The sequence below is a fragment of the Rhinolophus sinicus genome, chromosome 1, assembly GCF_057876585.1.
Source record: "Rhinolophus sinicus isolate RSI-liver-muscle chromosome 1, RSI-T2T, whole genome shotgun sequence".
Lineage (NCBI taxonomy): Eukaryota > Metazoa > Chordata > Mammalia > Chiroptera > Rhinolophidae > Rhinolophus > Rhinolophus sinicus.
In genome coordinates, this window is record NC_142501.1 from 86,481,718 (window position 1) to 86,770,075 (window position 288,358).

At 40.0% G+C, this 288,358-nt stretch overlaps 2 long non-coding RNA genes and 1 pseudogene across 2 annotated transcripts; 1 reads left to right on the top strand and 2 right to left on the bottom strand.

Annotated features, from left to right (window-relative positions):
* Nucleotides 1–1,965: 1,965 nt before the first annotated feature.
* On the bottom strand, nt 1,966–122,608 carry LOC141570063 (uncharacterized). The gene is made up of 4 exons (XR_012493865.2): nt 121,769–122,608; nt 113,192–113,298; nt 11,652–11,761; nt 1,966–8,942 (listed from the first exon to the last, which is right to left on the bottom strand). It is a non-coding gene; the product is annotated as an uncharacterized LOC141570063 (long non-coding RNA).
* A 112,823-nt stretch (nt 122,609–235,431) lies between these two features.
* LOC109433782 (calcyclin-binding protein pseudogene) lies at nt 235,432–236,134 on the bottom strand (annotated as a pseudogene).
* Nucleotides 236,135–245,189: 9,055 nt separating this feature from the next.
* Nucleotides 245,190–246,816, top strand: LOC148759106 (uncharacterized). The gene is made up of 3 exons (XR_016021738.1): nt 245,190–245,719; nt 246,337–246,396; nt 246,567–246,816. It is a non-coding gene; the product is annotated as an uncharacterized LOC148759106 (long non-coding RNA).
* Nucleotides 246,817–288,358: the final 41,542 nt, after the last annotated feature.

A 288,358-nucleotide genomic window follows, 5' to 3' on the forward strand; every position in this document is an offset into this window, starting at 1 on the left:
CACTCTCTATTTCTCTGTGCAGAGCCAAGTTTCTGTCCGATACAAGATTGCTTCTGTCTGAAGAAATTCCTTTAACATTTCTAAGAATGCAGGACTGCTTCATTTTCTCAGTTTTTGTTTGTTGGGAAAAGTATTTGTGCTTTATTTTTGAAAGATATTTTGACATCTTCGTTCTTTTGGTACATGAAAGATGTCACTCTGCTGTGTTCTGACTTGCATAGCTTCTGACAGGAAGACTGCTGTAATTCTTATCTTTGCTCCTCTGTTATATATCTTTTTTCTCTGACTGCCTTAGAGATTTTTCTTTCTACTTGGTTGTCAGTAGCTGGACCATAATGCATCTAGGTGCTGGTTTTGTTTTATTTGTGGAACAGCTGTGTCTTAGAGCAATGCTTTGCAAACTTTCATGTGCACGTGAATCTCCTTGTTAAAATACAGATTTGATTCAATAGGTCTGTGGTTCAGCTGAGTTTCTGCATTTCTAACAAGCTACCAGGTGAAGGCAACGTAGGCATTGTGTTAGAACACTGGTGGGATGGGGTGTGGGGGTGGGGGTGGGGGTGGGGGGGAGCAGAGCAATTTACCAGGCAGCAATTGCTGACATTTTTGTCTCTCAGTGGTCAAGTTCATCTCCTGGGGTGTTAATACTCCTCCACATGTATTCCTGCCCCTTCAGGCAGCCACTGAGGGAGCTCCGCCTCTTCGGGCCTGGGTGTGAAAGATGCTACCATAGCTGTGGAGGCAACAGAATCTGAGCGGCTGAAGCTACTCCTGGCATTAGAAATAAGAAAAGGGTGGTGACAGCCACAGGAATGAAACACGTCAAAAGTAGGGTAGACAGCATGGCCTAGAGGGGGAGGAGAAATGAATCTGCGTAATTGCCCAAACTGACTCCAGTCCCAAGGGAATTGCCCTTAACACCACCTGGAAGGGGCACAACACCTACTCCCATCCCACTGGCTAGAAGCTAGTCCCAGAGCCACAGTGCACTGCAGGGGAGACTGGAAAGTGCTGCCTTTAGCTGGGAAGCCTGGATACCGAGAGTCAACTCACAGTCTCTGTCACAACACGTGGAACTGGTCTTTATGACCCAGATCGTGCCCCAGATGCTCCAGCCAACGGTCAGATCTCAGAGGACACCAAGCCACTCGAGGCAAGAGATCCAGCTGTTCTAGGTATTGAAATTAGGGGATCCATGATCATTGTAAACTGAGTTGTATTAAAGTAGGGTTGCCAGGTTAGCAAATACAAATACAGGAGACCCAGTGAAATTTGAATTTCAGATAAGCAACAAAATAATGTCCAGGGTAAATATGTTTCAAATGTTGTATGGAACGTGATTATACCAAAATTTTTGTTCTTGTCGATTATTTGAAATTCAGCTTTAACTAAGTGTCCTGTATTTTATCTGGAAACCACATTTTTAGACGGATTATGAAAAAAGAAAAAGACCTATAAAGACACTGTCAGATAGCTTGATAGGGATATTTTCCTCTCCCATTAAAATCGCTTTTCTAGTCTATAAGAGATAATCAGTTATGACTAATGTAGGTTTAGTGCTCTTGTGGAAAGATATGCCAATTTGTCATGGTGACAGTTCTATTCATATTTCTTATAATTCAAAAATTATATTTAAGATAGTCTACTTATAAATACTAACCAAGGATCTTAACATGTAAAACCAGAATTTTAAGTTGTTTGCTTCCTGGAAAAATAAAGATATTGACCAAATATGCTCATGGAAAGCCTCCAGAAAACCAAAACACTCAAATCAGAAAAACAAGTCACTCATTTGGGGCTTGCAGCTAGATAGATAGATAGATAGATAGATAGATAGATAGATAGATAGATAGATATAAATTTAGGTCATTAAATACCATGCCACAGTTTATTTCATAATATAGAATTTTTTATTCATTAATAGCAATCAATTACCAAAATGACTCATACAGAAGGTTGGGTAATTTGGAATACAGTTGCCATCAAGGAAGATGGGAGCTCAAGAAAGAATAATCTCTCACACTGTGTTTTTAAGTATAGAAAGGGGGGAAAAATGACAAAAACACCCTGCAGACATAGTTAAGGCCTTGAAGAATTTCTTTGGGCCTGACAGGCAGCTTTTGCCTACAGTCACACATAATTTCAAGCAACTGCAGACCTCTCACTTAATCATTCAAAAAGCAATTTCAAAGTACCCTTAAGAAATTGGGGCCCATGGCATGGCATAATTCAGGTGCTATTTCTAACCCTGGTTGCTTTTTATATTTCTTTATTAACTATTTATTGATCACATACCATGTGTCAAGCATTGTGCTGTCATCAGAAGTCATTTCTCTTTGGACATCAGTCAATCATTTTGTCTTGTGACTATACCGGGCAACTCTGAACATGGTAGCAAGTCCTTGAAGAGGCCAATTGGATCTGTCAAATGTTTTATTTCTCATTCCTCTCACCCTACCCTAGGTGCCCCCCATGACTACCCCGTGTTTCTCTCTGGCTTCTCTTTAAAACACTGTGTCAGTCCACTGTCGCAGCACTAGCAACATCATGAACACATCTGGTTTGAGAGGCAGAGAAGAGTGGGACCAGCCCCACACGTTGGACAGGAGTGTCATGTTGCCCAAAAAAGATCACTCCGTGCAGCAATCAGTGGGGAGAAAATGACATTCCCAGCCTTCTACCTAATTACTTAAACACAAGACCTCCTTTTATTAGAAATCTAACCAGAAATTTTATCCTTAGCTGCTCATTGTCCTGAGTATAAGTGCTAATCAGAAAAGAGAGTCAGCATCCAACATTCATAAAACAAACCCATTTCCTTGCTGAGATGTGCTGCTGTGAGCAACAGGATCCACTCTGCTCTTGCAGAGAAATCTGTGAGCTTTGACGATCTCAAAAGACAACCCACTCAAAGTACAAATATATTTACCCAGGCCGCCAACTTCTTAACCCTATCACCACCATCTGGCCCCCAGTTGACAAGATTTCCTGAGAATGCCACTTCCGAGGTCTTTTAATGGGGTTAAGGCTAGGCACTAGCAAAATTTTAATCTTTTTTTATGGGATCCAAGTGGCATAGCTCACCATACAACATGTGGGAGACAGTAAGCATAGAGATTAGGAGTAGGGATGAAGAGGCCAGACTACTTGTGGTCATACCCCAGCTCAGTCAAGGTTATAGCTGTGTAATCTTGGGCAAAGTGACTTAACGTCTCCATGCCTCAGTTTCTTCATATGTTAAAAAGGGTGACCTATAAATTCAACAAAATCCCAATCAAAATCTCAACAGATATTTTTGTAGATATCAACAGATTCTAGAATTTACATGGAAAGGCAAAGAAATCAGAATAGCCAAGACAATTTGGGGGGAAATAAAAGTTGGAGGATTCATACAATCTGATTTCAAAACTGACCATAAACCACAATAATGAAGACAGTGTGGTATTGATGAAATGCTAAGACATACTGAGCACTGAAACACAATAGAGGGTTTAAAAATAGACCCACACAGATATAGTCAACTGATTAATTCCAAAGCTGAAAAGGCAATTCAGTGGAGAAGAAATAGTCTTTTAAACAAATGGTGTTTATACGTATAACAACTTCTATATGAAAAAAAAGAAACAAACTTGATCTTATCTCAAATTCTATGCCCAAATTATCTCAAAATGAATGATAAGTTTTAATGTAAACCTATAAAATGTCTAGAAGAAAATATAGCATAAAATGTTTGTTACTTTAGGATATTTCCAGTCAAGAAGGCAAAGTACATAAACACTGTGTTTGCCTCTTCTCATGCCCATAATTACAACTAAAACTCAAAATTACAACTAAACTATAGAACAACCATCATTGAGAATCGCTTGAAGTTTAGCTGAACTGAAGTTCTACAACTAAGGACATACAGAAGAAACCACCTCAAGATGGGTGGGAGGAGAAAAGATGTGAGACAAGGCTGGCCCAACACCCACATGTGACCATTACAAATCAGGACAGATATCTCAGCTGTGGAGGTTCCCCCTCCTCTAGAGAAGCAAGGGGTTCCAGCCCCACATGAGGCTCCCCAGCCTAAGGTTCCTGTGCCAGGGAGAGAAGTCCCCATAACTCTGGCTGTGAAAACAAGAGGGGATTGTGGCTGAGTGAGACAGAGGGTGGCTGCAGTCCCAGACATTCCTTTTAAAGGGCTCACACATGAACTTACTTGCTGACAGACTCACTCACTCTGAGCTCCAGTGCTGGGGCAGCAGCTCAAAAAGCACCAAGAACATACAGGGAGGAACTGAGTTGCCTGGCTTCAGGATGAGGACTGAAGGGGCAGCTTTCTCCCCAACAGAAGTGCTGGCAGAAACCAGTGTTTCCTTGTTGATTCCTCCCACCTCCTGGCATGCAGACGCAGGCTGCTGCCATATCTGAGGCTCCATCAACCTGGCTAACACCATTCATTCTTCGCACCCTAGGGATTTGCTGAAATGCCGCCCCACCCAACTTGCATGCCCACTCAAACCACTTCCAGTGGATTTTCTATACAAATATCCTATCTTGACTCATGCAGCAGACTTCCCTAAAATCTTTCAAAGGTTCACAAACCCTAAACAAAGAGCATTTGGCTTCAGCATGTCCTGTACCCCTTGCTAACAAGCCACAAGCCCAGCACTAGCCGCAGCTGATCTTGTTTCATGGTTTTGCTTTTCAAGGCACCTCCAAACCCAGCATGAGTGGCAGCCATCTGCAGATTTCTTTGTGGTTCATGCCAGGTGACCGTAGGAAGGGCACAGTCTATGGCTGAACTAATCCTGCAGCAGGGCACTTTCCAAGAGGCTGTCAGGGGCACAACTGGTGGCCAACTTCAGACCAAGCTGGAGCATCACTCAGCCACCTCCAAGGATGACACACCCAAAGGGCAGAGTGGGCAGGCACCAGAGCCCTGATAAAGTGAATCCTGCTCTGTAGAGCCAACCTCTGCACAACAACTCCTCCAGTTTAGTCCTTCCAGTCCTCACAACCATTCAGCCTGAGGGTCAATCCCTCCTACTAACGTGCAAACAGCAACCAAGGCTCAACTACAACAGGAGGGCACACACAACCCACACAAGGGAAACACCTGGAACAACCAGCTCAGGTGACCAGGAAGACGGCCCCACTGGGCCCCACAGGACACCTACTACATCAGGCCACTCTACTAAGACCAGAAGACACAGCAGCCCTACCTAACACATAGAAACAAACACAAGGGGGGAGCCAACATGGGGAGACAAAGAAACATGTCCCAAATCAGAACAAAGAACCAGAAAAAGAACTAAACAGAATGGAGACAAGCAATCTATCAGATATAGAGTTCAAAACACTAGATATAAGGATGCTCAGTGATCTCAGGCAGAACTTCAGCAAAGAGACAGGAAACGTAAAAGTGGAGATAGGAAACATGGAAAAGAACCAGTCAGAAACGAAGAATACAATAACTGAAATGGAGAATACATTAAAGGGAATTGACAGTAGATTAGATGAAACAGAGATTGAATCAGTGATTTAGAAGCCAAGGTAGCAGAAAACACCCAATCAGAATAACAAAAAGAAAAAAGAATCCAAAAAAAACGAAAACTTAAGGGGCCTATGGGAAAACATCAAGCATACCAACATTTATATCATAGGAGTACCAGACGGAGATGAGAAAGAGCAGGGAATTGAAAACTTATTTGAAGAAATAATGACAGAAAACTTTCCTAACCTGATGAAGGAAATAGACATACAAGCCCAGGTAGTACAGAGAGTTCCAAACAAGATGAACCCAAAGAGGTCCACACCAAGACACATCATAATTAAAATGCCAAAGGTTAAAGACAAATAGAGAATCTTAAAAGCAGCAAAAGAAAAGCAGGTAGTTACCTACAAGGGAGCTCCCATTAGACTGTCAGTTGATTTCTCAACAGAAACTTTGCAGGCCAGAAAGGATTGGCACAAAATATTCAAAGTGATAAAAAGCAAGTACCTACAACCAAGATTACTCTACACAGTGAAGCTATCATTTAGAATTGAAGGGAAGATAAAGAGCTTCTCAGATAACAAAAAGCTAAAGGAGCTCATAACCAGAAAGCAAGTATTATAAACAATCTTAGAGGGATTCTTTAAGACAAAATAAGTTAATTTAAAAAACATGAATAATAAAATGGCAATAACTACATATCAATCAAAAGTTACTTTAAATGTAAATGGATTAAATGCTCCAATCAAAAGGTCAGGTGGCTGACTGGATAAAAAAACAAGACCTTACATATGCTGCCTACAAGAGGCTCAGTTCAGATCAAAAGATACACACAGACTGAAAGTAAAGGGATGGAAAAAGTATTTCATAAAAAATGGAAACAGAAAAAACAACAACCGGGATATCAATGTTTATATCAGGCAAAGTAGACTTTAGTACAAAAGCCATAACAAGAGATAAAGAAAATCCCAGTAATCCCACTTTTGGATATTAATCCCAAGAAACCCAATATGCTATGTCAAGGGGATGTGTGCATCCATATGTTCATTGCAGCATTGCTTACAGTGTCCAAGATGTGGAGGCAGCCTTGGTATCTGTTAATGGCAGAATGGATAAAGAGGAGGCAGTGCATATACACAATGGAATATTGCTCGGCCATGGAAGGGAATGGGTCCTTGCCATCTCCAGCAGCATGGATGGACCTGGAGGGCATTGTGCTGAGTGGCGTATGTCAGAGAAAGACAGATTCAATGTGATTTTACTTATATGTGGAATCTAAAGAATAAAAGAAACAAAACAGAAACAAACTCATATATACAGAGAACATTTTGATATTGCCAGATGGGAGAGGCCTTAAGAGGATGGGTGACAAAGGGGAATGGATTGAGAAGTACAAATCGGTTGTTACAAAACAGTCATGAGGATGTAAAGTAAAGCATAGGGAATATAGTCATTAATATGGTAATAACTATGTATAGTGCCAGGTGGGTACTAGACTAGTCAGGGGGATCACTTTTTAAACTATATAAATGTCTAACCACTATGCTGTATACCTGAAGTTAATACAAAACAGTATTGAATGTCAACTATAATTGAAAATTCTAAAAGCAGGGCGGAGATGAAGGGGAATAAGAGATTCAAATTTTCAGGTATAAAACAAATAATTCATGGGGATATAATACAGAGTATAGGGAGTATAGTATGGTGGTGGCAGATGGTTGCTGGACTTACCGTGATACTCACTTCTTTAGGTCTAAATGCTGGATAACCATGGTGTGCCACTGAAACTAATATAATATTGTATGCTCGTTATGATTTTAATAAAAACCTTTTAAAAACTGTTTGTTACTTTAGGTTAGCTAAAGAGCTTTTGGCTTTGACACCAAAACATGTTTCAGAGAGAAAAAAGTTGATACATTGGACTTAAAAAAGGGGTTTGGGGATAATAATAGTACCTAACTCTGGATGTTTCTAAGGATTAAATAGCTTAATTTATATGGAGCACTTAGAATAGAGCATGTAGAACATAAACCATAGCAAGTTCTCAGAAAGCTGTAGTTACTAATATTTTCACTGTGCCATGTTTGCCTTCTGTAGGCATTTATTGAATACCTACTTTTTAGTTGAATATTCACTGTATTAGTTTCTTATTGTTGCTATAACAAATTACCACAAATGTAGTGGCTTATATGCACACAAATTTATTTTCTTTCATTTCTGGAAGCCAGATCTCTAAAATCAGTTTCACTGGGCTCAAACCAAGATGCTGGCACTGCTGGTTTCTTCTGGAGGTTTTAGGGGAGGATCTGTTTCCTTGCCTTTTGCAGCTTCTATAGCTGGATGCTTTGCATTCATTTAGCTTGTGGTCCTTTTCTTTACCTTCAAAGTTGGTGGTATATCATCTTCAAATCTGTCCCTGCTTCCATCATCACAATGCCTGATATCTGACTCTTCTGTAATCAAATCTCCGTCTGTCTCCCTCGTAGAAGGAACTTATGATTACATTTAGGACCCACCTAGATAGATAGTCCAGGATAGTCTCTCCCATCTCAAGGTCCTCAATTTAATAACATCTACAAAATGCTTTTGCCTTGTAATGTAACATTCACATGTCCTAGGGATTCAGACCCGAGTACCTTTGGGGGTCATTTTTCAGCCTACCACAGTCACTCTGTGCCAAATAGTTGGCTTAGCACTGTACAAAATGATTTCATTTCATCTGCATGGAAGCCCCCTGAAGAAGGTATTTTTAATTGCCACTGTTAAAATGAGAACACTGAGGCACACAGAGTTTAAGTCAGGTGTCCAATACGTGGCAAAGTCAGAACCTGAAACAAAAACCTTTGGATTTCAAAGCCTGTGGGGTCAAATATTACACTCTGCTTTATCTGTCTGCAATGTTTGGTGGAAGAAGAAGGTGAATCATAAAGAGATGTCGAAATTAGGGTACAGGACAAACTAAGAGAGCCCTGGGCAGCCTAACAACAGCCTTATGGGCAGGGAATATAGGATTGAGGACTATAGCAGCAAAGAAGACCTCTTGATGGACTTGACAGTGTTTTGCATGGACTGTCCCTGAACCTTGAGTTCAGGACTAGAGCGTGTTCACAGCAGTATCCCAAGTTCCTATCACAGGGCCTGGCATGTTGCGAGTGTCCAGTAGATATTTGATGAATGGACGAATGAATGAAATAGCATCCTAATTCCTTTCAGACTTGATGCTCAGTCTGTTGGTTTCCCTTCCACCTCCCCTCTCAAACATTGTCTCTTTGTTTTACCACTTCTCTCCTTGGGACTGGATCTTCATTCTCACTCTGCTGGGGAATTCTGCTCTTCGCTGTTGGAGAGATGCAGTTTGGAACAGACCTGCAAATAATCTCCATCGGTAGGTTGCTACTTCTCCTATTTCCTGTTCCAGAGTCAGGGCAGCACTGTTACCCAGAACAGCATCATTAACTTCATCCTATCATTTAAAATAAGAATAATCTGTTTAAGTATCTCAACAATGTGTTAAGTTAAATGAAAAGCTATAGACCAAAACAGAAGATAATAAAGAAACAAACTCACTACTGAGTTCAGAGACACGAGCTATAAGTGTTTGAAGAATAGTTTCATTAACTCCTCTCTCCATAATTTGTAACAGTGATCAAGCTTATACATCTGTCTCCTCATCCAAATCTCTGCTCAAAGTCACCTCCTGCTGGAAGCCCACCATGATTATTGTATTTTATTGAAAACAGGGTGCCGCACTCTCCCCATCGCTCTCTAGGCCACTCTCCTGTTTTATAATCCTCAGAGAACTTATCACTCCCTGAAAAAAAGAATCTCTTCAAAATCTAGGTGTTAATCTTCTTTATCTCCTCATTAGAATATAAACTCCATGAAAGCTAGTATATCTCTGTGTTAGAACCTATAATGGTAGCTGGCACCTAGAAGATAAACAGTCAATAAATGTTGCTCAATGGATACCCTGTTTGGGAGTTGAAAAATACAAGCTTCTCAAAGTCAGGGGCGGGGAGGAGAAACAAAAAGAGGGGTCCAGAAAGAGGCTCTCTTTATTTAACTTATTCTTTCTTCTCCCACTGAAGACCCACTGCTGCATATAAAGGAAGGCAGTCAGCAAATCAGAAGAGAAACAAAAGAAGCTTGTTTTTGGCTTTTATGCTGCCTGATAATTTCAGGGATTTTCTGGATAATTTTGACATTTCTGGATAATTTTGACATAAATTTCTGGATGTTTTGCCGTAGGCGCTGGCATTAGAAATTTAGCACCGTGTGAGATGTGGTTTCTCAGACTCATAATAAGATTGGCCTATAGAGGGCGCCGGTTCACTTCAAAAAACCTAAAACAAGTGCCTAAACTTTCACTGGGGCCTGGAAAGCATTTACAAAGTAAGCAGTTTACTAACAGCTAATGAAACATTTAAATGGGCCACGTTTTGTTTCAATACCAAAGTTTAAGAAAAAGACAAACAAACAAAAAAGCAATCTGTGAAAATGCCAGAAGCATTCCAAGACCTCCCCTGAGGAAAAGAGGTGGCTTCATTTTTGGAATGCAAAAAGAGAAGCCAGGCTGAGAAGCATCTAGAAGTATAGAATATGGTATATATAGAGAAGGACAATCCTAAGGCTGGGAGAAGTTGCAAGTCCTAGAGGAGAGGTCGGCAGGTCTCTGCCACATTCCACCCTGCCCTTCTTGCTGGGAAGTGGGGACTGGTGTGAGATGCCTGGAGACTGTACAAATGAGGGAGGACTCTCCTGACAGCTGTCGAACTCAGCACATCATTCTTGAAACTGACCCTGGGTTTCAGTGTTCTGCAAGGACTGAGGGGAGCAAGAATTGCTTGAGAGTTTTGACATATGTAGTTGGGAACCACAAGGGAACCTGATAGGAGAGAAAAGCCTCTTCGGGTTTGGATCTGCAAAGAACTCTTCAGGAGAGGAAATGGAATCTACTAGGGAGTTCTCGGTAAAAACTTGTGAGACCTCTAGGATGAGCAACAGTTGGGGCAGCTTTGATAGTCCAGAGCTAACCTCGAGGCAGAGAGATTCATAATCCTGCATATTCCAGTGATCAGATGTGAATGTTCAAGGAAAAGTTAGACTTAAAATTCCATGAAATTTGTGACACATTTTATTATATACGATGCTTTCGATTGATGACTGCCCTTGCTTTTGTCAGTTCAAGGTGAATTAGTCACTTTGATGTTCAATGGCTAAACTGTAAACCACGTCACTAAAGGGCAAGGCATGAGTTTGCAAAAACAGCCACCCCCCTCAATTTAATCGTAAAGCCAACTGAATCAGTTTTTTGGCACAGTGTGGGGAAAAACATTTATTTTGCAACAAACTGTCTCATTGATTAAATGATTCATTTGGAAGACACAACCACAGTCTAGGATTTTAATCTTAAGAAGAAAAAGTTTACCTTTCAAACACATTTTCAAGATTCTGAAGTCAGCTCTTTTCCCCTAAGGATTTGCTTCCTCAGATGTACTTTTTTTGTTGTTGTTGTTACTTTTAACCATTAGCCACTTATTCAAAGTGGAAGATCTATTCAAATCTTTTTAAATGATTAAAAGTCAATGTTAGTTCAGAAGTCTAAATATCAGCAAGTAAGGAGGGAGAAGGAACAATTATCTCAGTCTTATTGGAGGCCACTTTACACCGTATCTTACTTTGACCTCAAAACAACTAAAGGAGGGAAGTATTGTTAGTTCCAAGCCATAATCAAGGTCAACAGTTTAAGGCCACAGGCTGTACAGCTAATGTAAATGAGGACTTGTTGCCCTGTGGGGGGATGCAAACAATGTTTCCAGGGTCCTATTTTCCAAGAGAAGCTAGGAGATTTATATGAAGTTGACCAATTTTTAAAAAATAGTGGTGACTAATTAAAAGAAATGTTTTCAATGTTGTATGGACCAAATGAAGGAACTCTGGGGCTGAACCCAGCTGAGGGACTGCCATTTAGCAAAGGGGTGAAAATAAGGCTCAGGAAGATGACATCACCGTCCTCCACAGCTGTGGACACGCAGATGGGCACGTGCTTCCCACAGCCCCGGATTTCGTGACTCCACCATTGTTAGATACTGACACACACTGCTGATGGGTTACATCTACGAAGTCCTTTTAATGTGCACCAACATAGCAAACTCCTTTTTGAAAATCCTACCGTGATTCAACTCAGTATGAGGAAGCAAAGTCAGGTAAACGTGGATTTCTGAAGAGAATGAAACTCGGGGCTGGGCCTCCTCTGAGGTATCCTTGCTCTGCCTGTAATAACTGTCAAATAAAAAACAAATCCACATTTAGTAAAGACGTGCTTATTGGAAAGGATTATTGCAAGGAGAAAGAAAGGGCCTATTGTAAGGGGGAGAAAGCTCTGACCAGTAAAGTCTGCAAGGGTCTCAAGAGTTAGTCAAAAAGTGTTTTGCAGGGAGAAGAGTAAACAAGAGCTGGGTGTGGGGAAATAGGATACAAGGGTGGCACAATGGGAGAGTGGATCAGAGAATGTTTCACCCTGAGCCCGGCCGATTTTGAGGATTGACCCTCAAGGAGGGGCTGTATGCTGGTTCTTGCTGAGAGTGGGCCAAAGTTCAGGGGCCAGGAGTAAGGCGAGAAGCTTAACCAAAGTTTGGTTGACAAACACTTCATTCTGATTGATCAGTGGGGACAAGTAGTCCAAATTAGTCATTTATGAGGCAAAGAGTGGGAATTTGAAGGGTCTGTGTCTGGCCTTGTCATAGGTAAGTACGGGAGCCTTCATGAGTCTCGTGTAAGTCATAGAGGGAGGGGCAATTTCTGGCAGTAATATTCTAGGATACAAAAGGGTGAGGGTCTTTCTTAACCTGAAGGTAAAATTCAACATTGTCCAAACATAAAGCACAAGATGGACAAAGGCTGAGAGTGGGATCAGGATTGTTGTCCAGGACCAAACTAGTCAAGTCCAAGGTCAACATTCTCCACAGGAAATAGGGAAGGAAAGAAGCTAGGAAGCTCCTGGTTTTCTGAGGAGAGGGACAAGGTGTTGTAGAGACAGGCCGCTCACTGAGACTGCCATGTTTGCTGAAGGCAGCACTGTAAGGAGGGAGCAGGTACAGAGCTGGCAGAACACAGGTGTGGTGGTCTCTGGTCCCCAAAGACCCTGGAAATGATTGGACGCTACTTGAGGATGGAGGATCTAAGAAAAAAATATGGGACTAAAAGATCCATTGGGTTTCACTCACAGCCATTCCCAGGGCAATCCTGAGTCACCAGGAATCAGCTGATGAGGGCTTGTGTGAAATAGTACTTTTTCTTTTAACTACCATTATTTTGCCCCCTCACTCTATGTCAGGTTGATGAGACCTGGGAGATAATGATTGTTACATTATGTTTGTATAAATGGTCACATTCTTTGTATGGAGCCTGGCCACCAGGGAATGCTCTTAAGTTACCTTTTCATTTCATCAGACCCTCCTTCTGTTTAGCTTGATCTCATCCCTACCATTCAACTCAGGATTTATTATCCTTGTTCTACATTCTAAAGAATTGAGGGCTGTCTTTGAAGTGGACATGAGAAGTGTCACCCCAAAGAGATTATTCATACATCATTGAAAGTTTAAAACAACAAACACAACAACAAAAATGCTGTCCCTTGTTCTGAGCATCCCAGGAGGTCTTCCCATTGTTTAAATCAGTTTTGAGTTTAAATTGCTTTCATTCTAGTAAATTAGCTAACATCTGCTATCCACCTGTCAATGAAGACCTCTCCATTAAAAACTGAATCCACCCTCAACTTGAGTCCAGGACAGCACTGTCTCATAGCAGTATCATGCAAACCACATGCCATTTTAAATGTTGTAATAGCCACAATGGAAAAAAAAAAAGTAGAAAGAGACAAATAAAATTAATCTAATAATATATTTCATTTAATATATCAAAAATAGTATCCGTTCAGGAGGTGATCAAGATAAAAAATTATTAAGGAGATATTTTATATTCTATTGTCTTCATACTGAGTCTTCAAAATCTGGTGTGTATTTGACACTTACGGCACATCTCAATTCAGGCTTGCTACTGAAGGGGATCAAGATAGGCCTCCCCAAAACTTGCCACTTTGGCATATAGATTATTTTGAATGGGAGGCAACTGAGAATCAACAGATGCAAAAAGATTTCTCTGACATTCTCTTTTCTGACTAAAAGCAAGGCATACCTTTGCTGTTGTGAAGATGCCCCCTTCCCTGTAGGAAGAAGGGAAGACCAACTCCTATCACTGGAGATTCAGACATGACTTGGCATCAACAGACCTTACTAAGAAAACCCTTGTCTTCCATTAGTTCCCCCAGATATTTTCTAGTCATTTCCCTATGATTTATCATTCCTTCAAATCCAAATCCCTTTTGCTTTGTTAAAATGGTATATAAGCCCCCAAGTCTGCTTCTTTCCATTTCAGTTCCTTTTCTGTGAACTCCTATGCACATAAATAGTAATAAATATTGTGTACTTTTTCTCTTGTTAACCTGTCTTTTGTTAGTTTATTTTGCAGGTCCCCAGTTACTGAACCTAAGAGGATAGAGGAAAACTTTTTCCTTCCCGATACTACCTTTCAAGTGCTCAATAGCCACATATGACTAATGGCTACAGTATTGAACAGAACAGGTTTAGGAGAATACTATGTAGTATTGTTCTAATCTGCATATCATTTATAATCTATAATCTTATATAAAAACTATTTTTATCAGTACTTTTCATAGTTGCAGAAATTCAAGAACAATTTTATATTTTAGCACCTTGTAGGAATTAATAGCTTAATTGAGGTTATAATATCTCAGTTTTACAATCTTGAAAGTTCCAGAACATGAGAAAAAGGTCCATTCTTTCCCAAATTCCTTCGTACTTTGGTCCTAAAAAAAAACTGTTACTAACAGCTTTCCAAAGTAAAACAAAAAAAGTCAATGTTAATTCAAAAATTGTATGTAGTTTTAATTTAAAAACAAACTAAATTAAACTAAATCAAAGTAAGGCTCAGATTTGTACCTTGCTGGGATTTTCTGTTATATAATCAATGGTGGTTTTTATTAGGTTGTTGCAAAAGTAATTGTGGTTTAAAAGGTTAAAAATAATGGCAAAACCCGCAATTACTTTTGCACCAACCTAATAGTACTGCTTTTATTCTGGATTTGGGTGGGGAAACTCTTCAGAGCCCAAACAAAATAACGACATGGTCTGAAGTTAATTAAAAGTATAAATCATTACGTTATTAAAAAAATAGGATATGCCATTCAATGACTTTAATGATTTCAGATCTTTGAAACAACAAATGGATTTGATTAAAGTGTAATTTGATTTATTAAAATCTACTTGAGGATGTATGCTTTGGCCCTGCTATCATTTCTCTAAAAGTAAAAAATATGCCTTTCTCCCTTTGTATATTTTTTGGCTTCATTTAAAATTTATACAAGTGTTCAACATCTAAAATCTAAGATTAGGATTAGGTGTAGAATCACTGTTATTTTATTCTTCCCACCGCAACACGTCAGATATAAAAGATGAATTGCAGACCTTTTGTCCTACTTTCCTCACATGTTATTCTGTGCTGCAGTGCTTGTCTACTTCTCTGAATGAAGACTCATGCTATGACAGTTAAATGAAAATAATAATCTTTTCTCTCGAGCTTATCTTTACCTCAAAGTATTTTTTTTTTAATTGTATACTTTCTGGCAAAGGAGAAGATGAAAATTCACCATTAACAGGCCTAGTTGGGTTTATAGTGATATCAGTTAAATATTTGATGAATAATTGACTGTATGAGTGAGAAGATGAATAAATATAGCCATATACCAGGATGTAACAAATGACCAGGAAACTGGTGTTAGAATCAATGCCCTGTTCTGAGAAGGCTCTGAGTGTCTGTCATCCACAGTTCTTGTCCAGTCTTCCAGGAATACTTCATAATGACTTTTCTCTAGAAGTTTGTACAAAAGTAAATCTGCAAAAGGTTATGACTGTTTGGAGCTGATAGCACAATTTCTCAAAGGACCTGAAGGCCTGATAAGATCTTGTGCAACTCTGTACTCTTTATACCCTACCATAACACAAACACAACATCCTTAGCAAGCTGCCGCTCAGTTTAGCTGTTACCTGAACTATTCACCTAAAACACTGGAACCATCAAGAAAATAAGAGAGCATTTGAAATCGTGCTTCTTGGTATAGTTGTCAGTTTCAAATAAACTCTTATAAAAATTCAAAAAAAAAAAAAGAAACAAAACAGAAAGAAAGAAACGAAGTATATCCTTTGAGTCACTCTACTAACAATAAAAGTCAACCAGAGAGAGATCCAAATGGCAGAGTAGATAAACACTGTGCCTGCATCCTTCCATGAACACATCAAAATTACAACTAAATGATAGAACAATTAACCTGGAGAACCATCTGAAGTCTAGTCGGACAGAAGTCCTATAACTAAAAATATAAAGAAGCCACGTCAAGACTAGTAGGAAGGGTGGAGACGCGGAACGGGCCCCAAATCTCCCTGTGGCAGTTGAGAATCAGAAGGGATATCTCGGCTGCAAAGGTTCCCCCCAGAGGAGCAAGGGACCGCAGCCCCCCACACCAGGCTCCACAGCCCAGAGTACTGGTGTCAGGAAGAAGAACCCCCATAACACCTGGCTGTGAAAAACAGTGGGGAATGCAGACCATTTGGGTGGGACGGAAGGCTGCAGGAAACCCAGATGTCCTCTTAAAAGGCCCAAGCACAGACTCACTCACTAGCAGGCACTCACCTTGGACTCTGATGGAGGGATGGTGACTCGGGAGGCCTTGGAGACATATGGAGGGCAACTGAGGTGTGTGGCTGCAGGGAAAGGACTAGAGGACAGTCGGCATTTTCCCTGTGAAGGGTCCTTCTCCCATGCAGCCAGCAGGTGGGCGCCATCTTTCTTGTGTTGAGCCCTCCCCCTACACTTTCAGCCACATCTGAATCTGATTGGCCTGGTGAGCTCTGCTGCTCTGCCCTGCTGACTCACTGAGACCCTGCCCCACCCAACTCGCACACTGCTGGAGTCACTTTCTCAGTGATCAGCCAACTCCTCCCGCATTGCACTTTTTCTTGGAAAACTATGGGAGTCCACAGGCCCCAACCAGGCAGTGACTGGGCTTGGTGTACTCTGAGACTTTTGCTGAGTCACTCCAGGCTCAGCATTGGTACCAAACCAGAGTCTACATTAACCTGGGGACCACCACTCTTCCTATTCTACTGACTCCTTGAGACCCTTCCTCACCCAACGCGTATACTGCGCGAGGCTTTATCAGCAGCTAAAACTTAAGGGAGCTGGCAGGTAGCAGCAGGTTTCTGGGTGTCCTAGAGGGTACTGTGCTAAGTGGATATCAGATAGAAAAAGACAGATGCAATGTGATTTCGCTTATATGTCGAATCTAAGAACAAAATTAACAAACAAAACAAAAACAAACTCATAGATACAGAGAACATTTTGATGGTTGACAGATGGGAGGGGGTTAGGGGGTGTGGGTGAAAGAAGGGGAAGGGATTAAGAAGTACAAATTGTTTGTTACATAGTAGTTATGAGTATTATGGTATAGTTATGAGTATTATGGTATAAGGGATATAGTCAATAATATCATAACTATGTATGTTGTCAGATGGGTACTAGATTTGTTGCGGTGATAGATGGGAGGGGTTAGAAGGCAGGGAGAAAAAGGTGAAGGGATTAAGAAGCACAAATTGGTATTTACAAAATAGTCATGGGGATGTAAAGTAAAGCACAGAGAATATAGTCAATGAGATGGTAATAACTGTGTATAGTGCAAGATGGGCACTAGACTAGTGGGGGGATAGCTTCTTAAATTATATAAATGTCTAACCATATGCTGTACACCTGAAATTAATACAAAATGATATTGAATGTCAACTGTAATTTATAAATTCAAAAAATCGAGGGGAAGAGTAGGGGAATAAGAGATCAGTCCAAATTTCCAGGTTTAAAACAAATAAGTCATGGGGATATAATGTCAATAGCATGGGGAATATAGTCAGTAGTATTGTGATAACATAGTACAATGTCAGATGGTTGTTGGACTTCTCATGGTGATCACTTCTTTGGGTATATAAATGTTGAATAACTACAGCATACCCCTGAAACTAATATAATATTGTATGTTAGCTATGTTTTTAATAAAAACTTTCTAAAAGAAGAAAATTTAAAAAATAAATGCCACCCCATCCATCCTCCTAAAAAATAAAATAAAAATAAATAAAAATCAACCACACTGTGATAATTCCAGCTTTTTTTTCATTCTGGCTCTATCTCAGTGGTTTTAACCTACAGCCTAGAAACCCCTACTCAGACCATGGCTTTGAAACCATGGCTGTGAACTTTCAGAAATAATGTGCTGCTTTTTCTTTTCTTTCTTTTTCTTTTTTTTTTTTTCCTTTTTTTCTCACTTCTCTGCAAAGAGCTTCCAGTGGATTCTCGAAAGATTAAGAACCCTTGCTCAAAGCAGACACTCATAAACTGGAAACAGAAGAGTTATAATCAGTCATCAGAGAAGAACCCACAGATGCATGACATCCAAGGGCCTTTCTCAGCTGTTTTACATCAAGAGAATAGACAATCTTGGTCTGGCATGTTGCACATAGGGAATGGGGTGTCTTTGGAGGGGAGGCCTCAGGCTACTCCATGGCCAACTGTAAACCACACAGGCTTTAGTCATCAGAAGTTGTAGCTAGAGAGAAAAGATCTGGTAGGAGCAGTGTAGCAAATGGTTGTGCCTGGGCCTTCTGTGCCACACCTACATAGAGAGGGTAAGAGAAGTTACCAGCATCATCTTTTGATTCAGAGAGCAAAGAGGAGCTTGACCGACCAAAGGTAACTGCTCTGTCATGCCATGGAAACAGCTGCATGTGAAGGGTGGGTTAAGACATTCATCTCTATAGATCAGTTTCAGAGTTTATCTACATTACTAAACAAACAAAGAAAAATGGGAAAAAGCGACAGTTGTATTTTCCTTTATTTCAAGTACTTATCAAGATCACAAACAGGAGCAATTTGTCTTCCTGAGAAGTTTTATGTGTCTGCCTTGGCCCATGTTCTTTTGATTAAAAAGGCAGAGCATGAGAACAAATGATTTTTTCAGTAAAACTAAGTTCAGTTGCAGTTTTATTCTTATAATTTAATTAACATAAAAGGCCACATGCTTTATTCTACATTATCTAATAAAAGAGTGTTAAAGGGTAAATTATAATAGTATATAATTTATTCCAGGAATATGAGGATGGTTGAAAGACAGAAATTATAGCAATGTAATTCATGTTAATGGACCAAAGGACAAAAATCATACATTTTTCTCTTATATAGGCAGAAAATTATGTTTAAATCAATTGTGAACTTTTGAAAAAGTTGTTTAGAAAACGAGGAATAGAGAAAAACTTCCACAACCTGACCAGTATATCCACTAAATCTCAGCAGCAAATATAATATTTACTGAAGAAATATTAGAAACATTTTCTTTAACTTAAGGTTGAGAATAAAACCAGGATGTCTTTATTCTCCCCCTTAGTTTCCATGTGATATTGAAAGTCTTGGCCAATAAATAAATCGTGAGAAAGGGAGAAGTATAAAGATGGGAAGGGAAGAGAGTCAAGAGGCTCTGTTGTCATTATTTACAGATGATACACCAAGGGTGACAAAAAAAAAAGGAAAACAAGTGGACAGTTTGGTCAACATTGCTCAAGCAGTAGTTCGCCGTAATCAGAAGTGTCTGGACGCTGATGGTAACCACTTTGAGCACCTCATAACTGCAGAAGTCAAACGTGACTTGTATTCACCTTTTGTTATTGGTATATATTGAGTATTACAATTTTAATAGTTTTTTTCTTTCTTAAAACGTGTACACATTATTTTGGAACCCTCTGTATATATTCACAGAAAACTCAAAAGAGATTCGACAGGAAAACTATTTAGAATTGTTAATGGAGTTCAGCAAAGGGTCTGACTGTAGAGCCAGTCCTCTGTATCCCTGGGTTCTGCTTTCACAGATTCTACCAACCTTTGACTGACAATATTTGAAACAAATGTTACGTTGTTGCTGATGTGTACTATATACTTAGGCCTATGATGGTTGCTTCTGCACTGAACATGTACAAACCTTTTTTTTTCCTTGTCATTATTCCCTAAACAATACAATATAACAACTACTTACATATCATTTATATTGTATTAGGTATTATAAGTAATCTAGAGATAATTTAAAGTATACAGGAGGATGTGTTTGGGTTACATGCAAATACTATGCCATGTTATGTAAGGGACTTGAGCATCCAATGATTTTGGTATCTGCGGGGCATCCTGGAACCAGTCTCCTGTGGGTACCGAGGGATGACTGTTATTAACCTAGGAATTAACATAACACATAAAATCTCAGACAAATCTTTCAAATTCTACTAAAGTAGTATTTTTTCCAACTTTAATATACATACAGATCACCTGGGGATCTTGTTTAAAAAGTAGATTCTGATTCAGTAGTTTTGGGGTGGTGCTTAAGAGCTCACATTTCAAAACCTCCCAGGCAAGGCTCATGCAGCTGATTCATGGACCACACTTCAGTTGCACAGTACTGAAGCAGTTGAAAAATAAATGAAAATATAAGGCATGCTCATGTGGAGAAACCAAACATTGTAAAGATTCTAATTCTGTCCAAAGCAATCTATGATTTTAATACATTTCCTACCAAAATTACAGTAAAATTTGGGGGTAAGAGAGCATTCATTCAATTTACATAACAAAAAAATTAATGTTTTTTTTTTCTTTGTTTTTATTTTTAGGGAAAAAAAGAACAAAGTAGGGAGAGGGGAATTCACCTACCATATATTAAGACATATTATAAAACCAAGGTAATTAAAAGCAACAATTTGATAGTGGCACTGGAATAGACAATGAAACAACGGAATGAATAGAGTCCAAAAACAGACCCCAGGATCTCGAGCTATAAAAAAGGTGGCATCACACACAAAACCAAAGACCTGCAATGGTCTATGTTTCTGGTTGGAACTGAGCTGGGCTTCTGATCCAGAGCCAAAAAACAGAGGAGGGACAAATCCCTTTCAGCAGGTTGGTTCCCCACGTGAGCACACAAGATTTACCAATTCCCTCCTTCAATTACTTTCTTTTGGCCTTGTAATTCATGGAAATTTCTCCAAAACCCTCACAACAGGCCAGTCCCTATACTGTATATGGTCCTGGTATACCATACTGTGAGTTTTCAAAAATACTTTTTTTGTCTTTATAAGTATTTTATTATGAAGTTGGAAAAAGCCACATTAGGAGCTGCTTACCAGATGCAGGTTTAACTACACTCAACTTTTTGATGATTAAGTCTGACACATTAGTACTTTTTTCAACTTTCTGTTGTTCACAAATGTGATTTTCGTATCTTCATTGTTTTTATTCAAGTTCATGATAAAAAATATTTGAGGTCAGGGTTATAGACAAAAGTCTCAGACAAATAATTAAGAGATTTTCCCACAAAGCTGTTATGGATCCATTGATTAACCAACAATGTTTGGGTAAGACACTTTCTGATTCCCACCCATTGCATCTCTATTCTCTTTGGAGCGGAGGCCACTTGACTTCCATCTGTGGGCTTGGCCTCCCTGTTATGTCTCGAGCAATCCTAGGAATTTGAAAACCTCCAGAACAAACTGTAGAACTCAGCACTGGGTCATATTTCCTCCTGGTATAGAACTGGACCTCATCCAAAGTGCAACAACTAGGCTTCTGCCATGTGGCCGATTCTTAAATTACTGCCTCGATGGCCTGCTTTTTAATCCCTTTTGTTCTATGGTTGGAGCATTTTTAAAAAGTAGTTAAACTTGGGGTCTATTTCCCCTAAATCCCCATACGAGAATTCCCCTCACCCCCAACTCCAATATAAAATGGAAGCCTATAACCTATTAATGTTTCTGTGGTGCCAACTCTGACCTGCCTAAGTTTCCAATTATCATTTGCACCTAATTCCCAATACACTCTCCATCTTTCAGTATGCCCCACCATTTGTATTGGACCCTTGTCACCATCTTTCATGCTGATTGCTTGCCTTTACCATCACCTATCTGTTATCTGACATAAGTACCTTCAAAATACCATGACCTGCCAATTAGCCAGTCTTGTCTTCCTACATCTTCTCCCTTATAGTTACCCATCTTGTTGACCAAAATATTACCAGGAATTTTATCTGATGTTTGATGAAATCAAATATTTCATGTCCACAACTTTCTCTGACATGTAATCTACTAATTCTATACAAAAAAAATAATTTTAGTTTGGCACAGTTGGTGTTAGAGAATCCAAAGAAGAGACTACTGTTTACTTTTTCTTTCTCTAGATACTTGCAAATAAATATTATTCCATATTCTGAAATGACTTTTATCTGGATATAGAGATTTGAATGTCAGTCTACAGCAAAATTCTGGACAAAAAGCCATCAATTTATAGGAACCAATATAAGTAATAAGGAATATTTACTACCTCATATAAGAAGAAATCCTGGGGTGGGTTGGTTCCAGGTTGGTTGACTGAACAAATGAATGATAGTCTCAAAGACCCAGGTTCTTTCCGTATCCCTGCCCTGCCATCCTTACCATATGGCCTGTCCACATCTGACCCCCTTCGTGGAGGCAAGGGAGCTCCCACAGCTCCAAGTATCATGTCAAGCCAAAATAAGGATGGTTTTGGTTTTTGGTTGCTTTTGTTTTTGTAACTCTTCTTTGTAAGCCTTTCCCAGAAGCTTCCTCTAGCTGACCTCTCATTACATTTTATTGCACAGAACTGGGTCAGCTGCCTCTCCCAAACCAATCACTAGCAAGCTCAGACTGATCAGAATTTAATCCTGAGACACATAGAGAAGGGATGGGCAATCCCTCAAATGGCCTCTTTACCAGATAGGAGAAAAGGAGCAAATGCTCTTGGCTAGGCAACCATACTCTCTGCGCCAGACAGAAACCCTCCCTAATTTGGAGGGCAGGCATATCTGAAGACAGTTACTGATGAAGACCTATTAAAATAGCATGGATTTTTATCTGTTCAAAATAGTTTAAAGCAGGACTGTGTCCAAAAGAAAGGGTAGATTAAGTTATCTCCAACATTCCCTGCCAGCTGTTTAATGCTGTGACTCTGCTCTCATTGTTTTCACTGGGGAAACTGCTTGCCATTTGGAATTGTTCACATCAGCAATGTCTGTGCTGCCAGTAAAAATGCAGAGTTGCTGATCTGTGAGCATTTCCCCTATTAGCACATTTATGGAAAACTGATCCCAGGGATCCTACGTCTGAACCCACTGTCTGAACAGTTTTCTGAATGCCTTACGTCATCAGCACTGGCAGCTTTCCGGGAAGTGAACAAACGATAATGAAACCATGGACGTAGAATGTGGGGTTGGGCAAAGCAAAGCAGGTTTCGCTAACTGGTTTTTCCCGGCTGACATTCCTTTTCATTTATTGTGGGCTGAAAGTAGGAGTTTGTATGAAATAAGGCAACAAATGAAACGTGAATGTTAATGCTATAATGGAAGGAAACCCATGGAAGAGTAGACCTGAGCGCAGAGATATTACTGTGCCAACATGGTGAGCTACTCAAACGAAATACAATCCATATGACCTCCACCTGAGCAACGCAGGTCCTTCCAGAGCCAACTGGGGGAGAGAGGGTAACTGGGTGAAGAAGAAAGTTATTTTGGTGGCAGTCAAGTATAATTACTTGTAGATCCATAAATTATCAGCCAAAGTTCTCTCTTCCCTGGCAGTAAGAATAGAGAGGAATGGCTGAATGCAATTGACACTGCAAGTGACACTGAGTCCAGTTACTAGAATCAGTAACTGATGGGATTTGGGGAGCAAGAAAAAAGACTTGATGGGCTTTCTCACTGGGAGATTTTGCTGATATTGTTGAGCAATTAATACACGATGGATACTATGCTAAGCACTTAATGTAATTACTATGTCTCTTACTTCTCCCAACAGTTCTGTTGAGTAAGTTCTATTATTATCATGTTTCCCCAAAAATAAGACCTAGCCGGACAATCAGCTCTAATGCATCGTTTAGAGCAAAAATTAATATAAGACCCGGTCTTATTTTACTATAATATAAGACCGGGTCTTATACAATATAATTTAATATAATATAATATAATATAATATAATATAATATAATACTGGGTCTTATATTAATTTTTGCTCCAAAAGATGCATTAGAGCTGATGGTCCAGCTAGATCTTATTTTCGGGGGGAAATGGTATTTCCATTTTACAACTAAAGAGGCTTCATGGGCTTAACTTAGGAAATGGCAAAGATGAGATAAAAATCTAGATTCCAGTTTTTAATTCATTGCTACTCCCTGCCTTTCTGAGTGGGGCGGAGGAAAATGAGGAGGTTGTCCATTTAGACATACTGAGCTTTAAGTGCTGGCAGGACATTGGACTAAAGCTGTCCAGAGGGCTATAGGAAATATAAAACTAAGTTTAAGGGAAAGATTTAGGATGGAGGATGGATTTGGCAGTCATTTGCTGACAAGTTAAAGTCATGAGCTTGCCCTGAGGTCTACTAGTTCAGTTTTACTGTGCACGTGTTTTTATGCACCTCAAGCACCAGGAATTAAAAGAAAAACTGACCAGTAAGCTTGTCTTACTAGCCCACCAACTGCCTATGTGACTTCAGGCAATCACTTAACTACTCTGAGCTTCTGTAAAATGAAGTATTTTCCAGCTCTGAAATTCTAGACAAATGAGAGCCTGGACTAAGGCTGTTGCAGTGAGAGAGAGAGAAAAAAAAGGTAAATGCAAGTTACTTCAGAGACAATTAATGGGATGCCAAAACGTGAGAGACAAGACGAGATAGTAGACGGAGATAACTTTTCTAGTCTAGAGTTTAGGAGAATCAGCACCATTAACCCAAGTAAGGAAGTGGGTGGTGCCAAAGATTTTTGGAGAGATGCTAATGACCTTTGTTTTAGATGTGATGAATTTGAGGTATTGTCCACATGGTATTTCTTTGGGCATTGGTATATAAATTGCTGGACTAGAAATATTTATTTATATACACACTGCACATAGATTTAAAGGTACGAGGGCAGAGCCAGGTGACTTATTAAATAACCTTTGAGATTTCTCTGTCTCTCTGCCTCTCTGACAACAGTCTCCATAGCAACGTGACTCACAGCCCATGCTGGATTATCTCACAGTGGACCAGCTGGTTTTCCTCTGCCTGACAAAGGACAAAGCACCCTCAATATTTTCTGAATGAGCAGCAAGGTGGTTCAGGGTATTTCAGGTAGTTTTCCATACCTTACTTTATGGCTTCTTCCCTTTCTTTTTATATTCCTTCCTAATAAGCCCCATATTTAACTTTTCACACCTTGATCTTCCTTCCCTTAATTTTTCTCTTCTTACTGAGGTGCTTGCTGCTTCAGTGGGCAGCTTTTTCCTATTTTATTTGTCTTTTTTCCCCATTGCCTTCAGTCTCATTCTCACCTTTCCTTAGGCCCCATGAAAAGTCTCCGGCCTCTTTACTCACTAACCAGTGGTAATTCTGCCCTTCAGTCTCTTGCATTTTTGTGCTTACCTTGAGTCCTTATCATCGTCGTTAATAGCTAATTTGATCCAGGCTTTGAATTAAGTGTTCTATGTGCATTAGCTCAATTCATTAGCTCATTTAAGTGTTATAATAATCCTATGTGATAGGAGGTACTTTCAGACCTGTTATACAAGGGAAGGAACTGAGGATTGAAGTGACTGTGGTGTTTCCCAAAGTCCCACAGTGAATGGGGAGCAAAAAATGGAACCCCGATGTTTAATGCTGAAGCCATAGCTCTAACCACCACGTATCGCAGCTTTCTCCAGCCAAACTAGTATTTTTTGTCTTTCCTACCTTTGACCAGTTTCATTCCACTTTTCTGAAGTGTTCATTATTTTCATTAATGAATACAACAATTATTGAAGCAACTCATCCTTAAATACAGTCCTACAGAAAGCCCTTTTAGCTTCACATTATTGCTACCAAGCCAATCAGACCCACACGTCGTATTCTCCCGAACATATATATGTACAGGGCTTATTTTATTTTATTTTATTTTATTTTATTTTATTTATTTTATCATTTTCTTTCCTGCTCACCTGATGAGGTTAACAAGGAAGAAGAGATTACATAGTGTGGGAGGGGAGTGTCACAAAAGAAGAGGAGGCATAGATCCAATTTTGTTAAAACAAAACAACTTGTATGACATACAAAATACACACACACAGAGCACTTAAATAAAAATAAACTACAGTTAAGTGTCCCAGAGAAAAATAAAAGCAGGAAACACTGCAGGAATCCACGGAAGAGGAAGACCTTGACGATGAGGGGGATTTGGTCGGTGGGGGACAGAAACCAGAGTGAAGACAGAAATCAGCATCTTTATCACTGACAACTATTCGTCAAGGATCTCAGTGTGTTGGGCATTAAAGTTATTGGAATAAGGAGACGTATCAGCTACTGTCTTACTTCCGAAAACATGGTTCTATGGGGAAGGCCTAATTTACAGATAGTGAAACAAACAGGAATACAAAGAGGCTTAATACACAGAGCAAGAGTTTCAGTAATGCTGAAAACGAAGGGAAGTTACTCCAATGAGTGATAAGCCCAAGGACGGTGGGTGAGTGTTTGCATGGGGCAACGGTCTCACTCATTATGATGACCACCTTCTATAGGCCATGCATTCAATACAATGGGTCTGAAGAGCTCGGAGCCAACAGGAGGAGAGGAAACTCGGTGATGTGTTCTGAGGGGCAGGAGTATCTCTCCCAGTCAGAATCATGAGAAGAGGCTTCCTGGTGGAGGAAACTAGGAATAGGAGTCACATGGGCCAGAATGGGCTGGCAGGGAGGGCAGAGGACACTTCTGAGCAAAAGCACAGGTTGGAAGTTGCACTTAGTGTAGGGAGAAAGAGAACAGTGCTGCTATGACAGGATGAAGTGCAAGGCCAGGCATGGTGAAATGACCTGGAAGATGAGAGAGGCTGGATTGGACGGGCCCTAACGGCCCCATTAGGAAGCTTGGGGCTGGTGCTGAACCACAGCAATGTTTTCAGCACCCTTTAGACTGGAGGGGAAGGTGCAGGAATTAGATTCAGGTTGGGCCCAGGTTTCAGGGAGTTTCATATGCCAAACTGAATCTTTCCTCAACATGAGTTTACTGTGATACTGTTCTAACAGTTCAGAGAATCTCTGGGCACTAGATATTCCGAGAAAACAGCTCAATTCAAAGCAGAGCTGCTGAAAATTCATCAACGCTGAAGAGCAAAGGATGCAGTTAATGGATGACTCAGCATTTCAAAGGTCTGTGAATAAAAGGTGAGAGTTCTCTGAAGTCCAATTTCAAAACCCATAGTGTCTCCCTTGCTACATCTCCTATTTATCATTAAATTCTGAATCAGTCTAGAGAACTCTGTTCACTTCCTCTTCTTCTCCCAGCTTTTCTTCTTCCTCTATCACCAGCCTTTCTGTTACCCTTAGGCCTTTTTCTTTTTCTTTTCCCATTTATTATGACCACTGGGTCACATCATAGACCGTGCAGAGCTGAACACCATCACCATCCACTGAGTGCCTGTTGTGTCCCAGGCATTCACTGAATCCTCACAACAACAGTATAAGGTGAGTGCCACTTTACAGATGAAGAATCTGGGGCACAGACAGGATAAAGAACTCACCCAAATTCACACAACCAGGAATGCACAGTCAGTAAATTTTTCAAGTATGAGTTTGAAAATACCCTCCTGTTTCAAACACTTGGTTTGAAATGATTTCCCAATGTTGGCTGTTAGGGTTAAAAACAAAAGCAGTTGACGTGATTTACAAAGATTTGCATGGTAGTTCCTCTCTCTCATCCTACAACCAAACCTAGACAGCTGGCATCTAGGGTCCCCAAGGTCCCGACACTCTACTATGCTATCTGTGGGTTCCGAAACAATCAATCGAAGTTCCTTTTTATAGTACAAGTTATAAATCATACTCTTGGAGTTTCTGATCTAAGTTAACAGTTCTTTCTCACCAAGGAGATGATGAACAAACCAACCGACAAAAACACCTTTCAAAGTATCTTCCAGTCTGAAGTGGGTGCTTCATCTCTCAGTGTTACCCGAGTTCTTCAGTGTGTTTGTTCCACCCTCCTCTGAGGCTATACTGGTTGGTCTGTGGCAACAGGCTGCTTCCCTGGCTAGGGGCCCTAATTTCCTTTTTGCAGTCAGCTTATGGTCTTTCCTTCTGCCAAAGCTGGGGTCATCCTTAAGTGGCTCTGAGATCTACGTGTTGTCAAGTATGCTTCTCAGTCTCAGTTTCCTCATCTGTGCACAATACGGCAGTCAGAGTGTTGTCTCCAATGTGTTGCCACTTCAAAGTTTAGACTTCTGTAAGAGGGCTTCGCCCAGTAGCAGAAAAGAGAATTAGCAAGTTCATTCATTATGGCCCTAATTGTGCTATCATCCAAAATAATTGTTTAAACTTTCTATCTGTATGACGCTTGCCATTACTTTTTGTAAATGATAACTGGTATGAAGGTCACGAGTTATGCAATGCCTTTAAATCACATCCAAATGTACTTTCCAGCTGAAAAATTCCATGATTGTAAGTGTGTATCAATTTCAGGTCAGGCAGGATCAGAAGCTTGGTCAATATTATTTTTTCCACAGTGAAACTGTGGAAGGCAGGAGATCTTACTTAAGCTAACACATGTGTATCCTTCACAATGGAAGAATAAATAAAAGTATAATTTGTGAATCTGCAAAGGGTTCTTTCCTCCTAAAAATATTAACCTCTTCTATTCTTTAGCAAGAAATTAAATCAAAATGTTGGGGAATTTTGGTGTCTTGTAGTGATTTTTTATAAATTTATTTCCCATCTCCAAACTGAATCTCCCTTCTCCTAGTTGTATTTATCGTCACTGAGGTCTTTGGCTTTTTTTTTTTTTTCTGTTGTTCTCTGACCTCACCAATATCTCTAGATTTCCTCAATCATTTTTTTTCTACAACGAAATGTCCAACAGATATTTCAATATTTGAAAATAGATGGCACCAATAAAGAACTCGTTCTCTGTTTACTTGGATATAGGAGCTTCTCAAAATTAAGACCTGACATCTGTTCATCTACTTATTTGTAATAAAAATTGATTTGTAATTAGGTTGCGATACCTGCAGCATATTGTATCTAAGTAGCCACTGTTAAATTGTTTCTAATGTGAACAGTAAAACTATAGTCCCGATAAATTTTGGAATGCCCAAGTTATCCAAAAGGAAATGAATTTTCAAAGAAATGGGCAGAATGCTGCACATTTCAGTCTCTAGTCTGAGCAGGAAATCGCTCACAAGCTACCTCATCTAACTTTGCTATTAGCGCAGGATGATTGTAAGACTACCTGCTGTGGGTGACACACTCAGCCTCTGCAAATGGTCTCCTGAAACTGTAGGTGTGGTGGAAATTGTTTTCCTTCTACAGCTCATTGACATGGAGATGGGATGGAATGGAGTGAAGGCATCTGCTTTCTAACGTGGCAAAATCAGATTCATTTGAATTGGAGCATGGACTGAAATGATGGAAAAATCCAACCAGTGCCTCATTTTTACTTCCTTAGAGGATGTCCCGAGTAGGATTCTTCAGGAAATTATTTTCAACTCCCATGGAATAGCTTTATTGGTTACACTATACAATGTAAAGGGGGGAAAAATGACTAAACTCAGAGGCACATATCTCTATTTTTCATCAACTTAGTTTATGCGATAGAAACATAAGAATCCAGCACAACCGTTATGGATACATTTTGTAATCTGCGCTATCGCATAGGATTCGTGGGACAGCAAGTACAAAAATGTCAAAGCAAACACATACACACAAACAACAAATGAAAACAACAACCACAAAACCTTTATAATATATTAATCAGTGAAAAATATATATTCTAAACAATTGGGATATATGATACCACATAGATGTTACATTCCAGTTTCTACCCTTTCAGTTCTTTTCAGATTTGCTGTGTATAAAATAACCTAGTATTGTGGTCAAGGAAAGTGAAATTTTACACAGTTGATTATGTGAAACACAAACTAATGAAACTAGACAATTTTTCTGGTTCTTAATTTATATAGAATTCTTTTAATTTTTGTCTATTTAATCCACCTATATTTAGAATAATAGCATTCTTAGGTTAGTGGTTCCCAGCTTAGTTTCAGTACAGTAAAACTTCCCAAAGCAATTGAGAGAGCTAACACAGAGTTGCCAAACTGTTCGTTTTGCCAACAACAATAACAAAACACTACCATTTCCATCATTTCCGAAAGGAAAGTGTATTTCAACACCAAAAATGTAGAAAGTTCATCCTTTCAGAACAAAAGACAGCTCTTTCCAAGAAACACTTTTGTTAACCATAGATAAATTTAAAGGATATAGTCACAGTTTTATACACATGTAGAAACATTTACAACATTAATATTTATTTTATAATATAATGTATGCTATTTTTCCTTGGTACAAGTTTTCCTTTAATTTGGTAGCACTGTATGTATTTGAAAACACCCACGAGGAAAGGTTCTAATGGAACATTTGTTTTGGTGTCTTATTTTTATCACTGTCACTATCAAAAATTCTGTTTTCCACTGATATGAACAACAATGAAAACTTCAGTCACAATATTGCTTCAATTAATTTGAAACAGAAATGGCAAACCAAGACGCTAAAGAACACCTGCTCCCATGTTTCCAGCACTTTCTTTCACCATGTCCATGTTGTGCAGGTAGGAAGATGAAGTGAGAGGCTGGGGCCTGCGGGAAGGAAGCTGGGGGTACTCCCCAGTCCCTGGTCCTCACTTTTAGAACAGAACCTTTATGGCTGTCCTTGCCTTGTGGAGGGAAGCTGGAAAGTACTACAGTAGGAGTTCTGGGGACAAGTCTACACTTTGTTCTTGACCAGTATTGGGGACCCCTGCTGGGGGTCATTTAGTCTTTGAATCTCTGAATGTCCCATGGTCCAGAACAGTCTGAGGGTCGGTGTGGTTGGAGATTGAGTTCACGTCTATCAAAAGCACCCTTCTGTCTGTCTGTAATTTAAGTTCAATAGAAGAAATACTGGCTTTAACGGCAGAAATGCTGGGTTCAAGTCTCTGTTTAACATTTTCCTGAGTTCCTGATGTCTTCTGATGTGCTTTCCATGCTTTCACTGGGGTGATGAGTTTTGGGGAAGAAAACCACACAGGTAATGGACTCTTCTCATCACATCGTATCAGGAATACATACTGTCAGCATAACTTTATCGCTGTTGATATCAACCTTGATCACCTGGCTGAGGTAGTATCGGATAGATTTCTCCAGTGAGAAGTTACTTTTCCCCCACCCCCTTCCATACTGTGTTCTTTGGAAAGACATCTCTATGTGTAGCCCACACTTAATTGGGGAGTTATTTTACCACCTCCTAGAGCTTGGAATACCTATGTAAATTATTTGGAATTTTGCATGGGAGATTTGTCTATTCTCTTCTATTTATTTATTTTCTCAACCATTTGTTTATGTCAGTATGTTGTCACTATTTTTTATTTTAGCTGCTCTTATACGTGTATAGTGATAGTCTTAATTAGCATTTCCCTTAATGGCTAATGATATTGAACATATTTTCAAATGCTTATTTGCCATCCATATACCCTCTCTGGTGAAAAATCTTTTCACATTTTTGCCAATTTTCAAATTGGATTTTTTTTCAATGTTGAGTTTAGAGATTTTTTTATATATCCTCGATATTAGTCCTTTGTCAGATATGTGATTTGCAAATATTCCTTCCAGCCTTTAGCTTGTCTTTTTATCCTCAACAGTGTCTCTTGCAGAGCAAAAATTGTTAATTTTGTTGAAGTTCCACTTGGGGTGCTTGAGGGAAGAGTTCTGTGTTCATTGCCGTTCCCGCTCTAAAACTAGCCCTGTGCCTGGCACATGGTAGGTGTTGAATAAATGTTCAGTGAGTGAGTAATTAAGTGAACCCATCTTGGGTACCAGGTTCCAATGACTAAGCAGGATTAGCAGATAGGACTATTCATTGGCCTAGATATAATGATTCTATAGTGAGCCATAGAACATATATAAACACACACACACACACACTCACACTCACACACACATACACACACAGAGTTTAGCCAAAATTAGTAAGTTCAGCAGCTATAAAATGAACTGCAATCAGACATTGCACAGATTTGTGTTTTAAGGCCCTAGTTGCTTCAATCCATCTCCTCACAGTTCCTGCCTCTTTCTCCTTTGTTCCACTTCCACTTTTCATCATGTTTTGACAGGTGAGGTTGTTCATGCAAGGGATCCAACAAAAACATAGGAATGCCACCTTTGCCTCCTTATCCAGGACAGAGCAACACTCCCTTTCCTCCTTAAAACAAAGCAGGCAAAACACACACTCTCCCACTGCCCCGCCACTGAGCAGAACGACGAATGATGGTGGCACAGTTGTTTTGCTTACAGGGAGGGAATTTGTTCGCAGTCAAGAGGTCACCTGCCCTCTCTGCTCAGGATCAGCTCTCCACCCAAACCCCTGCGCATTTCAATCTTATAATATTTCAGGCTTCAGCCAGCACAAACATGTCACAGCAAGAGGGACAGTGATTGTATTTGCACATGCAATTGGCTTAAACATGGCTTTGTTTGAGCTTTTTAAAAAAAAGAAAAGTTTTATTATTACATTAGAGCCCAAAGAATGTAGCCTTTAACCTGCAGTTTCCCTACTCTCAGTAATATAAAACCTTCTTTTCTGATAAGAGATGAGGCCTGATAGAATTTTCATCTTTCCCCTAATTCCTGGGACTGAGGTAATTAACTAACATCTCCTTTGGACCCTGTTTTATACCAACTAAAATAATAGAAAGGGGTGTTTGGTAACACAGAGGAAAGTAAGAGAATCTCCTGGCAAAATAATGCAGAGAAATACACAATCAGAAGTGATTAATATCTGTAAGAGAAAGATGTTTATCTTGTAGATCCTTCACTCTGTGGTTATGCCAGGTAAGCCATTTTCCTTTATGCTCCTCAAGTGGGCAGAATGGGAGAGATTTGACCTTTCCCTCCACTGCCCAGCTCCATGAAGGGCTTAAGAGCTATGACTCCTGAGTAGCTTAACAACAGCGATACGTTCTGAGCAATATGTCTTTAGACAATTTTGTCATTGTGCGAGCATGATAGAGTGTATTTACACAAACCTTGATGACAACTAAATTGCCTAATAACACATTTCTCAGAACGTATGCCCATCATTAAGTGATGCAGGACTCTATTAGTTTTCTATGCTGTGTATCAAATTACCACAAACTTGGTGACTTAAAACAACACACATTTATTATTTCACAGTTGCTGTGGGTCAGGAGTCTGGACACAGCTTAGCTGGGTCCTCTGCTCAGCACCTCACAAGGCTGCAGTCAACGTGTCAGTTGGGGTCTCATCAGAGGCCTGACTGGGGAAGGATCTGCCTCCAGACTCCCTATGGCTGTTGAATTTATCTCCTTGCCATGGTGGGATTCATGGCAACTTGCTTCTTCAAAGTCAGCAACACAGAGAGAGAGCGCGATTCCAGTGTGTGTCTACTGGCAAGATGGATTCTTACATAACCTAACATAATCATGGGAGTGATCCTGCATCATCTTTGCCAGAGTCCATTGGTTAGAAGCAAGTCACAGAACCCATCTACACTCACGGTGAATAAATTACATGACGGTGTGAACACCAAGAGGGAGGGATCGTGGAGGCCACCTCAGAGCTTATCTGCCTCAGTCCATGTCTCCCCAGCCTTAGAAATGTAAGGGTATGTTGAAGGAGTAATGGAAGCAACATTTGTAGGAGAACCATAAAATGAGAGAAGATATTTTATATTTGTACAATATTCACATACCCTAACATAAAAAACAAAATAAAGTTAGGAATTTTTCTTTGTGGTTGATGGCATGAGATTTTGCAATCATACAGCCATGGATTTGAATCCCTGATTTATGGTTTAGTAATTGCCTAACCTACTAAGCCTCAGTTCCCATTTTTTAAATGGGAATAATGATACCAACTTTTAGGGTTACTGTGAGAATTAAATTAGGTAAAGTAGATAAAATACTTAGCACAATAGAAGTGCTCACTAAACGTTCACTGTTGTAACCAGGTTAGAGCCTTGGGTACCTCAAACAAGGTAGATTTTTGCAACATGCTCTAAACACAGAGAAATTAATCCCCAATGTAGGGGTGCCCTTCTCAAACTTGAGAGGGCTTGGCATCAGTTTGCTTCCATGCTTCCCACAAAGCCCTGTGTGTCCTGTAACTTCCTGGTGGCTCTGCCAGGGGTCTCTCGTCCACCATCTCCCACATCTTCATCAATGGAACCAGAAAGCTTTTGCAATGGCAGATTCAAGATCCCTGAAGTGCTCCAAACGTCACAACTAGAATGCCACAGTGAGGGTTGGCCAAACCCCAGAGGCCTCCATCTACCCTGTTCCTATGCAGAAACTCTGGTCATAGGTGACTGTTCTAGCACAAGCTTCCTATCTGCTACTCCTGCTTCGTCATTAGAACCTGGTACCAAAGGTGGGTTCACTTAATTCCTCACTCACTGAATGTTTATTCAACACCTACCATGTGCCAGGCACAGGGCTAGTTCTAGAGAAGAACAGCATGAACACAGAACCCCTTCCCTCAAGCATCCCATTGGCTAATACGGAGGCACATACAAGCCAACAAAGCAAAGCTGACCCCTGACTTTGGGCAGAAATATACCTCACACCTTATACCAATCCCTCAGTCTGCATAGGCCCCTCACTTTCTTCTATATTTCAGTTTCACTAAGACCCGCAATTCCTGCACTTGTCTCACACGACTTTTGTGTTTCCCACTTTCACTGCAGTTTTGTGTCTCACTCAACAAGCAGCTTTCATGCTAGCTGCAGTACTTACTAAAACAGTTTTACAAACCACATTTTCCTTTTTCTCACAGAACATGTGTAGTGGATTCATTCACTGTATCTTGGGCACCGCCCAGCTTAACCTTCCACTTTCCATTTACCCCAAATTTCTGATGATTTTCTGGCTAAGAACCACCACTTTCATTCTTCTCCTTCACATGTATCACTGGCACCAGCCGAGATCCTTTTAAAAACTTCAGTTTCACCAAGAAATGAAGTGTCTACCACTTTAGAAGACCTGTTCTGTGCACATGGGTGAGTAGAGAAAACAGAGCTACATTGAGGTGCGTGTGCTCTGTTGTCACAAGCTCTCCGTGGACTCACAGCAGCCTCCTACACACCAGGCTGCTCAAAGCCCAAGAGGTGCACTTCCACGCCTTGTCAGCTTTTGTATCTCACTAACGCTGACAAACACTAACGCTAATATTAACACTAATACTAATCACAGCTAGAATATATCGACAGACCACAATTTCAAAAGCATTTATATGTATTACATTTTTTGTATTACCATCTTTTGAGACAGGGACTGGTACCAGGAGTAAGAGAGCAGAAAAGTGAGGTTTAGAGATTTTAGCTCATCTGCTCAAGGTCACATAGCTACTTGGTGTAGGGCGAGAGTCAATCCCCAGTGGTCTCATGCAGTACTGTCACCCAATTGTGAAGAGGGATGTGTGGGCATGAGAACAAAGTTAACCTACTTATGCTTCGTCCAAGGTCAGCCTTTGTCCCAAGCCCAAGGAGACAAGGCCAGATCAGCGGCCACAAAGTTCAGTGGTTAGTCAGTCACTTGTATGTTAGGGGTACCCCTCACAGCCCAGCTGTAGATATGGGCAAATAAAAGACAGCAATGAACTCTGTGCAGGGAGCTAATATGGAATAATTTAGAACAAAAGAGAGGGAAAGATGTAGGGTGACGTAGCCGGGAAGGACTGAGAGCAGAGACAGCTGTAAGATAACTCTTTGGGTTGAGGAATAAATGCCTATCTTTTGAGTAAAGCACGTAATTTTGACTGTGACTCTGGTGTCCCTATAAAGGACAGAGAGTGATGGCTGTGAAAGACACTAAGCAAAGACTCAGCAGATGGGTGTGTGTCCTGGGAAGCACCATGGACGCTGCGTAGGCCTGTGAAGCCAGCCTAGTTTATGCAGCTCATAACGCGTCATGAAGTAACATCTTCAGAGAAAAGGGGAGAAGTTGCAATACACACGTCTAGCCAGTTATTTCACTAAGGGACTCCAAAGAAACATTACCTTTGATCGTTCTGACGTCTCATTAATAATAAATGGGACTATATTACTCACAGAAATTATTCAGAGACCTTGGGCTGATGGAGGCTTCCGTTTAACCCATCACCAGTGCAATAGGGAGGAGAAAGTAGAGAATCACACACTGGCTCTTGAAGTGTCCAGCAGGAAGTGACACATATCCCCTCCACTCACATGTCACTGGCCAAACCAAGTCGCACAGCCCACCTAACTTCAAGGGTGACAGGGAAGTATGATCTTGCTGTAAACTGGTAAGGAGGAGTGGGATTCTGATAACACCTGGTGAATACCACAGATGACTAACACAAAGGCCAAGTGAAAAGCTGGTATTTGTAGGAGGTCAAATGAAGGAGTATGTTAAAGAGAATAAGGCCCTTAGGAGCTTTGTTACATTTCCATAGTAATTTCTCAGCTGGAATACTCCATAAGGCCTTCACCAAGAGCATCAGTTGTTAAAGGAAACAGGTGTCTTTTTTTGTTGTTAGTTTCAGGTGTACAAAACAATGTAATAGTTAGACATTTATACCCCTCACAAAGTGATAGCCCTCTACCCCATCTACTACCCCTCTGACATCGTATATAGCTCTTACAGTTCCACTGACTCTATTCCCTATGCTGTGCTCCACATCCTATGACTATATATATATATATATATATATATATATATATATATATATATATATATATATATATTAAATTACAGGTGACATTCAGTATTATTTAGCTTCAGGTGTACACTGCAGTGGTCAGGCACCTACACCATCCATGAAGTGGTCTCCCTAATAAGACAAGTGTCCATCAGATACCCTACAAAATCTTTACAACATTGTTGATTATATTCCCCAAACTGTCTTTCGTATCCCCGTGACAATCTTGTGGTTACCAATTGTGCTTTCTAATCCCCTCACCTTCTCCCTCATTCCCACCTCCCTGCCATCTAGCAACGCTCATTTTTTTCTCAATATCTCTGAGACTGTTTCTGATTAGTTTGTTCATTTATTCTATTCTTTAGATTCCACATGTGAGTGAGATCATATAGTATTTGTCTTTCTCCGTCAGACTTATTTCACTTAGCATAATGTCCTCTAGGTCCATCCATATCATTGCAAATGGTAGGATTTCTTTCTTCTTTATGGCTGCATAATACTCCATTATATAAATGTACCACAGTTTCTTAATCCAGTCATCTACCGATGGGCATTTCGGTTGTTTCCATGTCTTAGCTATTTTGAATAGCACTGCAATAAACATAGAAGTGAATACATTTTTTCCAATTAGTGTTTTGGATTTCTCTGGATAGCTACCTAAGAGTGGAATTGCTGGGTCATAAGGTAGTTCCATTTCCAGTTTTTTGAGATACCTCCATACTAATAGGAGACAGGTGTCTTGATCTGACAAATATCATCAAAGAGAAACAATACCGAAAAAAATTGTGGCATTTCTGTAACTGGGACAAGAGCAAATTCCTCAGGTATAAGAGAAAAATGAAACTATCCATTCTGGATCTTAGGTGGGAATGCTAAAAAAACTCACTGTAGGACTCTGCAATGACAAACTACCAAAACTCAATGGCACCATGAACTTTGTTTTCCCTTGGACTTGCCTATTGTCTTGACATTTCTCCAAGAAATTTCAAAGCATTTTACCCTATAACATCATATTTGGGGCTTTAAACAATCTGAAAATGACAATTTATGTTTCATTTACTTACTATTTCATTCAAGAAACATTTATATTGAGGGCCTACTACATGCAGTACACTTCCCTAGATACCAGGGGTGCAAAGATAAGACATGAGCCTTACCCTTAGGGCCCTTATAATAAATCTAATGAGGTTGAAAGTCTAGGGATTAGGAAATTATAGAATATTGTGAAAGTGCAGTTGTGGAAATATACATCAGATATCATGGGAGAGCTGTCAGTACTGATGTTTATTTAAACCATCACCTGCCTTGGAAGGGAGCAGTGAACCTGTGTGATCCACCCAACACAGAGAGTTGCCTGTTAGAATTGTGCAAGGTGCATATTGCATAACTCCAGGAGGCACCATCCCCTTGCAGGCTCCTTAGATCTGTATGGATATCAATAAGGTGTTTTGAGCCAGAGATGCCTCTGTTTCTTTCCTCCGATGTCACTGTTTAAATTAGCAAAAGGATCGCCAGTGTCTAAACGACATTTAGTATTCTGCAACATTTTTATTACATGCTTACTCTTATTTTTATTAATATTGATGAAATAATGGTAATCTCTAACTCACTGAACATTTTCTAAAAATAATTATTGATTATACAGCTAGTCTGACTAAGACTGTTCTAGCCACATTGGAAGTCCTAGAGGGATATTAGCCACTATCCTTGACCTTAAAAAGCTTTTAAAGTAACTGGGTAAGAAAGACAAAAGTACATAAATCAATTAGAGATTAATAATCTCTAACCTGTGTAACACTGAGTCTAAATACAATCTGAGTTATGGGAACCAAGATATCTACCTTAGATTGGATTTCATTTTGAGCTTGGGGATGTGGCATATTTGGACAGACTAGAGGAAAGAGACTGATGAGAATGTCTGATCCTATCAGGCGTTGTCCATTCCTCCCTGGAAAAACACCTCAAAGCTCACACCTTGCTGATGGAGATTAGCAGCTGCCCCTGTGTCATAGCAAAGAGTTTGGCACAGCTGAGAAAGGGTGGTGAACACGAGCTCCTTTCAATACTTCCAGTTACCTGTGTCATCCCCCCAGGTTCCTCTTGGACAGAACACATTCTTCTACTATTACCTTGTAGTGGTTAAGGACATAGGCTAGTCCACTGATTCTCAAAGTGTGGTACCCAGCCAGCAACAGGAGTATCATCTGGGAACTTGTTAGAAATGCAAATCTGTGCCCCCCCCCCCCCCCCCCGCCACCCCCTCACTGACTTAGTGAAGCTCTGAGGGCAGAGCTCAGCAGTCTGTGGTTTAGCAAATACTCCTGGTGATGTTGAAGCACACTGATGTCCGAGCACCTCTGCGCTCCTCAGACATCCTGGCTTTAAATCCTAGCGTTCTTGGCACTTTTTGGCTCCATGACCTAGGCAGGTGGTTCATTCTGCTAAATTGCAAAAGAGTGAACAGTAGCACACACCTTCATGGGGTCATTGTGTAAACAAATGAGTTAATGTATTAAAGCTCTAGTGGAATCCTTGGCAATTAGTAAGCACTTGATAAAATACTGCTGTTAGCACTTGACAAGCCTTCCCTTTACTTCTAAATCATGTTCATGCCGTAACGCAGTTGGAAAGTCATAGAGCCGTGTTTCTTCACTCCTTCTCATCACCTTCACCACCATTACCTTCGATAGCACCACCTTCACCACTCCTTGGCCTACATAGATACACATAAACTATAAATAAATATATACATATATACATTTACTAGCATACACATTTACTAGCATAAAATGCATCATTTTAACCATTTTGATTGTACAGTTTGGTGACATTAAGTACATTCACATTTTTTTGCTCTCATCACCACTATCCATCGCCAGAATTTTTTTCATCCTCCTCAACTGAAACCTCCTCCACACCCATTAAACAATAACTCCTCATTCCCGCTCCCCCCAGCCCCAGTAAACTACCATTCTACTTTCTGTGTCTATGAATTTGACTACTCTAAGTATCTCACATGAGTGTTATCATACAGTATTGTCTTTTTGTGACTGGCTTATTTAACCTAGTACAGTGTCCTCAAGGTTCATCCGTGTTATCACATGGGTCAAAATTTCTTTCCTTTTTAAGGCAGAATAATATTCCATTGTATGTATAGGACAGTTTGTTTATCCATTCATCTGCCAATGGACACTTGGCTTGCTTCCACGTTCTGCCTCTTGTGAACAGTGTTGCTATGCCCGTGGGTGTTCAAATAGCTCTTTGAGATTCTGCTTTCAATTCTTGTGAGTCTATACCCAGAAGTGGAATCGCTGGTGCTCTACTAATCTTGACGGTTCCCCATCTCTATTAGAAATCTAACTCTCCTGTGTCCTCTGTCAGGCTGGTATGGCCGTGGCTACCAGACAGCAGCACACCATCCCCTCCTGTATCCAGGACAATGGTATAGGATTGTCATGCATTCTTTAAAAACTTGAAACTGGGTGAGTAAAGAGAGAGTCTTCTTCCAAAATATACCTCCCCTGTCCTAGACTCCATTTCATTTTAGTGGAGGATTTTTCCATCCTATCTGCAAATACAAAGTACTCAAAGAGAAAACTGTTTTCTTCCATCCCACTGATGATAAGGACCAGAGAATAAAGAGAAATTACAGGGTGGACTGTCTGTTATGATAACTTATTTTTCCTCCAGTTGTTTCCAACCAAACACACAGTATCATTAACTTTGACTGTGGTCATTACTTTGGCTTCGGGCTTAATCTATTTTGACTAGGAAGATTGTCCTCGGAAACACTACAATTTCCTGAAGAGACTGCAAATCAGCAGTCTTGCCTAAAATCATACATGGCCATTATCTTTCCTCTGCTTGAAAGATTTACAAAGACAGTATGTCATTGTGAGCTGGAAGGTTTTCTTTATTTAGCGTCTACCTTCCAGCTGAGCTATAAGGTAAGGCAATTAGACACCCAGCATTTATAACAGACATGTTTAACTTCCTTGATATGTCCTGTAGAAGTTCAGCAAACACAAAGATAACAGACTGTAACTAGCAGTTAGGAGGTTTAGGCTTCAAACCTTTTAGACTGTATAAACTATGATGGCGAGACAATAGACAATGTGCTCATTTACTTCTCAAAACCACCTTGAGCCACAATATTTAATGTAGCATCATTCCTACCTGTGAGGTCCACAAGAAATGGGTACTAAACATTTTTTTATGCAAAGCTTTTAGTTTGCGTTTTGTCAAGAATAAGCTAGACCAATGTGCTCCCTCTAGGAGGCAGTGTTGGGCAGCGGAGATGTGGTCTGGATTCAGTCAGGTCATCGAGGTTTCTAGTAGCCTCTACCTCTCGCTAGCTATGCGACCGTGAGCAAATGACTTAAATTCGTCATATTTCATTTTCTTCTCCTTAAAAGTGGAAATACTAATAGCACCTGCAGGGTATTTGCTGTTATTCAAGAGTAACTAGTACATGGAAAAGGCAACTTAAAATGAATGTACTACCAAAATGTCATTGAAAAAAAGGTGTTAAAACATTTTCTTAAAAAACAAACTAAAAATTATACAAATTATAAAACTGTCAAATACTTAACTAAATTTAGTGTAAAGTTTAAACTCTAGTTATTTTCAGAAAAAAACAACAACAATCAATTACTTAGGAGGTTTTTGTAAACTTTTTCAAACAAAACTATATGATCGCACTATATAACATCCTTCATTTCATTTTTGACCTTCAAAGGAACATTAACATCATACACATTTTGCAAAACTATTCTGGGGCGTGATTGGCTTCCAAAGACCTCTTCTGTTCCTTTTGTATGGAATCCTTCCTTTTGAAGCACTTGTCGTTATTCCCATCATTGTTTTCTTCAATTGTCAACAGGTCAAATCATGCCAAATCCACTTTTGCCAATGGTTTTGTAAGTAATTCTAGTAGTTCCCCTGTATCGGTTCCATCAACTTCATGAAATCTTCAATGTTTGGCATACTTGGCTTTTTCCCTGTGCAAGTCATCTGTTTTGTATTTTCATTGTGCAATCTAATGTTGTAAATATCTGACAATCAAGGAGGCTTTGACCAACAAAATGACTGACACGCAGTCTAGAGTAAAACAGAAAGAGATTTGATTGGACACCGAGTTTAGCAAACAGCCAGCTCATTATGACAATTTTTGCTTTCCTAACACCTCTAACTAGGAGACTTGGAAAATGAATGCTAAGATAACAAAGACCCTTGGTTTCTCATTAAACTGCTAAACCAGTGTTATGTGCTCAGCCCTGTACCTAGTTAAAAGGGTGAGCTTTAGTTGTCAATAAATATTCTTATTACTTACTTAAGAGGACACACATGGTCATAAAGATGTTGGAGGCATTTAGACACACATTAATAACATAGGCTTAGAAGAGTGTTTTCCTTACCCCAGTTCCCCCTTTCCATCAATAAACATCACAATTTGATAATAAAAGAATCCCTTACTCCCCAACCTATCTCCATTCCTTAGTCCCTTTTCCCCCTATTTTGTTTAATCTTGTCTCAATAACATTAATTCCCATCTGATATGCAAATATTTACATATTTGTGTTTTGTCTGCCTCCCACCACTAGAATCCAACGCCAAGGACTTGGTTTGTTCATTGACGTGTCCCCAGCACCAAGAACAAGGCCTGACACGTGGTAGGTGTTTGCTGAATGGATGGTGAATGGAAGATTCATTTGTCCTTCTCAATCCAGGGCCCTGGTGCCCAGGGGCCATCATAATATTCCTGTAATTAGGGATCCTAGTACACTATGCCTGAAAGAGCCCCTCAGGTAAATAAAAATGGATACTGTGTAAAATCCGAAGGAAAGGCAGCACGGAGATACCAAGAAGCACACAGTAGGATGGAAGGCTTTGCATTATCACTGCAAATTCATACCTCTCTGTCCCTAGACTAAGGCCCACTCTAATTCAATTCAGAAGGAATAGAGGCGGGTTCTCCTGTGGGACAAAGGAAGGAAGCTGGAATTCTCTCTCCTACAAAGGAAAAGGTTTATGTTTGAGTCATGGTGTGGTGGAACGAACTACCTTGTGGGAATCAGGAAATCTGTGTGCTACTTTCACCTCTGACACTAATTGGGTCTGTAAGTCAGAAAATTCACCTCCAACTTTCAGGGCTCTGCAACTTCATCTGTAGGATGAGTGGGTGTGGCTGGCTCACCATTTCCTAAACCATGTTCCTTAGAACATTTGGCGCTTTTCTGCCAGTAGGGTAACTACTAGCCACCTGTGACTATTGTGAGCTTGAAATGTAGCTAGGGCCACATTTTAAAATGCAAAAACAGTATGCAAGAAAATAAAAGTAAAGTACTGCATTAATAATTTTATATTGATTTATGTTGGTGTAGTAATAGTTTTATATACTGGATTAAATAAACTACTAAAATTAGGATAGTATGGGAAGCCGTAGGTATTGTGAGGGCAGGGGACACATGGGAACTCAGTACTTTCTGCTCAATTTTGCTTTAGTTGCTAATAAATATTATTAGTTATTTAAGAGGACCCATGTTCATAAAGGTGTTGAAGGCATTTAAATACACATTTAAATGCCCCTGAATCTAAAATGGCTCTAACAAATGGTGGATAAATAAGTGAAAACTTTATGTAAAAAATGAGGCCTACCTGTTTCTTTCTACTTTTAGAAACATGGCTAGCAGGACATTGAAAATTATGCATGTAGTTACAGATGTAGTTCGCAGGATATGTCTGTTTGACAGTGCTGCTCTACAGTCTGAGAGAAGAAAGTGTTTCTCTGATCAGACACTGCGTATCATGTGCGTACACCCCACCAAGCCCTGTCCTGTCCTGATTCTCACCATCAAAGTGAGCAAGCACATTGAGGCTTCTTGTGTGATACAGGATATAGAAACCTGTTTAATTGTCATTTTCTAAACATATTTGATCATGGATTCTATTTTCCTTTGATTACCTATTAACACTCCTCAGTTCTGAGAAAGGTATTTTGAAAAATAGTGGTCTAGATGGTCTGTAAAGTCTTTTGGGATTCTAATAGTTTGTCATATTATGGATCTACATAAGTGGAAGGAAGCGATGAGTGTCTAAGATGCTTGTTCAGACAGGGAATGTTTTAGGGAGACCTCACGTTCTTCAACACCTCCTGGGAGAGATCACAGCTAACTGAACACTGAAAGGGAAGAAAATTAGGAGACTAGATCATTGAATTGGGTTAAGGTGGAGAAGAGCTCAGATTCGCAGGGTTTTCTCAGAGGAGACTTGTGTCACGTTATTCTCAGTAAAACCTTGGCTCTCTACTGCTTGAGATACTGGTGCTCTCAAGAAATCAGCACCACAGGAAACATCAAAGCCCCAGGTAGAACTTGCAGTAACTGGGAAGTTAGAAAACATGACATTCCAAAAAGAAACACTATGAGTGGCCCGAGGGCAAAGAAATCTCACAGTTTAGAGGACACACTAGGAGTCAGAGTCCAACCCAGACCAGGAGGGCGGGGCCACTCCACACGTTCCACCCTCTCACCTCCAGGCCTCCAGGGAGCAGATGAGGAGAAACCCTTAAGGGTTTATCTAGCCAGATAAAGTAGTGAAACCACAGCCGGGGGCCCATGACAGATTTCTGTGTGGGTGATAAGAAACCTATTTCTGGGGCCTGACATTTCTGCCTGTGCCTCCAGACTGTGTCACAAGTCAGGTGCTAGATCACCTAGGATTTGGGGGCATCTATTAGGAATAGAAGTTTCTCTTGGACAAATCTCAAAAATTCTCTGATTGCTTATTAACTTCTCCCTTGTCCTCTGTAACTACAAAATATTGCCTTAGAAAATATGCTGCTTTTTATAACCTCCAAGCATTTATTCCGAATTAACAATTTTTAAAGCTTTATTGAGATATAACTAAGCACAGTAAAATTCACCTATTTTAACTGTGAATGAATTTTAGTAAATGTGTCATCATGCAACGACCATCACAATCACGTTTTAGAACACACCTTCAGCCCCAAATGTTCCTCGTGCCATTTTGCGGTCAAATTCCATCCCTACCTCTTGTCCCCAGGAAACCACTGATGTGCTTGCTATCACTACAGTTTTGCCTTTTCTAGAATTTCATGTAAATGTAGTCATACAGAACATATATGAACATATGTGATATTTTGTTTCTAGCTTATTTCACCTAGAATGATGCTTTTGTATCATTTTGTTCAATCAGTATTCCATTCCTTTTAGTTGTTAAGATTCCATTGTATATCACCATCTTCTTTTCACCTATACATCCATTGATGAGCATTTGGATGTTTCCAGTTGAGGACTATTATGAAATAGTGATACTATGAACATTCCTGTATATGTCTTTCAATGGAACACATGTTTTCATTTCTCTTAGGTAAATACGTAAAAGTGGAATTACTGTGTCATATGGTATATATGTCATTTTTACATTTTAAAAAACTTTATTTTTCAAATGGCTTCATTGTTTTACATTTCTACCAGCTATGTATGAGATTTCTAGTTGTTCCACGTCCTCACCAACTCTTGTTATTGTCAGTCTTTTTAATCTTAGCTATTCTAGTGTGAGTGTATTTGTATCTCATTGTGGTTTTAAGTTGCATTTCTCTAATTACCAATGATGTTGAGAATCTTTTTATGCCCTTCGTAATCATCCTTATATTTTCATTTGTGCAATATCTATTCAAACATTTCTCTCATTTATTATTAGATTGTTTTCTGTTTATTGAGCTATAAGAAAATTTTATGTTATCTGGATACAAGTCCTTTTTCAAATATATGCCTTACAGATATTTTCTCTTAATTAATGGCTTACATTTTCCTTTTCTTAATTGTGTTTTTGATAAGCTAATGTTTTTAATCTTTATGAAGTCCAACTTACTAAATTTTTTATGGCTCATGCTTTTGTATTTTACATAAGACACTTTACATAATCCAAGGTCACAAAGATTTTTTTTTTCTATATTTTCTTCTAGAAGGTTTATGGTGTTAGCTCTTAGATTTAGGTCTATGATCTTTTTTAACTTAAATTTTGTGTATGTTGTGAGGAAAAAAATCAAAGTACCTTTCTGAATCTAGATATCCATTTATTCCAGCATGATTTGCTAAAGACTATCCATTTCTTACCTTGGCAACTTTATCGAAACTCAATTGACCATGTACTAACATAAAAACAGACACATAGATCAATGGAACAGAATAAAGAGCCCAGAAATAAATCCATGCCTATATGGTCATTTAATCTATGACAAAGGAGACAAGAATATACAATGGGGTGAAGACAGTCTCTTCCATAAATGGTGCTGAGAAAACTGGACAGACATAGGCAAAAAAAATTTTTTTAATGAAACTAGATCACTTTCTTACACCATATAAAAGAATAAACTCAAAATAGATTAAAGACTTCATTAAATGTATGATCTGAAACTATAAAACTCCTAGAAGAAAACATAGGCAGTAAACACTTTGACGTTGCTCTTAGTGATATTTTTTCTGATCTATCTCCTAGGGCAAGGGAAACAAAAGAAAAAATAAACAGATGGGACTACATCAAAGTAAAAAGTTTTTGCACAGCAGAGGAAACCACTAACAAACAAAAAGACAACCTACTGAATGGGAGAAGGTATTCACTGATGATATATCTGATAAGGGCTTAATATCCAAACTTCATAAAAAACTCATACAACTCAAGACCAAAAAAAAGCAAACAATCCCATTAAAAATAGGCAGAGGACCTGAATAGACATTTCTCCAGAAAACACTCACAGATGGCCAATAGACACATCTGAAAAGATGCTTACTGTCGCAAATCATCAGAGAAATGCAAGTTAAAACCACAATGAGATATCACCTCACACCTGTCAGAATGACCATCATCAGTAAATCAACAAACAACAAGTGTTGGTGAGGATGCAGAAAAAAGGGAATCCTCCTTCACTGTTGGTGGGATTGCAAATTGGTGCAGTCACTGTGGAAAATAGTATGGAAAACTGTTTAGAAATAAAAAATGTTGAGTTCCTCAAAATTGTAAAAATAGCACTACCATATAACCAAGCAATTCTACTCCTGGGTATTTATCCAAAGAAATACAACACACAAATTTGAAAAGATATATGCTTCCATATGTTCATTGCAGCATTATTTACAATAGCCAAGATATGGAAGCAACCCAAGAGCCCATCAATAGATGATTGAATAAGGAAGAGGTGGTGTATATGTACAATGGAATATTACTCGGCCATAAAAAGAGTGAAATCTTGCCATTTCTGACAATAGGAATAGATCTAGAGGGTATTATGCTAAGTGAAGTATGTCAGACAGAGAAACACAAATATCATATAATTCCACTTATATGTGGAATCTAAACAAATGAAACAAAACAAAATAAATGAACAAATAAAACAAACTCATAGATACAAAGGACAATTGATGGTTGCCTGATGGGAGGAGGATTTGTGGGGGATGATGAAAAGGGGGACGGGATTAAGAAATACAAACTGGAAGTTATAGAAATAGTCAACAATATTAAAATATCTATGTACAGAGTCTATGTATGCATACTAGACTTATTGGGGTGACCACTTAGTAAGCTATTTAAATGTCTAATCACTATGTTTTATACCTGAAGCTAATATAACATTGTATGTCAGCTGTAACTGAAAAATAAAAATAGATTAAAAAATTATTTAAAAATTCAATTGACCATGTTTAAGTGTTGGTCTGTTTCTGGACTCGCAAGTCTGTTGCATTAATCCACATCTAACCACATTGTCTCCATTATTGTAGATTTACGGTAAGTCCTAAAATCAGATAGAATAAGCCCTCCAACTTTGTTCTTTTCAGAAGCTGTTTTGGCCATTCTAGATCCTTTACAGTGCTGCATTTTTAATAATGCTTTAATGTCTGAAAGATAAAGCATATAAAACGCTATGCAATTTTATAGACAAAGAAGCCACAAACGTGTAGAAGCACAGGCCATCTGTTTGACTTCATATCATGAGATTGGATCCCTGTCTCTTTGTGGTCACATCTTGTTTTCCTACTGGAATGTCAGCTCCACAAAAGCAGCATCTGTGTATGTTTTCTTTACCACTGAATCCCCAGTAAAACAGGGCTCAGGGCAGGTTTTCAACAAATATTGTTAAACAAAAGAAGGAATGGGGTCCAAGAGCAATTAAGTAACTTGTCTCTTGTAAAACCCAGTAGAACTCCATCTAGAACTTCAGTTTCCAAACTCTCCATTTGATATTTTTTCATCTTAAAACATGAGTGGAGGAGACAGAGAAGAAAAGAAAAGGAGGAAAGAAAAGTGAAAGAGGAACTAGGTAAGAGCATTATTAGAAGAATTTTTTAAAAGGTTTTTGTTACGATACGTCTCGGCCTATAGCCTGCAGCTTCCAGCCACTAAACATTTACAAGTTTATTCTTTGCTTGAGATACTTTCTAACATTCAGAGGAATACCCAGATGATTCACACATCCAAAACCACAGCCCAAGCAGGAGACAACCACATTTCCTTCCTGAGTATAGTACTAAGAAAACAGAGAACAGACACACAGTCCAGAATGGACGCCTGGGGTCAGCAGCAGACAGACCCCAGCTGAGTCATTCTGGACTGACATCCTTCCCATTTGGAAAGATCTTCAGGGAGCAATATTTGGCAGGGATTTTCCCCCTCCTACAATTTAATTCAGAAGGGACTGTCATCTTTTAAAAAAATCCCTTAAACTGTAGTTCTTGTTTTTAAGCCTGGAAAAGTAGGAGTCAGAAAAAATAATAATAAGCTGGTGTTAATCTGAAAAGGAAAGTAACTAGAGAACAGGATAAGGAACACACAACTCAAAATGTGGAGGTGGCTCAGATTCCACAATCTCTAATTCATGTGGCATGTCATCTTCTTAAACAATGATCATAGATACTAAACGTGCACTGGAAGGGACTGGAATTGTCGTTAATTACTCTGCAATATCCTGTCAACCAAATTCTCCCTTCACATAAACACGTATGGCTTCCATTGAGATTAGGGGGTGTCACTTACAAGTAACTGAGAGGAGAACCTGGTTCTGTAATCTCACAAAGCATTGTGAAAACTTTGATTTATAAACAATTATTAAGGCAGATTTCTACCAGAAGCAGTCAGTGATAGGGAAGGAATTAAATATCTTTATGTTGACTGAGTTAAGAAACACTGGTTGAGTGTCAACTTTATTTAGGGCAAGATGGTTGGTACTGCTGGGGGAACCCAAGGTGAGATGTAAACAGCCCTGCCTCCACCTGCTCCCAAATCTGTAGGTTACAGGCCTAACCAACATCTCTTGCATCTGGTTCCTTCCCTCAGTTCTCAGCTTCAATGTCACTTTCTCCAGATGAGGTTAGGTCTTCCTGGTAAGATGCATAATATTTGTAATTATTTGCTTGATGCCTGTTTCCTCCTCCAGCTCCAAGAAGAGAGGGACCATGCTCACCTTATCCTGGTAGTCTTTGATGTTTTGATAAGAACACAGGTTCTGGAGCCAGCAGCCTGTGTTCAAATCTCAGCTCTGTCACTCACTCACTCTCTGTGTGATTTGGGGCAAATCACTTAGGCTTTGGAAGCTTTGTTCCCCCCACCCCGAGACAGAGATAATGATTCTGTTGTACTTAGAGCTGTTCTGCTCATAGAGCTGCTCTGAAGGTTAAATGAGGTTCATAGAGCTGCTCTGAAGGTTAAATGAGGTAAAGTCACTAAATGGCCTGGCATGTAGTAAACCCTCCATAGGAATGAAATAAAACATCATAGTTAAATAAAGCTAATCTATCTATCTATCTCTTTAATAAATAAAAGGAGACAATGGTTGCCATTCTCTTGCTGTTAAAAACAACAACAATAACAACTATTATAGAGAGCTTATTGTGGGGCAAGCATTGTGCTAAATTCTTTGTATATAATCAGCAAATTTAGGAGATACGCACATCAAGCCATCAACAACAACTTGGCCTTTTAGCCTCTTTTCTCAGGCGTGTTATTTTTAGGGACATAAGATCATCAGATCAGTCTAGGAGTTGGTGGCATACAAGTGGCTGTTTGAGTCAGAGTCTCGGAAGGAAATAAATGGCGTGCTCAAAGGATTAACCGAAGAGAGGAAATGAAAAGATTAATTCAAGGATTTGGTCAGGGTCAAGAGCACCAAGGAGGGATTGGGTTGCTCACAGTGACTAACGATAATGGGAAGCTGTTACCTCCCCTAGACTTGAATGGGTGAAGGAGAGAAATGGTGAGAGCTATCGCCAAGGGAGTAGAACTGCCCTGCAGAAGCTGAGGTGACAGGGAGCAGCCAGAGAAGGAACACCCCACTGCTATCTTAGCACATTCTGATCTCCTGCTGCTGCCTCCCAATGGCCAAATCTGGCTAGAAGCCAGAGAGAGGCACAGTCCATAATCACCTCCTCCTGGAACAGAGAACAAAGCAGAGAAGGGCTGTGACTGGATCTATCCAGAAGAGCAAACAGAATGACCTGCGTGCAACCACTGACCACCACGTCTAGTCAAACTTGAATGAATTCATGTTGGCTACGTTAAGGACATTAGAGGAAATGAAGAATCCAGACATTTGAATAAACAAAACTGGCAGAGCTATTGCCATGCTAAAAGTAAAGACAGGCTTTTCTTTCTTGCTACAATTATTGAAGATGCAAAGAACTAAATGGTGTCATATGGGAACCAAGTATCTGTTATTCTTCCTTCGCAGCCTGTGAAAGATGAAAGCTCCTGTAGTTAGGATCCATGTTTAAAAATGACCCAACTATTGTATTTAGTTGAATTTAAGAACTCTAGTTTTGCTAATGAATCTGAATCATGACAGCCAATCATTCCTCCCTTTCTGTTGTTCTAATATCAACTAATAAAGGTTTGGGCATCTTCTGTTTATTCACTGAAGCATAATTCTTGTGGAAGATATCATTTTATTTTATATTTTATTTTCTACTGTGGTGAAATATACATAACATTTACTGAACATTTTTAAGCATCCAGCTCAGTACTGCTGTGAAACAAATCTCCAGAAATTTTTCATCTAGCAGATCTGAAACTCTATACCCATCAAAAAACAGCTCTCCATTTTTCCCTCCCCCCAGCCCTTGGCAACCACCATTGTACTTTCTGTTTCTACTCCGCATACCTGCACCTCACGTGAGTGGAATCACACAGTGTTTATCCTCTGTGACTGGCTTATTTCACTCAGCATAATGTCCTCAAGGTTAATCTGTGTTGTAGCATGGGTCAGAATTTCCTTCTTCTTTAAGGCTGAATACTTTCCCATTGTATGTGTGTTCCACATTTTGTTTATCCATTCATCTGTCAATAGATACTTGGATTCCTTTCACCCCTTGGCTATTGTGAATTATGCTGCTCTGAACATAGGTATACAAGTATCTGTTCAAGTCTCCACTTTCAGTTCTTTGGGGTATATACACCACAGTAGAATTGCTGGGTCATGTGGCAATTCAATATTTTATTTTTTGAGAAACCACCATGCCATTTTTCTATAGCTGCTACATCATTTTACATTCCCATCAACAGTGCACAAGGGTTCCAGGGTTCCAATTTCTTCACATCCTTGTCAACACTTGTGATTTTCTGCTAGTTGTGTGTGTGTGTGCTTTTAATAATGGTCACATTAATAGGTGTGAGGTGGTATCTCGTTATAGTTTTGATTTGCCTTTCCCTAATGATTAGCAACGTTGAGCGTCTTTTTATGTGCTTATTTGCCATTTGTCTATCTTCTTTGGAGAAATGTCTATTCAAGTCCTTTGCCTATCTATTTGCCTTGTCTATTCAAGTTTTTTTTTTTTTTTTTAAAGATTTTATTGGGGAAGGGGAACAGGACCTCATTGGGGAACAGTGTGCACTTCCAGAACTTTTTTCCAAGTCAAGTTGTTGTCCCTTCAGTCTTAGTTGTGGAGGGTTCCACTCAGCTTCAAGTTGTCCTCTCAGTCTTAGTTGTGGAGGGCGCAGCTCAGCTCCAGGTCCAGCTGCCATTGCTAGCCACAGGGGGCGCAGCCCACCATCCCCTGCGGGAGTGGAACTAGCAACCTTGTGGTTGAGAGGACGCGCTCCAACCAACTGAGCCATCCTGGAGCTCAGTGGCAGCTCAGCTCAAGGTGCCATGTTCAATCTTAGTTGCAGGGGCACAGCCCACCATCCCTTGAGGGACTCGAGGAGTTGAACCGGCAACCTTGTGGTTCAGAGCCCACTGGCCCATGTGGGAATCGAACTGGCAGCTTTCAGCTTTAGGAGCACGGAACTCCAACCACTGGAGCCACCGGGCTGGCCGCCCGTTTTTTAAATTGGGTGGTTGTTTATGTTATTGAGTTGTAGGAGTTTTTTATAAGTTCTGGGTATTAATTGTTTATCATATATAGGATTCCTTTCATTCTTTCGGTTGCCTTTCCACTCTGCTGATAGTGTCCTTTGATGCATAAAGGTTTTTGTTGTTGTTGTTGTTTTAATGAAGTACAATTTATGTATTTTTTTCTGGAAGACATATTTTAACATAGGCTTTGCATTACTAAAACTTTTGGACAGCTGTGCTCCGATTAGACGTGGTTGTGGTGGCATGTATTCTATTTGTAGCAGAGCAAAAGAACAAAGAGTTAGGTTTCTTAACTCATAAAACTGACTTAATTGATTCATGTACTTTGGATGATCCTCTCATATGTCCAGCATTCAAATTTTTCCTCTTGGCAATCGAAGTGTACTGGTCTCTCATCCTCCCTCCTTCTTTGAATGCTCTAGTATCCTGCTGGGAGATGCTAGCAGAGAGTCAAATGAAAGATATTCTTTCACTTGCAAGTGACAATAGCCCAATCTACCTGTCCTGAGCAAAGAAATAAGTTTAAGTTTGCTCAAAATTATTTGGCTCATATAACAGAAAATACCAAGGAATGACATTCTGGTTTCGGTTATGGCTGGCTCCAGGTTCTCAAACAATATCACAGCTCTAGTCTTCTCTGGGTTGACTCCATTCTCAGGTAGTACTCTCCCTTATGATGACAAAACAGTGTACATTGGCTCTGGAGTTACTTCTTACCTTCCCAGCAGCTCCATGCAGAAGACAAATTCTCTTTACAGTTTAAAGAAAAGTTCCTGTATGATCTTTTATATTAAAACTGACTATATTTTTTTGCCCAATGGCTAAGAAAACACCGATGGGTGACCTGAAGCATTTTCCTTGTTGAGCAGGTGTGTTCTCTGATGAGCCACTATAGTCAATATTGACACTTGTTATGACTGTGGATTATTTCTTTCATAATTACTTGTTTCCACTCATCGATAGAGGAACTACTCAAGTTGATGGCACATTATCCAGGAGCTGCTTAATGAGCCCTCCTGCTCACAAGACACAAGGGACCAGTGGGCCTAGAGTAACAGAACTAAAAGCCACAGAAATGTTTTGTTTGGGGAACTAACATTTAGACATAAGTCACTGCTGCATGTAGTATTTGAGACTAAATGGGATCAGTTCCACTAATCACCAAACTGCCTGTTTTATAAAAACATAACATTGTGATAGAGCACTGCTCATGAAACTAAACATCCAAGCCTGAGTTCTGGACTCCCTACTTATCCACCTCGTACCTTGGACAATGGACTGAGTTTCAGTCTCCACATTCTTCTATGTTGAATCTCTAACTCTTATTATGAAGGTATTTGGAGAAGAGACCTTTGGAAGTTAATTATGTTTAGATGGGACCTGTATGATGAGATTAGTGTCCTTATAAGAAGAGACACCAGAGCGCTCTGTCTTTTACTCTCTCTCTCACTCTGTGTGTGTGTGTGTGTGTGTGTGTGTGTGTGTGTGTGATGTGATGTGAGGACACAACATGAAGAAGCCATCTGCAAGCCAGGAAGAGAATCCTTACACAAATCTAACCATGCTGGCACCAGATAACTTCGGGTTAGATACAATTTTCAGGTTTATAATTCTCTCCCATTCAAGAAAGCATATTAAAGGCAGTAAGCAAGAATGGTATTATTACAGGAGTAATCTTGAGTCCCCATTAACTTACACATATACAGAAATATAAATCACTCAGAAACTTGATATTTCAATTGTCAGTAGTAACAAATTGTTTGTGCTGTACCTCCCAGTTGATCACATCAATCATGGTCTGAGAAACTCGGGTCTAGAGCTGTAGCTCTCCAATTGTTTTGACTTGAGACTGCTTAGCAGGGTGAAAGTTCCTCTGCTCCCTATATTCCACCCAATTCCACTTTCCAATTAAAAAATAATAATAATAAAGACTACAAAAGTAAAAATTCAAAAATACTAGTTAAATCAAGGGTAGTATAATTGAAAATCACGATCAACTCAAGGCAGAATCTGTGATGCTCTGATAACAAAGACCCTTCCTAGAAAGAGTGGGCAGTCCAACTGTCTGCTTGCAGATGTGCACATGCAATGAGAGTTTTGCAATGTTGACAAGTGTTGCATACGAGCAAGCTATCTTAGTGGAATACTGAACATACTCTAAAATTATCTAGTGCAATACTCAATAAACAACAAAAAATATGAATACTTAATGTTCAAAACCTTTAATAAACTCACTTATTTACTAGTAATTACACCATAATATGTCATAGTAAAAATCCAGGAACTATAGAATAGAAATTCTTGCATTCTCTGATTGATTCATTCAATGCCCATCAGACTGGTCCTTTCAGACCTTAAGTGAGCCATGCAGGATACCTTGATAAACATTATATTAAGACAATTACCTAATCAACTATTAATTTTAGCTTCCAGTATGTGCCTAATACAGCTAACAGCTTGTGAGAAGGATATACAAATATGAACAGGCCCTAAGAAGCTTACAATCGATTAGGTGCTCAACAAATAGCTAGCAACCATGTTAGAGATCAAAGCAATGCGTATGACTAGTATTGTTGGAAAGAATGAACCTATTTTTGTTCAGTATTGAGAATAAACACAATTGTTTCAATACTCTGGTCTCAAGATTTGTTTTACTGTATCAAAACCCAATGACCTGTATCAGTAAGTCACTCATTAATACATGCAAAATAAATTGCAGTAGAAATACTGTCTTGGAGACCAGGTATGAGTCTGTGGATATAAAACAGGCCCAAAGTCTGGGTTTCCAGTTTATGTGGCAACAAATGCCGATAAGCATGAACCATAGTTCTATAATACATGAACTCAAGGCTCAGGAATATGTGTATCGGTTAACACGTAGTTATAAAACACTACACTACGAAATTTGATTCAGCTTTTTAAATCTTTTATACCTACTACAAAACTAGCTGGCATAAGAGAAAATCAGATACAGTGAATAATTCACAGCATAAGTGCTCTTGTGTGGGTGGGAGTTAAATGGTGTTTGCCTTTGTCTCACTTCATACGGTGAAATCCGGTTATAAATAGACTCCTTTCTGAAATGGCAAACTGAAGATTCTAACTTCACAGGCCACTGCAGAGCTAATGTGAATTTGCTGGCTGCCTGATAGCACTACCAAAAGATACAGTGGGTTGCAGTAGGTTTTCTTCTAAATCTTGTCTTTGTCATTGCCTTTCTTTTACTTTTCTCTGCAGAGACTGTGCAAAGATTATAAATTCTGTGATGCTACAGAACTTGAGAGACAATGCAAGGCTACTTTTAGCATCGTCCACCAGAGCCTACAAGTCTTGCTTTTCTACCAAAAACTGCTCGGCCTGTGCACTTGACCTTGACGCTCATGACTTCATCTGTTTTTCAGAGAACCTTGAAGGTCGTGGGACCAGGAAATGAGAGTAGGGACCAGATAAATCAATGTATTAAATGTGTTTTTATTTTCTGTAGCTTATGATTTTTTTAGTATTTGGGGGACCTTACAGATCTGGAAAGAGAGTGCCCCTCCTACAGGCTGCTAATCCCAAAAAATGACATTTTACCCATGAACACAACTTTCACATGCAAATCAACCAACCCTCAGCTCATATCCTCTAACCACCTCCTTCCTCTAACTCTCACACACCAAGACAGGTTACTCTGCTTTGAATTATCCCAGCACTAGGCACCTGGAGACCATCCTTGTAACCTAAAGTCAGCCAGAATTACTGAAACTCGTCAATTTTTGCTGTTTACTCTGCCCTGTCTTGCCTTTTCTGCGGAAAACCCAGTAAAGGCATTGGCCTGGGTTTTTTCTTTCTTTTTTTTTAGGTTCAGGTGTACAAAACAATGTACTAGTTAGACATTTATACCCTCACAAAGTAATAACTACCCTCCCGCAATCTATTACCCCCCCTGACATCGCACATAGCCCTTACATTTTCACTGTCTCTATTCTGTATGCCATACTCCACTTCTTGTGACTATGTATATATATCTATATAATTACAGCTGACATTCATTATTATTCAGCTTCAGGTTTACAGTGCAGTGACCATTTCCTTTCACTCCTTTCTGCCTCCTGACCAAAACCAGTGCTCCCCACGTGGCCCTATATGACACGGCATGCCCACTGCTCTCGAGAAATACAAGTAATACACTCTTCTTTCAATGGTTTTGGCTTCTCTGTCATCACTCAGTCATGTCCATACGTTAAAATCCCATGGGCACAAGTAAGACAAGGGACTTTTGTAGTCATTTTTAGGAACATGGCAGCTTGACTTCAAATCTGGCTCAGAGACTGATCTACTTTCACAAGTAGATCAGGAGCGACTGTCAGGAGTGACACACAGTCCAGGATGAGCGTCAGGAGTTCTCTCTCCATCTCTGCCTATTTCCCATGGAGTGTAGTGATGCATGGGGACACACACTCTCTTGTTGACTTTCTCTCGTGACACGAAAGTCCATAAAACTTGTGTGACCTACTGAAGAAAGTCAGAATGCAGATCTGTAGAGGAAGTGAAAAAGTAAACCCTGCCCTCCTGATTCTTCTCCTGGAGCCACCAGAATAACTATACGATGACGATGACAGCTGTGAACATTCACTTATTGAGTACCTGGCTCTGTGCTCCATGTGTATGTGCATCATTCCATTGAACCCCAACAACAAGGCTTCAGGTAAATGCTACTATTATCCCATTTTAGAGAATTTAAAGATGAAGGTCACTGGCTGGAGGTCACATATCTAGTAACTCGCACCCTGGGACTAGAGAGACCAAGTCTAAACCCATAACCCATGTTCTAAACCCCTACTGTATACTATGTCTGTCAAAACTGAATGAGGCTCCTTCTCCCCGTGACACAGAATTCAAGAGCACAGTTCCTTTTAGGAATAAAACATCAGTCTGAAGACGTCAACCCTTAGTTGGCATCTCCAACTGGCTGGTGGATGATGCCATGTTACCTCCCAAACCAAATATATTTTTGGTAGATATCCAGATGTAGGGCCAACTCCAGACAATACTGCGAAATCAGCAACCCTCTTGATTTCTAGTGAATGCTTTTGCTGGAATTCAGTGCTGTCACTACCTCTGCAGATGACCCAGATGATCTACTCCCAATAGTGTTCTCCGTGATCTGGGCCTTAGGCCCCAAATTATTTATCTGTATCACTAAACCCATCAGAGTTTTCATTCCTTCTTTTTCTGAAATCCATCAAGCATTCTGGATTCAAATGAACTTGGCTTCAGTTCTAGCTGTACAGCTTTTAGCTGTGTCACCTTGATCCCCAGTTTCCTCACCTGTAAAACTGCCATAGTAGCACAAATTTCCTCAGCTTTTTTTATAAGGAGAAAAATGATATATTGCACGTGTTGTGCCAAGAGCAATTCTTAACACATAATTGGTCCTCTATGATGACAGTTCAGTCATGAGGAATTGTTCCCCAATTATCACATATGCAATTTGAATATAAAGTAGTAACACTACCTCTAGGGCCACAGAAGAGTCATTCTGGACATTATGGATGCACTGCATGAACATGGCTTGATAAACCAGCCATGAAAGTAAGCACTGGCTTAGCACATCTGCTAGGAAGTCAAAAGAAATACAGGAAGTTCTGATACAACTAGGCAATAGAATAAATAAAAATTAAGCAATGGGTCTAATAAAAGAATGCAGTCTACTTTACAATTTTGCCAAACATTTGCAGCTCTCATGTCATAAAATTCCAGAAAGGGTGTTTTTAAAGAAATTCAGCAGAAATGGTATTGGGAAAAAGCAGGAAGCCAAGCATCATAAGACAGAAGTCCTTATCTGCCATGTGTTATCCACGTGACCTTGGACATGTCTCTTGACCTCTATGGATGTCGATTTCCTCCTCTGTAAAGAGAGTTGAACCAGACTCTGACTCCACCATTGTCCCTCCCCTTGTTGTCTGGAGATATTGTTGCCGCAATAATTACTGTTGCTCCCAAGTAACATCACGTAGCAGACTCTAGTCACGCTCAAGAATTCCAGTCACTGTGACTGTGAATTCTAATACCGCTTTGGTCACACCATCATTGAATGACCTTGGGAAGGGCACCTAACTTCAGCTAACTGCCTCAGATGCCTCACCAAGCAAAAACCTACAGAGATTTACGGGATAATTTTCTAACTCCTACAATCCACAAGCTGCCCTCCAAATGTCTTTACAGTGCTTAACTTGTGACCACCCATGACAAATCATGAAATTAGTCTTATTCCCAGAATAATTCCCAGTTGTGGTATGTTCTGACCACCAATATAGAAGCTTATCTCTTTCTATTCAAATCATAATCATCTTTCAAAAGAGGCCAAATGTAAGTGAAAACTTAAAAGTCTGAAGAATTTGCCAAATCTGTGGAAAACTCACAAGTAGGAAGGATATCTGATATGCACTCAATGATGGGACACCACGATTTCAGTAGGCTCATATAAAGAGTGGAAACCATGGAGAATTAATGCAAACTTTCAACAAATATTGTTGAGATATGTCTTGTAATAGGATTGGCACTATAATCCCTGCCCTAAATTTAATAGACAAGAAGTCCAATATCTCTGTTAATAATAGAGCAATGACAGCTTCCATTTACTATGTAATTGTTATGTTTCAGGCACTATGCTAAGGGCATTACACGCCGTGTGCATTAGAATGCTTTCAGCTGCAAGTAAGAGTACCTAACTAAAACAGGCTTAAGCAGTAGGGGTTAGCTATCTCATAACCACTGGTGAGGAGTGGCTGGTCCCAGAGTTGGTTTACTAAGCAGCATAACAACATCACGGAGGATCCATCCTCCAACTCTTCCATCTTGGCATGTGGGCAACAACATCTCCCCTGGTGGCTGCACAATGACAACAAAGATTCCATGTGCCACACAGATACCTTACCATTTAGAAAAGTATATTTCCTACATGTCTCTTTCCATTGGTTGGGAAAACCCTACCCAGAAGTCCCTACAGATTTCTTTCACATTTCATTGTCCAGGATCAAATCACTTACCCATATGTAAACCAATCAATGGCAAGGGGAACGAGATGCACAGTATCATCTTAGACCAATCAGGATTCACCTCAGCTCACCTTCCTTGAACACATGGAATAGTGACCACCTTACCCAAATAAAACTGGGCTCCACGGGCAAAGAAAGAAGAGAAAGATGGGCTGGGATATGGCAATTGAGTCGATAAGCAACAGTGTCTGCTACACACACATTATCATTTTAACAAATCAATCTCTAACGAATTATGATCCTCATTTTATAGATGAAAAAACTGAAGCTCAGAGAAATAACTTGCCCACAGTCACACCGCTTGAAGTTGGGAAATCCTGCATTCTTACTCACCATATTGATGGTTCTGAAATTTCAGTGTAGATAAGAAATATCAGAAAAGTTTAGTAAACATGCAAATCCCCAGACTCCACACCCAGAGATTCTGATTCAATAGGCTATGGTAGGAGCTCTCATTCTTCATTTTAAACAAAAAAAATCTCAGTTAATTTGGATGCAGGTGGTCTACAAACTACATTTCACGAGAGAGCATAGGATTCACTATGATTTGGGCAGAAGTCTGATATGTAAAAAAAGAAAAAACAACCTGATTTTCTGGAAGTCTTAGACCTACCATCTCTAAAAGCCATCCATCTTTCTTACCCACCATCATATATATATATATATATATACATATATATATATATATATATATATATATATATATATATATATATATATATCACATTAAATTCTCTCTATCATCTGCACAGGTCAAGCCCTATGTAGTGTCCAGGTCTGTCTCTCTAATTGAAGAAGGATATAGATAAAACATTCAGACGAGTGGAACAAGTTTCAAAGAGGATCTCAATAGGCCTTCTAAGTAACCACTATAGAATTTGGGAAGATTCAGGGTAGAAGGTAGTCAATTCTTTAGGGTAGGAAAGGAGGGAGAGCCATTATAAATCTTCAAATATTGGCTAGTCTGTCACAGGTAAAGTATGCTCAGCGGTAGAACCAATTGTCAGAATTTATGAGGAGGATCATTTCGTTTTATGAAAAAGAACAGTCTAACAAGTAAAACTGTGTAACAATGCAAAGGCCTCTCTGCCTCACAAAGCGTTCTGAGAACACACTTAAGTAGAGGCTGGGGAACACAGTGTCTGCCACCAGTATTGTAAAAGGGATTTCTCAATTGAAAAAACACTGTGCCGATGACTCCTAATATATGCTGTGATCCTCTGATCACGTCCTGTGCAAACTGACTTGTGTTAACTTTTACTATGGTCATTTCTGCTGAACACTTTGGAGTAAAATTTAATTTCTATTTTAATTGTATCAATATTAATTTTATTAATATAATAAACATATAATTACAATACGTTAATACAATATAGTATGAGTAATACATTAATCTGTATATTAACATAATGTGATCTCTATTTTAATTTCTAAATATCTATTATATTTTAAATTTTTAATTATTAATTTTCTAAATTCAATTTCTTTTTTTAAATTTCTATTTTAATTTCTAAGTGTCCTGTTTTCCCAAGTTGATAGGACATGTCTGACTCTTTTTTAAACAGCTTTATTGAGATTTTTTAAATTTTTAAAGAAATGTTTTCAGTTACAGTTGACATTCAATATTGTATTCATTTCAGGTGTACAACATGGTCATTAGACATTTATATAACTTACAAATTGATTCCCCCAAATTTTTGCACCCACTAGACATTGTGTATAGCTATTACAATATTATTGATTAAGTTCCGTAAGCTGAATTTTATATCCTCATAACTGTTTTGTAACTGCTAATTTGTGCTTTTTAATCCCTTCACCTTTTTCACCCAGCCCCCCAACTCCTCCTTCCATCTGGCAACCAATAGTTTTTTCTCTGCATCTATGAGTTTGCTTCTGTCTTGCGTCTCCGTTTATTTTGTTTTCAGATTCCACATATAAGTGAAATCATATGGTATTTGTCTTTCTCTGTCCAACCTATTTCACTTAGCACAACCCTAGAGGGCCATCGATGTTGTCACAAATGGTAAGTCTTCATTCTTTTTTATGGCTGAGTAATATTCCATTGTATGAGCTCTGACAATTAAGTTCACAAACTTTTTGCAATGATGTTGTCAACCTTTTTTTGATATCAGAGGGATTATTCATTATGAATTTATACCAAGTGGACAAACAGTTAACTAAGTTTACTATTTGGAAGGGCTGAAAAGGCTGTATGAAAAAGTTAGACGACCTGAACTTTTCGCCAGCAATTCATGGCTCTTGCATCACAACAATGAACCAGCTCACACGGCACTGTCTGTGAGGGAGCTTTTAGCCAGTAAATAAATAACTGTATTGGAACACCCTCCCTACTCACCTGATCTGGCCCCCATGACTTCTTTCTTTACCCAAAGACAAAGGAACTATTGGAAGGAAGACATTTTGATGACAGTCAGGACATCAAGGGTAATATGAAAACAGCTCTGATGGCCATTCCAGAAAAAGTTCCAAAATTGCTTTGAAGGGTGGACTAGGTGCTGGCATCAGTGCATAGCTTCCCAAGGGGAGTACTCCAAAGGTGACCAAAGTGATATGCAGCAATGAGGTATGTAACACTTTTTCTAGGATGAGTTCAGGAACTCATATGTGTATATATATATATATATATATATATATATATATATATATATAACTTCTTTTTTATTCATTTGTCTTTTCATTGGAACATTTAATCCATTTACATCTAAAGTAACTATAAGTATGTAGTTATTGTCATTTTATTAATTGTTTTCTGATTGTTTTTGTAGTTCTTCTCTGTTCCTTTCTTATTCTCTTGCTCTTCTCTTGTATGCTGTTAACTCTCTGTAGTGTTGTGTTTGGATTCTTTTCTCTTTATTTCTTGTATATTTTTGGTGTGTGATTACCATGTGCTTCATATATACCAAACTATGTTTATAGCAGTCTATTTTAAGTTGATGGTTGCTTAAGTTCGAACACATTCTATAATCACTACAATTTTTATTCACCCCCTTCCATGTTTTTGTTTTTGTGATTATTTTTTACTTCATGTGTCTTTGTGTGTGTGTGTGTGTGTGTGTGTGTGTATCCCTTAGTTTGCTCTTGTAATTCCACATGATCATCCTACTTTTGCCGCTTAACCTTTGTACTAACTTTAGTGTTGGTTAATCCACTCCTTGTATTACTATGTTAGTCTTTGTCAGTGAGAATTTTCTTCTTAGCGATATTTTCTTATTCATATTTGTGACTTTTTTCTTCTTATTCTCCATAAAGGAGTCGCTTTAACATCTCCTTTAATACTGGTTTGGTGGCAATGAACTCCTTCAGCTTTTTCTTATTTAGAAAGCTCTTTATCTGTCCTTCAATTCTAAATGACAGTGTTCCTGGATAAATTAATCTTGGTTGTAGGTCCTTGCTTTTCATCACTTTGATTATTTCATGCCAATTCCTTCTGGCCTGCAAAGTTTCTGTTGAGATATTAGCTGACAGTCTTATAGAAACACCTTTGTAGGTAAAACTAAGTGCTTTTCTCTTGCTTGTTTTAAGATTCTCTCTTTGTCTTTAACCTTTGGCATTTTAATTACAATGTGTCTTGGTATGGGCCTCTTTGGGTTCATCTTGTTTGGGACTCTGCACTTCCTGGGCTTGTATGTCTATTTCCTTTGCCAGGTTAGGAAAGTTTCAGTCATTATTTCTTCAAATAGGTTTTCAGTCCCTTGCTTTCTCTCTTCTCCTTCTGTTACGCCTATGATGCGAATGTTGTTACACTTGATGTTGCCCCAGAGGTCCCTTAAACTATCCTCATTTTTTTAAAATTCTTCTTTCTTTTTGCTGTTTTCAGTGTTTTAAACTACCTTGCTGTGGGGACAGAGCCAGGAGTGCAGTTTCCAGGCTCTTGCCCTCATGTGGAAAGGTGCTGGCTCAGGTAGTAAATGGCCATCAACTGTGATTGCATGGCCATCAGCTGTGGCTAGTTGGCCGTCAGCTGTAGCCAGTGAGCCATTGGCCACTAATATAACTGCCATGGCTACGCCAGCAGCAAATGGGGGCTAGCAAGAAGATGGTGGCTGAGCCTGCAAGCAGCGGAGTAAAAGCAGACAGCAGGTCGCACGTCGTGTGAATTCAGCCTCCAATGAGACTATAGTGGTATGACTCCCATACCTATAGCTCCGTGGGTATTCCTTTTTGGCCTCACCATGTCCTGTGTTCTTGTGTGGGGAGCGGGAGCTGAGACCCTGTATGACACCCTGCATGATACTTGCCTTCCAAATTGCTGATTCAGTTCTCTGCTTCATCTAATCTGCTGTTGATTCCATCGAATATATTCTTCATTTCAGTTATTATAGTCTTCATTTCTGACTGGTTCTTTGTTATGTTTCCTATCTTTTTGTTGAAGTTCTCCCTGAGATCACTGGGCATTCTTACGACCAGTATTTTGAACTCTGCTTCTAGTAGATTGCTTGCCTCCATTTTGTTTAGTTCTTTCTCTGGAGTTTTGTCCTGTTCTTTTACTTGGGACATGTTTCTTTGTCTCCTCATTTTGACTGCTGCCCTGTGTTTGTTTCTATGTATTAGAAAGTTCTGCTATGTCTCCCAGTCTTGGCAGAGTGGCCTTATCTACTAGGTGTCTTTTGGGGCCCAGAGGCACAGTCTCCCTGTTTACCTGAGTTGGGTACTACAGGGATATAAGTTATGTGGGTTGTGTGTGCTCCTCTGTTATAATTGAGCCTTGATTACTGTTGGTACATCAGTGGGTGGGACTGGCCCTAAAGCTGACTGGCTATGAGGACTGGCCATGACTTCAGTGGACAAGCTATTATGCAGGGGCTGACCCCATAGAGCGGGATTCACTTTAGCAAGATGCAGGTGCCTGCTTCCATATCCATCTTTTGGGTGTGTCATTTTGGGTACTAATTGGGTGATACTCTGGTGTGGTCTGAAACTAGTCACTAAGTATGTTGGTTCTGGGCCTCTTGGAAGGGGCTCTGGTGCAGGCTGCCTGTGTCCAGCCCAGGGCCACCTGATGGGAGTTAAAAAGTAATCCGTGGTTGGTAGCTGACTCTACTGAGTGTGGAACCACCTGAGAGAGGTTCTACGATGAACTGAGGCCAGCTGCCACTAATGCTGAGCTTGAAGCTGTTTAGCAAGTGGTACAGGGCATACAAAGCCAGCTGTTTTGGGGGGGGCTTTGTAGAGATTTTAGGACCATCCACAGTGTAAGCCCAGGCTGGCCCCTTGTGTGGGTTATCCTCTGAAAGAGATTCCTGATGGGTGTATGACTTGGATGGGGTGAGGTCTCAGAGAATCACCAGGGTGGAGTGAGAGTGGTGCTAGCCAGGTTAATGGAGACTCAGACTTGGCACCTGCCTGTGCCTGCAGGCTGAGTGGGACGAGGGCTCAACAATGGTATAGTGGTGTCTGCCAGCACTTTAGCGCCCAGAGATAGCTGCCCCTCCAGCCTTCACCCTGAAGCCAGACAGCTTAGTTCCTTTTTGAATGTCCCTGGTGTCTTTTGAGCTTCTATCCCTTCTCTGGAGCGGAAGGCAAGTGTTTTTGAGAGAGTGAGTCTGTCCTCAGAAGCTTTAAGAAAACTCCTGAGACTCCAACAACCCTTTGTCTCACCCAGACTGAGTCCCTGCTGATTTTCACAGACAGATGTTGTAGGGACGCCTCTTTCTGGCACTGGTGCTCTGGGCTGGGGACATCAATGTGAGGTTAGGACCCCTTGCTCTTCAGTAGGGCCCTCTGTAATCAAGATATCACTCCCAATTCTTAACCACCACACCTAGGTATGGGACCAGCCCATTTCACATCTCTGCCCCTCCTACCAGTCTCAGTGTGGCTTCTTATTTATATCCTTAGTTACAGGGGTTCTGTTGAGCTAGTCTTCACATGGTTCTCAAGGGTGGTTGTCCTATAATTTGGTTGTAATTTTGATGCAGTCATGGGAGGAGGCAAGCACAGTGTTTACCTACTCTGCCAACTTTGTCTGACTCTTCTTTGTGTCTTCATAATATCTAACTCATAACCATGCCCACGTAATAGACAGTTGGCAAATGAAAAAGAATAGCCTAGAATGGCAGGTAAGCACATCCAGGTTATAACACAACACAGGATGAGTGGGTAACTTTTAGTACTTCTGCTCCGCTTAACTACCATTCTTCCCTCCCTGGGCACTGGGCAGGGTGGCCCTATTTGCAACAGGTACTCTCCTCTCTAGCCCTCAATGGTTGGGCTGGAAGTCAACACATGATTCAAATTGAGTCAATGAGATTAGCACTAAGATTTTAGGACAGTCTCTTAGGGTGACTGTACTTGTAACGTGTGAACTCAGAAGTAGTCTACTGAAACACAGTGAAGCATATGAGAGAAAAAGAATGAGTTCCATGGTTTTCCAACTCCTGGGTCCAATTCTTTCCTGAGGCTCAGGTGTAAATTTGCCCTTGTTCTCTGTGAAAAACTCCTGTGTCTTTATAAAATGTCTTCCTCTCTTTCTTCCTTCCTTACTTCTTTTATTCTTTTAAATTTTATAGAAGTTAGCTTTAATTGGTTTCAATTCATTTCAACCAGAATCTTGAATCCAAATAAATTTGCTGTTGAGGAGACTGATGAAAATACCTCATGCTCTGACAACTCCAAAAAAGCCAGGTCTTTGGAGATCTTAGGTGAGGAAAGAGGACTTAGATCAGTGCATGGTGCCAGATATTTTAAAGGGTTTGAGATTGGAGTTACTGCATGCTGATTTCCTTACCACTCCAACCTCCAATCTGCAGGGACATCAAAGCTCCTATAAAGACTCCACCACCAGACCACAGGTCTCCTTATAACAAAGATCCCTTCAGAAGGAACTAGGAGATAGGAACTAAACTAGCACATGAGGTAACACCAGCTCAGATAATGGGGAGAATATCTGGGGGGATTTATAAACCCTATATACCATAAAGAGTTTTTCCATACAACATTTTGGGTCTCCTTCAGACAATCCATCTGCAAGGTTACAAACTACCTTTTGAAATTGCATTTATCAGTGAGTAATCACACGAACTTTTGTACTTCAGTTTTGTTTGGCAAAACTGTTTCCCAATATGCATGTGTTTTCCTCACTTTGTACCCTATGGCTGTTAAAAAGAGCATGTTGACTGTCACTTTGACATACTTACTGAAAAACAGTGCCTGAACAAATCCAGGTAACACTGTTCCAAAACCTCCAGTTTCAATCTTGGATAGAAAAACAGCACTAGCAGGTGAGGGGCAGGTGGAGATGGATAGTAGCAAAGTACGCAAAGAAATTGTTGAGAATTTTATGTTTTTCTCTCTTGCAACTGAGATATCTTTTATGTTAGCCAAAGTTGGCAAATCATTACCAAATGGGTCCTAAGAAAGAACCTCTTCTTTCCTGCTTCCATATTCCTAAGAGTTCTATCATACTTTTCCTGAGACACTCAGACACTCTCCCATTAGTCCTTTCCATCCTCCTTACTGCTTTGCGATCCTTTTGTTTTACCCCAGGCATAATTTCCACCTGTGTTGAATCTTCTCAAATTCCCTTAGGAATGAAATCATGGTTCAATAATTCCCACATTGTAAAATGATATTTCCATGATGCATTTGGTATAAGAAACAAAACCTAAATTCTCTGAATTAAAAATGTAGAATAAGGGAAGCCAACTCAGCTTCTTACTCCAAATCTGAACAGAAGTGTTATTTGGTAAAAGCACCTACTCAGACTTGCAACCAATTCAGCATCTACAAGGCAGTAATGAAGAATAAGAACAGTCATCACAAGAGACACTGATGGTTTTCCCTTGGCAAATAAAACAAAAATTACCTCCGTGTGCTCCTTGATGCTTGAGATTTCTTTAGTAGGAATTAAATGTTTCTGGAAAAGCTACTATATAATTATATAATTTTAGTTAAAAGACAGGTTTTCTGTTTGTTTTTTGCATTCAGGTAATAGATGTCAAAAGTTTTCAAAACATGCATAAGTTTTGACCTCACAATTCTACTTCCAGGAATTTATTCCTAATAAATATAATAATAAGAAAAGTGTACAGAGATACATGTACTTCAAAATTCTTTATAGCTTTAAAAAAACTGTAATGTAAATCAAACATACACAAAAGTAAAATGAATGATATAATGAACCACCACGTATCCACCACCCAACTTTATTGTTTATAAACATTTTGCCCAGTTCTTGTTTCATTTATCCCCACCATTCTTTTGTGTTGTTGTTTTTGCCAAAATATTTTAAAGCAAATCCAAGCCGTTCTGGCATTTGACTCTTAACTACATCAGTTTGCACTGCTAAAAAAATCCTTATTTGTTTATGTTTAATGTTAGTTTTTTATCTTATCAAGGGATATGCACTGCAGTGTTTCATATCTGATAATTTTCTATTTCTACCCTTCTTTTTACATTCATTAGCTGGCATTTTAATTTTTTAAAATTAACATTACCCTTATGTCATTTCTTTCACCCATCCAACCTGGCAATAATTTCTTACTATCATCTAACACCCATACATGTGTAATTTCAAAATGTCAAAAAAAAATGTTTTTCACTGTTTGTTCAAATCTGGATCCAAAAAGTTACACATTTTAGTTTTAATTGTTATTTCTCTTGAGTCTCTGTAATCTGTATCAATTTCTTCTGTTTTTATTATGCCATTTATTTGTTGAAAAAAATCAGGGTTTTTTTTTTTATCCTATAGAATTTCTCTTATTCTGAATTTGGCTGATTGTATCTTTCTTGTGTCATTAAATATGTTCCTCTATCCCCTATAAACTGGTATTTAGAGTTAGAGTCATGATTGAGTTCAGGTTCTTTTTTCTTTATCTTTTCTTTCTTTTTTTTTGGCAAGAATATAGGTGGCTTTATATACTTCATAGTAAATCACATCAAGTGCACTTAAAGACTGTTCACCCACTTTTAATGATGTTTACATTGCTTAATGGATTCAAATGCTCTCAGCCTAATCCCCCAATCTTACATTTTCTCATCAACTTTTCACTTAATGATTTTAGCAGTGATTGACAATCATTGCTAGATTTATTATTTCCTTAGAGATTTTTAAATGGTGATATTGTAATTTTATAATGCCTAATTATCTTATTAGATCTATTTTTCCTGTAATGAATCAGCTTTTACCCCCCATCCCATTTTTTTTTTAAAATGTCAAAGTTACAATATAATGAATACCCATATACTTTCACCGAGATCTACCAATTGCTAACCTTTCGCCACATTTGCTTTTTCACTTTCATTATGTATATTTATTTTTTGCTATTCCATTCCAACTATGTTACAGATGTTACTACACTTAACCCTTAAGTACTTCAGCCTCTGTGTCCTAATGACAAAAACATTCTCCTTATTGCCACAATTACCACACTCAATACATTTAACATTGATTCAATATCATCTAATATGGAATTCAAGAAAAAACGTTCCCAATTGTCCCCAGGATAGTCTTTATATTTTTTAAAATCCAGAATCTTATCAAGGTATATGTGCTGCAGTGTTATCACAGCTGTTACTTTTCTATTTCTATCCTTCTCTTTACATTCATTAGCTGGCATTTAAAAAAATTATTTTCTCCCATTGTTGTCATTTTTTTTTAGATACTCAAATTGACCCAAATGTATCCAATGGTAGCGCCTTTAGTCTGATCTTTGTATAATTTCAACGTTGTCCCATTGGTCTTTGAGTACTTCCTTACTTTCTGACACAAGTGATTCCAGGCTCACCTTCTACTTTTCCTGTTTCAGACCTAGAATCAGCTATTTATTCAAGGAGCCCTAGTTCTTTTAGGTGTGCTCATTGCTAGTGGGTGTTGCTATTGCCAGACCTTTTCAGTATACAGAGATAAGAAATATACTTTTTCAAAAAATCATGAGTTCATACCTCCAATTCAATATTATAAAAATCTTCCTCTTTCTTCCATTTCATATTTTTATCTTCTCCCACAGTGAGAACCCTAGTTTCCAAAAAGTTTAATATATTTTTCTCGTTTGCTATATGTGTCAATAGACACAAAATAATCTCAGTATCACTTACTACCACAGATAAAACCTAAATAATATGAAATACCTCTTTAAGGTTCTTTCTGTTCATAGAATATATTCTATGAAGGTGTATTAAAATGTACTTGAAATAATTCCATTTTCTATGTAGTCATTGCATGATGTACAATTTGCTATACAGATAGATTCATCTGTTTGTTTACATTCAATTTTAATATCTACTCCTTTTATTCTTTACATTTATTTTTTTGAATATGTATAATTTTTACATGGTTCAAAAGTCAAAACTGTATAAAAAGGTAAACTCAGAGAAATCTTAGTCCCATTTCTACCTTTTCTACCCTTATTGCCTCCAACCCTAGGTGGCTATTTTTATGAGTTTGTAGATTATCCTTAATATGTTTATTTTTGTAAATATAAGCAAATATTTATTTTTAATATTGTTATATATTTCAATATTTAAGAAGGTTTATATTTTACTATAGTGATTATCTTTATAGTAATATTTTTTTAATGGTTATAATCCCCTTTTTCCCTTACAATTGATTTAGACCTTCAAGTGGTCTATCTTTTGATTCCCACTTATTACTACAGATAACCTACTTGCCAATCGATGGTCTTACTTTCTCTTTTCCCTTCCTCTTCTCCAATGTTTTCAGTTATTTCTAATTTATCAGCATGTTTAATATTTCCATGCTATTCTTCCACCTTTGTTTAAGTCTTAGACCTATAGTTAAATATAATCAATGCTCATCATCAATGCTTTTGCTGCTATTTCCCAGTCATCTCTGGTGCATCACAGTTCATCTCAGGGTGGGATCGTGATTACATATATTCTGACTCCTTGCATGTCTAGAACTATTTGCCTATAGCCTTGATATTTAAAGGAGAGTTAGGGTAGATAACACAGCTTTGTTTAAAAAGTAGGAGTAGAAACAATCCAAATAATCAACAAACAGGAATTGGCTAAATAAATAAATGATGGTCAGTTAAAAGATAGAACTCCAGTCCATATAGTCATTATACATTCTACATGTATAGCATTATACATGCTATACATTTTTCCACTGTGGAAAAATAGAAAATTATATAGAAATCTGGAATGGTCAAATATGTGTTTTAAAGTATAAGAATGCTATAAGGTTATGCGCATGTACGTTTAGCAAAATGCAAGTCTGAGATACATGGAAAAGTTAACAGTGTTTTTCTCTGATTAATAGAATTATTGATGCTCTTTAGATTCTCCTTTGTGCTTTTTAATTTTTTTTCAAATTGCAGGACTTGTGGGATTGAAGGGAATACAATTTTTCAAAAGGATCTCAAGTTTTTAAGGTTAATGTTTAATGTGTTGGTTTTGATCCATACCACAAGACATGGTGTACCAAAGAAAGAGCAGCATGATCTAATTAGCAAGCTCAGGATAGTCTAGATTGATCCTGGTGACCGGCCCGTGCTAGGTACTCAATCAATGTTTGCTGGTGATGAAGAAAACGAAAATGAGTGAGTGTTAAACAAATTCATTTTGGGCAGTAGAGGTAACTGTTTTGAGTCAAGCTCCAACCTTCCAGGGTGGAGCTTGGATGAAATGAAGTAGTATATGTGTAAAAGTGCCAGTCTGATGTCTGGCATGTAGTAGATACTCCTAACACTTCATCCAGGAGGGGAATATCGGTTATTAGCACCTGGTTCTTGGTAAGTAATTGGGACTTATTTAATTTTACTTTTTCCAAAGAATATAAAACAATATGGACAAATAGCCAATAAAAATGTCCTGAGGTAGCTATGAAATCATTTTGGGAAACTCAAAGGGGATAAGAGAAAGATCACTGAGACAGACATAGAGAGAAAGGCAAGATAAAAACCCTTTGCAGATCCTTAGAACCTGTAGTAATTAGGGCTGCTGCTTGCTTGTAAGAGTGGAGGAAATCTGTGCCCCTGAGTTATAATCGTGCTGTTACAATAAAAGAAGCAAATGGAGTACACACCTACTTCTTTCAGTGATCACCACAGGATACTACATGCATCACTGGTCTAACAACAGCTTTCCGCAGTGGGACTGACCGTGATCGGCACCCAGAGCAAGTGAATCAGAATTTGAATGTGGATTGTCAGACCTAGAGTTTTTTTAAAACATCTTTTCAAGTGATTATGATGACTAGTCAGGTTTAGGAACTGTTGGCCTTTACATAGGGCCACCATCTCTCCCATTTAGCCGGACAGTCCCAGAGTATTTATTACAAGAGCCGCCTTTCTCTTACACAAATCTCTCAGCAGAGACGAACACTATGTGCTCTCCAATCTATCCCTCACCCTCCCTGAAGGCACTGTCAGTGAAAGTGATGGGCATTTAATTTACCCCAGAGGGATGGCCTCTTACCGTTACTTCTATTGTATGACTAAAGATGACACTGAGAGAAAAACTACCCCTAGAACTTAAATTCACATTAACCCTTTCACTGCGTTGATTTCAAGTTGTTGTTTTTTTCTCAAAATGTGTCAAAAATCCATAAAAAATAAAAAGTTGATATTTTGATTATTATATACATATATACTCGAACTCCGCAGTAGAGGGAAAAGTTTTTTTGAGCTCGTAGGGTAAACTCCAACTCTGCAGTCGTGGATGTAAATATTCATTTGGATATATCTAAACGTCGCAGCAAAGGAGTCAAAAATGTCAACCATTAGCCAGATTCTCCCTGAGAGTGAAATCTGATGAGTGGAGAAGACGAAGGCATAATTTTAAGTGGGGAGAGAAAATGGGAAGCTGGAGTATCTCAAAGATAATTGCTTCTGCTATATCACCATTCTGTCCAAGTCAACTGAGACAGCCTGAAATAAATATAGATTTGACTTTATTGGCTCATTATTTAAGAACTTTTGCTTATTTCTTCTTTAAGGTTTTTTGGTCCCCAATTTCTAGAAGAGTAAAAATAAGAAAATCATTTGACAGTGAGGTAATATTACACTCCAGTTGCTGAGAAACCAATCAATACCCCTCAAGTTAATGTGTCATCCAATTTTGAGTGTTACCTTGTTCTGGTTTAATTCCAGTTTATTACCTATAAAATAAGGACATGCAAAGATAAAGGTAAGGGACTGAACATTCTTAAAAGTATTCGTAGCATAAAAATGTGAGAGAAAATATTTTAAGTCTCAACACTTGGTACACTGAGTACACTAAGTACACTCCAGTATCCCCATTATATCTGCCATTATTACATCCCAGAGGCACCACTTTTCTGCAGCACCAGACAGCTCTCCTTGTCCAGGCGCTCCAAGCACTTTCATCCTTCCTGTCTTGGCTTTTTCTATTCCTAATGGGGCCTTTTCAATAGAAAGCATTTTCAGTTACTTGACACTTAAATTAATATTCAAGCCACCCAAGTTACAAATTTTAAAACTTGGTTTTCAGTCCAAACTATGACTCCATTTATGAAAAAAGTAAAATAAGAAAATCACTTCAAAGTTTCTCTGAAGCTCTAGTTGATAAACTAAACTGTTAAATCAGTACCATTTATAAATTTAATCAATGAAACAGTGTTAATTTTAAACTGCATTTATAAGTGTAATATACTCAAATTTTTATATGCCTCCAATATCTCACAAGACAAATTTTCAACCATAACAAGCAAAAACTTCTCTAGCATTTAAAGCTCTCTTATTGCAATTCTAATCAAATAAACTTTCAAATATCATAAATTGAGTTCTCTTAAGTATTCCAGTTCTATTTACAAACTTAATCAACAACATCTCTTAGACCTTTTAACTTAAAATCTCAAGATTAAGATGTTACTCATTTTATAATGAAATCACGAAGAAGATATTTTAGGGCCAGAATACGTTCCATTCTCTTGAAAGAGCAAATATACTTGCCCTTTCTGGAGAAGCTTCATTTGGGTAGATGGAATTCAGCAATCCCTAGCCTAGGCTGGATTCAACTAATCTCTTAACTGCCTGATTGAATTCTGCATTCCTACCATATTCTTTTCATCCAGCTCTGTCCACAAAAGCACACATCTATCAAAAAACCATCAGCGTTTTTTGATTTAGTCCAAAATTTGACCAAACCATAGTTACTCCGTAAGGTTGATGTGTTAAACCCTGAAAATTCCTTTGAAATGCACGTACACTAACTTGGATGGCAATCACAGCACTGCTTTCATCCTTATAACACCACACTCACGTTGGCTTAGATTACTCCAGAAGAGGCACAGGGAGGTAACAGGCTATTATGCAACGAGTTTCAATGTCTCTTAAAAACATTTTTGTTATTTGTTTAGAATGTTCAGTGGAAAGAACACAGGCCTTTTTGTAAGCAGTTTTTGAAAGGTTTATCTCCAAGGCAGTTATAAACTCAAGACATTGCTAGGAGAAACTCTGTTGTATGAAGACGATTAGAGCTGGAAGGGATTCAATGATCATTTGGTCCAACTCCATGCTCTACAAAGGAAAAAAAGTGAGCCCCAAAGAGAAGGGACAAGGCAGGGGGGAACTCTTTTGTTGACTATCTTCTATGTTCCAGCCATGGTGCTTTCAATTAAGATGCACAGAGTGGCTCTTCAAAATCCTTTTCCACTCTCTCTCCCCCTCAGACACATTGCAAATGTTACCATCTCCTCAAGGTCACCCATCTCCTGCATTCTTAGTGGATAACTTGGCCTTCCCCTCCACTAGTTTGTGGAAGAAATCAGCCATTCACCACTTCAAGTTTCTAAATGAGCCTCACATGTACCTAAATTCCTTGTGAACAGAAGCCAAATTTTGGTGCGCTGAGAGGTAAAAAAGGGATAAATAGGGACTCTCTTTCAAGAGATTTAGAGAAGGGGAAGGAGCAAGATTGGACACAAGTTGGGATGGGGGTGCAGGGTCAAGGGAAGGATGGAGGATGGAGAGCACTGAGCATGTTCATAGGGAACTAGAAGAGGGTGCAGATACAGAGCAGAGAAGGAATGATTGACATAACAGGACCCCAGAGAAGGAGGATGGGGGGCACAGCTGAAGTATTACATTTGAAGGAAAGAGACCGTGTAATACTGACGAGGGTGTTAATGAGAAAACAGTTCAGATGATCACCCTAGGGCCTGGCTTAAGTGAGGAGAGTGACATGGAAGAAGCTAGGACCTGGACACCTCCAGGAAGTATCTAAGGGGTGAGGAAATGAACGAGCTAGAAGGACATTGGAGTTTGAGATTTGAGGACAGGGCAGCACGGAGCGATGACACAGCAGTAAGGCTGTTGAAAGGCCAGTGTGGCAAAGGAGGGGCCAGGTCAAAACCACTGGCATAGAGATAAAGGTCAGAGAAGCCAGTGGGTCAGGAGGGTCATCACCCTGGACACTGGCGTCACCCAGATTGACAGTTGACAGAACTTGGAAAGAAAGATCTGCACCAGCTGCCAAAGTCATTCGTGAATGCAGAGATGCATCTGCAGGCTGACGCGTGACAGGGATGACATAGGGATAGGATGTGAGCCTCAAAGCCAAAGAGAATCTTCCAAGAGAGGGTGGAATGTAGCCTGAGAACAGCCTTGAAGAGCAAGGGAGACATTAATTCCCAACTCCCGGCCTGAGGGGCAGAAGGTAGGTGAGAGGAGCCGCCTTCCCCTCAGAAGGATAAAAGGGAAGCAGGAGCCTCCCGGGAGACTAAGGTCCCAATTGATAGCAGGAAGCAGAGGAAGCATGTAGTAGAAATGCTAAGGCTACAGGGACTCTGTTTATCATGGACTAGATTCCAAAGGACATAGTTGAAAAGTGAGGGAGGGAGATAGGAGAGACAAAAAACAGCCTGGGACGATATTAAGTAATAGAATAAAGACTAAAAAGGTCTGTGTCAGAGGCAGTGGCTAAGGATGCAAGGGACAAGAGGCAGAGAGAGATCTCAGGCCTCAACTGACTAGCTGTGTGGCCTTAGGGAGTTACTCACCCTCTCTGTGCCTCCGTTTCATCACTGTAAAATGAGGATACTAACCTCCTAAGGTTGTTGTTGCTGTGAGGAGTAAATGTGTTAACAAGTGTAAAGTACTTAGAAACTGATCAGTATATAGTTAGTCCTGAGGATGCATTTGCTTTAGAAGCAGAAAGATTCCCACTCCACTCCACACTTTCCCTCAAGTGATAGACATACAATTAGATAAACCCTGAACAAAGCACCTCCACTTCCTGACACTTACATGTAGTAAAAACCCAGCATGTGAAAAAACAGTCCGTCAAAGTCACTGATGGATTCAGTTTTGTGCAAATATGTCCTGTGGCATTTAATCATTCCCTGTCCCTTGAAAGGAAAGAAAGAGAGATTAAAAGTTGGTTGAAGCCAGTCAGAACCTAGAGTTACAACTGTTAAAGATGAGCAGTCAATAGAGTCATCTAATATACAACTCAACAACAACAAATCAAATAACTGAACTGAAAAATGGACAAAGAACTTCGATAGATAGTTTTCCAAAGGTAACATACAAATGGCCAATAAGTACATGAAAAGATGCTCAACATCACTAATCATCAGAGAAACGCAAATCAAAACTACAATGAGGTAAGATGGCTACTATCAAAAATAAATAAGTAAGTGTTAGCAATGATGTAGATAAACTGAAACCCTTGTGGTCTGCTGGTGGGAATGTAAAATGGTACAGCCACCATGGCAAAAAGTATGGCAGTTCCTCAAAAACTTAAAAATAGAACTACCATGTGATCCAGAAATTCTACTTCTAGAATTGAAAGCAGGGACTCGAACAGATAATTTGTACACCAATCTTTATAGCAGCATTACTCAGAATAGTTAAGAGGTAGAAACAACCCAAATGTCCATCAATAGATGAGTGGATGAACAAAATATGGTATATTTATAAAAAAGAATATTATTCAGCCTTTAGAAAGGAAATTCTGACACATGCTATAACATGGGTGAACCCTGAAGGCATTATATCAAGTGAAATAGCCAGTCACAAAAGGGCAAATACTGTATGTTTTCATTTATGTGAGGCATCTATCTAAAACAGTCAGATTCATAGAAATGGAAAGTAGAATGGTGGTTACTAGGGGCTGCGAGTACGGGGAAAGTGGGAGTTATTGTTTAATGGGTAATGAGCTCTAGTTTTACAAGATGGAAAAGTCCTGGAGCTCGGTTTCACAACAATGTGATATATTAACACTACTGAACTGTACATTTAAAAATGGTTACGGTGGTAAATTTTATGTTGTTTTTACCACAATAAAAACAATGAAAAAAAATTATCATGTATCTCTCCTCTCCTCCCTTTACTGATGAATAAAGTGAAGCCCAGAGAAGGTAACTGACTCATCCAAGGTCACACAGCTCACTGAGACAGAGTCAGGACCAGAACCCAGAACTCTGACCCCAGATGCAGCATTCCTTCCATTACATCCTGCTCTGATGCCAGGTGTTGAGGTAGTGGAAAAAATGACATGCTTGATTTATCAGTAGTGATAGTAACATTCTGATGAACCTGAAAGGGGTAAAGATTCTGCTCTGTGCTTATAAAGGCTCATGTCTTTTCTCCAGATCACATAAGGATTATCCCAACCAATAGATCTGAGAGGCCACACTGGAAATCTCAAGATATTCACAGCTTCTCTCTGGTCTGCCGCAGGCCGGAAAGCAGATGAGAGCAGCCTTTCTGTTCCTGGGCTGTTCCCACTGTAATTTAGGAGTCCAGACAGTTACACTAAAATCGGAAGAAACACTCAGGGGCCCACTTAAAAACCAGCTCAGTGTCGGGTCTCCAACGTCCTGGGGAAGCTGCTAGTTCAAACTTGCTACTTTGAAACCGGTTCACTCACTCCTATCTAGACTCAGAGAAGGATCTTTTTTTCCCTTTTAGGAGTTTTCCTTTAGCTCCTTATTCCAATTTCCATAAAGGAGACAAGAGGAAAAGCTGGCCCCAGTTCAAGAAGCAGAGATGAAAACCAGACCTTTGTTTTTCTTAAGGGTAATGTCCATAGGTTACCTTCTATGTTGTATCATAAATTTCTATTGTTTCCATGGAAACAATGAGTGCGGCTGGGGATCCCCACAGGACCTGCCTTGGTGATTCTAGAAATCGCCACAGGTTTCAAAGCATCAGCGCTGAAGCCAAGGCCTCCCTCCCCCGCGCCCCTCCGCTCCTGCCGTCTCCTTGACACACAAACATCTCAGGCACACAACACCCCTCTGAGCTCCAAAGGTGTTAGGAAGATCCCCCTTACATCAGTATGTCCCATGATGCAGAACTAAATAAAACATTCGGGCAAGGACATTTCTAAAGATCTTTCCGCTCCAGAGTTTTTCTTTTCCAGCAACCCCACGGAGGCTGAACCAGGATGCCTATAAAAAGCCTTCTGTGTTCCCCCAAGCATTCTTAGTGAATCCTCAGAAAGGATGGAATAAGATGGGGGTCACAGAGTCGGAGCCCATGCCAGATGCTGCGGCTGCCAGCCTGGCCTGATGCACGGGTGGCAGTACTGAGTGCCCCGAGCGCTTCTCCCGTCTGCGTGGTCTCTGCCCACGCTCTCTAAGGAAATTGGCTGTGCTCCTGGCTCCTCTCGCCTGTGGGCTGCTACTTACGGAGCCAAGGCCCGCATGACTTCCATACCGGGTTTCACAGACGTTCACAAGCCCGCAGCCAAGGATCCACTGAAACAGAGGGGAAGACCCACTAAGAAGCCCTCCTGACAAGGCTCGGCCACACTTGAGCTGTTGCTGTTCCTGTCTCCAGACGCACCTGTCGTGTAGAAGCCAATGAGCCATTCCAGAAGCATCACGTGTCTCCTGTTCAGAGCTGATCCTGGGAAACAAGGACTTCCCTGAGATGGCACCAAGCATGAAAATGGGGAGAAAAGCCAGGAGGTTGTCTTGGCCCCCGGGCAACACCTTCCCCATTTGCATAGAGAGTTGAAGTCAGGTGGTAAGAAGGCTTTGCTGCCTCCAGATATCCCTGCTCTTACCTCCTCCTCCACTAGATGTATATTCCCCAAACTTCAAGGGCCATATTCACAACCTGAAACTTCAGAGGAGTTGGCCTCCTAATAAAACTTTCCATCTCAAAGTAAATGCTGGCAAAATGCTTTCTCTAAGCTAAATGATGTCCTTCTCTTGGTTTGTGGCAAACCAAAAGAACCTGCAGGGTGGGGTTGCATCCTGCACCTGGGAACAGAAACACAAGTCTTTTAGGACTGACCACCTTAGCACTCAAATGCCTAGAGGCCATCGGACTATGTGAGACTCCTCCAGCAGCTCTGCCTTCAGGAGCTAATTCCAGAAGAATTGCAAATACAACTTCTTACCACCTTATCCAAGGAAACCAGGAGTCAATATCCAAAGAAGGCTATAGAAATAGGGACCCCAGAAGATGACTTGATCCAAGGCGTAGTAGGAGTGGGGGGCATTAGAGAAAGGCGAGGGCCAAGAGGAAAATTATTCCGGCATGAAAGAAGAAACCAAAACTATTGATTAGGAGAAGGGGAGAGCAGCAAACGAAGGACAGTTGTTTTGAGGGACCCAGGGAAGAAATTGTCCCCCGGCACTAGATGTGTGTTTAAGGATTAGAAAGAAAAAGTACAGAGAACACTAAGTGAAGGTGTTGAATTGTTTTTACTGACTACTCCTTTGGAGACAGGAAAGGGAATTGCATCCATAATTATGTCATCCACTTTATAAAGATGAGGTTGAAAAAACAAACTTGGTCATTGAATCAAGACAGTTCTTTCTTATAAAGCAACTCCAGGCTTTTACAGGTAAGGAGAAGCCCCACGTGTTACAATCAGTCCTGACTTGGGGGTCTTTTCTTTTGTGCAGTATTTGTGAACCAAATCTGAGAGTTACGACTATAGAGAAGAAAGGGAACTGCCACTTCCTGAGCATCCGCTCTGCCCTGGAAACTGGAGTGGGGGCTTCATATGCAGGACATTTGAACTCCAGATCCATATGAGCAGCTGCCCACCCAACGTCCCAACTTGGATGTCTAAAGGAATCTCAAACTCAGCCCAAACTGAGCTTCCGATCTTTCCCTCAGACTCCTATTCCACCCACAGTCTTGCCCGTTCTAGTTGACAGTAGCTCCATCCTTCCAGTTGCTCAAGCCAAAAGCCCTGGAGTCATACTTGAATCCTCTATTGCTTTCTCACCCTGTATCCAATCTGTCAAGAAATTCTGTTGGCTCTACTTTCAAAATGTAATGCAGGTAAATCTTTATGGATAATGTTTTCAGATCTTTTGGGTAGATACCCAGGAGAGGGATTGCTACATCATATGGTAATTCTATTCGTAATTTTTTGAGGAACTTCCACACTGCCTTCCATAGTGGCTGCACCAGTCTGCATTCCCACCAACAGTGTATGAGGGTTCCTTTTTCTCCACAGCCTCTCCAACACTTGTTATCATTTGTCTTGTTGAAAACAACAAAGGAACAAGACAAACAAAGAAACAAAAACTCCTAGACACAGACAACAGTTTAGTGATTACCAGAGGGTAAGGGAGGAGGGAGGGTGTTAGAAGATGGAAAAGGGGACCAAATATATGGTGATGGCAGGAGAACTGACTCTGGGTAGTGAGCACACAATGTGATATATAGATGTTGTATTACAGAAATGTATACTTGAAGCCTATATAATTTTACTAACCATTGTCACCCCAATAAATTTAATCACATTTTATAAAATGTAATGCAGAATATCTCTACTTCTCCCCACCTCTACTACCACCAGCCACATGTCTCACTCAGATATTGCAATGAGCTTCTTGCTCCTACCCTTGGCCCTTTACAATCTATCTTCACTACAAAAGCCAGAAGGCTCTTTTTAATATGTGAGTCAAATTATGTCACTCCACTCCTTAAAATTGGCTAACAGCTTCCCCTCCTATTTGGAGTAAAAGCTCAAGTCCTACAAGTGTTAAAAGGACCCACCCATCTGGACCACACACATTCTCTCCCTGCTGTTATCTGAGGAAACCCTTTTGCTCAGTGTGTTTCAGCCGCACAGGCCTCTTTGCTTTTTCTTGAGCATTCCAGGCATGCGCCCACTTTGAGGACTTTGCACTGGCTGTTCCTTCTGCTTGGAATCCTTGTCCCCTAGATCTCACCTGAAGGCTTTTCTAAAAACTTTACCTCAGTGATTCTTTTCCCAACTATCCTATTTAAGACAGCAAAACTCTCCTAGTACACACCCTCCTAGCACCCTTTCCTGCTTTCTTTGCTTTCCAAAGCCGGTGCGCTATATCCGTTACTTATTTTCTTTATTTACCATCTGTCTCACTTCCCTAGAATGTAAGTTCCTGGAAGTTAGGATTTTGCTCACTGCTGTATCTCCATTGTCTAGAATAGTAATTGACACACCAGAAATGTGTGATCTTACACAATCTTCCCAATCATCTTGCCTTTCACTCCCACCAGTTTGCTAGAGACTAAGCAGTCATTTTTACCCCTTTATGCCTAACTTTACCCTGTGGAAAAAGTCTGTGAGTGATGATTCTACCTCAAGTCTGTTCTTCACCAGGGTGCGCACTTGATATCAGAGAGCTAGCCAACATGCTGAGCCACAGCATTAGCTCACGTAGCCCAGAGGCAATTCCTGATTTTTAGGCACTGTTAGCGGATGAAAGAGAGATACAAAGAAACCAGCAGGGGTCAGTGTCAGGGATTCCATAGAGGACAGGAAATTTCACTTTTGTCCATGGAGCCTGGATTCCTCCAGATAACTTTGAACGCTCACCATCAGAAGAATGTGTGTGCCTGTGTGTGTGTGTGTGTGTGTGTGTGTGTGTGTGTGTGTGTGTGTACATCCGGCCTGGGAGAAGTGACATCTCCAAATAAATCCCAGATAACTAAAAAATAATATTATCCTAAGTGGGAGAGATGTCCTGGGTAAAAAAGACATTTGGAATAGTCATGAGTAATAGTCATGGGGAAAAGATATTTGGAATACATCCTGAGTTTGCATGCAGAAGAATCTAAAAATAACTTGTCATATGCAAAGACGTCTAGCTTGTCATATATTTTACTTTGAAAATAAATACATAGTTTGCCAGATAGAGGTGAGGGTAGCTATACCTCCTTCTGTTACTGTTCCATCTTTCTTCCTGAGAACACTAGTCCTTTCTCGGAGGGAGACTGTCTTGTTCCTGATTTACAGAAATGATTGTTACTGACTTTAGCAGTAAGGCATGTGCTTTTCCAAGCCCACCCATTTGTGATTTTCAGCGTGGTCCTCTTTATAATCAAAGAGTATTTTGCCCTTGGACATAAGGAAGAACTTACTTACAGGGCACCCATCAGGGGTCAGATACTCTGACTTCACTCCCCAAACTCGAAGTCCATATCCTTATCCCTATTTTACAGAAGAGGAAACTGACATTATAGACATTAAGTGACTGGCAGATCACCCCAGCCAGTTAAGACTGTAACTCAGAACTGATGAACTCCAAATACTCTGCTCTCTCAACTATGCAGTCTTACCTTTGCCCTACCGAGGTGCCAGGGGGGTGAGAACTGTACATGGACGTTAATCATGAATTAACCTCATGTGTAAGCCCCAGACCAACAAAAACATATAATACACACCTTCTAGACCCTTAGACCTGTTTCCTTCCTTTAAGGAAACTGGGCTTTAAAAGAGAGTGAAAATGATAACATAAGACAGAATTTGATGATGAACCAAAATGATTGTTTTGGGCCAAAAGAAGTCAGATTTGGTTCAAGCTAGGGTTTCCAGGTGGTAACTCCTGCCCATTCTCAGGAATTTTTTGCTTTCCCATTCCCAAATCCCGAGATATAAACTATTTTCTGTTCTCCATGATGACTCGTTTCCACAAAGTGACGGCCGATACTACCAACCACCTGGGTTCAAGGAGCCGATTTTCCCAATTTCCCAACCAACGTTTCTTGGGACTAGGGAACGGAAAAGCGAAAAAGAATCCTGAGAATGGGCGGGAATTCATGCTTAGAAACCCTAGTTCAAGCCTTGAAGGGCCTTTACAGCATCATCAATCTTCACCTGTAAGGTGGGGATAATTATTCAGTTTTTTACAACCTCAAACATCTCTAGCAATTAAAAGTTGTGACGTATATAATCCTCACGTGATCCATTGGGATGCTACCAACTACTAGTAATAGAAAACCCAAACAATAAGGTTTTAAAAACAGAAATGTTTATATCCCTTATAGTAAGAAGTGTGCAGACAGGCTGCTTCCAGGATTGGTGAATTCAGTAGCTCAGTGACATTATCAGAACACGTTTCTCCCACCTTGCCTCTCTAGCATCCTCTGTGCGATAGCTTGTCTTCTAACGGCAGGCTCCTATAATGGTTCCAAGACGGCTGTCTCTGGTCTAGCCAACATGCAGAGGACAACCATGAGAGGTAAAAGAGGCACACCCCTGGCTTGGGTCCCTTTATGATCCAGATGAAACTTCCCTCCTTCTAGGCCCAACATGAAGGCACAGGGGCTACCTGGGAACATGTACTTCTCTTAGTGATACAGAAGCACAAGGAAAGTCCAACTGCACAAGCACAGGTCAAGCCTCAGCTTACATCACATCTGCCAACATTCCATTTCCCAGAGCAAATTCCATGGCACAACCCAAAGTCAAGGAATGAGGAAGTGACTGCGCCTGTGATGGGGCAGGACAGGGTGTGAATGTATAATACTACAGGGGGTAAGGAGTCGAGACCAAACATGCAACCTACTACCCATGGTTTTAGCAGGTAAACCTCACAAAATTGCCATCATTTAGGTACAAAATGGTCAAATACTGGCCGTCTCATATGATTCAATATAATACCATCAGTACAGCTAGGACTTAACCTAGGCCTTTTGTCCAACGTCTACCTGTGGAAAGAACTCTGTGGAAAGCAGCACAAACAGGAGATCCTCCATAAAAAGCAGACGTGCTAAACACACAGGAAATGAAAACCATGTAATTATCTGTCTCTGAAATAGCAATTTGGTTTCCTTTAAGTAGAGTCATGTTCTATTGGAATCAAGCAGTCATTAGAGTTTAAAGATTATATGAAAAATAAACCTTCAAAGCTGAGTCCCAATAAAACTGTTCCCTGGAGAGTCAGAGGTATTATGGTCCCATAGGACAAGTATTACTTTTTAATGGAACTTTAATTACATTTGAGACTTTGTTATAATTGTCCCTGCTGTGTAAACTTTTCCTATGGAATCTCACTAATAGTACATACATCTAAGTTGAATTTCCTAGTTGGTTATTCTCTTACCTCCTTCTCCCTACCACATATATATATATATAGCCACGAACTTGCTCTTGCTGCTTCCACCTTTGTTCATGCCCATCTCTTTGGAATACCTGTCACCTAGCTGACCTCTAATCATCCTTTCTACTCCCACTCCCATCCCCACGCAGGCTAGCTTAAATGTCCTACTCTACTCTCCATAATATTCTGTACGTATCTATAAAGTAGGATTTAACACCCTGTAACAAAATATGTAAGTATATATCCATTTCTCCCCCTAGATCATAAGCTTCTTGACTACAGGGACCATGTTCTATTTATCTTTACATCCTTAATACCCAACTTAGTATTTGGCAAATAGTAGAGGCTAAGAAATATTTAACAAAGGAAGAAGAGCATATTAGAGTAGATTAAACGCAAGTCCAGTAACAAACAAGCCCAATTTATGCAAAGGCTCGTGCAAAATGTCTGAAGCAGATGTGTCTGGTTGGGCAGCTCTCCTCCAATTAGTAGCTCAGGAATCCAGCCTTCCTCCAACGTGTGACACTGCCACCTTCCACATGTGTTCTCTAAGGTCACTACAAACAGGAAATGGCATGGGGATACTTACCACCTTGGCCCAAAGTGACACAAATGATTTCTGCTCCCATTCCATTGGCCCAAACTGGTCGCATGGCACACTTAGTCACAAGGCGGGCCTGATTGGGCAAGAACTCATGCAATGGAAAGAGAGCATGGGCCTTTGAATATCAGCTAGCTATTGCTGCCACAGGGAGAAGGTAGGAAGAAAGGGAGTAAGAAAAGGAGGGAAGAACTTAGTGCCTAAATATATTAGCACTGCCTTTTAAGCCCTGTGCAAAGAATTCTGCTGAAATTTCCTGCCAATTGGACACTTACAACCAGCTGTAGAAAGTACTCGAACAATAAGCTCAAACAGAACATACTGAAAATAAAAAATAAAAATGAGGGGATACCCATGGCAGTTTCATATCTTAAGCATAGTCAAGAGGAAGGAAAGTTTCAGGAGTAGGGAACAGGGGTGTGGATAGGTCTGTATGAGGTCTGTGTCTTAGTTGAGAGAGAAGGGAGAAGAGAGTGTTGGAAAGCTGCCAGATTGGAAAGGCTCTGAGGCGAGGAGGCTTACGGGGCTTGAGGGCGGAGCATTACCAAGGGATACTACCTACTCTGTGGAAGACTTAAAGTCTTTGGTGCAAAGGTCAATTTGTTAATGAGAGAATCCTGTTCATCAGGATTTGGGAGTAGGTGACGAAGAAGAGGCTGCTCTCATGAGAAAAGCAACCACTTCCCAGAGGGTTGGAGGCGGTGAGAAAATAAGGTGTCAGAAGCCAGGGAGTGACACTGGAGGGGGAACAGCATCTTTGGAAGAGACCGGTAACTGTCACTCAGAGCCATTTCTCTTCTTCCTGGTACACAGCCTACCTTGCCCTTCAGCATTACCATGTCAATTGAATATGAACAGAAGTGGTATGTGCCACTTTCAGACTTGGCCAATGTGGGCTCCTCCATGCTTTTCCATCTGCTTCCATTTGGACACAAATGATAATGAGGTCCTAGGTTTTAGTGACACCACAATTGAGAGGAAGCTGGGTCCTTGAATGACTGCAAGGAAGAGGGCCTACTTCCCTAACTGAACACCTGCCAAGACTGCCAAGTGAGCAATCAATACATTTCTGCTGTATGATAGACACTGTGACCCATCACCCATTCCACTGCAATGGATTTATTACCCCAGCTGAGGGGTTGCTGTTGGCAAAAAGCGCTCAGTTGTCAGCCTCTGCAGGGACTGTTTCAACACTAAGAGGTTGCCTTGCCCATGTTTATACCCTTCCCAGAGAAGCACATCCAGTGATCCATTGATGAGAGTACATGACCAGCCACTGCAGTCCAACATGAGACTTTTCGAACAAGACAATTTAACTTTTGTGGGGTAGACCAAGGTTGTCCTCAGCCCTGACTTGCTCCTCAACTTCTCTCTTGCCCAATCCTGCTTCCTTTCTTTTGTAGAGATTTTAAATCTAATAATACTCCCTAATAAACATCCTCCAAGCCAAGCTTTCAGAGTCTGCTTCTCGGAGAACACACCCTGAGGCATACTGTGAATATAGCATACAAGTGGAACACTTTTTCTGCTGACACAGCTATGCTAGGGTGACCAGCAGAAACATTCCTTGCGATGTAGAAAGGCTATGCCATCTGCAAAAAGAGAGAATTAGGCCAACACACAAGGAGTAGAGAGACAGACAGATGGAAGGGAGAAAATCCCAACTGGGATGAACCTCCTTCCAGGTTTTGAAACAGTGATTCCTTAAGCTTTTCCTTGAGCTGTTCTCGTATCTTTTCCAATTATAGGAATCAATGAATTTCTGTTTCCTTTTTTTTTATGTCTTTATGGGAAAAGCTCACTCTCGACCCTGCACCCACAACCATCCATACAAGACAATGGTAAAGGCCCCTGTTGAATGTAGGGAACACCGGCATTTTGTCACCACTCTTAAATTGAGTTTACCTCCCAGGCCTATTGGCCTGCTTTTGAATAAAACAGTGAGAATGATCCGCTGGGCTCTCAGGAGAAAGACTTCCCCCCATTCAACCTGGGTCAGGCTAAGGTCAAATGGAATCTTGGTGATGGCTGCCAAGTGCACAGTTCAGCCATTAGTGCTGTTAAAGGGGATGTTTGTACTGTGTCTACTGTGCATGTAATGTCTCTGCTGAGAAATGTTTCAAGGCTGAAATATCTTCCTTATTTGCCACTCATTTCACACCAATTTAACGGAATACCAGCTATGGTAAGTGATGACATACACCGTTTCATTTCATGTTTGATACCACCCTGTGAGAAAAGTATTATTATTTTTTATAAAATTTACTATTTTAACCCTTTTTGGGTGTACAAATCAGTGGCATTAATTATCTTCATTGTTGTACAACCATCACCTCTATTCATCTCCAGAGCTTTTCCATTATCCCAAACTGCAACCCTGTCCCCATTAAACAATAACTCTCCACTTTTACCTTCCCCCATCCCTGCCAACTGCCATTCTACTTTCCATCTCTATGAATTTGCCTCTTCTAGGTACCTCATATAGTGGAATAACAAAGCATTTCTCCTTGTGTGTCTGGCTTATTTCACTCAGCATGTTTTCAAGGTTCATCCATATTGTAGTATCTGTTAGAATTTCCTTCCCGTTTTAAGGCTGAATAATATTCCACTGTGTGTAGACCACATTTTGTTTATCCATTTATCTGTTGATGGGCATTCAGATTATTTCTACTTTTTGGCCATTGTGAATAATACTGCTATAGATATTGGTGTACAAGTATCTGTCTGAGTCCCTGCTTTCAGTTCTTTTGAGTATATACCGAGAAGTGGAATTGCTGGATCATACGGTAATTCTATTTTTAATTCTTTGAGAAACCACCATACTGCCTTCCCCAGCGGCTATACCATTTTACACTCCCACCAGCAGTGTACAAAGGTTCCAATTTCTCCACATCCTCAGAATGTATTATTTTTATCTCCATATTACAGTCAAGGAAATTGAGACTCAGAGAAGTGGTGACTTCCTCACGATTACACAACTACTAAGCAGCAGCTCCTGCGTGGCAAGCCCAGATTCTTGACTCCAAGTCCATCACATTTCCCCAACACCACAGCTGCCTCAGACACAGAACAGCAAAAATAGAAGTCTACTGAAAACTAAAGCAATCAGAACTATATCTGGGAAGGGCCTTGGTTCTGGGAGTTACCACCCCAGTTGCTCTTTTAATAGTGACAGTTCTATGTACACCACTGGGAACACTTGGAGTAGAAATGTGTGTGCTTCATAGATAAAAGTCAGTACTATTGACTGAGAAGTCATTCCATTTCTTCAGTCAGCCACCATTCATTCATTCAGCAAGTGTTTGCTGAGTGCATATTAGGTTCCAAGCACATTTTTAAGGGCTATGAACAAGACGGCCAAGGTTCCTGTTCTTATGGAACTCAAATTCTAGAGAAGGAGATAGGCAGTAAACAGAAAAAGAAGCAAACTGGACCATTTCAATGGTATAAATGAACTAAAGGATATCAACAGGTTGAGGCATAGAGTAACAAGGTGGGAAGAGGGAAGGTGACTGGATAACGTGAGGCTTATCTGCAAAAAGGTAACATTTAAGCTAAAACTTAAAGCTGAAAAGGTACCAGCCATGTGAAAGCTGGTGGAAAAACATGTGGGCACATGGAAGGGCAAATGCAAAGGACTTGAAGTAAAAATAATTGGAATGTTCTAAGATAATCAGGATGTCATTGTGGTGGGAACATAGAGACAAAGGTTGGGGAATGAAGGGAAATGTAGACAGGAGACCAGGCACCAGTTCAGATGGGTCTTATAACAATGACAGCTAATGTTTATTGAGCACTTCCTATATGTCAGATACTATTAAAGTGATTTATGTATATGGCATTTAATCATCACAACAAATCCTATAACTAAATACTATTATTATACTTCCTTTTCAGATGAGAAAACTGTTGCCCAGAGTGGTTATGTAACTTGCCCAAGGAGATCCAGATGGTAAAGGGTAGAGCTTAGATTTAAACCCAGGCAATCTGGATCCAAGGTTTGAGTTCATAACCACTCCACTACATGACCATCCTGTAATCAGGGGTTAAAATGTTATTCTAAGAGCAATGAGATATCATTGAAGGGCTTTAAGCAGTGGGGTGCAGGATCTGTTTTATATTTCAAGACGATCACCATGGTAGCTGCTTGGAGCACAAGGGAAAGCAGAGAGACCAGTTGGGGGCCACAAAGCAGTCTAGGTGAGAGAAAATGATGGTATGGGTGAAGGTGGTGGCAGTGAGGAGACACCAAAACAGGCATCTTTGGGATACCTTTTCAGAGTAGAGCTGTAGGGGCTTGCTGATGATTTGGAAGTAGGGGTGAGGGGAGGGGAGGAATTCAGGTTCACTTCCAGGCATCTGACATGAGCAACTTGTTGGATGGAGAAGATATATTTACTGAGTTGGAGAAGAGCGGGATGTGGAGGGGATGTGTGTTGGGTATTTGAATGTCTAGCATCCATCCATTTCCCTAATAGCACCCCCGTTTCTTGTTGGGCAGCACCTATTTCTTATGGGTTACAGTGAAGCCAAGAGGTAGTCCAATTAGGACCACTGAGGATGTCCTATGAGATATTCCCTTCCTGGAATGTGACTCTTGAGCAGTAGGACAACATTCAGTCCCTCCAGAGGCAGACCCCTAATAAAATTTCCCTTTATAAGGCAGTAGCTGTGCTTCCTACTTCCCAAGCTCAGAACTCCAACCTCTCGTCAACTCTGTGAGCCCTTCCAGTACATTCCCTCTACCTAAGTTAGCCAGTACCAGTTCTTGTTGCCTATAACCAAAGAGAGTGCTGGCTGGAGATAGGGTGGGCAGGCTTCTCAGAACCAGGAGATACCTTTTGGACAGGTCAAGTTTCAGCTGCCTGTGAGATATGTCAAAGAGGCTGTTGGATATACGCAACTGGAGTCCAGGGTTGAGGTCTGGGATGGGGAGAAATAAATTTGGGAGTTACCAACACGGAGATGGTATTGTGGTGTCTAGCATAATGTCCCATTCTTTTGCTAAAAACAACCTGAATCTCTTTTGGGGAAATATTCTTCCTTCTTGGCTAGTAATCTTGATGAGGCTATTAATCAAAGTGTCAAGCCCTCCTCTGCCCCAGTAGGGATCTCAGGCCTGGACAGTCAGCGTATGTCATCCATCCACCTGGTCACAGTACTTCTTAAGGGACACGCAAGTGAATAAGGTCAACTCAACAAGAATTATCCCGACAACTTTTTATGGAACAATCAGGAACAAAGAGTTTTCTTTCTCGCAGGATTGCTAAACTAGTACAATTTTAAAGCTATCGGGTTTTGTTTTGTTTGTTTTTTCCACCATGGGGCCATAGCCTGATGAGAGTGAGAAAGAGGTTAGCACAGCAGAAAATAGATTCAAGTGACCAAGGGAGAGAAGCAATGTGCTGATGCAGCACTGAGGCCCAAGACACTGTCATTCCTGAAACTAACTTCATGATTCTGTGAATCCATGAATTCCCATTTCTGCTTCTGATAGTTGAATTGAGTTTCTGTTACTAGCAGCGAAGGGACTTCTGACCTGAACAAATGGCATTTAAAGCCACAAAACCCTATAATAAATAAAGATCCAATAGAGGAGAGCAGCCAGCACTTTGGTGTATTGTCTCTTGTCTTTGATAACAAATAGGACCAGAAAGATAAGGTAATCCATAGCATGGCAGGAAGAAAATCTGTTGGCAGAATATTTATATTTTTGAAATCTAGGTGATAGGTACATATTTGAAATTAGTCTGAAAATTCTCAAAATAATAAATTCACTTATGACATGGTGTTATTGCATATTCCTGCATTCTAAGGACAGTGCTTCTTTGCTAGAAAGCTCCATTGCCACTGAGTCACACCATCTAAGGTAGTTATGGTTTACCTGCCTTGTCCCAGCACCCAGCATTCTGAGATGCAGGAATTGATGGGCTTGGGCCAGGAAAAGTCAGACATGTACGGACTGCCTAAAAATATGCACGAGCTCTCTGTGGTTTGACTCTGCTCAAAGACAGGGAGCAGTGCACACTCGGGTTCTGTTGGCCCCTGAATTTACTTTGGCTGAGATAGATTAATGTCTGCCAGCTAGGCTCCCGGTTCCTAAAGCAGCCAGACTGGCATCTCTGGCTTCTGAAGGGATTGTTCCGGTTCCCATGTCAACAGAAGGCTTGGCACCGAACTGATAATTTGAGCAAATTGTATGGAAGTTAGAATGGTGGGACGATGAGTTCTACCCAATAGGGAGCTGAGAAAACCAAATGGCAGCTCTGGAGTGAGATGCCACACTCAGGGATGGGAGCAGAGTAATCCTAGAAATTAACAAATGACCGTACCTGCAGAAACAGTCAACACAGAGTCTGCAATTAGAAGGAAAATTCTGCCCTTTTCATCAGACACAGGAAAACAAAAGGAGACTCTTCCTTTTGCAACACAGGAGAGAAAAATATGGATTTCAAGTCTCTGGTTGGGTACACTCGGAGAAGTAGTGAGAGCCATCCAGCTGACCCATGATTTAAAGAGCTATCACTGATGTTGTGAAGACAATACCCATTAATGGATAGACTAATGAAGCTCATAAATGCTCAGGCTCTGGAGCCACACTTCCTGGGATTTATATGCTGGGTTCAACACTTGCTTCTTTTAAGGAGTTTGTACCTCAGTTTCCTCACCCGTAAAATTAGTGATAATTGGAACCTGGAAAATATTATGCTAAGTGGAAAACACCCAAACACCAAAGGACCAATATTGTAAGATTCAGCTAATATGAGATACCTAGACTAGGCAAATTCAGAGAGATAGAACATAGAATGAGCTTACTAGGGGCCGGAGGGAGGAGAGAATTGGGAGTTACTGTTGAATGGGTAGAGTTTCTGTTTGGGGTGATGAAACAGTTATGGGTATGGACAGTGGTGATGGTTACACAGCACCAGGAACGCACTTAATGCCATTAAGAATAGCTAAAATGCAAAAAGAAAATGGTAACTATTTGAGGTGATGGATATGTTAATTAGCTTGATTGTGGTGATTATTTCACAATGTACACATATATTACAACGTCAAACTATACCCCCTAAATATATGCAACTTTCATTGGTCAATTATACCTCCATAAAGCTGGGAAAATGGTTAAAATGGTAACTTTTAAGTTATGTATATTTAACCACACTTAAAAACAATAAGGCTGTTGCTACAAACATAATGTTGAGCAAAGAAGTCACACAAAAGAATTAGTGTTGTATAATGTCAATATATAGAGTTCAAAAACAAGCAAAAAATCTTCTGTGGTGGTGGAAACCAGGATAGCAGTTATCGCTGACGTTGGTGGAGGCTGGAAAGGGGCTTCTGGTGGGGCTGGCAGTGCTCTGTTTCTCCATCTCGGGATTGGTGACTTGAGTGCATTGTCTTCGTGAAAATCATTGAGCTGTCACTTACGTGTGCACTTTCTGTATGCACATTAGACTTCAATAAAAAGTGCCCCCCCAAAAAATAATATCCTCCTCGGAGGGCTATTTTAGTATTCTATGAGTTAAAACACGCTTGGAACTGTGTCTGGCATGTAAGGGGAGCTCTAAATCTTTAGCAGCAGTATGTAAAACCAAAGATGCTTGTCCCTCTAGAAAGCTTTCCTGACCTACCCGAACTTGAAGTGTCAATCATTTCCTCCTTGTCCACACCTCCGATGCTTCAAAATATTTTGCACTTGCTCTTTGAGATCCCCGCTCCTCCCATCTCGGCTCTTAGAGCCTGACCCATGGCACTGTGCTCCCCTTGCCCTCTGGCTTCTAGACGTGTTGGGCTAATGGGGTGGGGAGAACTGACATGAAATTGGAGGAAGCAAAGACAGAGAGGTTGAGGTATTTGTTCCCTTGATTCCCTGCGTGCAAGGTCCCAGTGGACTGGCTGTGTCCCTTGGCTAAAGTTTACAGCTCCTATGGAATAGGCCTCTACCCAGCTCTCTTTCCCCAAGTTCTGGTAACTGCTGCCTCCCACTGTCCCTTTGGGCCGAGGAGTTGTCATGGCACCCTATGGTTACTAACCCAAAGGTACTGCACTACTCTCTCTTGTTTCGTATGGTTTTCTCATGCCCTACCCTCACCTTTATAAATCACCTTTTCATTAAAATCATCTCCAGTTTTCCCGATTTCAGTGCCGCATCTACTTCTGCTGGCCCTTGACTGCTACCTACCCTCTCAGAGACCTGTGGAAAGGCAGCCCCATATCCTACATGAGCCCACTCAGTCAGGTCACTGGTGACCAGACCAGACGTGAGCACCTGACCAAGCTGAACCAACCAGAGGCTGTCCGCTGACAATACGGAATAGAGTCACAGAAACTGAGTGAAAGAACAAGAGGAGAGCTTAAGAATGCTAAGATCATGCAGAGGTAGCCAGAGTCAGTGCCATGGCAACCCAAAGCCAAGAGCAAGCTGCAGCTACTATTGGTCTATGGAGGAAAGGGAACAGATGTAACGTGTTATTTACTAATATATTCAGGAATAAAAATGTGTTCTAATAACACACAAGCTAATGTAAAATCATCTAATGTGGTTTTTCCAGCTATTGAACTGTGTCTTTAAAGTCCCCAGAAATACTGTTCCTATCAAAGGCAGATGAACGAGACTGTCTAAATATTTACTGAACAAAATGCAAAAATGCTAACTTGTTAGGAAATCTTGTTAATATATGTTTTTTGGGTGGATATGGTGAGGAGTGGGTAATGCTATTTAATAAACTGTGGTTATCCATTAGTGACTTTTGAATTTAGATCATTAAATACAGTGGAATAGAAAATAACAGAAGGTTTTATGGTTCTAAGAGTAAATATCGTTTTGTAAAACTTCTGTTTTGGTGATACATGTACTGGATCATAACGTAAAACATATTACTACAGGGTCAAAAAAGTTGAAAAATTGTAGTTAACTCGATGGTTCAGAAATTACTCTGCTATGCTATCAATGTGGGGACAAAAAAAAGGAAAACACAGTAGCATATTTATAAATAATTTTGTTAACATCTATAGGAATCATATATTTTGAGACTTAAGTTGTCCTTCCACCAATGGTTTTCAGTTGGTACCTGTCATCAAGTTGCTATTTCATCATCTTCCTTCTCATTTTTCCCTTTTTTTGCAAATTGGAGAAGGTAAGAACCTTGACTATTATCATTCAGATACCTCCCTAGTACCTGGAACACCAAAGGCTCTAGATAAAAGTTTGATGTATTTCTGAAAAATGATCTGCCTACAAAGTCATGGTACCTGCATCACAATCAATGATGTGAATAAAGTACTTAAAAATTTCATATATGCATTTCCATAATCAAATATCATATGATCACTGGAATGCTTCATAGACAGTGCTTTAATATCAATTTTTTTCAAAAGACTGCATGTTTTTAAAAGGAGATATGATTACATAACTCTTTATATTATTTCTGTTTGACATTTTTATTTTAGATATACTGTTGATAATATACAGGGTCCATAAAAAAATGTTATCAGCTCTAGTGGGTTAAATTGTGGCCCCCAAAAGATATATCCACTTGGAACCTCAGATGTGACCTTATTTGGGATACGGGTCTTTGCAGATGAACTAAGATAAGGGTCTCAAGATGAGATCATCCTGGATTAGGTTGGACCCTAAATCCAATGACAAATGTCCTTATATGAGGCAGAAAAGGAGAAGACGCAGAAAGAAAATCACGTGAAGACGGAGGCAGAAATTGGAATTATGAAGCCCCAAGACAAGAAATGCCCAGGGTCACGAGAAGCCACCAGAAGCTAGAGAGTGGCATGGACCAGGGACCAGATTCTCCCTCAGAGCCTCCAGAGGGAGCCTGGCCCTACCAACACCTTGATTTTGGACTTGTAGCCTTCAGAACTGTGAAAGAATATATTTCTATTATTTTAAGCCACCCACTTTGTGGTAATTTGTTATGGCAGCCCTAGAAAACTAATATACCAGCTGAATCATTTACTAATAGCTTTAAAGTCACACCAATTATAAGTTTGGTTCTTCTGGCTCTTGCTTGACTTACATCCTTTATTTAGAGAATGTTGGTAAGTCACCATTGCTGGAGTATATTTTGAAATACAGTGTTAAATTTCCATGAGTAATTAAATGCATGTGGCCATATGGCAACTGCCTTTCGCAAGACTGTAAATTAGACCATCATTGGATTTTTCTTTTTCTTTTCCTTAATTTTTCCTTTAATTTAGCAATAACCAAGACAATGACTTAGTTTTCTATTATCTTTTGAAAATGACTAATTTTTTAAATTGAGATATAATTGATATGTAATGTTAAGGTTTTTTTAATATTAGAAAGTCAAATAAACTAAAAAAAAAACGGGGGGAGCAAAACTTAAAAAAAGAACTTTAATTACAACTGAAAGGCAGGGTAGCAGAGCTATCGGCAGCATAGGATGGCAGCATAAGGGGGTCCTGGATAGGAACTCCTTAATTGAGTGAATTAGACAAATTACTGAAACTCTCTTTGCTCATTTGTAAAATAAAGATTATTGAACTCCCTAAAACATGACCAAGCAATTGAATGCGGGAGACATCACTTTGATAAAGTCTTGGTAGCATCTCAGAAAAGGGAGGACAGAGGAGGATAGTTACAGGGTTTAGGTTCAAGTGATTTCAAGGAAGGAACTTCCTGGAATTGGGCTAAGATCCTGACACAATAGTTTAGGGTTGGTGGATACAGTGAGGTGAGGGTCTTAAAGCAAATCTTGATGGGTAGCTGTGGTTTGATGAAAACAAGAAGTTTGCCCAGGGTAAGCAGACTGTTATCTCAGATAAATTGATCTGCAGGAATTTCCTGAAGCAAACAGAAAAGTTATTTATTAGTTTACAGTCTTATCTTTCCCAGGCAAGGTTTTCATGGAACAAATAACTAAGTCATATTGACACAAGTGGTCTCAGTTCTAAGTCCAAATAGCTATGTCATGTTGCTAGCCGTCATCACAGTTGTCAAGTTAATAATATCCACTTCTTATGGTTGTGGTAAGGAGTAAATGAGATCATGGTTCTACAGAGTCTGCCATATCCAAGGACTACATAAGTGATAACCTATTATTATTCATTTTTATTTATTTAAAAAGGCAAGTGTAGCTAGAAAATTTTGACACCCCTCAATTTTTTTTTCGTTGCTTTTTTATAAGTAATAACCAAAATAAATGGCTTTTAGCCTTCCTGGAATTCAGGAACTACTAAATTACTAAAGTTGTGGGTAGAATTTGCATAACACAAATAAGGGAACAACAACCAAAAATGAGGCTTCCTTTGCTTTGTCGTGGTTCTAGATGGCTCTATATTAGCGTCCCCACAAGGCCTCATCAATAATCAGCTCTCCACAAGATGCAGAAGGAAGAAGCTAAGTCTTGCAAATGCAAAGGGGTTTCCTGGATGGCGTATCACATGGAAATGCAATGCTTTCTGGAGACTCAGGGGTCTCTGTTCATTCAGTACACTAATCTCAGCTGAGTTAGTAACATTTTCCAGCAAGGGGAAGTTACATCTCTTCAGCCTGGGAACACACAAAGCCCAGAATTACTTGAGTATTTGCAATGGCTACAGAATCTATACATAGCAGCTGAGTCTCACGCTAATGAGCAGAACATAACGTGACTGATGCCTATCCAACTCTAATGGCTGTGCTCCATTGAACCCTAGATGCAGCATTCTAAAGACAGCAGCAATCACCCTGTTTCTGTCCCCTGACTGTTTTACTCTAGGGTGTCTGAAACTCCCTCACTCAATTTCCCCATCTACGACAGAGAGAAAAAGTTCATGTACTCTTAACTGTTCTGATATGTCATGCACATAAATAAAATAATCCAAGTTCTTTAGGAAAAAATCCTTCATAATCCCAAGATATCATTACCATGTGACTATGAAGGCAAGAATATAATGGATAAGAAACTTCAGTATGTCAGACTGATAATAGAAATGCTGATCTGAATGACAAAAATGCAATGCATAGACTTTTCAAAACTGTAACAGCATATAATTTCCCAGCCTGCTATGATCTTAGAACCAAGTGGTAGATGTACTTCACTAGTGACTAGAAAATATGATGTATAATTGACAGTTACTTATATGTTTAATCGGTCTGAACATTTACACTGCATTTTGCATTATTAATTTGCTCAATTTATTAAAAGAGTTTCCTAAGCAAATGTAACTTCATTTCATGACCTGTTTTGAATTTCAAATATTGGTGTATTCTAGCTTAATAACTGAGTGCCTCAGGACCTTACTACTTAGATATGCATCCCAGCCTACCATTTTCTGGATGTGTGTCCCTGGCCAGCTTACTCAATCCCTCTGTACTTCAGTTTCCTTAAAGATAAAATAAAAATAATAATCACAGCTACCTCACAGGGCATTTGGGAGGATTAAATGAGAGAATTCAGGTAAAGTAAATCAAGAGCCCAATGCATAGTAAGTGTATGACACACTTTAATTTATTTATTTTCCTTGAAATTACCTACAGGAATTTTACCAGGTGACATTTACAGTCACATTGTCCTATGGGATTGATAATGTGTGGGAAAATTCTGCAGTGTTTTTAATTCAAACTTTTGTTCTTTATCCTCTTGCATTATGAAAAGAACTCTGGGCAAGAAGTTCAGAAACTCAGGTTTGAGGTCCAATGGAGACATCAATTATGTGTCTCGAATGTGTCACTTCAACCCTCTAGACCCCTTTCCTCAAAAATAAATAAATAAATAAATAAATAAATAAATAAATAAATAAATAAAAAGAGGAGTGTGCTGACTGCATTATCTTAAGAAAACATAGTGTTCTAGAAAGAACCCTGGAGCAAGAGTCCAAATTTCAAGTTCTATTTTTAGCACTTGTTAGGTGTAAAAGTTACAGCAAGTCACAGAGCCTATTGGAACCTCAGTTTCCACATCTGGAAAATGGATAGAGGAATATCAGAAATGCTTTTCTTAAGGGCTGTTGTAAGCATGAAATTAGATAATGAAGAAAGCACCTTGTCAACTCTCAAGCACTACATAAATTAAGTTTATATCATTAATAAAATTCTAATTAGTCTAATTTTTATGCTATATCTTGCTATTTTCCTTTAATTTTTTGCAAGTGTTTGTGCCTCTGTGGGTTGGAAACAGATTATAAAGATGTATTTTTGGGGGGCCTCTAGCCACTATAAACAATATCTTCCCTTAGTTCAGGTAACAGTTATAAATTTTCCATCTGCCCCTTTGTCATTATCCAAGCATGGATTCTATGAGTCAAGAAATCTAAGAATTATCTATTTGCCATTTCCTCTTCTTTGTGTAAATATCTCTACAGATATAATCTAAGAAATAACCTTCCTCTGTCTTGGGGTTTCTGAACATTTTGAAGGGGCTGTTATAGAGGAAGAGGATAAAGAAAGATTATCCTCATAAAGAAAGGACATGTGCATATAGCCCCTACACACAGAAAAGCACTTTCCTACCCCTGGGCTTGTATTCATGCAGTCCCCTCCACCTGCTTCATTTTCCTCCTATTCCTACTTTTCCAGTCATACCTAGAATTCAGGGCTTTGTTAAGCTCTCAAATTTTCAATGAGACGTACTGAGTGGTCCTTTACCCTATCAATAATCTTTAAGCTAACTATTCCCTTTTTAAAGATGATGAAACTGACAGATGAGAGACTAAATGATTTGTTGAAGGCCACCTTTGTGGAATTTGTGGAAAAGTTTAAATCATGTACTTTTCCCCAGTGTGCCAGGTATATCTTCATAAATCATGGTGGTCTGAAGCCCCCTCCCCAGTCCAGTTCCCCTACAATGCGTAGGAAACATCACATGCCTTGCATCATAGAGTTCCTTGTGAATAGATTTCTTCCTCTGCAGAGCAGGCTTCATAGAACAGTACCCCTCTATTCTCCAAATCCCTCATAGCTTTTAGCACTGTGTATGCATCCAGCTATTGTAAAGTTTGTATTTGTTGAATTAGAGTGAAACATCCCAGAGAGAGTTCCTACTACCTTGTTATGAGTGAGCTCAGTTTTGAGTCTCATCTAAGGAAGATCTTCTGGAAACATCAAAAGCACCAATGTAGATGCAAGAGATGGCGAAGACCCAAGGCCTGCCTCTCCCTTCTGCCAGCTCTGTAATTCTAAAACATGAAATTATCATTGGAAAGAACAAGGAATGATGGGCAATCCCTCCCAGAAAGCTTTTGAGGGGTGACCTGTCCTTGACGTGTCCTGAGTTAGCTGTGGTCAGAAGGCCCAAGGCCATTTGCACCATGATTTTAATGCCTATCATTACTCCTGCTATTACTACCGCCCAATAAAAACCATCACTGGCTTGATGTGATTACCCTGTATTATGCAGGGCCTTCCAACTCCAGCCTGTGACAGAGCATATGGTCTATGCCAACAGCATTGTTCATCCAAGGAGGATAAAAATCACAGTAGCACCCTGCTTTTCACACTAGGTAATGGCTTTGGGCAAGATACAGCTTCAACTCAGCTTGGGTCTTTCAAAGATGCAGCCCCCGTTTTTCCACAAAGCACTTCATAAAAGTGAAAATGGAACACGCGCTGAATGGGATTTTCAGAATAATGAAAACCCTATAATTAGGAAGCAGTAGTTACAATTATATTACCCCATAAGAGCAAAGCATAGTAACAAGTTAATGCAATTACTAATTCAGCTTTTCTGGGGATAGAAGCAAACAGTGCAATTAAATCCTTAGTCTTTATTTTTGCAGGGGACTAATGAAATGGAAATAAATGAGCTGGATCCCCTTCTTCCTACCTCTGCCTCTGCTGTGCCATCAGGGGATAGGTTCCCCACCTCCCTCTCTCCACTCCCATCTGAAAAATAAAACAGGCCAACAGCTGTGAAATGGATGATGCCCCACAACTCTGCACCTGGAATAAAACCCCTCATTTTTCACAAAGGTTACCAAGAAGTTTGCCTCACTGCCTGGCAGCTTACTATTTCCTCATTAGTGTGCTCACTCCACTTAACAAAAGATTCCCTATATGCTGATTATACGTGAATGTCAGCATGCACCATGTGCATTGATTTTGACCTGTCCCCATACACGACACCAGTGATTCTCACCATCTTTACCTGTAACCGTTCTGCCATAAAATCCCTATGTATGCCAGACAAATGATCGACCCCCCATCTCCCAGTTTCCACTTTCTGGTCAGTACATCTTCATGCATCCTGTTCACTCTGTTTACAGAGCCCTTTTGGAGCAGATACAAAAGGAAGGGGATTTCTCACAGCTGCCCATCCTGGAGCACACTAGTCTGATGTAGTGACTGGCAGTTTGCCGCCACCAAGAGAATGGATGAGAGGAGGCCTCAACTCTTTGATGCTAAGAAAACACCCCCCAGAAACTGGCCTATCTCCATGTAATTATAACCTTTAGTATCCAGCAGTATAGCCAAATTGGTCCCTGTATGACAATGCATTATTATGAATGAACAACCAAACTCAGTAAGTGGTTGGCCAATTCTGAACACAGAATAGTGACCTCAGGCGATCATTCTGGTGAACCTGATACACATTTCTGGTTCAACAGAGGCATTGGATGAAAAGACCCAAACTGTGGAAATGGGACACAAATTTATAAACAGCAAATTATCCTATATTTTATTGAATCTGAGGTAATCCTGATCATGAGACACACCATTATTTAATCTGTATGGAGAGGGGAAAAAACATTTAAACTAGGATACCATGTTTTCTTGTTAGAACTTTCATTTTTCTGTTATGTAAAATTGATTTGGTATAAATACGTAATCATTCAACAATAGGTGACTACGATATGCACGCACAGCAGTGATCACACCGTCACGTCTGCCACCTGACCAACTGTGACTCTGGCACCATCAATTGTAAAATGCATCCTGACTTCAGAGTTGTTAAATTGTAAGAAAATGGGCACCTCGGTGTTGATGAAATATGGGGCTTGTATTCTTCCGATGAGGCTCTCAGGCTATCAATGCCTCTCCTCACCTGACGTCAGCTCAAACCTCAAGTGGCAGACGGATCCTGTGCGTGTCTTTGGAGTCTTCCTTTCCCTCTGCACCCTCTTCCCTGCTCCATGAAGGGCCTCCCGGGGCTGGTTGCAAGCTGACGCCTCACACTGGCCTGTTCAGGGGCCCATTATTGAGGCTCAAGCTTTTTCCTTTCATTTCACCTTTCCCAAACTCCTTAATTCTCACCGTTGGCACCTTATTTCTACTATTATAGTATTACTCTTTGTAGATTATTTTTTTCTTAAGCTTCTTTACATTAAGAAAAACTTCCCTTGATTAGAAACCAATAACTGTGCCTGTTCTCTCCCAGAAGGCTTTGAGAGGCCTGTGAAGATTTGGGGTAGAGAGAACAGTTATCCAGGCTGCTGGTGCCAAGACTGTTCCCCCTGCCCCCTCCCTCCATGTCCACAAAACCCCCTAAACACACTGTCTCTACTAGCCTCCCTTTTTTTTTACTTTCTTTTTTTTTTTTCCTGCTACAATTCTACAGCAAGATCAAAAGGAACATCTTGTCCCTGGGGCTTCAGCTACTGGCAGAAAGAGAAGCACAGAAAGGCCTTTAACTCTTCACTGACCATCACCAACGTTCTCATCTCATGGTCCCTCAGCAAAAGTGCGCGAGATTGCTTTACATGCCTCTCTCTCTCTCTCTCTCTCTCTCTCTCTCTCTCTCTCTCTCTCTCTCTCTCTGTCTCTCTCTCTCTCACACACACACACACACACACAAGCACACACACAAGCATGCACACACACACGTGCACACAGGCTACTACTTTTTTATTTACTTTGCTTCACCTTCAAATAGTCTTTTTATTAGTCATGTTAACCTGATTTCACCTGTATAGAAATGGTCGGGGCCATGTGGGCATTCTGTGAATTATCCTGGTTCTAAATGTCCTTCAGGGTGGTCTTGACCCACATAAAAGCAAGACTGCTTCAGAGCTAGCGTGAAAACCTACCTCTGTGACCCCAACACTCGCCTCTGACCAGTGATAGTTGTGAAAGTCTATGCTTCCTTTTTGATATTTATATACAACGGTGTGTTGTATAAATGCTTAACAACCAGCTAGCGGAGGAAGGGGAGCAAGTCTTGGTTGTAGAGTTTGTTGGTTTCTGTGATGTAAATATCCCCACCATGGCTGATTTCAAGCCACCAATCTGTTGTTACGGAACACAGTTGGGAAGAGTGGGCACAGAGGCACACTCTTATATAGAATTTCCATCACACAAATTCAGCAGGCATAAATAACCTCAAGATCAGAGATGATAGTAAAATGTAGTGAAATTATTAGGAAGTGATGAATTTTGACTATTACCTTTGATTTTAATAGAATTTATTTAATTATAAGTTTATATAATTTAATTTTTAATAATGGCAGTGTGTAGTAACCAGCATGCAAAACTCTGGAAAATTTAGCAATTAGAACGAGCAGCTCCAGCACACCACTGTAATAAGGAATATACTACTTTGTATTATTGTTATTATTTTCATCTTTTACATCCCCAACTAGAGTACACACTCTAGAATATGAAGCTATTTTTCTTATACTTTGTTTTGTTTACTATGCTGCTAAACACAGAAAGGTATTTAATTTATAACATTAATAATGACATTTACTCATTAAAAATGTTTTTGAGGGGCCATTAAAATTCACTAATAACAAAATTTTGGCTGTGCCCCAAATCTGACTCTTGCTGTGATCACACCTTTAACCAAAAAAGCTTATGTACTAAAAAGCATATTATCAAAAAGGATACGTTACTATCATTGAATGACTTTTGCCACCAACTATACGGTGATCTACTATTAAGAGCAGAGGTGATCAGCTTTATCAATGCTACTAAGAACATTGATCAACTTTCAGTCACCAACAAATAAGCTAGCTAGCCCCTATTACTGCTGAAGTAGAATTTTATGGGAGAGACTATTCTTGGGGTGGGAGTCCTGTGTTGGGGTGACCAGACTAAGAAAAGTAATCAGACCCCAAGAGTGATCAATCCCTTTACAATTTACACTTACAAAGAACTGGTATATAATCCCAAATGCCAACTTATTATCAAGAAGATAGTATTATTGCCCAATTGCAGATATACTTTTCCAGTAACAATAATAATGGTTTCAATTAACCAGGATCTTTCCTTCCCAGAAGCAAGGAATCAGATTAGCAATGAGAAGGCCATTTATTGAGTATCAAACCAGAACACAGGAAATTTCAAGGTCTTGAAAGATGCATTCTTCAGGATATGAATGATCCAAATGAATTGTCTCTGTTCCACAATGGACTGTATCTATCTAATCCCAAGACTATTATATCTACTGAAGCCTGTCATAATTAAAAAGTGCTGCTAAAGTCTGTGAAAATTCCAAATGATTGTCACCAAGAGTACTATTGTCTCATGCCAGAGAACTCACAGTTGAATGAATTTTAATTTTACATGCTACAATTATATTGTAGCCCGAGCTTCCTGAGAATACGTCCTAGTCCAGGGTTGGCAAATACATAGCACACATGCACCACCCACCCCTCCCCACACTTTGGTAGACATCGTTAATTGATCACTACACTCTTCCCCCATTGAGTGCTACCACCATTCTTCCTAACACAACTCAGTGGGTAGCATTCCCAAACCTGGCCCTAGGCTCTAGATGAAAAATTAGGAAACAAGGCATGTGCAGGCCTCTAGCAGGGAGAGTAAGGGTTGCATGTGACTAAGTGCATTATTTCAGGTTCATTTCGATGGTGGTGCTATCAGAGAGTTAACACTTGAAAATCTTGTTGCCAATTATTCCTTACTGCAAACCCTAGGTATAAAATCAAAAACTTTATGTTGGTGTTTGCCTTTCTCCCTTTCAGTGTTACAATGTAGAGGTGTCATAATCTTACTTAAACGGACCAAATTGTTCTCCTCATTGTAAGCGAATGGACATTTTACAAGTGAATTATTTAAGCTTTCTTGGCTTTTTGACATTCCCAGTAGAGGACACCATTGAGATGGAAAGGGGGTAAAACTAAAGGGAAGCCCCTTTCCTCTTCAGTGCCTTCCTGTGGGGTCTCAGCTTAGAAAATCCTGACCTAACCTGGACCACCTTGGATCTACCAAACAGGTAGCCACTTTCCACACACACAAAAACATCTCTCTTTGCCTCCCTGTACCTGACCCTCTTCTCCAATCCCAAATGCCTTTCATTTACCTGAATCACTTTCCTACTAACTTATCTTTCTCCTTCCACTGGACTATGAGTTCCTTGAGGTCAAGGCCAGTCTTTGTGTCTGCATGCCACCATAGTGCCTAGCATATAGTAGGTCCTCTCTAAGCATTTGTATGTTACATTATAGACTTAATGTGCTAAAAAAATATATATATATATCGGAGACCTCTTATTCAAGGTGACAGAAATGGAAACCATATCATCTTATTAAGTTGTAGCACATTTTCCACAAGTTCTTAGTTATGTGCTTGGGCCCTGCTCTCCAATTCTTCACACCACGAAATAATTCCCATATGGCACTAGTTTTCTGCTCTTTCACACCATAGAATGAATCTTCTTAATTTCTCATTCAAAAAGTTTGATGTGGAAAAAAATCTCTGGATGCCATTCATCCTTATGTTATAGTAGTTTTCATTAACGGTCTCATAAGAAATCTGTGGAGACAAGCTCCCAGTCAAAATGACTTTTGGATGCTACCCTTCACCCACACTGAAGTTTTCAGAAGTTGTGGTGTTTTTTTTTTGGTGTTTTTTTTAACCCCATTGACTTTAATTATGTTCTCCCAATAGCCTTTTGAAATTGAACAGGCTCCTGGGAGCATTTTGAAAGGAATCTATGAACTTCCTGTTCACTATTTTCAATCTCTAATTATAACTTTGCTTGATGTCTTTCACTTAATACTTTTAAAGTGGGGCTGTGAGTAATTGTTGGCTTTGAAGCTAAATCTTCAGTATCCACAATCAAAAAATTGAGGCTTAATTTCTCTTATGTTCTTAGAGAAGTTGCTGAAAGTGACAAAGAAACTTATGCTATCTTCCATTCTAGGAAAACAGAGGGCTTTTGTTAGAGTATAGTAAAATATTTATAAGAACTTTAGAGCTTGTGGAATTGAAGGACCAAATTCACTTCAAACCTTCATTTGCATACTTACTTCCAGGGAAATCTATTATGGGATGGTCAAAATATGTCACTTTAGAAATCCTGCTTTTAATGAACAAATGTGGAAATATGAATAGTTTCCTACAGAAAAAACATTTTTTTCACTCACTGCCTTCACTGAAAGATAAGGTGCTCAAAATATAGTACAGAAACAAAGGGACTATTTTGAAATAGAGACAAAATCACTTTGACTTGAGAAATGAATGACAGCGATGTTAGAGAATTTTTTTAAAACAAGGCTTTACTTTTTCTCTGGAAGGGAACTTGGTCTCAGTCTTTACTCATGACTTTGTTTTACCAAACTCATAGTGACTTTGTTTTACCAAACTTCATTGTCTTCTCCTCACCTTCCCTTAATACTTCCATGTTGCTTTGTTGGTACGTACTGTCCTTTTCATTCCCTTTCATGCTGCTCCTTCCATCAGAAACAAACTACAGTTTCTTCATTAGCTTCATCCAACCATTCATTGATTCAGTTATTCATCAAACATGTAGTGTGGGTCTGCCATTAGCTAGATGTGGCAGATAAGAAGTCAGAAAGCAGTTCCAACTCTCAAGGAACTTTCAGTTTAGTGAGAACTAGTCTGGAAACCATCTGGTAACATTACAAACTACCTACATTAAAATTTCAAACTACATTAAAATTCTCAGGGACCATCATTATTCTTCCATGCTTGAGGGTTCGGATTAGCTGACACCTTTGTAACACTAACCTCGTGGGCAAGATGGAACTATGATTCCTTGCCCTGAATCTAGAAGCCCTCAATGTGCCAACAATGCTGGGAGAGAAAGCTGAGGGAAGACTGATGGAAGTCTGGAACTTTGGCAAAGAACAGGCATAAATTCATAGAAAGAGAGCTCCCCAGTCGTCCAGTTCAACAGTTCTAGGGTAAGATACCAGGTTCATGAAGATTAGATTTTTCCTGCCATAGTGCCATATCAACCCATTATAAGCTTACCTGGAATGAGTCACATCCACTCTCTTAAACAATTCACATCCCCTGGCCAAACAAGCCAGGCCTGGCATAAACCGCAGAGCCCACAGGGAGAATCTGACATCCATCTAGCAGCGATGCCCATAAGCCCAACAGAAACCAATGTTTCTATGAGGTAAATGATCCTTCATGCCAAAAGCACCCTCATCTAGCACAAGAGATATCAGTTCAGACAGGGGCCTACCTCCAAAGTAAAGCGCTTTAAGGAGCATTCTGGATTTCACTTCTCCCTCAAGTCCATATTTCAAGTCAGCATCTGTGTAATGCTAATGATTATTAAATTAAAAGGCATTCATTTAATGGAGCATTTTCAGTATCCCGCGTGAAGTTACCTTCTGCCATATGGCTTTGGGCAGGAAGTGATTAAACTGTGATGTCGGGAGCCCCTGCTGCTGGGCTATTTAATGTTGCTATGCATCATGAGCCCTGAGATGAGGAGGAATCTGTTTTCAGTTTACATTCCCAGCACAGAGTGACTCCTTTGGGCCTAGAGGGGTTTCAATTCTCCTCCGATCACTACAGGCAAACTCACGCTGACCCTGCATTCAGTCAGTAAATGAGAAAGACCCGATTCTAACTCAGGGAAGGGCCCGGAATCTTCATTGTGCAGGCGTTCCCAGGGTTCAAAAACAAAGATAATAATCTGCAGTGAAGGAAGAACAGAAGCAAGAAGCAGGAACAGAAGTCTTAGCACAGAGCCATTGACACAAGGACAATTACGGGCAAATTAAATGGGCTGCAGCCCATTGATTACATCTTATGTGCCAAGCACTCTGCTAAGCACTTTAGCATATAGCATCTCATTTAATCTTCCCAACAACCCCTATCAAAAACATACTATTATTATCCCTATTTTACTGATAGCAACACAGAGGAAGTAGATACATTGACCAAGTTCAAAGCTCATTAGTGGTGGGGCTGAAATACAAACTCAGGTCTGCTTGACCTCCAGAGCCTAAGTTGTTTAACCACAATGCTGGTTAAGCACAATTGCCAGTTCCTTAGTTAAGGGTAACTGGAGGTGAAAAGCATTGTGGGTATTTTTTAGTGCCCTGTTTTTAAATGTGATTAGTAAACTAGGTATGAGCCTCACTTCCATTAGCAGACTTAGTCACTTCAACAGGTCCTTTTGTTGGCTTCATAAAATTACAAGTTAAGGAATGATTTCAAGTGCTGGTACTCAGGGACACCAGATCCAACAAACCATACCTGACTATCAACAAGATCCTGGAACACAAAAAGGGCAGAAATAGACAGCTACCTCCTGTTCAGAATTCTGCCTCAGTATTGCTTACACTACTTCAATGCTATATTTATTGTAGTATTGTAAGTATTTTTAGAAATATAACACAGTTCCTGTCCGTGATGGTCTTGCCATCACACTAGAAAGACTGGAGACAGAGGCTTTAGTAATACTTAAGAACAGACACAAATTTAAGCCCTTCTTGGCCCAGACAATATTAAGGACATGCAGAGAATCAAACGACCTCAAAAGAAAGCCCTTGCTCCTCTGTTATGTGAATGACCAACACACATAGACCTCATCCTACCAGACTAAAAAAAAAAGAAAAGAAACGCTTGTTCATCTACTTTGCCCAGCATGAATAAATCATTTAAAATCATAATTGTTCTGGATCTTTGGGTGCCCATAGTCAAAAGTACGATATAAAATTTAATAGGACTGTAGGCATTGTGCCAATCAATCCCTTTGGAAATTACTGGACAATTAGAAACTTCTTGCCAAAGGCAGGGGCACTGTCTCACCCTCAGCAAACAGCCTCTCTTTCCTGATGGGCCCTGCTTCATTAACTTTTAACTGGTGCTTTTAATATTCAGTTTGTACTTTTCAACTTTTAAAGCCTTTATCAGATGTTCTTTGAAACCAAATGCATACCACTAAAATACACGTTTCCAACGTGATCAGATTTCTTTTAAACCTATTTTTCACAAAGACCTTGAAAGGACAAAGAATGTGTTTAATAATAGGAACTACCATGACGCCAGTAATGAATGGTTCCATTCTGCCAATAATTCCCAAAACGAAGGCAATAATTTTTTAAAGCCTTGTTTTGCTTTAGCAATTTAAAGCATTTTCACATATATTATCTTATTTAGTCCCTCTGACAACCATAGAACCAAGCAGAATGGGTTTTATAACCCGCATTTTAAAATAAGGAAATTATGGTTCACAGCATTCAAATAACAGAGCCAAGCTTACACAACCAGTAAGTGGCAGAGTTGGCACCAGGATTCTGGCCGTCTGGCTCCCAGCCCATTGCCACTTCTATTCAGCTATTATTTATATCAAACAATATAACTTCTATTCTTATGTGATCTCTACAAGGACAGGTCGCCAATCTTATTTGTCTCTGGATCCCTGGGACAAGTAACAGTTTATAGACCAGAAATAAAGGAACTTTGTTCTAGTGTCTGTGCTTTTCACAGTCACCATTACTAGTTAGTTGGGTTGAGCTATAATAAAACTCATAAGCCCAAAGTTTCAAGTTTTAAATATGTGTGGGACAGTTAGCTTTTTTGTATTCCATGGCTACGCAATGGGTCCTTAAACACAGCTAGTCATGTCACTAACCTGTCCCAAGATGGATCTGGCAAGTTAATGGATAGTTTGGTCCAAATTATTCCCCCCTTAATCTATCCATACTTGAGGGGAGGGACCGTCACACCTAGAACTCACGTCTCAGGAAATATCCTCATCTAGAATCTTTCCCAGGAAGATTACTAGACGTGACCATGATCTGTTCCCAGTGATGCGCCCCCCACCACCCAACCAGGCATAATTGATTAGAGCTGGGTTGATGCTTGACCCAAAGGCAGTCAACAGGCAGCCCAAAATCTTTGAGGTATCCTGGCAAGAATGCTGTGCCCCAATAGCAATGATGAGGATATATAGGGCCACAGAAATGTCCTTATTAGGAAGTGAAGATAGAAGAAAAGAGTAACTTAAGAGTAAGAAAACTTAGAGATGGAGACACACTGATAGTGAAGCATCAGAGTTGGGACCACGAGAAACCTCCTCCCTGGGTTCTAGACAGGGTTACAGAGCCAACAGCTGTCTATTGGAGCCAGGGCTGGGTTTTCAGCCCTTCTAGGCCAGTTGTTCTTTAACCTTTGTTGAATCTCAATTCCTTTGATAATCTGATGCAAGATATGAATCCTTGTCCCAGAAAAGTGTATATAGAGTCACATGCCACATAACTACACAGCATATCTGAGCAACATCACAGCTGTCATAACATTGCAGTGCACACATTACCCAGGCGTCCATGGCGATGTTGGTGTACACAGCCTACCGCACTGCCAGGCATACAAAAGTATAGCACATACAATTTTGTGTAGTACATATTACTTGATGATGATAGTCAATAACTATGTTATTGGTTTATGTATTTACTATACTATATTTTTATACTTATTTTAGAGTGTGCTCTTTCTATTTATGAAAATTTGCTGTAAAACAGTATGCCGTGTTACACTGGCAGCAGCCTCATACAGCCCGTGTTTACCAAGTCTTTTGATTGCATCATTTTCTCTTGTGTTGATTTAATCTTGTGTTGTTTTGTATATTCAGTGCAGCCTAAGTGAACAGTGTTTATAAAGTCTCCTAGTGTACTGTCATGTCCCAGGCCTTCACATCCACTGCCCACTCACTCACTGACTCTCTCAGAGGAACTTCTCATTCTGTAAGCTTCATTCATGTAAGTGCCCTATACCATTATTATCTTTTATACCATATTTTTACTATGCCTTTTCTATTTTAGATGCACAAATCCCATTGTGTTATGATTGCCTACAGTATTCAGTACAGTAACATGCTATACAGGCTTGTAACCTAGGAACAGTAAGCTATACCATATAGCCCAGGTGTGTGGTAGGCTACAGCATCCTAGGTTTGTGTTTAAGCATACTCTATGATGTTCGCACAAAGATGAAACCACCTAACGACATATCTCTCAGAATGTAACCCCATAATTAAACAGAGCATGACTGTACACACATTTAGACCAATTATTTATTTAATTTCAAGGTGTTTCTTGATCCCCCAAAGCCCAACTTCAGACCTATTGGGAATCTATGGGCCACAGGGCAAGGACTCTTGTTTAAATCTTTAGTTCATCTAGGGTGGCTATGGTATCACACTCATCTCTGCTGCTCAGCACATGATATAGGCCTTGGATATATTACACGCACCTTGGTCGAAGGAGTAAGTGAATGAATGAATGAATGAATGAATAAATGGATTAAAAAAATACAAGTTGGAATTCATTCCCTACAGATAATGCATTGGGAACATCCTCTTGCTCTCCCTTGTGAAATACTTTATTAACATAAGCCGGGTAGTATGGCTGAAAGGAATGCCTGTTACTTGTCTATACCCAGACGTTGTTTACTATATCCATCAACACTGTCAATGGGTACACTGTCACCTTCTACATCTAGAACTAGGAGGGCGCTGCGCCTACCAGCATACAAATGAGAAGCTGGAATGTCATAGGCCAGAAGGGCAGTCCTGCTTTTCCAGTAGATAGAGAAAGCTACCATGTTTTCTCCCCACAATAATCCAGGATTCAAATTTAGGGTGAACAGTAGCTGGCTTTTCAATTCACTTCATATGTCCTGTTTTACAGAGAGGAAGAGAGAGACCAAGAGTTAGAGACAGAGTGAGAACAGGCAACTTTCCTTCAGTTGCTCTGCCAGGTTTGTTTGGGTTATAACCCATGTAAGGATTGACCTTTGAGAGCAAGATGATGTCACATAGCTGTGTGTTTGCCTCCTTTGCCCACTGCCAATCTAAGTGTGCTACAAACAGAGAGGTTTTAATTAAATTTATATAATTTCTTACGTAGAAAGTGAGGATAAGACAAATTTGCCTTTTGACTTGGGGAGGGAAAAATAAAAAAGAAAATTGTAGCAGAATGTAATGATCCCAAATTTTAAAAAAGGATTGAAATTATCATTCCAAGCTGATTATGTTTAATGATAAGAGTCTATTTGGTGGCATTTAATATTTTTGAATTTCTTGAATTTCTTTTGAATTGCATATTTTCATACAAAAAGGTTTTCCCCATTTTGGATCAAATATCCTGGTCATGTAAGAAAAATGAGGGTTCAATTCACTTGCAATGCGTAACTTATGGGGATCCACTTCCTCATAGATAGCACAAAATATTGTATTGTGCTTCCATCAAAGGAGCACAAACATTCTCTTATCAATAACAGTTAAAGCCCATTAACAGGAAATCTGCACTTGGCATGTGGCATAGCTAACCCCAAAGACCTATTTTTTACTAGCTCTTGAGGCACTTAGCTTACCTAAGCATAACATTTACTTTTTTAATGTGATGTTCAAAATATGGTTACTGTACGCAACACGTATGAGCTGAGGAGGAGTGAAGAAATCAATATTTCTTGAATATCCTTTAAGTTACAGGGACATTGCAAAGATTATCTCATCTTAAGGAATTCCTTTTACCCATTTTATAGACCAGGAAATTGAGCTACAGAAAAGTTAAGGGACTTGTCCAAGGTTACACAGCCAGGAAACAGCAAAGTCAGGATTTAAACCTGGCATCCTGCCCTCAAAGTTTAGGTCCTAGCCTCTTGCTAATTCCCAGCAGAGATCAGTGACAGGGGATGGTGGTATGAATCATCACCATTATTGCAAATTATGCATTAAAGACCAGTTCTGCTTGGTAGGGTTAAAAGACAAAAACTCAAATTCCCCGTTTTCATAGTTTGTAGCAACCATTTGAGTCGAGTATGATCCAAAAGTTGTCATTAGGTCCCACCCTCCGCCATTGGAGTTCAGACCAGGAAGTATGGTAACACTCTCCAGTCTAGGGAAAACTCAATAGGTCAGAACAAGGAGCTGCTCTGACTCAGCAGTGGGAGAACAAGCTAAAGAACATTACGATGGATGTAAATTGAATCCAGAACTAGGTTCTCGGGTTTAAATGTCTCATCATGTAACTTTGGCCGTGGCACAGTAGGATAAGCAACGAGAGCTGGATCTGGAGTCAAGGCTCAGATTCTAGTTCTGCCTCCAATAAGACCTTGGGCCACACCCTTGACTTTAGAGTTCTCATCTTTGGAGTGGGGGTAACAATGGCTTAGCATGCACCATTTTAAGTTGGTTTTCGAAGTAGAAGTGACACAGCCCTGGAACAAGAACTAGCATAAGGGTAGCTCTCCCCATACACACCGCAGAACATGGTAGAGAAAACCAGGCCATCAGGTTCTCTCCAGCCCCAGGACCTCTCTGTAACCATGGAAAGGCAATATGTACCTCCAGACCCCAAACCTTCACCCATCCCTGCTACATCCAAATGTGCATGGCAAGTCCCAGAAGGTCATGTTCCCAACAATCCCACATTCTCCCATCAACATTCTTTGGTAGTTCCAGATATTGCAACACCACTGCTGTCCAGGATTGGGACTGAAGAACTTGAAAGGCTCCAGGAAGATGTGGTGGCTTGCCTCCACGTCAAGTAAACTGCCTTCTGACAGGTGACAGGAGGCAGCAGTGGAGAAGCTGTGTTTACGTGACACTTAATATCCTGGAAGGCATTTGACATGTGGGGATGCCCATATCCTAGTAACCCAACCCCGTGGACTTGGACCAGCGATGAACTCAAGGTGATCTCTGTCGTGTGCTTGGCTGGCACAGCCTCCACAGGAAGAGGCCAGTGGTGCCAGAGAATGACCCCAACCTTTCAAATAGAAAAGGATGGTGTATTACATGTTATCCAGCCAGTAGAAGAGAAAGGGGTCCTTGAAGGAAATGTGTCTAATGTTGGAAGGAAGAATAAGGCAGCTTTTGAAGCTATTTTCATAGTCTTCAAACTAGAGGAGTAAATGACCAGAGCTGAGGGTTACAGAGGGCAGAACAGACAGCCTGAGTAAGCTCTGTATTTCTATGATTCTCATAGCTAGTGGGGAGTGCCTAGTGAGTCTGCATTACATGAGGCCTTCGCTATACATGTCTCAATTAATGCTCATGACAATCTTTCATCCTCTGGCATGAACCAGTAATAGGACCTTGAGCCAATCATTAACATCTCTGGGCCTAGCCCTCTTCTAATGCCAGGATAAGAATACTCAACACATACATCAAAATTCCCAGGGATTGTGCCAAGGGATAGAATAGAGAGGAAGACAGTGAGCCACGCTGAGGGGGTAGATAACTGATACAGAAGGAGGAGGAGGAGAGGCAGTGTAAATAAATGGGAGACTACCTAGGGAGAAAAGGAAAGGCAAATTCAATAAGCAGTTTCAAAGTATGAGCCTCAAAACAAGCATCTTCCTTCCTTGGAATATTACTGTTTTGTGCGGGCTTAAGAAGCTAGACTACCTCCCATCTGCTTCAGAAAATAGACAGGATAACAGGAAGCAGTTTCAGATTCCACAGTGATTATAGCTACTTAAGTTTGACTTACCAAATACTGTCTCAAACAGATGGTATGTAACATTTGATTAAGGGCTTATCCTGCAAGCCCATCAGGGAACATTTTTTCCCTACTAATATAGAAAGGATGCAGAAAAGAAAGAAACTGACACCCTTCTTCATATTCCATGTATATATCAGTTTTGCACAATGTTTGTGCCTTTCCTAAGATGAATCTCTGCTCATTATGCAACTCAAGACCAAACTACATAATATTGACACCATAGAATCTTGGTGAAGAAGACTACTGAAGATCTGCTAAGGCCCTTGTTTTGTACAAGAAGTGGAGACTGAGAAAGCTTAGCTGATTTGCCCAAGGTCACATTATGGCAAATCTGGGACTAAGTCTTCTAACTCCAGGTCTGGCATTCACACTAGCCTTTCTATGTGCGTGATGTTCAGTGTGGGGAAAACATAAAAATCTGTGAGCACCATTATTACTAAATTAGCACCATTCCATGATGAGTAGCTATCAGAACTTGAAGCTAATGGATAACACCATTCAAGTCCAGTTAATGAGCCAAAGCTTGGTTCTCCAGAACACTTAACATTCATCAGCATTTGGCTTCAGTTTGCAACAAGTGTTTTCAAAACATCACAGACAATTACAATATTCTTAGCTTTGCCTGGTATACATAAAAAATCAAAGGAAGTCAGAATTTCATGAATGACAGTCTCCAAAATGGAAATAATGAGCCCCATGGAGAGGGTACCCTGTGTTCGCCGTCCTAGTGGTCAAATGTAATTGGGGAACTAACGAGGTCACTGAGAGATTGCAAAGTGTGAGCCTTCTGCTTGGTGAGTTTGAAAAGGCTTCTTTTCAGAAGAGCAAAGCAGGACCAGCAAGCAGGGTCAGCCCCATAGTGCAGTTACAGAGCCTGTACCCCAGGTTTCACACCCCACCTCCCATTACCACACACATCACCTACCTTGATGGTCACTGGTAGAGCCACAGAGGAAAGGGTTCCCCAAAATCTAGGGGATCAGAAGCGGTGTACTGGGAGGACTTGGAAACTCAATACATGGTGGCCTGGTGCTGGGAGAGTAGCAGAGGAGAGGAAACCAGGAAAAAAAAAAAAAAGGTAGTTGGTAGGAGACGGATGCCTTAGCTCTAAGCTCCAGAGCTCCACAAACAATTCTAGTGGAATTTTGTTTTCCAGATTTCCTGGGGCAGTCTATCCATGATTTGTCTATCTGTTTGTCTGTCTATCTGTCTATTTAAAGTTACAAGGGAAAACCCAACTGTGCTTAATGTTAGGTTTTCTGAAAGATAGAGGAATGCTTCATTCTCTGAACTTAGGGCCCCATTACACATCAGTTAGTCTTATATTAATAAAAAATGTGTTAATCAATTAACCAGTCATTAATAGCTAATCAATTAACCAGTCATTAACCAGATCACCCCATTAATAGCTAACACTTATTGAGAAGTCACTCTGTGCCAGAAACAGTGCTAAATGCCTTCCCTGCTTTATTTCATTTGCTTGTCATTATGACCTTTTAAGATGATAACAACAATGATAATTATATTCAGGAATTTATTCAACACATATTTGAAGCACCTGCATATGTGATGCACTGTTCTAGGTATGGATATGGCAGCGAATTATATAGCCAAAGTCCCTCCTCTCTCCTCAGTAACCTATATCTGTTAGCTATTGCTACATAACAAACCTCCCCAAAACTCACTGGCTTAAAACAATTGGCATTTTTATTGTTCAGAAATGTATGGGTTTTTCTGAGCAGGTTTTCTGATATTGACTGGACTCACTCAAGGATCTAAAGCCAACTGGCAGATTGGTTGGTCTACCAGGGACTCTACTAGGAAGATTCTGTCTTACTCCACAGGGTCACTCATCCTCCAAGAGCTCCTCTAAGCTTGTTCTTATGGCAAAGGCAGGGGTCCTGAGAGAGAGTGGAAATGTACCAGGCTTCTTGACGCCCAGACAGAGAACTAGCACAGTATCACTTCTGCCACGTTCTATTGGCCAAAAAATGTAATAAAGCCAGCTCAGATTCAAGGGTAGGGAAATGGAGTCCACTTCATGATGAGGAGAGCTACAAAATCACATTAGAAAGCACATGGGTACATGGAAGTAATCAATGCAAGCCCTCTACTACATATGTAATGGTAACTAAAATGATGCTAAGGAATTCATAAAAATACTTCATTTGAATCTCACAATAACCCTGTGAGACAAGTTCTACTATCAACCTTTGTTCCCCAGATGATGAAGCCGAGGCCTAGAGAGGTTAAAAAAATGTGCCTAAGATCTGCAAATATTTTATGATGGAATTAGGATTCAAACCCAGTGCCTGAGCACCAACCTACTATGCGATTCTTTCCAACCTGGGGGGCGGGGGAAGAGAGAGAGAGAGAGAGAGAGAGAGAGAGAGAGAGAGAGAGAGAGAGAATAAGACATGGCCACTACCTACAAGGCACTTACAGTCCTATTGGGATACATAACATAAATCCATGGAGAACTAGTACCCATACATGTCACTAAGCTATGCTTGGTCCTTACCCAACAGTGAGTAAGTATAACGGTAGTGAAGATAGGAGACAGAAGCTGACATGAATAGGGGGAGACTGAATTGAACTTTGAAGGGCATGGACAGTGACCAGCAAAAGGAGAGAGTTTTCTGATAATGGCATCAGCTTGACCTCTATATAATGTGCTTTCTGCATCTTCCTTGCTTATAGAATAAACCAGTTTCTCTAGAATGGCATTCAGTATTTCGAACATACGGCTTTATCGGTTAACATGTTATTCAGCTGCAAGCAAGAGAAAATCTGACTGACCATTTGATTTTTACTCAAACAGGGATTCTTTTTCTTTTCTTTTTTTTTCATGCCCAAGGTACATGGGGGAAAGCATTCCAGGGCTTCACAGTAGCCAGATGATGTAATCAAGGAACCAGGGTCTTTCTGTCTTTCTCTTCTTCTGTCCTACAAACATATCCTCATGCGTGGGTGTGGGGGGAGGGGGCCTCATGGTGTGCCAGGATGGCTGCTATACCCACAGCTAATCATGTGTGTTTCTAAGTGGGAAGAAGAGGGGAGAGGAGGAAGCCCAATATAAATATGCCAGCACAGCCTGTCCACTTTTTAAACACGCTCCCATGACATCTACCAGGTTATACCTTCTGTATTCTCTTGGCCAGAAGTTTGTCATGCATAGCTGAGAAGGAAGCTGAGAAAGCTGGTGTTTCAGTAATATGAGACAGAATGGGGCTGTGACTGGCGTTTGCTTGCCTCATGCACAGTGTTGACCTCAACCATGGTTTCCCGAAGCTGTTCCCTAATGCACCAGCAAACCGAAGCCATCATTCCATGAGTACTTCAATCAGTTGTTCTCCTAGTTCCCTGTTTTCATAATGCCCTTCTCCCTTCATTGACTGTGGAAATTCTGTAACTCTTCCCAGGTCCCCAATAAGCGACATGAATGCTGAGTGTGAGTTGATCATTGACCCTGCAAATAGATGCAGGGTCACACATTAAAAGCATGTATCTGGTTTCAGGAGAAAGGTCAGGATTTCAGTTGTAGGTTTGAAACTCACTAGGCAAAAGAAAAGATTCAGAGTGGAAAGGGCTGAGGATTTTATCCACAGTCAGAAAAGACCATGGGCAAAGAGGGAGGTGTTAGCTCCAAAGAACAAGCATGTATCAAAGGCAGTGCTAGACAATGACACTGATCTGATATCATTGAGATTTTGCCCGACAGGGGGCATTGGCTATGTGCTCACCCAAGTGGTCATGTGTCCTGAAGAGCATTGGAGGCCAGACTTGAGCAAGTATTTTCAGTCCTAACTCTAAATTTCAGTCCATCTACGGGTATAGACAACAGATATGTACTACTGTGAAGCAGTAAATAAACAAATGCATTGGTCTGAATTCCTTACATGACAAATGACAGAACCCTAACTGAAACTGGCTTGAAACTGGCTTAAATAAAGAGAACTTATTGGCTCAAGAAAGAACAGGGATGGCTTTGCTTCAAGCATGGCTGGATTCAGGGCCCAAGTAATGTACTTAGGACTCTGTCTCTCCTACCCATTTCTCACTTCTCTTCACTTATAATTTTATCTTAATCTGGATTCATTTTCCCTTACTGAAATTGGCTTTCCCCAGGCACCCAAGAAAGGTGACGGAAAGCAACTCTGCTCTACATCATCTTTACAGCTTTGATCCCAAGGCTGAGAGAGCGCTCTCCTCCTTTCCTAAGTACCTAAATAACAAATCTCCAGGAAGAATCGAATTGGTCTTTCTAGGCTTCCTGCCTATCCCCAAGCCCAGTGAAGGAAGCACACTGACCGACTGGGCTTAGGTCACACATTCACTTCTCTGGGAAATCAGGGATCCCTATTACACAGTAGTTCTGTTACCAGAAGATAAGGGGAAGGGGTATTGAACAAACAAAAACAATACCAGTCTTCTCTTATAAGGCCTGTTGCAAGCAGACTTTAACCCTTTGGGCCCTGCTTTCTTGTTAGTAAATTCAGACACCTGGACCTTTTTGATAATTCAACAGTGAAGACCCGCTTGACTCACTGCACCTGCTGCCTACTTGCCTGTTTAGCTAATAAACAGCCTCTTTACCTCCATCTGGCTTTCAGACATATCCCAGGAAGAGGAACTAATAGAGCCTTAAGCCAGGCAGTCTCAAGTCTATTTCCAGCAACTGGATTCAACCCCAGTTGCCTTATGATAACATCCATTTTGGATTCTATTGGATTCCTCCTCATGCCTTCCTGACCTACATCTTGAGCTCCTACTTTGTGTGCTCTTTCCTCTGGGCCTGGAATATTACTTGATTCTCTCCTGGTAGGACCCCCTTACCAAGTTCCCATGCCTGGGTCTCTACTCTTTCATTGTGTAGTAGAGCTGTCTGCAGCTGACAACTGACCTCTGCGCATCTACCAGGCCTTCTGCCTGTTGCCCTGCTTGAACCTCCCCTATGCTATCTCTGGAGGCTGGTTCAGACTCTGAATCCCAGCCCCCCACTGGCCAATCGCCAATTGTTACAGCTACTAACATCCCTAATAAAAACTTTCTGTCTCTAAATATACGGGAGTATTCTTGGAAGCACCCAAACTGTATTTATTGCATTATAAAAATTTGATCTTCCCTAAGGAACCATGCAGGTGTGGGAAGAACGCCCAACTCCCTTACTTCTTTATTACACTTTGTCACCAGAGTCTTTAAAGAGCTTGTACTGCTGGGTATCAGGGTATTGAATCCCTCATAAATCAGATCCTTTCCGTTCTGCCTGATCCTCCTATTCCACAGAGTTTAGACCTCGTCATGCGAAAGCTACCACCTGGTCCCCTGTATTTCTCCCATATCTCTTTCTAGGCTCTTATACATAAAAATCCCTTTCTCATTCCTTCAAGAAAAGAGCAAAGAACTCATGCATATTGATGCACATAAATAGACGCTCTCAGGTCTGCTTCATTAATTTGCCAAGCATGCCTGGACATGAACTCCAGTAAAAGAATAGGTTGAAATCTCTGCGACAGGAAGAGGCATGTTACTGGGAAACTGTTTCCCAGTCTGGGTCTACACTCCCAAAGCATTCTTCGTATGTGTATTGGATACATGTCACGCACCATTTCACATCTCCTCAGCCCCATATCCCACTGTAGCCACTGCTGCAGCAGTGAGTTCCATATAGTCTTTGCCCAGGTTCCCATGGGTGTAACCTGATAATGTTTTACTTGGGCCCCCATCACATACCTCTTGCATCCTGCCCCAGATCTTCTCCCATGCAAGATGCAGTGTACCTAGGGGGAACTGTTTGTCACCAACACATTATAACCCAGAAGAGAGTAGTTAATATCATGGGGCCACCTTAATGACAGAAGCTAATGAATTCATAGTTCCTTCTTTTGTCTTCCAGGTAGACACAATTCATAAGACGTCTGAGAAGATTCTAGTGAGATAGAACAGAAGTGGCCAAACTGATAACTCATCCTTACACTGGGTTTTCCCTCTTCCCAGTCTCATATCCCTTGTTCCCCACTCCTCCTCCCTGGAATCACTTCTCAAATGAAATATCTTAAGTTCTACTTTCAGGGACACCCAAGTTAAGAGAGTATACAGAGAGTACGTCTGCGATTGTAAAGGAGGTTATCATCTCCACGATAAAGGAGATATCATGGCTTCTTGCTAACTGTCTAAGAGAAAGAATAAAATTTGGTACCAAAGACCTAGTTTCAAATACTGTCTAACTGTATGACTGTAGACAAATGCCTTTGCCAATTTCCTCATCTTTAAAATGGGGGTAACATGATTGAGCCCATTGTGTTTGTCTCAGTATTAAACCAGAGTCTGTGAGAGGAGCCAAGCAGGACACCTGACACAGGGTAGCACACAATTAATGTTCATTCTCTTCTCTTTAGTGTCACCTATTGCTCCTCGTGGCCACATTTTTTTAAAAAAAATTAGAGTTGTAGGGTAGAAATGAAAACAGACATAATAAAGGTATAGTTGTATATACAAAAAAATAACATGCTCCAAATGCATATATTCAATGACACATAGCTGGATATATCTGTAAAATTCATTAAGCTGAACACTTAAAATTCATGTATTTTATGTATGTTATATTGTAATTTTTTAAAAAGTTTTTTGAAAACACCAGAAAATTTATGGATGCATTAAGTACTCTTTAAAAGAACGGATACATCATTGTTCTAGAACATAAATTTATTATACAGACACAATGAGATCAACTAGATTCTTCTGTCAAAGCAGGAACTCCTTCCTTTAACAAGCTTTTTTTTCCCCCTCCTTGGGCAAGGGAAACAAAAGAAAAAATAAACAAGTGGGACTACATCACACTATAAAGTTTTTTCACAGCAAAGGAAACCAACAAAGCAAAAAGGCATCTTACTGAATAGGAGAAAATATTTGCCAATGATACATCTGATAAAGGGTTAATATCCATTACAGTAGTACCTCAGTTTTCAAACGTCTCCATTGACGAATATTTTGGTTTACGAACGCAGGAAATCCAGAAATAAATGCTTCAGTTTTCGAACACACCTCGGAAGTCGAACACATCACGCGGCTTCCGCTGAGTGCAAGATACTGAGGCCTAGTTGTCGGCTGTTTTCGAACGTTTCAGAACTCCAACGGTCTTCCGGAACAGATTACGTTTGAAAACCGAGGTACCACTGTATTTATTTTAAAAATTCATACAACTCAACACCAAAAACAAACAAACAAACAGTCCAACTAAAAAATGGGCAGAGGACCTGAACAGACATTTCTGCATAGAGGACATACAGATGGCCAACAGACATGAAAAGATGCTCAACATCACTAGTCATCCGAGAAATGGACAATGAGATACCACCTCACTCCTGTCAGAATGGCTATCATCAATAAATCAATGAACAACAAGTACTGGCAAAGATGCAGAAAAAAAAGAACCCTTATGCACTGTTGGTGGGAGTGCAAATTGGTGCAGCCACTATGGAAAACAATATGGAGGTTCCTCAAAAAGTTGAAAATAGAACTGCCGTATGACCCAGCATTTCCATTCCTGGGTATTTATCCAAAGAAATCCAAAACATGAATTCGAAAGAATATATGCACCCCTAGGTTTACTGCAGTGCTGTTCTCAGTAGCCAAGATATGGAAACAACCGAAATGCTCATCAATAGATGACTAGATAAAGAAATTGTGGTACATTTACACAATGGAGTACTACTCTGCCATAAAAAGAATGAAATCTTCCATTTGCAACAACACAGATGGACCTCGAGGATATTATGCTAAGTGAAATAAATCAGACTGAGATAGACAAACACCATAGGATCTCACTTATATGTGGAATCTAAAGAACAGAATAAACAAGCAAACAAAATAGAAAGAGACTCATAGATACAGAGAAAAAACTGATGGTTGCTGGATGCGAGGGGGTTTGGAGGATGGGTGAGAAAGGTGAAGGGATTAGGAGTACAAATTGGTAGTCACAAAATAGTCACATGGATGTGAAATACACTATGGGGAATACAGTCAATGGTGTTGTAAGAATTATATATGGTACCAGATGGAAACTGGACTTATCAGGGATCACTTCATAAATTATATAAATGCCTAACCACTGCACCGTAAAACTGAAACTAATATAAAATAATGTTGAGTGTTAACTATAATTTAAAATATATATATAGTCATGGGATGTAAAGTATAGCATGGGGAATATAGTCAATGGTACTGTAATAGCTGTGTATGGTGCCAGATGGGGTAGTAGACTTGGGGGGAGGTTATCACTTTGTGAGGGTGTAAATGTCTAATCATTATGTTGTTTTGTTCACCTGAAATGAATAATTTTAAAAAAGGTTTAAGTAACTACCCTGAGCTCATACAGTTTGGAAGTGGCTAGTAAGTGGCTGTCTGCCTTTTAACGTCCTCTGATTGCTCATCCTAAACCTGGAGTCATTTAATTAACCTAGCCCTACTTTCTACCATCTCATTTATAAATGTTTAAACTTAATCCCAGAGAAATTAAAGAACTTGACAAAGTTGTTATTATTTAGCAGCAGAGAAAATATTTCTACCATTAAAAGGTCTTCTAGTTTACAAGGCTTATAATAAGCTTATTCTAAAAAAAGAAGAAAAAAGCATTATAAATGTCCCCATTAAAGTTTTATATACACTTTTGTTTTGAACAACAAATGCCATGATCTTAAGAGATTACAGCACAAGGCTTGCTCTGCGTGTGCTGTTGACAGCAGGGAGTGGAGGGGCCTTGTAAAATTCTAACCTACTTGTGAAGGTCAAAGGCATTTTTATCCTTTCTGCTGTCAGCACTATGGTACTGGGTGCATTCCCAGCACTTAGCACAGCGCCTGGCACATAGTAGGTGCTCAATAAATGTTTACTGAATGTATATTTGCTACAAACATGATCAGTGTATCCTGGACAAAGGAAATATGTTCCTTTCCCTTTAACATTGTGTACATAATGCTAATAAACAGGTTCATTTCATGTTTTTTTCCCACCAACTCACATCAGTCCAACTTTTATTCGCATCTGTAATACAGACGCACACAAATGGACTTATCTGTCATCTCTTCTGAGCTAAACATCATGACCTGTCACCAGACACCAAGGTCAGGTCTTCTAAGTTCATCTCTCTCCGTTTGTGTATCACTTGTGTTACTTGCTCCTTGGTGAGATACACACACACACACACACACACACACAGAGAGATATGTATGTATATAAATATATTTATAAATAAATACATAAAGTATCTATATATAAAGTATATATATATAGATACACACACAGATATATGTATGTATATAAATATATTTATAAATACATATATATAAAGTATATATATATATATATATATATACACACACACACACACACACACACACATACACACACACACATATATATTTGTAATATAATTCACATTCCAGGAGTTGACTCCCAACTTTCTTTACCCTCTACGATAGAGGAAGGGCAAAACTCTGCTCACCTCTTTTTTGCTGATGGACCTTGCTGAAAGTCCTGTGCAAAAACTTCCAAAATGAAATGGGGGTTTTCTTCCCCTCCCTTCTGTTAAGTTCTAATCACCTCCCCTCACCCACATGGCCAGTCCAGCTGTCCGCCCGAGGCAGCCTCTGCCAGTCAGGCCAGGCCTGATCTTGTTCTCTGAATGTCTGAAGCAGGGAGGCCTAAAAGGAAATACTGCTCTCATTCCAAAGTTGCTTCGTCTTCAAGGGGAAAAAAATTCTCAGAGAAAGGTAAACACAGCCAATCTGAGAAATCTTAGTTGATTATTTACTATTATTTAACCTTCGAAAGATTCCACTGCAAAAGGGAGGGCTGGTATTTATATCGTTCGCAGCCCAGGGAGCTTTTTTTCCTCTGCATAACCAGCAAGCTAAACTAGTTAGCTTGTGCTTATATGCAAAGAGGGCAATTCTATGACTCCCTCCATTTCCCAGAATGCCTCACAGTAGATATGCAAAGCAGCTGACTTGGTAACAAGGCTGAAGGAATTTGGTTTTATATAATTCCTGAGCCATTGATGGAACTTTACAAATCAGCTTTACCTGTGCTCATGACTATCCTCAACTAATCTTTACAGCATGTAAGGGGAGCTGTCATTGTAAGAACTAATGAAGACTTAAATGTAAAAGGGAAATTTCTTAAGGCAGACCATCAAAACTCAATTGTGATTTTTACTGTTTTGAAATATAGTTCTGGGGCCGGCCCGGTGGCTCAGGCTGTTGGAGCTCTGTGTTCCTAGCTCCGAAGACTGCTGGTTCGATTCCCACATGGGCCAGCGGGCTCTCAACCACAAGGTTGCCAGTTCGACTCCCCAAGGGATGGTGGGCTGCACCCCCTGCAACTAGCAACAGCAACTGGGCCTGGAGCTGAGCTGTGCCCTCCACAACTAAGACTGAAAGGACAACAACTTGAAGCTGAACAGCACCCTCCACAACTAAGATTGGGGGGACAACGACTTGACTTGGAAAAAAATCCTGGAAGTACACACTGTTCCCCAATAAAGTCTTATTCCCTTCCCCAATAAAATCTTTTAAAAAAAAAGAAAGAAATACAGTTCTGGAGTTTTGCAGCATCATTCCATGGGACTTAAGTTTTCAAGCCAAATCTTTGTTCAGAGATAAGAAATTTTCTGCTTTAGAAATATTATGATTATGATTATTTTTATTATTATTAAATTACCTGATATAATTACTTAAAATACCTAAAAGCGATCTGCAAAATAGTCAGGCAATAATGCTATGTAGAAATTCATGCTTAGGGCTGTAATTTCAAAGGCTATAGGAAGCATCATCCATTCCTCTTGGGGTCCTTAAAAAATATAGTAAAATTTTAAAAAGTGGTTTATGTTACATAAGAGGGAAAGGAGAAGATGACACATGGTAAACAGACTTAGCATCAAAAATAAGTGAATTTTTTTTTTTTTTTTTTTTTATGGCTACATCAGTTAGGAACAGCAATTGGATGCAAATAACAGAGGTACTGTTAGTGGCTAAAGCAAATCAGTGGTTTATTCTCACACATAAATTCAAACGGTATGTGGTCGTTGGGAATCCAAGTCTTTGGTCTCTTTTCTGCATCCTTAACCTCATGATCTAAGATGGTTACTGAAATCCCAGCTGTCCCATCCATGTCCCAGGAAGGAAGAGAAAGGGGAAAGGGTAAAAGGATTGTCCTACCTTGTTTCCCAGAAGGCCTACCCATATGGTTGCTGGCTTTGACAAATAAAAATACTAATATATTATTACATGGGACATACTTATATTAAAAATTATTTGTTGTTTATCTGAAATTCAAAATTAACTGGGCAAACTATATTTTATTTGGCAACCCTGCACACCTAACAACAGCTCCTTAGATTTCATTGGCCACCCCTACTGTAAGGGAGGCTAGGAAATGTAGTGCTTAGCCAAGCTCATTGCCATGTTGGAGTTGTTTTGCTAAGAAAAATAAAACGGAGAGTGAATATTGGGTAAGGAGCCAACAGTCAGAGGGAGTGAGTGTGAGTCCGGGAAAGACTCATCCGTACCCCACACCCTCCATGAAGCATTTCTTTTTTTTTTTAACTTTTTATTAAATTAATTGGGGTGGCATTGGTTAGTAAAATTATATAGGTTTCAAGTGTACAATTCTATAACATATCATCTATATATTGCATTATGCGTTCACCACCCAAAGCCAGTTCTCCATCTATCACCATATATTTGACCCCCTTGACCTTTCTGTACTGCATCAGCCCCTCATGGTCACTCTGGCCTCTGAAAGTCTGTGGCCCTATTGGTTTCCATTCTAGAAACAAAGTAAAAGTACTGATTTTTAATAAACATACAAGAATTGATATATTCAGTGGCTACTGTCTTCTCCAAAGGGGTCAGACACTAACAATACTGCCACTCTTTAAAATAGTTTTGGAATTTAGATAATGGTGAGGCAGAAAGCCTTCCTTATTCAGGAAGCTGCAGTGGCATGCAGGACCACAGACACCTTGGAAATTTGTTGTCCCTGAGTGGAAATGCTCAACAGAATGGATTCTACATCAAAGTTACGCCATTCCTTCCCAGAGCTTTCTCCCACCATTATAAGAACACAAGATTATCTTCTGGAAAATCAACAGCTCCAGCCAGTGGGACAGGACTGATAAAGCTGCTGGTTTAGGAAGCTGGCCCTGGAAAGCTGGATGGCCTCTCCTAACTCAGTCATCTCTGGCCTGATCAGTCTTATTAAAGCATGCTTTACACTGTGTTGCATCCTAAAATAAAAATAGGGACCAATAGGAGAAAGTAGAACTGAATTAAGAATCCCTTGAAAAATTCTAATTTTGGGGTCCCTCTTGCCTAAGAATGACTGCTTACAGTTCCTTCCCATATAAACTATACTTCCCTGCTTTTCTCTGGCTCTTTCCTGCATGAACTTAGGATGTTTTACAAGAACCAGTCTCTACTTCTAAATGACACATAAGCACATCCATCCTACCTACATTTTCCCTTCCCTGGATTAGCTGTGTGGTCAGCAAGCCTTCAAAGTTGGGATAAAATTAGTTTTCTAAGATTGAACCTTAGTAACTCCACTTCTATGGTTCAGCACCTTTCCTGGATGGTTGCTGGGCAAACGTCTCTGTGCAGGTGCTGCTGACAGTAAACACGTTAACACACATTTGGCCTGGGGTTTAACCACGTTCAATTCTGGGTTTGTCATATGCTCTCTCGCTATTTATACTGCTTTGGATCAGCTACTTGATACTTAATAAAATTTGCCTCCAAGTTGTCCTGCAGGGAAAATGACCTATTGGGGAGAACACTGTTCCAACTTGCTAACCTCTGATGATTGCCTAATAGTCCTCTGCAAAGGTTGCAGAAGTGCAGTGTGTGAAAGTCTGTGCCACTTCCTGGCACTGAACGGCACCAAGTGCTTTAGTGTAAATAGAATTGTATCTCCTGCCTTCGGGGGGCCTTTCCAGCCAACCTGTCCCATGTGGCAACAACTGTAGATGGCATGAGCAAGGTGGAAATTCGGCCTCTGCTCAAGGTTGGAACACGCAGGCTTCGTCAGTGATGATGTTATCCATCTTTCAGTTATTTCAGAAAGAAGAGAACGTAACAGAGGCAAGAATGGATCTATGGGATGGAAATAATGAGCCATTTATAACCCAAAATGAAACTGCCAGGAAAAACAAACACCCAAAAAAGTACATTTTATCAGAGGCCTGCGCTGCCCAAGGCTAGTGGGGTACAAGGTACTGAGTGTACTGAGCCACTCAGTACCGGGTACTGGGCCAAGAGCTACAGTAAGTCATGTCCCCCCTCTCCACCCTCCTCCCCGTGCTGTTTCTCTCCTGTCAGCTGGATCAGCAGCCTTAACCACCTGGTGGAGAAGAGCTTTAGTGTTGTCTAAGTGTGTGCAGGGTGGATGTTTCACATTTTTGATAAAGATGTGGAGTCATGTTGCAACACTTCACAAGGGCTTCTGCATAAGATTGCGCAATCCGGGGCTCTGTGCGCTAACACACAGCTTATGCAAGGCGTGAGCAGCCCCTCCAGGTCTCTCCTCACAGGCGCTGGAAGTATTTTCAGGCTCTGCATTTGGCCCTGGTTTCCCGCAGGTCTTTGCCCCAAAGGTGTGTGGAATGGCTCAGCTGTCAGCACCTGCTGCCGAGGTGGAGAAAACTGCTGTGGACTGATCCCCCTCTGGCACCAGCACAAAGGAGGCTGGGTCTGGTCCTGAGAGCGCAGTGGCCTAACCGGAAGCACCCTGGAGGGAAGGAGGATGAGGACTTTTAATCTAAAGAAGTCTAGGCCAGAAGATTGAACTGGGGCTGCGAGGTAACAAAAACGAAATGGATTTCTCCAAAGCAAGATGTCCTAGTCACACCAGGAGCACTGTGGAATGGTTTGCTCACAGCTCCTCTGTCTGTTGCTTAAACATGTGGTGCTGTGCTCTCCTCCTCCGGTTTACCTGGAGCACAGTTATAAAGTAGGTTGAGGGTTTAGTGCCCTCTCACCTCCACTCACTGTACGCGTGCTCTCTCCCTGTTTGGCGTGTGTTTCCCCACAGGCTTCCATCCACTCAAGAAAGATTTTGAGCCCTTGCTCAATGCCAGGTGCTGTGCCAAGCACTGGGCACCAGGCAGGGCTTTCCCAACACCTGGTGGCCCCCTGCAGCACACTGGGCCAGGCCCACGTGGACCTCCTCTCCCATGTCACTCTCAGCCCCTCCATGTCCCAAATTATTCCTCCCTCCATTCACCTCCCATGTCTCTCTCTCTCTCTCTCTCTCTCTCTCTCTCTCTCTCTCTCTCTCTCTCTCTCTCTCTTTCTTCCTTTTGGGGTGAGACTATTTCTTTATAGTTCTTATCATAGTAATCTAACAAGTTACTCTTAAGAAAGGATTGCTTTTGGCAATCACTGATTTCTCTCAGGAGTTTCTGCACATTAAAAAGTGATGGTTTGAAGAAATGATGTCTTCCACTAAATGAACAAGGGACTAATTGGGGAAATTGAAACAGGAGGGCACAGGGGAATAATGTATTGTCTGAGCAGACTTTTTCCAATTTCACCAGGGCGGCAGGTTGCCTCTTTCACCTCTTCACTTATCGGTGAGCTATGTATGTAGTGGTTAAGGGAACAAATTCTGGAGCTGAACTACTGGGTTCAAATCCCAGCTCTGCAAATCTTATATAAAGTAATTAATATAAATCTTAGGAAAGTAATTTAATCTTTGTTCGTTAATTTGCTCATGAAAAGAGGGATGGTAGAAATAGCTAAGTACATCTGACAGAGTGGCTTGGGGATTAACATAAATTAGTATGTATGAAGTTTTTACAGTACTGGCATACATTGTAAGTACTCTATAAATATTAATTTTGATTTTTCATGAGGCCTATTCTATCCTGTCTGTTTTGCTGTCAGATTTTCATGTGAGTTGTTGTACTCCAAAGAGAAGACTTGTTGTTTGGGGCTGTAGTTTCCTCATCTGCAAAATAGGAAGTAGTGACTGAATGAGGATGTGGGGCAGAGGACCAGTCAGGTGACCAGGTTCTCCTCTGGGAACTTTACCGGCTTCTTGATGGTGCACCACTCATTTCAGCTCTCTGCCTCCCAGAGATTGAACTTGATTGGCATTTTCCAAACTCAGTTCATTCAAACAACACTTGCAGTATTGTCACCACATGCCTGAACTGCATCTCTGTACCTGGTTGCTTACTTGATATTTTCCATTAGATAATCTCTAAAATCAACTCACTTTCATATGTAACTTTGCAATAAGAGGGAATAGCCATATTAGCCATATACTCAAGGGCTTGATATAGTAGCTATACATTTTTCTAATACATGTTAAATACTTAATGAAATTTTAAAATATTTGTATAACACCCCATATAACATCTTGCATGCCACCAATGATATACATGCACCATTTTAGGAAACTCTGCATTAAATGTTCACTATGAATCCACCAGCTCTAAAATCCTCTCGGTTATTGTTATATAATTTTCATGTGGTTATTTAACTTTGGATGTGTTTCTTTATATCATATGCCTTCTCGGGGGCACAGATTATGGCTTATGCCTCTGTAGGCACCTAGCACCTAGAAGAGTACTTGGTAAATATATGATTTTAAATTATAAATACATGCATATATATACACACAAATATATGTGTCATCTACTGGCCAACAGGCTAACAAAAATGCTCATTTCTTTTTCTTCACTAAATGAGGTGAAGCGTGTGGAGCTCCAGGCCGTGAGTGGGCGGGTGCTCAGGAAATGTTAGCACCTCTTCCCGTGTTCTTTGTTATTGTGGCTATTTGTTCGAGTGAAAAGGGAGCCCACTTCCTAAGGAATTTATAACCCTGGCTATTGTTGGGCCAGAATAATTGTCTTCAATGTCAGCCCTAAAGTAGTCCATTCCCGGGTCTAGAAATACCTGTTTAAGAAAAAAAAAAAAAAAGTGATTTCTAAATGCTATTATTGAAGGGGTCTCAAGAAATTCTCTGGTGATTTACTGCAAGTTCATCAGCCAAAATTCGATGTGCACCCACAGTATCATGGCACAGTTCTGGGTTCAGAGCTTGAGCAATGTCTCAATCTGCCAACATTTATTAGCGTCTTCCTGAGCCCCTTCTGTGTCAATAACTTTGGGAGATACAAACGTGAATATGACTATCAGACGGTGAAGAGAGTAGTGAAAGGTGAGTTCCTTGAAAGCAGGGATATGTCTTGCTCATCTTTGTAGCCCTGGGGCTTAGCAAAGCACATACATGTGGTATCTGTGCTTTACATCTTTGTTCCATAAAGGAACAAATGAATGAATGAAGACAGCAGTCTAGCACTTAAAGAGCTCACAGTCGGTTTGAGGAGAGAGAAAGAGCATAGAAAAATGAAGCATTAATTAACAATAACCCATCATTACAAGAGATAACACAGGCTATTAAAGGTTAAATGAATCCTTAAGGTCATACACCCTCTCCCAAACACCGAGTGTTGATTCAGCGGCAGGCCTCACAGCAGGATGTGTATTGGCCACTCTTCTGTACTTATCATTTTTCTGCCCAAGAGCTCAACTTCAGAGGGAAGTTGCTAAGATACTGTCATATGACTGATTTCTAAAGGCCCTTGAGTTTATCAGCTCCTGGGAGTGAGCAGGGTATAATTTAAGGTAAATAAATCCCTGAGGTGTTTATCCTCCCAAGCATTCCTCAGTCATCCACAGGCAAGAAGAGAAATGGCAATGATGCTTCTCTAAAAGCTATGAAATTAGAATGTGCAAGAAGTTGAAAAGCTTTAACTAATGATTTTTTAGGCTGTAAATCAGGGCCACCCTTCATGAAAGGGACTTTGCCATGATTTCCTGAAGGCAGGCACTGGGCTTTCCATAGAGCTCTCTAGGATTCCAAACTGCCAGCATAAAAATAGCAGCTCAAATCTATGTTCTCCATTATTCATTAGTCATTGAAATACTCTTCCCAAATATACACTTAACTGTAGGGTTTTTCCTTCTTCTGTAGGGTTTTAAACCATTTTTAGTACATAAACTAGACCATATATTTCAGTCTATTTCACTGGGCATAATGATACCACCTGTAGCAAAACACTAATTAATTGGAAAGAATGACATTTCCATTAAAATTTTTCTTGAAAAATGATTTACACCTAATAAAAATTTCAAACAGGACAAAACAGTATGGACTGGAAAGTAAATTTCTGTCGACCTCTAGAACCTAGTCTCCCCGTCTTTTCCATATTATATTTCTTGGGTATCCTTCCAGAAATATTCTATGTATATACCAGCATATATGCATATATGCTGCCCCTTTCTTACACATATTCACTGTTCCTTAGTAAAACTTAGCAAGATATTATGGAGCTTACAAATAAATTTACCTCTTACAGTTCAATAGCTGTACTGTGTTTCATTATATGAATGTCCCAAAATTTACCCAGTCCTCTCCTGGTAGATATATAGGTGGTTTCTAATCTTTTGCTCCTATGAACATATTTTTGCACGTCTATATAAATAGAACTATGAATCAATACCTTAAAGTAGAATTGCAGAGTCAAAGGGTAGGTAAATTTTAATTCTGATAGACATTGGCAAATGGTGACAACTTTTGATAAGAATTGCAAAAGTAAAGTATTTGTTTCTACCAGAAACAAGAATAAAGACACTATTTTATTTTAAACTTTAATGCCTCAGACAAGCAGCACATTTATTTATGAAACTCATTTGCCAATGTCTTTCTCTCTCTCACACACACACACACACACACACACACACACACACACACTATTATGCATCCATTCAAAATACACTGACAACTTACTAAATGAGGAACTTGCCAGAACTTCCTTACTGCCAAATTGCATGAGTATTGCAATGGGGTTAGCTCAATAATACCACATGTTCTCCACCTTACCCTCGCTGTGTTTACTACCCTTTGTGGCCCTAGTAATTTAGCAACACTGCCTTATTTTTCTTTTGTAACCAAAGGTCAGTTTATGACCTTGTCCTCTTTCTTCTTTCTCCCAAACACTGGCACATCATTTCTTCTCACCATGGTTTCCTCACAAAAGGAACCAGTCTAAAATGTTAGGTCAGGCAGATTATGGATGCATCAGTGAAAAGGAACCTGCACACTGGAACTTTGATTTATTTAATTTTCTTATCACCTGTGGGGGTGAGTTAGTAAATGGCAATCTTGTAGTCTGTTCAGCTGCCACTTCCCTCACTGGCTTCTTATATTTAAAAAAAAAGTGAAAAGACCCAGAACATTCTCTAGTTTCTCTAGTGTTTACCCAACACACACTATGTGCTACAATCCCCAGCTGGGGCTCCTTTCCTATTTGTTCTTGTAACATGAGAAACCATATAGAGGTTTTGTATTTGTTTTGTAACCAGATGTAACCATTTTATTTTCTCTGCCTCTGACCACAAACATAGAACCTTCCTGGTAACCACTGAAAATCTACATCTCACCAGGTTGCAACTGAATAAAGTAATCTTCGTTCTGTTGGTGACAACCAATTAAATAAATGCTCTGCTTGTTTTTGGAATGAATTGAAGAAAATAGCCCTACTTCAAATATGTTTGGGGTCCATGGATCCATTAAATGATTTCTGTAATGTGAGTAACCAAGAAGCTTCATTTTTTATTTATCTCAGAATCACTCTGAGCCAGATATTGTGAATGAAAAAATAAAAAAAAAGAAGATTTAGACTCTGCAAGGAAGCACTTTCAATATCCTTGTGCTGGGAGCTATTTAAGGTTCTTAGTCCAGATAACCCTGCTCTGTCAGAAAGAAATAGGTAAAAGAACAGATCTTCTATTTAAAAACAAAAGTAAAAGTAAGAGACCCACTGAACTATGTTAACACTTAATTGATAAATTTCAAACTCACATAAGTTGGTCACCTGGCCATGTAGGAGTTTTTAGTGCTGCTACTCTTTGTACTGCCATATGGAGTCACCAGAAAGAGGGATCCTGGGGACTTAGAAAAGGGGATGAGGATGGAGAACAGGTGGAGCCACCAAACTGTTCCAAGCCAGGCCAGGAACCTTGAAAGGAAAACTCCACATGCAATCAACTGACCAAATCCTTCCACACAACGGAAAGGTTTTGAAATCAGTCAAGATAGGAGAAAAGGTCCAAGATGGCAGATTAGGTAAATGCTATGCCTACTGCATCCCAGGATCACACCAAAATTACAAATAAATTATAGAACAATCCACCTCAAGAATCACCTGAAGACCAGCTGAACAGAACCCGTGTAACAAAGGATATAAAGAAGAGGCCACATTGAGACAGGTAGGAGGGGGAAGATACAAAGCAGGCTAACCCCAAACTCATGGATTTTGGTTGAACATCACACTGGAAGGGACCCCCAAAGAGGGAGGAGTCTCAGTCCCACGCTGGCCTCCCAAGCCCAAGGGTCCTGTGCCAGGAAGAGGAGTTCCCACAGCATCTAGCAGTGAAAACCAGCCAGGACTCTGTCTGCCCTTCCCAGGGGTGTGGAAGGCAGCTGGAAACTAGAGCCGGCACACAGACTCACTCTTTAGCAAACATTCACCTGGTCTCTGATAGAGGAGCAGCAGTTAGGGAAGCCCGGGGCCATGCGGGGAAGGATTGAGTTGTGTGGCTTCGGGGTGGGATCCGGAGGGACAGTAGTCATTGTTTTTCCTGTGTGGAGCCTGACACATGTGTGGCCTACTGGAGGGCACCATCTTTTCAGTGTTAAGCCCTCCCCCAAAGGGCCAAGTGTGGGACCGCATTGGTCTGGTGGACTCATGTGTGCACACTACCTTGGTGACGCCCTGAGTCTCTACCCCTCAGCCGCCGCTGCACAGCTAGTGCTGCGTCGCCCTAGACACTCCACTGCTAGACTTCTGGCCCCGCCCACAGAAGCCTTTTTGCTATGGCTGTGGGCTCTCCGCGGCCAAGGAAATGTTTGCTGATGGCAGTAACCCAAGTCCTGTGCCACAGTGTCTCTTGGGCAGCTCTCGGGAACCTGCAAGCCTGAGAAGGGTGGCAGCTAGCTGTGTTTGGGGTGTTTTTGAGGGGTGGATACAGGCCGGGCACCATTGCAGGAGTGAAGACTGCATTGAATTTGTAGAAACCACCAACCACACACTTTAGCTCCCTGGAATCCCACCCTGCCCACTTAGAGCTGCATTGCCAGGTACACACTGGGCACCAGGGTGGCCGACACTGCCCTATAAGCTGTGGAGGCCTTTTACAGCAGCAGACAGCCCTGAACGGCCTGGGGAGATTTGGGTGGTGGACAGTGACACAAAACCTGTGCCACAGGCACTCTTGGGCAGCTCTGGGGAGTTTGCGAGCCTAAGGCAAGCAGTGGCTGGCTGTGGTGTTCTAACAGCATTTCACAAAGTGGTCTCAAACCAGGCACTGCCCCAAGGTGAGTGGTGGCTGGCTGTGGTGTTCACAGGGGGCTGTGTGAAGTGGTCCCAGTCTGGGCACTGGCATAAGAACTGAATCTGCATTAACTTTGTAAAAACCACTGGCCACATCTTATAACTTCCTTGGACTCCACCCCACCTAGCTAGTGCTGTATTGCTGAGAGCACTCTCAACACCGGTCAACCAGCTCAGACTGCACACCTAAGGAGGCTTTTTAATGGCTGGGCCTTACGGGCAGCTGGCAGGTCGCAATAGGCCTAGGGATCCCTGGGCCATTTGCTAAGCTGTCTCAGTCCCACTATTGGTAGCAGCCAGCCTTGGTTCACAGCGAGGTCACCCCCACATGCCTCCACTCCAGCACAGGCATAAGCCAACCACATGTAGCTTTGTGGCTTCTACCGGGTAGCCACGGGCCAGTCACAGGCAAGGCTGAAATTGGCCTACACAGGAGCCTGTCCCAAGAGACACCAGAAACAACACACCCAGAGGCTGGCTTAAGACCACACCAGAGCACTACCTGATTAGACCTACAAGTGGCACACCCAAAGGTGGGTCTCAACAGGCACAAGAGCTCACGGGGGCAAATCCTGCTCTGAGGGTTCAGCACCCACACAGCAGCTCAGACACTGTGGGCATAGCCAATCCTCACAGTCAGTCAGCCTGGGAGTCATTCTCACCCACTGACATGCCAAAAGCAATCAAGGCTCAATTACAACAGGAGAACACACACAAGGGACCTTCTGGAACCCATACACAGGACATCAGGGAGACTGTGCCATTGGACCACACAGGACATATACTATATATGGCCACCCAGCAAAGACTAGGAGACATAGCAGATCTACCTAATACATAGAAGCAAACCAGAGCGGCAGCCAGAATGAGGAAACAAAGAAACATGTCCCAAATAAAAGAACAGTAGAAACCTCCAGAAATAGAACTAAATGAAATGGAGGCAACCAATCTACCAGAGACAGAGTTTAAAACACTGATTAAAAGAATGCTTAAGGGACTTAGTGAGAATTTCAACAAAGAGATAGCAAGCATAAAGACGGACATAGAAACCATTAAAAAGAACCAGTCAGAAATAAATACAATAACTGAAATGATGAATACACTAGAAGGAATCCATAGCAGATAAAGGAGAGGATTGAATCAGTGATTTAGAAGACAAGGTAGCAGAAAACACCCAATTGGAACAACAAAAAGAAAAAAAAAATTTTTTAATGAATAATTTAAGGGACCTGTGGTACAACATCAAGTGTAGCAACATTCACGCCATAGGAGTACCAGAAGGAGAAGAGAGAGAGCAAGGGATCGAGAACCTGTTTGAAGAAATGATGACTATAAACTTCCCTAACCTGGTGAAGGAAACAGACATAAAAGCCCAAGAAGCTCAGAGTCCCAAACAAGAACAACCCAAAGAGGCCCATACTAAGTAAGACACATTATAATTAGAATGGCAAAGGTTAATTCTAAAAGCAGCAAGAGAAAGGCAACTAGTTACTTACAAGGGAGCTCCCATAAGACTATCAGCTGATTCTCAACAAACTTTGCAGACCAGAAGGGTATGGCAGGAAATATTCAAAGTGATAAAAAAAAAAACAAAAAAAAACTGGGGTCTACAACTGAGACTACTCTACCCACAAGGCTATCACTTAAAATTGAAGGAGAGATAAAGAACTTCCCAGACAAGAAGAAAATAAAGGAATTCATTACCACTAAACCAGTATTACAAGAAATGTTAAAAACAAAAAACAAACAAACAAAAAAAAAACTTCTTTAAGCAGAAGAAAGAAGAAAACAAACAAATGAAGATCAAAAATATAAATAATAAAATGTCAATAACTATGTACCTATCAATAATCACTTTAAATATAACTTGATTAAGTGCTCCAAAAGACATAGAATAGCTGAGTGGATAAGAAAACAAGACCCATATATATGCTGTCTACAAGAGACCCACCTCAGATCAAAAGACACACACAGATTGAAAGTAAAGGAATGGAAAAATATATTTCATGCGAATGGAAATGAGAAAAAAACTGAAGTAGCAATACTTATACTGGACAAAATAGACTTTAAAGTGAAGACTATAATAAGACACAAAGAAGGACATTACATAATAATAAAGGGATCAATCCAACAAGAGGACATCACCCTAGTAAACATCTCTGGATCCAACATAGGAGCACCTAAATATATAAAACAAATATTAACTGACATAAAGGCAGAGGTCAACAGTAACACAATCATAGCAGGTGATTTTAACACCCTACCGACATCAATGAACAGATCTTCCAGACAGAAAATCAACACGGAAACAGTGGCCTTAAATGACACACTAGACCAGATGGATTTAATTGATATTTTTAGAGCATTTCACACCAAAGCAACAAAATATACATTATTTTCAAGTGCACATGGAACAGTTTCCAAGATAGACCATATGTTAGGCCACAAAACAAGTCTCAATGAGTTTAAGAAGATTGAAATCATATTAAACATCCTCTCTGATCACAGTGGTATGAAACTAGAAATAAATTATTAAAAAAATAAATAAATAAATAAAACCCTGAGAAACACAAAAACACATGAAGGTTAAACAACATGCTAGTAAATAATGGATGGGTCAACAATGAGATCAAGGAAGAAATCAAAAGACACCTTGAGACAAATGAAAGTGAAAACACAACAAATCCCAAACTATAGGACATAGTGAAAGCAGTCCTGAGAGGGAAATTATAATGCAAGCCTACCCAAAGAAACAAGAAAAATCTCAGATCAATAGTTTATCTTTATACCTAAGGGAACTGGAAAAATAACAGCAAACAAAGCCCAAAGTGAGTCCAGGGAAGGAAATAATAAAGAGCAGAGCAGAAATAAGCAAAACAGAGACAAAAAAAAAAAAAAAAGATCAATGAAACCAAGATTTTTTAAAAGATAAACAAAATTGACAAGACCTTAACCAGATTCACCAAGAGAAAAAGAGAGAGGACCCAAATAAATAAAATCAGAAATGAAAGAGAAGTGACAATCTACACCACAGAAATACAAAAAAATTTAAGAAAATACTATGAGCAACTATACACCAACAAATTGGACAATCTGGAAGAAATGGATAAATTCCCAGAAGCATACAATCCTCTAAAGCTGAATCAAGAAGAAACAGAAAATATGAACAGACTGATGACTACCACCAAAATTGAATCAGTAATTAACAAGCTCTGAACAAACAAAAGTCCTGGCCCAGATGACTTCACAAGTGAATTTTACCAAGCATTCAAAAAGAATTAACACCTATGCTCCTCAAACTATTCCAAACAATCCAAGAGGAAGGAAGGCTCCCAAGCTCAGTTTATGAGGCCATCATTACTCTGATTGCAAAACAAGACAAAGACATTACAAAAAAAAGAAAACTATAGGACAATATCTCTAATAAACATAGATGCAAAAATCCTCAACAAAATATTAGCAAACTGAATTCAGCAATATGTTAAAAAGATCATACACCACAATCAAATGGGATTCATTCCTGGTATGCAAGGTTGATTCAATATCCACAAATCAATTAACATGGTACACCACATAAACAAAATGAAAAATAAAAATCATATGATCATAACGATAGATGCAGAAAAAGCATATGACAAAAATACAGCATCTATTTTTGATAAAAACTCTCAGCAAAGTGGGAATAGAGGGAACATATCTCAACTTAATTAAAGCTATATATGATAAACACACGGATAATATCATACTCAATGGGGGAAAGCTAAAAGCATTCTCCTTAAGATCAAGAACAAGATCAGGATGCCCACTTTCACCATTTTTATTCAACATAGTACTGGAAGTTCTAGCCACAGCAATAAGACAAGAAAAAGAAATGGCATCCAATTGGGAAAGGAAGAAATAAAATTGTCATTATTTTCAGATGATATGATAATATATAGAGAAAACCCCAAAAATTCCACCAAAAACTAGTAGAACCGATAAATGAATTTAGTAAAATAGTAGGATACAAAATTAACATTCAGAAATTGATTGCATTTTTATACACCAATAATTAACTATCAAAAAGAGAAATTAAGAAAACAATCCCATTTACAACTGCATCAAAAAAAAAAAAAAAATACTTAGGAATAAATTTAACCAAGGAAGTAAAAGACCTGTACTCAGAAAAATATAAGACATTGAAGAGAGAAATTAAAGAAGATACAAATAAATGAACACATATACCATGTTTATGGATAGGAAGAATTAATGTAGTCAAAATGCCCATACTACCCACAGTAATATATAGATTCAATGCAATCCTTATCAAAGTACCAGTGGCATTTTTCACAGAACTAGAACAAATAATCCTAAAATATATATGGAACCATAAAAGACCCCAAATAGCCATGACAATCCTGAGAAATAAGAACAACAAAGTTGGAGGTATCAGGCTACCTGATATCAAATTATACTACAAGGTGATAGTAATCAAAACTGCATGGTATTTGGCATAAAAACAGACACATAGACCAATGGAACAGAATATAGAGCCCAGAAATAAATCAATGCCTATATGGTCATTTAATCTATGACAAAGGAAGCAAGAATTTACACTGGGGTAAAGATAGTCTATTCAATAAATGTTCCTGGGAAAACTGGACAGATACATGCAAGGAAATGAAACTTAACCACCTTCTTATGCCAGATACAAGAATAAACTCAAAATGGATAAAAGACTTAAATGTAAGATCTGAAACCATAAAACTGCTAGAAGAAAATATAGGAAGTAAACTCTCAGACCCTTAGTAACATTTTTTCTGATATATTTCCTCAGGCAAGGGAAACAAAAGAAAAAATAAACAAAGGGGACTATATCAAACTATAAAGTTTTTTCACCATCAACAAAGCAAAAAGACATTCTACTGAATGGGAGAAGATATTTGCCAATGATACATCTGAAAATGGGTTAATATCCAAAATTTATTTTAAAAACTCACACAACTTAACACTGAAAAAAAACAACCCAATTGAAAAATGGGCAGAAGACCTGAATAGACATTTCTCCAAAAGGGACATACTGATGGCAAATAGATATATGAAAAGATGCTTAATGTCACTAATCGTCAGAAAATTACAAATTAAAATCATAATGAGATATCTTTGCACTCCTGTCACAATGGCCATCATCAATAAATCAACAAACAAGTGCTGATGAGAATGTGGAGAAAAGAGAACCCTCAGGTAGTTGGTAGGATTGCAAATTGGTGCAGCCCCTATGGAAAACAGTCTGGAGGTTCCTCAAAAAGTTAAAATAGAACTACCTTATGACTCAGCAATTCCATTCCTGGGTATTTATCCAAAGAAATCCAAAATACTAATTCAAAAAAATATATGCACCCTTATGTTTAATGCAGTGCTATTCACAATAACCAAAATATGGAAAGAACTGAAATGCCCATCAATAGATGATTGGATAAAGAAATTGTGGTACATTTATACAATGGAGTACTACTCTGCCATAAAAAAGAATAAAATCTTCCATTTGCAACAACATGGATGGACCTAGAGGATATTATGCTAAAATGAAATAAGTCAGACAGAGAAAGACAAATACCATATGATCTCACTTATATGTGGAATCTAAAGAACAGAATAAATGAACAAACAAAACAGAAATAGACTCATAGATACAGAGAACAAACTGATGGTTGCTAGATGGGAGTGGTGTTGGGGGATGGGGGAGAAAGGTGAAGGGATTAGGAAGTACAAATTGGTAGTCACAAAATAGTCACAAGGATGTGAAAACTACTATGGGAATATAATCAATAATGTTGTAAAGACTATGTAGGGTGTCAAATGGATACTGGACTTATGGGATGATTACTTCATAGATTATACAAATGCCTAACCACTGTGCTGTACCCCCAAAAGTAATACAAAATAATACTGAATGTCATATATATAAGCATATATAAGCAAGGCTTATAACACCTTGCTTAACCACACCCCCACGGGAAACAGCAGTGATAAAAATTAAGCCATGAACGAAAGTTTGACTAAGTTATACCTATTCCTTAGGGTTGGTAAATTTCGTGCCAGCCACCGCGGTCACACGATTAACCCAAATCAACAGAGATACGGTGTAAAGCGTGTTTAAGAATACAAAAAAATAAAGTTAAGTTCTAGCTAAGCTGTAAAAAGCCATAGCTAAAATAAAAATAAACTACGAAAGTGACTTTACAAATTCTGAGTACACAATAGCTAAGACCCAAACTGGGATTAGATACCCCACTATGCTTAGTCCTAAACCTAAATAATCAACACAACAACATTATTCGCCAGAGTACTACTAGCAACAGCTTAAAACTCAAAGGACTTGGCTGTGCTTTTTACCCCTCTAGAGGAGCCTGTCCTATAATCAATAAACCCCGATAGGCCTCACCAGCTCTTGCCAATTCAGCTTATATACCGCCATCATCAGCAAACCCTAAAAAGGAACTGCAGTAAGCACAAACATAAGACATAAAAACGTTAGGTCAAGGTGTAGCCTATGAGCTGGGAAGAGATGGGCTACATTTTCTTCTCAAAGAACACTTAAAACTACATACAAAAGCTCCAATGAAACAAAGAGCAAAAGGTGGATTTAGTAGTAAACCAAGAACAAAGAGCTTGATTGAATTAGGCCATGAAGCACGCACACACCGCCTGTCACCCTCCTCAAATATAAAGGTAATACCCAAACCTATTATCATGTACCCATAGTATGAGAGGAGATAAGTCATAACAAGGTAAGTGTACTGGAAAGTGCGCTTGGATATATCAAAGTGTAGCTTAAGCCAAAGCACCTGGCTTACACCCAGGAGACTTCACGTATAATGAACACTTGGAACAAGTACTAGCCCAACCACAACTTAACTCAACTCACACAATTAACTAAATCAAAACATTTACCTCCGTGAAAGTGTAGGAGATAGAAAGCTCACTTGGCGCTATAGAGAAAGTATCGTAAGGGAACGATGAAAGATAACGAAAAGTATAAAACAGCAAAGCTTACCCCTTTTACCTTTTGCATAATGATTTAACGAGAACAAATTAGCAAAGAGGTCTTAAGTTAATTACCCCGAAACCAGATGAGCTACCTACAAACAGCTTCACAGAGCAAACCCGTCTATGTGGCAAAATAGTGGGAAGATTTGTAGTTAGAGGTGAAAAGCCTACCGAGCCTGGTGATAGCTGGTTGTCCAGAGTAGAATATTAGTTCAAATTTAAACCTTACCTGAAAAAACCAACAATTCCAATGTAAGTTTAAAAACTAGTCTAGAGGGGTACAGCCCGCTAGACACAGGGTACAACCTTTATTAGAGAGTAAGCCATAACCAACACCATAGTTGGCCTAAAAGCAGCCACCAATTAAGAAAGCATTAAAGCTCAACAAACCCGCAACCTTAATCCCTAAAATAATAAGCCAACTCCTAATGTACACAACTGGACCGTTCTATTATCAAATAGAAGCAACACTGTGAATATGAGTAACAAGAACTAGTTGTCCCAGCACAAGTCTATATCAGAACGGATGCCCCACTGATAATTAACAACAAACACACGCATAGCCCAAAGCCAAGGCCGAACCACGAAATAAGTTGTTAACCCAAGGCTTATAACCCAAGTTGTTAACATATATATATATATATATATGTAGTCACAGGATGTAAAGTACAGCATAGGGAATATAGTCAATGGTATAGTAATAGCTATACACAGTAGACAGTAGACTTGTTGGGGTTATCACTCTGTCCCATACTGTGCAGTTATTAAATATTGGTGAATGAATGAGTAATGAATGAATGAAGGAGTAAAGCTTACAATCATGTTAGAGGAAAAAACACAGGTAAGCAGGTGGAACGTACAGAATGCCAGTGGTGTGAGTTACCAGTTCCACCCAGGATAGCAGAGAAAGACCACAGATTTGAGGTGACAATTGATGGGTTAATGGCCAGAGGAATGGGGGAGGAAGAGGCAAGAGCACAGCATGAGCAAAGGCCTAAAGCAGAGATCAGCAAACTGCTACCCATGGACCAAATCTAGCCTCACACCTGCTTTTGTGAATAAAGTTTTATTTGAACCCAGCCATGCCCATTCATTTACGTTTTGCCTATGGCTGTTTTTATGCTGCAACAGCGGCACTGAGTAGTTGCAACAGAGACAAGACCCATGAAACCTAAAATATTTGCCATATATTCACTGACCTGTAGAAAAGTCCCAGTTGGTGGAACGTGGTCCTAAAAGGAGCTCAGTGAGAGATGAGACAGAAAGGTGAGCAAAGAACAAATCCTGAAAGTTCTTCTATACCATATTAAGAAATTCAGTCTTGGTCCTTTAGGAAATGGGTAAGAGTAGTTTTGCATTTAGAAATGTCTCTCAGATATCTGGTGAGATAAGAGAGATACAAGGGTGCAACAGGAGACCCGCTCTCCAATCCTTACCTCTCTGACAAAAGAGAGTTTAATGCTTGTCATTATCCATCTTGCTATATATATACTTGGGAAACAGAAACTGGCACAGGCACTCAACCAATGCTTATTAAATAAAGGAATTAGGGAAGGAATAAAGACAATAGCATCATTATTAAATAGCATCATTATTAAAAGTTTTTCTGAGTAGGCTGCCTCTGCTATGAAATAAATAGCCGAGATTCCCACTGGTCTCCAGTTTCCACACTAGTGCACACTGAGATCCAGGTGTGAGGAGGTTAATAGTGAAACACAAGCCATAGAGAAATTCCTTCCCTTCATCTCAATGTCAACATCATCAGATACCAGCCACTGGCCAAACCTGTGTTTATTCCATGCTCTGTGGCCTAATGAGAGGGGATGGGACAAGAAACAGCTCTGCAATAACTGTCATAAATATAATGTCACTCAGCTCCACCTGGGGTCTTTCACTGAAAGATCTCAAATCGTATTTTTTTTCTTTTGTTGCTTCTTTAACTATTATTTCTGTTTTTTTCTACTAAAGGAAAAGCCAAAGGATAAAGAGAGGTTGTGATTTCCCAAGGTCACTGAACAAACCAGAAAAGCAGTTTTTCAAAGCTGAGAAAGATTTCAGGATATGTGAAATTCAGTTTCTTTCCCAGCCTAGAATGGACCGGGTTCATGACTCAGTAAGGAAGACAGTATTATCTGAGCTCAATATCTTCAAAAATGAATCATGCTAGAGGAAACTAAGGCTCAAGGGTCTGTGTCAGGAGCATGTTTTTAGTAGTCACACATTGTCCCTGCCCATTGGATTTCAATACCTATCACCAAACTCCATCATGGGTGAAGGGCCTCTTGGAAGGTCAAGCCTATGGAAGTGGATGGATCTAGCTTGGGGTATCTGCCCTTTCTGCCACTACCTATGAAGTCCAGGCCTCCCTATTCCTTTAGTCACCCAAAGCCTATGCCAAAAGTGGCCACAGGTTCCTATTGGTCTGTAATGTTCCTGGTATTCACCTTTGACCAAGTGTAATTCCCAATAAACCCTCCTTTCACGCTAAAAATTGCCCCAGCTCGGACCATAAATTAATTGTATGATCACTCTAGCTCTGACAAATCAAGAGGTTTCCACATTCAATCCAAAGGCCTTCTTCTAATCCTAATTGTTCTATCTCAGCCATTTCTGTTTCCTAGATCCAGAACATTGAACTCACAATAGACCCAAACTCCCAATCAATTCAGGGATCTCCTCTGATGGGTTATCTAATCTCTACACACATGTTTCTGGGAATAGAGTTAACTACACAGCCCATATAACAGTTAATTACTAAATGCTAGAAAATCACTTCCTTACCTTGTGCGAAAATCTGCCTTTCCTGAACTTTTATGTGTTGATCTTCATTCTATTGTCAAAAAGATGACAAATCAGTCCTCCTTCCTGTTCCATAGGAGAGCCCCCTAAAGTCCTCTGTTCTCCATCCCAAACACCTCCAAGCATCAGAAACAAGTTCTAGTGGAGCTGTTAGGAACATAGTTTCAGAGTCAGACCTGGATTCAAGTCTGAGCTCTGTCACTCCCGAGCTAGGTGACCTTTGGCAAACACTTAACTTCCCTAATTTCACTTTCCTTTGCTTATAAATTTTGAGCAAATACTAACTACATGAGCTAGGTAATGCTAGTTACCTAGCCAAAATCCATCCCTCCTTTCTTCCTTCCTAACCGAGGGGCTCACTTAAACACTCTTGGATACCAGACTCCCTTGCAGCTAGATATGGGCATGCAACACAGTTCTAGACAATGAGGTATAACTGGAGGTACCAGCTGGGGTTTCTGAGAAAGCTTTTAAGAGCAGGTACATTCAACTTGATTTAACCATTTTAGTTTTGCCACTTAGTCTTTGCCCTTTTTCATTCTTTCTAACTAAAAATCAGTTGTGATGCATGAAGTAGAACAGCCATGTTGCAAACATGAGTGTGAAAGCCCCAGGAGGAAAAGTCTGGGTTCCTGATAGCATCATGGGGCCCCCATAACCCCGCTGAAGTACTTGCTGCTACACTGCTTCTTCCGTAAGAAAAATAAATCCCTCATTTAGTTAAGCCATTGGAATTGGATTCCTGCTATTTATAGTCAAAGGAATACTAAATAACACATACTTCAGAGGGCTTTTGTGCATATAAAATGAACTTAGATGAACTTACTACATTGCCCAGCACACAGCAAATACACAGGGAATGATTTGCAATGATCACTCTCATGATTATTATAACTATTAGTCATTGCTTTGGGCCTCAGAGACAGGGATAAGAACATGTGGCTATGGCAAGCCTACTGGCCACCAAACACTGCTGGCACAAAAACCCTGTGATCTCTCAAGCACAAAGAAAAGTCCATTGCAGATGTTTGGAAAAGAAACGTTTCTGTGAACAACTAAAGAAGTCAGTTCCTCAAAGCACCTGTAAGAGCCCAGAAGCACAAAGAAATGAGATTCCACCTGGGGGGCAGGCTCTTTCTATCTTGGAGACCTTGTCTAATTTCCTCCTGGGCAGGGAATCCATCCACAGTGTACAGTGTGTCTCCTGAAATTTCAGGGCTTCTCTGAATGACAAGCAAAACACCGCACTTTAAGGATGTCATTATTTCACAGAAATCAAAGCCATGACTAACACCAGCTGACCACAGGGGACATGTTCAGATGCAGCCCTGGAAAAATGAATTTGCTTTCTATAACCTAACAGAACTGCCTGCCAAGCTCAGACTCAGATGGCACTGGTCATTCATTCTCACCTGAAGTCCACAAAGCCATCGACCCACCCCAGCCCCACCCACCCCCAATCCAAGTCTGCAGATATAGAGGATGGTGGAAAAAAACAAACAAAACGATCACCTATGGGTCTTGGAGTCAAACAGACCTAGGGTTCAAATCCCAGTGAGTCACTTACAAGCTGGGTAACTTAGGGCAATTTTCCCTCTCTGAGCTGCAGTTTCCACATCTGTAAAGTGGAGATAAGAGGGTTCATTTCACAAGGCTTCAGAGAATCAAAGGAGACAGTGTGTGTAACAGCACCTGGCTATCATTAGTTTCCCTTCCTTGCCTACCAGTAAGTCAGCCCTGGCTGACTTAGTTTGTCCTCCCCCAAGCCCAAAGAGTGGACCCAGCTCAGGTCTCTGCCACTGAGTGTAGCTCCCTGCCTTCTGGTCCGTGTGTCATCATCTAAGATTTTGGGCCACACTGGGGGAGCCAAAGCCTTCCCTGAAGCTGAGGTCATAAAGCAGAAAAAGACAAAGCTCTGCTTTCAGAGAGTAGGTTTGGCTGGCTGTGTGCAAATGCATCTCTCTGTAGCCCCCTGGGTACAGGAGTGCCCCGGAAACCCAGCAGGAAAGGCTGGCCCATTTGGCCCTCCTGCCCACCACTACCACTTGTTACACCTGGACAAACAGCTAAGGAGTGGGGAGCTACTTCACCTAGTCTCTCCATCCTCTGGACACAGCACCCTCGGGTCCCACAGCCTCGGCAGGATGGAATATGACAATCACAAGATTCACATCTCAAGCCATGAAGCATATGCTACTTGCTACATCACGTGGCAGATGTCCTCGGCAGCTGGGTCCACAGCTATGGTGGCACACGCAGTGTTTTGCACACCTCTGTGTCAGGGGAGCCGCCATTAACATCCTTACCACTTTTCTTTTAACCATCGGCTTATCCAGGGACATTTATCAAGCAGGCTTGTGAATATTGAGACTGGCTAGATAATTCCATATATATTTCTCTGTAAATCCATAAGCTAGCAACAGCAAACCACACAGAAACCAAATTCAGGGTCTGTACATCAATGCTCAAAATGTATTTTCTTACAGAGGATAAGAAAAACTAGTAAGAGCAAACAGTAAGCATTAACTGTATGCCAGGCTCTGTTCTGAACACTTCACTTTCTATTAATATCTCCATTTTTAAAATGGGAAAGTTTAGGCTTTGTGGTGTATTCTAGACGTTAATCTGTTATAACTTTTAGCTATTATAAATCTTTTCTTATTCCATCACCTTTTTGTTAACTTTGCTTGTTGTCTGTCATGTAATAGAAATTCTTAATTTTTTAAATGTAGTCAACTATTATATTTTAAATTGCAAACGTATAGTTCTTTAACACCTCCAGTATCTTCTATTAGCTTTATAATTTTACTCTCACACAGCATTTCTCCTTTGTATATGGTTGAGTTAATGAACCAGTTTTCTTTTTCTTTATATAATGAGCGGTTTCCCACTATCAAGCAGTGGATTTTGGGCAAGTCACCCTTTTCCCAGTGACTTATGATGCCATGTTTATCCCACAGCAAGCTCTCGTGTAGACTTGAGTCTGTTTCTGATTCTCGGTATTTTTCCATCGATTTATCTGACTGCTCCACACTGATTCTTTCTGGGAGGGTGAGGCCCTGCTCTTCGCTCTTCCTTTTCAAGATTGCTCTGGCATCATGAATTTTCAGTCCCTTGTGTAAATTTAGAATAAGTATGTTGAGGTCCTCAAAACTACCTTGCCATAATTTTGACATTGAACTTATAGGTTAATTTAAGGGAAATCAACATATTTACATGTCAATGATGTAGTAGTATATCCTTCCACTTAGCTCTTTTTAAAAATTTTCTCAGAAAAGCCTTTGCTTGGCTATTTGTAAATTGTACTTTATAGCAGGGGTGTCCAAACTTTTTTCAACATTTTTCACCAAGGGCCATATGCGGTAAAATACACAAACAGCCAGGCCACTCATTCGAGGTGAAGTACGTATTGCCTCACCTGGTTCATTTAAGTAAACTAAACATATTTTTGGAATTTGCTGCGGGCCAATTAACAATGGATCATGGGCCGCAGTTGGCCCGCGGGCCGCAGTTTGGACACCCCTGCTTTATAGTTTGAGAATGGTATCTTACCTTTTTATTATATTTTCTGGATAGTTTTGCTAAAGTTGATAAAGACTAATCACTTTTAAAAACTGATCAGGTATTCACCACCTTTGCTGACATCTTATATTTTAGTCTGTTGATTGAAAATACTCATTTAACCTTTATATCTTCTTTTTCTTTTTTCACCTCTGTCTTTATTGGCCAGGAACTCCAATACGTAAAACAATGAACTGCTATTAAAGAGTAGCAGTGAAATAGAATGTGCCTAAATTTTCTTTTAATATTACATCATATCGTTCTTCACATTTCCAAACAATGTCTCTATCCATCACACCATTTGAATTTTAGAAGCACCCCAAGCAGGTAGGGAGAACAAGTACTGCCCCACTTCACAGATAAGACTCAGTATGGCTGGGTTTGGGGGATCACATCACTAGAAAGGAACCAGAGTCATATTCAGGTCTTCAAGCTTTAAGTTTTCTCACTACAGCAGGCTAACTTACATCTAATGAAAATATATACAACTGTATGATTTAATCCAGTAATACACAAAGTGGACTTTTATTTAAATATCACACCATCCTGAAAAAGATGGTCTTAGATAATTCTATCACTTTTAAAGAAAGCCATGCCAGCTCATTTTAAAGGTCTAAACTTTTTCAAGGTTTTAAGAGAGCCATTTGTCCATAGCAATTAGAGTTGTAAATCTATTAAGAATTTGGGTCTCTACAATGGCAAAATAGCCAGTTAATTTGGTCAGTTCAGGTAAACAAGTTGGTTCTATGGGGCAGATGGGAATTAGTAGAGAAATATTAGTGAAATTGATTTTACTAATATTGCAATGCAGCTACAACTTTCGTTCGGTTGGACTCATTTAAACATTTAAAAGCTGCAGTAAAAATAGTATTGCTATTTCCATTTATCAGAAGGAAAAACTAAGTACACAAATTTCTTAGGTGTGCAAAAGTAGCCTACTGGGAAACGACAGACCAATGAACAGAATTCATGAATTAAGCTTGAGTTCGGTCTGCCAGCTCTCTGTAATCAAGCCCCATGATTCACCCACGGAAATCAATGCCTCTTAAGTTCAAGGAATGACAGACACCCCAGCAGATGATTCCCGTAACCTCTTTAAAATGAAATTGCCCAGTAAATTTAAAAAAAAAAAAGAAAAAAAAAAAAAAAGAAAAAAGAAATCGCATCAGGAAGCAAGTAGGAAGTGCATTTGTTTCTGACAATCAAGGTATTTTTCTTCTCATTACTCACATTTCCACTTAGGGAATGTGAGAGAATACCATCTCTCAATGCTGATTTTACTTGGAATGTATACATTATGCTGACCTTTGAAGGGGTGCCAGGCTAAAAGAGCAAGTAAGTGTGCTTAAAGATGAAAAGGTGTTCAAATAAGAAGAATCAATGTATATTAGAAGAGGAAACCAGAAAACTGTAGTCTTTCTTAAATGCAGCTTGGCAAACTGAGTAATAAAATACAATAATGTAACCAAGCAGAAGGCTTTCATGACTGTGAACAAAATGAGGGGGGGGGCAAAGGAATTGCTCCAAATCCATCATATTTATTAGCACCACTGATTTCTCTTGAAACAGCGCATGCTTTATAATGAAATTAACTGTGAGCTAGCTAACAAAAATCTTGGTTTTATGGGAAATAAGTATCATCAGAAAGAATAATAGATTCTATTTTAAACACTCAAGATTATACAATTGAGCTTTTAACAAATGAAGGGGGAAATTTGGCTCCAGAACACGATCATTGTGGAGACAGTGATTTCTATTTAACCTCTTCATATCAGCAAAAGGGGGAAAAATCACGTCAACTGAAACTAATACAGTTTTCTGTGACAGAGTATACCATTACAGCTAATAATGCAGTGACTGTTTAAAGAAATAAATTTAAAAAATAATCCATGCTTGTTAAACACATGAACTGTACAAATTTATATTTGGCCGACTCATGTCCCTACACCTGTTCATTCAGGCATTAGACCTAAGCACTTGTAAAGTAAATGAATATATCTGTACAGCGATGGGTAAAAATAAACTGAACTATTCTTGTAACATTACCAAAGCAACCTGACCAAATAGAAGATCGCGTTTCATGGGATAAAGTAGTCAAATTAGATGTTTCCTCACGTTTTATGACTGGTTTGTCTCATTCACTGTGAATAAAATAGCTGCCCTCCATTCCAGGAGAATGAGTAACAACCACATTTAATGCTATTTGCTCAGGGTGCAAACACTAGTTTTGTCGCCTCTGAGGCATAGCTTCTGAATGCACTACTGTCACACAGGGACCCAGTATAGTACTTGCTACATAGCAGAGGAGGAACATTGAATTCAGTTGACACTATGTTAGCCCTGTGGGAAAAGCAGGGCAGTGCATCAGCATTGGGCAACTATTTGGAATACAGTTCAGGTAGAAGTTGGATAAGTCATTGTCTTTTGGCGTGAGCTTAAATGTGTGTATACATATATATAATATTATATATAACATAATATATAATGAATAATTATATATGGATATATATATTATATATGCAATTATACATACACACACACATATATATATATAATTCTCACTTTTAAAGAAAGCTATTCCAGCTGGTATTAAAGGTTCTAAACTCTAAGGTTTTAAGAGAGCCATTTGTCCATAGCAATTCGGGTTGTAATTCTATTAAGAATTTGGGTCTCTACAATGGCAAAATAGCCAGTTAATTTGGTCAGTTCAGGTAAAAAAGTGGAATGAGACCACAGTGTTTTGTTCACTGGTATATGCCCAGCACATAGCACGTGATAGGAGAGCTAGCACAGAATGGATTCAGTAAATATTTAAGTAATTTTTTTTTAAAGACATGTGGTTTGGCTACTTATGGTTGGGTAAGAAACTTAACTTTTTGGGTATTAGCTTTTAGCCACTAGAAAATGAACACAGTAATACCTGTCTCCTAAGGCAGTAATGATTAAATTAATTAACCAATAAATTATAAATTATAAATTTCAAGTATCTGACACATAGGCACATAAAAGGCACTTGATAACCTCTTATTTTGGGTATGATAAGAAAGAAATACAACTCCCCTTGTCTTAAAATGTAATTTGTTTTAAAGTGATGTTTCAGAATTGTACACCTGAAATCTATGTAACTTTACTAACAATTGTCACCCCAGTAAACTTTAATAAAAAAAATTTTTAGAGGAAATTCTAAAAAAAAGATAAATAAAACTAAAAAAATAAAGTGATGTTTCAGCAAAACAGAAAACAATTACATTGGGTCACTATTAATGATTATTTAATTTATATATTTCAAAATATTGTGCATATTTACTATGATGTGAATCCATTTTAGAAGTAATTTAAGGTAGAATTCAGCTAAGAAGAAATAGGTTTGCAATTGATACTTGGTTTATTTCAAACATTTGTCATTAAGTGACTCCATCCTTTTAAAAAAGAATGTAATTTACCCTTCCTATTTTAAAAAATTTTTCCATACTTGATTCACTTTTTAGAGTTGGCATTTATTTTTTCAAAATGTTGCTCTTCATTCCATTGATAGGATTTTGTTTAATTTAAATCCGTTTTTTTCTTCTGCCAAAAGCAACATATGTCCATCATAGACAATTCAAAAATACAGATAAGTATAAAGAAAGAAAATTTATTTCTGTAATCCCACCACCCAGAGAGAGCTACTGTATATCCTTCCAAATATTTTTTATTCAAATACATATTTTCTTAAGTAATGATGAGATTATGTTGTACATTACCCTTTTGGGGGTTGCTTTTTCACTTAATTATCATGACCATCACTCTATTCCAATAAGATATTCATCTATATCTTTATATTAATGGCCTTCCATTGTATAGAAATGCTACGATTTACTTGAGCAATTCTTATTGTTGGAAATTTAGTATAGCTCATGTTTTTTGGGGGGGCCTTATCAGCAATATTTGTATGAATGAGTGAAGGGATACAATGAGTCACTCAACACCTTTAAAAAATCACAGCCACTTACTGGTATCTTGTAGTTCAGAGAACAATAGATTATTATCCTGACCATAGTCTGTCTCTTTCTTTACATTTCTTATTGAGTTTGGGACCATCACTGCAAGATGGTTAAGGTAAGGAGGTGGGCAAGATTGGGATAAGAGCATTTCAGGATAGATTTCTACTTCTGGTCTCAAGAATGAATGTACAAACGAGAGACTAATTAACACATGATCAAAAATAACATAACAAAAAGTGGGCCCACATTTTGAAATGGGAATAAGGGAAATGAAATGCAACACGTAGGCCACTTTTGCTCTCACTGTTTGCAGCTACAACGTCCATATTTGTTTTGACAAACACTTCTTTTTTCCCAGTCTGGTTGGCTGGTATGACAAGCACTGCCATCTTCATCTTACAGATAAAGGAGCTGAGGCACAGGAAGGCTGACTAGCGTGCCCAAGTCCCATGTGTTAATGGCACAGCCAGGGTCTGAGCCCACGTGTCCTGGCCCACAGACAAGGGCTCTTTCCATGCTCTCATAGTTCTCTACAATATTGGGAATTACTAAGAATAGGGAACAGAACAGTATGGCAGGGAGATTAGCAGAAACATAATTCTCCTGAGAAACAGCACGGAGACATCTGTTAGCTGCTTAGTGTGGGTCTAGCATCCTCAGCGAGAGGATAAGAAATATCTTTATCCACCTCTCCAGGGCAATATGAGCATTATTGCATAATTAGAAAATTGTCCCTTAAAGACCTTTGATATTCTCAAAGGAAAGGTGCTGCTGAAAAGTGAAAATATTTTCTTTGCTTCTACTATGCAATGAGGGAAGGAGATTTGGCTCAGGTAAAGGAATTGTTGGAAGGTACATAAATTCTTTATCTAATAATGTTAGGATGGAGGAATTGTGAGTCCCTTTGCACTCAGCACACATCTTATAATACAGTGATCTTCTTACTCAGCACAATTAGAGCTGCTAATTAATGGGCTAATCAGAAATGTTATTTAGGGGGGAAATACACTTATGTTGTAAACACTATATTTTAACTTAAATAAATGTAAATGTATTCACTAATCTACTGGAAAGTCATGGCCCTTCCCTCACTAGGAGTTGTCTGGATCCAAAGCTACATTTTTATTTTTTTTTTTAACTAAACCACACCAATAAGATCTCATTTTTCATTTCAAATTTTTCTTTCTTCATACTGGGTGAGAACTTAAAGACACTCATGAGCAAAATACTGTAGATTTTATTATTTTTTCCAGTCTTTTCTCATTAACTAATTTGAAACTTTGCAAAGCATTCCATTTAAATTTCATTATAATCTCTCTCTCTCTCTGTCTCTCCCTCCAGATTCATATTTAATTAATTAATATAATAGTGAAGTAAAGTGCATAATTTTAATATAAGTAAAATTGGCACAAGTGTGGAAGGGAACAAACAGTTCTGACTCTCCGAGAGTGTGAGAGCCAGCTCCTGGGGGCAGAGTGACCAGCTTGCTCAGCGTGTTCTGAGCAGTCGTGTGCTCACAGAGGGAACGGAGAGCGCTGGTTCCTCCTACAAGTCACTAAAGTGGGAACTGGTTAAAAGAACACTCATCTGGAACAATCTGGAACAACTGAAAATGTGTAAATATAGTACTTATTTATTCTTAATTGTTTCTATAGTGAATACTGTGGTGCACAGCCCAATTCTCCCCGCTGCCCTCCCTGCCCCTTCAGAATCAAAATGTTCAATCCTCCCAAGTGGAGGCAATGTTGGTTCATAGCTGACTTCCTATCCAAAGGAGCTGCCTCACCCTAGCTCGTGTCCCCTTCCAGCTAGCAGCATTCAGTGACTGATTGGAGCAGGACACAAAAGCCCCGACCCCTTGCCTTGATGGGGCATAACACTGAAGGGTGATCCCAGTTGCAGAGCTTCCCATGAGATAGGTTTTGTCTTCGTTGTTACTAAGCTATAGTTCAACTGCCCGCTCTGCCCACATCTGCTTCCCTTACTTCCAGGGAAAGTTCCCAATAATCCTGCATGGAAATCTCACTCTCGGGGTTTGTCCAGAAAGCCTAACCAAAAGCGGTTTATCTCTTTAAATTGTAAATATTTGAAAAATTACTAGTTCATATATTGACTTGACTTTTAATTAATGTACATGCTTGATCATTTAAACTTTTTAAAAGTCTGTTTATTCAGAAGGTTAATTAAAAGGAAAGGACATCTATACTTTTTTTAAAAAAAATCTATTCATTATTATCCATCTCCATTATCAGATATTTCTTAAAATATTGGAGCCAGAACTCTGAAATCCAGAACTCTGTCAGTTTTACCAGCTATGAAATTACAGTAGATTACATAACCCCTCTTTTCCTCATTTTTCTCATGTGTAATTTGGTGCTATTAATAATAATATGCTACTCAACAGATTGTTGTGAAGATTAAATGAGTTAATCTATATAAAGCATTAAGAATGGTGCCTAGCCAAAACTGAGTGCTTAAATTCATTAGGGGAATACTAGTGTTATAACAAATAGACCTAAAATTGTCCAATGGCCCCAAACACAATACTTCTTCCACAATAGTCCTCCTGGTCAACTGGGGCAACTTTTCTCTACATGGCTTTACAAGGACTTACGTTAATGGCTTCCCAGTTACCTCTAATATGTGCCTTCTCCATCCTAATCAGCCAGAAGATGGAAAGAATAAAGAGAAGTGTGTATGGGAGATTTCTATGGGTCAAGTCTGGAATTCCATTGGCTAGAACATAATCACATGCCCACACCTAACTGCAAAGGAGGCTGAGGTATAGTCTGGGAAACAGATTTTAGTAACTAGCAATCTGTGTGATAATTCCACTAAATTAATAATTATTAGTATCATTCCTATTACTACCAACTTCTGTCTTGGTCTCTCATTTCCACTCACCTGGAGTGTCACAATCACCTTCTTACGGGTCTCCCTGCCTCCAGACTGTTCCACCAACCCAAATCCTTTCTCCACACCAAACCCAGAGTTATTGTTATTATCTGAAATCCAAGTCTGATCACGTCATTCACCACCCCACAACTGCCAGCTTAACATCCTTCTGCGACTCCCCACTGCCTTAGGATCCTGAAGTTCCTCCATGACTCAGTCGTCCCTCAGCTTTTTGATCTTACTTTCAGTCACTCCCCACCTTGCAGCTGGCATTTGTGATTGGACCCTGTGGATATTCCAGACATGGTCCCACCCTACAGAGTTTCCATTTTAGTGAGGTAGCCAAGAAACAAGTAAACAAATAAATATGAAATATTAAGGAGTACAGTGAAGAAAAAAAAGGGTAAAGAAATTGAGAATGGTGAGGTAAATAAATAAATAAATAAATAAATAAATAAATAAATAACATCTTAAATTTTACCAGCAAGTGATAGTCATTCCACGGAGACACACTGTGGTCTTGATCTTCACTATAATTACACACACCTCTATGACTCATATGACGAAAGAATTCTTATCATTGACCTGTATTTGTGTTCCTTTGAACTTCTTTTATAATTGCTATTCAGGGAAGTAATATAGAGCACTAAAGATTGGCTAATGTGCTGTTTGTGTTGGATGTTGAGAGAATAATATAATTTATTATTGTCCTACTGGGGGAGTGAGAGTACAAAGAACTCAATTTTCTTCCCACAACCTCCTTTACAGAAAAATTCAATGTAAAAATATTTCATGAAATCAGGTTTTACTCAAGTATGTAAAAACTATAAAACTGCTATTTTTTTCATTACCTGAACAATGTTACTGTCACCTTGGTTGGTAACTTAAAAAAAAAAAATGTTACATTTGTGATATTCTTGTCACCTGGATTTAAGTTTTCAAATCCAGAACATACAAATTGAAGACTTGCTTGTAGTTGCTGGTCATTTACTGAGGGTAAGCTGCCCACAACTGACTTATGACATCTGACAATTAAGTTCACAAACTCATCCTAGAAAAAAATGCTACATACTTCATTGTTGAATATCACTATGGTCACCTTCGAAGCACTTCCCTTGCGAAGCTATGCACCAATGCCAGCGCCTAGTCCACCCTTCAAAGCAATTTTGGAACTCTTTTTCTGGAATGGCCATCAGAGCTGTAATTGTATTACCCTTGATGTCCTGAATGTTATCAAAATGTCTTCCTTTCAATATTTCCTTTATTTTTGGGTAAAGAAAGAAGTCATGGGGGGCCAGACCAGGTGAATAGGGAGGGTGTTCCAATACAGTTATTTGTTTACTGGCTAAAAGCTCCCTCACAGACAGTGCCGTGTGAGCTGGTACATGTGTTGTCGTGATGCAAGAGGTATGAATTGTTGGTGAAAAGTTCAGGTCATTTTTGTCTAACTTTTTCATGCAGTCTTTTCAGCACTTCCAAATAGTAAACTTGGTTAACTGTTTGTCCAGTTGGTACAAATTCATAATGAATAATCCCTCTGATATCAAAAAATGTTAGCCACATTGTTTTGACTCTTGATTTGGACTGACAGAACTTTTTTGGTTGTGGAGAATTGGTTGACTTCCATTGTGCACTTTGATGCTTTGTTTCAGGGTTGTACTCATACACCCATGTTTCGTCACCAGTGATAACGTGGCCCCAAACCGTCTTGCCTCTCTAAAAGGTCTTGGCAAACTTCGACTCTCCTTTGTTTTTCATCGGTGAACGCCTTTGGGAGCATTTTTGCACACACCTTTCTCATGCCAAGATTTTCCTAACTGTTTCTCTATTGATGTTTGCTTGGTCTGCTATGCTTTTCACAGTCAGCCGATGATTTGGATGCATAATTCAATGAATTTTTGCAATGTTTTCATCAGTTCTGTTCATTACTGACGACCCTGACCTCTCGTCTTCAGTGACGCAGTCTCTGCCCTCAGAAAAACATTTTGCACACTGCCATTGTCTTCATGGCATTACCCCGTAAACTTGGACTAACACGTCCCTGATTTCACTTGCACTCTTGCCAAGTTTAACAAGAAATTTAGTGTTTGTCCATTGCTCTAATTTGAGCTCAGACATTCTTACAATGGCACACAAAAACAGACAACAACAATAATGAACGCAACTCAGCTTTTCTTGCTGAATGGTGTTGAAAACCACACGTCAACACGAACACAACTGTGAGACACTGATATACCAAGGTTATGAAACCTTACCAAGCTGTTTGTACAGTGCTGCCAATGTAAGTGCACAGGGGCAAGTTCGCAAACATAATTGTCAGACCTCATAGGTCTTTAACAGTAAAGTACGATTATGTGCCCTGATGTGATATCCACAAAAGGCATGAATTTCCTCTCAGAATCCTATTAAAAACTGGAATTTTTTTACTCATAAGAGCAAAAGAAAGTTGGAAACAATCAAATTGGCAAGTAATTGGAGAATCTTTAAATACAAAATTGGAGTACTATACGTACTTGAAAACTCAAAATAACCTAAACGAAGTCAGAAGACTGCAGGCCATCGCTGGTAGGATAGCTTCACAAAACTGTCAGGGGCCCAGAGCCTTCTGCATTGCTACTGTCCTATCCTCAGCACAGTACTTCCAAACCATGGCCCAAAGTTATTGCTTGAGCTCCAGCTGTTATACCCACATTCCAGCCCTCAGAAGAAGAAACTGGAAAAAAGAAAAGCATGCTCATCGTGGTAGACAGAATAATGGCCTGCTAACAACACCCAAGTCTCAATATCTGACACCTGTAAATATGTTGTCTTATGTGGAAATGTGGATGCGATTAAGTTAACGATCTTCAGATGGTGAGATTATACTAGATTATCCAGGTGTGCCCAATGTAATCACAGGATTCGTACAAAAGGGTAGTGAAAGGGTCAGTCATCAAAGGAGATGTGACAGTGAAGGCAGAGGTCAGAACCATGTGAGGAGGGGCCGTGAGCCATAGAACACAGGCAGCCTGGAAGAAGCAAAGAAACACATCCTCTCCTAGCGCCTCCAAAAGGCACACAGTCCTGCCAAGACATTTTAGACTTCTGACCTCCAGAACTGTGAGATAAGAAATATATGCTTCTTTAAGCCACTAATATTGGGGTAATTTGTTACAGCAGCAATAGGTAACTAATACATCCTCCCTTAACTTATCAAGGAAGAAGGTAAAAATGGATAATGGGGCACAATTAGCATATTCTCCCAAAATGTTTTCCTTTTTCCTGTTTAAAAATAGAAATGCATATTCCAAAGAAAATAGGTTAATTATGTCTTACTAGAAGTCTTTGGTTGTAAAAATGAAACCCCAGCCCCAACTCTATTAGGTTGGTGCAAAAGTAATTGCAGTTTAAAAAGTTAAAAATAATTGCAAAACCTGCGATTACTTTTGCGCCAACCTAATATCTAACTTAAGGTTAAATAAGGGGAGGAGATGTGTGGGGACAGAGTCCCAGAGAGCAGTTTCCAGGCTCTCGGCCTCACGTGGAAAAGTGCTGGCTCAGGTAGTAGATGGCCATCAGCTGTGGCTAGTTGACCTTCAGCTGTAACCAGTTAGCCAATTAACCACTGATACAACTGCCACGGCTACGTTGGTTGGCAGGCAGAGAAGCGGACAGCAGGTTGCAGGTTGTATGGATCCAGCCTCCAGTGAGACTATAGTGGTATGACTCCCCTACCTATGGCTCCGTGGGTGTTCCTTTTTGGCCTAGCCATATCCTGCGTTCTTATGTGGGGAGCAGGACCAAAGACCCCACATGCCACCCCGCACGACACATGGCACAGCGAGCAGGGTCTCCCGCACGACAAGATGTTTACTCATATTTACAATATATTTGCATGGCTCACCCCATTAAGGAAGATGTGAAGGATAAATTGTATATCCATAGGCCTATAACCAGAGACTTGTCCAGCATCAGCCCTCCCTCCCCACTTTCTCTCTCTCTCTCTCTCTCTCTCTCTCTCTCTCTCTCTCTCTCTCTCTGACTCTCGCTCTCACTCTCTCCCTTCTGCTTTTCTGTTTCAGTTCATTATCTTCTACTGAAGATGGACTTCATTCAATTAATGAGAATCAAGGCAGTGGACATCTCTGGGTCATTCGGTCCAACTGAAAGACCTTCATCTACTCATTCATTCATTTGCTACATGTTTATTGAGCCTCTGTCTACCATGTGCCAAGCCAGTAAACAAGACAGACAAGTTCCTGGCCTCATTCTGGTACCTGATACGGATCATAAACAAACGCATAAGATCCTTAGAGACTATAACAGGTATGATGATGGAAATGAGCAGAGAGAGGAATTAGAGAGGAATGGGGAGACCACTCTGGAGTGGGTGGTTGGGGTAGGCTTCTATGAGGAGTTAACATCTAAGGCCCCAGAGATAAATAAGGCAGACATAAGCATGACCCAGGGGGGCAGCAAAGACTCTGTGATGACTTCTTGAAGCAACAGAAGGGAGGCCAGCGTAATGGGTGCCAAGTGGGCAGACAGGGACAGTGAGAGATGAGGCTGCGAATGAGATCCCACAGAGTCTCATGGATATATCTCGGTTTTCCTGGGGCAGTCCCCATTATACCTGTTTTCCCACCATACAGTTTCAGAGCCATCCCAGTTTGGATGACAAATTGTATAGTTACCCTACATCTGGGCTATAAGAGTCGGGGTTATAACCTAAGATGAATGGCAAGACACTGAAAAGTTTTAAGCAGGGCAAGGCCATGATTTGCTTTGTATTTAATATAACCGGCAACCGGAAAATGAGTTAGCAAGTGCAGTAGGTTAAATGTCTACATTTGTAGCACCAAAATTTTTTAATAGAAGAAATAAATATCAAGATAAAATAAAAATAGGTAAAATGTATGACTTAGCATAAGGCACAGAGATATACCCTCATCCTCCCCATATAACACTTAATACCACTGCTCTGTTATTCTTCCCACTTTCTGTAAAGTCAGAAACACTTTCTGAGGCAGAGTAGCTCCAGCATTCTGGGTCTCATGGCAACTTAGCAACACAATGCTTCTAGGCTAAAATCCCAACCTCTGTGGATTCATGTCGTTTCAACTACAAATATTTACCTTACCTGGCTCCTGGGGCTAATTAAAGGGGCAGGGCTCCTTCCTCCTGGCTCTCCCCTAAACTGCTTTCAGAGTTAGAAGCAACTGCAGGACAAGAATGACAGCCCCATAATTCATCTCTGCATCCACATAAATGTCCCTTTCAAATTAGGAAAAGAATTCATAGCCGTGCCCTGCCAGTGCCACTCGCCTGCTGGATTTGAAACTGTATCTCCTTATAATGATTTCTCCTAGAAACTGAACCTATCCTTAGCGGGATATCCATCCTGCAGCTGCCTCCAGAAGAGAGAATCTCAGGATCAAATACTAAGAGTTTATTATTCCAGGTAGTACACAGTGTTTCACTGCAAATATTTATTTTTCTTATAAAAATGATATGTGCTTACTGTAAAAGATTCAAGAAGAGAAGGTGGAATTAAAAAGTGAATTTCCCCCTCCCCCCTCCCTCAGTCCATGCACCAACCCAGTGAATGCCCTTCCCCTGGTAACCTCTATTATCAGCTCTGGACATTTTTCTATGCATATATAAGCAAAAAGAGAAATGTATTTGGCATTTAAATAGGTCACCTTAAAGGCTTTACAGGGATTTCACGATAATAAGCAAGTTCAGATTTGATAAACTATTAAATGGAATGACATCACAGTTCTCTGGCAGCACCTGAAGCCTCAGCCCTTCGTGCAAAGTGGAATAAGCTGGGTTAATTCTGGTGACGATTCACAACAGGGTTGAGAAAACAAATTCAAACTACCAGGCCCAGAAAGAAATCAGATGGTGAGGTGAGATTCCAACTCTGAAAACAGACTCCAAGCTTGAGTTGGGGAGGAAAATAGATGGAGAAGGTGGAAAGAGTCTGAGGCAGGGGCTCAGAGCACAGGGTCTGGTCGGGAGGGGAGAGGAAGTCCCAGAGTCTACTGCGGTCACTGGGGGGATGGGAAGCGGGCAGGGGCGGAGAAGCCAGGAGGGCAATATGGGTTTGCCTTAGAGAGGAAACATAGATCCCACTGGGAAAACAGAACACATCCACCAAGTGACAGGAGACAGAGAAGGCGGGAAAGAGTGTATCTGGGAGTTGTGAGAATGAGGAACAAGAGGTGGGGGATATCAGGTGGAGGGATGTCCAGAGAGACAGAGAGAGAGAGAGACAGAGAGACAGAGAGAGTAATGTAATCTCCCTCTGCCTCCTCTTTGAGAGACTTCTAATAATAACTTCTACTAATATTATACGTGGCCTGTTAGGTATTTTTCTTATGTATTTTTATGGTGGTAAAATATACATAACACCATCTTAACCGTTTTAAATGTACAGCTCCATGGCATAAGTACATTCACATTGTTGTGCAACAACCACCACCACCCATCTCCAGGACTCTTTTCATCTGTGAAACTGAAACTCTGTACCCATTAAACACTAACTCCCAGCCCCTGGCAGCCACCATTTTGCTTTCTATCTCTATGAGTTTGATTACTCTAGATCCCGCATATAAGTGGAATCATACAATCTTTGGCTTCTGTGACTGGCTTATTTCACTTAGCATAAGGTCTTCAAAGTTCATTCATGTTGCAGCATGGGTCAGAATTGTCTTCCTTTTCAAGGCTGGATAATATTCTATTATATGGATATATCACTTTCTTTACCCATTCCTCTGTCAATGAACACTAGAATTACTTCCACTTTTGGGATATTGTACATAATGCTGCTATGAACATGGGTATACTTTCAGGTATTTTTCTAAATGAAATATTTCAAGCCATGAAAGATGGAAAGGGTTTTGTTGTTGTTGCTTTGTTTTGTTTTTAAGGTGGAGAAGGGCATTCTTGGATAAGGGAAAGCATGATGAAATTGTGGAGTGGGCAAACATGGCTTGATCAATGAATCGTAGGAGGCTTCATGGGGCAGCAGCATGGAAGAGGGATAGAGTGAAAGGTGAGGGAAAAAACATGCGTGGGTCCGGTTATAGAAGTCTAAAAGTACGGGAAAGAATAAAATATATGCCATTGTCCAGTTGTGTCATGTCTTAATATGTTGCCATATTTCCTCTATTTTTAAAAGAACTGCATTATTACAGATACAATTGATACTGCCTAAACCTCCCGATTCCATTCTTTCACTCCCCTTCACAATGGCAACCGTTTTCCTAAATTTCAAGTTTATTTTTCCATGTTTCATGATTTTACTATATATGTAAATCATGTAGTGATTTGCATACTTTAAACTTTATCATATGAATGGCATCATATTCTGTATACGTCCTTTTGCAACTTGTTTTATTTTCCATCAACGTTATGTTATCTAGAAATGTATCTAGATTAATTCATATTAATATTCCATTCTGTGACTATTCCACACTATATCTTTGCACCATTACAAGCAATGCTGCAATGAACATTCTTGTACATTTTTCTTGTACATATGTGAAACTTTAGGCTATGAACCTAGATGTGGAATTGCTGGATTGTAGGGTAATATGCATCTTCAACTTTATTTATAAAGTCCAAGTGCCCTCCAATTAAGTGGTTCTATCAATTTACACTCTCACAAGCAGTGCCCAGTTGTTTCCATGCTGCTCTATCCATGCCAACAATACATATTGTTAGATGTTTACATTTTTAACATGTTGGTAAAAATAGCACAGTTGATAAGAGCCCATGTTTTTGAGCAAAACTCTTGGTGTCCAAATCCTGGCTTTACCACTTACTAGTTGTATGAGTGTGGGCCCTACTTTCCCTCTCTGGAGGAGAAAGGAGGTAGTAGTACCAACCCCACCTCATGCAGTTATTGCAAGGATTAAGTTAACTCATATAAAACATCTGGAACAATATATGATTAGTGCTCAATAAGTGTTAGTCCTGTTTCAAAATTTTGAATTGGCCATTCAAGTCTTCTGTGGATTTCCCATTCCTTCCCTTAGGCTGGACCTTTTTATATGGATTTGTAGATATTGTTTAAATATCCCAAGTAATAATCATTTGTAGTTACATACTCCAAATATCTTGCTTCTCATTTTAGTTTTTATGTCTTTTGTCATGAAGTTTTTAAGTCAGAATCTAGTCAAATGTGTCATCCCTTGTATTCATTTTTCTTGTTTTCTTTTCCTCACTATAGTCATAAAAATAATCTCAAATATTTTCTTTTCTAAAGTTTTTTAAGTTTGCTCTTCACATTTAGGATTTTAAGATTTAATGTACCTGGCAGGACTAGTGTGAGGACAGGATTTATTTTCTCTAACCACTTTTCCATTTGGGAAAGTAAATGTTGAAGTGTATTATTAATTGAATTTACAATGCCACTTTTGACATATATCACTTCTATATATGTGTAGGTCTGGTTTTAGCCTCTCTGTTCTATTCCACTACTCTATTAGTAGTAGTATTAGTAGTATTAGTATAATTATTATTTTGTCTGCACCAAATACTTCACTGTCTTAATTACAATCTTTAATATTAATCGTGCCCTTGTTACCTAAGTTTGTCTCCAAGAATTCCCTTCCCTGCCTGGTTCCAGATCCAAATTGGCCAAGTGAAGAATTTGTGTGACAATTTGGGGTGTGGAAGTGAAGGGAGGCCATTACTCTGTAAAGGTCTTCACAGTTCAATGGTGTGACAAACAGACATAGAAGTACTGGAAGGATTCCAAGTTGCCATTGCTCTCCTCTGCTTTGCATCCAGATCTTCTTCCCAATTGCTGGTCCTGCAGCTCAAGGTCTATGACCAGACACTCAGCTAAGACCCACAGAGGAAGTAGCTACGCAGAGGCAATGGCTTCATATGGCCCTCTGTATGGGCTCCTCTCTGTGGTACAACCTACTCGCAAGGTTGCTGAATGTACGAGTATGCTTGGCTTCTTAGATTTCCCTATAAACTCTGATTTGTCCACCCATGCCAGTGCTTCCAGAGGACTGGATCAAAGTTCTTCTTTGGTCTTTCAGCTTTTCCTTCCAAGACCTTCATTTCTCCTGTCCCTGCCACAGTGGTATAAAGTCTCTATGCCCTGGAATAAATCCCTTAGGCCATAACATTCATTGTGGCTCTCCTCTCTTGATTGAACCCGGCCAACACATTAGATGTGGAAGAGTGAGCCTTCCCATCTTGGTCTTCTTCAAATTTCTTTCTCCTTTGTTCCTCCAGATGACTTTTTAAATCATTTTCTCAAGTGTCCAAAAAAATCAATTGGGATTTTGGTTTTGTTTTGAATTTATTAATTAATTTTAGGAAAACTGATATTTTTAATAATATTGAGTCTTGTAAAATTCATATATTGATGTTATATGGGAATGCAAATTATTTGTATACTAATCTTATATTTAGTAACTTGCTGGTCTCTTATCTTAGTTCCAATAGTTTGTTTGTATTTTCTTAGATGTTATGAAAGCAATCATATATTTCTATGAGTAGTGATAGTTTTGTGTTTTGGTTTTCTTTTCCAATCCCTATGCCTTTTCTTTTCCTGTCTTACTGCTCTGACTGGGAACTTCAAATAATGATGGAAATGGTGATAATTTGGATCTTGTCTTATTCCTGACATTAAAGAAATAATTCTAAAGCTTTGCCAGTAATTATAAAGTTTTCTACAAGTTTCTGATATATTTTATTCATTTATGATAATACTCCCTATAACTCAATAGCGAAAAAAACAAATAACCCGATTTTAAAATGGGCAAAGATTTGAGTAGACATTTCTCCAAACAGACATACAAATGGCCAACAGGAATATTAAAAGGCGCTCAATATCATTAATCATCAAGAAATGCAAATCAAAACCACAATGAGATATCAGCCTCACACCTGTTAGGACAGTTATTTTCAAAAACGAAGAAAAAGGTAGCAAGTGTTGGCAGAATGTGGAGAAATTGGAACCCTTGTACACTGTTGATCAAAATATAAAATGGTGCAGCCACTATGGAAAACCCTATGGAGGGTCCTCAAAAAATTAAAAACAGAACTGTCATATGATCCAGCAATCTCATTCCTGGGTATATATCCAAAATAATTGACATCAGGATCTTGAAGAGATATCTATACTTCCATGTTCATTACAGCATTATTCACAATAGTCAACATATGAAGCACCTTAAATGTCCATTGACAGATGAATGAATAAATAAAATGTGGCATACACATAAAATGGAATATTATTCAGCCTCTAAAAAGAAGGAAATCCTACCATTTGTGACAAGATGGATGGACCTGGAAGACACTATGTTAAGTGAATAAGCCAGTCACAGCAGGACAAATCACCCCCTAATTCTACCTATAATAGGTATTTTACATAGTCAAACTTATATAAGCAGAAAATGGAATGATGGTTGCCAGGACATGGGGGGGGGGGGGGTAGGAAATGGGGAGATGTTTGGTGGGTATAAATTTACAGTTATACAAAATGAATGAGTTCTAGAGATCTGCTGTACAACTTAGTGTCTATAGTTAACAATACGGTATTGTGCAGCTAAAGATTTGCTAAGAGGGAAGATCTCATGTTGCATTCTTACCATAAAAAAATAAAAAAGTAAAAGGACCCAAGGAAACTTTTGGAGGTGATGGATAAGTTTATTACCTTGATTGTGGTGATGGTATCGTAAGTTAATGCATATGTCCAATCTCACCAAATTATATAATACATTAAATATATGTGGCTTCAATAAAGCTGTAAAAATAAAATAAGTGTCAGGCTCAAGTAACAGAGGAAGGGTGTTTTCTTGCCAAGGAAAATCTGAGGAGAGATTGCCACTCCCAAATTATTTACTGAAATGGACAACCTACATTAGCTCGATCAATAGTGTCCAATATTCAGAATAATTTCAAGTTTTATGAAATAAATGTATACCAAATTTTAAAAGTCCCTATTTGTATTTTCTGTTTTTTATTAGGAAAGAGTATATTTTAACAAGTAATTTTTCTGCCTCTGTTAAGATAATTATGTTTTCTCTCTTGCAATTTGTAAATGTGGTGAATCATGTTAACAGATTTTTCTGACATTAAACTATCCTTCCTTTCCTGGGATAAACCCAACTTGGTCACAGTGTATTATTGTTTTTGTTTTTAAGTTACTGATTTTTCTACATTTTATTAGAATTTATACCTTTCTATGTAGAAGTAAGATTTGTTTACAATTTTCCTACTATCCTTGTCTTATTTTGGGTTCAAGTTTATGCCAATGTAATAAAATGAGTTTGGGGTAACTTTTTTTTTCTTTTCATATTCTATATTTTCTGGAATTCACTAGATGGTTGGGATTATATGTTTCTTGGAAATTTGATAAGACTCACCTGTAAGAAACTATATCTTACTTCATAATTTGGGTAGATTTAATCACTCATTTAATGTCTTTCAAGGTCATAAGATTTAGATCATTTATTTCTTCTTAGTCAGTTTTAATTGATTATAGTTTTATGGACAATTGACCATTTTGTATATTTCAAATTAATTGACAAAGTTGTACACGATTGTCCCTTGTTTTAATTTCTGAGTTATTTTGCTTTCTAATTTCCAATTTCAATATTGTTTTGGATATCTTTTGTATGTAATGCCATGCTGAGATTGGCCATAAAGAAGCCCAGTTTTAAATGGATTGTAATCACCAATGCTTACAATAGCCCAGAGTTTGAAGTACCAATAGAAATAGAAATACCACTAGAACTACTTCCCTATAACTTCTGTCTACGATCCTTAATTTCTCCCTGTGGAATCACATAACTTCAAATGCATGCTTATATATACTTCTTAGAAATGTGTACTCTTATTTAAACACAAAGAGGTTTTCTTTTTTCTCTAATTGCTCAATCCTCTCAAAAAACAGAAGACAATAACATCTCCCTGAAATATATCCTCTGCAGTTTAAGTCTCCTCTGTTTTTTCTAACAATTATTCAAACATCTTGAATCCCAAGCGCTTTGTCAGTGCTCCCCTTCTAGTGATTCATCCCAGTGCACCAGCATCCTAAACTGAGTTCTTTACTCTAGGTACAGTCTGAACTACACAAATAGAATGAATCCAGTAGGACCAGAGCCTTGCACTAGTGCTTTCAAAAATATATCAATTTTCTGCTCACAATGTTGACTCACATTAATTTTGCAGTCAGCCAATTATTTGGGTCTTTTTCACACATGCCATTGAGGAATCTTTATTCCCAAGTAATATAAGAGCAGAACACCATTATATAATTCCCCCATCTACTGATTGACAAAGAGAATTTAAAGCATGTCTCGGCTGTAGCCCAGCATCCTCACGAGCAAGGATGGAGGACCTAACAGACAGTCTGTCCCCAGTAATCTAGAGGAAGAGGTCTCTCCTTTTAAAGGAAGGCATGTCAGCTGGGTCATACCATAGTCCAATTGCCAAGAGCAGGGCAGGAAACAGAGTTACCATTTATTGAGAGCCTACTGGATGCCAATCTATGTTAGGTGCTTTTACATGTGCTATCTCAGCTTAAGTCCTCATAACAACACTGGATCGAGGTGTGGTGTGAATAGAGATGTAAATAAGTAAATGCCGATAAAGTTATCCTTATTTTATTTATGAGGAAACCAAAACTCAGAGTACGACTTACCCAAAATGATACAGCTAAAAAGTAATGGGTCATTAGTTGACTCCTAAATATGTGTCATTTTTTCGACACTGTCAGCCAGGAGTGAATGAATGCAGGTGGAGGCATCGAGCAGAAGCACTTGTGTGATGCTCTGTAGTTTAATGAAGGACTTTCACCTACATTAACTCTTGTGATTTGATCCTCATAACATCTTCATTGGTAGGCAGAGCAGGGGATACAATCTTTATTTTACAGGTAAAGATATCAGTGCTCAGAGAATTAAGTGACCTACCCAAGGTCGCCCAGCTAGCCAGTGAGGTTGCAAGGCAGACCTTGACCCCAGGTTCTCAGACAGTGAGCACCATGCAAGCACTCCTCTAGGCAGCTGGTATCGGGCAAGAGAGGACCTCAGGGGGCTGAGACAAGTGCTGATGACCAGTGTGAAACCCTAACCTTATCAAGAAAATATATTGCTCTGTTATTATTTTTTAATTATCTCAAGCCTTCAAGAGGCAAAAGAGAAAGAAAGCCCAGGCTGATGACCAGGAGACAGAGCAGCCTGGGACAGACAGCAGCCCTGTTTCTTTCACAGCAAGGACAAGGCTGCCTTTCTCTAGCAATGACATTGATGCAATCAATTTTTGTGGAGGAGGCGATAAAGCAGAGCCCAGTGAACCGATCAACCTTCATCTGATTTCCTAAGCAAAGGCAGAATCTAAAAAAAGAAAGAAAAAAAGTACTCAAAATGAATCAAATATTTTCCTTTCACAATCCGTTGGAAGACCTGTAGATTTAACAACACTCAAGTACCCATGGAACATTTGGTTTTACCAGTTATTTACACTCCACTTAAGTCAAGCGCCAACTTATTCAAGCCTGCAAAGTACAGTCTTTGCCCGTTAATTGGCAATTTGCCTGCTCATTATTGGTTCCCATCCAGTTCCAACTGAGACCAAACCCCCACCCCCCCCAGCTGGGAGGTTGTCTTTTTCCCTTTGCTACTAACTAATTCAGGTCTATTGCCTCCCCTCCGGCCTCGCTGAGAAGCTGTTCTCCTGGAGCCCCCTAAATTACCCTGGGGATTCTACCTGCCCTCAAAATGCAAACCAGTGTTCTTCACCTCTCCACGATGGTGGACACACACACATGCTTTCACCATGGTACTCAAGTAAGTTCCTCAGAGTTTTGTTTCTTCAACTAAGACATTAAAAAGTCCGGGAGCAGACACTGAGCTTTTCCAGTTCTTTCCAAACCTGGCTGTGGCTCAAATTCCTCTGAGCACCTTCAAAGAATATACAGATGCCTGGACTTCTCCCAGAAAGGTTCTGCTGAAAACATGCTAAACTGCTTTGTAAGGCTGCACATCAGCATGTCAACCAAAGCCAGACTCTGGGAAACAGAGCTGAAGGGAGAATCTGTAGATTCAAAGAGACAAGAGACATCACAACCAATATGATGTTTGAACTTAGTTAATTCCCATTTCAAACGCATGGAGAACAAAAGAATAAACAAAAACAAAAGAAAATTTGGGACATTTAGAAGACAGTTAAGATTTCAAACACCGCTTGAATGTATATAATGATATTAAGGACTTATTGCTATTTCTGTTTAAGCTAAAAACGGTATTGTGCTTATTTTTTTTTAAAACAGTTTACATCTTGTAAAGAAATGTACTGAAATATTTTTGGATAAAACTATATGATGCCTAGAATTTGCTTCAAAATAAGAGAGGAGTTAGAAACATAGATGAAGCAAGACTGGTCATTAGTTGATACTTGTTGCAGCTGGGTGTCAGGTTCCTCGGGGTAAGTGGGTTTGTTAGCTTTTTGGTCTACTTCAGTGTATTTTTTAATTTTTTTCATAATGAAATTGTAATCTCCTCAGATTTGTGTACTTTCTTTTCTTCCTCCCCCTCACCCCCACACACACACCTTAATGCACTCATATATACACTCCTTCAAAGACTCATCCGTTCCAACGTGAAACCAATGTTTATCCCCCTGAGGAAAAGGAAGAGGAAGTTAGAGTAGGGCATTTTTGTGCTGCATACAAACACATGTTTCAGAGTTTCTTATATGATTTGCACTAATTCTAAACTGAGGTATGTAGGAGAACTGTTACCAACACCAGATCAGTCTGGTTACCTCTGAAAAATGAGTCCCCTTTCCTTCTAAACTAAAGCAATCTGGTTTTTCATTTCATAAACTGCCATGCCTGCAGGAGTACACATGTGTGGGTTTGTTTGTGTGTGTGTGTGTGTGTGTGTGTGTGTGTGTGTGTGTGTGTCTGTACCTAGGGTTGTCATGTACCTTTGTGCAGGTTGTGCACTGCACAAGGTTATCGCTTCAAGGGGGTACCTTTCACATCATCAACACTGTAGATTTGCGTTTTTATTATGACAACTTTCATGCAAGTGGCAATAAAATGTTTTAGTCTAACAAAATCAGTATATTAGATAACATTCCAAAAGATGAAAGCAAAAGTGTCTTACCGTAGGGGCTCCTTTTCTAATTATGGACTCACCGTATGGGCTAGCCATGGACTCGAACTGCCTAGCTATCTGAATTGGAATTCCTTCCCCCTAAAACTACTCACTGACTTTATAATCTTCACAAGTTACTTAACAGCCCTGAGCTCAAGTTTCTTACTCTGTAAAATCGGATGATACTATTGGGAGCATTGTTCAAAGTTTTAAATAAACGCATGTGAAGCAGTACCTGGCACATAGTAAGCCCTCAGTAGGTGTTAGAGATTAGCTATTACATCTAGTCATGCATATCTAATTTTATGGATATAAGTATGTATAAGTGCGTGTGTTGTATCGTCCATAAACTCAATAAATAAATTACTGCAATGGACTTCAAAAAGACTATAGTCACTGTTTTATTAACCCAAACTATTTTAAAAAGAGGACATTTTCCTTAGCCATAAAGTTTTGAAAAATGCGGTCAAGCTCAAGGTCCAGGTAAGCAGCCAGGGTCTGTGTGCATATGCTGATCAGGAGCTCTCTGAAGAAACATTCTGGGGTTTTTCCATCCTTCTCACTACTTGGCCAGTAAGCCTTGTAACTGGAAAAGATCCAGTGGGAGTTGCCAGCCACAAAAGGGGTATTACCCCACAGGCAGAATAGAGTCAAAATGCTTCAAGAGGTTAAAAGTCTATTTTTAAAAGGAAAGAACACAGAGTATGCCTTTAACTTGGTGTTAAAAATAAACTCAGCTGCCTTGTCTATGCTTCCCACCCCCTCCCACTGACCTCCCATACCCTGCACTGCCCCATTCGAAAGAAAGAGTGCTTCTTTCATTTTGTTTCTTCTCATGAGTTTTTCTTTTCCTTACTTTTTTTTTTTTTTTTTTTTACTGTTAGCCAATCATGGGCCACTTTGGTTTTCAGTTCACAAAACCACTTGCATTCTCTCTCAAAAGTTCCTCAGGGACCCCCTCAGAAAGCAGGCTGGATTGTAATTTAGAATTAACCCATGTTCAGGGGCTGAGGGAAAAACCACACCGAGATAAGCAACATGGAGGCCTGCCAGCTTTCCCTCGTGCCTGGGAAGTGTCTGCAGGGGAGGTCACTCAGGCAACAGGGCCTTTTAGTGAATGCCATTTAGTATTGGGGTTTAAGTGTTGACCTTTCCTGAGGTATTGTTATCCAGAGAAACACTGCTTTGCTGAGTTGGTTTCAATAAACTCCATTAAACAACCACAAAAATCCTATAGGTCAGATGTACTGGTTTTTGTCCATAAAAGAGTTCATCTGAATAACAGAAAAGACGCTGTCTAGAGTGAGTAATCTCAATTTCTTATTGTATGTAGGCGGTAGAGGGATTTCAAGACCCCAGTGGGAGGCAGAGATGTTGAATAAAAAGATACATGTCCAGGCATAGTACTAATATCTCACTCGGTGGGTGGGGAGGATGAGTTGAAGGGGTCACTGGGATCTTATTTACTTCAAAAGATTTTTTTTTTTTTAAAGACAGCCCTTAGTCAACATAAGATAAAGGGAAAAGCAAGATAATTCATTTTAAGAAATCAAGTTCTAGTCTCAGGTCAGCCTTTAACTTAAAGTGTGACCTCAGTCAAGCTGCTCACGTCCCTACAGTTTCCTTTTCACATGAGATCCCCATCGTCTTAGACCTAGTCTTTAATATGCACACATAGTTGTTAAATTATATAATTGATAACAGCAAGCTATTATGTCAAGACAAATATTATGGCAAGAAGCTTAAAATCTCAGTACAAATGTGTCCTTATTTAAACATCGTTCAAATTTTATGAAGTGATTTTGATACATGTCTAGAAAGTTAGAAGAGAAATTCTATCAATAAAGATTGAGTTTGAGCCTTTTTTTTTTTTTTTTCTATTTTCCACAAAATGGAAACCCTCTAGTGCAACAGCATACCAGGGAACCCTAGCACTAAACATTCCCTAAAAACCAAGCAAAGGCAGAATGCGAGGCTCCCAGCCTGCTAGGCTCAGCCGGGGCTGCAACAGAGTATATGCTCACAGAGGTTGTCCGAAACCCAATAAAGACTCTGTCTTCACCATATGTTTGTGCAACTATTTTTCAACTGTATGGAGAATGGTTGTCATTAACAATACAATTGATAAAGTTATTAATTTTATTTTTGTATATGTATTAATAAAATACAAACTCATTTTAAAACACTACCAAAATCAAGTAGATTTTCAACATATGTCTTTTTCTTTTTTTTTTTCAGCACTGACCATTGTGGATTTTTGTGTGTTAATTGACCTGATTAAATTATTTCCTTTCTTTGATCTTGGCTGTATACTGTGCCTATATTTCACAAAAGCAAAAGCCAAAATACAATAAATGTAATAGATAGGAACATGCAAAAACACCAGGATTGCCTCACACCCAGTACCTCTCGTTTTAGCAAACACTACATCTCAGTTATGGTCATTTCTAATGACGTGATTATTCTTAAAATGTGCATCTGATTTTTTTGACCATTGGTATTTTTTATTGAGACATAATTTACATATGATATTGTGTTAGTTTTAGGTATACAACATAAACATAATGATTTGATATATGTATATATTGCAAAATGATTGCCACAATAAATTTAGTTAACATCCCATCAACACACATTGTTACAATCTTTTTCTTGTGATTAGAACTTTTAAGATCTGCTGTCAGCAACTTTCAAATGTACAGTACAGTATTGTTAACTATAGTCACCATGCTGTACATTATATCCCAGGTCTTATTTATTTTATAACTGGAAGTTGGTACCTTTTGATCCCCTTCTTTATTTGTAATATGGGAGGTATATCTGGTGGGAAGAAGAAAAGAGAGAAAGACAGGAAGCTGTCCATTGCATGTGTCCAGGCAGGAGCCAACAGCTTGGACTAATGTAGTGACAGTAACGACAGAAAGAAATTGAAAGTTATTCAGGAGGTAAGCGCCATGGGATAGACATTGAATTGGATATGGAAGGCAAGCAAGGAGACGTCAAAAATGATGCCCCGGGTGCTGGCTTAGATAAACACACAACAAGAAGCAGTACAGCAGAATGGTTACAAGTGTGGGCTCTGGTTTTCACAGTCCGAACTCAAAGCCCAACTCTACCGATAACTAGCTGTTGAACCTGGGACACAGCACGGAATCACTCTGTCTCCGATGGGTGAAATGGGGATAATAACTGCACCTTCTGTACTGGGCTCTTGAAAAGGTGAAATGAGGTAAAGCATGTCAGATAGTTGGAACTGAGCCTGAACTATCATGAGCTCAGTCAATCTTAGTCACTATTAGAAAGACAAGAATCTCAGGGGAAAGCACAGTTGCGGGGGCGGGGAGCATCATAAATTCAGTTCAAACATGTTGCCTTTGAGACGTCTATGGAGCCAGAGAATGAGGAAGTCGGGACTGGAGATGTGGATTTAAGTTTAGAGCCATCAGCAGTAGAGAGGGCAACTGAAGCTATGGGAATGAATGGGATTGTTCAGGGAGTGTAGGCAAAGTGATAACAGATAAGAGTCACGGGGCAAACCCAGGGAGATGGCAACATTTCAGTGACAGTTTCAGGAAGAGAGGCCCAGGAAGACAGCAGAGAAGAGCAGCCAGAGAAGCAGGAGTCCAGTCATAAGGGGGAAACAAGTAGCAGGAACTGGACTGGAAATTATTGGTATGACTTGGGATCTCCCTTCATCATTTTCTCTAGCCACGGGTCAGATGACAGGGTCGCAAGAAGTTTGTCTCAGTTAGTATTTAAAAGAGCAAATACCAGACATCCATGTCTGATCTTCTGTGCTGATCCAGAAACACCTGATAATTCACTTCAGTCACTGGAAATGACAGCCCAACTTTTCTGACCACGCTACTGAACCTTGATCTTTCCCTTCATGTGACAACCGACGTGGCAGATACTCCTTCCGTGTCTCAATAGCTGCTATGATTGAGAACAAGCACAGCTCTCGTTATCTGCCTTCTCCTGCACATAAGGCCATTTGTAGATTCCTCATGTCCTTTCCGAGGTCCAAGAGACCCTTTGAGTAATTTTAACCTCAATGTTTTCTTTTTTCTTAAAGCATCTGATTCCAGAGGTGCTTTTTTCTTAAAGCATCTGATTCATATGCTATGTTTATTAGACTCTCAAGACACCTGGTCCAAAGCCCAACTCCTGGGATTCTGGTGGCCATGCCAGCCTGCTGTTAGCCTAGCAGAGGTCTTTGCCAGAGGACAACGGGAAAATTACTCTGATTCAATGCAGAAAAGTTGTGAAACTGCTTTATATTCTGTCTCACACAAGTAAGCAGGAGCTGTTATTTTTATAATCGTCATCAGAGCCTTCTCCTACATAGATTTGGGAAGTGGTGATAAAACAAAAAACGAAAAACAGAGTACTTATCTCTTGAATTCTCCTACCCCCAAACTTTCATTAACATGCAATTAATTTTAGTAAAGTTCAGTGTTAAGCTGTCTGAAGCACTTTGGCACCGTAGCACCTGTACATTTGGAATGACACAGTAATTTCTTACACCAAAAAAAAAAAAAATTACTTTGGCAAATGAATCTTTTTGCCCTAAGATGAACTGGTTCTAGTTCTTATTTTTCCATTCTCAAGGTTAATTGGGTTGCTAAACTCCTTCAAACTGAAAATAAAACACTAAACGATGTCCAAATCAGCCTGGAAGGAACGTGGAGGGAAAAAAAAAAAAAAAAAAAAAAACAGAACTAAGGCTGACCAGTCTGAAAGTAGGCAATGTTATCAAGTTAACAACTTGCCACTTATCAATATGTGACCAATAAAAAGAGGGTGGTGTGATTAGTTTTAAATCTTCATGAAGAAACTAATGTAATATTGTATATCAACTATAATTAAAAAATAAATTTAAAAACGCAAAAACATGCTGTGAAAAACAAGACATATTAGCATAATGACTTCTTTATGCAGCAATAATATAAATGACATTCCACTCTCGTAGAATATTTGTGTTGAAATTAGGAAATGGTAGCACATTTAACGCAGGAGCTAATGGAAATCCTAAAATTAGATTATATTCCATCTGGCTGCCAAAAGCCTGCCTCAGCACATTAACCAGAGGACCAAACCAGAGAAGGGAAATAGCTTCTAAAAAATGCAAAAGAGAAAAGAAATTTACTTAGAATTTTATCTGGTAAAACAACATGAAGCCATGGATGGGATGAAGAGTCATCAATTTCGTGGATTATTGATGACTCAGATGTTACTTCTGATGCTCTTATGAAATAAATGGAGAGGAAAGAGTGATTTTTCTCCCTTTAAATTTGAAAGAGTTTGTTTGGCTGACGTGGGTAGCTCAACAGCTGGTAAGTGGCATTCAGTTGTTTAAAATAATGTTGACGGTTTGATTTTGACATTCCCTACATTCGCACAATAAACAGAGCTGCTATTTCTGTTCCTCCAAGGCCATTTTAAACACCAGCCCCATGGAGACCCTGTCCCCCTAGCATTTTGCAAGAGTTATGTTTTGCATTACTGTGTTTCCCCAAAAATAAGACCTAGCCGGACAATCAGCTCTAATGCGTCTTTTGGAGCAAAAATTAATATAAGACCTGGTCTTATTTTACTAGAAGACCCGGTATAATATAATATAATATAATATAATATAATATAATATAATATAATATAATATAATATAATATAATTCCGGGTCTTATATTAATTTTTGCTCCAAAAGACGCATTAGAACTGATTGTCTAGCTAGGTCTTATTTTCAGGGAAACAGGGTAACTGAACAGGGCTCATGTTTACAAAACAAAATTATTTTTTCCACTTTCAGCTTTGCTTATTAACAAAGTAAAGCAGATATTTCTCAAGCCAAAACTTCCCCCTTTGTTTATGGTTAGAGAGCTTGACCCACATGAAAAAACAAAATTCACTGATGAGTACAGAAAATCACCACCCCCCAGAAGTCTCTCTTTACAACGATCCCACAGCACACAAGCCATCCTGCTCATCAGTGTGCTCAGAGAACGTCAACAATGGCTTTTTGCAGCTGATCCAGTTTCTCTATTTAGGAGATTTCTGTGAGATAAATAGATTAGAGAGTCTTGTAAAATGTGTATTTATGGTTGACCCTTTATGCTTTTCAGAATCTGTTTAGAATGTTGAGAAACAGTATCCTGAGTGTGTTGGTTTCCTTTTGTTTGAACTCTGCTGAAAAACAGGGACAGTGAACAGGATGGAGAAAGTTTAATCCAGCCCATGGATTGATAAGGAAGATCACCTCTGGGCCTAAGGCCAGGGGTGCTTAATTCTCCTTGTTGAAATCTCCTGAGGAACTCTACCTCCCAAATATTAATCAGATCTGTAGACCCCCTGCTTATAACCCCCCAATGGCTCTTAAACACTCCTCTGTATAACTTCTTATCCTGGCCAACAACACCTTCCACAATCTGGCCCCTGCTCAGACCTTACCAGCCCTGTTATGGGCTAAATGGCATCCCCCCAAAATTCATATGTGGAAGCCTTAACCCCCAATACCTCAGAATGTGACAATTTGGAGGTAGAGTATTTAAAGAATTAAAGTAAAATTAGATGGTATGAGTGAGCCGTAACCAATAGGAGTAGTGTCCTTTGAATAAGAGCTTAGAACACAGACATGCACAGAGGAAAGACTATATGAAGACAGGGAGAGAAGGTGACCATCTAAGGCAATGAGAGAATGCTGAGAAGAAATCAATCCTGTTGACACCTTGATCTTGGACTTCTGGCCTCCAGAACCGTGAGAAAATAAATTCCTGTTGTTTAAGCCATCCAGGCTGTCGCTCTTTGTGAGGGCAGACCTAACTGACTAATACAAGCCCACTCACCCTCTGCTCCCCCTTGAGCTCCAGCCATCATTGCCTTCTTTCTCTTTCTTTCAATGTGCCTGACTGGTTGCCACTGTAGGTCTTTTGCATTAGCTGCACCCTCCACCTGATCTTTGCATGGTTACTCCTTGTTTTTCAGGTCTCAACTGAAATATCACATCTTCAAAGACTAGATAATCTAGAATAAATCTCTTGTACCCCATTCTCTATCTCATCACCCTTTTAAAAGTTGCAATCATAGCTCTTATCATCACCTGCTTTTCCTGTTAACTTACGTACTTTCTTATCTTTTGTATCCCCCCACAAGCTCCCTGAGCATAGACACAAGCACATTTATCTTGTTCATCACATATCCCCAAGACTTAGAACAGAGCCTGACACTTGGTAAGAGACTCAGGAAATATTTATTAAATGAATGAATGCTTGAATAAATGAATAGCAACTGAAAAAAATATTTTAAGTCACTCAAATCAATTAATTGGCATGGAATGCCTGCCACAGGTAAAGATAATAGAGTTAGTTGAAGCCAATTGATCTGAACTGAACTGAATTGAATTAGGTGAATAAAAACCAACCAGTTTATAAAATGCAATTTATAAAATTTTATTCTAATTCTCTGTGATCTAGTCTTGACAATGAAGGTTCTATTTATCAAAAATAAAGCAAATAGGATACATAACCCTTTGCTGAACACGTCTGTCTTAACTTGAGCTTCATGAAGACAGAGACTGGGCCCTACTTGTGTTGGTAATCACACAGCATTTAGCCCATGAAACGGCTCCATGAATACTTGCTAACTGAGTAAATGTGCAGAGTACAGCTCTTCCTGAAGGACTCAGCACACCCATCCAACTCCTCATTCCTTTCCCATGCTCCTCTTAGTTCTTATTATCTGCTCTTCCAGTTCCAGCATTTGATATCGTATAGCACACCCAAAACAGAAAAGAGAGCACTCAGCTCAACAAACACCACCAGGAGTGGTGTTTGCATTCTACTTAGCTGACTCAATACTCAATCTATGAGAAAAAAAAGTGAAGAAGCAGTAGAGCCTTGCTAAGGTCTTTTATTGTTTAGTTGGGATATAATTCATATACCACAAAAGTCAGCATTTTAAAGTGTATGATTCAGTGGTTTTAACATCTTCACTAGGTTGTGCAACCATCACCACTATCTAATTCCAGAATATTTTCATCACCCCAAAAAGAAAGCTCATGCCCATTAGCAATCATTCTCCATTTCTCCTCTACCACCAAGACCTGGCAACCACTAACTACATTCTCTCTCCATGGATTTGCCTATTCTGAACATTTTATATAGATAGAATCATACAGTATGCAGCCCTTTGTTTCTGGTTTCTTTCACTTAGTATAATGTTTTCAAGATTCATCTATGTTGCAGCATGTATCACTATTTCATTCTTTTTTATGGTTGAATAATACTCCATTGTATGGATATAACGTTTTTGTTCATCTTTTCTTCAGTTGATAGACATTTGGATTGTTTCTACTTTGTGCTATCACAAATAATTTTGCTATGAATATTCATGTATAAGTTTTTATGTGAACATATGTTTTCAATTATTTTGAATTATATATCTAGGAATGGAATATTCTTGGTCTTAATACATATAACTTTGTGTTTAACTTATTGAGGAATCACCAAGTTTTTCCACAGTGTCTGCACCATTTTACATTTCCACCAGCAATATATAAAGGCATTTTTTTTAGAGATGAGATCATCACAAATGAAAGACATTGGCCTTTATAGACTTCCCAAGGTCCAAAGAGAGAAGAGATGTTTTATTAGGAAGGAAGATGTTTCATTGGGGCAATGAATGGCTCGCACACTGACTCATTTTCAGTCAACTTCACCATGGTCTTGCTTAGTTCACCTTTGACCGTGTGTTCAATCTTCCCACAAATAGCCTATAGGTGTCTAGGGCATTTTTCCCAAGCAGTATAAGCACCTTTGAAATATCATTTAATATGTGTAGTTTTATTCTTGTTCAGTAGGGAGGAATAGGGCTTCTTTTGCCCACTTAGTTTTATTTCCTGAAATAAGATTTTCAAACAACAGGTAGTTCAACCTTGCTTTAAACCACCAAATTGCCTGAATTGAGTTCCTCCATTATTTGAGTTTGTACCTTAAACTTTAGCCTAAGGCAAATTTTATATGTCTAAAAGACTTATGGAAATTAAAAATACATAAGGGGTAGTGTACGTGTATGTGTGTGTGTGTGTGTGTGTGTGTGTGTGTGTGTGCATGCATGTGTGTGTGTGTGCATGCATACCACAGAATGAGGGCCACATGCTGCCCATCAATAATAATTATCCACTAATTCACAGAAGGCCACACCTACCCTGTCTACGGTGGCCACAACCTACCAACAAACCGGCAGATAGTAAGTTGTGTGTTTTTTTGCCTCCTTGAGAAAAAACAACATAGATTGTTAATAAAAAGGATTCCGAATCTATGGACAGATGTATGTAACTTATGGATGGAGTTCCAACAAATGGAAGAAATATATTTACAAATGAAAGTGAACCAACATCTCCTTTACTAAAATTGATTTTTTTCCCTCATCATAGATATCTCTATTCACTCTTGAACTTCCTCAAAAGAATCAATACAAGGCCACACATTCAACAAAACTCCTTCTCTGTCATAAAACTCCTGTCCCAACTCCAAGCCCACTCCCTAAATAAACAGGCAAGCCCTTGCCCCATGCCCTGAGTGGCAGAGAGCTGGTTTCCAAGAAGAGGCCATTTCACTTACCCACTGTTCTGAGGCCACACAGTTCCACTCAAAGACAGGCAGTGGCAGAGACTCAGCTGATCTTGACAGGTGTAACTGCAGAGAGAGGAGAAGGAAAATTGAGGGCAGAGAGCTACCTCAAGCCAGGGCACCAGGTAGAAGATGAGGTGGGCTGTCAACCTGTCAACCAGATGTCACTCAATAGCCTGACCAGTGATGCTCTCCTTTGTGAGGCTGTGGGAAGTGTTCCGAGTGGTGTTCTTGGCTAGCTCCCTTCTGGCGTGCCAGCAGAGGCCGGGCAGCCTGTGCTGAGCTTTAAAATGCTTTGTTGCGAAGGAAAAACCATAGGATCTCCCAGAGGGCCCTGGTTCAGGAACCTCCCCTATCACATCTCTAAGCCTCCATTCCTCCAAGTCTAAAGTGGATATAGGTCAATGTGACATCTGAGAGAATGCATGTAAGAATGTTGCTATTAAATGAATAAAATATTCGCTAACTCAACATTAGTGTTTCTCAAACTTAAGTGTGTATCAGCATCACCTGGAGAGCCTGTGAAAACAGGTTACTGGCCTTACCCTCAGAGGATCCATTCATTAGGTCGGGGGTAGGGCCTGAGAATTTGCATTGCTAACAACTTCCCAGGCAGGGGATGCTGACGCAGATGCTTGGGGACTACACTTTGAGAACCACTGCAAAAGCACAGTCTAAATGTCAGCTAGAGTTATAATGGGCAATCACCCCGCATATCTAGACTGAGCAGTAAAAACAGAACAATTCTGCTGTCCAGAATAAGCATGAAAATAATAAAACATAAAAAATGGAACATATAACATTTGAGTTGCCAGTAACAAAACTGTTGCAATTTGAGTTTTACAGTCAGAAAGAGAAAGAATTAATCAAACAGACATTTCAAACAACTCCCGTTCTCCAACTTAACAGAAAGGAAGAGATCAAGTCTGCCACCCCCTTGGAAACACCTGGCCTTGTAGCTTTGGCTCTTCCCCTTCACAGATAATAAATCTCATTGCCCAATTCACACACAACAGGGAGAGAATAACAGCTGAGGGATATGCCCATCACACCACGGCTAGAGTAGTGACACCACAGTAATAGTGACAAGTAATAGTGCCTCCTATGGTTATAAGAGTTGATGGCTTTAAACAGCTTTACAGTGATCAAGGCTGTGGTACTGGTGAAAGCACAGACAAAGAGACTAACGGAACAGAATAGGGATCCCAGAAACAGACTAACGTAAATACAGTCAACTGATCTTCAACAAAGGAGCAAAGGCAATTCCATGAAAAAGAAAAGTCATTTCTTTTGGTGCTGGATCAACTGGATAGCCACATGTAAAAAGAAAAAAAGAAAAGAAAAGAAATAGAAGAAGAAAGAAAATGAATCTAAGCAAAGGCCTCACACCTTTCACAAAAAGTAACTCAAAATAAATCATAGACCTAAATGTAAAACGCAAAACCATAACACTTTTAGAAGATAACATAGGAGGAAAATCTAGATGACCTTGGGTTTGGTGGTGACTTTTTAGATACAACACCATGAAAGAAAAAATTAATAGGTTAAACATCACTAAAATTAAAAAGTTCTGTTCTGCAAAACAACACTGTTAAGAGAATAATAATAACTTAAAAAACCACAGACTGGGAGAAAATACTTGTAAAACATACCTAATAAAGGATTGATATCCAAACTATAAAAAGAAACTCAACAATAAAAACAATATGAAATTTAAAAATTGGTAAGAAATCTGAACAGATACCTCAAGAAAGAAAATATACAGATGGCAAAAAAATAAAAAAGCCTATGGAAATATGATCAATATCATGTCATTAGGAAATTGCAACCTAAAATGGGAAGGATACTACTACACACCTATCAGAATGGTTAAAATCCAAACTACAGACAACACCAAATGCTGACAAGGATGTGGAGCAACAGGAATTCGTTACTGGTTGGAGTGAAAGTGGCACTTTAAAACACAGTTCGGAAATTTCTTATAAAGCTAAACAGGATTATCATACAACCCAGCAATTGCAATTCTAGGTATTTACCCAAACGTACTGAGAACTTAAATCCACAAAAAAACCTGCACCTGAATGTTGCTAACAGCTTTATTCATAACTGCCAAAATTGGAAGCAACCAAAATGTCCCTCAACAGGTGAATAGGTAAAAAAAAAAAAAAAAAAAAAAAACCAGAAGTACATCCAGACAATAGATATTGCTTAGTAAAAGAAGCCAATCTGAAAAGGCTAATTATTGTATAATTTCCAACTGTATATGTCATGCAGTGTCTCTAGTCCTGCTCCCTGCTTAAGAACGCAGGACATGGTGAAGCCAGCAAGGAACACCCACGGAGCCATAGATAGGGGAGTCATACCACTATATTCTCGCTGGCAGCTGGGTTGGAGACACAAAATGCAGTATCCACTCAATCTGCAACCCACCATCTGCTTCTCTGCCAACCAACCTTACTCACTAACTGCAATCCGCAGTGCTAACTGCAAGCCCCACCTCTCTGCAATCTCTGCTTGCTAGCTCAGCCACAGCAGTTATATCAGTGGCCAATGGCTAACTGGTAACAGCTGATGGCCACCCAGCCACCGCAGATGGCCATCTGATTACAGCTGATGGCCATCTAATAACCAAGCCAGCACCTTTCCACGTGAGGCTGAGAGCCTGGAAACTGCTCTCTGGGACTCTGTCCCCAAAGCATAATAGTCTCGAAAAGGCAAAATTATGGAGACAGTAGAAAGATCAGTGGTTGCCAGGAATTCAAAGGGAGGGAGAAGGGATGAATAGGAGGAGCACAGGGCATTTTAAGGTCACTGAAACTATCCTGTAGGATACTGTAATGGTGACTTTGACATGACCTTATGACACGACATTATGCATTTGTCAAAACCATAGAATCACGAAACAAAGAGTGAACCCTGGAGAATCTGGTCAAGATGGCAGAGTAGGTAAACACTGTGCTCACTTCCTCTCATGACCACATAAAAATTACAACTAAACTACAGAAAAACCATCATTGAGAATTGCCTGAAGTCTTCCTGAACCGAAGCCCCACAGTTGGGGACATACAGCAGCCAACTCAAAACTGGTAGGAAGGGGCAGAGACATGGAATGGGTTGGTCCCACACCCACATGTAACCATTAAAAATCAGGAGTGATATCTCAGCTGTGGAGGTCCCTGCCAGAGGAGCAGGAAGTCCCAGCCCCATGCCAGGCTCCCCAGGCCAGGGTTCCAGTGCCAAGGAAAGAAGTGCCCATAACTTCTGGATGTGAAAACCAGAAGATTGTGACAGAGTAAGACAGAGGGCGACTGCAGTCCCAGAGGTTTCTCTTAAAGGGCCCCTGCACAGACTTACTTGCTGATGGACTCACTCACTCTGAACTCCAGGGCTAGGGCAGCAGCTCAAAAAATGCCACGGATATATGGAGAAGAACTGAGTCATCTAGCTCAGGGCGAGAGCTGGAAGAGCAGCTTTCTCCTGGATGGAGGAGCTGGCAGAAGCCATTGTTTCTGTTGATCCCTCCTCACTCCCTGCATGCAGACACAGGCAGCTGCCATATCTGAGTCTTCAACAACCTGGCTAACACTTGTTCCACCCTGGTGATTCCCTGGGGTGCTGCCCCATCCAACTTTCGGGCACACCCAAACCACTTTCAAGGACTTTTCTGTATAAATGGCCTCTCTTGATTTATGCTGAAGACTTTCCTAAAATCTCTTAAAGGTTTACAAACCCCAAACGAGCAGCATCTGGCTTTGGTCTCCAGGAGAGCAGTCCTAAGTCCAGCACTAGCAACAACTGGCCTGAGTTCATGGCTTGGCCTCTTGTGGCACCTCCAATCCCAGCATGAGCAGTGACCATTTGTGGCTCAAGCCAGGTGGCCCCATGCAGAGCACAGGCTGCTGTTGAAATTGACCTGCCGTGGGGCCCTTCCCAGGAGGCCCTGGGGCTGGCATGCCCAGTGACCAGCTTCAGACCAGGCTGGAGCATCAACAGGCCACCTCCAAAAACAACACATCCAAAGAGCAGACTGGGCAGGCACCAGAGCCCTACTAAAGCAAATCCTGCTCCTCCATTGTAGTCAGTCATAGCCAGTCCTCACAACCAATCAGCCCAAGGGGAAATCCACCTTATTGATGTGCAAACAGCAACCAAGGCTCAACTACAATAGGAGGGCACCCACAACCCACACAAGGAGCACAACTGGAGCAACTGGCTCAGGTAACCAGGGAGACTGCACCACTGGGTCTCACAGCATATCTACTACATAAGGCCACTCTACTAAGACTGGGAGACATAGCAGCCCTACCTAATACATAGAAACAAACACACAGAGGCAGCCAAAATGTTGAGACAAAGAAACATGTCCCAAATAAAATCAAAAAGAAAAGAAGAAGAAAATAAAAACAAAAACACAGAACAAAGGTTCAGGAAAAGAATTAAACAAAATGGAGACAAGAATCTACCAGGTGCAAAGTTCCAAACACTAGTTATGAGGAAACGCTCAATGATCTCAGGGAGAACTTCAACAAAGAGACAAGAAACACAAAAATGGAGATAGAAAACATAAAAAAAAAAAAGTCAGAAATAAAGAAGACAATAACTAAAATGCTGAAATGAAGAATATATTAGAGGGAATCAACAGCAGATTAGATGAAGCAGAGGATTGAATCAGCTATTTGAAAGAAAAGGTAACAGAAAGCAAAAAGAAAAAAGAATCCAAAAAAATGAGGATATTTTAAGGGGTCTCTGGATTAACATCAAATGTACAAACATTCGCATCATTGGGGTACCAGAAAGTGAAGAGAGAGAGCAAGGAATTGAAAACCTATTTGAAGAAATAATGAAGGAAAACTTCCCTAACCTCGTGAAGGAAGTAAATATACAAGCCCAGGAAGCGCAGAGTCCCAAACAAGATGAACCCAAACAGGCCCACACCAAGAAACATCATAATTAAAATGCCAAAGGTTAGAGATAAAGAGAGAATGTTAAAAGCAGCAAAAGAAAAGTAGCTAGCTACCTATAAGGGAGCTCCCATAAGACTGTCAGTAATATCTCAACAGAAACTTTGCAGGCCAGAAGGGATAGGCAGGAAATATTCAAAGTGATGAAAAGCAAGGACCTAAAACAAAGATCACTCTACACAGCAAAGCTATCATTTAGAACCAAAGGACAGAAAAAGAGCTTCACATACAAGAAAAAGCTAAAGAAGTTCCTCACCACCATACAAGTATTACAAGGAATCTTAGAGGGACTTCTTTAAGATGGAAAAAAAGATCAAAAATATGAAAAATAAAATGGCAATAACTACATCTATCAATAATTTCAGTGTAAATGGATTAAAAGCTCCAATCAAAAGATAGGGTAGCTGCATGGAAAAGAAAACAAGACACTTACATATGCTGCCTACAAGAGACTCACTTCAGATTTAAAAATGCGCACAGACTAAAAGTAAAGGGATGGGGAAAAGATATTTCATGAAAATGGAAATGAGAAAAAAGATTGGGGTAGCAATACTAATACCAGATAAAATAGACTTTAAAACAAAGGCTATATCAAGAGACAAAGGAGGACCCAGTAATCCTACTTCTGGGCATTTATCTGAAGAAAGCCAATATGCTACTTTGAGGGGACGTGTGCATTCATATGTTCACTGTAGTATTGTTTACAATGGCCAAGATGTGGAGGCACCCTGGGTGTCCATTGATGGAAGAAAGGATAAAGAATAGGTGGTACATATATACAAAAAGAGCAGTAGAATACTGCTCAGAAGGGAAAGGAATGGGTTCTTGCCATCTGCAGTGGCATGGATAGACCTGGAGGGTACTGTGCTGAGTGAAGGATGTCAGAGAAAGACAGATGCAATGTGATTTTTCTTCGTGGAATCTAATGAACAAAATAAACACACAAAACAGAAACAAACTCCTACATACAGAAAACATTTTGATGGTTGACAGACAGGAGGGGGGTTGGGGTAAGTGCAAAAGGGGAAGGAATTATGAAGTATAAATTGGTTGTTACAAAGTATTTATGAGGATGTAGAGTATAACATGAGGTATATAGTCAATAATACTGTAATAACTATGTATGGTGTCAGATGGGCACTAGATTTATTGGGGTGATAGATGGGAAGTGGTTTGGGGAGCAGGGTGAAAAATGTGAAGGCATTAAGAAGTACAAGTTGGTAGTTACAAAATAGTCATGGAGCTGTAAAGTAAAGCATAGGGATACAGTCAGTAATATGGTAATAACTATGTATAGTGCCCTGGTGAGTACTAGACTAGTCAGGGGGATCACCTCTTTTTTTTTTAAATTTTTTTATTGGGGAACAGTGTGTTTCTCCAGGGCCCATCAGTTCCAAGTAGTTGTCCTTCAATCTAGTTGTGGAGGGTGCAGCTCAGCTCTAAGTCCAGTTGCCGTTTTCAATCTTTAGTTGCAGGGGCGCAGCCCACCGTCCCATGAGGGAATTGAACCGGCAACCTTCTTGTTGAAAGCTCACGCTCGAACCAACTGAGCCATCCAGCCATCCCTCTGGCAGCTCATTGCCTTCAATCTAGTTGTGGAGGGTGCAGCTCAGTGGCTTTTGTGGGAATTAAACCTGCAACCCTGTTGTTCAGAGCTGGTGTTCTAACCAACTGAGCCATCTGGCTGCCCAGGGATCACTTCTTAAATTATATAAATCTCTAACCACTATGCTGTACATCTGAAATTAATATAAGAATTGAATGTCAAATGTAATTGAAAAATTAAAAGGGGGGAAGGTGGTGGGCAATAAGAGGTCCAAATTTCCAGGTATAAAACAAATAAGTCATGGGGACATAATGTACAGCATGGGAAATATAGTCAGTCATATTGTGATAGCGTGGTACAGTGTTAGACGGTTGCTGGACTTCCCATGGTGATACTTCTTTAGGTATATAAATGTTGAATAATTTTGTGTACACCTAAAACTAACATAATATTGTATGTTACCTATATTTTAATAAAAATTTAAAGCATGAACCATGATATAAAATATGAACGAGTTAATAATAATGTATCAATATTGGCTCATCAATTGTAACAAATGTACCCCACCAATACAGGATGTTGATAACAGAGGAAATTGAGAGGGGGGCAAACTCTCGTACTTTCTGACCTAAAAATGCTCTTTAAAAATTAAGTCTATTTAAAAAAAAAAAAAACTTTCCCATATATTATTTTATATAACACCCAGATCAACTCTATATGGTGAAGGAGATTGATTATCTCCATGTTTGAAATGAGAAAACTGATTTACTGACGTTCACATAAAGTCAGTTGCAAACTACAATTTGGACATTTATCTTCTGATTCTAATCTCTGGATTCTGTCTACTGCACTGCTCTGTCTCTGCTTCGTGTGCTACACTGTGACACCACCCAGGTCCCCACATCCTCCTGTTTACCTTAGAGCCACTGCCAAGGCCAAAGGAGCTGGAGAGAGCCAGGAAGGCAGAAAGGGTGTGTGGACAGAACTGAGGGCACACACACACTTTCACTGGGGGCGACCTCATGAAGCTCTTGGCTGGTCTAAGCACTGACACCCAGTCACCAAGTCCTTAATTTTACACATCGCTTAGTCAGTTTTTGTGCGGGGATAAAAAAAAAAAAAAATACAGCAACCTAAAGTGTGAGGCTTTTGGGATTAGTCAAGGGAGAAGACATTAAATCTTCACGTTGGTGTGCTTTTTATATCCTTACATTATTCAGATTTTCCTAATAGAGTATTTCCCAAGTTTCAGTCCTTTGTAGCCCATCTTCACAATTTTTGCCATGACTACCTTTCACTTATACTATTTTCACTTGATGTTTTCCTTTAAAGAGATTCACAGTTTTATTTAGGCTCACCCTAAACAGTGCCAACTCAGAAAATCAAAAGCATTCATCCTTGCACCACTTCAAACCACCTTGAGCACCTAGGAGCACCCGTAACCCACTTGAGAACTGTTGCCTTAGGGAAATTCCCCCTGAAACTCAGAGCCCATTAGATGAAAACCAAGGCCCTTGCTCTCTTCTGTATTCCAGCCAGCACAGTCTCTGGCACACAGTAGGTGCTCAAAAAAAAATTGTGGGATAAATAGATGAATGGTAAAAACTACTTTGTTGTCCAACTTTCCAGCATCCATTTTAAATCTAATTTTTAGTTGCATTCCTAACCAGCAACCACTTCCCAATGACCCCCAGAGCTATTGGCACCCCAAACCCTGCCCCAGTCACTGGCAGCTGTTGTCAACCAATGACATGTTCAGGCTGGATCACCTCCAGCTGGGGCAACACACTGCTGCTCCTGCTCCCACACGTTCCAGGTCCTTCAGGGTCCCCTCTGCCTCAAGAGTTCTGCCCCACTGTGTCCCAAGGGTCCAGGGAAGCCTTCCCCAATCTGCCCTGGTGGAACTCTCTCCTTTTTGCGTTCATAACAAGAACTCTATTGCTCTTATTAGACTATATTATAATTGTCTAGTTTCAAGAGGAAGCTCTGTGAGGGCAGGAATCACGCCTGTCCTGTTGGCCCAGTGCCTGGTTCCAATAGTGCCCAACAGGTGCTTCTAGAGTTAATGATGCTCATGTTTACCTTCTCCATGGAGGGGGGGCTCCTGTGTGTGATGGATGCTCATACCCCAGCACTTACCACATGCTTGGGACATCATTGTAGACAATTAAGCTCATGGAAAGAGGGAAGGGAGGGAGGGAGGGGGGAAGGGAGGGAGGGAGGGAGGGAGGGAGGGAGGGAAGGAAGGAGGGAGGGGAGGGAGGGAGGGAGAGAGGGAGGGAGAGAGGGAGGGAGGGAAAGAGGGAGGGGAGGGAGGGAGGGAGGGAGGGAGGGAGGAAGGAAGGAAGGAAGGAAGGAAGGAAGGAAGGAAGGAAGGAAGGAAGGAAGGGAAGGAGGCAAAAAATTTAAACTGAAAGATACAGTGTGTTATTCCCTTGGTCTCGTGGCTGGAATATTGGTACACAAAGTCACCACGAATGGTGTGCTGTCTTCAGTCACACCTGGTGATACCCAGAAAGAAACAAACAATAGCTGAATGACTACTAGGTGCCAGGTATCATGTTAGGTACTTTTCATAGCTTAGCTCATTACTTCTTAATTCTGTGCAAAAGGCATTACTAGTCTCAATTTACAAACAATGGAAAGTACTTTTTTCCAGGAGTGAAGTATAATTTTTCCATGTTACTTGCATACAATCTGAAGCTAGAGCCTCACTCTCCTATCAAAGAAAGAGAAACCTAAGCAAAACGCTTTCTTCTCTCCTTAAAGCCAGTGACCACCCTCTTCCTTTCCTGTTAGAGGAAGAAGCCTCACAAGGCAAAGGGTCCCCAGGTCCTTCTCTCCCAGGTTCTGTACTTCCTTGCACGGGGAGCGAAAACATCGGGCTAAGTACAAAGTGGATGTCATTGCAAAGTTTACACAAACCCTGCCAACAGGTTCATGAAAACTTGCACAAGCTGCTTGATGAATGTAATACATGGCAGTAATATGTACAGCACATCCTGTGTTGGAAGTGATACTTTTCATTGGCAGTAACCCTTTTGACCTTGGAGCTCACAAACAACGAAAATCAGGTGACATTTATGTGAGGAACATGTGACATATTGTGCCCTTTTGCTTAGTGAATTAATCAAACGGTAGCCAGACTAAAAATCAACAAATTGTTCAAATAAATTCCACGTAAGGAATGGTGACTTGGGGGAAGTGCTCAGCCAGAAAGAATTCTCCCAAGATTTGTTTACTGTGAAGAGAAGGGAAAAGCATTTTAACTCTGGTTTAAAATGACATCTGATGAAATTACATGGAAGGTGATGAAACGTCATCCTCTAAGCAGTGGCTCAGATCCATTTTAGTACCTGCCCTCTCTCATGCTGCCTTCCCATTTTACCCATTAAGAACATTTTCCCATGAGAGCCTAACAAAAGTAACCAATACAAAGTCCAGTTAAAACAGAATGCTAGAAACATATGGGGAGAAATGCATAATTAAGTTAAACCCTTGCCTCTTGAAAATTAATTGGAACTAACGCAGAATTGCTGTAAAATCTCCAATATCCCATTTATTTGTTTCCTCCATCCATTTCCCTCTGAAACTTCTCTCTCTGTCTCTTTCACTTTCTCACTCATACTCTCCTATATTTCCTTTTTTTAAATTAGTTTCAGGTTACAAAACAATGTAATAGATATAAATGAAAAATAGTTTATCATTTATATGCCTCACAAAGTGATCACCCCCTTCCCCCAATCTACTACCCCTCTGACATCACATACAGCCATTACATTTCCACTGTCTCTATTCCTAATGCTGTACTCCGCTTCTTGTAACTATATATACATATATATATATATATATAAAATTATAGTTGACATTCATTATTGTTCAGCGTCAGCTTCAGGTGTACAGTACAGTGATCAGGCATTCACACCATCCCTGAAGTGATCTCCCTAATGAGACAAGTGTCCATCGGATACCCTACAAAATCTTTACAACATTATTGATTATATTCCCCAAACTGATTCTCCTATATTTCTTATTTAATAAACCTATTTGCAAGAAAGGAGTCTTAGGTTAGTCATTCACATTTTAGTATGAATTAATGTAAGCCAGCTCTCACAGGAATGAGGATTTGAAGCCATAGGTCTAATTGTGGAATGGCTGTTTTTGAACCCTTTTAAGGATATTTCATGGAACAGGTAAATACACAGAACAGAAGAACTGCTCAAGTCTGCCTATGCATAAAGGCAGCCATGAGTCCAGTTTTGACAAAGGAGTGTCTTCAGCTCTCACTCCCAGTTGAAAGTGAATTCAGATTAATTCACAGACATTGAGTGAGAGTTATAATTTTTTTCTGCAGGGATTTATTGGTTTCAATACCTTGTTCTTCTCCTCTAGGCCTAGGAAATAGATCTATTTCTGATGGCCTGTAAGTACCAGCTCACCAGGATCCATTCTCATTTAACACCTGGTCTCACTACTCCCAATGCCCGTCCGCCTACCCACTACCAGGCTTTATTTGAAAAAGCCCAGCATGAGTGGCCTGGGTCTAAAGGGGCCATGGGTCCTTTAGCAAATGATCTCCTCCAGTGAGCACGACCCTCGGAGCAGAAAGTTGATAGTGTTCTGACATATGGTTGGTCCCCCAGAGGCTCTCATTCCTCTCTCAGCCGGAAGAACTTCAAAACTCTGAGTCAGTGGAAAATTCAGTCTGTTCCAAGCAAGAGAGACAAGTGTGCTCCCAAAATGAATACTGGCATTTGGAAATGCCCTAGGGTATTATAAATATAATCTTTCTGAGGTGTGAGTATGTGTCAGGGAGAGAAAGATGGAGTGTGTGTGTGTGTGTGTGTGTGTGTGTGTGTGTGTGTGTGTTGACAGAAAGGGGAGTGAGTGCAGCCCCAAAAGTATCAGTGTCAAAATGCAAGGCCAGGCATAGAGAAGAATGTCCACTATGTGTCCAATTACTAAATTCAGATTTTTCCAGTGTTTCCTCCCTGAAGAAATGGGGGAAAGGCAATTAGAGAAAGAAAAAAAAAGGTAGGAGGAATGAGAGAAAGAGAGAGAGAAGCAGAGACAAAGACAGAAATAAAGATAGAGAGAGGAGTGGGAACGGGGAGAGGAAGGAGGGAGCCTTCCTGGATATAGACCAAAGGCCTAGGCTGAGAGACAGTCAGAATGAGAAACTGCTGATAAGTCACAGGTCCCTCCACCAGTTACAAATGATTAATATCTGCCCCATTGTGTTTTTCCATCTATCAAATTCTGTGTCCAAATGGCCCACCTCCCATAATGCAATGCCAAAGCCACTCCACAATCTGCAAGGCATTCTGTTTCCTGCCAAATAAATGGGCTTGTTGGGGTGGGTCTTAACCCCTCTGGGTCTCTGGACGTACTGGCCAGTCTCCGGGACTGAAGAATAGAATAAAGCGAAGTGACTGACCCTGCAAGAGGCCATTTACCTTCATTGTCCTTTAACCAACCAAGCTGACCAGCAAAAAGAGGCAACCTGGCCCCCGGGCAGGGACTGTTAACTTTTTATGTGCCGTGGGTCTCTTTGGCAAGCTGGTAAAGTCCACAGAAACCTTTTCAGAATTCTGTTTTAAATACATAAAACTATAAAGGAAAACAATTACATTTCTACAATTATCAAATATTTAAACAACATGATATAGTAATATTTATACTTCATCAATGCTTTAAGTAATAAGATTTGAAGAGTCAAAAAATGGACATTTCAAAGAGCAATAGCAGAAAACGATGTTTTGAGGTGTCTGCAACAACTGTCAGGTGGTATGAAAAGATCTGTGATTTCTATGGCGACAAAGTCACAATGCAGTTTGTTGCCTGCATTCTGCCTAGAAGGAAAAACTAGATGTCAGGGAAAAGTTAGAGATGTAGTTTTTTTCCCATCCAAATTCATGAACCAGAACAAAGGAAATAAAGGCAAGGAGGTTGCTGATGATGGTGGTACTAACAGTAACAACAGAACTGGAGTGACAAAGCAGCAACTGCTACAAGCCCAGAAGCAAACATGGCTGCCATCTGCGGAGACTCTTCTCCGTACCAAGCCCTCAGCTAAGTGCTCACCATGCATCACTTCCCTTCATCCTTGCTCTGTAGAAAGCTCATGTTGCCCATTTTAGAGATGACGAAACTGAGGCTTAGGGGATTTTAGGGAACTTCTTGTAGATCACAGGTGATGAGCAGCTGAGCAAAGAATGAAAGTCAGGGATGTGCTGTCTGGCACCACATTCACCGTGTCTCCTTGAGATGGGGCGGGGGGTGGGGGTGGGGTGGATGTGTATGTGTGTAGAGGAGAGAAATGAATGCCCAGAGATGCTGTTCCCTTTTTCTTACCCATGCTCAGGTCCCATTAGTGTAAATGGGGGGATAGATGCCAGAGAGAGAGGATAGTAGCCTATATATCATCATTGAAAATTTCCTTATAAACACTGAAATGGAAGAGTTATGTGGGGAGATTAGCTTTATCAGAGAGTAACCTACCATGAATCCTCTGTAATTAATACAGCATGTTAATATCACATCAATCGACAGGCAGATTGCCTGCACTTGGGTGGACTTCACTGTCTGTGAAGCCACAAACATGATTCATAGGCAGATACTATCCCTGACTGAAGCACAAACACTGGTTACGCAACAAGATTCCCTGGGTTTCAGGGACGAAGGAGAACTAATTTTTTAAATGGTGTTCAAACAGGATCTGTTTCTGTTTGGGTCATCACATGAGACTTGCACATCAGTCAGTAAACCAGACGATCAAACTAAGCTTAATTTAATGTGATCCAGAATTTCAGTAGCTTTCTTGGAGGAGGTCACATTACATCCATGACTCACATTGGCTTTACTGTCCAAATCTCTCAGCCTTTGTCATACACATGGCTGCTGAGCCATGTAGCATCCTGAGAGTGTGCCGTTGGTGTTCTGGACCTAAATACAGTGTCTTTCATTTATCTCCATTAAGTTTAATTCCATGGCCGTGTCCCGTCATACAAGTCGATGACTATCTATTTGTAGCTTTGGGTTGTTATTAGTGAGCATGTCCTGGTGACCATTGCTTCTTCTCCTTCACTAACTCACGTTTCAATAATCTCTTCTAGATTCTGACACAGAATAATCAGGAAACTATATAGCTTGCTGAATTCACTTCTTAAAAATTCAGATAGGCATTTGCCTATCTTATCTTTCATCGTCTCTCCTATATTCTCAACTTCTCTTAGCTCCCTCAACTGTGGAATGTCATTTGTTTAGGCCAGAAGAATGGGCTAGTTTGAACACCTGTACTTTCACCCATCTTAAATACCAATTTCTCTTTTATCAATGCTTGCTCAATTCTTTCCAGTTCAAGGATCATTCTGCTTTATTTATGCAATATATGTTAGTATTGAGTATGTTCTAGACACTGAAAATTCAAAGATAAATATGTTCCTTGACTTTTAGGAAGCTTTCAGCTTAGTGGAGGAAACAGATACACAAACAGATAAATTATATGTTGTAGTCAAGAGTCAAAATAACTTATACAACAAAGAGACTATATTGACTTATGTAACTGAAAGGTCCACAGGTAAGGCAGGCTTCAGGCATGGCTTGATTAGGGCCACTTCAGTGGTGTACTAAAAAGTATATAACAACTAACAGACTCTCCAGAGATCAAAGTCTTAATTTGTAGTGTTTGCCAATTCCCATGTTGTAAATACTCCCACCATGTTGTAAATGTTCCCACCATGGCATACTTTAAGCTACCAACATGAAGTCACTGAACACAGAGTTTAAAATAGATGTGCACAACCACCTCTGGCCTGATGCAGACTAGCTCCAGCACACTATTGCCACCGTCATTTCTCAATAAGTCTCTCAGTTCTTCCATCCTCCATATGCTGGTTTTGTCCTGATGATGCAACAAGCAACCGGGATTATATACTTTTTTGCTAGTGTTTAGTAGAAGAGAAGAAGCTTCTCTTTCTTTAACCGTGGGAAAATTCTTGCGCTCCCTGAAAGTCAAGGAATATTGCTCCCAATTGGCTTTGACCTGGGCAACAAGTTTTAAAAATGCTCAATTGTATCTGCCTCCCAAGCCTCCTCATTTCACCTACCAAGTGCTCTTTGTTAAACAGAATTCACACCAAAAACCTATCTTTTATGGCAAACAGACATATGAAGAAATGTTCAACCTCACTAACCATCAGAGAAATGCAAATAAAAACCACAATGAGATACCACCTCACCCCAGTCAAGATGGCTGTCATCAATAAATCAACAAACAACAAGTGCTGGCGTGGATGTGGAGAAAAGGGAACGCTTGTGCACTGTTGGTGGGAATGCAGATTAGTGCAGCCACTATGGAAAACAGTATGGAGGTATCTCAAAAATCTGAAAATGGAGCTACCTTATGATCCAGCAATCCCACTCCTAGGTATCTATCCGGAGAAATCCAAAACTCCAATTCAAAAATCTTTATGCACTCCTATGTTTATTGCAGCACTATACACAATAGCCAAGACCTGGAAACAACTGAAATGCCCATCGGTAGATGACTGAATTAAGAAACTGTGGTACATTTATACAATGGAGTATTACGCAGCCATAAAGAAGAAAGAAATCTTACCATTTGCAACAACATGGATGGATCTAGAGAACATTATGTTAAGTGAAATAAGTCAGACAGAGAAAGACAAATACCATATGATCTCACTTATATGTGGAATCTAAAGAAAAGAATAAGTGAATGAACTAATCAGAGACAGTTTTGGAAACATGGAGGAAAAACTGAGGGTTGCTAGAGGGGTGGGGGGGTGGGGATAAGGGGAAGGTGAGAGGTTTAGAAAATAGTCGGTAACCACAAGATGGTCATGGGGTTTTGAAAATTAATTTGGGGAACGTACAGAGGGATAGTGGATGGGGGGAAGGGGGGTTCACACAGTGTGAGGGATATAAATGATAAACGTCTAAGTTTTGCTTTGTCTTGTGCACCTGAAACTAATAAAATTTAAAAAACAAAACAACAACAAAAAACACCTATCTTTTAGAAGGTGAGATTATCAGCAAGACAAGAAAGTAGCTCCTTCATGTTTATCCATTATAGTGACTGTGCCAACCAGATCTTCCTCTTCAGGATTGAGACTCTCATCCTCCCACTGAGTTCCTCCCCAGGCATTGCCCTAGCCAGAAGCTGCCTGCCCCTCTTAGCAACAAACTGCCTCGAATGGCTGGTCAAGGGGTGGGCACAAAAGCCTGGCCTTGCCTTAATTCAAACATCTCTGAAGGGATATCCCAGAGTTCCTGTGGGGAACCAGGTGAGCGAGACGTTTGTTGCAAAGGCATGGCAGGTCAACTTTGCTCTGTGCCCACTGGGCTTCCCTCTCTGTTACAGCATTCCTATGAGCCCTCCCCACTAAATCTCCTGCATGCTAATCTCAGTGTCTATTTCCATGGAACCCCATCTGTGGTGCCCATCCCTGAACCAGTCACTGGGGTGTTCTAGACAAATTAGGGCCCATCATTGAAGCTGGAGGTGGGTCAGTCCCGCCAACATCCTAAAAAAATCTCACAGAACACCAACCTCAGACATGCTTACTCTGAATCATGATAAAAGGAAACAAAACAAGGTCACTGTGTAATTCTGCCTATACAAAGACAAAAGCAAGGTCACTGTGCCACCCACAAAACATTCAATCATAGAGTTACCCTGACTCTCTGGTGGTTTCCAATCTAGAACAGATCCCTGATTTCTTAGACCCTCCCAAATCACCAAATCAAGGGCTAAATCTTATCAGTTCTTTCTAACACTCCATTACCGAGGTGCCCCATGGTTCCCTCTGGAGTATGTTTTCCTTCCATCATTGAGTAATAGGCCCACCTTGCTTCATTGTCGCTTGTTCCTGGTGGTCTCTGGCTGAAGGGCATTGACAACACTCCATAAGCATGTGCCCAGTGAATAACTGAGCGTGCAGATGACCATACTACTTCGCTTTCAGGAAGCCTTAACAGTGGAGGTGACCTTTGAGCTGGCTTTTGAAGGGTGATTGGACATGTTCAGGCAAGTGAGGTCATAGGTCTTTCTAGGCAGAGGAAACAGAATGCAAGAAGGTTGGCTGCACAAAAATGATGGGTGAGGAATGCATATGGGTGGGGTACGGGGTGAACTGGAAGATTCTGGGACCAAATGTGGTGATCCTTGTAGGTCCACTTAATTCTGTAGACAGAGAGAATGGGGAAGTGGGAGGTGACTAGGACTAGTTCTAAATTTGAAATCTGGTAGAAAGGAGAATTCTCCAAGGAGCCCTAATTTTCTTTTTTCTTTTTCTCTTTTTATTTTTTTTATTTTATTTTTATTTTATTTTTTTTTATTTTTTTTGGAGAGGAAACAGGGTGGCATGGGGGAGACACTTACTTTTGTTAAATCAAAATTGAATATTTTCAGTTTTCCAGTTTTCCTAACCTTAAGTTTAAGGCACCTGCCTGAGCACATCAAACCCTTTACCCTCTAAATATCATGCATTCTGAGAAGACCTGAAAATTGCATGTAAGTTCTAGCCTGAGCCCTAAAGCCTAAGAACCAAGAGAACAGATATCTGAGGGCAGAAAGAAATGGATGTCCCAGCTCAACAGAGAGAATGAGTTCCACCTTCCTCTGGTTTTTGTTCTATTCAAGCCCTCAGGGGATTCAAAGATGCCCAACTGCACTGGTGAGGGTGAGCGTTACTCAGCATCCTGATTCAAATGCTAATGTCTTCCAGAGACACCTGCACAGACTCACCCGGAAATAATGTCTCACCAGCTGTGTGGACACCCCTTAGCCCAGTCAGGTTGACATATAAAATTAACCATCACACCTTGCTAATAAGTTTTGTGAGTACTATATAAGCGTTTGTTAATTATAGGTCCTTCGAAAACAACAAATCCAGTGAAGGTGAAGTAGAATGAAATGCCCTCAGTCTTAAAAATGCTCCCTAGAGCCCCCTAGATGACCATTATAGAGAATTTTGTGTATATCTTTGAAACCCATGTTTTCATATTTTTTACTATATATGTATTAGTAAACCATATAAGTATAAATTTATACTTTTAAACATTAATATCACAATTTTGTATCACTATGTGCTTTTTACTTCAATATTATGTTTTGAGATCCAGCTTTTTTGTTAACAGATGCCAAACTCTTAGAACAGTGCCAATAAACACCATGTAAGTACTCAGTATTATTAGTTTCATTATTATTAATATATGGATTTAGATGATTCCTGGTAATTAATTTATAGTAATCTATCATTGATTATAATATATTTCATTTATCTATTTCTCTATTGTAGATATTTAGGTTATTTCCAGTTTGGAGCAATTTTAAACAATATCCCATAGAATATCCTTAAACAAGTCACGCTAATACGTTCAAGACTTAGTCTTTACTTGAAAGTGGACTTCCTGGGTTGTAAGGAGAATGTATTTTAAGTTTTCCTAGCTATCATCAAATTGCTTCCCAAAATGTCTGTAACCATCAGCAATGTATGAGAATTCCTACTTTTCTATATCTTTGCCAACTACTTTGCCAAATTTTTTTCAAAACTTTGTCAATGCAAAGCAATAATCTTATTTTCACTTGCATTTTCTTTTTCACTAATAAGTGAAATTGGGCTCTTTTTTTTCCTACATGTATTGTTCACTTAGGTCCTTAAATTTTTCCAGGGTCACAGACCCCTTTGCTCTCTCATGAAAATGCACATATGTACATACACCACACATTGTGTACACATCAAGGGACTTCAGAGAGCCCCTGAAGACCAGCCATAAACCCTCAGAGCAGGGACTCTCAAGCTTTTAGTGGCGATAAAAACCACCTAGGAAGTTTGTGAAAATGCAGATTCCCAGGACCCATCTTCAGGGGTCCTGAGTCAGGATGTTTGGGTATGTACAGAAGGGTTGGTGCAGATTACAATTTTAAGAAAGACAGCTTTCAGGGTATCTGGATCCCCAATAAGAAATGCTGTTTCTGTTTTCCAAAATTTCCCCTTTCCCATAGCTATGAAACAAAAGATAAAATCACCAAGTTTAACGTACAGAATTTATGATTTGCCTCTAAGCTGATGCTATAGCTACTCTTAAACCCAGAGTTATTCCTGAAGACAGACCTGTACCTCTCATCAACTTAGCTGGGAGGGCGAGCGAAGGGATAAACAAATAGGGTGACGTGTGACGCAAAGACAAACACAAGGAAAGGAAAAAAATGTAGGAAATTCTAAGCTATGCAGAAAATGCTACATAAAAAGCAACTCCCTACTAAATATGAACGGCTTGTGTTACTAATTTTATTACATGAGCAAGCTCATTTTTTTTTTCCTCTGCCAGATACTTGAAAGATTTTCTTGTGAAAAGAAGAAAATAGATTTAGTTTCCTCTCAGATCTATAGTCACGTAAGTGACTCTGTGGTAAGATGAAGAAAATTGATTGCCTTGATTGCGAATAATATATTTCCTCTTTAAACACCTAGTACTAAGTAAGCCATGAACCAGAGAATTTGCGGAACGTTCTGAGAGCAGGTAAGGATCCTTTTGCCTGATGATGACGTTGTTACACAGATACATTTTCCCCCTTGCTTTTTCAGGCCTGCAGGTTTCAAGAGAGAGTTAATCCTTGTTTTTGACTCAGTCACACGAAATGCATTCCTCTCTGAGCTGTTCAAAAGCCAGCACCTTCTTGAACCTTCGGTGTCACTCGGCTCTATGACTGTTGCCAGGAACAAGAATTAGGATCCGGTTCTAGGACTTTAGAATGACTCACTGCTTAACTTTGGTCCAATAACAATAGAAACATGACTCAGTGGCTCTGTCTGTGAAACTGGGGCTGTGATGCTGGCTGCCTGCCTCGAACGAAGGAATGAAGGAGGGCCAGGCTTGTGGGGTAACAAGGGCCCCTGGAGCGGCAGCGTGACCTGGCTGGGGAGGGGAGGTGCCAAGAAGGAGCTGGAAGACTAAGAGGGGGCAACCGGACACAGAACTGGAGGCCTCCAGGACGGTGTTCTATAAACAATGGAGAAAACAGAATAAAGTCAACTCCCATCCCTGTCCTTCAGAACCCCATCTTTCTACTTGCATGAGTAACTCATTGGGTTCAGAATAAAGAGTGGCCCAGGTTTTCTGAAAATTTCTGATGCCCACCATCTCGTTCATTTGGTCATATCATATTTCTCACACTACATAGATTTTTCTTATTCTAGACTGCCTGTTCATTAAATGTAGGAATTATGATTGACATATATACATATACAGAGGGTGACAAAAAATGTATACACATTTTAAGAAAGAAAAAGCTATTAAAATTGTAGTACTCAATATATAACAAAAGATGAATACAAGTCATGTTTGACGTCTGCAATTACAAGAGGCGCTCAAAGTGGTTCCCATCAGCAGAATTTTAGTAGCTGTTTGGCATCCTCAGTATATGTATATGCCTAGTAAGATGCCTGCCACTCTCAATATAAATACTGCATAATAATACTACATAATATTTAAATAATTTTATTTAAAAATAATTGTATTTAAAAATTATTTAAATAATACTAATAGTATTTATAAATAGTATTTAAATATTTCAATTCTATGATATAAATACTGTAGAGTAAATGAATTCTTACATGCACAGTAAAGCAAAACATACACACACACACACACACACACACACACACACACACCAGCATTGTTTTACAGGATTCAAGCCACAAAGAAGAGGATTGGGAAGAGGCCCTGGGTAGACAATTCTGCTGCCATACTCATTCCTGCCTGTATTATTTATGATGTAGACATGATTGCACTAATGGAGACTGAATAACCATCACTTAACAAAATACAAGTTTATTTCTCTCTCATAAAGTATGGCTGCTCCATAATGTCACAAACCTAAGTTCCTCCCACTTTGCTTAGGGTGTTACCCTCATCCAGGTAGTTCACCACAGCATCTGCACTTTGGCTTACAGAATGGGGAAAGGAAGGACAGCATATCTTCCAAGAACACCTCTCTTCTCTTTACAGTCTTTTGGCTAGAACTTAGTCACATGACCATACTGAGCTGTAAACGAGCCTGGGAAACGCAGTCCATATTCTGAGCAGCCATAGTTCCAACTGAAAATCAGGGTTCCCTAACAGAAAAGAAGGAAGAAATGAATATTGGGACAACTAGCCAGCATGTCTTTCACACTTCCCAGTGTAAAAATTTTAAAGCAAAATGATGTGATTTTCTAGTACTAGAAAAATTCCCAGTGGGCCCAGAAGTAGCTGGTCTCATGATTGTACTAATCTGCATGCAGTCAACCCATATGTTCACTCAGGGAAAAGACTGGTTCTCAATTTTGTATATTTGCCTTTTAAACAGCCTCATGTATTAATCTGATACCCTTAAGTTTCCTTTCCTGTTCCAAATTTGGGTTTTCATACTGTAGCTAAAATTTTATGGTTTTTGGCCTCTTTGAAAATAAAAACACATTTTGGGGTGGCCGGATGGCTCAGTTGGTTAGAGCGCAGAGCTCTCAACAACAAGGTCGCCGGTTCAATTCCCACATGGGACAGTGGGCTGTGCCTCCTGCAACTAAAGACTGAAAACGGCGACTGGACTTGGGGCTGAGCTACGCCCTCCACAACTAGACTGAAGGACAGTGACTTGGACCTGATGGGCCCTGGAGAAACACACTGTTTCCCAATATTCCCCAATAAAAATTTTTTTTTAAGGCAGAGAACCATGTGATTTCACTGATATGTGGTATATAAACCAAAAATAACAAAAGAACAAGACAAACAAATGAGAAACAGAAACTCATAGACACAGACAATAGTTTATTGGTTACCAGAGGGTAAGGGGGGTGGGGGGTGGGAAATGAGGGTAAGGGGGATCAAATATATGGTGATGGAAGGAGAACTGACTCTGGGTGGTGAACACACAATGGGATTTACAGGTGATGTAATACAGAATTGTACACCTGAAATCTATGTAATTTTGCTAACAATTGTCACCCCGATAAATTTAAAAAAAAAAAAAAAAATTTTTTTAAAGTCACATTTTAAAAATAAATAAATAAATAAATAAATAAATAAATAAATAAATAAATAAATACAAACACATTTTGATTACTGTACATACAAGACTAGAAGACGAATGCGTTCAGTGTAAAATCAGGAATCTGCTTGCATTCAACTTGGGAAATAAGAACTGAAAGCCAGTGAGCATGTCCAGCATGAATGATCATACAACCTAATAGTCATAATAGTTAAATAGTTAAAATAGTTAAAATCTATTGAGGACTTACTTTGTGCCATTGCTTTACCTGCATGACCTCATTTAGAATACAAAAAAGAAAGAGAACGAGAGAGTGGAAGGGAGGAAGGAAGGAAGGAAGGAAGGAAAGGAAGGAAACAGTAGATCGAGGATGGATGTACTATAACTATCCTCATATACACTGAGGAAACTGGGCTTAGAAAAATTAAGTTACTTGCCCGAGACCAGCCAGCTATCAGTGGCAGAGCCTGGACTTGAATTGAAGAATCTAACACTAGTATTAGTACCTTTAACCTCTGAGCTGCGTTGCCACGCTGATGGAATGTAGACTGTGAGCAACGCCCCAATACTTCCTACCCAATACCTCATGCATAGCTACCGCTCCAGTCAGTCACTCTATCTGGGAGCACTGGGGTACGGGAACCTACGTAAGACCATAAAGTTTTCAACCTTCAGTATTTATGAAGTGCTTTAGAAAATTAATTTAAAGCTTCCACAAAGCCTTTGGACCATGAAGAAATTCAGAAAAACTTTAAGTCTATTAAAAACTTAGTTCTGCATTTGATGATAATTTTCTTCTCTGATGATCAATGTTCACAAAATGCAAGCTACTCCAGACGTCAGCTCTACAAATACTCCTTTATAGCACTTCCTTCTATTGTAGCTCATCACATAATAATCTGTCTACCTACATGGTGTAGAGTGCACTCCAGGAAGTTATGTCCTTGGCTTTATTCCCAAACTGGGAACAGAATGGCTGTGCAATAATTATTTCTTGAATGAGTCAATGTTTTTCTTCAATGTATCCCTTTAACATTATTTGCAATCTATTAAAAGTGTTTAACATAAATAATTATATTATTAGATGTTGCTGTGCTTCAAAATTTGATACTAAGAACTTGCACTATAAAAAGTTTTGCTTAATCCGTGTTAACTTATCAGAGGAATTTAATATCGTACTGTGTATATCTGTGTTCCCTGTGGAATTTCATTTCTATTAATAAGTTTGTTTACTGGACTACTTCTTGCCCCCAATGTTTTATGTGCTTGGTTTTAAATTTGACACCCGTGGATAGGAAGGAGTCAAGTCATTAAGATCTCAAACTGCTTGGGAACATGGTAATTAAGCTCCAAGTAAAATGACCCCAGGACCCGTCTGCCCTTAATAAATCCATTCTTGAAAAGAAATTTCTTCTCCCTAAGTATATAATTAATATACCATGGATATATTAATTTCTCCCTAGAAACTCCAGGTGAAAATTTCAAGATTCTTCTTACCCTGGAATTCTAACTCTTCATCATCTAGGCAGACAAAATTCTTATTAAATTTACACAGATGCTTAATGGGTCAAATGCCTGGTAAAACCAAGGGCACTTTTACTTTCTTAGTTTTTTCTTTTTTTAATTGTTTCTTTCTCAAACGCATGTCTGTTTATTGCTTTATTTTTGAATAAGCCCTCTCTCCACACCTATCTCTTAATCCAAAATTTCAGCTGCAGGATTATAAAGAACTAAGGATTTCCCAGGTAAGGATTGGCCCAGGGTTTCAATACCTCAATAGTTTTTGTATCCAGTGGAACCCTTTGTCTCTCAAAGGCCAACCACTCCCAGAGTGCCTGTGAGTTTGCCTCGAGGGCACCTTATTGGCTGTTCCTGGGAAGACCTGCAGACTGGCCAGCTGCTGTCCTTCCAGGAACTTTTTCCCAAACTTCTCTTTTGAAAAAGTTCAAACCTACAGAAAAGTGGAAAGAACAGTTAAATGAACACCTATAAACTTTTCATAGAGGTTAACCAATTAACATTTTCATGTTTCAAGGGTTCCAAAGAATACTTTCTTTCTCTTTATACATCTATATATGCTTATAGATGTATACATTTATATAATTTGTTATTGAACAATGGGAAGTAAGTTTCATAAATCATGATATTTTCACCCTTAAATATTTAAGCTGTATCACCTGAAAAAGGGGGGCAGGGGGTATTCCCCTACATAGTCACAATACCATTACAATACCCAAGAAACTTACCATTAATTCAGTAATAATATTATCTACTATACAGTCCACAATCAAAATTCCCAGTTGTCCCATAAGTGTTTTATGATTGGGTGGGTTGTTTTGTGTGTGTGTGTGTGTGTGTGTGTGTGTGTGTGTGTGTGTGCGCGCGCGCATGTGTGTGTTTAAGGGGAGAGCTTCCCACATTCATTCAAAGTTCATGCACTGCATTTGGTAATCGTATATCTTTAATCTCTTTTACTATATTCTACCTACTCCCAGCTCTGCTTTTTTTGTTTTGCTTTGTTTTTCACATTTTTTAAAAAGGTCAGGGCAGTTATCTTGTAGAATGTGCCATATTCTGAGTTAATCTGATTGTTTCCTTGTGATTCAATTCTGCTTAGCAATTTTGGCAAGAATAATACATTGTGACACTGTTTCCATGAACTTTGAACAAACTCCAGAGCAAGGATTTTACCAAAACCTCAGCAAGTAAAACCAAAAAAGGAAAGAAAAAAACACAAAAACCAGCATTTTCAAAAGTGAGATTTAGTATATACCGCTTTTAACAGTAGGGTGAGCCATCCAAAGCAAAATGAAACATGGGTCGTCCAAGATTTATGTCCAAGATTATTAATAATTTATGGATGTTTGAAAGGGGCCCTTGTTATGTCAAATCTAACAACCTTGGTTGAATCATCAGAATTGAGATCTGGGCAGGGTTGGCCTCTGCCCTTGCAGAGAGGATAATTACTAACTTGGTGTAATTTCAGGAATGCAGGAGGCCACTCTTTGCCTCTCAGCGACACTGCCTCTATTATGTGAGCAATGACTCCCAGCTACCATTATTAATCATTGAGGCTCTTTAATGACTAGCTACTGTGTCAGGCCTTGTGCCTCAGCCTTGTGTTTTATTGATCTATTTTTTACAACAGTCTCATGAGGGAAACATTATTATTCCCACGTTATAGACGGGAAACTCAAGTTTAGCAACGTAAATTCCCCAAGGGCCCAAGCACCATACTCGGGATTTGAATCAAAACTTGCCTCACTAACTAAACTTCCATAATTCCATCCTCCATCTGGGGCTCCCCTATTCCCCAGTCTCACCTCACTCACCAAATGGCTTTCTCTTCTCTCTCTAGACCGACCATACACTGCATTGAGCATCCAACAGCAACATTCTTTGCCAATAGGTCTTTCCAGAAATTACAACTATTATTATGTGTGCCATGTCTACTTTGTGCCAGGCACCTTGCTGAATGCTCTGTACACCACATCTCATTTACTCTTCCCAAGAGCCACAGAGAAAAGGTGTGTATTACTGACATACTTTGGTCAGCTGGTAAAAGCAGAGAACAAACCTCAGCCTGGCTGTAGGAATGACAGGGCAACCCTGGATGATACAGTGGCCCAGAGACTGGCCACTAGTTATAAAGGCCATATTTGATTCATTAAGCTCTGAATTCCTCTGTACCCATGCAATCAGGAACACAAACCCAAAAGAGACTCCCCAGAATATTCTCCTAACAAGCCATTGACGCATCAGCTCCTGTGAGCAAATCACTGCACAAGACTCTGCCCCCACAGAAAAGATGGCGGCCCTCCTGTACTCGGAAAGGGCCAGGGTACCAAGATACCACTCACAGCAAGAACATGCAGACACTCTCCCTCTGTTTGTTATTGCTCCTGCACAAACTCTTTGAAATGACTGAGTCTAGTAAAAGAAGATGTTGCCTTGCAGCAAAAGTTCCAAACGAAAACTGAGAACACGGTCTGACTACAATCGCTATGCCTGCAGCAAAGATACCCCGCACTGCCCCAAGAGGCAAACAAACAAACAAAAAATCAGCTTACCCAAATGCATCCAACCTTACCACAGGCTCTTCTAATAAACAGTAAGTCCAGAAGGTGAGGGAGGTTGGGGTAACTCTAGTAAACTCCCCAGGGGTGCCTGTCTTATCCATGCCCCCGTGACAACTGTGCTTCACCCTGACTCCAACGCTTTCCACAACTGATGGAACTGGGGGTAGGTGCCTACTCCCAGAAACTGGAATTCAGGAACTCCTGTTCCTTGTCTTAAGGTTCTTGAACTGAAGAAATAAAAAGCCAGCCTTCAGGGGAGGAAAAACAGAATAAAGCTGAGAAAGAGACAAATCCAAGTGAAAGCGTCTCAGTTTGCCCTCAGTGCTGCCCAATGATCCCACCACACATCCCTGGTCTATTTACCTTTCCATTTCCAAGATGCACGTCCCCCCTCCTCAAACTCCAGCCCCCACTTCCTGCCCGCCCCCTCAGTTGAGTCCTTAATTGCAGTCTCTATTGTCTTCTTACAACTTCAATCTCACAGTTATGCCCCCACTCCTGGATTACTCACCTGACTATATATTAATGATTGCCCATCTTTGGAAAATGAAAATCCTCCCTTTCCCACCCATCTGCTTCCAGCTACCACTTCATTTTCTGCTCCTCTTCAAAGCAAAGGGTTGTCTCTGCCTCCACTTTTTAAATTTTTCATCTATATTCTGTCTTCAGTCCACTTGAGTCATGCTCCCTTCTCTCTCACCCCATGAAGACTGCTCTCATCAAGGTTAGTAATGACATTGGAGATTGCCAAATCTAAAGATTCCTCTCCTAATCTTTTCTCACTTGGACTGTCTGCAGCGTTCAACAAAAATGAGCATTACCTCCATAACCCTCCTTTTTCCTGGTTCTCCTTCTACTTTGCCACCTCCTTCTCCATCAGCTTTAGTGGATCTATCTTGTTCTTTTGTTCTTCAAATGTTGAGGGAAAGGACAAGGAGATAGGAAAGGAAAGAAAGCAAATACAGTGGTGCACGATGGATCTGGCTTCACCTTGGGAATCAAACATGACTGATTGCTTTATCTCCCAGAACCATCTTCCAAGAGTCCACATGAATGACTGCACCTCAGGACTGGCTGTCCAAGGAGAGGAAGAGGGAGGAATTTATCTGCTGGCTCCCGTTCCCCATTGGCCAAAGGTTTACTCCATGGGCATTAACTCCTCCTCACTTCCCAGTTAACATTTACACAGGCACTGAGAAGGCCAGTATCAACAGGGAATACCCAGGATGGAAGATGACAGAAAACTGGGAAACAGGGCTTTGTCAGGTTGTGCCTACAGAAAGTTAGTAGGAGCCCACACAGAACCAGCAACAGAAGCAGAACAAATATGCGGAGGCTCCTGGGTCAGGTGAGTCTGAGAACACCAGAAATAGCTCATAGTGGTGTCTTATACAATACCCCATCCTCTCTGCTCAGCTCCAAACTTGATATTTCTACATGAATGTCTAATAGGTACATGAAGCTTAATATGGTCAAAAGAGAACTTTTCCTCCCTCCCCACTTCAACATGCTTCTCCTAACATCTTCCCTTTCTGGGTCAATAACATCTTAATCAAACTGGTTGCTAAGCTAAAAATTGAAGCGTTAGCATTGTATTTTCTCATTTCCCCATCTAACAGTATGTCCTGTTGGCACTAGCTACAAAATGTATCCCAAATCCACTCACTTCTCTCTGTCTGTCCTACAAGCAATGCAATCTATCCATCACCACATCCCAGGTGGACCCTTCTTGATTTTATGATACAGTCTCTGAGGTGCCTCGTTAGCACAGTAGGTAGTGTGTTGGTGTCATACAAATGCCACACAGCTGCAGCCAGAGTGAGCCGCTTCATTTTATTTTTGACATTATATCATTTAAAATTTTCAAACATACACAAAAGCAGAATCAACAGTGAATCAAATTCCAATTCAAGAATCCATGATTGGATTAAAAAATCCAGTTGCATCTCTATCTCTAAGTTTGAGATAAATCCCAGATATAGCATTTGATTTACAAGTGATATGATTTTGCCTAAGTTTGCACCTTTTAAAGAGAGCAACTTAAAAAAAAAAAAAAAAAAAAAACCTACATCAAAGGAAAAATCAATAAAAATTGCAAACAAAAAGCTATAACATCATGTCACTTTTTTGATGAAAACCTTCCAATGGCTTCCCATCAAGCTTTGTATCAAAGCCAAACTCCTCATTAATGCCAAGAAGGCTCCTGCCTGTGTCTCTGGTCCCATTCCTAACCAGGCTCCCTGATCCACTGCACACCAGCCACACCGGCCTTCTTTCTGTTCTGCAAATGCTCCGTTTGTTGCTCCCTGAGAGCCCTCATACTACTTGCTCTCTGCCTGGAAGGCTCGTCCTTGTCATCTTATGCTTGGCTCCTTCGTGTCATTGAGGTCTCAGCTTACATGAGAACACCTCTTGTTTCCAGTCTCAAGTAGCCACCCAGTTATTACCACATTACTCTCTTCTAATTCTCTCTGTAGCCCTTTGCCCATGACATTTTTGGTGTGTTCTGGACACGTTTATGCTTATTGTCAAGTGTGACTGTTAATGACACTTGGTTTCCCTTAAAATGAGGGTAACAAATTTTATGGTCACCCTATTTATAGGAATCTTATTTTTGTTTGACTTTGGTTTGCTTATTGTCTATCTACTTCTTCAAGAATATATGCTCTTTGACATATATTCTCTGTCCCTCAGAGGTCTCATCTGACTATTTCTTCACTGTATCCACAGTGCTTGCCACATGGGAAGCCCAAGAAAGTAGAGAAGGGAGGGAGGGAGGGAGGGAGGGAGGGAGGGAGGGAGGGAGGGAGGGAGGGAGGAAGGAAGGAAGGAAGGAAAGAAGGAAAGGAGGGAGGAAAAGAAGGAAGACAGGAAGGAGATCTCTGGATCTGAACAATTCCTGGTTCGATTCATTCTTTGTACTCCCTGTGTTGGCTTCCATAACCTTCCATAAATGTTCCTATCTTGCGTAACATAGATAGAATGGGTTTCTGTGATTTCTGACCAAGCAGTCCCTGAGAGCTGCTAATTTCCTTTAAGACACTGTTCATTTTCCCTTTTATATTATACTTCATTCCACCAATTGATTTCTTTAATTAAGAAAAAAACTATTAAAACTATTATAAGAACCATAGTTGTGGACTGGATGTTAATATCCCTCCCAAATTCATATGTTGAAATCCTAACTGCTAATGCAATGGTATTGGGAGATGGGGACTTTGAGAAGTGGTTAGGTCAATGAGTGGTTAGGTCAATGAGCCTTCATGAGTAGGATTAGTGCCCATATAAACTTCCTGAGTAGGATTAGTGCCCCAGAGAACTCTCTTGTCCCTCCTGCTGTATGAGGACATAGTGAGAAGACCTCCATGAGCCAGGAAGGGGGCTCTCATCAGACATCAACTCTTCCAGCTTCTTGATCTGGGATTTTCAAGCCTCCAGACTGTGAGATATAACTTTCTGTTGTTATAAGCCACCCACTCTATGGTATTCTGTTATGGCAGACCAACCAAACTAAGATAGCCATCCTTCTAAAACAAGGAAAATCTATAAACAGTATTTTCTTTAAGCCATTGAGAAGTATGGAATTACAAACAAGCCATCCAAATAAAAAGTAATCACTTCTGCTTCACAAACTATAATAAATATTATTGACATTGGCAATAAAGCTTCAGATCCTGATATGCACGGGCTCGCTTTTACAAAAACATTTCAGTGGAAGATATAAGTACATTGTCAAAACAGCAATAAATCCTTGAAATAAAAACCAGACTTTTTCATTCAGGCGTAGAAAACACGTGTATTGCCATTGCCTTCAGGTCACTCCTTTTGAGGAAACTCATGCTTTAAATAATCATTGTAAAATTAGAGCTATTCTGTAAGGAAAAAAATGGTAAGAGTATTCATTCAATCAGAACAACATAAAAATTAAATCTTGTTTGTTTTTTGTTTTAATGGGAATTGTGGGGACTCAGGGTTTCCCCACGCTTCAGATGACAGCTAATGATAGAAATATGAATTCATAACACACAATGTTGAAAATAATTTAATAAATTTACTTGCCAAGTAATAGTAGCAGTCTTTGAATAAAGAATGAAGTAGTCAATATGGGAGGAGATGAAGTTTTACTGAAAAAATGTGCCCAGACCACATCTTCTCCAACCACAGCTCTATCATCCAAAAAGAAATAATGAGTTTTAGCAACCAAAAAAAACTCCAGAGGGCCTAAGTACTGAGCAAATACCACACCTTCCTTTAGTGAACCCACTTCCAGGAGAGGCAAGTGCCATTTCTGTACAAAAGGTGCTATATGAGGCGTGATTAAACAATATGGTAAATATTTAAATTTAAAAAATTATTACAGTAGAAGACACATTGCCATTAATCCCCCTCAAAATACTCCCCCTCACTTCAAACACACTTACCCCATTGTTCTTGCCACTTTCTGTAGCAGCTCTGGAAGTCCTCTTTTGTGAGTGTCTTTAGTTGCTCTGTTGTGGTTGCCTCGATGTCCTGAATCATTTTGACTTTGGAGATGAACTAGAAGTCGCATGATACCAGATCCAGTAAATAAAGTTCATGAGGACACACTGTAATGTTTTTATTTGACAGAAATTGCCATACCAGAAACAATGTGTGACACGGAGTGTTGTTGTGATGGAGGATGATTTATGTCACACTTTAAAACACCGTTTGTCAACCATAGCTCACACCCGACTGACTGTACCGAACAAGTTGAAATTTGTCACACACTGTTACTAAAGTTTGACGTGCCACTTTCCTTATTGAAGATCCCTGCCTTTCCATTAGTTGACACTCGGCAGCAGTAGTCACCATATTTTGTGATCACAATGGAAGAAAGGCTCTGTGTCACACATCACTTCTGGTGTGCGGCAATTTCTGTCAAATAAGAACATTACGGTGTGTCCTCATCCACCTTATTCACCAGATCTGCCACCATGCAACTTCTGGCTCTTCCCCAGAGTCAAAATGACCACAAAAGGTAAACGTTTTGAATCAATTCAGGACATCAAGGCAGCCACGAGAGCACAACTAAAGACACTCACAAAAGAGGACTTCCAGAACTGTTACAGAAAGTGGCAAGAACTATGGGATAAGTGTGTTTGAAGTGAGGGGGAGTATTTTGAGGGGTATTAATGGCAATGTGTCTTTTACTATAATAATTTTTTAATTTAATGATACACCTTATTTTTTTTATCACACCTCATATATCCATTCATACCATAAAAATATATTGCCCTGATCTGAGCTAGGATTTGGGTACACAGCAGTGAGTAAAGCAGACAACATTCTTGCCCTCGTGGAGCTTATGGTCTTGTGACACCCTCAAAAATAAAATTGCGCAAAATACCAGCCTATGTTATTTTTCTGCCAGGGAGGAAACACTGCATTAGCCCTATAGTGAGTCAAAGAGCCTGGGTTCATATCCTGGCTTTACAACTTAGTAGCTGTATAACCTCGGGCATGTTACTTAATTTCCCTGTGACTCAGTCTCCTCTTCTATAACCTCATAGGTTTATTGGGGGAATTAAAAGAGTAAAGCAATTACTAAAGGAATTTAACAGTGTAAAGTAATTACATTAATGCTCACCTGACAGAGCACAAGCTGTTGATGAAAGTTTGCCACTTCTACTATTATTACAACAAAGGATGGGACTGATTAAAAAGCCTGCATTTGAACACTTAATCAATGAATATTAAGGGCACAACATGCGTGAACACAATTTCCTGGTAGCCAGGCCCTTCAGACAGGAATTATGAGGTTCCTTATCTGGAAAAACTGAATGGTTCCAGAGAAAAGACCTCCATAGAATAACACTTGAAAGTTTCCCAGCATTGGAGCCAACTTCCTGCCAATCACCCTAAAACAACTACCATCAGACAGTGAGCCCTGCCCAAGTCAGAAACATTCCCATTCACTTTCCAGCTGCTCATGCTTAATTATAAATGAATTGCTATAGGCGACCAGACCTGTAATAATAGACACACCAGGAAAAGCAAACAAATAATGTCATCTCAGAGTAAACAAGGAAAATGTAGGAAACTGAAGAGAAATCTTCTGAAAGATTAAGGAAGATATTGCATCTATAAAACAGCACCAAAATGCTATGGGGAAAAAAAAAACAGAACAGAGAACAAGAAAGAGTTTTTAGGAAATTAAAACTAGAATTACTAAAGTTGAAAATTCAATACCAGAGTTGGAAAATAAAGTAAAAAAATAATAATAATAATAAGTATCAGTCCATCCTCTCTCCCTCCTTCAAAAGCAATACCATAGAGTCTATCTTCCATAAAACATTTTCCATCTATGTCCCTTGTCCTGGGTTACACTGGAAGGCTCTTCACTACTAGAGACATCTGTAACTTTAAAGCCTGTGGCACATGAAGTGGCAAATGTCCAATGAGTGAAGGAAAGAATGAGTGATTGACAGCAGCAGTGAAGCCCCAATGTCATACCTTTGCCAACCACTTTGGCTCAGTTTATGCTGCCCTTCCCTGAATATTCTCTCCCTATTCTGCACAGAGGGGATTCCTGCCAAAGGTCCATGAGAACATGAACATTGGACTTGAATTACACAGACTGAGTTTTACATGTACATTCTGCTATGATGTTTCCAGAGAGGCAGGGGTATGTCTGTCAGACACTTATTGGCTTGCAATCTTGTCACCATCAGCCAAAATGGTAACATCAATTTTCTTTTTTTATTAAATTTATTGAGGTGATATTGGTTAATTAAATTATATAGGTTTCAAGTGTACACGTCTATAATGCATCATTTGTATATTGCACTGTGTATTTAGTACCCTAACTCAAATCTCCTTCTGTCACCATATATTTGACCCCGTTTACCCTCTTCTACATCCCTACCCCTTACCCTCTGGTAACCATTAAACTGCTGTCTGTCTATGAGTTTTTGTTTGATTGTTTGTCTTGCTCATTTTTTGCTTTAGTTTTATATCTTACATATGAGTGAAATCATATGGTTCTCAACTTTTTCTGACTGACTCATTAAGCTTAGCACAATAATTTCAAGATCCATCCATGTTGTCACAAATGGCATTATTTCATCTTTTCTTATGGCTGAGTAATATTCCATTGCATATACCGTGTTTCCCCAAGAATAAGACCTAGCTGGACAATCAGTTCTAATGCATCTTTTGGAGCAAAAATTAATATAAGACAGGGTCTTATATTATATAGACCGGCCCAATCTTATCGTAAAATAAGACCAGGTCTTGTATTAATTTTTGCTCCAAAAGACGCAGTAGAGCTGATTATCCAGCTAAGTCTTATTTTCGGGGAAACACAGTATGTACCACATCTTCTTTATCCAATCATCTAGCGAAGGGACACTTCAGTAGCTTCCATGTCTTTGCCACCATGAATAATGCTACAATAAACATAGAGGTACATATATCTTTATGGATAAATGTTTTCAATTTTGGGGGATAGATACCCAGAAAAGTAATTGCTGGGTCATATAGTAATTCTATTCTTAATTTTTTGAGGAACCTCCATACTGTTTTCCATAGTAAGTGTACCAATTTACATTCCCACTAGCAGTGTAGGAAGGTTCCTTTTTCTCCACACCTCTGCTATTTGTCACCATACACCAAAATTAACTCAAAATGGATCAAAGATCTAAGTATAAGATCTGAAACAATAAGTTGTATAGAAGAAAAGATAGATACTAAACTTATGGACCTTGGTATTATAGAAGATTTTATGAATTTGGCCTCAAAGGCAAGGGAAATAAAATAAAAATAAATGAATGGGACTATATCAAACTAAAAAGCTTCAGCACAACAAAAGAAACCATCAACAAAACAAAGAGGCGACCAACTGATTGGGAGAAGATATTTGCAAACAACATCTCCGATAAGGGGCTAATATCCAAAATATACGCATATAAAGAACTCATACGACTCAACAACAACAACAACAATCCAATTAAAAAGTGGGCAGAGAAGCTAAACAGACACTGCTCCCAAGAAAACATACAAACAGCCAACAGACACATAAAAAGATGCTCAACTTCACTAGCTATTAGGAAAATGCAAATCAAAACCGCAAGGAGCTACCACCTCACACCTGTTAGAATGGCTATTATCAAAAAGACAAGAAATAACACAGGCAGGAAGGGTTGTGGAGAAAAAAAACCCCCAGACATCAATTTTTGTAACGGTTTTTGTTAGTGCTGATCTGAAAATATGCTGCTTGAAATTATAATTATTAGCATAAATTAATGAAGATAATTAAATATACACATCCCAAAATGTAAAACAAAAGATAAAGAGGGATAATACGAGAGAAGAGATAAAAATATGTAAAAGATCAATCTAGGTCAAATATCTGATAGGAGTTCCAGAAAGAAAAAACAAAGGGCGTAAAATTACCAAATAAAGAACTCAAAAGAATTTCTCAGAGTTTGAAGAACTAGAATCTTCAAATTGAGATAACTTGGCACAAAAGACAAAAGCTACACCAAAAGCAGCATCATGAAATTCCAGAACACCAGACATACTCGTAAACAGAAGAAATGTAATTCTTACCTCATATCACACACCAAAATCAATGCCAGGTAGATTAAAGACTTAAAACTTGAAATTTTTTAGAAAAGAATATACCACAATATCTTTATGTCCTTACAAGAAAAAAAGTATTTTTAAATAAGACACTAAATACATATAAAGAAAAAAAGGGACACATCTGACTACATTACATTTAAAACTTGTATTTCATCAGAGAAGACTGCATCAAAGACGGCCTAGTTGTTCACTCATCCTTCTTCCCTTCCCTCCTGTACACACAAACTGCATTTCTCAGCCTCACCTGCAATAAGATGTGGCCATGTTGTTTCCCACTTTTTGGGGAAAGTGCATACTGGCCAATGAAATGCATTCATTTCAAACAAGCTACCCTCTATCCCTTTAAAGATATCTGGCTATCAGTATTTCTGAGGGGTCAAGATATATTTAGGAAGCACTAGCTTTGGGCTCAGTGTGGAGGTAGGGGCAACAGAGCGTACTCCTTTGTGGTTAAGAACACAACTCTGGAGCCTCTCAGCTCTGCCAGCTACTAGCTGTGTGACCTTGGGCAAGTTGCTTCACTCCTCTGTGCCTCATTTTCCTCATCTGTAAGATGTGGGACATAAAAAGGACAATGCCTACCACACACAGACATTGTAAAGTTTCAATAATACATAGTAAGTGCTCAAATATCTTGACTTTTATTATATTTCTGAAAAGGATTTAATCCACAACATGAATGCCAAAATGGAAGGGAAATAGTAATCAATGCACTGCTATGACTTTTGCACTGTCTGGTGAGGTAACTGACACAATAAATATTTTGGAATGAATAAGTGAATGATTATGAGGGTAATAATGAGAAATTTACTCAGGCAGGATGGGCATGAGCCCCTCAGCTCTATTCAGCAATTACTTTCAGTGTTTCTCCACCCCAGCTCACATTGGAATTACTTGGGAGCTTTCTAAAAACAGCAGTGGCTGAACCCCATCTACCAGATCAAGTAAATCAGAAACCCTGGAGTGGGAAGCAAACATTGGTGTTTTTAAAATATAGGTATTCTGTTGTGCACCAGGTTGAGACTCACGGCTTTAACTCTTTATGAATTGACTCCTTTCCTATACCCTCAGTAACGATTCCCTAACTCCCTTCTTCAGGCCTCCACCTTATCCCTGACCTTCATTCTTGGCACGTGGCTATTCTTCATCTTCTCTCTTCTAGCTCACCTTTCACTCCCCTCTTCCCTGCTCTTCCTATTTTGGGAGAACATGTGTATCCTCACATTCATTCACTGCCTCCATCCAAACTTGCAGCTTCCACTTTTATAGTTACCATACGGTGCTATTGAATAGATCATCTGTTCACTGTCCAATGAGACTGTGAACTCCCCAGAGGCAAGTTTTGTTCGTCTTTGCAGTATCACTTCAAAGAAAAGTAGTAGTACGCTCCCTTGGGGATCAGAGAAGAAAAGCAAATGGTGGGCACTTCATGAATGTCACTGTCATGCGGGGTCTCTGGTCCCGCTCCCTGCATAAGAACGCAGGATATGACAAGGCAAAAAAGGAACACCAATGGAGCCATGGATGGGGGGTTTCATACCACTATAGTCTCGCTGGTGGCTGGGTTGGGGACACAGGAAGATGGCGCCACACGATGCGCAATCTGCCATCTGCTTCTCTGCCAACCAACCCCCCTAGCATTGCCACGGCAGTTATATTAGTGGCTAATGGCTAACCAGTAACAGCTGATGGCCACACAGCCACAGCGGATGGACATCTGATTACAGCTGATGGCCATCTAATAACCGAGCCAGCTCCTTTCCACGTGAGGCCGAGAGCCTGGAAACTGCTCTCTGGGACTCTGTCCCCACAGTCACTGAATTGGGAGGTGGGACTTTTGCCTGGGCCTTGAAGGATCAGTACGAATCAGAAAAGGAAAGGAGGACTTTTGTAAGAAGCACACTGTAACATCCCACCTTCCAGCCATTAAGGAGAAAGTTAGGAAGACTGACTCCAACTCCCTATCTGGGTTTCCACCACTCATTTTTCACATAGGAAAGCTAGAGAGATGATAGATAAATAGATAATAAATAAGTAGAGACTCATTCACTTGTAACTCAAATCAAATAATCCTAGAATTCCTGGTCCTGTTATTCATTTGACCTGAGATTATGTTATGGTTTATGGCTCATAACATCTAAGAAATGAAAAAAGACAATTTCAAATTGCCCTATCTTTCTATGGTAAACGTAAGTAGTTAATCCATTTTCATTTCCTTTCTGTTATGTCAAAATAGACAATTAAACCTACAATACAGAAGTGTAGATTCATGTTTGTATACAAATGTGCCTCAGTAAGCTGCTAAATGTCTTGACCTCTACAGCTCTTCTGTCGTGCCTCTACTATGGATTGAGTCTTTCCTTATTATCTGTATTTTCATAGGTCTGTTTCACATGGTGGCACCTTGTGTAAGATGAGTAGTTCTGAAAACACATCATCATGGATCATCGGTTATAATGAGAAGTCGACTAACCCAGGGGCATGCCATTGAATGATCTGCCAAAGGTACAGTTGACAAAGTCTTCATCAGTCAGTACTGATATAAATACCATCCTCCTCAGCGGAACATTTGCAATGTGTCTCTCAGAGCTAAATCGGTACTCTAATTGCAACATCAGTTATGGGCCCTGCTCAGTGATGATAGGGGCAAAGATATGAGGATGTTCTCAGACGAAGCTATTTATACATGCCACGTGCTCCTCAATTATCTGGTAGGGAGGAGATGGGACAAGGCAGAAAGTTGACATGACTAAAAATTGAAACCACCTCCCCTCCTTTGCACCATTCCTCCAAGGGAGAAAATTCTAGGTACTTCCTTTATGAGAGAAAAAGGTGAGAAACCTCAAATCCTGTGAGAACGTAGTCCACCATTTGTCAGTTGGTATTTTACTGCTAATACTCCTCTTTATTATGAGAGTTCAAGACTTCAAGGGACTACAGGAAAGGAAATTCAAGTTTTATAAGCCCAAAATTAAATGAGCAGTCTTGGGAGCATCTCCTTTTACCCTTAAAGGTAGAAGAAAGTTGTCAATTACAAAATTGATTTGGTTACATCAGAACTTTGATTAAAAAAAAAAATTTCAAACTTCAATACAAAAACTTCCTGAAACATAACATACAATCATTAATTACATATTCATAAATTGATATACTAAGTGCCAGATATTCAAAATGTAGTACAGGAAGAATATCAAATATAAGGTACATTTGGAAGAAAATGGCTATAATAATGATTACATTAATTCAGTGCTTCTATGTCAGAGACAATGCTAAGAATCTTACCTATATTATCTCAATAAATTCTTCCTACAACTCAGTAACAGACACATTATTATCCACATTATTTCCTATTACTGATAAGAAAACTATGGTTCAGAAGAGTAATCAGGGCAAATCATACACCATTTAAGTAGAAGTGTCAAAATTCAAATTCTCATCTAACTCCCAAATTTTTACCCTAAAACACTACTCTTTAATTTATATATTTGTATCTACCTCAGAGCACATCTCATTCATACAATGTGATCAAAAATTACAATGAATGTCTAAATTTTAAAAAATTATTACAGTTAACGACACATTGCCATTAATTCCCCTCAAAATACTCCCCCTCGCTTCAAACACACTTATCCCATCACTCTTGCCACTTTCTGAAGCAGCTCTGGAAGTCCTCTTTCGTGAGCATCTTTAGTTGCGCTGTCATGGCTGCCTCGATGTCCTGAAACATTTTGACTTTGGAGAAGAGCCAAAAGTTGCAGGGTGCCAGATCCAGTTAATAAGGTGGATGAGGACACACCATGATGTTTTTATTTGACAGAAATTGCCGTACCAGAAGTGATGTGTGACATGGAGCCTTTCTGATGTGATCACAAAATATGGTAAATGCTGATGCCAAGTGTCATCCAACAGAAAGTCAGGGATCTTCAATACAGGAAGCAGCGTGTTGAACCTTAGTAACAGTGTGTGACAAGTTTCAACTTGTTCAGTGCAGTCAGTAGGGTGTAAGCTGGTTGAGAGAAGGTGTGTTTGAAAGTGTCCTGTAAATCATCCTCCATCATGACAACACCCCGTGTCACACATCGCTTCTGGTATATGGCAATTTCTGACAAATAAAATCATTACAGTGTGTCCTCATCCACCTTATTCACTGGATCTGGCACCATGTGCCTTCTGGCTCTTTCCCATTGTCAATACGATTCAGGACATCGAGGCAGCCATGATAGCACAACTACAGACACTCACGAAAGAGGACTTCCAGAACTGCTTCAGAAAGTGGCAAGAATGAAAGGATAAGTGTGTTGGAAGTGAGGGGGCGTTTTTTGAAGGAGATTAATGGCAATGTGTCTTTTACTGTAATAATTTTTTTTAATTTAAACATTCACCATATTGTGTGATCACACCTCATACATCCTGCTTCCCTATAATGTCAACTGACCTATTTATGATCTTTCAAGGCAACTGCTCTCCTTCTTGTTTCTCCTTCAGGCATCTTTAAGCTGTGAATCCAGTGTGAACAGTTTGACTTTCTACTGATTTCTCAGCCCAGATCTAACAATGAGATCATGATTGGTCCAGCTTTTTCCTGTGTGAGTAAGATTTTGTTCCAGGCACCCTCTCAACATAGTGATTGCCACCAATTGGCTGGTGGCTGGTAAAGTAAGAGCAAGAGGGGAGGGGAGCCCCATCCTGTTAACCGAGAATGTGAGTGGGCCAGTTCCCCTTGGCAGAGGCAGAAACTGAGTTTGACTTGGGTAATACAGACGTGGTGAAGGGATTCCGAATATACCACCGTGAAGAGTTGTCTTTTCTGAACTCTCCCTAAAGGCAGAGCTTCCCAAATGAATTCAACTGTCATAAAAGCCCTCAAGGAAACCTGGAAAAATCAATTCCTATTACTGGAGATCAGCAGCAGCACAAGAAGTCACCTACATAGACAGTGTCACTACACTATCCTGTCTTCTATCTATTCTCCTCGGGATCCATTTAGCTTCCTGAATAGTCTTTTTCCCTCTTCTAATGGTATAGAATCCCCAAATTCTAACCTCCTCCTTGAGTCACATTTTTCTGTGAATTCCCATGTTCATACACAAATCAAATATCTTCCTTTTCTCTTATTAATCTGTCTTTGATCAGTTTAGTTTGCCAGCCCCCAAATATTGAGCCTAAGAGGGTAGAGGAAACGTTTTTTCTCCTCCACAACCAAGTAGTCTGAAGCTGTCAAAAATTATACCGTAAAAGAATATTTAAGGAGAGGGGAAACTCCATTATCTGTTAAGTTAAAAAATAAGGTCAAAAAGTAAGATCTCATTTTTGTAAACATGTATATTTGTATACATGCATTGAAAGCCTAAAAAAATGTTTACTAACTTTTTAACAATAATTATTTTGAGGATTAAGAGCAATTTTAATGTTTCTTTTTATTCCATTTTATATTATTTAAACCTGCAATAATAAATGTATGTTACTTTTTATATTGAAAAATATGCAAATATTTTCCTTTTGAAAAAATAAGAATCTATGGATACCATTTGTAGGGCCATATTGTTTTTTAATTTATTCTAAAAAAGTAAAGATGAACTGAAAAATTTAGTATTAGAAATATTCATTGTGATGTTAGCAAAATAAAATTTCAAAGAAAAGTCCAACAATACAAGATTGAACAAATAAATTAGATGATATCCATAAAGGGGATATTTTGCAGTCATAAATACTATTTCATGAAAAAAGATATGACATGGAAATAAGAACGTCCCAAGCTATACAATATTTTTATGAGAATTATTTGAGCCAAACTGACAATATGCCGGGAAGCAGGGTCTTAAATGCTCCAGGGAATGACTGTTTTGCAGTTCCTTTTATACATTTCAAATTAAGGAAGGAATGTAAGGAAGATTACATGAAGGTAAGGCAGGGAAATCTCTATGATTGATTTAGAGGATCATTAACAAGATTACGTGCTACAGGCCTGAGATGTGAGTACCCACCAAGACCTGCACAGTTAGGAATTTGTGATCATATTACTTTCAGTCACTGAGATTTGTCAGATTTACTAGATAGCCCCTTTCCAGTCACAATATATACAATATACTAATTGGGGAAAAAACAAGTTACAAAACAATAAATTACAGTATGACCCTATTTTGTAGTTTAAAATTTACACAAAATACATTTATGTCTAGAAAATAATCTCGAAGAATTTAACAAAAGTAGGTGGGATTACAGATGGTTTTAATTTTCTTATTTTTATATATCTATATATTTGTTATCTTACAGTGAACCTGCATTATGTATATAAATTTTAGGGGGAAAAGCTGGGATTTGAGGTTTTATTTGGGGTCTCTATTTTGTTTAGTGTAAATATCGATGTCTCTAATTGGGATTTAGAACTTTTCTTCATTCTTTGCTATCTCACATGAGGCTGCTTACCCTACATGCATGGAGAAAACTGTGAGTTATTAAGTTTTATAGTCATGACACAAAACAGACTAGACTAACAAGTATACTACATTTTAACACAGAAGGCAGGGGCAATTTCTTGACCACCATATTATGTTTTCTTAATGAGTATTCATTTATTCATCATTGAGTTGCATAGATTGTCTCCAGAGATTGGCTCTATAGTAACAATGCCTCTACAGAATCTCGTGCTCCTCACATGGATGGAAAAGAGAGTGTGAAACAAGTCAGTGACTAAAGGTACCCTCATAGGGTGATCTGATCATAAATCCCTAACTGGGCAGGTCATGGTGGGTAGTCACACCCCAGGCCTATAACTTCTTTAGTGAAAGTTTTTAAACCAGCCCTGTCCAATTGTTCTTGTACATCTAGGTTAACACGCTTTGAAATACCAGAGTAATCCTCTTTTCTGACCCCTCAGAGGCATAACCACCCTCAAGAGAACACATAATCTTGTTAACTACCTTGTACCTTGTTTTCTCCCACCTTCATATAATCTTCCTTACATTCCCTCCTTAATTCCAAATGTATAAAAGAAACTGAAGCATCTGGGATCGTGCTTCCCAGCAATGTTGTAATTTTGGTTCAAATAAACTCTTTTTAAATTTTTCTACAGGTTTGGACATTTCTTATGTTGTTGACAGCGCCAACACCTCCACAATCTCCATAGGATTTCCAACTCTCTTTCCTCTGTGATAATCACAAAGATATAGGCTAGACTAAAGAACACTTGAAATCTAAGTAGTAAAGAATATGTTTAGTCAAGAAATGAATGTTTTACAAAATAATTTTATACATTTTGGAGGACAAATAAAACATGCCTGCAGGCAGTGCAGTTTGTGACCTCTTCTTCTAGAAGTCCACTAGAAGACCGATAATTAACCTTCAGAGCCTCCCTAACTTTTTATTCCATTTTCTCCTCTACCACTTTCTTACCCCCAAAGTAACTGGGTTTTGATCTAAGATACTAATATAATTTATATGTATTTCTGTTATAGTGCTCATTACAATCTGTGATAGGTTTGTTACTGTTCTTCTTTGTTTTTTTATATACCCATCTCCCTTGCAACAGGTAATTATAATTTAATGCTGAACCCTGAGCTTGCTCAGTTGGAGTTTGAAGGAATAAGAGTCCCAGCTCTGACATGAGAGAATTTGTTGAATCATTTGACCTATTTGGACTTAGTTTTCACATCTAAAATGTGGGATAAAATGGTGTCCACATTATTAGCTATGGCCATGGAGATACAGTAAGATATCGTCAGTCAAATCTTCCCAAACCCCCAAGAAGAAAGCTTGAGTGTAGGTGTATTTTTTTATTAATAATTATGATAATGAGTGGAATATTGAGAGATTGTATGTGCCAGATACTTCTTAGATGCTTTATATGGTCCCCTAATCTTCACAACATTTCCATAAGGTAAACACTCTCATTATTTATATTTTACTGGTGAAGAAAATAGGCTTAGGTTGGCTGAATAGTACGTCTTCTAAGTGGTAGAACTGGAACCAAGATGTCCCACTTCAAAGCCCCCTATCTTGAGCTTGCCCCTAACTCCCAGCAGTGTAAATGTCAGAACAGTGTCTTTTCCTCAGTCTGTTTGGTTCTTAAGGCAATAAGATGGACAGGCACATACATTCCTATGTCTTTGTACACTTCTTGTGGAGAAGATGCTTGCATTTATTTATGAAAAAAGTCCATAAAGAGTGGCTAGACTGGATGGCTGTTTCACTGTGGGGACAGAGAAGGGGGCTGCCTACTCAATGATTTTAAGCAGATTTTTCTGAATAGAGAAGAGTTTGAGAAAAGCTTCCCACAAAGGGAAGAAGGGGGCTTAGGAGATGTGAAACAGGAGCTTGCTGATGCCTTCCTAGCCCCCATCCTACCCCAGCTGTGGACAACATGCCACCCGCCAAGCAGGAACTGGGGCCAAGGGTGACAACTGTCCTGGCAAAGGTGGAGGCTGCTTAAACTTCAGGAAAGTCCTTTATCTTGGTCATGGCAAGTCTGGCCATCCATCATGGAAAGGAAAATATGAGAACCCAACAGATAGCCACCAGCTAATGAGCATCTACTTTACTAATGCAGTTCTTATACTGTTCACATTTCAAAACTAATCCCTAGTGAGTACTTGGTGCTTCCCTTGTACATTTTAAGGAGACTTAACAATGTCATTTCCAATGAAGAGTGGAGGGTAGGAAGTAGGGGACACTATTCTGAACACAGTTTTTCCCTCATTGCCATTATAAGTCCTTACCATTTAATTTTAAATAACTGTGCATAAGGTAAGGAAATTAAACACTCCCAGAGACCTTTACAAATTCAGATAAACTTGGCTGGGGTTATTAGTTATTTCATTTGTGAAAAGCTGGTGTCACAATTGAGGGCAGTGATACATGAATGAGATGGCCTGCCCTCGGGAGCCTGGGAAGACTCAGCACAGATGACCTAGCTGAGGAGGAACCAGCACTTGGATCCAAGGTTTCTATCTTCTGAAGCTGGAAATAGAGTGGGGAGTTCCTGCAGGGACATTTTGACCAACGCTAAAGAGGCAAGAACAACAAGAGCTAGAATAAACCAGATTAAACCAGATGAGCCTAGTAGATGGGACTACAAGGGATGCCAAGGCCAAGAAGAGAGAATGTCCTCAGTCATTAGGACATGAGGCCAGAGGGATACCCTGGAGTGGCCTATTGGCCAGCTTTCAGTGTCCTGTGGAAAAAGTGTGGGTTGTTCCAAGCCACTGAGTAAATATGTCTCCCCTAGGGAGCAGTCAGATATTTGCCCAATAGTCCATGGGGTGACCCCCGTCCCTTTATTTTTCTAGGAGGAGTGAGCATAGCAGTGGACTGAGATAACTTCAAACACAGCCTAGTTGACTGGCCTCATGGGAGTCGACCAGCCTGCTTTGTGAAGGACATCGCACTCTGAAGTGAGATTTCCTTGCTTCCCACTGGGTCAGTCCAATGTGGTGTCCATGCCCTGCAGTCACCCATGAGTGAAAAATAAAGAAAGGGAAGGGGGGCGGCCAGAGGGCTCAGTAGGTTAGAGCACAAGCTCTCAACAATAAGATTGTTGGTTCGATTCCCACATGGGATGGTGGGCTGTGCCCCCCTGCAACTAAAGATTGAAAACGGCAACTGGACTTGGAGCTGAGCTGCACCCTCCACAACTAGATTGAAGGACAATGACTTGGAGTTGCTGGGCCCTGGAGAAACACTGTTCCCCAATATTCCCCAATAAAAATTAAAAAGGAAGGAAGGAAGGAAGGAAGGAAGGAAGGAAGGAAGGAAGGAAGGAAGGAAGGAAGGAAGGAAGGAAGAAAAGAAAGAAAGAAAGAAAGAAAGAAAGAAAGAAAGAAAGAAAGAAAGAAAGAAAGAAAGAAAGAAAGAAAGAAAGAAAGAAAGAAAGAAAGAAAGAAAGAAAGAAAGAAAGAAAGAGAAAAGCTGGGTTTCTGGACCTAAGTGTTCTAACAATCAGAAGAGAGCCTGATGGCTGGGCTTACTTTACCCTCAAGACAATCCTATGAGGAATATTCTATACTTTTTGCCAACAGATAAGAAAACGGAGGCACAGAGTGGTTAGGTAATCTGCCCTCAATATGCAAAAAAAAAAAAAAAATAAGTCCATGTAGCTCTAGAATCCAGATGTTTAAACACTAAGCTCTATTCTCTCTCAGTGAGATGATACATGGAAATTCCTTTGACAGTGCCTGCTGTATAGAAAGAGTTCAATAAATATTGGCTATTATTATTATTCTCCTTTTATATATACATATCCATTCTAGTTAAAAATTATCAGTTAAGATCACCAGTTAACTAAAAATTACTTAAAATAAGTTTGTCAGCATATTCCCTTCTACAAGATTTAGGGAGTATCTGTGGAGCCACTCTTCAAGATGGCCCCCAATGGTCCCTGCCTCCTGGTAGTGACACCCTTGTATAGTCTTGTTCCACCTTGTGGCAGGGTTGTTCTGTATGATCAACGGAATATGGAGGAAGTGACAGAATATCACTCCTGAGGAAGTGATAGAATAAAATGCTGTGGCTTTTGCCTGTCTCTCACTCAGATTCCTCACTCTGAGATAGATTAGCTGCCACCTTATGAGTAACCCTATGGAGAGACTCCCCTGGCAGAGAACTGAGGCCTCTTGCCAACAGCCATGTGAGTGAGTCATCTTACAGTGGATCCTCCCATAGTCAAGCCTTCAGATGACAGCAGCCCTGGCCAACATCATGACTGCAACCTCATGACAGACCCTGAGACTGAACCACCCTGCTAAGCCACTCCAGGTTTCTTGACCCTCCAAAACTATGTGAGATAATAAAAGCTTATTGTCCAAAGCCACCACTTTGGGGAAAATTATTATCCAGCAATACACAACTAATGCTAATCCCTTCTAGAAACTTCTAGATCCTTCTACTGACCCCCAGCATTTTATATTGCCCTCTGTTACAGCACCGACTATATTCTAACTTTCATGTGTTCATCTCAGTCTCCCCTCCTAAACAATGAGCTCCAGGACAGGGACTGAGATTGTTCCTGATTTGGGAATTCCCCAGACCTAGCATAATGCTACCTTCGCATGGACTTCAATAAGTGTATGTTATTGAACTGACTTATACACACTGTATGTCTTTTTTCTTTAGAATATAGTCTGTATTTCAGATTTTTCATGAATCTGGGTAGTTCTTGCCATCTATACAATTAGGCCTGCTTTCATTCAACCAGTATTTAGTTATTAAAGTTAACATTGAATTTGTACTATCCAAGATCTTACACATATCATCTTTATTTTTTATTTTTTTGCAATAGAATCATATCAACTCTTAACAGAAGTTAAGCAATGTGTAAGGTAGCAGCAGTTTTGTGCTTCAAAACCATTGTGCCATTAGCCCAGAATTTTTTTCCCCAAATGAGATCAAACACCTAGAGATAAAAGTAGTTCACCAGTGGAAAAGATAAAAATAATTTCCTAGAAAACATTGCCTGAGTGAGTTGAACAATATCAGGTAGTTGGGATAAATTGGAGGTCATATGTTTCACTCATATTTAACACACTTTTATTATTATTAAAGATGTCCATCCGCTCAATCTATGGTTCATTTTGCACTCTGATCCTGTGGAGGCTGAATTCATCATTTTTTCCTGAAACGTAGTATAAAACTTCAGTGATCAATAACCCTTCTTATTTTGTATTTGTAAAATAAGAAATCCATTAGACATGTGAACTTGTTAAGTAAATGGAAAGCAGTCCACATCAATGCATTCTTCATCATGGTCATTACCAAGAGATTTACCACTTCAAGGAGGGCCTGTCCTCGGAAAACAAACAAAGGCCTCCCTCATCATTTCAAAGTTGTCATCTGTCCTTTCTCTAAAATATAGTGAAATCCAACAAAAGAATTTCTATCAATATGTCTCCAGATGCAATCATTCTGAAGAGAAGTTTGTCAGCTCTGAGTGGTCTGAAGTTCATCTTCATGCACTGACACAATATACAACCAAAGTATGTGTGTAGGGGCGGAGGGATCATGCCGGGGTGGAGATCTTGGCATTGACACACAATAATAACTCAACAATGATGAGTTATAAAATCTGACACAACATCCTCAGGTTATATCCTGTTGCAGTCACGATGGGAGGAAATACCTAAAATAAACTAGATGAGCATGAAACATCCATGCGATAAGTTCGAGAATTAAGGGTGAGAATGGAATCCATCTACCCCACATACACAGCTTGGGAACCGGAGATTGGAACTCTCTAACCGCTCCCCAACTTGCTTTCTACATTGCCTCCACAGAACTTTACTACTCTCTGTCTTCATTATGATACCTTTTCTAATCCAGGAGACTCTTGCTCAGGCCAATAACTTGATTGTTCATTATAGGAACTTCCCCAAAAGACCCTTTCACCTCTTCAACAGGAAGCATCAACAGATAGTTAATACCCAAAGGATCTTCAAATTCCTCACTTCAAAATTCTTCTCTTGCTGTTTCCAATCTTAAACTGTTGTATCGTTATCCTTACCCAATCAAGTCTATCTTCTGAAAGATCACCTTAAACCAAACTTTCAGTTCTCCATAAAAATCTGACTTTGACCTTTCCCTTCAGAGACATGACCCAAGCTCTGTCTAGGTGGTTATCCACCTTACTGCAGTAAACAATAAGCAGAACTTTGTCTTATCAACAGGTGGTATTGGTCCTACTCAGAGCGCCAGCCCTTGACAAGTGCTTAGTGTGGATCTCGCAATAAACTAAAACAGCTGGGAACTAACTATTTCCCCCCCAAAGGTCAGAGTTCCTCAGTGTTGAAATAGTTCCACGTTTGGACATTTAAATGTCTGCCTGGTCCAGCATTTGGCACATCATATTCTGTGAGATGTTAAGAGGTACTATTTATTGAAAAGAAAAAAGTTTCCCATTATTTCTTTACTTCAGGACTTCTCGGGGCCTTTAGTATACTACTGGGTATCAAAAATATCCAAGAGAGAGTTATTACTATGCAGCCTTTGCCAAATGTATTTGAATGTTTTGTCCTAACACATCTCACTAGATTTTCACTGCATACAACATGGATGGACAGTTTTATCTAACCTAACATTCCACCCTGCCCTTTATCCACAGGCCACTATAAGAGAATATGGCCAGAACATAAGTTAAATGGACACAGCTGCCTTAGCACTCAGCAATCAGCTCTGCAGAAATTTTAGGGCAGCTTTAAGCTGTGTGGGCAGGTAAGGATGAAGGAAATGAATCAACCTGAGTCCTGCCAGCCTTAGATGATGAGGTCTTTGTGCCCTGGGTCATGCTTAGGTGGTTCCAGCTCTCTCCTGGCCATCCAACATCCTGCTGGGAGTTCCTCAAGTCTTTCCCACACTTATGACCACCAGACACAAATTGGCTAAAGATTCCAAGTTGCCAATTTTTGCTCACAGGAAAGCCCTACAGGCATAGAGCCAGTAGGTTTACAATGAGGTGGCATCTGTCACATGCTGCTTCACTAACAGCTAAAATCCTCACACTGTTAGCTTTTTTCACCATTCCCTTCTACTAAGATCTCCACTTCAACGTTTTTTCAATCACCATTTACAAGTCTGACTTCCTTGTTTAAGGGTTGAGGAAATCGATATTTACTGTGTATTTTCTTTGTGCCTGACATGACATAAGAACTTTACATGGTTTATTTCATGTAATTCACACAACAACTACAAAAAATCATAATAGTGAATGTTTACATACTGTCCACCGTGTGCCAGGAACTGCTATGAATGTATTACATATCTCAGTCACTCATTGCTCACAGCAACTTGATGTGGTAGACACTGTAATTGTCCCCACTTTATAGGTGAAGAAACAGGGATTCAGAAGTGAAGACTTTTGTCTAAGGTCACAGAGATGGTTAGTGGCAGGGTCAGAATTGAACACAGTCCATACATCTAACCTCTCTATCATTATCTGTCATCATCTGCCCTGTGAGAAGAGAAAGACAAAGCTCAAAGAAGTTAAGTGGTTTACTCAGAGGCACACAGAAAGTGGAAGAACTGGGGCCAGAATCCATGTCTGCCTACTGCCAAGTCCTTGTTTTTCCTCTGGACTAACGGTTCCCAAAGCATGGTCTCCAGACCAGCAGCATCAGCACCACCTGAGAAGCTGTTAGGATTGCAAATTCATAGGCCCAGACCTGCTGAATCTAAAGCTCCTGTGAGGGGTATAGCAATCTCTGTTTTAAGGAGATCCAAGATGGAGGAGGAGATAAACACTGTGCTTGCCTCATCCTGTGAACCCATCAAAATTACAGCTAAATTATAGAACAATCAGCCTGAAGAATCATCTGAAGTCGAGCTGAACAGAAGTTTTATAACTAAAGATATAAAAAAGAAACCACGTCAAGACTGGTAGAAGTGGTGGAGACGAAAAACGGGCTGGTCCCACACCCATTTGTGATGGTTGAAAATCAAAAGAGATATCTCAGCCACAGAGGTTCCCACAAAGGAGCGAGGGATTTCAGGCCCCTCACACCAGGCTCCCCAGCCCAGAGTACTGGTGCCAGGAAGAAGAGCCCCCGCAATTTCTGATTGTGAAAAATGGTGGGGATTCTGATGGTCCAGGTGGGACAGAAGGCTGCAAAAATCCCAGGCATCCTCTTAAAGGGTCCACACAGCACTTACCCTCGGCTGCAGCAAAGGACAGTGACTGTGGGGGCGTCGGAGACATATGGGGAGAAACTGAGTTGTGTAACTTAAGGGCAACAGTCCTCATTTTTCCCTGTGTGGGGCCCTCCTCCAGGTAGCCAGAAGTGGGCGCCATCTTGTCCCCACAGGCCAAATCTGAATCTGATTGGCCTGGTGAGCTCACTGCCCCATCCTGCTGACTCACTGAGACCCTGCCTCACTCAACTTGCTTACCACAGGAGGCTTAATCAGCGGCTGGACCTTAAGGGAGCCGGCAGGTGGCAGCAGGCCTCGGAATGTCTTAGCTTTTTCCAGACCTGGTAGTGGTGGCAGCTGTCCTCAGTCTGTAGTGTGGCACCTCCCACGTGCCTCTAGGTCCAGTACAGGCAGCGACCAAGTGTGGATTACTTTGTTGCTCCTACCAGGTAGTCCCTGGCCAGTCACAGGCAGTGGATGAGCAGGGCCTGTATCAGAGCCCCTCCCAAGAGGCCTCAGGACCAACATACTTGAAGATTAGCTTCAGACCACAGCAGAGCACATCCAATTAGCCCAACAAGCAGCACACAAAAAGGCAGTCTCAACAGGCACCAGAGCCCACTGAGGCAAATCCCACTCTGTGAGGTAAGACACCTGCACAGCAGCCCATATGGTGTGGATGTGGCCAAACCCCACAGCCAGTCAACCTGAGGGTCAATATCACCCACTGACATGCCAACAGTGATCAAGGCTCATCTATAGCAGGAGGGCACACACAACCCACACAAGGGACACTCTTGAAACACCATGAGCAGGTGACCAGGGAGACTGTGCCACAGGGCCCCACAGGACACCTACTATATAAGGCCACTAAGCAAGACTGGGAGACACAGCAGTCCTGTCTAATTCATAGAAACAGACACAGGGAGGCAGCCAAAATGAGGAAACAAAGAAATACATCACAAATGAAAGAACAGGAGAAAACTCCAGAAAAAAGAACTAAATAAAATGGAGGCAAGCAACCTACCAGATACAGAGTTCACAACACTTTATAAAGATGCTCAAGGAACTTAGTGACAACTTCAACAAAGAGATAGCAAGCATAAAAAGGGACATAGAGGGGTGGCCGGTTAGCTCAGCTGGTTAGAGCATGGTGCTGATAACACCAAGGTTGCCAGTTCGATACCCACATGGGCCACTGTGAGCTGTGCCCTCCTTAAAAAAAGGGGGAGACCATAAAAAAGAACCAATCAGAAGTGAAGAATACAATAACTGAAATGAAGAATGCACTAGAAGGAATCACCAGCAGACTAGATGAAGCAGAGAATCAAACCAGAGATTCGGATGACAAGGTAGCAGGAAACACCCAATCAGAACAGAAAAAAAGAATTCAAAAAACTGAGGATAGTTTAAAAGACACTGGGACAACATCAATCTTAACAACATTTGCATCATAGGAGTACCAGAAGGAGAAGAGAGAAAGCCAGGGATTGAGACTATATTTGAAGAAATAATGACTGAAAACTTTCCTAACCTGGTGAAGGAAATAAACATACAAGCCCAGGAAGTGCAGAGAGTCCCAAACAAGATGAACCCAAGACACATTATAGTTAGAATGACAAAAGTTAAAAACAAAGAGAGGATTCTAAAAGCAGCAAGAGAAAAGCAACTAGTAACTTATACAAGAGCTCCCATAAGATTGTCAGCTGATTTCTCAACAGAAACTTTGCAGGTCAGTGGGATTGGCACAAAATATTCAATATGATGAAAAACAAGAACCTACAACCAAGATTACTCTACCCAGCAAGGCTATCATTTAGAATCGAAGGACAGATAAAGAGCTTCCCAGACAAGAAAAAGCTAAAGAAGTTCACCACCACCAAACCAGTATTACAAGCAATCTTAGAGAAACTTCTTTAAAATGGGGAAAAAAAATTAAAAATATGAATAATAAAATGGCCATAACTATATATCTATCAGCAATTGCTTTCAATGTAAGTGGATTAAATGCTCCAATCAAAACCATAGGGTGGCTAACAGATAAGAAAACAAAACCCTTACATATACTGCCTACAAGAGATTCATTTCAGATCGAAAGACACACACAAACTGAAGGTAAAGGGATGGAAAAGGTTATTTCATGAAAGTACAAACAAACAAACAAAAACAGCTGGGGTAGCAATGCTTATACCAGACAAAAAAGACTTTAAATCAAAGGCTATAACAAGAGTCAAAAAAGGACCCAGTAATCCCACTTCCTGGTACTTATATGAAGAAACCCAACATGATACTTCGAGGGAACATGTGCATGTATATTTTCATTGCAGCATTGTTTACAATGGCCAAGATGTGGAGACAGCCTTCGTGTTTGTCAATGAAAGAATGGAGAAAGAGGAGGTGATATATATCACCTCCTCTTTCTCCATTCTTTCAATATATATATATATATATATATATATATATATATATATATATATCACCTCCTCTTTCTCCATTCTTTCATTATATATATATATATATATATATATATATATATATATGTCACCTCCTCTTTCTCCATTCTTTATATATATATATATATATATATATATATATATATATATATATATATATATCACCTCCTCTTTCTCCATTCTTTCATTATATATATATATATATATATATATATATATATATCACCTCCTCTTTCTCCATTCTTTCATTGACAAACACGAAGGCTGTCTCCACATCTTGGCCATTGTAAACAATGCTGCAATGAAAATATACATGCACATGTTCCCTCGAAGTATCATGTTGGGTTTCTTCATATAAGTACCAGGAAGTGGGATTACTGGGTATATAATGGAATATTGCTCAGCCATGGAAGGGAATGTGTCCTTGCCATCTGCAGCAGCATGGATGGACATGGAGGGCATTGTGCTGAGTGGAGTATATCAGACAGAAAAGACAGATGCAATGTGATTTTGCTTATATGTAGAATCTAAAGAATAAAATTAACAAACAAAACAGAAACAGACTCCTAAATACAGAAAACATATTGATGGTTGCCAGATGGGAAGGCAGTTGGGTAGTGGGTAAAAAAGGGAAAAGGATTAAGGACAAATTGGTTGTTACAAAGTAGTCATGGGGGGGCCAGCCGGGTGGCTCAGGCGGTAGAGCTCCATGCTCCTAACGCTGAAGGCTGCTGGTTCGATTCCCACATGGGCTAGTACCAGATGGCTCAGTTGGTTGGAGCACGGGCTCTCAACCACAAGGTTGCCGGTTCAACTCAAACTCCCTCGAGGAATGGTGGGCTGCGCCCCCTGCAACTAACAACAGCAACTGAACCTGGAGCTGAGCTGCGCCCTCTACAACTAAGACTGAAAGGGCAACAATTTGACTTGGAAAAAGTCCTGGAAGTACACACTGTTCCCCAATAAAGTCCTGTTCAACTTCCCCCCACCAAAAAAAAAAGCAGTCATGGGGACGTAGGGTCTAGCATAAGGATTATAGTCAATACTTTTGTGATAAATACGTATGGTGTCAGGTGGGTGCTAGATTTATTGGGGTGATAGATGGGAGGGGGTTGGGGGACAGGGTGAAAAAGGGATGGATTAAGAAGTATAAATTGGTAGTTACAAAATGGTCATGGGGCTGTAAAGTAAATCATAGGGAATACAGTCAATAATACGGTAATAACTATGTATATTGCAAGGTGGGACTAAACTAGTCATGGGGATCACTTCTTATATTATGTAAATGTCTGATCACTGTGCTGTACACCTGAAATTAATATGAAATAATATTGAATGTCAACTGTAATGGAAAATTTTTAAAAGGGGAGGAAAAAGGTGAAGGGGAATTAGAGGTTCAAATTTCCAGGTGTAAAACAAGTAAGCCATGGGGATGTAATGCACAGCATAGGGAACATAGTCAATAATATTGTGACAGCATAGTACGGTGTCAGATGGCTGCTGGACTTTGAGTGATCACTTCTTTAGGTATATAAATGTTGAATAACTATGGTGTACCCCTGAAACTAATACAATATTGTGTGCTAGCTACATTTTTAATAAAAATCTTTTTAAAAAATGAAGCCCTCCACATGATTCTGATGCAGGCTAAAGTTTGGGAAGCCCTGCTCTACACGCTGCCTTCTGTGGAGTATTGAAACTTGAGGTCACCTTCAAGGGCTAGAGAAACTGTGTGGTCTAATGGTTAGAGGCTCTGAGAAGTGGAAAGAATCAGTGCCCACCACCAACTGCCTTGCTAAGAGACCACTTGGTCAAACCCAGCATATTTCCTTGGCTTGTCAATAGCCAGGCCGATGGTTGTTCTTTTTCCCCTTAACCATTCATGGAGCAGGAAAAGAACAGCTTTGCTCTAGTCTGTGTTCAAGGGGAAGACCAGGTCCTCTCCTTGGCCATCCTTGATTTTGACATTCACTTCTCAAATAGAGAGATTGTCAGTGTTTCAGTTCACTGTTTGCTCACTTCTGCCTGCTGGTTCCGTCTCTCTCTACCTGTAACCCTCAGTTCCTCCTCATCAGGAGGAAACACTTCTGGGCGATATGGTCAGCTGATGTGCTACCATCCTGGTTGATATACGTGCAATGAAAAACTTCTTACAGTTATGGAAATAAACTTTTTTTTTCGTTTTTTGCCCTAAGGGTCAGTTCAGTAGCTACACTAATGGTTTCATCACACTCTGCTTTTATGAAATGTTTGAGATCTCAGATTTCTCCTGAATCAAGCTGTTGTCAAGAGGTTCAGTGTAGGTAAAAGAGACAGACAGAACAATAAAGTGATTTTTATAGAGGCTAAAAGGAAGTTAAGGAATTTCTAATTCTGGTGTTGGCTGAACTTTTACTGCTGTAGTATAATAGAAAGAAACCTAGAATTTGGAATTAAAAGACCTCAATTTAGGTCCTGGTTCTGCAATTCTGTCATTTATTGGCTATGCAACTTTAAGCCAGTCACTTAACCTCCCTGGGCCTAAGTTTTCTTATCAAACTGCTAGGCTAACATTATGCACCCCACAGGTTTTTGTAACAAAAACATAAAATGTTGGGGAGAGGGGAGAGTAATGCATGCTCTAAACCGTGAACACTATCCAAATGTGATTGCGTTCACAAAGAAAGATTAAAGGTACCTACTCCAAAATGGGTTCCGTCTGCTACTTGAATCACTGTACCCTCCAGAACACCTAGAAACTCCAGTCTGGATTCCTCTTGCCAACGTTAAGAAAGCTGCCCAGAAGTGTCAAGTTTGGTTTGAGCATATTGCAGAAATAGTAATTATCATAAGAGTCACTATTTATTGGACATGTGATGTGTGCCTAACTTGTGCTAAGCACTTCACGTGTACCATCTCAAATAATCCTTACAGCTCTGTGAAGTAGAAATTACTCTTTCCAGTTTGCAGATAAACTCAGAGAGGTAATTGTCCAGCAGTCACACAGCTAGTAACCTGAGATTTTGATTAATACTCAAGCCCACACACTTAATCACTGTTAATATCACTGTCCTTTTCTTTCATGTGCCCCTTGGAAAAAAGAATCAAATCTATTTGGGGTGAAGATCCCAAATCCTGACTCCTAAATCTTCATGGAAAATGTCTAGCACACAATTTAAATTATTATCTGCTTTCCCACCCTCACTCCACCAAAATAACTGCAGTTATTTTTAAAAAAAAAACAGCGATGTAACTTAACCTCTATTCCTCAACCTTAAGAGTTATAAAAAGTCTGAATCATAAAGGACAGATACTGTTTCTAGAATGAAATCCATTTTGGTTAATTTTAAGGTTTTTGAAAATATTTCACATAAAATATGCCATACACACACACACACACACACACACACACACACACACACACACAAAGCTTCTTTAAAGCTTTTTTTTTTTTTTTTTTCCACAAAAGCAGTGGAGAAAATTTTTCCCAGGACCCAAGCTCAAGATATTCCTGATACCAGATGCCTCCACAAGCTGGGCTGCTGTCAGGGGGACGGAGACGCTGCCAAGAAGCCAGGCCATTTCCACTCCACATTTGGTCTGAGGCCAGAGTGTTGTCTTTCAGCTTTTCGAGAGACTTCCTGGGGTGAGGCGAACCTAGCAACGACCATATGTGACCATCAAGGCCTGTAAGGTATAGAAAAAAGTAAAAGCCTTGGTAAATGGCCAAGATCTCTCTTACCTGCAAAGGCTGGAAAACTCTTTTTCCATTGCAAAACCAGAAACCGTCCAGATTAATCTTTGCTTGGGGAGGTAGGGGTCCTAGTTCCATGATCCAAGTCATGCAAATCAGCTTCTGTGGAGGGTGTGTCCTCGTGCCGAGGGCCTTGCTTAGCAAGCTCGGTCTCATACGTTGGGTCCCAGTGTGACTATGCTTGTGTTATTCAAAGTGTGTCCCAAGGAATGTTATGATAAGCATGGAAAGGGCCTCACGCCAAGCAGGCACGTGCGTGTGCATGCCACATTGAAAAAGTGTTGATACAGAAAGGGAATATTAAAAAGGGAGTGTGCTGGAGGGATATGAAAGAAGACTTTTGCTCTGCTCTACCAGATTTCACATGTATAGGCTTCAGTAGAAGGGTCAGGATGTATACCCTTGGCCCCCAGTGTGGCATGGGGGGTGGAGGCGGTAGAAAGGGAAACACTTAAAGTCATTGAAGGTTCCTAGTCCATTTATTCAACAACAATTTACGAGGGGTCCCACAATGCACCAAGTAAGGCGCCATGTGCTACAGATACAAATGACCGAGAGCAGACAGCATGCTGCCCTCATGGCACTGGTACCTAGCAGAGGAGACGGTCAACGATCAAATAGCCACATGAATATAAGAAACATTGCAGTTGTGACAAGTACTAAGAAGGAATGGTCATAGTGCTTTGAGAGCCTAAGTTAGGAGCATCTGACCTACTCAGAGAGGTCAGCATGGGCTTCCCTGAGAAAGCAAGGTTTCTACTGATATCCAAAAGATGAGTAGAAGTTAACTAAGCAAAAGAATGGGGGTGAGAGACACAGTCCTGGACAAAGGATGGACAAGGGAACAGCAGATGCCAAGACCTTGTATTGAAAAGGAGTCATCTTCGTGGGAAATCAAAGGAAATGTGACCTAAGTATCACCAGGAAAGCCCACCAACCCCTAAACACCTCTGCCTCTAATGTCTAAAATCTTACCATTATTAAGGTATGCTTTGGGTTAAGATTGTTTTCGCTTGAAGTGTTCTTTTATGATCAGAAGAATAACCCCTTAAGTCAAGTGAATGATTTTACCTGATCAATTTCTTCCTAGCAGCACAGGTCATGGCCACAAGTCCTTGAGATTTATACAGGAATTTGAATAGTATTAAATTTAAAAAACCAATTAGCAAAATGATACTTTGCTAGCAGTCAGGCATTTAATGAGGGAAGTTTCTATGAAACTAAAAAGATTAATAGTTACAACTCAGTTTCTGAGTCCAGAGGACAGCCAGTCAGGATTTTTAAGCTTGAGCTTAAAGAATCTCTAGAAGGTAGAGTGAGGATGGCAGTGACTATCTGATGAGGTTTCCTGCTTTGCTGTTTGAATGCCTCTGACGATGGCATGAGGTGTCACAGTGAACTTTCTGAATGGTACAACAGAAGGCGTGAAGTTTGTCCATATACGTATGGTCTGTTGTGGTATTTTTTTTAAGTTTATATCGAGTCATCCAGCTCCAGCTTATTGAGCTTCGTGAAAAGGGAAGTTTTAGTTCCAAATCAAAAGGGAGAAAAATTGGAAGCACAATTTTGGAGAGTTGTAGCCAGATATTGGAAGAAACTAGAAGAATTCAGGATTTAGTAAGGACTGGCAATATGTGCGAGACAGAACCCACAAGAGTTCACTAAAGTTTTCCATTGAAACAAAATAATTCTTTCTACAATCACACCCATTTCTATCTTAGAATCAAAGTAAACAAAGGTATAATTTTTGAACTTGCTTTAAGTCATAGACAGCTTAAAAGAAAAGAGAAAAAGGTTTTCTTAAATCTGGGATACAAAACATTAAAGAGCCAGCAATGTTACAAAGAAAAAGTCATTAAAAAATTATAATCCTCCTCAACAGTTCATTCAGGCCCCTGAATTAAATTTTGTTTGGTTACATCTTTGTGAATCCATCAGCTTCTTTATTAGTTCTAGAAATTCTTCCTCAGTTCAGTGGCATGGTCTCGAAGTTGTTCAAGTGATGCCTCATGGAGCATTCTCACATGTAAATGATTCCAGGGAAGAATCAGAGTAAACCAGTAACTGCCAATGAAGGACGAGACAAAACGGCCATGCTTAATGTTTTGATGAGAGTTTATTTGAGAAGGAAAATTAGTTAATTCTGTGGCATACAACATTTTAACATAATAACTGGACAATGAGAGTATTGCAAATGTCTAAGAACTTCATACAATTTCTGGAATATCTGTATTAGTAACATAGATCCATGCACATATAACCTAAAAGACTTACCATTACTTCTTTTTTTATGCAAAAATTTAGGTTTTATTTTTACTTATTCTTATATTGTGGGAGCTGATGTCAAGAACTTAAAGTCAACCAATAACTTTCCTGCCTCTTAGCTGAACAAAAATAAACACATTGTGGCATCTGCTTTAGGCAAGACTTGCTTTTTCACATTTCACATGAAAATGCAATATTACCCTTTCTTGGACAAAATGACCGGTTTCTAAAGGAAACCATCTTTAGAAGAAGTGTTTAATAAACATTTTATTTAAATAAATCCTCCAGTGGGAAATGGAAAATTTATTGCCTTGACTTAGAAGAAGGCTCTGTAAAGTTATCTGTCAGATTTATCTGTGTAGTTCACCAACATGTTACTGGAAACATGAATATTTCCACATCACAGTTCCCAAAAGGCCTTTAAAATCTCACAATTCTGTGTCTCCTTTGGCTCATTTCTCTCTTGGTTTCACCCAGGCCTTGTTAATGGTTCGCCTTATATCATCATCTCCACGTTCATACATTTTCTTTCAAACATTCATCCATCATTGCTAAAACAACGTTTCTTTCCCTTTTCAACCCAAGCCAGGTAGCCCCACACTTGTTTTCTGCTTTCGTTCTACGTAAGATAACCACTGTATCTGTCCTGACTTTTTTTTAACTGCCTTCTACAGAGATGGTTTCAAGAGATTGTTCAGAGTCATGGCGTAACTCTTTCCATTTTGGTTAAATTCTTTATCAAAAGATCAAATGACCTCTCTGTGCCACGCACCTGCACGTTCTCGGTGGACACTTGATGGACTCCAGTTAAGGTAATGCAGATTTTCAAAAACCTATCTGACCGATTCCATCCATCCACGATTACTGATTTTCACTGTATATCCTGTTGTAATGGGAACAACCACAGCAGCTAGTTTTTCATTGTCAAGAAATTTTGCTTTCTTCTGTGATTTCTGCTATGTCTTCTTGATTTCTGTCTTAGTCTTAGATTTTTTTCAGCTGGAAGGGCACCACGTATTCTTTCTCTAGTGGTCTTTCCAGCAGCACCTCCACCTCTTTCTGAAGCTCTTCCCCAGCTGAAACCATGGTCGGGCTGGGTCAGGCGAGGCCCAAGCTGCAGCCCTGCAGTGGAATGAGCAGGAACCGTCACAAGCATAAGTCCCAGCGCTGCAGCCTCTGTCATCACTTGTTTGACAATGCTTCCCATGTAATTCAACATACCAGATAAACCTAATTAGCTTAACGTCTCTTTTACAAGGTGAGAGATTTTCCAGGAGCTAGTTTGAAGTCAAAAAGACTCCAGTTAGAATTTGATTTTGGAAAGTTGTCAAAAATGTCAAAAGGTTTGAACACAACTAAAAAGGATCACAGGTCACTGTGAAACAATACTTATCCATCGCACCGAAGCGAAGGTCAAAGATTTCAAAAGCAAATACAGAAAGTTATATAGTTGTACAGAAAACAATACTTAGCTCTTTTAATAATGAGAAGACTTGGTTTTCTTAAGTAATCAAAGACCTGATAAAGACAATATGAAGCACAGGAAATTACTTTAAAATACAAAATCTTACTTTCCTAGATAGATTACTTAAAAGGTAAAGAAAAGTCTATTTTTACAATTTCTTATTATGAGCAGACCAATAATCTAAGGAAATTGTGTTATGTTAACAGAGAGAGAAAACCAAGTTCCGGTTTTGCATCAGTGTACTATTACTACAAAGGTTAATTAAAAACAATAAAAAACTCATATAAATAAATCCATCCAATCTTAGTACCAACCACATAAGAAAAAATTTCCTTTTCCATGCATGATTCCTTTTACACAAATCTTCCAAAAAAAATTTTTGTATCCATTCAGTTTTTGTCCATCATCTCTTTTTTTCTCATTCTGAAACAGTCATTCTACTTTAGAACAAAATAACTCTTTTCCTCCTAAAAAAAAAAAATACATATATATATATACATACATATGTGTGCATATATATATGTACATATATATATATATATACTTCATACCTCTCCTTATTAAAAACATATCTTCCCTTCCTTACATGCAGAATTTTTTTCTTTATCTTTATTATTTCTAGTATATTCATTTACAATATTGATTAGAATCTTCAACCATTAGTAACCCTAATTTCAGTGAAAACTAAGAAGCAGGCAATTGTGAACTATCTGTCACATACTATCATTCTGTAATAAATTTATGAATTCATCATTTTCAAATTTTCTGGAGGCATATGTCTTTTTCATAGCACAATTTCTCATGCTTATTAACAGACCCAGATATATTTAGCTTCTCTAGGCCATGTAAAAGCAAGATCCAAAAGTAAATAAACTTAAACTTATATTCATCAATTAATGTTTCAATATTTAATATTATCTGGAAATAATCTAGGTAGTCAATGAATATCTACCATTAACTCAGCTTAGTATAGTTTTAAGGTTCAAGTTATCACAAAGCTTTCTGCAATTATTTTTAAGTAGACATATTATAAAGCATAATTACTATTGAAAAGTTTATTTATGAGCTTTTATCCCACTTTCATCTGTTTAATTCACTTATTCTTATAATTATGCTTGAATTGTTCATGAAAATTTCATGAGACATTAAACAAAGCTAACCATTATCTTAAGCTATTATTTTTCTTGTTGATAAATCAAGAAAGCATAAAAAAAAAAAGTCACGGGAGCAAAAGCCTAAAGTTAAACATATGACTCTTCCCTCTTTATTTATTTTTACTGTCATGGTTGACATGCATCAAGCAATTCCTTTCTATTGTACATTTCATTCTGAGGTTTGATTTATAGTGTTATAATTGCAAACATCTAGTAGAGATAATGTAAGCTTGTTTTGTCAGCAAACCAAGAAAAAAAATTATCTACCTGCATTATATTTAATTCTCAAAACTCGGAAGATATGCCTGTTTTACTTTACCAACAATTTTAAAATTACCTTTATTTACCAAAGAATATCCCAGATCATGTGAACTTAAAAAAAACACTTGGGTTAGTTTCTATATTTCTGAGAGTTTTGGAAACACTTGGTTCATATAAGGGCTCACTGCCTTCTAAGTTAATTCTAATAGAACTCCTTTAAGGATGTTTATAAATTAATTTGGTAATACCATCTGGAGATGGAAAAATATCACGTATACATAACATACATACAGACATAAACATACAGACAAATGAAAATAGATCTTAGAGCTTTCATTCTAAAATTTTAGTCGACTCAGTAAAACAGTAATTAGGAACTCACTGGTTTATCTCCACTTTATATCTTTATCTGAATTGTGTTTCCCGTAAATGGGACAAGTTAAGGTTATATGTATACCAATATTTGTGGAGACTTTTAAGATTTTCTTTTGCCCTGATGTATAATCTGATGTAACCTGTGGATTCAGTTTTAGGCCAATGACTGAGGAGCTATCTAGCAGTTGTCTGGATATCTCCAATGCACATCTGAATGGACAAAACCTCCATTTCTGTCTCTACGTAGTTTTATTTCCTCTTTTTAGCCTCAGATGGTTGCTTTTGGAGGTTCCTGAGTCACTTGAGAGCTCCTGATGGAGGGAAGAGACATTTAAAATTCAAGTGGCAGTAGGGAGCTGAGGAGCTGGAGTGGAAAGAAGAAAGTCTGGCAGGATGGACAGAGGAATGCAGGCGGTAGGGGTTTGAAGGGGGACATATAAAAGGGAACTGGAGGGAATACTGAAGATGGTGAGAGAAGGAAGGGGGAGCACACAATGGGAAGGCATAGTTCTTAGAGGAGCCATTTTGGGGAGAACTCAAGTTTTTCAAAGAGGCCAATGAAGTTCCAAATTTTCCTCAGCAAAATCATGCCAACAAGAAAAACAGCAGAGTCTGCAGGGCATAAAGTCAGTAGAGGTGCAAGAAGGGGGTTTCAATTGACTGAGAAGTTCCCATGGGAGAAGCAGAATCCAACAGCGAGAACAGAGAGGCCTCCTACAGAGCCAAGAAGAAAGGCTTTTAGATCAGAGAATCAGTGAATAATTCCCACTCAGGAAGGAAAGCCAGGAAGAAGAGACTTCCAGCTCAGCAAGTACTTTTCAAACAAAGAAGCCTGGGACTCCAACTTAGCTTCTTATAAACAGAAAAACCTAGGACTCTAACCCAATATCTGTTTGCCTGGGACTCTAACTCAGCTTCTGGAGAATACTCAGAATCTTAGGAATCAATATCTGCCCTTACAGCTTCAACACACGTCTGTCTGGAGTGCTGGTTCAGGAGTCAGATTCTCCTGATCAGTCAGCCAGCAGTGAAGACAAGGGCTTCAAAGTCATGCTCTGGGGTTGTGGGCGAGAGTTCCAGTGGTGACTCTGATCCTATCCAAGTTACCGCCCCAAAATTGGTCAAGGAAACAAATTCCATGGCACTTGTTAAAAACCGTAAGGCAGACTTTATTCAGACTTTTTTCCCTTAACCATCACGATAGATAAGGGAGCACGGTAATGGGATTTTGCAGTGAGGGAGAGAGATTGGGCTCAAGTTCGAATACAGCACGTGCAAGTGGGAGTTTATAACCAAGGAGCAGGTGGCAGGCGGGCAGTGGATAGAAAATTACTAAGAGGAAACAATAGGGGTAAGAGGGGCTCTGGCTAAACCTATCTAACAAGAGTCCTGTTGAAGACAGACCAGGGTGATCAGACATCACCTGGGGGTGGTGGGGGATGAGGAACCTGATCAGATATGGAGGGTGAGGGATTCTGGTTAGACCGACTTTATTGGGGTTCTTGCTAAAACCAGACTTTACAAGGAGTGCATAGATGGGCCTAGGAGAAGGTCCAGGAGCCTGACTAAAGTTCGGTCAAGCAAAGAATCTGAGTGAATTTATTTTAAAGAGGAAAAGAGTAACAAAAATGGGTGAAGGGGAATCCCAAAGATAAAAGTTCATATTTTTCTAAATTTAATTCAGTATCATCTGGCCAGGATTCGTGAAAAGTCTGATCCCCCAAAAGTCATGTAACCTTTTGCCCTCAGAGAGATTACCAAGGCACCAGGGCAGTCTCAGTCTTCGAGAGAAGTCCATGAAAGGAAGCCATCCAATGAAAAGAGGGAAACATCACGCCGTAAGAGTGCCAATAACTCATCATAATTTACCTAACCCGAGTTCCCCACCCTGAATCATTTTCAGACTTCAAGTGTCTTTACAGGTTTTGTAGCTGAAAAAAATATTGACTCCAGTATTAATTTCCAAGAATCTCATAACAGAAGTTTCTCCCCCATAGCACATGATCTAGCAGGTAAATTACATTGGCTTTTCAGTCAGTTAGGCCAGGATTCAAATCCTGACTCTTCAACTTGGCCTTGTGATTATGGGCAGGTCTTCTAACCACTCTGAACCTTGTTTTCTCACCTATAAACTGGGAATCATTACTGTACCTACCCCACAGAGCTGCTTTGATTATGAGATAAAAATAATGCATTAAAGTGCTTAGCAAATTGCCTGTCACACAGTCAGCACTTAAAAATAGGAGATAGTTAGAAAGATGAGATAGGTGAGGGGAGTATATAGCTCCTAAGATATAAAAGTGCCATGGGTTCCAGGCTGAAGAATCAGCTCAGCAAAATGGCACATACACCAAGTCTCAAAAGAAGTGAAGAAGCCTGAGAGAAACCTGGCCTGGGATTTACAGACAAAATGGAAACAGCCCTGCCCTCGTGTGTCTTCTCTTCAGACATGTGAGATGAGCTCACCAATAGACAGGAAAGAAAAACAAGGTCAGTCCAGGCGTTCCAGCATGGGTTCTGCCTGAAGAGGCTTGTGTTATTGAAATAGAATTTACAATCGATTCTTGACCAGAGCAGGACATTTGGTTGGGGAACTTCTGGTCAGCGTGATGTTTAGGAAACTGGTAAGACCTTAAATAAGTGGGAATAAATTAAAAAGTTGAGCAAAAAGATGAAAGAAGACTGACCACCTTTCATGTTGACTGTGAGCTGCCCATGAAACTGGCCTTGTTACAGATGAATTCTTTTCTTTCTGGAAAGTTCCTTGACCTTATTGAACTTGGCCTGGGGTACTCAGGCTTGGCATAGTTTTCTCCAGTAAGGTTTTCTCTTTTTGAAAAAACAAAAAAAAGCTAAATAATAAAAAGAGGGGAAAGTATATAGTGAGAATGCCAAAGAATGTCTGAGAATATGAATCATGGGGGAGAGAATTCCTGAAATTATCTTTCCCAATGTTTTTTTTATCAAGGAGAAAGAGATTTCCTTCTTGAGCCCCTGCATGTACAATTTCTTAAAGCACTTTCTTATGAAGTTCCTGCTTGTGTTTCATTTTTTAATATGTAGACAATTCAAATACCTGCTATGTCTCTGTCAGCTTTCCTTTCATACCCATGTGGCCGTGAGAAGCATTTGAATGGGCCCAGCAAACAGAGCTAATAACACCATGTAGTTATGCCCTATGCATTTTGGAGCCTGAGGCATGAGGACAGGATATTGTAAACACAATGCAGAAAATGGCTCCTGGTATCCTGGATGCTGCAGCTCACATAGTTGTAGTAACGCATCCATCAAGTGGCCTGGTTTCTTGCCTCCCTGAGGTGACCAAGAGGTAATGAACAGAGAGCATCCGTAACATGCTCTATATATCTCCATCAAGGGTACTGCCAGCCTCAAGCATCCAACAGCCCCACTGAGGAAACATGGCCAAATCTCCTACCCAATGTTACAGGAAAATGAAGATGGCTGCAAGTTAGTAAAGAAAGTGGGATCAGGAACGTCCCGGTGGCTCAGGCGGTTGGAGCTCCATGCTCCTAACTCCGAAGGCTGCCGGTTCGATTCCCACATGGGCCAGTGGGCTCTCAACCACAATGGTTGCTGGTTCGACTCCTCGACTCCTACAAGGGATGGTGGGCTCTGTTCCCCGCAACTAAGATTGAACACGGCACCTTGACCTGAGCTGCTGCTGACCTCCCGGATGGCTCAGTTGGTTGGAGTACATCCTCTCAACCACAAGGTTGCCGGTTCGACTCCTGAAAGGGATGGTGGGCTGTGGCCCCTGCAACTAGCAATGGCAACTGGACCTGGAGCTGAGCTGCACCCTCCACAACTAAGACTGAAAGGACAACAACTTGACTTGGAAAAAAGGCCTGGAAATACACACTGTTCCCCAATAAAGTCCTGTTCCCCGTCCCCAATAAAATCTTAAAAAAAAAAAAAAAAAAAAAAAAACCTACTCTCACCAAATTTAAAAAAAAAAAGAAAGAAAGAAAGTGAGATCATGTCTCACCATGCACATGAGATTTCAGGACCATTTAACACACAGAAGATTTGAGGATCCCTTAGGTCTATGGAATACAATAAATGGACTAAGAGTAGTATAGAAAAATATTTCATGCTTCAACAGAAAACTGCATAGCTTTCTATAGCATACCTTTCCAAGTTATGAGATTCTAGCCCTGCTCATTGTATTTATTTTGTAAAGCATTGTAAGTTCAAGGTAACTGATGGATATGTAAATTTCTACCCTGGCTGGTAGTGATTTAATTGACCCTAGCCCCCACTGTTCTTAGTCTATTGGAAAAACCAGTTTTGTTTCCATTTGCAATTCATCTCAATATTCCTTTACTTGTATAAATTGCTGCTGTTTTAATTTTTCCTTTGAAACAATTGTTACAGGTTGAAGAGTATCCAAAAAAAAAAAAAAAGATATGTTGATGTCCTCACCCCCGGTATCTGTGAATGTGACCTTATTTGGAAATAGGATCTTTGCAGATGATCACGTTAAGATGAGGTCATTGGGACAGGCCCCAATCCAATATGCCCGTGTCCTTATAAAAAGGGGAAATTTGGACAAAGAGATGGACATGCACACAAGAAAAACGCCATGTGAAGAGGAAGGCAGAGCTCAGGGTGATGCATCTACAAACTATAAAAGGTGAAGGGTTGCCAGCAAACCACCAAAAGCTGGGAGAGAGCTATGGAACGGACTCTTCCTCTCAGCCCTCAGAAGGAACCAACACTGCCCATATCTCGATCTCAGACTTCTGGCCTCCAGATCTGTGAGAGAATAAATTTGTGTTATGTAAGCCACCCAGATTGTGGTAGTTTGCTATGGCAACCCTAGCAAATGAGTAAGCCAGTTATAACAGCTGTCTATTTCCCTTATGTCATATGAGTAAAATAAATTCTTTAACACATGTTCATTTTATATCTGTATGAGAGTCATGACTTTACGTTTTGCCAAAAATTATCTTTTAATACAATAAGTGGACCTTCTGCAGTCCTTCTCCATTCCTAAAGACTTCTCAGCCAAAACTAGAGATTTCTCATTTTTCTCATTATGTTGCCATTTCAATAAATAAAACATTTCGTATAAAAAAAGGAAAAAAAAAAAAACAAAAAAAACCTTTCGTTATTCCAAGGACTATCCCTGAATAGTCTTTTTTTCGTTGAATTGTGGGGTTGCATAAAGGCATCACAATATATCTTTTTAAAAACAACCTATAATTGGAAACTTAACTAATCAAATGCCTCTCCTCATTCAGATGAAAGGATGGTACTGAAAGGAAGTCCTCATAGCTGCCAGGCTCTGGGCTGGGCACTTGGCATTCTGGGTGATATTTTTAAGTGCCTATCCAACAGTTATCCCCCCCTCCTTCAGTGGTAAACGAATTCCAGTGCTGGACCAGTAGTGCTCACATTTCCCACCAAATCTCGGGGAAGGGAACCCTACCCCAACTTTCCCCAGAAGTAAAGCCTGACTGCTCTAAGCCTCTCATGCTGGTCCCAGTCCTTTTGCCAGTGATTGATCAGATGTGGCTGGGAGGTGGCAGCAGAGGAAGAGATTCCAAAAGGAAAGGTTTCATGCTCTTAGAAAGAGCTATGAGGGGAAAAGCACACCCATCTTATGAGTCTACATGTGATGCCTGGAATCATGGCATCCATCTTGTGACCATGAGAGCAGCTAGCTTCACTAAGGACAAAATTTGTCGCACCAAATATGACAGAGCAAAAAGAAGGAAAATTCCAGGGTTCTTCATAACATTTTTGAGCCATTGAATTCACTAGGGCTGAACTCAGTCTTCCTCGGGACTTCCTGATATGTGAGATAATAAAATTTTTTATTGAAGCAAGTTAAATGGGAGTTTTCTATTCCTTACAGCCAAAAGCATCCTATACCCTGTAAGATATCTGTGAACATTCTCAGTTTACAGATGAAAATCTGAAGCTTGGAGAATTTATAACTTGTATCCAAGGTAACCTAGCCAAGGTCACACATATGACAAAATTTGTATCCAACTAAAATTCCAGACCCATTCTCTCTGCACTACCACTTACCTCCTCTGTTCATTACTGGTCACTGAAAGAGGATTAATTTCTCCTGGTTTTGTTTGTTTGTTTTTATCATTTAAAATATTCTAGGAAGCCACGGGGCCGAGTGATTAAGGGCAAACTTTAGTGTCAGATAGACCTGGATTTAAATCTGCCTCTACATGATCTTAGGCAAGTCACTTAACCCCCTTAAGCCTCAGTTTCCTCATATGTAGAATGGGGATAGCAATTACTATATTATAAGGTTGTGATGAGGGCTAAATGAAAAAAAAAAAATAAAAAATAAAAAAAAAAAAAAAAAAATATATATATATATATATATATATATATATATATATATATATATATATAATTACTTAGCACAGATCCTGGCACATTATATATGCACAGAACAAAATTGATGGCTATTATGATTCCTATTATTGTGCCATGCAGTGTTACCCTACCTCTTCAATAGGTAGCTGGCATTTTGATTGTGAGGAGAGCATCTTGTTCCCCATACACAGAGTGGTGTCATCAATTTGACTCCAGACTCGGTAGAGACTCCCCTCTCTGTGCTAAAACTCTGAGCTCCTCCTCTTCCTGCCCAGACACCACCATCAAAAGAGCCCAACCCCCGGGGGAGGCCCTGGCATTCCTTGGTGGAGCCCAGCCTGGTTTTGTCTCTACTCACATTACGCCCCCCACCCCCCTACCCCCAAGGCCCTGAGAGCTTTGATGTTCACGTGGCTGCCTGGCAAGGGCAGAAAGATAAAACCCCACTTGTTCCCTCTCTCCACAATAAGACCTTTGGCAATTTAGAGAGGCACAGAGATAAAAGACTGGCTTTTTTTCTTTCTTTTCTTTTTTTTTTTTTTCAACAACAAATGGTGGTTTGTTTTTAACAGCCACTCCTTCAGAGCCACACCAGCATCAAAGAGCATGAAATACGTAGAAAGTCAAGGCAGGGGAGATCAATCCCATCCTGTGGGGAATTCACCTGCCTACAGAACGAACAGAAGGTGGAGAGGAGAGGGGAGCTGTGAGCAAAGAGTATCCCACTGGGGTGATCTAAGTTCACACCCCATTCCCAAAAGCTTGTTTGCTTAACATTTACATTATGCCACTTTAAGCTTGGCACACAGACAAAGTAGGGACAGGATGGGACGCGGAGAAATGAAAGCTCAACTTGTGGTCGTGGATAAATCTTGAGTTGATTTGCCATCATCTAGTCCAGAGGGCTTAATGTGCTGACAGTGGGTAGGCCTGTGTGTGGGGAGCGTTCAGACGGGACTCACAAGTCTGATACCAGGCTCGCTCCAAGTTCATGTGACTACCTGCAAGTGAAGAAGGAAAGAGACAGTCCACCTGAGTAACTGTAACAAGGTGGAAAGCTTCTGCTTCTCTCCCAGACTCTACCTGAATTCCAGCCTGCATTTCGATAGATAAGCTAATTGACTGAAGAAGCTCTGCCTGAGACTTGAGTAACTTCTGGTCTGACTAACTGGGAACTAAGTGATTTGGATATTCCCCCCTTCCGTGGATCCTGCCTCTTGCCCTGCCCCTTCTCTCTTCCCTGGATATATAGGTCACAGGAACTTGGGGAGCTCTTAAGATGGATTTGAGAAAACTAGAAATCTCCCATCTCCTCACTATGGTGCATTTCAATGAATAAAATCTTTGATCATTCCAAACTCTGATCTACTGAATATTAAATATCTGATGTGCCAAGACGCAGGCCTTGGGACTGCAACACAACAGTGAGGCTTGTTGCTTTTTTAGTATGTCCCATGTGTCAGGACCTGTGCTACGTGCTCGATATGTAGCAACTATAGTATAGAGTAGGTTGGACGACTGTCCCCATTTTACAGATGTGGAAACTGAAGCTGAGGGTGAAAGTCAGTTGTCCAAGGTCACGTCCTAGGGGGCAGAGGCAGGAATTAAACTCAGATCAGCACCAAAGTGTGTGTTCTTAACCAGATGTTATAATCTGCTTTCTGCAGGGAGTGTGAGTGACTCTGAAAACTGTCGAGCAAGATACAATCATGGGGCACGTGTTACAGGTTAGTTGTGTCTCCACAAAAGATTTGTTGAAGACCTGACCTCCAATATGTCTGAATATGACATATTTGGAAATAAGGTCTTTGTAATGTAATCAAGTTACAATGAGGACATGCTGGGTTAGGGCGGGTTTTCCTGGTGTCTTTATAAGGGAAGGGAAATTTGTATACAGACGCGCACAGAGGGAAGTGAGCCCTGTGAAGACGGACACAGACACTGGAGTGATGCTGCCACAAGCCAAGGAACACCGAGGATTACTGGCAACCACCAGGCGCAGGGAGGAGGCAAGGACGGGTCCTCCCCAGAGCCTTCAAGCCAGCCTGGCCCTGCCGACACCTTGATTTTGGACTTCTGGCCTCCAGAACTGTGAGAAAATAAATTTCTGGTGTTTTAAGCCACCAAGTTTGTGATATTTTGTTACAGGAGCCCTAGGAGTCTAATATAGCATCTGTCTTTGTGAGTTTGGAGAGAAAGAGAGAGACAGAGAGACAGAGAGAGAGAGAGAGAGAGAGAGAGAGAGTGAGATTGGCGGGGGTCGGGGACGCCAAGGATGCTAGACACAAAAGAGAAACAGAAAGAGACAGAAATGGGTCATGAAGGAAGTGAAACAGGGGTTTAACTGAAGTCAAGGGATGAAAAGGAAAAAGAAAACTGGAATCAATCTTGATGGGTCAGCTCCTTGAAAATGAGAAGAGTCAAAGAAAGTTTCGACAGCCTGCCAGTGAAGGAAGAGATTGAGAAAGAGCAGGGTGCTGGCATAGTTGGCCCGGTGACAATGACCTTGCCCCACCCCACCCCTCCAGCCTTCTCACACCTCAGCAGGACTCTTACGTCAGTCTCTTCTTTGGTTACTGCGTCCAGAGAACACGAGTTTAGCACTCACAAAGTGACAAGTGCGGAGGGGGTGGGGGAATGGGGGCCAGAGACTAGCACTAAAGGACAAGGATCGGTGATGCTCACAACCTCTTCAGCCTGGTTGTTCTTTACCTCTTGTCAGCCTAGAAAGTGTGTGCTCTGACCGCTAGCCCGTTCTGAAGTGGATGGGGCATCGCCCAACTTATTGGGCCCATGACACCTTCCACACCCCTTTCTCCTAATTCTTGGGCATTATGTTGTGTGTGTGTGTGTGTGTGTGTGTGTGTGTGTGTGTGTGTGTGTGGTGTGTGTGTGTCTGCATAACAGATATAGAGATGCTAGATGATAGATAAATAGATAGATAGATAGACAGATATAGACAGATATTTACAAATAAATATAAAGATAGATACATATTTATAGACAGACAGACAGATACATAGATAGATAATAGATATAATGGCTCCTTCATTAGATTGTAAGCTTCTGGAAGGCAAGGCCAGCATCCTATTCAACTCCGTCTAGTCAGTGCCTTCGTAGAGACTGGCGCACAGTAGTTGATCAGTAAATAGTTGATCAATGAATGTCCAAGGTATTCTAGAACAAAGAGTTTTACGTAATTGAAAAATAAGCAAAGGACATAAATGCACAATTCACAAAATAAAGAAATATAAATGCCTTTCTATCACAGGGAAAGATGCTCAACTCTAGTCATAATAAGAGTAATACAAGTGAAAACGACACTGAGAAAATGTTTCCCCTCTCAGACCGGCAAAAGTGTGACAAGATACCACGTAGGGAGGATGTGGGGCCACCAGCAGGCTCATACCTCCTCCCAGAATGCAAACAGACATAACTGGAAGGAGGTCAGTTAGGCAACATCTATCAAAATTACAAATATATTTACCTTTGGTCCAGCAATCCCACTTCTGGGGAATATCGGTAGGATACCTCAGAGAACCTGCAAATGTAAAACTGGAGTATGGACAGCATTGATTGCAATAGCAAGATATTTGAAGCAATTCAAGGGTCCTTCTCTAGAGAACTGTGGTGCTTGAATAAGAATGAGGAAAGTAAAGACTATATTCAGATTTGCTTAATTTGTTTTAAGAAACACCGAGAAGAGCCATACGAAACTAATATGTTCCTTAGGTGTGAGCTGGGGACAGAGAAGATGGCCCAGGAGAGAACAAGATTTCCCAAGGCATAGTTTTCACATTGCTTTGATTCTTGAATTATGTAAATGTTTTTCCTAGTCAAAAAAAAAAAAAATACATTAAGTTAAAAACAAAAACGTATATATTATTAAGTAAAATGTAGAAGACAGAGTTGGAAAAGTCTTACACCTCTCTTGTACACTGCAGGAAGGTTCATGAGGAAGAAATAAAAAACATTCAAAACTCAGAATAAATTAAAATTTCAAAATAGCATTAAAATTTGCCTATTGGTCAACCAATTTCCTGGAAGATTAAAGATGAGACCTATTTTCCTTAAGGACAAAAAACGGGGGTGAATAAACATTACCAGTCAATGGAAGGAAAAGTCCCATTGCCTTTGTGGGGAATTTCACATGCTCAGGACACAATCTGCCTAAGCACACAATCCTCTCATTTTCCCCCACAAGCTCCACTGGAATTCCATCTATTCCCTACTTCCAGCATTTCCTAGCCATTTTCAACCTCTTTCTCAAAACCAATATCCTCATGTATCCTGGACACTTTTAGATTCCACCCCATCCATCAAAGCCATCCAAGATCTCTAATTCAATACACCCTTCACATTTTTATTCAAAAATCTAGATGTCTCATAGGCATCCAGTGCCCTGCCCAACCCAGGACACTACAACTCATTAAACCCCATAAAAGACAGAGACCTTCATAGCGCATTTTTATTAGCATTTTACAGATGAGAAAGGGAGCCAGAGTGAAGCACTTTTTCCCAAGTTATGCTGTGAGGAGAGGTGGGGCCAGGATGGAAACCTGAGCAGTCTGACTTCAGAGCTCAATCTCACCAATGCTGCCTCCCTAAATGCCCTCCCCACCCCAATACTTTGTGATCTGTAGGTCTTCACTTCTGCTTCTTATTTCTCCGTTCATGCATTCATTTGTTCATCAAACATCCGTGGTCACCTACTGTATACCAGACCCTGTGCTAGGTGCAGGGGATATAGCGATTAAGGAGACACTTGTCCTTGACTTTGAGAAGCTTACAGTCCAGAGAGAACACACACAGGTAAACATACAGCCCCAGGGACAGGAGGTTCTGCCTCATGAGCCTAGGAGAAGCCCCCAACCCACTGTATACCTCTTTTGTTTTTTGCTCTCATGCTCAGGAATTCTTCATTTGGAGTCCTGTATGTGTCACAACTGGAAAATCAAGTCCATGATGAGTCTTCCAGGTAAAGGAAGGCACCCAAACAGACTTACATACTAATGACTATTAGACTTGGTCATGGGGTCTGCTCTCCTGTAGCCTAGTTTCATGAATGTCGTTTTATGTTGAAACAATAATAAAAGTATTATGTATTTTTGCTTCTTACCACAAGAATCCAGGTTGAAAATAAAACCGAAAGGAGATCTAATCTGATGAGACTTCTCACAGTAGAATTCAGAGGACGGAGCAGGAAAGGAGAGCCCAGAGATCTTACCTGTTGCCCTTAAATGTCCTCTCACTTATCACAGCCCGGATGACTCATGTTCCAACACCATTGTGCTGACTAAGCAAGAAAGGACAGCCTGCTCCCTAGATATGCAGTCTTCCCTAGGATCTGCTCTGTCTCTGCGGGGCAAGAGTGTCCCCCACATTCCATCCCCCAAACAAAACATCGACACTAGTCTCACAGACCTGGGTTCAAAGCCAAAGGCTCCCACTTACTGAGGTCGTTAGCATCAACGTCCTCATCTGTAGAATGGGAATAATAATGAAGATTCAATACGATAACACATGCAGAGATTCTAAGCTCAGGCATGATCCAAATTCAAAGTCTTCTTGGGACACTGTCATAACCCGAGTCACTGCTGGCTTTCACACGCACACCCATCCAGCTCAGCTCCTGAGCTAACAGTGATATATCCAGAGCCCTGGCACCCTCTGCCCAAGGGACACATAGTTACTTCTGCAGCCATCAGCGTGGCCTCTAGTGCTGCAGGGAGGCAGGGAGAACAGGCTCTGGGACCTAGGAGAGAGGGACCCAAAAGAAACAGGGATTATTGCAGCTGCAGTCACCTGGGCTGCGGCTGGGGTTACACGCCTGACAGAGAGGGAGTGCTGGCAAAAGGAAATGCTGCAGGTTAGAGGCAACCCAGTGTCCCCAGAAACAGACCAAGTCCATAGCTAGATACCAGCAAAACAGCACCCAAAAAATTATTTTGGAAAGAATTTGCTATTTCCCACAAAGTCACCTTGAGGGGAGAGGGGGGCAGGGAATCAGAACTTCATAGGACAGGCCTATACTTTTGTATGGTTTAATATTGTTTTCCGTTTTAAATATGTAGAAGCAAGAGGAGGGGAGGTAATGGAAGATACCTACCTAATGCTTTTCCACTCTAGGACCTCCAAAGCTCCTAATCTGGTCTGGTCCACTAAATACCAACAAGATTTAAACTTATGTCCCTCTAGGTTGAGGGTCAGAAATCCAAATGCCTGTAGAGATGAAGCTGCACCTGTGCCAGGTGGGGGTGCCGGGGACCTGGAACAGAAAAGCCCCTCGGAAATGGGACAGCTGCTGAAGAGCCCTAGCCAACTGTTGCCATAGAGAAGCAGAGTCAGTGTTGCTGGATCGATTTTTTTTTAAATATAGAGAGAAAGATTTATTTCAAGGAATTGGCTCGCACAACCTTAGGGGCTGGCAATTTCAAAATTCAGAGGGCAGGCTAGAAATTCAGGTCATAGTTCATGTTACCGTCTTGAGTCTGAATTCCGCAGGGCAACAAGTGCTTGTTGATGATTACAATCTAAGCATAGTGCTAACGTTACTCCGTCACCCTCAGACACACAGAGTGACCAGGAGAGATTTTGTTTTCCTGAGCGTAAAGGTGGATTTACCTTCCTTGCGTATATTCCCATTATTATTAATATTTATTCATGTGGTCGTATAATTAAGCATATATGTCTTTCTTCTTCAGTAGACCATAGAATGTTTTTCAAAAGGTTGTCCACAGACCACGGACATCAACATTTTTTGAAACGTCTGTCAGAAATTCAGATTCCTAGCCACCACTGATCGAGGGAATCAGGAAATCGGCACTTCCAACAAGCTCCTTCTTTTTTTCTTATGTGTACTAACATTTGAAAACCACTGAACAGAAGTTGTTTTCTCATTTTTGTTCCTCAGTGACCAAAGTCCCCGAAACCTAGTGGGAGCTTAACAAATGTTGTTGAATAAATTAATAAACAGTGTCACTAGTTTATCCTTGGTTTCTCTTGTGACATCTTTAAAAATCATACTAAACTTGCAATTTTGATTTCTTTGTTTTAGGTGCTGAGTAACTGTTGTGTAATCATCTATGTATGTATCAGGCCCATGAGACTGAAAAATTCCTTACGCTTTTTGTCATTCCCAGAATCTAGCTCAGTCACTGGCATAAATTGGCTGCTCAGTAGATGGATGAATGGACAGGTAGATGAAACTACCTGCTTACAAACCAGACCACCCACTGCCTTATTAGGGTGTGCAAATTTTTTACTTGCTAGCCCCTGAGTTTTTACAAGTTTTTCATCCTCTCTTGTAGTAATTCATAGTTGCTACATTTATTAAAAGTGCATCTAGAACTTTCACTTGCTACAATGGAGGTATAGTTAAGAGTCTGTAACATGTACTTTCTGTAGCACTAACTACATCCCTTTTATCTATTTCAGAAAAAAATGTATCTCATGCCCATAATTCAGAGTCATGTTATTTTGGAAATGACCTTGAATCCTCTTCAATGTATAAACAAACTATGCATAAGCTTGGGTGCTTAAACCTTTACTAGTACTGTTTTTAAATGAATCTTTTGTGATACCTCACAATCAACTAGACCCAATATTGTGTCAAGACACTCAGGTTAAGAATAACTGCTGTAAATCACTTCACCTAAATCAGATGGTAAAGATTTCTCTTTCTAAAATAACTAAAATTAGAAAGTCTGACAACACCAAGTGTTGATGAAGAAGTGAAGCAACTAGAACTCTCATATTGCTGGTGGGAAACTGGTATTTACCCAAGAGAAATACAAATATTTGCCTACAAAAAGACTTGTATAAAAATGTTTATAGATCTATTCATAGTAGACCAAAACTGGAGGTGACATACCCAAATGTCTACCAACAAAAGAAATGATTAAAAAAAAAAAAGTATAATATCCTCATACAGTGGGATATTATCTAGCAATAAAAAAACTGCTATACACAACAATATGGACACATTTCAAAATCATTATATATTAACCCATGTGTAGATAGATTTAATCTGCAGTGATAGAAATCAGAAGAATGGTTGCCTCTGCAAAGGGCAGGTATTGACCAGAAAGGGACACAAAAGAACTTTCCAGGTGACAGAAATGTTGTGTATCTTGGTTTTAAGATTGTTACATGAATGTAATCACTTGTCAAAATTCACTGAATTGTTCATTTAAGATCTGTGTATTTTCCTGCATGTAAAATATATCTCATTTTTAAAACATGTGTTTCTACATTGGCCAGAAATATCAAAGCATGGTCTATCTTTTATGCATTGTGGTTTCATTGTAAGGATAATTTTTTAGAAATCGAAGGCTATCAACTGTCTATGATTTCAGTCAAAGGTATACTCCTGTCATTCTGCACAGGTATTACAGGACAGTCAAATGCCCTTCCAATATATAATTTATGCAAGTGCCTGGCTCTTTATATTCATTAGTTGATTTAAAAATTAGCAGATGGGAATCAAAGTCCATATAGGCCAAGTTACTAGTCCAAGTTCATATAGCTAATGACAAATGTCACCAGGACTCAAACCCAGATCCCAAGCCCATACTCTTTTTTTCTCCCAATAAATATGTACACACACACACACACATACACACACACACACCCGAGTCCCAATTCATATATCTTTCTATTCTGTTATCTTGATTCTGTGATAACAGTTCTTCCTGTGAGATTTTAAAATAAATAAACAAAGGCTTTATAAAGGGCTCCAGAGCCCATGGAAAGTTTTAAATCATCACCTGATTTCTCCTGCCTGGCTTTCCTTCTCAGACCCATGTTTGCTTTGGAATCCAGGGACTAGAATAATCTACTGAGAGAAAATAAAGGAAACCGCACAGCATCTGTTGGCCAAAGGACAAAGGGGGTGTTTTCTTCATTTTGTTTAGGTGTTAAAACAAAATTCTCCATTATTCTACACACTGAAGTGTTGTCAGCATCTTTAGATGGGGAGCAGACACCTTGGCTGCAGTTCCAAATACAAAAGCTGAAAGCAATTAGCAGAGGGAGGAGAGGGGTGAGCTGCCTCATCTACAATCGCGGGCTGCTCTTTCTAGCCATGGTCCTTGGATATCATTTCTTACAGAATTTTTCATTCTCATCAGTAGTTTTTAACGGTGAATTTCTAAATATCTAAGTCTATACCAAAGCCAAGATTATTACATTCTGATCTGTTAGAAACCGCTAAGAACCCACCGAAAAATTCAAGTGACCCTCATGTGTACAGGGAGAATAATATCCCCCAGAAATGCTTCGTTATAGTGATGTCAAAATAATACACCTTAAACCTGTTCTTGACAAAACATAAAACTTTTGTGAAAAAGAACAATTGTGTATAAAAACCAAAACTGGAACAGCTGAATAGCTGCTAATGTTTCTAGATGATTAACTGATCAACTAATGAAGAAAAGGGAAAAACAAAAACAAAAAAAAACTACATTATCACTATTTGAAAAAGCAGATTTCTGATCCAACATACTTCCAGTAATATCAATGCTGGGAAAATCATTTTGCGTCATCCACAGAAAGCCCTCAAATATTTGATCAACAAAATTAGAAGTTGGTTTCCAATCTGATTTTAAGTCCTAATCCTATTTTCCATTAAAAAAAGTTTGCACTTTTAAAAGCTTAGAATAATCATGACTTTGGAGGAAATACAAGTCCGTGATTGGCTTGTTATTAGAGATATAAACCATCTAGGTATCAGCTATAAGGTAAAGAATCTTATTCCTCTCTTTGGCAAGGAAATAATAAAAGCTTCTCTCCTGATCTTATAACCTTCTGATTTCCAACTAGAAGTGAATATGAGTCCCAGGACTGCAAACAGTCATCAATCTTGCTTTGCTAACTTTTCCATTTTCCTAGATATTAGCAATAAAAGTACTATGTGTAAATGTTCTTAAGATTTGGGCAAAGCTGTCACAAGATTCAGAATACCCTGTCCCTCCAGACAGATGGTTTTTCATGTGGTTAAAAAGGGCAAAGCAATTCCAGGAATGCACAGGGAATAAAGAGGAAAGACTCAGAATAATAGAGATAAAACAGAACCAAGAAAAAATGTTAAGTTTTAAAACATATGATTTTTTTGTTATGCAGACAGTTTCAAATTGAGTAATTTAAGCTGAAGTATGTTTTGGCTCTGCTTGTCCCTGGAGAAAAATGCACAGCAGCAAAGGATAATGGAAAAGGCTTTGGGGGTTTGGGTACAGAAGATTTCAATCCCAGTTCCATTTTCCTAGCCCAGAAGGTTGGGTGATTAAAACAAATTGATAGTAATAATAGCTAACAGTTATTGAAGCTTAATGTGAGCTAGACACTGGTCAAAGTGGTTTGTGCGTGTTACTCACTTAAATCTATGAGGTAGTGAAGTGTCTGGAAGGATGGATTCCAGAGCTGCGATGCTTGGTTTTAACAGATCTCTCTCTTTCATTTACTAGCTATACAATCCTGGGCCAGTTGCTCTGTTGTATAATCATATAAAGGCAACTACCTCCTAGGTTGCTTATGAGAATTAATGAGCTAATACTAAGGTTAGGTGCATAGAAGAGTGTCTGGCACAAAGTAGACACTCAACTAATACTTGCTACTCTTATTCCCATTTACATTTAGGAAACTGAGACACAGAAAATCTGTGTGCTAAAGATGTGATCATTAATATCTAATGAATGAAACAATAATACCCACTACTTTGTAACTATTTCATACTCCATAGTTATTTTTCACTCTGTAATAAACCAAGAGATCGCTGTGAAAACAAATCTCCCTTTGGCACTCAAAACTGTATTTTGCCTGAACTGAACACAAAGAGTTCCAAGTATGGATTTCTAATCTAAAGCATTTAAGAAGCTGTCCATGATTATCTTTCCCTTCTTGCATTTCCTGGTCATAAATTCCAAGAACATCAAGAAATTACGCACATGAAATTGAGACCTGCATTCTTCAATAATAATCAGTTTATAGATCTGTAAAATGGACAGCCCAAACTGGTCCCCATGGCACGGCACTTGCAGGGTGAATTTTCCACTGTCCAGGTTCAGGCTGACCAGCTGGGCAGCCTCGGAATCTTGACACCAAGCTGAGAACACAGTCATCTATTAGTGACAGACTCCCCTTAACCAAGCTGATCACTAAGACCCACGTACAAAGCGTTAATTACAAGGAGATACAGCACACCAAGCGGACTGAGACTAGATTAGCTAATGGCTGCATTCACTCCCTGTGGACCAATCTGCATGGAAAACTGGATTATAATTAGAAGGCTACTTGGTGAGTGCAGAACCAGAAAGAGGGCAGATTCTGCCACCTCCAGAGTAATAGGAATTGAAGAGTTTATTTGGGGGCCAGATGGGGCCAGACCTTTGCTCAGATAGCCCCTCCTGGACATAGTTTAGTTTACCTTTCCTCTGAGGCCAATGAACCCCCTTTCAGAAGGACTTGTTCTTTTTTTGTCTCTGTGAATAACTTCAAACCTATTACAGTCAAGTCTCTGGGGCCTAGAAGACAACCCATCCTTTCAGGTAATTTGCCTGAAATAATCTGATTCCTTTTATGTTTGTTTCATAATTGAGGTCTCTTACCAGGCAATCTCCTTTCCAGTTGTTTAAAGCACATAGGTAGGGATATCCCTATTTTCCCCAAATACCAGCAGTAAGATCATCACTTAGTCTGGAACAAAATAAATCTTCCCAAAATGAAATCTCTTTTCTTAATGCCTCCCTTCCAGAGGTCAACAACAGTGTTACCTCTCGGTGGTGGTCAGAAGTGTTACTGGGGGACAGTGGCAGATCTAAGGGTCAATTCATTAATTCACTCATTTAACTTCTATTTCCCAGGTGTCTATTATATGCGAAGCAGTGAGCAAAGCACTGTGAGTCAACAGGGTGTGAAAAAGACACATACTCTGCCTGCCCAGATCTCTGATATGAAATGGATAGTAATCATTTACTGCAATTCCCATCAGAGAAGGTAAAATTACAAATTCAGAAAAATACCCTGCAAGAAAAAAAACACGCAATTCTTTGAGAAAGCTAATGAGCTCATCCAACTAGGAGGGTTAAAAAAGCTTCCCTGAAAACATGAGATCTGAGCAGAGGTTCAGAGAAGAGTACTTAAGCATGAACTGGAAGAGCAGAGGGTGACCAAGTGGCTTTGGGGACAAGAGAGCATTGCAGATGAAGGAAACTGCATTGCAAAAGGCTTCAGGCTTTCAAGACTGAGCAGGACATGTGTCAGAGGAATCAAAAGAAAGCGATGCTGGCGGGCAATGAGCCATTGTGCAAATCCGTCACAGGACGGGTGGCTTCAATAGGAAGGAGCTGGGCCGTACAGGACCTTGCCGGCCAAAATACAGATTTTGCTCTTTATCTCAGGATGAAGAGTTTTGGGGTGAGTGGATGATTCTTGATCAGACTGGCACTTCTAAAGATCACTCTGCCTGCAGAGTGGAAAGTAAGTTGGAGGGGGCTAAGGAGGAGGCTGGGAGACCAATTTAGGTGTTCACAGTAATTCAGGCCAGAGATGCTGGTTCCTTAGTGATTAGGGAAGATGAAGAGAAATAGACAGGACTGAGATACTGCAAAAATAAGTGTTCATTAACAGGCAATGAGTAAGAAAAAGTTGTCCCACTATATGGACATACCACTCAGCAATGAAAAGGAAAAGATTTACTCAACAACGGGACAGAAATCTATGGGCACAGCAAAGGGAAGTAACCAGGAAGAGGCACAAGAATGTAAATTGTGTGGGTGGTTACACGGGCACACGAATGGGTCAAAATTCATCAAAATACAAGTCTAAATAGTTAAATTTTATTGTACTTAAAGTATATCTCAATAATGCTGACTTTTTTCCCCTAGAAATCAGGGTAGCTTAATTATTAGTCCATGGATTTTGGAATCATACAGACATGGGTTTGAACCTTAGCTCTACCATTAGTAATCGTGTCACTCAGGAAAGCTGATAAAATGGGGAGGGAGGATGGCTGTTTTGAGGATCACCCGGTTTAGCAGCTTGTCAAATACAAAGGCAAGAGGGCTTACCATCTGAATTTCATTCCTTGACCCATTGGTAGCACTAGGTAAAGGAATGACCATTTCTGGAGTGCTCTCTACTATTAGACATGTGCTAATCCCTACAGATGTTCTCCTTTGATCCCAATGAAAACCGTAAGTGGTAGCTATTGTTCCTGTGGCTTTGAAACATAGAAATCTCCCAGGAAATGGTAACTTGGTCAAGGCCATTCATAGAGTGAACATGGAGCCCAAGGTCCTTGCAGTGGTGAGACAATGCCACCTTACACCCCCTCCGTTACCTGGGAGGAGACCTGAGGCTGCTCACAGAAGATCATCCAAAAGGCAGCACTTACACCCGGGTGCTCTGAGAGAGGACGCTAAATGGCACACCCGGGACACTTATTATTTTGCTTTGATTGTATTCATTGTTAAGGTTGCTTACTGTCTTAGTCCATTTGTGCTGTTGTAACAAGATACCACAGACCAGGTAACTTATAAACAACAGAAACTTGTTTCTCACAGACTAGAGGTTGGAAGTCTGAGATGAGAGTGCCAGCATGGTCAGGTGAGGGCCCTCTGGTCCCCTGGCAGGTGGCAGACTTCTCCATGTCCTCTCACATGGTGGAAGGGGACCAGGGAGCTCTCTCAGGCACTCACCTCACTCGTGAGGGCTTCACCCTTACAACTAATCACTTCCCAAAGGCCCCACCTCCAAATAACATCACATTGGGCTATAGGATTTCAACACATGAATTTGGGGGGACCATAGCAGTTACCTTCCATTTATGTTAGTGATAGCAGTTTTCCATTTATAATGATGACTTACATTTCCTTTTTAAATAAATTTAACAGGTGTTTTTTAAGTGAATCAAATTAAAACTGTGAAGCAATTGACAGTATGGGCACTACTTGGATACATCAAAATTGTGAAGAGGATTTGGAAATGACTAAAGCTTGAGAAACAGAGAAGTGCGAGGAAGGTGGTCCATGGAGGCAAAGGGGATTCAGGCTGGGACGTCAGTGACCTGAGATAACCTAAAAAGAAAGTTTACTCTTGTGTCACTATTACTCTCAATTTGAGTGTCTCCAAGACATTTAGGGACAAAGACTGGTCCCTGGAGAAGAAATAAAGATGGGGAAGGGAGAGCGATCAGGGGAAGACAGGAAGGGAGCTGGAGCCAATGATAGACAGTGTGTTCCCAATGCCAGCCTACGCCCTAGTGCTATTATCTTTCCACTTCAGCTAGGACAGCTTTTTGAGGATAGCCAAACAGCTCAAAGCTTTTCTTAGAATCTCTTTTCCTCTATGAACTAGGGAGAATCCAAATGTAAAATTATCGGTTTCAGAAAAAAAATAAAAGAATTAAAATAATGAATCTCCTTGTACTTTAGACTTTGCTCCGTCACTGTCACAGGTGGCTTTTGGAGATGAGGCAAGAGTCAATAGAGTAATTGTTCCTAGAAGAAGAGAATGACGCTCTGCAAATTTAAATCCAGTGCCTCTTACACCAGGAATTTTGTTTCCTAAGCAAAATCTTTGCAGAGCAGCTGGATAGCACACATGGTATTTTCTTCTTATAGCCAAGACTGTTTTGTTTTTTTCTCCCTAGTCTCATAGCCAAACTAATCCTTAGGGGATTTTAAAAATGCTTATGGAATTTATTCTATGCCACATTTTCTCTTCTGTTTCTTTCAGTGGCCCTAGCACGTTCTAGCTTAAGATTTGGTCAAATTAACTTCTAAGTAAAACTCCTAAATTCTACTCTGATACCCATACCACCATCAGCCCCCCAACTACATGCCATCTGTACCCAAGTTCCCAAGAGAGATGTCCTGGAAAGTTCCCATATTCACCTACAGAGTGAGCAGGAGGGAGAGAAGTTAAGAGCCTCTTTAGACCTGCAAATCGGTCTGAAGGATGGAAGAACAGGAGAGTAGAGATAAGACAGTGAGAGGTGGCCAGACTTCAGTGTCAGACAGAGATGTGACCTGGGAGAAAGAAGCAACCAACCCACACCGCATGGATAGAACCTTTGGGGGATGAAGGAAGGGATTATAAACCAGGGAACTATAAGGCCACATGAGGGAGTTACAGAGAATGTTTGGTTCAAAATGGATACTGAATAAAGGTTTACTGATTGAATCAATAAATATATAATGGTCGCCTAAGCTAGAGGGGCCATGCCAGGCTCAAGAGAGAGAAGACAAAGAGCTGACCACCCCACCCCACCCCCAGAAGCTTGTTCTCATGCTTCTCCTGCCGCAGTCAAATATTGGTTACATCAGGTATCTTAGGCCCCCATTCTCCAGACCTGTGTATTAGATCAATATGAGGCATGGCCTCTCCTATATTTTGCAGTAGAGACCATATGAGCTCCAAGGGCTTGCTAAGATTAGAAAAGCTGAAACTCACTAAGAGGGAGAGAGGTGAGAACGTGACACATGATAACTTCCATAAGAACTAAGAAAAATGCCCCAAGAATTAGTCTGGTTATTGTTGTAGATAGCACTCATTGTTTCGGGGAGCATTTATTGAGAGGCTACTACCCACTTCATGGTCGATGCAGTGCAGGTGCCTGGCCCTGAACCGTGCTGTGGCAGACGGAGAGAAATGGGGAGGAGCCAAGAAACATGAATCTGAGCCCTGGCTCAAACACTCGGTGACTTTGGGGAAAAGGGCATTGCAAGCAGAGAGTAACTTGTGAGCCATCCCAGAGAGAAAAGGAACAGTACATGAATTCAAGAAACTATAAACAGCATAGTATTAAGTTAAAGCATCAAGCAGGGATGGCAGGATCTTAGGCTAATACTTAGTAAGTGCTCAATAAATATTTGTTAATTGTAGGTAGAAACAGATCACAGAGGACCTTATGTTCATTCAATGCTAAGATACTTGGATTTCTCTTGTGGTCAACTAAGAATCACCAATGGGAGGGGACTTCACTAAGCCTTAGGCTACAGCTAGGTGCTATGCTGCATGGAAAATTAATTTAGGAGGACAAGAAGTGACACAGAAACACCAGGTCAGAGGCAATGGTCCCACAAAGGGAGATGAGCAAATGACTTGGAGAAATCAGAACTAAAACATATAACACTTGGTGAGTGATTAGATGAGGGGAGGAAGTAGAAGAAAAGTGCTTGATAATTACACCAATTTATTTAGAAAGTGCACGAAGAACAAGTGTAGAGGGGAAACTGTTAAGTTTGGCTTTGAACACAATTAAATGGAAAATCCACGTGGAAATAAACCATTTATATTAATAAACTAAACAATAAAAATTATATGAACATTTACTGAGACTTTTCCATGCGTCAAGAGCTGTTCTAAGTTCCCTAGATTCGTGAACTCATTTAATCCACACAACAGCCCCACGACGTAGGGACCATTGCGGATGCAATTTTTAGGGAAGGACAACAAGGTACGGAGAGTTTGAGTAACTGCCCTCAGTTCCTAGGCTGGTAAGTGACAGAGTCAGACTTGAATCCAGACCATCTGTCTCCAAATCCCATTCTGTCAACCTCTGTGCAAATGGATATGTATATGCCATTTTTGAGGGCCCAGAGCTTTCACCTTCTGTCTTCTGGTAGAAACAGGACTCAAAAAATAATAATAAAATTAAAGTGATAATTTAATTTTTAAACACACATAATGCAACCATCAGATCATGAATGCTATTATTGTTGGTGATTTAACACAGTTAAAATCTCAATTCACATTTAAATATCTATCTGGTCTCCAAAGCAAACAGGACATGATATTATTTTTACACTCATTTGTCAAGTCATGCTTTTTTATACAATTCATTTAGAGTAAATTTAATATCCAATGCCATTTGTTAAATAGAAAAAAGATAAAATTGGATTTTATGTGTATTATAAATATTACAGAACATGTTAAAATATATTTCAATATAATCTTTAATAATATACCTCTCTTTTAAATTGATATTTTAACTTAAAATTACTCCTTTACTTTCTAATTAATCTGCAAAAATACTACAATGATTTTTTTTTTTTTAATTCCTAAGAGGGTTCATGAGATTATACATAACTGTAAAATGGGTCTGAGTTTTTAAAGGTCAAGAACTACAGTTTGGTGCCAAGGTATCATTTCTGCCACTTCAGGACACATTTCATCACCAATAGATCTCCATGAACAACTACAATAAGAAAAAATCTGAGTTCTTTTCCATTTCAAGGTTTATGGGGAAGGGTTCAGCTTTGCCACGGATCCCTTACCGCGTGACTAAGCATTACAGGGACAGAGCTCGTGACTTCGGAGACATGCTCAGCTGATGAGACACCCTGTTAGACGCTCAGTGCTGTTTTCATTTAGGTTTAATCCTTCATAGACCAAGACATAGCCCTCTTTGAAAAGCCAGAGTTAATAGAATGCACGTGTGACACTTTCTCAGAAATGAAAGAAAACACGTTAACTTCCTGCCCTGGTTACCTAAGACTGGAACTTACTGTAACCTCGACAGCAGCCAAAAGAAAGATCTTTCCTCTTGACCCTTGGCTGATTCTCTCTTTCACTTTCATGAATTTGTTCCTGCTTCCTGGCTCTGGCCCAGGTTTTGTTCCCCCCTTGAGATTTAGCCTTCAATGGGAAGCTGAATTCAGGCAGGTAACAGAGTGACCTATAGAGCTCACTCCTGACTACTAAGCACTTGGCATATGGTGGCAGTAACTGAGAAACTAAACGTTTAATTGTGTTTGATTTTAATTTATTTAAATTTTAACTTTAAAACTCAACTTTAAAGTTAAAACTGAATTTAGTGATGGATGAACTGAGTATGTTTAGAACTTGAGTTTGTGAATCTACCTTTTCAACTATAAATGTTCTGAAATCTAAAGTCACATCAAGTGTTTCGAGGGAAAATTTAGTCTCCAAAATGAGATGTGCTGTGTTAAATATACCCCAGATTTTGAAGACTTAGTACAGAAAAGAAAAATGCAAACTTCTCATTAATAATTTTTTATGTTGAAATGATAATATTTTGACAATAGTGGGCTGGATAATATATATATTGTTAAAAATAATTTCACAGGTTTCTCTTACTTTTTTAATGTGGCTATTAGAACACTTTAAATTATATACGCAGCTCACATTATTCCTATCAGGCAATGCTGGGCCCCATCATGGGTAATGGTGTCAAAGAAAACCAGCTCCCCACGTTTTCTGGCTATATGACTTTAATCCTCTGTTTACTCATCTGTAAACGGGAAATTTTTACTATATTCTGAATAAGCCTGTAGTGACTATTACATAAGACAGTAAACAAAAACTTACCACAGTTCTTGGCTCATGGTTAAACTCTGTAAGTGTTCCCTTTTATTATTGTTGTTGTTATCATTATTCTCTAACCAGCGTCCATATGTTTAGCAAAAGAGTGCCTCAAAATAAATGTTAGTTGCCTATAGGTTATCTAATGACCAGAAAAAGTAACCTCATTTCCCAAACTAAAAGTAAGAACTTGAGGTCAGATATAGTTCTTCTCATATTTGTGAATGTATTTACATTAAAAAGCACATTTTTTAAACTGATGGAATGCTTTTATGTAAAACAATGAAATTATGTCAAACTCAGATTTTCCTGGAAAATCCAGAGCATGGGGTTTACTCCTAAAAAATGTCAGTGCACAGTATCTTAAAGAACCCATATCAGTAATTCTCCATTTAGATTCAATTGAAGGCTAAAGTTTCATTTATATCCACTTATTTTTGGAGGGACAGGGCAAAATTAAAAAGACTAAATAAATAGTCTAGATATACTAAAGGATTTCTGCTTCTAGAATGATGGAAAAGTCGTTTTCCCTTTTCTTCCTGCTAATTACAAATAAAAATTCTAGACCTTATATACAAAATAAGCATAAGACTGAAAGGTGGAAAGAAGAAGGCAGACCATGAGGAACTGAGGGACCCCAGGAACAACAGGGTGATGAGTTCCCTGAGTTTCCTTATTGCCTCCTGTATCCCAGACTTGGAGCTGGAGAAACTGTATACACAGAACGTCAATGGGTGCAGACAAACATCTCAAAAAGCTTGCTCTTTCTAGCCAAAGGGCAAGTAAAAGAGATGTCTAGCAAGATAGAAAACTTCTCAAAAATAACCACTGTAATCCCACCAAACACCACAGAAAATAATTTTTGAACCCACCACATTCATGGCAGCAAAAATCAAGCAGGAAGTCTGGACTTTCACCTGCAGCACTGGGGTGGTGTCAGAGGAGGTCTTGTGGCGATTCAAGACTTCTACCATTGTCCAGCAGTAATATGGCCCCTCTAATGCCTGTGTAGCAGTGGAAGCCACGTGGGGACCTGGAATTCCCACTCATGCCTAGCAGTAATGAGGAACCCCTCTAGTCCTCAGGTGTCAATGGAGGCTGAGTGGGAAAACTGGACTTCAGAAAATTTACATAAAATCCAGAGTCTGATAACACAATACCTAAAATGTCCAGGTTTCAGTCAAAAAAATCACTCACTGCATTGTAAGAACCAGGAAAATCTCAATTTGAATTTTAAAGACAATCAGTAGGTGCCAACACCAAAATGACAGAGATATTAGAATTATCTGACAAATATTTTTAAACAGCTATCATAAAAATGCCTCAGTGAGAAATCATGAAAGTATTTGAAATAAGTAAAAAATAGAAAGCCACAGAAAAGAAATTTAAAATTTAAGGAAGAGCCAAATAGAAATGTTAAAACTGAAAAATACAATAACTGAAAAGAAAAAAAGAAAAAAAACCTCAGTGAATGGGCTAAACAGCACAATGAAGGCAAAAAGGAAAGAAAAAAGTAAACTTGAAGATAGAACAATAAAAGAACCCAATCTGAACAATTGGAAGAAAATAGACTGGGGAAAAAAAGAACAAAACAATAGAGACCAGTGAATTATAACAAAATTCTAATATTCATGTTGTTGGAGTCCCTGAAGAAAAGAAGGAAGAAGGTAGGGTTGAAAAAGTATTTGAAGAAATAATGGCTGAATTTTTCAAATTTGGCAATAAACATAAACCTATAGATTCAAGAAGTTCAGTGATCTCAAACAAGATAAGCTCAAAGAAATCTATGCCAGAAAACATCGTAGTCAAACTTCTAAAAACTAAAGACAAAGAAAAAGATCTTGAAAGCAAAAAGAAAGAAACAATACCTTATAGGGGAAAAACAATTCTAATGACAGCAGGTTTCCCATCAGAAATCAAGGAGGTCACAAGAAAATAGCCCAATATTTTTCAAACACTGAAGGGAAAATCTGGCAACCCAGAATTCTACATCCAGTGAAACTATCTTTCAGGAATGAAGGGAAAATTTAGTTAGTCTCAGCTGAAGGAAAACTAAGAAAATCTGTCACCATCAGACACACCTTAGAAGAATGCCTAAAGAAAGTTCTCTAAATGGAAAAGAAATGATAAAAGAAGTAATCTTGGAACACCAGGAAGGAAGAAAGAACAACAAAAATAGTAAAAATATGAATAAATATAGTGCATTTTCCTTCTCCTCTTGAATTTTCTAAATTCTTTGACAATTGAAGCAAAAATGATAGCACTGTAAGATGTGGTTCTAAATGTATATAGATGCACGTGTGCTCCAGTGTTCATTGCAGCTTTATTTACGGTGGCCAAGACAGGGAAACAACCCAAATGCCTTCGATAGATGAATGGATAAAGAAGTTGTGGTATATATATACACAATGGAATACTATCCGACTGTAAGAAAAGATGAAATAGGACCATTTGTGACAACATGGATGGATCTTGAGAGTATAATGCTAAGCGAAATAAGTCAGACAGAAAAAGCAGAGAACCATATGATTTCACTGATATGTGGTATATAAACCAAAAACAACAAAAGAACAAGACAAACAAATGAGAAACAAAAACTCATAGACACAGACAATGGTTTGGTGGTTGCCAGAGGGGAGGGGGTTTGGGGGGTGGGAGATGAGGGTAAGAGGGATCAAATATGTGGTGACGGAAGGAGAACTGACTCTGGGTGGTGAACACACAATGGGATTTATAGATGATGTAATACAGAATTGTACACCTGAAATCTACGTAATTTTACTAGCAATTGTCACCCCTATAAACTTTTTTAAAAAATGTATATAGATGGATTATTTAAGGCACTTATAAACAAGTAGGGTAAAAGAACAGAAGAGGATGTAAGATTTCTACACTTCACTTGAACTGGTAAATATCAATACCAGTGGTATTGGTATTGATATTGGTATTGGTATTGGTATATTGATATTGGTATATTGGTATTGATATATTTTACCAATACTGGTGATAAGTTATGTATATATAATGCAATACCTAGAAAAAGCTATACAAAAATATACACTTAAAAACATTATCAGTAAATTAAAACAAAATTCTAAAAATGTTAATAATCCATAGGAAGGTAGGAAAAAGAAAATGAAACAAACAAACAAAAAAACAGAGAAAACAAAACAAATGGAACACAAAGAATAAAATAGACATAGGCTCTACCATATCAGTTATTATATAAATGTAAATGGTCTAATAAATCAATTAAAAGACAAAGATTTTCGGAGTAGATTATGAAGCATGACCCAACTATATACTGTCTATAAGAAACTCATTTCAAATATAATTATTTAATCAAATAAGATTAAAAGTCAAAATATAGAAAACAATATATCATTCAAACATTAATCGAAAGAAAGCTGGAGTGGCTATATTAATATATCATAAAGTAGAGCAAAGAAAATTACCACAGATAAAGATAAAGATAAAAATAAAAGGGTCAATACACCAAGAAGACATAGCTAACCTAAGTGTGAATGAAACAAACAACAGAGTTATAAGATATATAAAGTAAAAATTGATAAATTGAAAGAAGAGACAAATCCATAAATATAGCTGTACACTTCAACACTCTCTCTCAACAACTGATAGAACAACTAGACACAAAATCATTAAGGATATAGAAGAACTCACTAACACTATTAACCAACAGAATTCAATTGACATTTATAGAATACTCCACCCAACAATAGCAGAATACACATTATTTTCAGTCACCCATGGAATATATAACAAAGTAGAACATAGCATGGACCATAAAATCAGCTTTAATAAATTTAAAAGAATTGACATTATACAAAGTGTATTCTCCAACCACAATGTAATCAAACTAGACACCAATAACAGAAAGATAACAGGAAAACGTCCAAACACTTGATAACTAAACAACACATTTCCAAATAGTCCATGGGTCATAAGGACGGCTCAACAAAATTTTTTGTAAAAATACACTGATCTAAATGAAAATAAAAATAAAACATATCAAAATTTGTGGTACAGAGAATGCAGTGCTGAGGGAAAATTTTATAACACTAATACTAACAGAAAAAAAAGAGAAGTCTCAAATCAATAACCTAAGTTTCCATCTCAAATTTTTTTTAATAAAAGTAAAATAAACCCAGTAATTTTACTCTTTTTAAATAAAAGTAAAAGAAAGCAGAAGTAGACTTCCGGAAAAATGGCGGAGTGAGGTGAGCCTCTGTAAAGCTCCCCTGGAATTTACAAAGAATCGAAAACAAAAACTCCACAAAGGACTCCCTGCACAGCAGACAGGCAACACGAAGAGGCCCACTACTGACTGAAAGCACCTACAGGTGGGAGATTCGTGGGAGTGGAGGGAGGAGGAAAGGGAGAAGCGCGCAGAGACGGAGCCGCGCGGGCGCAGGACGCAGACCTAGCTCAGTGCGCCGAGCTCGCTGCTTCCCGGAACTACCGCAGCTGCGGGAGAGGGAAGAACTCGGACTGCTAGGGCTCCGCCAGGGCTCCACAGGGCTCAGGGGACAGCATAAACCACGGCTGAACCCAACGCTCACGGCAGAGACCTCGGAGAAAAGACTGAGGGAAAAAGGCTGAAAACGGTGGTTTAAGCCCGCACTGCCGAGCAGAGAACGGAGCCTTAGGCACTGAGACTAGCCGCCCCCTCCCTCCCCTCCCAGAGCTCGCCCCGCCCCCACCTGCCCCGTGCTAAAAGCGAAACAGTAGCAGTGTCAGATCAAAACAACAGAAAATTTGCTGTTTTGAGAACTGTGGACTGCAAAAACAATTTCACAGCCCAACTAGTTCCAGCAAAGGGGAGAGAGCTGTGGAGGCAGGACGGGCTGTGGTGGTGGTTGCCGCCATTGCTCTGGGCCACCTCTCACAACTCACCCCGCCTCTGACCCCACCTATCTGAGCGGATCCCTGCAGGAGTAAACAGAACTGCTGAAACCTACGGGCTCTGAATCAGGAGCTGGAAGAGCTTTGGAACATCAAAAGCTCTCCGCATACCCACCGGGACACTGCGCCCTGTGACCTAGACGAACTATTAACAGAGGAGAAGCCCGTCTCCCAGGGAATCCCCCCATTGTGTGAGAAGTTGGAATAGTGCAGAGAAAACATAGCACTACTGTGTGGGAAAAGGAAAATAAGTTGCAGTTGGAGAAATAATAAAACATTCTACCAACAAGTACTGGCAAACAAAAGAAAGACCGCTTTCTATCAACCTATTGCAGAAGCCACTCCTGTAGATGTCTAGGAAGAGAAATAGTAAACCAGTAATCGCCATGAATAACCAAGGCAACAAGATAACTCAGAAAGAAAGTGAAAAATCTCCAGAGAAGGCACTTAAAGATACAGAAATATGTGACTTAAATGACAGAGAATTCAAGATTGCAGTTCTGAAAAAACTCAACGAGATACAAGAAAACACAGATAGGCAGTTAAAGGAACTCAGAAACTCAATCAAAGAACAGCATGAGCATTTTACGAAAGAGATTGAAATCTTAAAAAAGAACCAAATAGAATTTCTGGAGATTAAGAACTCAATAGAAGAAATTAAGAATGAAATAACCAGCTTAGGTAGTAGAGTTGACCAGATGGAGGAAAGAGTCAGTGACATCGAAGATAGAAACCTGGAAATGACACAGAGAGAAGAAGAAAGAGACTTGAGACTTAAAAGAAATGAAAGAACTCTACAAGAACTTTCTGACTCCATCAGAAAGAGCAATATAAGAATAATGGGCATACCAGAAGGAGAAGAAAGAGAGAAGGGAACAGAGAATATATTCAAACAAATTGTCGATGAGAACTTCCCAAATTTGTGGACAGAACTGGACCCTCGAATCCAAGAAGCAAATAGAACACCTAGTTACCTCAATCCCAACAGACCTTCTCCAAGGCACATTGTATTGAAGCTGTCTAAAATCAACGACAAAGAAAGAATCCTCAAGGCAGCCAGGGAAAAGAAGACGGTAACTTACAAAGGAAAGCCCATTAGATTATCATCAGATTTTTCAGCAGAAACTCTACAAGCCAGGAGGGAGTGGAACCAAATATTCAAACTATTGAAAGAGAGAAACCATGAGCCAAGAATAATATATCCAGCAAAGATATCCTTTAGATATGAAGGAGGAATAAAGACCTTTCCAGACATACAGAAGCTGAGGGAATTTTCTAATACACGACCTGCACTACAAGAAATACTAAAGGAGGCTCTTCGACCACCATCAACAGGGACAATTTGTGGCAACCAAAACTCAAAAAGGGGGAGAGTAAAGGCCTGAACCGGAATATGGGAATGGAGAAAGTAAGCGTGCTGAAGAAAATGGAATACTCTAAATATCAAACTTTCTTTTACATAAACTTAAGGGTAACCACTCAAAATAAATCCAGAATTGAAGTATATACTGAAATAAAAGAAGAAACAGAGGGAAACATCATAGAATACCACCACACAGAAATAATAGACAACAACAAAAAGGCAAAGAAACAATGGAGACACAACCTTACCAGAAAACTAAGGATAGAATGACAGGAAATCCTCACATATCAATAATCACCCTAAATGTAAATGGACTGAACTCACCAATAAAAAGGCACAGAGTAGCAGATTGGATCAAAAAACTAAACCCAACCATATGCTGTCTCCAAGAGACACATCTCAGCTACAAGGACAAGCATAGACTCAAAGTGAAAGGGTGGAAATTGACACTCCAAGCAAATGGTACCCAGAGAAAATCAGGTGTAGCCATAATGATATCAGATGAAACAGACTTCAAGGTGAAAAAGATAACAAGAGACAAAAATGGACATTTCATAATGGTGAAGGGGACTGTACAACAAGAAGACATAACAGTCATCAATATTTATGTCCCCAATCAGGGAGCACCGAAATACACCAAGCAACTACTAACAGAACTACAGGGAGAAATTGACCAAAATACAATTATACTAGGGGACTTAAATACATCATTGACAGCTATGGATAGATCATCCAAACAGAAAATAAATAACGAAATAGTAGCCCTAAATGACACATTAGATGAAATGGACATAATTGACATTTATAGAGCACTTCATCCTAAAACATCAGACTATGCATTCTTTTCTAGTGTACATGGAACATTCTCAAGGATAGACCATATATTGGGACATAAAATCAGTCTCAACAAATTTAAGAAGATTGAAATCATACCATGCATATTCTCTGATCACAAGGCTTTGAAATTGGATAGCAACTGTAAAAAGAAAGCGGGAAAAAACACAAATACATGGAGACTAAACAACATACTTTTAAAGAAGGACTAGGTCAAAGAAGAAATTAGAGGAGAGATCAAAAGATACATAGAAACAAATGACAATGAAAATACATCCTACCAAAATTTTTGGGATGCAGCGAAAGCAGTTTTAAGAGGGAAATTTATCTCATTACAGGCCTATCTCAAGAAACAAGAAAACTCCCAAATAAATAACCTCATGTTACACCTTAAAGAACTAGAAAAAGAAGAACAAGTAAAACCCAAGGTCAGCAGAAGAAAGGAAATAACAAAAATTAGAGCAGAACTAAATGAAATAGAGAACAAAAAGACAATAGAAAAAATTAATATGACAAAGAGCTGGTTCTTTGAAAAGATTAACAAAATTGACAAACCCTTGGCTAGACTTACTAAGATAAAAAGAGAGAAGACACTGATTAACAAAATCAGAAACGTAAAAGGGGAAGTTATCACGGACACCACAGAAATACAAAGGATCATCCAAGAATACTATGAAGGACTATATGCCACCAAATTCAACAACCTAGAAGAAATGGACAAGTTCTTAGAAACATATAGCCTTCCAAGGCTGAACCATGAAGAACTGGAAAATCTAAACAGACCGATCACCAGTAACGACATTGAATCAGTCATCCAAAACCTTCCCAAAAGCAAAAGTCCGGGACCAGATGGCTTCACTAGTGAATTCTACCAAACCTTCAAAGAGGATCTAATACCAATTCTGCACAAACTCTTCCAAAAAATTGAAGAAGAGACAGTACTCCCTAACTCATTTTATGAGGCCAACATTACCCTGATACCAAAACCTGGTAAGGACAGCACAAAAAAAGAAAACTACAGACCAATATCTCTAATGAATACCGATGCAAAAATCCTAAATAAAATTCTAGCAAATCGAATACAACAATGCATTAAAAAGATTATTCATCACGACCAAGTGGGGTTCATCCCCGGGGCACAAGGATGGTTCAACATCCGCAAATCCATCAATGTGATACATCACATAAACAAAATAAAGGACAAAAATCATATGATTATATCAATTGATGCAGAAAAAGCATTTGACAAGATACAACATCCATTTATGATTAAAACACTTAATAAAATGGGGATAGAAGGAAAATACCTTAACATAATAAAGGCCATATATGACAAGCCCTCTGCTAATCTCATAATTAATGGAGAAAAACTGAAGCCCTTTGCTCTACGTTCAGGAACACGACAGGGATGTCCCCTATCACCTCTGCTTTTCAACATAGTGTTGGAAGTCCTTGCCAGAGCAATCAGGCAAGAGAAAGAAATAAAAGGCATCCAAATTGGGAATGAAGAAGTTAAATTGTCACTCTTTGCAAATGACATGATGCTATATATAGAAAACCCTAAGGACTCCACCAAAAAGGTATTAGAAACAATCAACGAATACAGTAAAGTTGCCGGCTACAAAATCAATGCACAAAAGTCCATTGCCTTCCTATATACTAACAATGAAATCTCAGAAAAAGAAATACAAAAAACAATTCCTTTTGCAATTGCAGCAAAAAGAATAAAATACCTAGGAATAAACTTAACCAAGGATGTGAAAGACCTATATGCTGAAAACTATAAGACATTTTTGAAAGAAATTGAAGAAGACACAAAGAAATGGAAAGACATTCCGTGCTCATGGATTGGAAGAATCAACATAGTTAAAATGGCCATATTACCCAAAGCAATATACAGATTCAATGCGATCCCCATCAAAATCCCAATGGCATATTTTAAAGAAATAGAACAAAAAATCATCAGATTTGTTTGGAACCACAAAAGACCCCGAATAGCCAAAGCAATCTTAAGGAAAAAGAACAATAATGGAGGTATCACACTTCCTGACTTTGGCTTGTACTACAGGGCTACAATAATCAAAACAGCATGGTATTGGCAGAAAAACAGACACATAGACCAATGGAATAGAATTGAGAACCCAGATATAAAACCACATAAATATGGACAGATAATTTTTGACAAAGAAGCTAAAAACATACAATGGAGCAAAGACAGCCTCTTCAATAAATGGTGCTGCGAGAATTGGATAGCCACGTGCAAAAGAATGAAACTGGACTGCTATTTGTCACCATGTACCAAAGTTAATTCAAAATGGATCAAAGACTTAAGCATAAGACCTGACACAATAAACTGCATAGAAGAAAACATAGGTACTAAACTTATGGACCTTGGGTTCAAAGAGCATTTTATGAACTTGACTCCAAAGGCAATGGAAGTAAAAGCTAAAATAAACGAATGGGACTATATGAAACTTAAAAGCTTCTGCACAGCAAAAGAAACCATTGACAAAATAAAGAGGCCACCAACTGAATGGGAGAAGATTTTTGCAAACAGTGCCTCCGATAAGGGGCTAGTATCCAGAATATACAAGGAACTCATGCAACTCAACAACAAAAAAACAAACAACCCAATTGAAAAATGGGCAGAGGACTTGAAGAGACATTTCTCCAAAGAGGACATACAAATGGCAAATAGACATATGAAAAAATGCTCAACATCACTAATCATCAGAGAAATGCAAATCAAAACCACAATGAGATATCACCTCACCCCAGTCAGAATGGCTATCATCAACAAGACAAATAATAACAAATGTTGGAGAGGCTGTGGAGAAAAAGGAACCCTCATACACTGTTGGTGGGAATGCAGACTGGTACAGCCGTTATGGAAGGCAGTGTGGAGGTTTCTCAAAGAATTACGAATAGAATTGCCATATGACCCAGCAATCCCTCTTCTGGGTATCTACCCAAAAAATCTGAAAACATTTAGAGATAAAGACACGTGTGCTCCAATGTTCATTGCAGCTTTGTTTATGGTGGCCAAGACATGGAAACAACCAAAATGTCCTTCGATAGATGAATGGATAAAGAAGTTGTGGTATATATACACAATGGAATACTATTAGGCAGTAAGAAAAGATGATATAGGAACATTTGTGACAACATGGATGGATCTTGAGAGAGTAATGCTGAGCGAAACAAGTCAGACAGAAAAAGCAGAGAACCATGTGATTTCACTGATATGTGGTATATAAACCAAAAACAACAAAAAAACAAGACAAACAAATGAGAAACAGAAACTCATAGACACAGACAATAGTTTAGTGGTTTCCAGAGGGTAACGGGGGCAGGGGGTGGGGGGTGGGAGATGAGGGTAAGGGGGATCGAATATATGGTGATGGAAGGAGAACTGACTCTGGGTGATGAACACACAATGGGATTTATAGATGATGTAATACAGAATTGTACACCTGAAATCTATGTAATTTTACTAACAATTGTCACCCCAATAAATTTAATAAAATTAAATTTTAAAAAAAAAAAGAAAGCAGAAGTAAGAAAATAATAATGATAAAAGCAGAAAGAAATGAAATTGAAAACATAAAATAGAAAAAAAAAGTCAATGGTACAAAAAGCTGGTTCTTTTAGGGGACAGATCCAAGATGGTGGAGTAGATAAACACTGTGCGTGCTTCCTTCTGTGAACACATTAAAATTACAACTAGATTATAGAACAATCAACCTGCAGAAGCATCTGAACTCAGCCTGATCAGAAGTTTTATAACTAAGGATATAAGGAAGCTATGCCAAGACTGGTAGGAGGGCCAGAGACATGAAACAGGCTGGCCCAAAACATCTATGTGGCAGTTAAGAATCAGGGATATCTCAGCCGTGGAGGTCCCCACCGCAGGAGCGAGGGACTCCAGTCCCCCACACCAGGTTACCCAGCCCGGAGTACTGGCTGTGAAAAACACTGGGGATTCTGACCATCCAGCGGGGACAGAAGGCTGTGAGAAACCCAGACATCCTCTTAAACAGCCTGTGCACAGACTCGCCCACTCTCAGGCACTCACCCTGGGCTCCAGCAGACGGATGGTGACTCGGGGGTCATCAGAGGCATAAAAGGGGCAGACTGAGGTGTGTGGCTTCAAGACAAGCGCTGGAGGGCAGTTGCCATTTTCCCTGTATGGGGGACTTCTCCTGAGGAGCCGGTAGGTGGACACCATCTTTCTTGTGTTGAGCCCTCCCCTACAGGCCAAATCTGAATCTAATTGGCCTGGTGAACTCCACTGGGACCCCTCCCGACCCATTTTCCCCAATGCTGGGGTCATGTGCTTACAAGCAGCCAGCCCTGCCTGCAATGTACTCTTTCCAGAAAAACTATCAGAGTCTGAAGGACCCAGGCAGGCAGCAGTTGGCTTCAGTGTGCTCTGAGACTTTGGCTGAGCAGCCCCAGGCTCAACACTGGCACCAAAGCAGAATCCACATTAACCTGGTGACCACAATTCTTTCCATTCCAGTGACAGCCTGAGACCCGGCCTTACACAACTCGCATACCACTGGAGGCTTTATCAGCAGCTGAATCTTAAGGCAGCCAGCAAGTGGCAACAGGTCTTGGGGTGTCCTGGATTTTTGCAGAACTACCCCAGATCCAGTATTGGTGGCAGGTGTCCTCAGTTCACACTGTGGCCTCTCCTACATGCCTCCAACTTTAGAACAGAAAGCAAATAACTGTAGATAACTTTGTAGCTCTTACCAGATAGTCCCCAGCCAGTCACATACAGTGGGTGACCTGGGCCTGCACCAGAGCCCCTCCTAAGAGGCCCCAGAAGTAACATACTTGGAGGTTGGCTTCAGACCACATGAGAGCACCTCCCAATTAGCCCCACAATGGCACACACAACGGGTGGTCTGAACAGGCACCAGAACCCACTCAGTGAGGTAAGTTCCCCGCATAGCAGCCCATAAGCTGTGGATGTGGCCCAACCCCACAGCCAGTCAACCTAAGAGTCAATTCCACCCAGTGACAGGCCAATAGCAATCAAGGCTCAACTATACCAGGAGGGCACACACAACCCACACAAGGGACACTCCTGGAGCACCCAGAGCAGGTGACCAGGGAGACTATGCCAGGACCCCCCAGGGTACTTACTACATTAAGCCATACACACACACATACACACACACACACACACACACACACACACACACACACACACACCATCAGAAAATTAAGTTTGCAAACTCATCCTAGGAAAAGTGCTACATACCTCTTGCTCAATATCACTATGGTTACCTTTGAAGTACTCCCCTTGGAAAGCTATGCACTGATGCCAGTGCCTAGTCCACCCTTCAAAGCAATTTTGGAACTCTTTTTCTGGAATGGCCATCAGAGCTGTCATCGTATTACTCTTGATGTCCTGAATGTCATCAAAACGTCTTCCTTTCAATATTTCCTTTATCTTCAGTTAAAGAAAGAAGTCATTGGGGGCCAGATCAGGTGAGCAGGGAGGGTTCCAATACATTTATTTGTATTGGCTAAAAACTCCCTCACAGACAGTGCTGTGTGAGCTGGTGCATTGTCGTAATGCAAGAGCCATGAATTGTTGGTGAAAAGTTCAGGTCGTCTAACTTTTTCACGCAGCCTTTTCAGTACTTCCAAATAGGAAACAGTTAACTGTTTGATCAGTTGGTATAAATTCATAATAAATAATCCCTCTGATATCAAAAAAGGTTAACAACATCATTGCAACAAGGTTGTAAACAAAATTGTCAGATACATATACATATATACATATATACCCGTGAGTACATGTGTATATACATATAATAATGAAATAGATACAAATTCTCACTGCTTTTCAATACTTACACTGAATCATCTCTTTTTCAAAAACAGCAACATTTCCAATAAATTTGCAATCATCAGCGCAACTTAACAAAATATTTAAGCCAAAAATATTTTTAATGCTCTTTCTATGAACCTTACTCATTGGTCCTCCTTGTTGGTAAAACAAGCTATTGACATAGAAAAATTGTGTTTATTTTAAATGTGAAAAAAAAAATATTGTAGAAACCTACTCTTCCCTTTTGGGGCAAAATCCCAAACTGGCTTCTCCTGGATTGATATTGATAAAATGTTCTGCTCTTCACACATGTTGGGGCAGGTGCTGGGGATTGTTTTTCCAGCCATGGTGACAGATTTGCAGGGATCATTCCCACTCTCTCACCTGTTCAAGGGCAGTTCAGGATAATGACTTTGACTATGACTGGCCAGGTTAGAGTACAGGTTGAGAGCAGGAAATAACAGGAAACAGACAAAACAATAGGAGATTGAACCTTGTCCCTTTTCTACAGGACCCCTGGCCTCAGAATTTCACTTCTGCTATATGGCCACGCTATGTGGTTGGCAGTCAATTTAAATACAGTGACCAAAACTTCAGGATTAACCAGTAGCCCTTTCACACTGCTATTTCATTCCAATGGAGTTCAAAACATTTTCAATGCTCTGTACCCTCTGCATACACAGGAAATTTTTCCATACAAATGAAGTCCCAGAAAAGCAATGCATATCAATTCCTGGAGTGAAAATAGGCATTTATCCCTTAACGATAATCTATATAAAAAATAAGAGAACAGTCTTTTATATTTATGGAAAAGTGTTGCTGCATGTCAGGGTCCCTGGGAAACAGCCTGAGAGATGGAGAACTGCATGCAGGAGGTTTACTGGAGAATGATGGCATCAGCACCGGTGGAAAGCCCGCGATTCATGCAGAGGAAGAAGCTGAGCTGCAATACAGTCCCAGCAAGTCTCCGCTGAGTTCATGGGAGCTCTGGAGCTGGATGGCCCTGCAGAGAGGTCCGGAAAGAAGGTAAGGGAGCTGGAACTTTCTACCCCCATATCAGCCAGTCATTAGATTTTGGCTGCTTCTAGGAAAGGAGCATGACCTTGAATGAGGTGGCTTCTCTTCACCAGGGCTGTGGGTAGGAGCAGGACAGAGGTGTGAGAGGTCAGCCAATCACAACTGCCAGTTGCAGCTCTGAAATGGGGGATCTGGGCAGCACACCCCAGGGCCTACTATGGACCACATACTTGTTCACTCTCACCAGGGAAATGTCTGTGTAGACCAAACAGACAGTAAAGGCTACTTTCTAAGGAAAGAGAAGGTTATTAAACAGAAAGAAAAAAAGCAAAAAAACATCAGCCGTGGAACTTTTTATATAAGGTAAGACTTCATGTCACTGCCAAGACAATGCAGTGTCTATACTCAGCACAAGACTGATCCCAGCTTTTTGCCCCAGATTGGAAGGAACCCAGCAGTGAATCTCATGCCGGTTACCCACTTTCTGTCTCGACCCAGCCAGCACTGACAATACAAGGTCTGACACTTAAGTTTGTGAACTTGTTGCAATAATGTTGCTAACCTTTTGCTGATATCAAAGGTATCATTCATCAAGAATTCATACCAATTGGACAAACAGTTAACCAATTTTACTATTTGGAAATGCTGAAAAGCCTACATGAAAAAGTTAGACGAAACGACCTGAACTTTTCACCAACAATTCATGGCTCTTGCATCACAACAATTCACCAACTCACAGGGCACTGTCTATAAAGGAGTTTTTAGCCAGTAAACAAATAACTGTATTAGAACACCCTCCCTGCTCACCTGATCTGGCCCCCAATGACTTCTTTCTTTACCTGAAGATAAAGGAAGACATTTTGATGACATTCAGGACATCAAGGATAATATGATGACAGCTCTGATGGCCATTCCAGAAAATGAGTTCCAAAATTGCTTTCAAGGGTGGACTAAGCACTGGTGTTGGTGCATAGCTTCCCAAAGGGAGTACTTTGAAGGTGACCATAGTGATATTCAGCAAGAGGTATGTAGCACTTTTTCTAGGATGAGTTTGAGAACTTAATTGTCCTACCTCCTACCTTCCCAAATACCAATGACTACAAAGTGAAGTGCATTTCATGCAAGAGAGCCTGCTAGATTTACTCCATGACTCCTGCATGTTAGTTTTTCCATGAATGCCAAGAGACAGAGTGGACAGAGAAAGAAAAGTTTCATGTGGAAATCTTTATGACAAACCAATGGCTTATCACTGGGTATGTTCTTTTGGTAGAGTCCAAAAGTTCAAGTCACGGTTTTGATCATTCAGTCATCATGTTTTGTGCATGCTGAAGACTCCCCAGAAGGATTATCCAATGGAAAAAAGAAAGAAATCATTAGGACCTGAGAGAAACTTCTGCATCTCATACTAAATGTAAAAAAAAAAAAAAAAAAAAAAAAAATCCATGTGACTCTTCATTTAAAATGAGAAAAGTCAGCCTTCTGCCCACTTATGGTATGATCATTTTAAATAACTTTTACAAAAACATAGAGTATAAACTTGGAGTGTAGGAGGCAGCGAGAAAGAAATAAGGCTCAGTTCTCCCAAGCAGTTTCCAAAATCGGACAGATAAAGTGTTGACCTGTCAACTGTCAACCCTAAGATAATTACTTCAGAGAAAGCCCCATGAAAGCAAGTTCTGCATGTACACCTGTCTGTCTGCATGATGTGACATAAATGGTCACACCCTAGAGAAGGTGGCTAACCCACAGAAAATATTTTAGGTATTCTCTCAAATCCCTTGGCGTCACCCACCCAGCCCCAGGTTTACCAAACCCATACTGGACCCTGACCACACTTCTAAGTCTAAATCTCCAGGGAAATTTTTTTTAAAGAATTTAAATGTAGGAGAAATGCAAAGGTAGGAGACTAAACCCATTTATCTAGTAAATAATCGAGGCATTATCAAGGTCTTACACTTATTTTTCCCTTAGATACAAGTGCAATATTCTTATCCCCTGGTCTGTGGGCTGAAAAATGGCCAGGCTTTTCTGTCCATCCTAACCACCTTCTTCCAGAGCCTCTATCTAACCCCTTGCACAAGGTCCCAGGTATCTGCCTTCCTGATGTCAATGCATTCCTAAAAAGTTATAGGTGAACGAGATGTTTGTAGAACAAAGAATACTTTTCCACTGACTTTCATTCTGATTCCATAGTGTTTTTACATCGCTTCTAATCTATCTCTTGTGACAAGTGAGTCACTTGTAGAGAGAAGAATTCTTTTTAAAGTGAGCCAACTCCCCACCTCTTTTCTGTTTCATTAAGAAAGGAATCTGAAAATGGCTTTGCCCTTGTAGGCCTGAAGGGATCCAAAGCTACCTAGACTGCACTCACCTCCTTGCCTGTAACTTCCAGCCCTGACTGTGCAAAGCACAGTTTACTTGGCTTAAGGCTCCCCCTTGTCTGTATTAGGGCTGCCATAACCAATACCAAAGTCTGAGTGAGTTAAACAACAGAAATGTATTATCTCACAATTCTGGAGGCTGGACATCCATGATCAAGGTGTGGGCAGAGTTGCTTTCTTCTGAGGCTTCTCTCTTTGTCTTGTACATGGCCATCTTCCCCTTATGTCTTCACATGGTTTTTCTTCTGTATTTAAATTTCTATATTTAAATTTTTTCTTCTTATAAGGACATCAATCATATGGGACTCGGGCCCACCCATATGACCTCATTTTACCTTGATTACCTCTAAATACACTCACATGCTGAGGTGCTGGGTTTAGGACTTCAACATATGGATTCTGGGGGGACATAACTGAGCCAGTAACACCGAGTAAATAAGAAATATATTTGAATACCCTTCTGTATGAGAAAGGGGTGAGGAAACATAATTTTACCATTTCTATATGCCTTCCAAAGTTAAGAATTACTCAGCAAAAAGTGAATTTCTTGTGGGCATCACATCTCTTCCCTTCTCTGGATGACTGGAACACAGTGGTTCCCAAACATGCAGGTACAACAGGATGCCCCAGAGCACTGGCTAAACTCAGATCGCCAGCCCCACCCTCAGAGTTCCTGGTTTAGCAGGTCTGGGGTGGGATCTGAGAATCGACGTTTCTAACAGGGTGCGCTGTGGACGGTACGTGGAGCACCACTGGGATCCTCCGTGTGATCGTGGATGATGTCACGTTGCAGCTCCCCTCCCTGGGAGCCTTCCTGAGCACTTTGATGGCACTGGCCCTTGTGCACCTTCCAGCACACAGGCAGTCAGTCATGTGAGAAGCATGATATTTGACCTTAATTTAGAGAGGAGGCAAATCTAGCTCAGAGTGGCTACGGGCTTGCTCAAGGCTGCAGTTACTTAGTGGTAGAGCCATCTGTTGGTCTTGCTCTCTTCCGTAACCCACAACCATCAGGATCAGAGAGGAAACAGAATGAAAGACACCTGGTTTTTTTCCCAGTTTGAAAAATTACCACTACTAAGAAAGATAATAGATGTTCTTCGCTGAGTGTTCATTATTTTCTGGCACTGTTCTAAGTGTTTCACTTGTATTGTGTAATTTAATTCATTCAACCATAAGAAGTAGCTACTATTATTATGCCCATCTTACAGATGAGGAAACTGAGGCTCAAAGAGGTTAAGAAACCTATCCAAGGTCATACGACCAATAAGCGGTGGAGTCTGGGCACAAAGCCAGATGAGTCTGATTCTGGAGTTCATGTTTTTGGACACCACCCTTGAAGAAGGGGAATCAACAGCTTTTTCTAAACTCCCATTGTCCTGTGGTTCTTGATATCCTGGGTGAAGAGCTAGGCTTTGTATGAAAACGAGGGTGAGCAGAGGGAGTAAGTAGCTAACCCATTGTCAGAGCTGGTGATGGAGTAGGGCAGCTGGGCCTCCCCAGTAAGTGACAGATGGGAACCGGGGCACGGAGGGCTTGGAACTTACTTCTCACACACAAAGCAAACAAAGTGGGTAAGTTTTGCTCCAATTTTAGTGAATTGAGTTTCCCTTGGTCCCAGTACTCACTTAGTATTACCCCCTCTTCCTTGCATAGAGTGTCTGGTCTGCCTTTTTCTGGAAGCTGTTTTCCTTACCCTCTACTCCCAGTCCCTTTAAAGTTTCTGTGGGATAAGGGTTTTGAGGAGGTTATAAGGGCTGCATGTGAACTTCACCTATAGTGTTTTTCTTCATGTCCCTCCTTCCCTCCCACAAGAGACACCCAAGAGCTCCTGGGTAGGCTGTAGGTAACCTCAGCCTTCGTGGGTGGCCTCCAAGGTAAACACTCTATTTGGTTCCCATGACGTATCCCTTTTAGATCATCTACCAACTTTAGACTCTCTGAGCCTGCGATTCGCGTGCACACAGCACTCCTGTGTCTGCTGTCCTGATGGCCCACATCCAAGGGAAACTTCACGTGGCACAGATAAAGGGTTAATTTAAGAAAGGGAAACCTTTTCTGGCACGTCCTGGGAGCTAGGAGGTGTGCTAGTGATTTATATATGCTGCTGCACTGCCTTCTCCAGCCTGTCCGTGAGACAAGCGTCACCTCCCTTTACAGAAGAGCATGGAGGGGGCTTACCTGACCTGCACAGAGGCACAGTCTCTCCGTGCCAGCACCAAGATGCAAACCTGAGACCTCCTCACTCTGACACAATTCTCTTTCCTCTGTTTATCCTAAAGAGCTGTTTATCCTAAAAGCAATTTGGACACTGCGAAGCTGACTGTGACCCCACCACGACTCCTCCTGGGTGCTTGGGTAGTTTCAGTACATTCACAGTCCCTCTTCCAGGCAGAAAGGAGAGCCCAAGGCCCCAGAGACTTTTCAATGCCAGGGGGTCATTCAGTTCCTTCCAGTTCAACAAATATTTATCGCGGATCTACTCAGTGCCTCACTTTGCCCTGGAATCAACAGCTCTGGGGCCCACCATCTGCGGGAAAGAGGAGGGGTATGACAGACTGAATGTTTGTGTCCCCCTCCCAAAAAAAATATCATACTCGTATGTTGACATGCTAACCCCCAGTGTGGTGGTATTTGAAGAAGGGGCCTTTGGGAAGTGATCAGGTTTAAATGAGGTCATGAGGGTGGGTTGCCGTGCTATGGTTAGTGCCCTTATCAGAAGAGGAGCTCTCTGTCTCCTTGGGTGACAAAGAGAAGGTCATGTTAGCACACAACGTGAAGGCAGCCATCTGACCAAGAAATGAATCTGCAGGCACCCTGGTTTTGAACCTCCCAGGCTCCCGAACTGTAAGAAATACGTGGCTGCTGTATAAGCCCTCGGTCTGTGGAATCTTTCTATAGCAGCTCGAGATGAGTAAGACAAGGGGAGGGTGGAAATGTCCGGCTTCCCAGGCCGCATCCTTGGGGCAGATATGGGAGTGGCAGAAGACAGGGAGATCTTTCTAATGGACCATTTGGAATTGTGCCACCTCTGTGGTAAAGGCCACTTAACTAAAGTAGTCGTTTGTCACTTTCTCCCGGGAAGTCGCACTCCCCCAAGCCTTTTGCCATTGAAAAGGAAGTTCCCACAGGACAAAGCGATTGCTGACCCTCCCCAGGAGAGATAGTCCTCTCAGAGCTCTCTCAGAAGGATTTGCAGCCCCTTCTGAAATCTCTGCCATGTGTTTATTTAATATCACTAACATAAGCTTTTCTAGGTGGGTTACATATTAGAAAGTGAAGGACTTGATCAAAATAAGAAATCAACTGTTACGTGTGATGTGTAAGATACCAGAGCCAGACTCCTGGGTTCAAATCCTACCTCTACCACTTACCAGCTGTGTGTCCTTGAGCAGCCTGCCTAACCTCTCTGTGCTGCAGTGTTCATATCCCTAAAATGAGGCCCATAAAAGTATCTACTACCTCATGGGGCTCTCATGAGCATTAAATTAGTTAATACATATAAGGCTTTTAAAACAATGTCTGACACATAGTTGAATCTCAATAAATATCAGATATATGCATGCAAAGAAATTGTGTATAAGGAGTCTTCATAGTTACTGAAAAAATATGATGAAAAAAAAACAAAACAATGTTTTTCTTGTTGCAGCTGCAGTCCCTTAGCCCTGTTTTCCTTGTACTGTGACATAGTCCCCATGTCTGAAAATCTGCATAAGGCAATTTTGGCTTAACTGTTCAGTCACCTGAAGGGCATTATTAACTCCTGTGTTACAAAATAATAGTTTAAAGCAGGGACATAAAAAGTAGTTTTGGGAAATGAAGATGTGTTCCTCTTGTTTCTTTTTGCCTTGTTCCTTGTTGGAGTTTGACAGAAAGAACTGTAATTCAGTTTCTTGCCGAGTTCAGGCTTCTTTTCAGTGCATCAGTCCCTTCGGTGGCTTTTAGGGATGAATCAAGCCAGACCTCTGGCCTTAGGAGCTCCTACTTGGCAGGTGGCAACACAGCGTACAATGATACACTGTCTTGATTGGTTGTAGATGACCTGGGAACAGATGCATCCCTCAGGGAAGGATCAAAGTAGAGTACCGAGTGATATCATATTCATACCTCAGGACCCTTCACACGCGCTTCCTTTATACAGCACACGCTCAGGGCCAAGCACTCGCTTAGTACTTTGCATGGATTAACTTCCTTTATTTCACTCCTCAGAAGCCTCTGAGAAGATGCTAATGTTCCTCATTAAGTACAATGTAAAATGTAAACTGCAGAACTGATGAAAATGTTAAGGCTTAATGAGTTCGTTAAAAGAGGAACTGAATTCAGACAGCATACCCTCGTTCAAGTTCAAAATTATGAAAGAAAAAGTCATAATCTCACAAAAATACCTCAAGTCTCACTCAACATGGAAAGTGCCTCATGGAAGCCATGAACACCACAACCATTAAAAATAATAATAATTGCATTAAAAGACAGAATGTATTGAACATCTCCTGTGTTCCAAATTTGCATGTGTTTAATATGTGTGCATAGCCTAGTGCTTAGGAATGGAATCTGGACTCACACAGCTTTGATGGCTCAGATCTGCATTTACTAGCTACGGGATACTTGGGAAAGTTTCTTAACCTCCCCATGCCTCAGTTTCCTCCTCTGTGAAATGGAGATAATGATTGTACCTTGAGGTAAGTACATAGGGTTGTTGTAGGATTGAGTTAGTACAGTCACGCTCCGATTAACATTGGAGACACTTCTCAGAAATGGGTCGTTAGGCAATTCCATGGTTGTGCAAATATCATAGAGTGCACTTTACACAAACATACAGAGCATAGCCTACTACACACTCAGGCTGTCTGGTACAGCTATCGCTCCTAGGCTACATGCCTGTACAGCATGTTCCTGTACCAAATGATGAGATTAAATCAAGAACAAGAGAAAATGATGCAATTAAGAGATACAGTAAACATGAGACGTATGAGGCTGCTGCTGGCAAAACAAGGCATACTATTTTACAGCAAACTTTTTTTTTACAAGTAGAAAGAATACGCTCTAAAAGAATGATAAAAAGTCTGGTATAGTAAATATAAACTGGTAACATAGTTGTTTATTATCATTACCAAATATTATGTACTTGAAAAAAAATGTATTAGGTACTGTGTGTGCGATACTTTTATACAACTGGCAGCACAGTAGGTTGTTTTCTGCCAGCATCGCCACAAACACGTGAGGAATGCATTGCCCTATGCCGTCACTAGGCAATAGGAATTTGTCAGCTCCGTTATAATCTTACGGGACCACCATGAGGTCCATCCTTGACGTCGTGATACATTGCATGACTCTATGTGTAAAGCACTCAGAACATTCCCTAGCAGTTAGTAGGAAGTTCTTGTTGTTATTAAATTCTCACAACAGCCTTGTTGTTATTACACATTTTTCATATGAGGAAATGGAGCTTAGGCAACTAAGTCAACTTGCCCCATGTGACCCACCCAGAACACAGCAGGGTAAAGATTCAAGCCCAGGTGTGGCAGGTTCCCCAGTCTGGGCTTTGAATGAGCCCATGGTGACCTTTACCCCCACTTGTAGCAGAGGAAATCAAACAGGCTGAGGAAGGCTGCTGCCTCATGACGCACAGTAAGCCCCAAACCGAGGCCATTACCCAGTCACAGAGGGGCAGGGTAAAGTCCTTCTGGTTGGGACACAACAGAAAGGGTCAAAGGCAGGGGTGGGGCGGGGTTGTTTATCACCAGAGAATCAATGCTAAAGACTTACAGCCAAGATTCAGAGCTCCTGAGGTTGATAACCAAACAGCCCTGGTCACTGCTGAGATCAGAGAACACTGCAGGCTGCTCAGATCCCCTGGACAACACACTTCCACCATCCGTAAACATCCCCTCCAGGCTAAAGGAAAGATAGGAGAGGACGGGGAGAGAGAGAGAGACCTTTCCTTCAGAGGCTCCTTAGGGCACGAACAAGCATAGGAAGGTGGATTGAGCACCTGATATTTTTATGCCTCTCCTTTGACCTTTGTGTTCCATGGCCTCTTAGAAGAGTTAGGAATGCTATGTGAACTCCAAGTGCCATCTTCCAAATGCCCTTGGATTCTAGCCAAATGTCAAAGCAGAAGAGACACCCACATGAGACCAACTAAAATATATACACCAGTTCTCTCTTCCACTAAGAGAGCTCCACTGGTACGTTTCCTGGATGTACAACTATTGATTCCATGATGACTTTAGAACAGAGCAAAAATCTCTATTAGACACATCCTTATCTCATGATTATATCTGGTAAGTTTGCTGGAATAAAAGCATTGGTTATTTCACAATTTTGTATGTATTTAAAGTATTTTATTGTAAGTTTAATAAATAAATGAATTTGGAGTTAAAAACAAAAAAAACACCCTTAGGAGGAGGTTGAGGGAGAGAGGGAAGGCCTGCCGAACAGAAATAAAACATGATTTTATGAATCCTGAAGGAAAGCACAGTGACACACCATGGCCTAGGGCCCACTCAGCAGGCCCTGGATTAACATTCTAGTTCTGTCCAGTGCATGTGACGTTGGCAGGTTTCATAAGACGTCGTCTGCAGCATGAAGATAATGACATCCTCTGAGAGCTGTTTTGAGGAGATGAGACAATGCATGACAAGTGCTTAACTTATGTAGGACCCAGTCTTGGCTCAGAAACGTTACTTTTCTGCCTCCTCTACCCATCTCTTCTCACACATTCTTCCCAGGGCAGAGTCAGGCGCCTGTCCTTTTTGTTGTACCCACAGTTGATCTGTTCCTCTCAATTTTTATCCCTGGAATTTACAGCCATGATCAGGTGCTTGGTAAATGTCTGTTCATCCAGACTTGGTTTTGCTGTAACTTAGGTGCTGAGCATGAGTTTTCAGGGAAGGAACCTTGTCAGCCGGCACCAGGCATGTGCGTGTTACTAGGGGTTGCCCCTCTGATTTTGCAAGGTGTACAAACACATCCATCTTCAGCAGCTGGGCAGGTGACACAGATCAGCTGAACGAAGATAACAAGAGTGGTAAAGTCTGTGACACACCCTATAGGTGCTGGTTCAACAAAACAAAACACACTTTTCTGGCCAGATAAAACAGTCTTCCCAGAGCATTTGTCCCTCTGGCCATAAATTTGCCACCACGAACAGAGTTGCACGATTCATAGTACTTTCTCATACATTATTTCATTTGATGTTCCAGCAATCCTCTGAAAGAAGCGTTGTTGAGTTCACCTTACAGGCACCTGACAAACAGAGAAACTGAGGTTCAAATACAGTGATTTGTCTAAATCAACCATAGCTAGTCAGTGGCTGACCAGGGATTAGAATACATATCTTCTAACACACTTTGTCCTTGATATGCTGCTGTTTTTCACCCCGATAGTTTTTCTGGGACATAAACCAAAACCCATCAAAAGGTCCCTGTGTCAGGTTTACATTCAAATGACTGCCATAGGTCATAGTCCATCTAGAATTCTGAGACAGGTGTCCTTGGAAACCTTATTTGCAATGGGAGGAACATGTCTTATCCAAGCCGATTGCATCAGAGGTTCTGGCAGAGGGGTGCCATGCAGAGAGGAAGAACTCTGCACCCAAATAGTAATAAGGAAGCAGGCTCCTTGTATCAATGCAATTAATCTTTAAAGGGACCCGAATTTGTAAAGAGAGCAAGAAAACAAGCTAGAACTTTAGCAACTACAGTAAACAAGCATCTGATTTCCCTAGGCTAAGGTTGTCCAATAAAAGTAAAATGTGAGCCACATACGTGACTTTGAATTTTTTCAAGCAGTCACATTAAAAAGGTAAAGAAAAATGAAGTTGACTTGTATATTTTGTTTAACTCAATATATCCAAAATATGATTTCACCATGTAATCAATATAAAATTATTAATGAGCTGTTTTACGTTCATTTTTTTCAGACAAAGGCTGGTATTTATTTTACATGTACGTCTCATCTCAGTTGCACTCACCACATTTCAAGTGTTCAGCAGCCAGTGGCTGCTATGCTGGACAGGACGTATCTAGGCCAAAGAAACACCTAAAAATCTATGTTGCTGGCACAGTGGAAGCGAGTGGCGTAGCCACAGCCCGGATCTGACAGCGTCCTCCAAGGCCACAGAAAGCCCTCATTTCCAATCCTGCTAGTCCAGTTTCAAGACAGACCTTTCAGGGCCACCTTCAAACTTTGTGAGCATTGGGGGGCGGGGGGCAGCTGTGTTAGTTTCCTGCCCGTTGCCCTTTTCCGATACCTATTATTCTGGTTCTGTCTTCAGTGGTGCCATGACTGGCCGTGATCAGGGTGACATTTTTGGTGTGCCTGAGTTCACAGAGCAAATTACATAGTGTGAGTGGCATGGTGATTAAGAGGCTATGTGTAAAGACTAAAGTCACTACATTTGCATGTCTTCGAATAATGAGATTCTTATCTCCATTATATAGCAATGAGGTAGAAACGGACAGGATAGCGTTATTAACTGTTTACACAGTAAGCACAATTTTCTATTCTCTCTCCCTCTCCATCTCCAGCCAGCTTCAAAGAAGACAAAAGTCAGAAGAGGCAACCAGAGGCCACAAAGTCACCCTCCCTTTACTGTGCCCCCCAACAACCCAACCAAATAGAAGTTTTCCATAGCCAGAGATTTCCACAACTTTGTCAGTAAATCCTCTGGCTGCCTTCCAGCAGGGAGCCCACAGATAATCCAATCCAACCCTGCGGTTTCATAGGGGAAGAAATTGTAGCATTACATTAGAGAGGTGGGATTTGTCCAAGGTCACACAGATGAGAGAAAGAAGGCCAGAAGACGGCAGACCTCAAAAATGCCTGTTCCTCATCCGACGCTCGTCCTCTGATGCCTGGCTGCAGCCTTGGAGTAATGGAGTCCCATCTTCCAGCCTAATTACATACTGTGCATTCTGGTCACACACCCATGTGTCTGCTGAAGAGATGGGGAAACCAGCTGAAATTATAATTTGATTCCCCAAACACAAAGACCT